General features: G+C 47.9%; 5 protein-coding genes and 4 long non-coding RNA genes across 18 annotated transcripts; 6 read left to right on the forward strand and 3 right to left on the reverse strand.

The window, feature by feature from the left end:
* The first annotated feature begins 581 nt into the window (after window positions 1-581).
* Window positions 582-61,358, forward strand: EDC3 (enhancer of mRNA decapping 3). 3 transcript variants are annotated; one of them, XR_013556367.2, is made up of 8 exons: window positions 596-763; window positions 18,360-18,541; window positions 21,734-22,053; window positions 38,635-38,970; window positions 53,426-53,579; window positions 56,028-56,245; window positions 58,875-61,064; window positions 61,150-61,358. XR_013556367.2 is itself a non-coding variant. In XM_060618056.3 (7 exons), the coding sequence occupies exons 2-7, from the start codon at window positions 18,378-18,380 to the stop codon at window positions 59,207-59,209; spliced, it is 1,527 nt and encodes a 508-aa protein (XP_060474039.2). In that variant the 5' UTR covers window positions 582-662; window positions 18,360-18,377; the 3' UTR covers window positions 59,210-61,358. The 3 variants fall into 3 exon arrangements, 2 of the variants coding, with proteins under 2 accessions (XP_060474039.2, XP_060474038.2); XM_060618056.3 differs by having other exon boundaries at window positions 582-662; window positions 58,875-61,358; XM_060618055.3 differs by having other exon boundaries at window positions 58,875-61,358.
* A 355-nt stretch (window positions 61,359-61,713) lies between these two features.
* Window positions 61,714-75,778, reverse strand: CLK3 (CDC like kinase 3). Of its 2 annotated transcripts, none has more exons than XM_060618057.3 (13): window positions 75,661-75,778; window positions 72,010-72,161; window positions 71,176-71,392; window positions 69,239-69,335; window positions 68,895-68,961; window positions 66,445-66,561; window positions 65,576-65,742; window positions 64,284-64,378; window positions 64,064-64,193; window positions 63,731-63,813; window positions 63,237-63,316; window positions 62,849-62,939; window positions 61,714-62,209 (listed from the first exon to the last, which is right to left on the reverse strand). In XM_060618057.3, the coding sequence occupies exons 2-13, from the start codon at window positions 72,159-72,161 to the stop codon at window positions 62,033-62,035; spliced, it is 1,473 nt and encodes a 490-aa protein (XP_060474040.1). In that variant the 5' UTR covers window positions 75,661-75,778; the 3' UTR covers window positions 61,714-62,032. The 2 variants fall into 2 exon arrangements, with proteins under 2 accessions (XP_060474040.1, XP_060474041.1); XM_060618058.3 differs by having other exon boundaries at window positions 75,613-75,746.
* LOC144616720 (uncharacterized) lies at window positions 72,342-73,993 on the forward strand. Its single transcript, XR_013556369.1, has 2 exons — window positions 72,342-72,443; window positions 73,637-73,993. It is a non-coding gene; the product is annotated as an uncharacterized LOC144616720 (long non-coding RNA).
* LOC132668891 (uncharacterized) lies at window positions 74,945-84,495 on the forward strand. Its single transcript, XR_013556370.2, has 6 exons — window positions 74,945-75,345; window positions 77,707-77,803; window positions 79,543-79,663; window positions 81,249-81,379; window positions 82,841-83,014; window positions 83,831-84,495. It is a non-coding gene; the product is annotated as an uncharacterized LOC132668891 (long non-coding RNA).
* On the reverse strand, window positions 77,335-92,025 carry LOC132668890 (uncharacterized). Of its 3 annotated transcripts, none has more exons than XR_013556371.2 (3): window positions 91,852-92,025; window positions 84,494-85,039; window positions 77,335-77,739 (listed from the first exon to the last, which is right to left on the reverse strand). It is a non-coding gene; the product is annotated as an uncharacterized LOC132668890 (long non-coding RNA). The 3 variants fall into 3 exon arrangements; XR_013556372.2 differs by lacking the exon at window positions 77,335-77,739 and adding an exon at window positions 80,604-81,372 and having other exon boundaries at window positions 84,494-84,633; XR_009605828.3 differs by lacking the exon at window positions 77,335-77,739 and adding an exon at window positions 80,604-81,372.
* A 3,393-nt stretch (window positions 92,026-95,418) lies between these two features.
* ARID3B (AT-rich interaction domain 3B) lies at window positions 95,419-153,217 on the reverse strand. Of its 5 annotated transcripts, none has more exons than XM_060618064.3 (9): window positions 153,091-153,217; window positions 149,906-150,537; window positions 116,384-116,455; window positions 116,108-116,180; window positions 103,095-103,278; window positions 101,727-102,007; window positions 101,373-101,627; window positions 99,881-99,979; window positions 95,419-97,981 (listed from the first exon to the last, which is right to left on the reverse strand). In XM_060618064.3, the coding sequence occupies exons 2-9, from the start codon at window positions 150,458-150,460 to the stop codon at window positions 97,824-97,826; spliced, it is 1,677 nt and encodes a 558-aa protein (XP_060474047.1). In that variant the 5' UTR covers window positions 150,461-150,537; window positions 153,091-153,217; the 3' UTR covers window positions 95,419-97,823. The 5 variants fall into 5 exon arrangements, with proteins under 5 accessions (XP_060474047.1, XP_078305016.1, XP_078305014.1 ...); XM_078448890.2 differs by lacking the exon at window positions 153,091-153,217 and adding an exon at window positions 152,913-152,984; XM_078448888.2 differs by lacking the exon at window positions 153,091-153,217 and adding an exon at window positions 152,908-152,984.
* Window positions 104,267-107,015, forward strand: LOC132668893 (uncharacterized). Its single transcript, XR_009605830.2, has 3 exons — window positions 104,267-104,426; window positions 104,655-104,775; window positions 106,941-107,015. It is a non-coding gene; the product is annotated as an uncharacterized LOC132668893 (long non-coding RNA).
* Window positions 153,218-220,374: 67,157 nt separating the features above from the next.
* UBL7 (ubiquitin like 7) lies at window positions 220,375-233,376 on the forward strand. The gene is made up of 11 exons (XM_060618067.2): window positions 220,375-220,499; window positions 222,088-222,300; window positions 223,113-223,232; window positions 226,275-226,357; window positions 227,165-227,249; window positions 227,777-227,834; window positions 228,895-229,028; window positions 229,288-229,337; window positions 229,579-229,746; window positions 230,316-230,438; window positions 233,128-233,376. Exons 1-11 carry the CDS (start codon window positions 220,412-220,414, stop codon window positions 233,263-233,265), a joined length of 1,260 nt encoding a protein of 419 aa, XP_060474050.1. The 5' UTR covers window positions 220,375-220,411; the 3' UTR covers window positions 233,266-233,376.
* A 10,952-nt stretch (window positions 233,377-244,328) lies between these two features.
* Window positions 244,329-267,412, forward strand: SEMA7A (semaphorin 7A (JohnMiltonHagen blood group)). The gene is made up of 14 exons (XM_060618065.3): window positions 244,329-244,564; window positions 257,747-257,898; window positions 258,437-258,478; window positions 258,803-258,895; window positions 259,118-259,202; window positions 259,322-259,432; window positions 260,095-260,234; window positions 260,810-260,994; window positions 261,842-261,950; window positions 262,036-262,234; window positions 264,664-264,791; window positions 264,992-265,146; window positions 265,352-265,413; window positions 265,722-267,412. The coding sequence occupies exons 1-14, from the start codon at window positions 244,396-244,398 to the stop codon at window positions 266,081-266,083; spliced, it is 1,992 nt and encodes a 663-aa protein (XP_060474048.2). The 5' UTR covers window positions 244,329-244,395; the 3' UTR covers window positions 266,084-267,412.
* Window positions 267,413-279,256: the final 11,844 nt, after the last annotated feature.

Here is a 279,256-nt window from a genome sequence, read left to right on the forward strand (position 1 = left end):
AAATCCCTCATTATACTCAGTCGTGGTCTTAAACGCCTACTTTTTTTTTTTTTTTTTTCAAAACCAAGACTACCAATGCTCTAAAATGCCACAAAGAGAGTGGCACTTACCCATGTACCAAGTACTGGGATGTGTGGGGGGGAGCGGCACTCAAGTACACATTGGCTAGCACTAACTCCAAAATGAGCTGAAGCAGATTCCACTCCGAAGATCAACCGCAAGGGGAATCTGTTTCCTTTAATCCGTTGCGGGGGCCTACTTATTGCGTCCCACAGCTACAACTGATCAAACGCCGACGTCCACGCCACCAGGCACCCCCTCCTCCCCAAAGTCCTCAGCTCTTCTGCGGCGATAAGCCCGAGGGGTCTGGAGAGAAAGCTGGAACTTTTCGTCACAACTGGGCCGGAAAGTGGGTCAGGGCCCCAACTCCAACCAGGGCCTTACCCCGCGTGAGCAGGCGGGGCTCGCAAAATGGACGCCCAGGCGCGGTTCCGGAGGCCGCAGCGCGGGCATTCGCCGCGCTCTTCCAGGCTCTCAAATTTCCCGGGAGCTCCGCCCCTCAACTGCCTGCCCTCCGGTTTCCAAGGCGTCGCGCCGGAAGTGACCTCACGGCGGTGGCGTGGAGACGCGGGGCGCTTCCGGCGGCGGCCGCGACTGTGGGGGTGGGTGCGGAGAAGCCCCTTATCAGCCTCTGGGTCTCCTCGTGTTGCGGGGTCTCCTTGGCGCGGTGTGCGGAGGCGGCGACAGGCAGACGGCGTTGGAGGTGGGAGTGGCGGGGCGGCTGGGGTACGGGCGCTCGCGGGAGGGGGCTTCCGGGGTTGCCAAGCGGGTTTGCTTTTAGGCTTCGGGGTTCCGGGCCTTGTAGACTTTTATAGAGGCGGGCGCGAGCCGGGGGCCAGGTCCTAGGGGTTGCCTCAGGGGGTGTGGTTTGAGGTGGGCGGCGGAGGGCAGCAGGATTCTAAACAGCCCGGGAAGCGTGGGAGGGGGGAGGCATTAGCGGCCTAGGCTGTTGGTTTAGCCTCGTTGATGGCCGGGGCAGCTAGCCCACTCTTTGCTCCATGCCTCAGTGTCCTTTTGCACAATGGAGTAGGGTGGCATGGAACAGCGCGGGTGCCACCTCCGTGACTGTTAGCCTGAGGACAGAGGTGAACTGGGGTCTGAGAGGGAAAGGTGGCCGAGAAGTTAACGATACCCGCCGGGGCGCAGCCTCTTGCTTCTTTCCAGCTGTAGGTGTTAAGCCTGAGCTTCTTTAACTACCCTTTGTGTGCTGTTGATTGAATTTATCAACATTTGGCTTGTTGAGTGGTTCAAGTGTTCTGGCGTGTGCGAGGCGTAGTCCTCGCCTGGTTGGCGAGTTGGCTTTCAATGAATCTTCCAATTCCAGAGCTGGGAGGAGTCCTAACAATCCTCTCCTGTGGTTGCGGATGAGGAACTGGAATGGTTTTTCTACTCTTACCTAGCCACAGACTACACTGATTTCGGTCCGCTGTCAGGTATCGGTCTAGTAAGACCATCAGAACATAAATGACTGTCTGTGAGCAGGTCACTATTTCAACTGGAAACCTCAGATGGATTCTAGTCTTTTTTTATGAATGGCAGATTAGGGGTACTGAGTTCAAAATTCCTATCTGTTGGTTTCTCTCTATGAAATAAAGATGGTTACAAATAACGTAACTTTTTTATCACTAAGAATTTTTTGGTGGAACTTCCTTGTGGGGGTAGGGCTGTGGGACTAGCAAAGGGTATTTCAAACTTTTTTGACCTGGGACCCACAGTTAGATACAGTTTACATCATGACTCTGTGTGTGCTCCCAGCATGGGCACAGTACACACAACACACCCCTCAAAAGTTTACCCTTTTTACATATGATGCCCCTTGACATTTTCTATTTCATCGAAAGAAAAAGTTGATTGCTACTCACTAAATTGACTGCCAACAGGTCTGACCGCCAAAGACCTGTAGTTTGAAAAATACTGGATTAGAAAATGTTTAAGATATTTGTGACTTCTGAGAATTCAAAGTGGAAATGTATCCTAGCCAGAGGAGCAGGGTTGCTAGAGTTATAAATTCATCCAGAACAACAGGACAGGAACTTCAAATTGGTGTCTCAAAGGAATGTAGTGATAGTGTGTCAGGATTTTAGAGGGCATTCATTACATCTTTTTTATGATGACCTGGTGGATGACATAGGGGAATTTGCCAGATTGTGGTAAAGTTAGATGGAGTCATGACTTTGAGCCTCTAGGTCTGGAAAGGTTTGATTTATGAATACAACTTACAGTTGGGATTCTGGTGAGTTGAGGCTATATCACTTTCTTTATATACAGTGTGTATTTAAAGCCTTATCTGAAAGGTGTGCTTATCAGATTTTTTTACCTTTTTGAAGTGAAGAGAGAAAATATCATCTGGTTAATCTCAAGATTTGCCCAGTGCAGTTTAATGAAACGAAATGGTTATACAAATGTGAGAAATTTCAGTTAGGTTACAAAAAATGCAATTATTCCAGGTAATGAAAGTAGATGTAAAAAAAAAAAAAAAGAAGGTAGATGTAACTTAGAAGGGGTTCATGTGATAAAAAGAAATGGAGCTTCAATCATCTGAATCAGTGGCATGGCTAGGTTGTGAGAAAAACTCGTGGGACTGTGGTGGCAGATTGCATTAGGAGAACATAGAATCTAGGACAAGAAAGGAAGATTGACCTTAGCACTGATTAGCTCTCTCCTGGAATATAAGGTTTATGTCTGGGTACTCTAAAAGAGTAAATTAATTTGGGGGTACAAGTTAAAAGTCGTTGGAATTTGTCAAATTTTCAAAAGTAATTTTTTGTTGCTTGTCTGAAGTAATTTTTTATTGGTTGTCTGAGTTGCATTGACATGAGTGATTCTTTTTCCCTTGTTACTCAGGGTCTTAAAACTTTTTTTAGTGTCCAAAACATTAGAAAGTCTATGTATCTCTTACACATTTAAGTTGGCATCTGAAATTGGTCATTGTAAATTTCAGTAGTTTATTTTTTTATTTTTTTTTAACTTTTTTTTTTAATTTATTTTTGAGACAGAGAGAGACAGAGCATGAACGGGGGAGGGTCAGAGAGAGAGAGGGAGACACAGAATCCGAAACAGGCTCCAGGCCCTGAGCTGTCAGCACAGAGCCCGATGCGGGGCTCGAACTCACGGACCGTGAGATCATGACCTGAGCCGAAGTTGGCCGCCCAACCGACTGAGCCACCCAGGCGCCCCGTAAATTTCAGTAGTTTAAACATTTTAAATAATTTAGGATGTAAGTTTTGGCGTGTAAATACTGACTTCTAGAAGATCCATACAAAGTTATCTAAATATGCAATTTGATGTTCTTATTTTCTTCATTTTTTTTAAGTGGACTCCACACCCTATGTGGGGGCTTGAACTCAAGACTGTAAGATCAAGAGTCACATGCTCCACCGACTGAGCCAGCCAGGCACCCCTTGATGTTTTTAAAATATACAAGTAACCTTTTTTGTATTAAACCTCTGAGATATGTGTAAGATATGTATAAATGGTGTATTACATTACTTGAATTTTGGGTGTTAAACTAATCTTGTGTTCCTGGAATGAACCCCACTTAGTCATGGTGTATAATATTTTTTTATATGTTGCTGAGTTTAGTTTGCTAATATTTTGTTAAGAATTTCGTGTCTATGGGGCGCTTGGGTGGCTCAGTCGGATGAGCTTCCCACTTTGGCTCAGGTCATGATCTCACTGTTCGTGAGTTCGAGCCTCGCGTCAGGCTCTGCTGACATCTCAGAGCCTGGAGCCTGCTTCAAATTCTGTGTCTCCTTCTCTCTCTGCCCCTCCCCCTGCTCACACTCTGTCTCTCTCTCAAAAATAAACAAACATTAAAAAAAAAATTAAAAAAAAAAGAATTTTCGTGTCTGTGTTCATGAGGGATACTGAAGTTTTTTTTTTTATGTCTTTGGCTTTAGTATCAGAGTGATAGTACCCATATAAAATGAGTTGGGAAATGTTACTTTCTTTTCTGTTTTCTGAAAGAGTTTGTGTAGGATTGTTTATTTTTCCATATGTTTGATAGAATTTACTGGTGAAGCCTTCTGGGCCACCCAGGCAACCCTGCCATTCCCAAGATTTTGATTAAACAGCTTTCGAGATAAATGCATGGAAAAATACCTAGTTTTTCAGAAGCCCATAAGTAACCACTTACTCATCCTCAGCTGTTGGTTATAACTGTCCTTAGTTGACCAGAGTTGTTTCAATCTGAATAGTGTGAGTTCTGTCTGATGTGGCAGAGGAAATGGAAGTTAGTTGGTTTGTAACTGGCAAGTTCTTCATTTGTAGTTTATAAATTGTTTTGGCAGCTGCCTCAGTTGCATAATGGGTGGAAGATCATTTAGGGCTACCTGAATTTATTATCTAAAGGCCTCTTATAAGATAAATGATATAGAAAGCCTCATACTTAATGGGGAAAAAGTGATAGTTTAGCATTTGAGCAGATTAGTCCATACATATTCTAAGACTTTGTGTGTAATTGGCCAGCATAAATGGGCACATTTGTTCCCAACAAAGACAAATACAAAAATGTTAAATTCCTTATACATAATAGCCCCCCAAACAGGATGGGTAAATACACTGAGGCATAGTTATATAATAGAATACTATATAGTCATGAGAAAGAATGAACTATTGCTACATACAACAATAAGGATGAATCTCACAGATGTAAAATTGAGCAAAGAAACCAAACACTTCAAAAAAGAGAACCTTTATAAATAAAAAAATAAATAAGAATCTTCGTGATTCCATTTATATGAAGTTCAAAAAGGCTACTTAGGGGTGCCTGCGTGGCTCAGTTAAGCATCCGACTTTAGTTCAGGTCCTGATCTCAAGGTCTGTGAGTTCAAGTCCCAAGTTGGGCTCTGCTGACAGCTCAGAGCCTGGAGCCTGCTTTAGAATCTGTATCTCCCTCTCTCTCTGCCCCTCCCCCGCTCGCACTCTGTCTCTGTCTCAAAAATATTAAAAAAAAAAAAAAAAAAAAAGGGCTACCCTAATCCTTTGTGTTAAATATCAGAATAATGGCTACCTTTGTGGGGACACAGTGGAAACTTCGTGGGAGTTCAAAGTATTCTGTGTCTTGATTTAGGTGGTGGTAATGTGGGTGAATTAATATGCAAAAGATCATGCAGCTGTACACTTAAAATATGTAGGCTTACTATGTATATTAAGCCCTGATAGAAAAGTAGAAAGTAAAAGACATCAAAGATTGGTCTCCTTGTGGCTTCTAGATCTCCTTCTGCTTCAGCTGTTGCTCTTCTTTTGACACGAAGATGCTAGTCCTCTGATGAAACCCCCTTCCTTAGTGTGTTCATCTGATTCGGAACCCAGATGGCACTCACTGGTTTTAGATTTACTGGTTTAAATTAATAGAGCAATTTTCTTTATAGAATGAGCCTATTTGATGAGTTTTGGATAATGCATTAATGTATTTTACATAGAGGGAAGTTTGTGATAATAGGGTAATTTGTTACACGTCGAGTGGTTACTTTTTAAAAAGTTTCTATTGTAGAACTGGCAGTCCACGTTTTAAAGCTATTAAAAGTTCTCAATTATTACCAATATAAACTTGAATGTACAACATCTTTTTAAATTATAGTTGCTGTACAATCTTATATTTGTTTCAGCTGTAATTCTGTACATCACATTGTGCTTATTACCATGATGGATATGGGTACCATTTGTCACCATACACTGTTGTCACAATATCATTGACTATGTTTCCTGTGCTGTACTTTTCATCTCTGTGACTTATTTTGTAAGTGGAATTTTGTACTTCTTAAATCCCCTTCACCTAATTCACCCTCTGTGACTTATTTTGTAAGTGGAATTTTGTACTTCTTAATCCCCTTCACCTAATTCACCCATCCCCTCAACTCCATCCCCTCTGGCACCCACCATTTCTCTATTTATGATTCTTTGTTTTGTTTTTTAGATTCTACATGTAAGTGAAGGCATATGGTATTTGTCTTTATCAGACTTATTTCACTCAGCATAATGGCCTGTGGGTCCATCCATGTTGTCACACTTGGCAAGATCTGATACTTTTTGACGACCGAGTAATATTCCTGTGTGTGTACCACATCTTATACATTTATCTGTCAGTGTGCACTTAGGTTAGCTTTCATTTCTTAGCTATTGTAAAGCTACAGTGAACATAGGGGCGCACCTGTCTTTTCACACTGGTAGTTTTGTTTTCTTTGGGTAAATACCCAGTAGTTGAATTACTGGATTGTATGGTATTTCTTTTCTTTTCTGTTTAATTGATATTCAAGTTAGTTAACACACAGTGTAGTCTTGGCTTCAGGAGTAGATTCTAGTGATTCATCTCTTACGTATGATACCCAGTGCTTGTCCCGAAAAGTGCCCTCATTAATGCCCATCACCCATTTAACCCATCCCCCTGCCTTCCCCCACTCCAGCAACCCTCCATTTATTCTTTGTATTTAAGAGTCTCTTACAGTTTGCTTCCCTTCTCTTATGTTCATTTGTTGAGTTTCTCAGATTCCACATATGAATGAAATCATATGATATCTGTCTTTCTCGGACTGACTTATTTTGCTTGGCATAATGCCCTCCAGGTCCATCCACATTGTTGCAAAATGGCAAGATTTCATTCTTTTTCATTGCGGAGTAGTATTCACTGTAGGTATGTATGTATGTATGAATGTGTATATCTTTTTAATTCATCAGTTGATGGACATTTGGGCGCTTTCCATAATTTGGCTATTTGTCTTTAAAAAATATAATTTATTGTCAATTTAGCTAACATACAGTGTATACAGTGTGCTCTTGGCTTTGGAAGTAGATTCTCATGATTCATCGCTTACATACAATACCCAGTGCTGATCCCAACAAATGCCCTCCTCAATGCCCATCACCCATTTTCCCCTCTCCCCCAAACCCCTCCCATCAACCCTCAGTTTGTTCTCTGTATTTAAGTCTCTTATGGTTTGCCTCCCTCTCTGTTTTTTCCCCTTCCCTTCCCCCATGGTTTTCTGTTAAGTTTATCAAATTCCACATGAGTGAAAACATAGGATATCTGTCTTTCTTTGACTTATTTCACTTAGCATAATACTCTCTAGTTCCATCCACATTGCAAATGGCAAGATTTCATTCCTTCTCATTGCCAAGTAGTGTTCCATTGTATATCTAAACCACATCTTCTTCATCCATTTGTCAGTTGATGGACATTTGAGCTCTTTCCATAATTTGGCTATTGTTGAAAGTGCTGCTATAAACATTGGAGTACATGTGCCCCATGAATCAGCACTCCTGTATCTTAGTAGTATAAATTCCTAGTAGTGCTATTGCTAGGTTGTAGGGTAATTCTATTTTTAATTTTTTGAGGAACTTCCACACTGTTTTCCAGAGCAGCTACACCAGTTTGCATTCCCACCAACAGTTCTAAGAGGGTTCCTGTTTTTCCACACCCTTGCCAACATCTGTTGTTTCCTGAGTTATTAATTTTAGCCACTCTGACTGGTGTGAGGTGGAATCAGACTGATTTTGATTTGTATTTCCCTGATAATGAGTGATGTTGAGCATCTTTTCATGTGTCTGTTGGCCATCAGGATGTCTTTGGAAAAGTGTCTATTCATGTCTTCTCATTTCTTCATTGGGTTATTTGTTTTTTGGATGTTGAGTTTAAGTTCTTTATAGATTTTGGCTACTAACCTTTTATCCGATATGTCATTTGCAAATAACTTCTCCCATTCCATTGGTTGCCTTTTAGTTTTGTTGATTGTTTCCATTGCAGTACAGAAGCATTTTATCTTGATGAGGTTCCAATAGTTCATTTTTGCTTTTATTTCCCTTGCCTTTGGAGATGCGTCGAGCAAGATGTTGCTGCATCTGAGGTCAGAGAGATTGTTGCCTTTTTTTCCCTTTAGGGTTTTGATGGTTTCCTGTCTCACATTTAGGACTTTCATTCCTTTTGAGTTTATTTTTGTGTATGGTGTAAGAAAGTGGTCCAGTTTCATTCTGCATGTTGCTGTCCAGTTCTAGCATCATTTGCTAAAGAGATGTCTTTTTTCCATCGGATACTCTTTACTGCTTTGTCAAAGATTAGGTGGCTGTACATTTGTGGGTCCAATTCTGGGTTCTCATGCACATTGGTCTGTGTGTCTGTTTTTGTGCCAATACCATACTGTCTTGATGATTACAGCTTTGCAGTAGAGGCTAAAGGCTGTGATTTCTCTCACTTTGGTTTTCTTTTTCAACATTACTTTGGCTACTTGGGATCTTTTGTGGTTCCATACAAATTTTAGGATTGCTTGTTCTAGCTCTGAGAAGAATGCTGGTGCAATTTTAATTGGGATTGCATTGAATGTGTAGATTGCTTTGGGTAGTGTTGACATTTTAACAGTATTTGTTCCTCCATTCCATGAGCATGGAATGTTTTTCCATTTCTTTGTGTCTTCAGTTGCGTTCATAAGCTTTCTATAGTTTTCAGCATACAGATCTCTTACCTTTTGGTTAGATTTATTCTTAGGTATTTTATGGTTTTTGGTGTAAGTGTAAATGGGATTGATTCCTTGATATCTCTTTCTGTTGCTTCATTATTGGTGTATAGAAATGCAGCTGATTTTGTGCATTGATTTTATATCTTGTGACTTTGCTGAATTCATCTATCAGCTCTAGCAGTTTTTCGGTGGAGTCTTTCAGGTTTTCCATATAGAGTATCATGTCATCTGTGAAGAGTGAAAGTTTGATTTCTTCTTTGCCAATTTGGAGGCCTTTTATTTCTTTTTGTTGTGATTGTTGAGGCCAGGACTTCCAACACTATGTTGAACAACAGGGCGAGAGTGGGCATCCCTGTCATGTTCCTGATCTTAGGGGGAAAGCTCTCAGTTTTTCCTCCATTGAGGATGATATTAGCTGTGCGCCTTCGTATATGGCTTTTGTGATGTTGAGGTATCCCTTCTATCCCTACTTTCTTGAAGGTTTTTATCAAGAAAGGATGCTGTATTTTGTCAGATGGTTTTTCTGCATCTATTGACAGGATCATATGGTTCTTATCCTTTCTTCTGTTAATGTGGTATATCATGTTGATTGATTATGAATATTGAACCAGCCCTGCAACCCAGGAATGAATCCCTCTTGATCATGGTGAATAGTTCTTTTAATGTACTGTTGAGTTCGATTTGCTAGTATCTTGTTGAGAATTTTTGCATCCAGCTTCATCAGGGATATTGGCCTGTAATCCTTTTTAGAGGGGTCTTTGGTTTTTGGAATCAAGGTAATGCTGGCTTCATAGAATGAGTTTGAAAGCTTTCCTTCCATTTCTTTTTCTTTTTTTTTTTTTTTTGAATTTCTATTTTTAATTTTTTAGGAAGCTCCATACTGTTTTCCACAGTGGTTGTATCAGTTTGCATTCCCACCAACTGCACAGGGCTTCCTTTTTGTCCACATCGTTGCCAACATTTATTGTTTCTTGTCCATTTGGTATTGCTTATTCTGACAGATGTGAGGTGCTATCTCATTGTAGTTTTGATTTGTATTTGCCTGATGATTAGTGATATTGAGCATCTATTCATGTGTCTGTTGGCCATCTGTATGTCTTCTTTGGAAAAATGTCTATTTGGGTCCTCTGTCCATCTTTAATCAGATTATTGGGGTTATTTTTTTGTGTTGTGTAAGTTCTTTACAGTTTGGATATTAAACCCTTACTGGAGAGGGTACCTGGGTGGCTCAATCAGTTAAGTGTCTGACTCTTGATTTTAGTTCAGGTCATGAGCTCATGGTTTGTGGGATCGAGCCCTGCATCAGGCTCTGCACTGTGTGGAGCCTGGTTGGGATTCTTTCCCTCTCCCTCTCTCTCTGCCTCTCTCTCTGCCTCTCCTCTGCTTGTGCACATACTCTCTCTCTCTGTCAAAATAAATAAATAAACATTAAAAAAAATAAACCCTTATTGGATATATCATTTGCAAATATCTTCTCCCAGTGGTAGGTTGCCTTTTCCTTTTTTTTGGTTTCCTTTGTTGTGCAAAAGCTTTTTAAAGACAACATCAGTGTCTTAAATACATATATTGGGTAAAGAAGAAATAAAAGTCTTTCACATCTCATGAATTTCTGGTAGTTGAAAAAATTCTTGTTACTACAGCTTTTCATTCTGCAGCTAATAATACAAGCATCAGAGTAGGATTATGACGGAGTATAAATGATGGGAGAGGAAATTCATACTTCTGTGATACTAAAGTAGACAAAGGCTGGTCAGGACATGGGAAATAAGCCTAAAGTATGTGTATTTTGTGCCTTTTACCATCATCAGGGTTGTGGAAATTGGGTTGCATCGGAAATTCATCTGATTTCTTAAATGCTTATATTGATAATTGTTGTAACTCAGTGATGGGTATGTGGGGTTCATTATGCTGTTCTGCCTACATTTGTGTATGTTTGAAATTTTTTGTAAAATGTAAAAAAAAAAAAATCTAACAGTTGATCCTGCTAACACATTATTTTCTGTTCTGTCAGCATAGTTTTCTGATATTTACTTAGATCACTGGAAAATTCCCTGCGTTTTTCTTTAGGTTTTGTGTTTCTGATGGGACATACTCTTTTTACCACAGGAGTGTTTTTTATTTTTCCTTTTTTAGGCTGTATATTTTATGTAGGTGTATTTCTGAAATTAATACTTGAAAACAGCTTGAAATGCTCTTTCTTTTCTGTTTTTTCATGGAGAATGCCAAGCAGTATTTCATTTTGTACTTAATATTGTATGTTATGTTTATACTCATCTGCTATTTCCTGACTTCCTTCTGTATGTAGGGCAATGCTGGATTTCATATCTTTGTAGGATTTTGCACAGAGTATGCTTAACAGGTATTCTGATTTTAGAACTATTTCCAAGAAGGGCCAAGGCATCTAAATATAAATATTTATATACTCTAGATTTTGAGTGATTAACTTCTGTCAGATTTATGACATGTAAATTCATTCATTGATTAGATAAATATTTGCGTTTCTTTTTCTGGACACTCTTACTGGCTGAACAAGGCAGAAAAGGTCTCTTGCCCTCATGAAGCTTACATTTTAGTGGGGTGATACAACATAAACTAATAAGGTAATTCGTGTTGTGATTAATTTTGAGACCATAACAGAAGATGAGGTGTTGAAGAGTGATGGTGAGTAGTGACATTAGATTGGGGTAGCCAGGGAAGGCCTCTTTGGGGTGGTGACATTTTAGCAGATACCAGAAAGACAAGATAGAATTAGCTATTCATAGTTTTGTTGTAGCGTAAGTTTTTTGTTCCTTTTTTTGCTGAGTAGTGTTTTGTTGTTAATACCATAATTTATCTCTTGTCCTTGTTTCTAGTTTTTGCTATTGTGAATAAAGCTACTGTGTACATTTGTGTACAAGTTCCTTTTTGAGCATGTTTTCATTTTTCCTGGGTAAATGCTGGGAATGAAATTTGGGGTCATAGGTATGTGTTTAATATTGTAAGAAATCATTAAACTCTTTCCCAAAGTCGTAGTATCATTTTACACTATCAGCAGTGTAAGGGGGTTCCAGTTGCTCCATATCATCACACACATTTGGTGTCACCTACCGTCCTTTAAATTTTAAGCCAAGATACCAAAATGGTATCTTACGGTGTTTTTTCCAACATAATTATTTTTTATTGTTGTAAAATACATGTGTATAAAAGTTACTATTTTAAGTGTGTAGTTCAGTGGCATTGAGTACAGTCACATTGTTGTGTAACCATTACCACCATCCATAACTTTTTCAGACTCCCAAACTGAAATTCTGTACCCATTAAACAATAACTTACCATTCCCTGTTCCCCCCGCTCCTGGCAGCCACCTTCTGCTTTCTGTCTCTGTGGTAGAATAGTCTCTTGTGTCGGGTAGTCTCTTGACTGCTGTAGGAAACTCCTATCTGGCTTATTTCACTTAGCATAATGTCTTCAAGGTTCATCTGTGTTGTAGCATATATCAGAACTTCTTTTTAAGACTGAATGATATTCCACTCTAGGTATATACCACATTTTGTTTATCCGTTCACCCAGCATGGATGTTTGAGTTGTCTCGTTGTGTTTTAATTTGCATTTCCCCAGTAATTAATGATGTTCAGCAGCTCTTCGTATGTTTATTGGTCATTCAGATAACTTCTTTTGCCCGTTTTTAAAAAATGTGTTTTTCCTTTTTTATTGCTGATTTGTAAATATTCCTTATGTATTCTGGATACAAGTCCTTTATCAGATATATTGATTGTGAATGTTTTCTTCTTGACTGGCTTTACCTTTTTTTTCCCCCTCTTGTTTTGGGCGATAGTAGAAGAAAGAACCATTGTTTTGCTTCTTGAAATGCTTGGCTTGGCCAAGTCTGGGAGGTAGCCTCCATAGAAGTGATTTTGGGATGTGGCTAGACTATGTGGAATATCTTCTTAAATATGTTATTACGTTACCATTATTTTAAATGTATGACTAACCCCATTCAGAGAATGATTTGGTTTGAAAAGAAGTTGAAAAAATATGACTTGGAAAAAAATAGTTTTCTGCTCTGGGACATTGTAATCAAAGCTAGATGACTTTACCTTTTTACTGATTGGGGCGTTAGCCTAAGAAAATAATTTAGGACAAGCACTATATGAAATTGATCATTGCTGCATTAATTATAATTGTGAAAGATGGAATTCTCTAAATGTTCAATAAGAAAACTAAGTGGGGTGCTTGGGTGGCTCAGTTGGTTAAGCATCTGACTCTTGATTTCGGCTCAGGTTATGACTCAAGGTTCTTGAGTTTGAGCCCCACGTTGGGCTCTGTGCTGTCAGTACAGACCCTGCTTGGGATTCTCTCTTCCTCTTTCTCTGCCACTCCCCTGCTCATTCTCTCTGTCTGTCTCTCTCTCAAATAAATAAGCATTTTTAAAACACTTTTAAAAAATAAAATGGGATAGTAAAGTAGCTACCCCGTAGAATTGTCATGAGGATTGAAGGGAAGAATGCCCCTAAAGTTTTGGCTGAGTCATACTAAATGTGCAGTAAATGCTGGCTGCTGCTGCTGCTGTTGCACAACATGATGGTATGTGTTTAAAGGCTGTGGGATTATGTGTGTACCACTCACCTTTTATTTTCTTAGCAGTAGTTTTTTTCCCCTTCCTTTCTGTTACCTATCATATTAAACCATCATTAGATTCAGACCACCTATATGAAAGGTCAACTTCTTTCCATCTCCATTGATCTGTTACAGTTTACCATCAGCTCTCAGATGCTCTGCTCTAGTTGCCTCCCAGTTGGTCTCACTGAATAAATATATGTATATATATATATATTTTTTTTTTTTTCATCTTTTCCAATTTATATTCTTTATGGTGACTTTTGATAATTAGAACTTTTACATTTTGATGAAATCTAATTCATCAGATTTTTTTTTCTTTTATGATTAGTACTTATTTGTGTTTTGTCTAAGCTTTTTCTCACCCAAGGTCACTAAGATACTGTTTTCTTAGTAGCTTTAATAGTTCTAGCTTTTATGTTTAGATAGTTTGTTTCAAATTGATTTTTTGTATCTGGTATGGGATAGGAATACAAGGTTATTTTTCCTCCTGTATATCTAGTTCTAGCACCATTTTTTGAAAGATACTTGAATTTCTTTATTGATTTATCTTGGTACCTTGCTTGGAAGTCAGTGTGGGTCTGTTTCTGGGCTCTGTTCTGTTCCATTGATTTCTTTGTCTAGCCTTGCACCAACACCACAGATTTTCTATAGCTTTATAGTAAATTTTAAAATGAGGTGGTATAAAACATGTAGCCTTGTTTTTTATTTTCATGATTATTTTGGCTGTTCTAAGTATTTTGCATTGCCATATGCCTTTTAGAATCAGTTTTTCAGTTTCTTCAAAAAGACCAGTTGGGATTTTTATTGATATTTGTATTTGACTGGGGAGAATTGACAACGTTGAGCTCTTTGACTTATGAAGGTGGTACATCTCTCCTATTTATTTAGATCCTCTTTTAATTTTCCTCAGTGGTCTTTTAGATTTTTCGTTGTAGAAGTTCTGCATGTTTTTCATTAGATTTATCCTAAGTAATGGTTTTTTTTAATCCTAAGTAAAGTTTATGGTTTTTAATAGTACTACAAATAGTATTTTAAAATTTTATTTTCAGTTTGTACTCTCAGTTTATTTTAAATTGAGCATGTATCCTGTGACCTTGCTAAATTAATTTATTAGTTCTAGTAGGATTTTTTTAGTTGGTACATTTCTTAGGGTTTTCTACATACACAGTCAATCATATGGTTTATAAGTAAAGACATTTTTAGTTCTTCCTTTCCACAATTTGTGCTTCTTATTTCTTGTTGCAGTGTAGAACCTATAGTATGGTATTGATTAGAAGTAGAAATGATGGAAGTGGATATCCTTGCCTTGTCCCAGTCTTTGGGGGTAAAAGATTCATTATTTCACCATTAATATGGTGTTCACTATAATTGCAGATGCCCTCACTCCCCCCTTTTTGATTTCATGAATGGATATTGAATTTTGTCTGATTATCTTTCTGTATTTATTTATTTTTTAAAGATTTTATTTTTAAGTAATTTCTATACCCAATGTGGGGCTTAAACTTAACCCCAAGATCGAGAGTCACATGCTCTGCCAACTGAGCCAGCCAGGCACCCCTGTCTTTCTGCATTTATTGATATCATATGTGATTTCCTTGTTTATTTTGTTAATGTGGTAGGAGACATTGATGTTTTAAAATTTTTTTATTTTTGATTTTTGTAATGTTTATTTTGAGAGCTAGTGTGTGTGCTAGTGCAGGGGAGGGGCAGAGAGAGGGAGGGAGAGAGAATCCCAAGCAGGCTCTGGGCTGACAGAGCCCCCACCCCCCACCCCCCCCATGTGGGGCTCAGTCTCACCAAGTGTGAGATCATGACCTAGGCTGAAATCAAAAGTCAGACGCTTAACTGACTGAGCCCAGGGGACCCTGATTTTTTTAAAATTAAACCTTTTATTTGAGATAATTGTAGATTCTTATGCACTTGTAAGGAACAATACAGAAACATTCCATATACCCTTCCCGGTTTTCCTCATTGGTAATAACATTTTCAAAAACTGTAGTACAGTATCACTACTAAGATATTGACATTGATGTGGTCAAGATACAGAATATTTCCATTATTACAAGGATCCCTTTTATAGACCTTTTGTTGCCCTTTCATAGCCATCCCTATTTCCTTCCTGCCTCAGCCCCTCCCTAAACCCTGGGAACAACTCATCTCCATTTCTGTAGTTTGTCATTTCAGAAATGTTAACACAAATTGAATCAGATGGAATGTAACTTGATGGGGTTGGCTTTTTTTTTTTTTTTTTTTTTTTTTTACTTTTTCTCTATGGTACCGCAGTTTGTTCAGCCATTCACCCATTGAAGGTCATCTTGGTTTCTAGTTTGGGCCTATTTGTGTGAATTTAAGTGTTGCTTTCTCTGGGATAAATGACCAGTTGTGCAGTTGCTGAGTCATGTAATAGTTGCATGTTTTTAATATTTTTTATAGATTGCCAAATTGTTTTCCACAATGGCCATACCATTTAATAATCCCATCAGCAGTGTGTGAGGAATCCAGTTTTTCCACATCCTTTCCAGGATTTGGTGTTGTCACTAGTTTTTATTTTAGCCATTCTGGTTGATGTGTAGTGATCTTTCATGGTAATTTTAAACTGTATTTCCCTAATGGTTAATGATGTTGAACTGTTGAACATCTTTTCATGTGCTTGTTTGCTGTCTGTATATCTTCTGTTTTGAAATGTCTTTTTGTGTCTTTTGCCCATTTTTTAATGGATTTTTTTTCTACTGGGTTTTCAGAGTTCTTTATATATTCGATATACTAGTCCCTTGTCTCTTTCCGATATGTGGTTTGGAAAAATATTTTCCCCATTCTGTAACTTGTCTTTTTTATCCTCCTAACAAGGTCTTTTATAGAACAAAAGTTTTTAGTTTTGAAGAACTCCAGTGTATCACAATCTCTTTTTATAGATTGTGCTTTTGGGGTCTAAGAACTCTTTGCCTCACCAGATCCTGAAGGTTTCTCTTATATTTTCCCTAAAAGTTTTATAGTTTGACATTTTACATTTAAGTCTATAATTATTTAAAAAATTTATTATTAAAAAATTAAATTATTAATTATTAAATTAAATAATTTTTTAAATTATTTAAAAAAAATTTTTTAATGTTTATTTATTTTTGAGAGAGAGAGAACAAGTAGGGGAGGGGCAGAGAGAGAGGCAGACAGAAGCAGAAGCAGGCTCCAGGCTCTGAGCTGTCAGCACAGAGCCCGACACAGGGCTTAAGCTCACAAACCATGAGATCATGACCTGAGCTGAAGTCGATGCCCAACCGACTAAGCCACCCAGGTGCCCCAAGTCTGTAATCATTTTTAATAAATGTGTGCATTATGAGACTTAGGTCAGGGTTTAGTTTTTTACTGATGGATATCCATTTGCCCCAGCACCATTTGTAAAAACTATGTTACTTTGGTTGAATTACTTTTGCATTTTGTCAGAATCATTTTGGGGCATTTTTGTGTGTATCTGTTTCTGGGTTTTCTATTCCATTCCATTGATTTATATATCTTTCCTCCCACCAATACCACATAGTTTTGATTACCATACCCATATAATAAGCCTTGAAATTGGGTAGACTGATGCCTCCCATTTTCCTGTCAAAGTTGATTTAGTTATAAAAAGGTTGTAGTTTGTGTGATTAGATGTCTAGGTAAATATTATCTTTACTGTTTTTTCTTTAAAGCAATTATAATATCTTTATATAAATTAAATTATATTGCTTATTCATTAATATAACAAAAAAAAGTAATTCAAGTATAGTTAACCTACAGCATTATATTAGTTTCAGGTGTACAGTACAGTGACCCATCAATTCTATATATTACTCAGTGCACATCAAGATGAGTTGTACTCTTAATCCCTTCACGTATTTCACCCATCCCCCCACCCACCTCCCCTCTGGTGACCATCTGTTTGTTCCCTATAGTTAAGAGTCATTTTATTTTATTTTATTTTATTTTATTTTATTTTATTTTTTGCTTATATATATATATATATATATATATATATATATATCCCCTCAGCATTTTTTTTTTTTTTTTTTAACTTACATCCAAGTTAGTTAGCATATAGTGCAACAATGATTTCAGGAGTAGATTCCAGTGATTCACCCCTGTGTATAACACCCAGTGCTTGTCCCAGCAAGTGTCTTCCTTAATGTCCCTTACCCATTTAGCCCATCCCCCCTCCCACATCCCTCCAGCAACCCTCTGTTTGTTTTCTATATTTAAGAGTCTTATGTTTTTGTCCCCTTTCCTGTTTTTATATTTTATTTGCTTCCCTTCCCTTATGTTCATCTGTTTTGTTTCTTAAATTCCTCATATGAGTGAAGTCATATACATGTCTTTCTCTGACCAATTTCAGGTAGCATAATACCCACTAGTTCCATCCACATAGTTGCAAATGGCAAGATTTAATTCTTTTTGATTGCTGAGTAATACTCCATTTTGTGTGTGTGTGTGAGTGAGTGACATCTTTATCCATTCATCTGTAGGGTCTGTTATTTGACTTGTCTCTTTTTCCCTTTTTGCTTGTTTTATTTCTTAAATTCCACATGTGATTGAAATAAGATAATTGTGTTTCTCTGACTGGCCTGTTTTGCTTAGCACTATATGTTTTAGCTCTATCCATGCTGTTGCAAATGGCAAGGTTTCATTCTTTTTTATGGGTGAGTAATATTCCATTGTGTGTATATGTGTGTGTGTGTGTGTATGTATGTATGTAAACATCGCATCTGTTCTTTGGGTAAATACGCAGTAGTGCAATTACTGGATCATAGGGTAGTTCTATTTTTAATTTTTTGAGGAACTTCCGTGTTGTTTTCCGTAGTGACTGCACAAGTTTGCATTCCCACCAAAAAAGGTTTTTTTAATTTAATTTTTTAATGTTTACTTATTATTGAGAGAGAGAGAGAGAGAGCATGAGCATGGGAGGGGCAGAGAGAGGAAGAGACACAGAATCTGAAGCAGGCTCCAGGCTCCAAACTGTTAGCGCAGAGCCTGACGCGGGGCTTGAACTCACAAACCGCGAGATCCCGATCCGAGCCGAAGTCGGTCGCTTAACTGACTGAACCACCCAGGCACCCTCCCCCCCACAGAAAAGTTTTATTTTTTATGCTTTATTACTTCAATTAAGGATGTGACAGAATATATATTATTAAGCAACACCTGGTTCAGAGCCTGACATAATATTTGCTGATTTTAATTAAAGATTTGTCTGTTTCTCAAGATTTGAATGGCTCATTCTCTCTACAGTGGTCTCACATCAGCAACATGGCTACGGATTGGCTGGGCAGTATTGTGTCCATCAACTGTGGTGATAGCTTGGGGGTCTATCAGGGAAGAGTGTCAGCAGTGGATCAGATCAGCCAGACCATTTCTCTCACCCGGCCTTTCCACAATGGAGTGAAGTGCCTCGTGCCAGAAGTCACCTTCAGGTGAGTGTCCTGACTGATTTCTTCAAATCTAGTCTCGTGGTCTGTGGAGCTTGAATCTAGGTCCGATTGCCGACGTTCTCTTGTATGGGGCTGCTTTTGAGGAGAGTCTTGTCAGGTGAGATTTTGAAGTCTTAACTCTTCTAGTCTAGCTGCTGTTTCAGCATAGAGTTTGTGTTGTGTCATAATTAACTTTTAGCCAATGAATCGGGGTTTGTCAAATATTTTTCTCATCTCTGTCAAGCACTCAATATTATTTAAGTGGGTCAAATTCAGAATAATCTTTCTATTTTCTTTCTCAGATTTTTATTATTTGTATTTTCTTATATCTAAGGCCTTTATTGATCCTCCCCCCACTGCATGAATGTATCTCTCTTTTAGATTTGTATTGTAATTTATCTCCAGAAGCACACTGTCTCCAGTAGCTGAGGTCCTTAGTTACTGAAATGTATTTTTCTTTCTTTTTTTTTCTTTTTAATGTTTATTTACTTATTTTGAGAGAGAGTGTGAGCAAGCATGAGTAGGGGAGGGGCAGAGAGAGAAGGGAAGAGAGAATCCCAAGTAGGATCAAGCTGTTAATGCAGAGCCCAACACAGTGCTTGATCTCATGAATCATGAAATCATGACCTGAGCCAAAACCATGAGTCAGATGCTTAACTGACCATGAGTCAGATGCTTAACTGATCTCAAGTTCAGTTGTCTGCAAGTTCAGTTGTTGTCTTCACATCCCTCTTTTCACCAGTTTGTCATGCAGCCTCCCTTTCTTAGGTTAGAGCAACAACAGAACGGTCATACGAGAGCTTCCTCGACTCTCTAAAAAGTACCTTCACATAATCTTTAGGAGTATTCAATTCTTATTTCTAACCCCTTCTAAAATCTCAATAGAAGACATACCCTGTGTGTTCAGGGCTACCCTTGTCCTGTATGCTTCACATACTATCCTTTTCTGTCTCCTTTGACACCCTACTCCATGTCTTTTGTGTCTTAATTATCAGCCTCTATACTGTCTTTCTCCTCTTTGCATTCCAACATTCCCAGCCTTCCCCCACAGTTCACACCCTCCAACACCCACGTCCACCCACAGCTTGCATGTGCCATTAGGTATTGCCTGTCCTTTCCTTTCTCTTTATGCCCACGGTTCTTTTCAGAGCAAAATAGTCTGTTTTCATTCCCTTTGTGGCCTCATTCTCTAGTTCTTCTTTTCCCCACCATTGTCTTTTTTTCTAATTTTACCGTCTTGCTAAACTAGCTCTCGCTAGTTCAATGTTACAAATGAACTAATTGCCAAATTCTGCAGCAGTGTCTTCATTCTAACGTTAACTCAGATGCCGCCTGTTGAAGTGTTGTCTTTTAGTTCCTCTGTCACTCCTTTGGGTTTTCTTTCCATGTATTCTTCCATTCCTTTACATCCCCGACACCACGTTCCTTTTCTTCTACTTTTTTTTTAATGTTTGTTTATTTTTGAGAAACAGTATGTGAGTGGGGGAGGGGCAGAAAGAGAAGGAGACAGAGGATCCAAAGTGGGCTCTGTGCTGACAGCAGAGAGCCCTATGAGGAGCTTGAACTCACTAACTGTGAGATCGTGACCTGAGCCGAAGTTGGATGCTTAACTGACTGAGCCACCCAGGCGCCCCTCTTCTACTCACTTAAGATTGATTTACTCAAAGTTCTGTCTTTGATTCTTTTCTTTGTCTGTAATCTCTCTCGACCACTTCATGTGTACCCTCGTACACATTGAGACCCCAGATCTTTAATTTAGACCCATTATCTGAACTCCTGACACTTATTTTGTCTATTGGTCATTTCCAGGTGGATGTCCCACAAAATATCTGTTTTTACACGCGGTGTAGGGCTGGACCCTGAGATCAAGAGTCGGATGCTCTTTCAACTGAGCCAGTCAGGCACCCCTTGCACAGAATATCTTTTTTTTTTTTTTTTTAATGAATATGTGAAATTTGCTCACATATTCTTTTTTTTTTTTTTAATTTATTTATTTTGAGAGAGAAAGCATGAGTGGGGAAGGGGTAGAGAAAGAGGGAGAGAGAAAGAAAACCAAAGCAGGCTCTGCACTGCCAGCATGAAGCTTCACATGTGGCTCGAACCCATGAATTGTGAGATTGTGACCTGAACTGAAGTCAGACGCTTAACTGACTGAGCCACCCAGGCGCCCTGCTCCCACAAAATATCTTAAATTTAAGATTTTCAAAGCTGAACTCATCATGTTATCTGTAGGTTTCTTCTTTCAAAGGTCTACCCTTAATCGGTAACTAATTATACCTTTCCGAGTTAGAAACTTAGGAATCATTGTAAATTCTTTCTCTTTGATCCTCATGCTTAGTCACCAAACCCTATGGAGTCCAAATGTCTCTTGGTTTCATCCTCCCCTCTCCATTTGCATTGTCACTTGCCCTGTTCGTTGCCTCTATTTCTTGCTTGATCTCCTCACTCAGTGTTCTTCCCGCTAGCTTTTCCACCTTCCCTACAGCCACTAGAAAAATGTAATATGAGTATGATCTGGTCCCCATTACCTCCACAGCTTTGCCTCCTGTCACTACTATCCATCTCCAGAACTTTCCCATCACCCCACAGTGAAACTTCATACCCTGTAAACACTAACTCTCCAATCTCCTTTTCCTCCAGCCCTGGTAACCAATTTTTTACCTTCTTTTTCTATGAATGGGACTATTCTAAATATCTCATATAAGTAGAATCATTTAATAATTGTCCTTTTGTGATAGCTTATTTTACTTATTAGCATACTGTCTTCAAAGTTCATCCATGGTGTACCATGTGTCAGAATTTCCCTCCTTTTAAAGGCCTGGTGGGGTGCCTGGGTGGCTCAGTCAGTTAAGTGTCCAACATCAGCTCAGGTCATGATCTCACGGTCTGTGAGTTCAAGCCCCTTTTTGGGCTCTGTGCCGACACTCAGAGCCTGGAGCCTGCTTCGGATTCTGTGTCTCCCTCTCTCTCTGTCCCTCCTCAACTTACACTCTGCCTTCCTCTCTCTCAAAAAACAAACATTAAAAAAAATTTTTAAAGGCCTAGTAAGTATTTCACTGTAAGTCTGTACCATATTTTGTTTATCTGTTCATCTTACAGTGGACACTCGGGTTTCTACCCTTTGGAAAGAATACTGCTATGAACATGAGTATGGCACTATTAGTTTTGAGACTTGGACTCTTTTGTGTATTTCAGGGCAGGTGACATTACAGAATTAAAAATTCTGGAGATACCAGGTCCTGGAGAAAATCAACATTTTGGAGACCTTCATCAGACAGAATTAGGCCCCTCTGGTGTTGGGTACCAAGTGGGTATCAATCAGAATGGCACAGGCAAGCTGGTGAAGAAGCCAACCTCTTCCAGCAGTGCCCCTCAGAATATCCCTAAGAGGACAGATGTGAAGAGCCAAGATGTTGCCGTTTCCCCACAGCAGCAGCAGTGCTCAAAGAGCTATGTGGACAGGCACACGGAATCCTTGAGTCAGTCCAAAAGTTTCCGTCGTCGGCACAACTCTTGTAAGTTGGATCAAGTTGATGTTTCTTCTTACCCTTGTGTTTCAGGGCTATAAGGTTTTATCCACTGCTGTTCTGTAAACAAATTCTTTGTTACCCTAGTGAAAAGGGATGCTGGTAAAGCTTCTCAAAAATACAGCATGATTCTCTTATTGTAGGTCTACCCCTTCAGGAGATTAAGGGAGAGAAAATAAGCTGTTAGAGACTCATACCAGCTCCTTACCCTCTCCCCCACTTAACTTCCTTCAAGAAAAGTCAGTAACCTGCCTGGAGTTCACGTGGACGAAAGCGATTATTGTCTTCAATCTGGTAACAGATGGTGGTGGTGATGTCTGAGTTGAGTCTACACTTGACTGTTCCAGGAAATTCTTGGCTAACTTGTGATTTGGCTCCCATCCTCAGAGGAAAGGAAGGGATTGGCTTATACATGTCTGTGATCGGACGGTCTCTGACAGACTACAATTTTTTTTTATTATTTTTTTTATTTTGAGAGAAAAAAGTGTGAGTGGAGGAGGGGCAGAGACAGAGAGGAAAGAGTGAGAATCCCAGGCGGGCTCCTCACTGTCAGTGCAGAGCCTGACGTGGGGCTCGAACCCATGAACTATGAGATCATGACTTGAGCAGAAATCAGATGCTCCACCGACTGAGCCACCCAGGCACCCCTTCCGACAGACTACAATTTTAAATTTGCTATATTCACTGTCCTTACTAACACATAAAGGAAAATATGCACTGGTGTGTTGATAGCCTAGTTGTGTTTGGCACTAACAAATTGTTGAATGCCATGTACTCACTATGGAACTGTAATTAATTCACTAGAATCTGGTATGCTTTTTAATGCATTCACTAGAATAATGTTATAAAAATGAATTATAACAGATTCACCAGAATCTGTGTGGCATCTGTGTTAGGGGCCAACATTTTTACATTTGAAAATGCCCTGATTTCATGAATAAACTCTTGAAATTTTGGAACTTAAAAAAATGTATTTCAGGACTCATTCCTTCACTGCTTAAGTAACTGTCTGAATTGACAGTGAAAACCTGAGACTAAAATTGAATTGTTACTTCCACATCTTTTGAAAAACTAAAGAATGCTTGGATGGGAAATTTACTATTTTCATTTAGACTTTAACCTTCTCTGCTTTGCTTTATTCTCACTTAAAGCCCTTTTTTCTTCACTGAAAACACTGACTTGTTTGTTTAAAGTTCATGTAGTCAAGCAGCTTATAATCTCATGTGCTTAGAGATAACCTTCATTAGCATTTTTCCTAGTATTTTTTTCTCTGATTATTAACATCTTACTAAGGTAAATTTGTTACAGTTAATGAACCAATATTGATACATTATTATTAAGTAAAGTATTTTCTTCAGATTACCTTAGTTTTTACCTAATGTCCATGTTACAGACGCTCATCCAGCATACCACATTACATTTAATAGTCATGTCTCCTCTTACATCTGACAGTTTCTCAGAGTTTCATTGGTTTTGGTGGCCTAGAGTATTTTGACGAGTACTGGTCAGGTATTTTGTAGAATATTCTCAATTGGGATTTGATGTTTCTCTTGTGATTAGATTGGGGTTATGTGTTTAGGGTGGAAGACTACAGTGATAAAAGTTATTTTCATCACTTCATATCAAGGGTATGTACTGTGAACATGGTTTATGACTTGATGTTGACCTTGATCACCTGGCTGAGGGAAGTGTGTATGTCACATTTTTCTGTAAAGTTCTCCCCACTCCTCCTATATTGGAAGGAAGTCAGTGTGCAGCCCACACCTCTAAGTAGAAAGTTATGCAGAGTATCTGTATACATTGCTTGGAATTCTTCTGCACCGGAGATTTGTCTCTTCTCCCATGTTTATTCAGTTATTTATTTTTATCAGTATGGACTTATAAGTATTTATCTTACACTTTAGGTTATAATTCATCACTGCTTTATTTTAGTGCTTGGCATTGGCCACTGGGAGCTGTTTTGGTTAGCTCCTGTTTTCCTTGGACATTTCCCCCATTATTGTGGATAGGTTTTTTTCCCCTGTACTTCTTTACTTTCTGGCCCTACAAGATGCTCCAGGTTTATCTTCTAATCACTTTTTGTTATAAATGTTTATTTTAGAGAGAGAGTGCAAGCATGAAGGTGGGACAGGGGCAGAGGGGAGGGGGAGAGAGAGTCTTAAGCAGGCTCCACACGTAGTGCAGAGCCTGATGCAAGACTCGCTCCCACAACCCTGTAATCATGACCTGAGCCAAAATTGAGAGTCGGACGCTCAACCAATTGAGCCACCCAGGAGCCACATTTTCTTCTGTATTTTTTGCCTTACCCCTAGAATCAGCCATGTCTCCAAGGATCCCTGTTTATTTTATTGGAGAGTGGTATTATAAGCCATTACCTGGGTGCTAGCTATGTTCATTGCTGCTGGGTGTTGCCTTTAAAAAAAAAAATTTTTTTTTTAATGTTTATTTTATTATTTTTTTTTTTTTTAATTTTTTTTTTCAACGTTTTTAATTTATTTTTGGGACAGAGAGAGACAGAGCATGAACGGGGGAGGGGCAGAGAGAGAGGGAGACACAGAATCGGAAACAGGCTCCAGGCTCCGAGCCATCAGCCCAGAGCCTGACGCGGGGCTCGAACTCACGGACCGCAAAATCGTGACCTGGCTGAAGTCGGACGCTTAACCGACTGCGCCACCCAGGCGCCCCTTTAATGTTTATTTTTTGAGAGAGACAGAGTGTGAGCAGGCGAGGGGCAGAGAGAGAAGGAGACACAGAATCTGAAGCAGGCTCCAAGCTGTCAGCACAGAGCCTGATGTGGGGCTTGAACAACTCACCGACTGCGAGATCATGACCTGGGCTGAAGCTGGCCGTCCAACAGACTGAGCCACCCAGGTGCCCCTCTTTTTGGCTGACAGAGCAGGGAAATAGATATATGTATACTTGACCAGTGTATATACATGTATACTATTTTTATGCGTAATCTTCTGTACTATATGAAGCTAAGCATGAGTTCATACTGATGTCTCCAGCTTGAATCCATTACTACCTGCGTCACTCTAGCCACCTCTATTTTCTCATCTGTCACCTTTCACTCTAACAGTGAAAGACTGGTGTCCTACCATCTGTTGTCCATGGGCTTAAATCATTCAGTTCCAGCGCACAGGTATAGCACTATCGGAATTACTAACCTGTACCACACTCCCTTCATTGACTTGTTTTATGCATTTGTAACAGATTGTTTTGTCACATTCTGCCTCCCATTCTGGGATCCTCCCACCTCAATGAATTTTTAAAAATTTGCGTATTTTAAGGCTTATTCTTTGTGCTCTAAGGTTCTGAGTTTTAACCTGCAGTGCCTTGTATCCATCATTACAGTATTATACAGAATCCCTTGTTTCACCAATTTAGTCTTTCCACTTTTTCCTCCATGACCTCTCCCCTGCCTCAGCAAGTACTGATCTTTTCACCATCTTTGTAGGTTTCACCTTTCCCAGAATATGACATAATTAAAATCACACGGTAGGTAGCCTTTTGAGACAGGCTTCTTTCACTTAAAGTGCATTTAAGATTCATTCATTCATGTTGGGGTGTCTGGGTGGCTCAGTCCGTTGAGTGTCCGAATCATTTTTTTTTTTAATTTTATTTTTTATTTTTTAAAATTTACATCCAAATTAGTTAGCATATAGTGAAACAATGATTTCAGGAGTAGATTCCTTAATGCTGCTTACCCATTTAGCCCATTCCCCCTTCCACAACCCCTCCAGTAACCCTCAGTTTGTTCTCCATATTTATGAGTCTCTTCTGTTTTGTCCCCCTCCCTGTTTTTATATTATTTTTGTTTCCCTTTCCTTATGTTCATCTGTTTTGTCTCTTAAAGTCCTCATATGAGTGAAGTCATATGATTTTTGTCTTTCTCTGACTAATTTCACTTAGCATAATACCCTCCAGTTCCATCTACGTAGTTGCAAATGGCAAGATTTCATTCTTTTTGACTGCCGAGTAATACTCCATTGTATATATATACCACATCTTCTTTATCCATTCATCCATCAATGGACATTTGGGCTCTTTCCATACTTTGGCTATTGCTGATAGTGCTGCTATAAACATGGGGGTGCATGTGTCCCTTCGAAACAGCACACCTGTATCCCGTGGATGAATGCCTAGTAGTGCAATTGCTGGGTCGTAGGGTAGTTCTATTTTTAGTTTTTTGAGGCACCTCCATACTGTTTTCCAGAGTGGCTGCACCAGCTTGCATTCCCAGAGTGTCTGAATCTTGATAGAGTCGTGGGATTGAGCCCTGCCTGTGTTGGGCTCCACATTGAGGATGGAGCCTGCTTAAGATTCCCTCTGCCCCACTCTCCCACTCGCACTCTCTCTCCCTCAAACTAAAAAAAAAAAATCATTCATGTCTTTGTGGCTCGATAGCTCATTTCCTTTTATTGCTGAATAATATTTCATTGTATGGATGTATCAAAGTTTGTCCGTTTACTTATTGAAGGGCATCTTGGCTGATTCCAACTTTTGATGATTATGAACAAAACTTGCTAGAAACATTTGTGTGCAGGTTTTATGTGGACATAGTTTTCAGATCAGTTGGGTAAATACCTAGGAGTATGATTGCTGGATGTTATGGTAAGGCTATCGAATTGTTTTCCCCTTACCAACAATTATAGCAACTCTCTTGAAAGAGTGCAGTTAACGTCAAGCAAGTAATTTATTTGATCTTTAACAAGTCACTCTGGTAAAAAAGTTGGGTCACTCTCAAAAAGTATCCCCTGGTGGATGATGCTTCTGCTTTTGCTGTTTAGTCTGTTCCCTAGATTATTAAGTGCACATAAATAGGGTAAAGGGATCATGGCAAAAAAAAAAAAAAAAAAAAAAAAAAGTTATCCTCTTTCAGAGAACTTCTTCTGAATCCAGATTAGTTTGGAAAATGTCTGTGACCTGGGAATTTGATGATGAGATGTGGCTTGGAATTGGTTTGTGATAGGTAGAGTTGCATTTATTTGTTTTTATTATTTTTCTTTAATGTTTATTTTTGAGAGGCAGAGTGCAAGCGGGGGAGGGGCAGAGAGAGAGGGAGACAACAGAATCCGAAGCAGGCTCCAGGCTCTGAGCTGTCAGCACAGAGCCTGACGTGGGGCTCGAACTCACGAACCATGAGATCATAACCTGAGCTGAAGTCAGATGCTTAACTGAGTTGCATTTATTTATTTGTTTAGTGAATGCTGTAAGATGAGTAGAAAGGTCTGCCAGAGGATTTTAAGGATTCCAAGAAAATAGATTGGTTTCTTCCCACTGCAGTTGTAATGTAGATTATCATTGTTTTTTTCATTGATAAAGAAATAGAGATTAAGTATTTTTCTCATTAGAGATATGTAAATAGAAATTTTCCTGGTATATGTCTATTGATGTTGAAACTAGTAGATTGGTAAAGTATAGGAATATAATCTCCAGTTCTGTTTTTTTAAAATTAATTTATTTAAGAATTTTTTTTTAACGTTTTTATTTTATTTTTGAGAGACAGAGACAGAGTGCTAGTTGTAGAGGGGCAGAGAAAGAGTGGGATACACAGAGTCTGAAGCAGGCTCCAGGCTCTGAGCTGTCAGCACAGAACTCGACACGGGGCTTGAACTGACGAACCATGAGATCATGACCTGAGCTGAAGTCAGATGCTTAACTGACTGAGCCACTCAGGCACCCCTCTTCAGTTCTGGTTTTTAAGTATTCTGTTAAGGTTAGTGATGAGTTGTTGAGGGATTTGTTAGTTATAGTTACCTAATCCAACATTTGTGAGAGATTTAGCACAAGCAGATTTTATTTACTTTTTTTACAGGTTTATTTATTTTGAGAAAGAATGTGTGCACATGCGAGTGGGGAAGGGGTGTGTGTGTGTGGGGGGGAATCCCAAGCAGGTTCTGTGCTGCCAGCAAAGAGCCTGACGTGCGGCTCCATCTCACGAACCAGGAGATCATGACTTGAGCCAAAATCAAGAGTCAGATGCTCAACCAACTGAGCCATCCAGGCGGTCCTAAGTTAATTAATTAATTATATATTTTTTTACAGAGAGAGAGTGCAAGTGTGTATGTGGCAGGGAGAGAGAATCCCAGACAGGCTCCATATTTGTCAAGTAGATGAATGGAATATTAGTCCTCGGAGGCTGAGGGAAACCATTTGAGACTGGCTAAGGATACAGGTCTGTGTATGGTCTGTTCATTTTACCAATGATCCCACCATCCGAGGTCCTACTATAACTTCTTAACCTCCTTGGATGTGCCCTGGATGTGCCTTCTTGGTGCTGGAGCCCAAGAAGTTGAATTATTACCAAGGCCTAGAAGTTGGGGAGTTGAAAAGAAGGTTCCAGATGCTCTCAGTTATCTCTTCGTGAAGCCCATTGAGTCTGACATTAAAACATTTGCCATTGACCTTCAGGTGCCCTTTAGCGTGCTAAGTGCAGGACAAAGTTCCCTTTTACAATGTGTGTGTGACAAAAACCAATAAATAAGTGGCACTGAGGGTTACACAACAATGGGTTTGTTGTAAGTTATCCTGGCCAAAGGGCTTTTGTGCCAAAGGCTGGCAGCAAAATGGCACAGGAAGGCGGCCAGCCTCTAGTCTTAACACATACTTGGCCTTTGTAATTGAAAGGTAAAGAAATCTGTGAAGCACTGTTTATCTTTTCCAAGGGAAGCGCTTTTCTCTCCTAGTGGCCAAAGTCCATTTTATTTTTTTATTCCCCCCCCAATATTTTATTATCTTAAATTCTAAACAAGAGCTTTGCTGTTTAGTTTTATATATATTATATTTCAAACAAACACGTTTTAATTATTTGCCAAAGGCCATTTTAAACATAGAGCCAGGCACTTGGGCTGAGTAAGCCAAGTATTGAGACAGCTGATTCACTCAGGACTTCCCAATATTTGTATTAAAGTATGAGGAAAAGGAAGAATCAGAGACAACTGAGCATATTGGCTTGCTTTTCATTTACTTTATAATCTCTTATCTTTTTCTTGCTGACCTATGATGTCAGTATTTCCTCTTGGAAACCTTTTTTGCTGTCTACTTTCCTAGCAGTGTTTGGAACATAGCTGATCCTTGGTGTATATTTGTCAAATGAGTGAATGTAAGCTCTGTATTCAGAGTGTGAGAAAATACCTGATACCTTCTGAAGACACAACTCTGGTTTGGTTGCAAGTGATGTTTATAGAGTCTTAAGGCTGACCCCAAAGTGGCTTCCTATTTTGCTGCTTTTGCCCTGTCTTCTGTCAAGCTGATAATTGCTTGTCTTCATCTGTCATTGTGATAGATTCAGGATAGTTCATTGTCCGTTCATACTGGGCATGACTGAACTCCTTTCCTCTGAAGCCCTTGCCTCATACCCCCTCTTTTATTATTGTTGACAGCTTCATCTTCCTGTCTTTTTCAGTCACGCAAAGATTTGATAGCTACCTTTCTTTCTCATAGTTCATCTCAAGTTGCCTTTTCTTTAGTGACTTCTTTAGACTCTTTTGTTGTTTGTATGGGGTGTTTTTTGTTTTTTTAGATGGTTGTTTTTATGAATTCAGAGATTTGTGTATTTATGGTAGACAGGGCATAGAATTGGGTGACAGGTCTGAATGACAAATTTCTGCCCTCTGTTTGCTTACATTGTCCTTGAGTTAGAGTAAAAACACAGATAACTGCAGAACAAAGTAGGTAGTATGGGGCAAGTGCTAGATGAACGGTACCCACACTGCTGCAGGTGGTCAGATGGGGGTGATCTTTCAGTTGGAGTCATCAAGATGGTGTGTTTGGGCTGAGTCTGTAACAGTAAAAATGAGAAATAGCTTAAAAGTTCATCAGTAGGCATGGTATACATCAATAGGGTATAGTCTATAAAAAATCTTCAAAAAATTTTTTTTAATGTTTTATTTATTTTTGAGAGACAGAGACCGTGTGAGTGGGGGAGGGGCAGAGAGAGGGGGAGACAGAATCTGAAGCAGGCTTCAGGCTCTGAGCTGTCAGCCCAAACTCACAAACCATGAGATCATGACCTGAGCTGAAGTTGGAAGCTTTAACCGACTGAGCCACTCAGGAGCCCCTATAAAAAAATCTTATAAAAAGATATTTGGAGAAATCATTCATGAAACAGAAGCTCCTAAGCAAGATAGCAAGGTACAAAACTTTATAAGATGGATGCATATTTTTTGACTAGAAGGGAACATATCAAAATGTTAAGTGAATATCTGCAATTTTCGGGCCACCTGGGTGGCTTAGTTAATTAAGCGTCCAACTTCAGCTCAGGTCATGATCTCATGGTTCATGAGTTTGAGCCCTGCATCGGGCCCCCATGCTGACATTGCAGAGGCTGCTTGGGATTCTCTCTCTCTCTCTCTCTCTCTCTCTCTCTCTCTCTCCCTCCCTCTCCCTCTCCCTCTCCCTCTCCCTCTCCCTCTCCCTCTCCCTCTCCCTCTCCCTCCCCCTCCCTCCCTCCCTCCCTCCCTCTCTCTCTGCCCCTCCCCTGAGTGTTCCCTCCCTCCCTCTCCCTCTCTCCCCCCACCCCAGAATAAACTTTAAAAAAGTTAAGTGAATATTTGCAATTTTCTGTATATTTTATGCACTATTAAGAACATATATTAACAAAAAGTTACTTCTAAAAAAGGAATACTTGTTTCCTGTTGCTTTTGAATTCCTTTTTTACCATTGTGCTGTACTGAATAGGTTTTTTGCTTTTGCCTTCTATGCTCATTTTCTAGACATGATCCTCTGCTAGTTCTTTTCACTTTGCCTAGGTCTGTCAGAGTTACATGGTTTCCTTATTCTTGTCTCCACAAATACCATGGAATTTGGAATCTGACCGATCAGAGTTCAAGTCCTAACTTAGACATACCGGTTTGGAACATCCTTAGTTTCCTCATTGGTAGAATGCTAAGGTTAATTGGGTTGTCTGAAGATAGCTGAGATAATGTGCGTATCAAAGCCTAAGATGGTGCCAGCTGCATAGGTTCTGCAAGTTGACAAGCGTTTAGCAGCATCCCTGGACTCCACCTTCTAGATGCCAGGAATATTTCCCAACCACCCCCAATTGTAACAACCAAAAATGCCTCCAGACATTGTCAAATGTCCCACTGGGGCATAATAGTGCCCCTGATTGAGAATCAAAAGTTCTTCAGGAATGAGGAAACCTTGTTATCAGAAACTGCTGTAAGATCTACTCTCCACCTTTCACCCCATTCTGTCTTCTTGACCAGTATTCTTCACGTGCCCATGCTTAAATCAGTTGTTGGCATGAGAACCACCATGATTGATTTAGAAATTTACCTGTTCCCTCCCCTGAGAGGAGGGTATGGTATCTATCTGAACAAAAATGGGTATTGTTCTGAGGAAGAGATCTGGACATTAGATAGGCAACAACAGAATCTGCTTACGGGGCAAAAAACTCTAAAATTGCTTACCTCTGGCAAGGGCCTATCGCAAGTGTCATGGTGGAAGATACAGGCAGTTTGACTGTTGGGTCTGCAGAAGCGATTGGGAATGGTAGTAAAGGGGGGTGAGAGTAACTTTAGGTGAGGACAGGGGCTATATTGATATTGTTCACCGTTGACTCTCCAGCACTTAACACAGATCCTAGTGGATAGCAGATGCTTAATGAAAATTTTAAAAATGAATATAGAAAAATACTGATCAGAATTCTGTCCTGGTGAAATGTGAAGTGTGTTTTGGGTTCAGTGAACAGTGGTATGATTATAGGTACAGTTGGCTGACATGAAGAGACTCCTGGAGACCACCCCGATTCCTTTCTTTCAGATAAACTATATTCAGCTTCAGGGAAATTGTGCTTTGGCCTAAATAGTGCCTTAAAATAAGCATGAAGTATTTGACTCCTAATATTGATGTTATTAATTCATTAGGTTTCTTTTACTTCCTTTTGTAAAAGTAAACATTTCTGTGACACAACTCCTGATGGGCTCACCAATTGGTTGGCTTTTTTTCTACGATACATACATGCTATGTACATGAGATATGAGAAACAGAGGAACAAATTAAAAAGGACTAGATAAACACAAAGTAAACTTTCACAGTAATACTGGTTTAAATTTGGTTTAATGGTTCAAAATATGTTTTGCTTATTGAAAAATTAATATTTGCTTTTTCAACAGAGTGAATAACTATGAGTCATTGATTCTTTTGGAGGTGGTGGGGAGGTGGAGATATTTATTACCTTGATTGTGGTCGTGGTATTACAAGTGTTTGCATATGTCCAAACTCATCAAATTGTATACATTAAGTATGTACAGGTTTTTGTGTACTGATAAAACCTCAGTAAAGCTATAAAAACAAAAATCAGTGTTGTCCCTCTGAGGAGATGAAGCCCAGGTGCATCTTCTCTTGGCTCCCAGGACTGAATCCAGGGCAGCAATAGGACCTTGGCTGACTTTATTTCTTTAGTATTTTACCTTACTAATTTTGTGTTTTTGCTTTGTCTATAGCTAAGCTGTTCCCCATTGGTAGCAGCAGTGATTAGGGGTTTGGCTTTATGGTTTGATCACTTGATCTGTTTAAGGGAATTAATGTTTCTAGATACCTGCTTTCTGTTGGGTGAGAGACAACAGCAAATCTGGTTAGTCTGTTCTATTTGTCTACTTTGAGCTCAAGTCAATTAAGATTTTCATCCTCACTGGGAGAAGATGGGCCCTTTAACATCTATACTGGTCTGTGTTTAATCTTGGCCCATGTCTGAGATTTTAGGGTTGGAGCTGTAAGCACTATTTCTGTGTATGTCTGTGTGTCTGTAATTCAGAAAGTTCTTTACCTTTACAATTTACAAGGGATAAAATAAACATGAAATATTTTTAAAGGAATATTTTATTAATGGTTCAAAACTTTTTTGCTTATTAAACATCAATACTTGGTTAGAACAGAGTGATTAGCTGTGAGTCACTCATTTTCTTAAATCTTGGTATACCACTTAAGAAAATAGTAACCATACTAGTTATTTCAGAAGAAATTTAATAGAATTGGTTAAGTAGGTGTTAGAAGACCAAAAAAGCAAAAAGAGACTTTGAGGGAGGGGAAACAGGGAACAGGCTGCTGTTATCAGAAACTTGAAGTTCAGAGAAGAGGCTTCTCAGAGCTGGTGCCATTAGTTCTAGGGAGCTGCACTGAAGCTTGTTCTGTCTGCATGAGGCGGAAAGGAAAACGGGAGACCGGAACCGACTGCCAGGGCAATGCTGGTGTGAACAGCAAGCGAACATGAAGGAGACCGTCCCGTGTCACTGCTCCTTCCTTGTTCCTTCCACTCTCTTCACATGTCTACTACTGGTAGTGGGACCTGACGGGAGGAGAAATGCAGTTGTGGAGTCCCAGCCCAACACCACAGAGACTGAGTGTGGAGTTGAAAGACATTAATAAGTGATACCCTGAACACTTTGAATGAAACAGAGGTTCAAAGAGCCGGTCCTGGGTTCAGTTAATTAAGAAATTAAAATTTTTTTTCATCGCTGGAAAGGTAGTAGCTGAAAAAAAGGCAAAACTGGAAAGAATACCTCTCTCTGAGAGGCCTACTTTTCCTGTACGGGGTCAGATGTTAAATATTTTAGGCTTTGCCGGTCATGAAGTCTCGGTCTCAAATACTTAACGTTGCTTTTGCAGCACAGAAGTGGGCTTAGACAGTATGTAAACAAATGAGTGTGACTGTGTTCCAAGAAAACATATTTGCAGAAACAGCAGTGGGCTGAATTTGGTGAGCGCCAAACAGTTTGCAGACTCCTGATGTAGAATATACACTTAGGGTGAGGTTAATCAATGATAGTCCATATGGATTCATGTTTGGAATAACCTTGATACTTTTTTCAATTTGGGAGACCATCTTCTTAGATCTGATCAATTTTTTAAAAATTTCATTCTAGCTAACGAAGGCCTGTAAGAGGAATCGGAGAGGTGTTAGCTCTGCCATTCTTTTGTTCACTTATGATTGCATTATTAGTATTATCTTTAATGCATAGTTTCTTTACAGGAATCTTTTTTAAGCCACTTACTCATTTTAGTATGCTTTAGTAGCTAAAAATGTATATAGTTGCACAACAGTGTGAATGTACTTAATGCCATTGAACTGTATACTTAAAAGTCGTTAAAATGGTAAATTTTATGTTAACATACATTTTACCATAAAAAAATTGATGCAAGTCCATTTGCACGGATACACGTCCTGTTATGGAACATCACTCTTTCTTCCAACATCTCAAGTACTGGCAGTGATTGGCTGTCATGAAACCTCATAAGGGTGCCAATTTCTAGCTGAACATTAAATTTATAAAGCCTAATTTCTTATTCTTTTTAATTAAAAGAAAAAATAGAGTATGAAATATCTTCTCCCTTCATCCCAGTGGATCATTCTTTACACTCCTGGGTATGCCAAGACCACAGGGCCAGAGACCTGTTTTCTAATAGTATGCTTTGATTTATATTGAGGCAGAACATTAGTCCTGTATACTGGACTTTTTTCTAGTTCTTCCCCTGCCTGCTTCTATTGCTGAGGGTGTTACCCTGACCTTGTATTTTCATGCCTGCACTCCCATTCCTAATCCAGCTCTGTTTTTTTCGTCCACATTTCTGTGATACTTTATATAAATTTCTGTTATAATTCTTACCACGTTGTATTTTAGTTGTTTGCTTATATATCACTCCTCCTTTAAAAAAAAAGTTTATTTATGTTACAGCACGAAGCGGGGAAGGGCGGAGAGAGAAACAGAATCCCAAGCAGAAGGAGCTCAATTCCACGACCATGAGATCATGACCTGAGCTGAAATCAAGAATCCCTTGCCCCAGTAATGAACATTTGTGCTTCCTACAGTTTTTGCATGGGAAAAGGTCTCATGGCAACTTGTTGCCAGAGTTTTAAGAATTTATTTTTTTATTAAAATTTTTAAAAATTTATTTATTTATTTTAGAGAGTGCAAGCGGAGGAGAGGGGTAGATGGAGGGGGAGAGAGAGAGAGAGACAGACAGACAGACCGGGAGAGAATCTTAAGCAGGCTCCACACTCAGCACGGAGCCTGACACAAGGCTTGGTCCCACAACCCTGGGATCATGACCTGAGCCGAAATCAGAGTTGGACGCTCAATTGACTAAGCCACCCGGCTACCCCTCTCCTCCTTCCTTTTTGAGTAGCATGTCTTGGTTATTTACCTGGCTGTGGCACATAGCATGCTCTCACTAAATGTTTTTGTCAGATTACTGGAACTAGAACTTAACCCACATTTTGACAATCTTGTCATTGTTTTATAATCCAAGCTGTTGATGGTGGCTCAGCTAGATCTTCCTCTCCTTTATAATTTTGGCCAAGCTTAGTTATTTTCAGAGGCCTAAATCTCATCTTCCAGCTCAGCCCTTTTCTATACCAATATTTGGCAATAGGAAGACTTGGGGACACGAGTTATATTTGCACAGTACACATCTTTCAGAATAATTATTGCAATTGATCTTGCCAATGTTGATTAATTTGTTAAACAAATATTTATTGACTGCCTGCTGTGTGCTAGGAACTCTGCTGGGGATAAAACAGTGAGCATTTTACATACAAGGAAATTGAGATTATGTAACATGTTAACGAGAACTGCAGCTGGAGCCTAGGTGTCCTGGCTCCTCCATGGGGTAGAAGGGAGTTGCTGTGAGAAGTTAGAGCAGTATAGTTGGGATGCTGTATGTGAAGGAGTTTGCTCATGATCATTCTAACCTCTCAGTATTTTCAGTAATTAAAGAGCTCAATCTTTCAAAGGGAAGCACATCACATTTATTTAAACCATATTGGAGGTTCAGTTTGGCATACCGTTAGCCTGGTCCACCCTTTCAGGATGGTCAGAATATAAACTCAATTCAGGATTCTCTAGGAGTGGATGGTCTGGAGAATTCTGTGGGATTTTCTGTCTTGGCTGCTAGAAAAGTAGTTGACTGATGTGTGGTGGCCAGATAGAGAGTGTCTGCTGTTCTGGTGTTGATGTGCATCTTGGTGTGGTCACTGTAGAATCAGGTCAGTATGATCCTTGTCGGTTGATGGTTCAGAAATTGCTTCCCTACAAGTATTAAATTCTGAGAAAAGATCACATTAAGAGATCTAGGGGTGCCTGGGTGGCTCAGTCAGTTAAGTGTCCAACTTCGGCTCAGGTCATGATCTCGCGCTTGTGAGTTTGAGCCCCAAGTCAGGCTCTGTGCTGACAGTTCAGAACCTGGAGCCTGCTTTGGATTCTGTCCCTCTCTGTCCCTCTCCTCATACTCTCTCTCTCTCTCTCTCTCTCTCTCTTAAAAATAAATAAACATTAAAAAAGAGAGAGATCTAAAAACAGGTTTATAAGTCAAAATAACAACTTACAGTGATAGATGTATATCTGGCTCAAGATCTGGAATCTCTCTAAACCAGAGATTCCCTCCTGCTGGGTTCTAGGCTAAGACCACATTAAAAATTAGAAGGTTGTTTGCTTGGGAAGCATAGAATTCGGAGCCAGTTGAGTAGTATTTTTTTGTGAACTTCAGGTTATGAAGAGTTGATCTTCTTTTACTCTGGGGGTATTTCTCTCTTTACTCCTGGACATTTGGGGTCAAACCACTCAGACCTGTGGGAAGAGACTGCTGTACCTTTGCCCTTCCACTTTCATTTTTTTTTTTTTTTTTTTCAGATATTAATTTATTTTTTTAATTTACATCCAACTTAACATATAGTGCAACAGTGATTTCAGGAGTAGATTCCTTAATGCCCCTTACCCATTTAGCCCATCCCCCCTCAACCCCTCCCCCAAACCTCTGTTTATTCTCTATATTTAAGAGTCTTTTATGTTTTGTCTCCCTCCCTGTTTTTATATTATTTTTGCTTCCCTTCCCTTATGTTCATCTGTTTTGTATCTTAAAGTCCTCATATGAGTGAAGTCCTATATTTATCTTTCTCTAATTTCGGTTAGCATAATGTGCTCTAGTTCCACCCACGTAGTTGCAAATGGCAAGATTCCATTCTTTTTGACTGCTGAGTAATACTCCCCTGTGCGTGCGTGCGTGTGTGTGCACCACATCTTCTTTATCCATTCATCCATCGATGAGCATTTGGGCTCTTTCCATACTTTGGCTATCGTTGATAGTGCTGCCATAAATGTTGGGGTGCATGTGCCTCTTCGAAACAGCACACTTGTATCCCTTAGATAAATACCTAGTAGTGAGTGCAATTGCTGGGTCATATTGTAGTTCTGATTTTTTGAGGAAACTCCATACTGTTTTCCAGAGTGGCTGCATCAGTTTGCATTCCCACCAGCAGTACAAAAGAGATCCTCTTTTCTCCACATCCTTGCCAACATCTGTTGTTGCCTGAGTTGTTAATGTTAGCCATTCTGACTGGTGTAAGGTGATATCTCATTGTGGTTTTGATTTGTATTTCCCTGATGAGTGATGTTGAGCATTTTTTTCATGTGTCGGTTGGCCATGTGGATGTCTTCTTTGGAGAAGTGTCTGTTCATGTCTTCTGCCCATTTCTTCACTGGATTATTTGTTTTTTGGGTGTTGAGTTTGGTAAGTTCTTTATAGATTTTGGATACTAACCCTTTATCTGATATGCTGTTTGCAAATCTCTTCTCCCATTCCATAGGTTGCCTTTTAGTTTTGCTGCTTATTTCATTTTCTGTGCAGAAGCTTTTTATTTTGATGAGGTCCCAGTAGTACATTTTTGCTTTTGTTTCCCTTGCCTCTGGAGACATGTTGAGTAAGAAGTTGCTGTGGCTGAGGTCAAAGAGGTTTTTGCCTGCTTTCTTCTCTGGGATTTTGATGGATCCTCTAGGATCTGTTGGAAGTGCTGCTAGGATTTTGATGGCTTCCTGTCTTACGTTTAGGTCTTTCATCCATTTTGAGTTTATTTTTGTGTATGGTGTAAGAAAGTGGTCAGGTTCATTTTTCTGCATGTTGCTGTCCAGTTTTCCCAGTACCATTTGCTGAGGAGACTGTCTTTATTCCTTTGGATATTCTTTCCTGCTTTGTCAAAGATTAGTTGGTCATACGTTTGTGGGTCCATTTCTGGGTTCTCTATTCTGTTCCATTGATCTGAGTGTCTGTTCTTGTGCCAGTACCATACTGTCTTGATGAGTACAGCTTTGTAATTTAGCTTGAAGTCCGGGATTGTGATGCCTCCAGCTTTGCTTTTCTTTTTCAAGATTGCTTTGGCTATTTGGGGTCTTTTCTGGTTCCATACAAATTTTAGGATTGTTTGTTCTAGCTCTGTGAAGAATGCTGGTGTTATTTTGATAGGGATTGCGCCCTTCCACTTTTTGGACATTCAGTTGTTAAAAAAAAAGCCTCTGTCATTACCAGTTTCCTTGTGAAGGGTAGAACTGGTTAGGATTTCCAGGAGTTGTACTTATTTTATATTTATTATTACTTAGGTAATATATGAAATCTATTATTCCAGGAGATTTGTGGTAGTTTGTGCTACTTAATACGATCTAGGAATAGCTTACCTTTCTTTACAATCTTCACTTTGATTCCTGTAACACTCTCCATAAAGCACTAATGTATTTTCCACTTCCACTGAGCACTTACTGTCGGCATACTGACCTTAGTCCCTGTTTTTCCCTCCAGGGTCATCTAGTAGCAGACACCCAAATCAGGCAACTCCAAAGAAAAGTGGATTAAAGAATGGCCAAATGAAGAATAAAGATGACGAGTGCTTTGGGGATGATATCGAGGAGATCCCAGACACAGATTTTGATTTTGAAGGGAACCTGGCCCTTTTTGACAAGGCAGCTGTGTTTGAAGAGATTGATACCTACGAGAGGAGAACTGGTACCCGTTCCCGGGGCATCCCAAATGAAAGGCCTACTCGGTACCGCCACGATGAGAACATCCTGGAGTCGGAGCCCATTGTCTACCGGCGGATCACTGTGCCCCACAACGTGAGCAAGGAGTTCTGCACTGGTGAGTTGCACCAGGTCCGCTTCCCACCGGCTGCTCTTCCCTCTCCATTATGCCTGAAACACAATGACCTAGATTCTGAATCAGAGGCTTGCAGTAGGAATTAACTAAAGTGGCTTTGCGGTTGGCTTATTATCATTGTCTCTTGGGAATTGTGGCTAATGTAGCATCCTACCTATCACAGCGTAGGGTAGGGGGCTGATTTCATGTCCATTTATATCCTACATCTGACAGAACCTGGTCTGCTCTTTATTTAGTGTGTTGTGATTAACAACTAAAGGCATAGGGGCCAACTAATCAGATCTTTGACTTTTCACTTTGGCTTGCCTATTACACTGCCTTTACATTTTACCAGAGGTTCAACTCTGATTCACTAGTTGTTTGTTGGGGTAAAAAAACAGTTGGAGATGGATGGTTGACACCATTGGCTAAAGTTAGGGTTTTAATAAATTACATTTGTTTACTATGCTGTCCTTATCTCCTGAGAGCCCTGGTCATCTGGAAGTTTGGCTAGTCCTAATTCTCATGTAACCAACTAGTGCCTGGGTAGTCACCTAGGTCACTATATTGGGTAGTCTAGTCTATTACCTCAGTGGTTTTTAAGTTTCTTTTTCTTTTTCTTTTCTTTAAATGTTTATTTTATTTTGAGAGCGAGCATGAACGGGGGAGGAGCAGAGAAGGAGACACAGAACCCCAAGCAGGCTCCAGGCTCCAAGCTGTCAGCACAGAGCCTGATGCGGGGCTTGAACTCACAAACTGAGATCATGACCTGAGCTAAAGTCAGACGCTCATCCAACTGAGCCACCCAGGTGCCCCAAATTTCTTTTTTTTATATGAAATTTATTGTCAAATTGGTTTCCATACAACACCCAGTGCTCATCCCAACATGTGCCCTCTTCAATGTTCATCACCCACTTTCCCCTCCCTCCCACCCCCCCCTTCTCAGTTTTTTTTTAAAGGTCTCTTATGGTTTGCCTCCTTCCCCTCCCCCACGGTCTTCTGTTAAGTTTCTCAAGATCCACATAAGAGTGAAAACATATGGTATCTGTCTTTCTCTGTATGACTTATTTCACTTAGCAAACACTTTCCAGTTCCATCCACGTTGCTACAAAAGGCCATATTTCATGCTTTCCCATTGCCAAGTAGTATTCCACTGTGTATATAAACCACAACTTCTTTATCCATTCATCAGTTGATGGACATTTAGGCTCTTTCCATAATTTGGCTATTGTTGAAAGTGCTGCTATAAACATGGGGGTACAAGTGCCCCTATGCATCAGCACTCCTGTATCCCTTGGATAAATTCCTAGCAGTGCTATTGCTGGGTCATAGGGTAGATCTATTTTTAATTTTTTGAGGAACCTCCACTCTGTTTTCCAGAGTGGCTGCACCAGTTTGCATTCCCACCAACAGGGCAAGAGGGTTCCTGTTTCTCCACATCCTCTCTAACATCTATAGTCTCCTGATTTGTTCATTTTAGCCACTCTGGCGTGAGGTGATATCTCAGTGTGGTTTTGATTTGTATTTCCTCTTTTTTTTTTTTTTTTTTTTTTTTTTAATATTGGGATCTTTTCTTCAAACGTGGCATTTGAGGCAGATAAATGCAGCTGTGGAGAAGTGGTCTTCTTCACCCCTCTCCCTGTCCCTTCCACCCCAAACCACATTATTATCTGGGCTTCTGGGAATACAGTTTGAAAACCATTGTTACTGAAGGATCTTAAAGAACAAAGGAGGAATCATAATCATTTTAATTAAGTAGAGAAGGAACTAAGTACAATATTCATTTTGGTTTGAGGGTTTGAATATAGGGAATATAAATCTAGAACAGTAGTAGCAGTTATAGGAAGTATTATGGAGATGACTTAATTACATTTGGAGCAAAATCAGATGTGGTGTGGCTTTTTTGTAGACAGTAATAGGGTTTTGATGTATTTGGTTTGCTGTATAGAAATTTGCATGTGCTTTCCACGCGAAAACAAAAAATAAGCCGACTCTCAGGCTAAGAGAGATTACCAAGTTATTTTCCATCGGTCACTGGCAGATTCTGGTGGGCATGCCTCTTTACTAAGGTAGTTTCCCGAAGTGGCACTGACAGTGTAACTTGCTGAACTCCTTTGATTTTTACCACCTATGCATAGGCAAACAGCCTAGCTCAGAATCAGGCTTAATTTGCCAGATTTTAAACTTTTCAAAGGCAGCTGTCATCCAGCAGGTCTGATAGTACAGATTCTGCTATTTATCTACCCCTATGGCTCCCCTTTTTTACTGCCCTCCTTTGTAAAATAAGCTGCCTCTGCTGGTGGCTCTCTGAGCTGAGGTGGTTGGGCCATGCGGTATGTCATTTCCCTGAAATCCCTGAGCTTGGGGAGATATAGACTGCCTTGGAATGAAGTGGCTAAAAGGGAGGGAATGATAGACTCAGGAAAGATTCTCAGATCTAAAAAGAACCTGAGAAAACATTGCTAGAGTAGGCAAAGGGGAGGGGTGGGAGTTTTTGCCTACTATACATTCCACCTCCCTAACTTGATTTTTGCACCTAGTTTAATTTAATGACCGAAGTAAAAAGTTCCCTCTCTTAGGTGAAACTTTTCCAGAATTGCCATTAACAAACATACTACAAACCCCATGAGCTGGTCCTCAGCCAAGAACTCCGGTATGGCGGCTTGTGTATAGTGACCAGTTGTACCTGACTGAGGCATGACAGTGAGAGGAGGAGAGGCCCTGCAGCTTCATGCCATCTGGTTTTCCTCTTTGTCATCAATAGTGATCAGGAATGCAAATGAAGCCCTTTTGCCAAGCAGGGTCTATGCTGGAAGTGGAGCAAGCAAGCTGTTGCCTTGCGGAGCAGCTTCTCCTACAGGTGGTTTTCAACTCTGCTCCAGGAACAAGAGACAAGCCTCAAAGTAGGTTTTTTTTTTTTTTTTTAAATTTTTTTTTTTTTTAACGTTTTTTATTTATTTTTGAGACAGAGAGAGACAGAGCGTGAACGGGGGAGGGTCAGAGAGAAGGAGACACAGAATCTGAAACAGGCTCCAGGCTCTGAGCTGTCAGCACAGAGCCCGACGCGGGGCTTGAACTCATGGACCGTGAGATCATGACCTGAGCCGAAGTCGGCCGCTAACCGACTGAGCCACCCAGGCGCCCCTCAAAGTAGGTTTTTACTGTTATTCAGATAGTGCATGGCTGGGGACACTTTTACACTTGGGTTTACTATGCAAATGTTACAGTTAGAATAAGGCAGACTATCTGGAATAGGTGGGGGAATAACCTAAGACCATCAAACGTTAGTGTTAAGTTACTTGATCACTTAGTATGATTTTCTCATGTTACACATGAGGACATTGAGACCCAGAGAGATAAAGGCTCTTATAAACCTTATCTGTTATGTTTCATTTTATCTTCCAAACGTGGATACGTTAAAAAGGAAGAAGAAGGGGCGCCTGGGTGGCGCAGTCGGTTAAGCCTCCTACTTCAGCCAGGTCACGATCTCGCGGTCCGTGAGTTCGAGCCCCGCGTCGGGCTCTGGGCTGATGGCTCAGAGCCTGGAGCCTGTTTCCGATTCTGTGTCTCCCTCTCTCTCTGCCCCTCCCCCTTTCATGCTCTGTCTCTCTCTGTCCCAAAAATAAATAAAAAACATTGAAAAAAAAAAAATTAAAAAAAAAAAAAAAAAAAAAAAAGAAGAAGAATATAGTATAAGAAGAGAAGGGCATGTAATAGCAAAATAGACTGCAGTCGTTTCTTTTTAGTATTCCCTCAGGAATGGGCCAGCTTAGATCAGCCTCTGTGGGGAGTGACTTGGCTGGCTCCCCAACTAGCCTTTGAGCATTCGTGTCCTAGAACCCCAAATACCTTGTTTTCTGCTAATCCCCAGGGTAGCAAAAGAGCAACAACATGTTTACTGCCCATTTGGTGATGGCTTGGGTTTTGGGATTCTGACAGCTTGCTGCTGGTATCCAGCACACTGACTGCATGCTAAGTGGTGTCAACTGTTTCTAAGCCGTTATGCTGTCATTGCTTACACTCCTCTTGGCAATCCTCTGCCAACTGTGTGTGTGTGTGTGTGTGTGTGTGTGTGTGTGTGAGTGATGGGGGCAGTGTTCTAAAAGGTCTGTTGATTGGGAAAACACGTTCAGGAAGCAACTAAATTTAGCTCTTTGTTTAACCCAAATCTTTTCTCTCTGGAAAGCCTTTTTGAGTCCTTTGATAGTGCTGTTTCCAACAGTCACAGATTGTCAGATATTCCTCCACTTGGACTTACCCTGCTAAATAACGATATCCAGGAGTCATACACTTGTGTGTTAAGTTTGGCTATAAATAGTGTGAGATGCGTGTGCGCTCTCTGTGTTCGGTGGTAAGCGGTCCCCAAAGAACACTAGTTAGGAGAGAGATAAGGCTTCGAAGAAGAATCTTTGCTCAACATTCATAATACTCTAAAAGAAATACTTACGACCATTCGGTCAGAATACTGTGCTTATTTTGTGTAAGTGACTCTAAGACCTTGCATTCGTTATTAAAATGTATCAGAAAATGGAAAGATACCATATATGCCTAGAGTCCTGTGAGCGTGGACATTAATTGCACTGGATATTGAGAAGCAGGAGAGGTCCTGAAGGCTGGGCTGATGAGGGATGGCTTCACAAAGGGAGCAGGACAGAAGCCTTGAAGCACTGGGCAGTCTTCACTAGGCAGAGAGCAAGAGGAGATGCGTGGGTGGGCTGGTAGGTGCTGGTGAATAGTGTGAAAGAGCCATGGGAGATTGGCCATTGGCTGGTTTGGCCAGGGCACTGAGTTTGCATGGGGGACTAACAGGAATTAAAAATACTTTGGACCGGAGCACAGAGTCTTGTGTGCATATGCTGTCCTTGTCCTATGCCATAGAGAGCAGCTTAAGGGTTCTGAAAATGACATTATCTCAAATCTCTTTTAGGAAGACTTTTAGTCTAGGAAGACTGGTCTCATGATAGAATTCAGGGTACAGTGGGAGGACAGAGGGACGAGAGCAGCAAGACTGGTTGAGCTCTGGACATAACTCATTACCAGAGGTTTGGGGCTCTGAGTGGAAGGAAAGAGCTGTGAGAGAAATGGTACAGAGGAGTGTGATGGTTGGAAACAGGTAGAAAAGGGTTGAGTGGGCGGGAGTGTTGAAAGGCATCAAGCCCGTGGGGCAGGAAGAATGGCCGTGAGCGTCTAGTGGTAGTTAGACTGTGTAAGTCTGCAGTGGGCCAAGTCTGCATGGTTTTGTGATTTTTCTGCCCGCAGTGCTTTGTGGCTCAGCTCAGAAAAGACAAGCAGTAGAGTTACCTCACTGAGAGAGAGGTCAGGGAGTTAATGCAGGCTTCAGTGAGGAGGCATCTGTAGAGTCAGAGAGCAGAGTTATAGAGCCAAATAGGGGCTACTGAGCCTATTTCCTTCTCTGTAAAGTGGGATAAAATTGTCAATTAAATGAGATCATGTGGAAAAGCAGCTAGTACAATGCCCAGCTTGTGATCGTTAGTCAGTATTTGACTTCAAATAGAATTGCAAAGGCTGCCTCAGTAAGGTTATTTCAAAGCATCTACGTTTATAAAATTTCTACCACGTGCTAGGCACCGTTCTAGACCCTCTGGGTAAGTCATTAGTCATTGTCTGCCACCTCAGGGGCCTCAGGAGTAACTAAATGTGTAAACAAATAATAGAACTGTGTACAAGGTTTAGAGGCGGCAGAAAGGGGATGGTGGGGACCTGTTTTAGGAGAAGCAACATCATTGTGATCAGTGTCATAGTATTGAAAGTTCATTGGGTATTTATGATGACTATGTCACGGGCACCATTCTGAGTACTTCACGTGCTTGTCACAGTTTTCACAGCACATCTGTGAGATTGCCCTGTTCTCCTCGTTTTGTTATTATCCCCATTTTGTTGGCATTAAGTGGTCCAGTAAACCTTTCAGTCAGGAATGACTTTAAAGTGTCTCGAATTCTTCATTTCCTGAGTTCTAATAAATTCTTCTTGGGTATATTTATTTAAGAACCCTTCCTATTGGGTAGAATTCTTATTTAACTTCTGCCATTTGTTTTCTACTATGTAGCCTCCTTCAGCCCTCTAGTATTTAGAAGCCCAGATGGGAGGCAGTGGGGGGGGGGGGGGGGCTGTTGGTGCAGGCCCCGAATCTCTGCAGTTGTCCCATTTGCTTTGTCTGAAGGATGTTTCTTTACCACCATACTATCTGCCCACTGAGATTTGAGGAGCAGCAAATGTATGAGGAGGATGACCGGAAATGAGTTACTATTTACTGTCTTGCAAAACGATCAAGTCAAAGTTTAAGTGGGGCGCTCTGGTCTGAGCTCCCTTTGCGTCCATTACCACTTACCCATGCCCATGTGTCTTGGTAAAAGCAGTTCTGGTTCCTACTTCGAAGGGGAGCTGCTGGTGAAGCCACAGTTGGTTTGTTCCTGCTGCTTTATGGCTTGCCTCTTTACTCTTCCCACCTTGGCTAGCGGAGTCTTTGAGCTTCAGTGGGGATGTATCTTGCTGTCAGGACAAGCTTGACCTTCGGCATTTCAGGCTGGCAGTTGTCTTCCACACCGACGTTCCATTTCTGCCTCTGAGCTCTGGCTGCCTGCTTCTGCCTCTTGTCACTGAGAGTCTCTTAAGAAGTATTCTAATCCTTTCAAGACCAGGAGTGTTCTTCTCTCTTGAAGAACAGGTAAACAGGAAATCTGCTTTGGGTTTCTATGTGTGTTCAGTAGGAATTCAGGAAGAAATAAATCTCTGAGTTTAGAAGTGGCCACTGAAGAATTTTACCATAAGGGTAGTGAGACTTCCTTCAGCGCTTGTGCTCCTGAGAGCTACAGGGACACATCAGGAAGTAAATTCTAGGAAATGTTCTGGATCAAAACACCTGCACTAATACACCTGTGCTGCGCCAAGTGCCACCATAATTTTGCACTGAACAGAGTTGATGAACCTAGTTTTTTAAAATTGTGTCTCTGCTAGCAGACTTCCTCGACAGTGACTTGGTTGATTTTAGGAACCTCAGATTCTAACAGAGTTGAGGGAGTAGTCAAACCCTTTAGTATGTTGTCCTTCAGAGTTTGGGGGCCTGGGTAATCAGGTAGATACTTGTCTTAGGCCTGAGGGGCTTCGTTGTAGTCATTGGCAATCTCATGAGGTTTTAGAGCAGTATTGTTAAGACAGGTGTCTTGGCTAGACCCTTCCCCCAGTAATGAACATTTGTGCTTCCTACAGTCTTTGCATGGGAAAAGGTCTCATGACAACTTTTGCAAGAGTTTTAATTTAAGAATTTATTTTAGTTAAATTTTTTAAAATTTATTATTTTTTTATTTTAGAAAGTGCAAGTGGGGGGGGGGGTGGAGAGAGGGGGGGAGGGAGGGAGGGAGGGAGTGAGTCTTAAGCAGGCTCCACATTCAGCTTGATCCCATGACCCGGGGATTATGATCTGAGTTGAAATCAAGAGTCGGATGCTCAACTGACCAAGCCACTTAATTTAATTTCACCAGGTGCCCCTTAATTTAAAATTTAAAATTTAAAATTTAAACTAAGGCCTGGAGGGTCCGGAAACTTGGTATATATTATGACCTCACAACTGAGCTTTGATATATCAAAAGCTGCCAGTTGGTCATTTTATTGTTTTTTTTTTAGAAAATGATTTGGTCTTTGTGAATGTGACCACTTTGCCAATATGTATCGTCTTCCCATTTCAGAGCCACAGGTGTCTAGCCAGAGTGAGGAAGGAGTTTGATTTCAACATATGCACCATCCACCATCCTCCTTAAATTCGACATATTGCAGCTAAGTCAGTCGTCCCTTCCCAGCATCCTTGCCTCTTTCCCATTCCTGTTCCTTTCAGTGCAGTCGCCGTTCTTTAAGTGCCTGGCATAAAATTTGCAGCCACCTTTGCCTCTTCCTTCTCATAAAAATTCATGACTAGAAAGGATCCCAGAGGCCATTTTTCTTCCTTCCTCCCCTCCCCTCCCCTCCCCTCCCCTCCCCTCCCCTCCCCTCCCCTCCCCTCCCCTCCCCTCCCCTCCCCTCCCTCTTTCTTTCTTTCTTTCTTTCTTTCTTTCTTTCTTTCTTTCTTTCTCTTTCTCTTTCTTTCTTTCTTTCTTTCTTTCTTTCTTTCTTTCTTTCTTTTTCTTTCTTTCTTTCTTTCTCTCCCTCTTTCTTTCTCTCCCTCTTTCTTTCTCTCTCTCTCTCTTTCTTTCTCTCTCTCTCTCTTTCTTTCTCTCTCTCTCTCTTTCTTTCTCTCTCTCTCTCTTTCTTTCTCTCTCTCTCTCTTTCTTTCTCTCTCTCTCTCTCTCTCTTTCTTTCTCTCTCTCTCTCTCTCTCTCTTGCTTTCTTTCTTGAAGGCAGACTGTAACATGCAGTACCTCATTTGGTCTCAAAAGCTTGACTCCCCTATGTTCTCCTACAAATGGACCTTGAGAGCTTGTTTGGAGGCTCTAGCAGGGGAGCCACCCGTATACCCTTGACCCAAGAACGGCCCTCCTCTATTGGGGAAGGTTGTCCTCTTCACCCAGCTCGCAGCTTCAGGAGGGATGCACATGGAAAGGTGAGGAAGAAAGGGGACACCTGCCTAGCCAGCCAGACCAGCCAAATCAACCCTGGAGATCTGTGGGGTGACAGATGTCATTAGCCCACGTGCCCTCACATCCTTTTTTTTTCCTAATAGCAGATGTAGTGATTCCTTCTGTAGCAGCCCTGGCAAGGAACTTTTGTTTATCCTCAGTATTCATTTTGGCTTCAGGCTCTCCTATTCTTACAGAGTCGCCCATTGAAATGGTCATGACTTTTTAATTTCTTGTGCTACCCCACAGGTTCCCTGTGTCATCTGATACCAGTTCCACATAGTCTTTCTGTCTTCGTTAACTTCCCCCTGCATAAAACAACTTGGCCTTTAAAGCCTTCTGAACTCTGGGCCCGCCTGCTACTCTAAGCCGGCCTTCACGTCAGCACCAGGGCTGCAGGAAGGGAAGTGTTCATCTGCACGTGTCACACAGATTCCAGCCTCTGGACTTTTGTTCATGGTTCCTCCCCACCGCATCTGGAGTACTCTCTCTCCTGTCATTCTGGCTACAATCCTGCCTGTCTTTCAAGGCATAGTTCAGATTGAGAATTGATACCTATCGCCTGCAGCCCCTGATTTGAAATCGATACATTACACTTGTGCTCAAGACCACAGTTCAGTCTGTGTATTCTCTGGTATCTGCACATATTTTTTGTTTTCAGCTAGATCATAAGACTGTGGGAACAGGGTCTTTTTTCATGTTCTTTGTATTTACTCTGTCTTTTGCCACTCCCCACCCCACCACTGGCTTGATGCGTTGTTACTCTGCCCACATTCGTTGGTCCTATTTGAAGGCACTTAATTAACTTTCTCTTTTCTACCCCCCAACTTTTTTACGTTGGAAACAATTTCAAACTTTCAGAAAAGTTGCTAGAATAGTATAATGAACACCAATGCGCTTTTCGAACACCATGCGCTTTTCCTTTAGATTCACTTAACATTTTGCCACATTTACTTTGTATATAAATGCACGTACACACCTGAACCTTTGAGGTTTAGTTGGAGCACTCCTACTTCCTTCCATTACCCCTGCTTGCTTCCCTGTGCGCTCAGCATGGTGCTGTGTGTACAACCACACGGTGAGATGGCTCTCAGGAAACTTTTAACCCAAACGTGTCCTCATGTTCACTCCATATACACAACTTTCCAGTTGTCCCAGTAGTGTCCTTCGTAGCTGTGTTTATAGTCAGCAGTGGTGCATTACAATTAGTTGTCATCTCTCGTTTGTTTCCTTTTAACCAGGACGATTCCCACAACTTTTGTTGTCTGTTGTGATATGGACATTTGTGAAGAGTCTAGGCCGGTTGATTTGCAGTATACTCCTTAGTTTTATTTACTGATTGATTGTTTCCTCTTGATGTGGTTCGTGTTAACACATTTTTCCCAGGATTTTGGTGGGGCTCTGTTCTATTCAGGGTATCACATCATAAGAATAGACAGTGTCAGTTTGTCTCACCACTGGGGCTGACTTAATCACTTGGTAAGGTATTGTCCACCGGATATCTTCTTCATAAAGCTCCTTCTCCCCTTCATAATTAAGAAGTAATCTTGTCAGGAAGTCCTCTACACCCTTGAGTCCAAGGCTTGTTCCAGTGGAGCTTTAACTTGAAGGAATGAGGTCCATTGTGGACAGGGCGTTGATCTAGTTGTTGTAAATGGAGGAAGGAAGACGTGAGGAGAGAATCCAAAACCTCTTACCCACACTTAACCTTTGGTTACAGCTGGGCTGTTGTCCAGCTGCAGAATGGAAGGCGCTGAGGCTGTTTTATAGGTGTCCTTTCCCATTCATTCATTAATTCAACACCTATTGATGTAGACCCTCCACCAGGCCCCGTGCTAACACTGAAGGTACAAAGAAGAACAGGTTACAGCAGCAAATGAGACATACATGGTCCCTGCCTTCATGGAGTTTACAGTCTGGCAAAGTAGATAGTCCAAAACAAAAAACAAAACAAAAAACAAAAAAACCCCCAGTTGTTTACAAGTTGTATTCAGCACAGTGAAGGAAATAAACAGCATGCTGAGACTGAGGGCTCTTTAAGCTGAGACCTGAAGAATGAGGAACCAGCCTTGAGTGTGGGTAGAGCATTGGAAGAGAGAAGAGAGGCCCCAGAGAGGGGACAGGCTTCCTGAGGCCAGAAGGGGATTGAGGTGTTTAGGAGCCAAAAGGCAGCCAAGGTGCCTTGGAGCATGGTGGGAGTTGGGATTTAAGGTGAAAGGGGTAAAGTGAACAGGGCCCAGATCATGGGCCCTAATAAAGAGTATTAAGAGTATTTAGGCTTCCTGTAACACATTCTTCTTTCAGGGATACACTGGACACCAAATTTCATTTTGTGGTAGCTTTAATGTAAATCTACAGGGGCTTTCTTGTACACTGTGGGTCTGAGGGTATGAACTTACCGGTGGTTTGTACTCCAAAGAAGAACCAGTGTGTTTAACTATAGAGAACAAACTGATGGTTATTAGAGGGGAGGTGGTATGGGGATGGGTCAAGTAGAATGATGGGGATTAAGGAGTGCACTTGTTGTGAGGAGCACTGGGTGATTAAAACAAAAACTTCAAAACAAAACCCAACCAGTGTGATATTGCCCCACAGTTGAGTGACCACCACAAAGTGGAATCCGCATTCATAGCCCCGGAGAAATCACCATGCCCGTTAATGAGCTGTGCTCCTCGTTGATAAGACCTGGGATGCACACAGCCTTTCTAACCAAAGGGCCATGTCTGTGTGAGGATTGAGTTTAGATCTGAGATGACACTTTGTGGTGGGAGCCTTGTTACATAACCGAAAGGCTGGGAGGTTTGAGGGACAGGGAGGGATGTACATGCAGAGGCCGCTGGAGAAGGTTTGGACATGGTGCTTGAGGGTGTGAGAATGTGTATATATGTCCATAAGGGAGGCAGAGGCCTGAAATAGTATGTAGTGGAAGGAGCCGTGTGGAAGTGACAAAGGCCTGAAGAAGGGGAGGCCACAGCAGGCACCGGGCTGCTGGCCAACGAGGCTGTATTGCTCTCGCAGCTTTATGCTGCAGAGTGAGCTCCTAGCCTGTATGGGGTGTGCCTGAGTCGTTTTCCTTGATACCTTAAGGTTAATTAGATCCTAAGATGTGCTCTTCTTGTCACGAACTGGCTATAATCCTGTCCCCCTTTCTGGTTTCGCCGACAGCTGTAAAATACATACTAAGAGAAACCCTACCAACTGATCTCACTGCTTTGGTTCCTGAACAATAAGGATCCACCTTCCAACCCAAACATAATTAGGCTTGGCTCGTGTTCAGGTTTGGCAGTGTTATTGTTTGCAATTTACACGCTATGTTCTTGGTTCCCTTCCTTTGGAGTTTATTTTATTCCCTCTGCCTGTTTCTGATAAGCCAGTCTGACTGGTTGGACTTTGTGTGTGAATGTGGAAAAGGAACATTTTGTGGTGCTTGCACATTCCTTTCAGAGAAACTGAGTAGGGTATGGTGGAATCCTAGACCCTGTAACTGGCAGACTGAGCAGGAAGGAATCCCGGCCTTGTCTTTCCCTAGGCTACAAAGTGTGCCGGTTCGTCAGCGGTGACCCCCTCACCCCACTTCCCCGGCCCAGATCCGTGAGAGGCTGGTCATTGATGTGCAGCTCTCTGCTGAAGCATTTAACCAGCCAGGGTTTGGGGTAAGCTCTCCTCTCCCTGTACTGTGAGTTCTGTACCCTTCAGTGCCGAGGAGACAGGTAGCAGAAAATGCTCAGTCTGCCTCCAGAGAGCCCTCAGAATGGGAGAGGGGGTGCACCTGCACGCAGCACACGACGTAGACCCAGAGAGAAAGCTTGATTTGTAGGGTGGCAGGCTCAGACTCACTGCCTTGATCCGTTTCAGATCCAACAGAAAGCACAAAACTGGGTGAAGAAGTGCACAGGCTCGAGGGAAAGCTCTCTCTTGCGTGACTTTGCAGGTAAAGAGGGGTTTGTAGTAGGCGAGTGCATGGCTTGTCTGACAGGTTAGGGTTGTTAGTGACTTATGACTCTGAGAGTTCACTGGACCTTTTCACACCGCTATCAATGGTTCCTAATTAGTTCTGATAATATGTGCGTGTCTGGAGCAGGCCGTAAAAATGACTGTTTTAATCAGCTGTTGACATGCAAGGTCAGGCTGCAGCCTCCCTAGAACTGACATTTCAGAGAGTGGGAGAGGAGACAGCCTGTGTTCCTAATGGCGCTGTTTGTGCCAAGGCGGGAGTAGGACTCAGGCAGGTGGAGGGGTTCGGTTAACCCGCAGGATAGTGTCAATGTGGATGTGTAGACTTCTTGTATTATCATCATTACATAAATTATTATTATTTCACCTTCCCTTGAGAGGATGTAGACCTTGGTGCTTTGGGTTCAGTCTTTGTGCTTGGGTTCCTGTTGTTCAAATGTACCAGTCTCGTTCTGTGTGGTTTTAAGAATCTGTGTAGGCAGGACTGGATCTCTGGTAGAACTTCAAGAAATTATTCCTGAAATGATCAGTGAGGAAGACAAGTTTTTCTGTAGAGGGTTCTGGAATCAGTAGGATAATGATGAACTTCTTGACAACTCCTACCATAGAGTTAGGCCAGACCAGAAATAGCACCAGGATTGCATCATGTGTATGTTTGAGTACTTGATGAGAACCCACCTCTGTTGATGAATGTTGCTGAGACAAGTTGAAGAGGTGGGGGGCCAAAGAAGTGAAAGGTTTTATTTCCCTGCTTTGAGGAGTTTACAGTCCAGTATAGATGAAGACACAGGATCTAAAAAGGCACCTGATCCAGCCAGACAAAACTAGTTACCTGCAATCCCATGATGCCTTGCCAGTTGGAGTCTGTGTGTATCAGTCTGTTGGTCCGTAGGGCCAAGATGGGACTCTTTGGCAAAAGTCTGCTCCCTTGGGGCCAGTCCAGTGGCTTCTAGTATTTGTAAGGTGGCATCGGTTGTCAAGATGAGCTGCCCATTACAGATCACAGTTTTTTACTTCGGCATTTCTTTCCTGTCCTGGTTTTCCTGGGCCCTGAAACAGCTCCTGGTGTGTTGGAACTGATGCAGGTAAGACTCTTTCAAGTGTACCAGCTACCGCAGACCTCGGCCTCACGAAACCAGATACTTCCATGGTGTACTTTCAGTGACTGTGATTCTCCCTAACATTTATTGAGTTTTTTTCTTTATGGCAAATAAAATGTTGAAGATTCTTGTCAGTAGCTTGCTTTTTTCTATGTACTCTTTCCCTGAGGTAGAAGTGTTAGGTTACACTCAACCCCAGATGGGGAGAAAATGACAAATTATTTGAGGAAACAAGTTGCTCGTTGAATTTCTTAAGCAAAGAGGAAGGACAGAGTAGAAGAGAGGAGGAGGAGGAGGAGGAGGAGGAGGAGGAGGGAGCAGATGGGAGCAAGTCATCCGGCCTAGACAGTGAGCAGCAGGGAGCAGAGTGTCAGGAGGCTTAGCGTCTGTTCCACTTCTGGGGAAGAAGGAGGGAGGGGCCTGCTTGTGAGGACTAGCCCCACTGCCAGGGATGGCGTTCCCCCCACTTTGGGAAAAGCGTGTTCCCTTCTGACGTGGCCGATAGGTTGCTGTTACAGGCTGTGCCGCCTTTTCTGGGTAGTAACAAAACTGATCTTGGTAGACTTGGCTTTTATGGCTAAAGCTAAATTGCTAAGAGTGCTGAAGCTCGCCTCTGCTCTTTGGTAACATGAACAAGTTGTTACTCCCTTCCCGTCCACTACTTGAGCCCTGGAGGGCTGCATAGCACACCCCGGTCCCGATCAGGCAGATGGGCCAGGGGAGGGTCGGTCTTAGAGTCTGGGCTTTCACAGAATCCTGGATTGAGTACACCCACTTGTGGATCTGGTTTCCTATTATCACTTACCCTTTCTCTCCTCACCTCCTTTTGAACTGCAGACTCGGGCCTGGTTGTCCCAAGTGTTTCCTATGAGCTGCATAAAAAGCTGTTGTCTGTGGCCGAGAAGCACGGGCTGACTCTGGAGCGGAGACTGGAGATGACAGGGGTGTGTGCCAGTCAGATGGCATTGACCCTACTCGGAGGACCCAACAGGTAAATAAATGCCTCCAGACCGGCAGGAGACAGAATGTGGGCAGGTGCTGCTCGCCGAGGAGTTTGTCAGTGTGAGTCCCTCTGTGAAGTCACTTTCCTGGGTGCTGCGAGGGGTTTTTTGCCCCTCTTAACCCTTTGACCCTTTCTCTCCCTGATAATAGCTGGTTCATGACACTCCTGCTGGCCACCAGAGGCCTGCCTTCTGTGAGCCTTTAGAGACGCAGCCTTTGGCACTTGTCATTCACTTCAGACAGACTGGGACACAAATCAACCCCAAGTTCCATATCTGAGAACTTCTGGAGCCACCCTGACAACTGGGTGTGAGAGCTGGAGTTCGGTGCCTTCCTACCTGCCCTTGGGCCCAGATATCAAGAGCAGTGCTTAATTTTATTTGTGGTCATTTACTGAGATCATGCGTCAATCCTTGTGCTAGGACTAGGGACACAAAGAAGAATGAAATACTGCTCCTGCCCTCCGGAAGGCTGGTGAGGTCTCCAGAAAGTACGATGCTATGGTAGAAGAAACAAGAACGTACAGGAAGCCACAGTCCTACTCCAGGCTGGGCAAGTCAGTTGTCCTACCTGGAGCAGCAGCATCTAAGCTGCGTCCTGCGGAGAAGGGGGAATTCACCGGGGCAAGCAGGAAGGGAGGGCAGGAGCAGGTGTCGGGAGGGAGGGAAGGCGCCGAGGGCAGAGGGAATTGAGGGCATGGGAGTGGCCGGGATCTGGAAAGTCACTCTTGTGTGGCTGGAAAGTAGGGCTTTGGACCAGCTGAGCAGTCGGGAGCTGCCGAAGAAACAGCAGTGTGGGGGCAGGGTGCGGATGTCCTCACCAGGTCACATTCCTCTCCAGCTGGCTTCTTGGGGCCGGTTGTCCTTGTGCCTGTCTTCTCCCTGCGTTGGAACTCTCAGGAGGCCACCTCCAGCTCCTTTGCAGCAGTTGCTGGTTTTCCTTTGAGAAAGATCACCACAGCCAGTAATCTTTGTCATGTGTGTGGGGTCCCATATGGTTTATCACTGTGCTTGCACAGCAGTGTTGAATTTGATCTTCATAACTTCACTTCGAAGGTAAATCTAGCCTGGTGTTTGAGGCTGAGCAGGCTGAGGCTCACAGAGCTGTAAGACTTGCCACGTTGACACTGCTGGTACTTGGTGGAGCCGGGTCTCCCGCCCAACTAGGCCCGGACTCTGCCCCCTGCCGTGGGGTAGGCGGTGCCATGGTCTGCTTTGAGTCCTGACAGGGTGCCTCTGTGAGAGGAAGAGTCCGTTTCAGGAACAGACACGGGTGAGTCAGACGCCACAGCGCAGCAGTATCTGTCCGAAGGGAGAAGTACTTGTCGTATTTCCTTAAGATGCAAACATAATGGGGGAAATGAAATGGTTTGGTGTATAGGTAGAGTGCATTGTTAAATTCCCTAGAATTTATTTGGAGGACAGAGGTTTCCTTTTTGACTTGAACAGCATCTGTCCTCTTCCTCCCTTTGGAGAGTAGGTGACGGTCACTGCTAAGCAGGGACCTGAGCCTGTTTTTTGCTGTCCGTCTCTAGTTGCCTTCTGCCCTGGAGGCAGAGCGTACTGTCTGTGGGTTGGGAACAGCTCCAGAGTGAGTCCTCCAAACCTCCTTACTTGTGGCTCAGCTTTGAATGGCAGGAGCTGGAAATGACTTCGTCAGGAAGTGGGTATCCAAGGGAGCTGCCAGCCTAGGAGACCAGGAAGCCCCGAGCCTGCTGCCTCCTCTGTGACCAGTGCTATAATGTGTCAGGCCCTGTTTAAATGCTGTCCATACCTCCATTGATCCACACAGCGTTCTAGGGAAGAGGTACCATCCGTACCTACGGTGTTGCCCTTATTAGCTTACTGGCAGCTTGGTAAAGAGAACTTGGTTTGGCAACTGATTGAGGATGATTTAGAACTGCCATTTTCAGTACTTGCTGTGAGCTTCTTAGGAGTTGAGCCAGAGTAATCCTGGAAGACGTGAGCCTTGAGCTGGATCTCAAAGAAAACGTGGGTCAGAATTTGACAAGGAGAAGCAGGAAGGAGCCTTACAGGTACAGGACAGAGTGGGGCCAGCCTTGCTTCAGTGGAACAGCATGTTGGGGAAGAAGAGTGAAAGCTGTAGAGGTAGAGAAGCGTCTTTGCTAAGCAGGATTTGGACCTCACAGGACACAGAACAGTTCAGTGGTTTGATCGGAAAGCAGTGTTCTGGCAACCGTGTTATATGGAACGAGATCTGGGTGAACTGCCTAGTGAGAGGACCCAGCAGATGAAATGACACTGATGTGTGGGACAGGGCCAGTGCCACCCTGTAGACCTGGGATGCTGTGGATTTTGGCCCCCTCGGGACCTGGGACTGTAAAAAACTCTGAGAGCAACGGGTGCTCTCGTCTGGTTTAGGGTGCAAGGGATTGGCAGGTCTGCAGCCGATAGCGCTTATTTACCTTCTGTTCCAGGTTGAATCCCAAAAATGTTCACCAGAGGCCTACAGTGGCCCTGCTGTGTGGCCCCCATGTGAAAGGGGCTCAGGGGATCAGTTGTGGAAGGCATCTAGCCAACCACGATGTCCAGGTCATCCTCTTCCTGCCCAACTTTGTGAAGATGCTGGAGTCCATCACCAACGAGCTGTCTCTCTTCAGCAAGACCCAAGGCCAACAAGTATCTAACCTCAAAGGTGAGCATTTGCTAGGGCTGGGCTAATATGGCAAGCCCCCCCGCCCCCTCTTGGAGCTTGGTGGTCTGGTGCTGCCGCCCAGTGGTGGCATGTGGAAAAGCACCACAGGTGTAAAGTCTGTTCTGCCTGTAAGTTTTCGTGCATAAAGGAAGTACTTAGGGTATTGACCTGCCTACTTCCCATCCCTTCACTGTCCTCCCTCCCACTTCTCATATGGAGAGCTGGGGACCCATTTGTTCATTTTACAGAACAGGCACTACTCCTGACACTGAGGATGTAGCAGATTTTTTTTTTTGTTTTGTTTTAAATCCATGCTTCATGGACTTAGGTTCTGGTTAGGACAGACAAAGAGACAAATAAGTAACGTTTCCATTAGGTCAGGTGGTGGTAAGTGTTACGGAGGCAAAGCAGGGAAGGGAGCTAGAGAGTGTTGGGAGTGTTCGAGAGCTGGATAGAGAGTAGCATAGACCTTTTAGGGTCTGGTTGTAAAGAAAGGACCTGTGGATCACTATAAGGGTTTGAATGTTAACCCTGGGTGAGATGGAGAATCACTGGAGGAATAAGTAGAAGGAAGATAGAATCCATCTCAGGTCCCAAATGATCATTCTGGCTGCTGTTTGGAAGTAGACTAGAGGTTTACAAAGAGAGGTGTTAAGAGGCTCCTATGATACACTGGAACACAGACTGGTGATTCTGGTAGAGGAGGTGAAGGGTGGTTGGTTTCTAAATCAGTTTTTAAGCTAGAGGCTGCAGATTGGATATATGCAATGTGACAGGGAAGGGTTAAGAACGACTCCAAGGTGTTTGGCTTCAGTCACCTGAAGGATGGAGGTGCCATCCTGAGATGGGAAGATTTGTGGGAAGAGGTTTGGGCAGGAAGAGCAGAAGCTCAGGTAGAGGTGCTCAGTGGATATGCAGGTGGACATGTTGACTGATACAGATGGGTCCGCAGGTGGGTGAAGGGGTCTGGCCTGGAGGGCCAAGTGTATAGGTGGGAATGAGCCCTGATGAGCTTGGATAAGCTATCTCCTAGGAAGAGAGAACAGGTAGGGAGTTCTTTGTTCAGAAGTCAGGGAGGGGGCGCCTGGGTGGCTCAGTCAGGTTAAGCGTCCTGACTTTGGCTCAAGTCGTGATCTCATGGTTTGCAAATTCACGCCCTGCGTCAGGCTCACTGCTGTCAGCACGGAACCTGCTTCAGATCATCTGTTCCCCTGTCTGTGTCCCTCCCCCTGCTTTCCCTCTCTCTCTCTCTTTCTCTCTTTCTCTCTCTCTCAAAAATAAATATTAAAAAAAAAAAAAAGTCAGGGAGTTGAGAGACCAGCTTAGGAGAGTGGTCAGTGAAGGAGAAGGGAAACCAGGAGAGCTAGGCACTTAGAAGGTAAGTGAAAAGCAGGGGTGTGGTGCCGTCAGCTCTGCCAGCAAGCAGCTCTAGGTTAGGCTCAAACGAAGACTGGGAATCGACCACTGGATCTAGCAGTGTGGAAGCTCCTGATGATCTTGACCAGAGCAGTTTCAAGTGGCGGGGGGGGGGGGGGGGGGGGGGGCAAAGTGATTGGAGAGGGTTTCAGTGTGAGCTGGGGAGGAGTGGAGAGAAGAAATAGGAAGAAAGAGCTTTGCCAGGGGTCAGATGGCAAGTTGGGGCCAGACCCTGGGCCAGAACCTCAGTGTCCTATCAGGCCAGGCTCCTGTGTGCACATAGAACGTAAGACAGCACTCTTACTGTTGAGAGCCTAATGGCCCACAGGGACATCCCCCGACCCCTCATCATGGTGGCTTATTCTAAGTAAGGAAGCCATGAGTCCATAATTGAGAAATATCATTTCTTTAGGCCAAGAGCCAGGAAGGGGGCCTGCTGTGGGTTCCCCCTCTTGAGATCTGTAACATGATGCCCTTTTCCAGGTAGTTCTTCCTCTGGCTACCCAAAAAGCCTTCCTTTTTCAACTCTAGAAGCTAAGTCTGAGGATGGTCTGAGTTTGGTCTGATTTCTTCTATTCTCAGTTTATCCTCTTAGGTTCGTCAAGACTTAACATACTTGTTGAGACCTCTGTTTTTATGCTGTCCCAGAGGCTTGGTTTGAGCAGGGAAGCTTTTTTAAATGCCTGGAGAAGTGATAGGTTTCCCTCTCCATTCTTAAGATTGGGCTGGAAGGACGGCCCATTTCCATGAGATGGGAGGGCGGGATGAGCAAGGCCCAGCTGGTTCCTGAGGTGTGAGTAGGCTAGCCCAAGGCAGAATAAGTAAGCGTGTTCTCTTCTGGCCTGCTTGCGGTTCTGGGGCCAGTCAGCCCGTTTCTGCTGGGCTCTGGGCAGGGCTCCCCCTTCTCAGAGCTTAGTCGGATGTGCATTCCTGTGCCCAGAGGTGGCCTGCACAGCCATCAGGACAGTGCTTCGGCCTGGGGGTCTGTGAGAGGTCAGTGGTCCGTCGGGCTGATGTGCCCTTGGTCTCTGGTGCCCAGCCCAGCCAGGCCTTGGAATTTCTGGAGCCTGACCCAGTCTTGAGAAAGCCAGCCTATGGCGAGGCTCGGAGTGGTGTCAGAACAAGGTACCCTTGGGGCCACATGGGCTCTAGTCCCTACCTGGGCTGCTCTCTACTTAAAGCGATTCCCAGATGGTGCTCTTTCCACCTGCAGATCTGCCCACTAGCCCCGTGGACCTAGTGATCAACTGCCTGGACTGCCCCGAGAATGCCTTCCTGCGGGACCAGCCCTGGTACAAGGCAGCTGTCGCCTGGGCCAATCGGAACCGGGCACCGGTGCTCAGCATAGACCCTCCTGTGCATGAAGGCGAACAGGGCATCGATGCCAAGTGGTCACTGGCTCTGGGCCTGCCTCTACCACTGGGGGAGCGTGCGGGCCGTGTCTACTTGTGTGACATCGGCCTCCCCCAGCAGGTGTTCCAGGAGGTGGGCATCAGCTACCACTCACCCTTTGGCTGCAAGTTTGTCATTCCACTGCACTCTGCCTAGAGGAGCTCTGGGCGCTGCAGTCCCCTGCTGCTCCGGACACACTGAACTTGACAACGAACGCCTTAAGGATGTGAAGCTTCATGGACCTTGTTAAATTTTTTTGCTTTTGGATTTGTTACTTCTGTGAGAGAACAGATCATATTTAAAAATGACCTGTCACCTGCCCTTAGCCGGGGAAGGCTTTCCCACTGGGTGTGCGGGGTGAGTGGCAGGCTGAGTGGCTCTAGGCATCTCTACACTTGGCCCCCTTCGCGGCTGGGTGGGGCTTTGTTTACAGACTTAGGCAGCTCACAGACCCGTGTTTCAGGTTTACAGTCACTGGGGCCTGGGCAAGCACCTCGTGGGGTGGGGTGGGTCCTGTTTGGGGGCCCGTCCTTGCCGGAGCTTGCGGCTTCATCTCCCCTGCTTCCCTAGCCGGGCAGCCCCACCTTCTGATCATGTCGAACTGGCTGTGCTGCAGTTGCCCGCTAGAGGGCAGACTTGCACTCTGCATTCATTTTGAGGGCTTTGAGGAGGCCTTCCTTCCCAGAGCCCCACCACAAGTTGATTTGGGGGCTTTTGACCCTTTCTCCTGAGCTGATGCAAGTTTTATGCTGGGATTTCTTTCAGGGGTCCTTCCTTTCCACTCCCATCACTCCGAGAGGCAGGGAAGGGGGTGACATCAGGATGGTTTTACTGTATTGGGATTTTATACTGTTTTTCTGTTTTCAGCATAGGTAGTATAAGGTTATGTTACTGTAGAACCACAGTGCCCATCTTGCCAGCCGTGCCCCCCAGCCCCATACTCTCTTTAGCGGGGGGCAGAGCCTTTGCCGAGTCTGGGGCCAGAGCCCTCAGGGTGCAGCTTTAATGTTCAGTATTGGGGAGGTCCCTGGGGGAGCCTGGTGCTGAGCCAGAAGAGGCTCCCTGGTGCTTCTGTATTAGGCTACCACTATCCCACCCCCACCTCCTTGCCTGCATATGTACCCCAACTTCCTTCTGCCCGCCCCCCCCCCCCCAGTCTTTCCCCTGAAAGGGTCCTCTGCAGCTGTCATCCCAGAGCAGGGTGCATGCCCCTCCCCTGTCTGGGCTCCACCCCAGTTCTTAGTGTCTGGGCTTTGAACCCTTTATGGTTGTCCACTCTAGTTCTGAGTAGGCTTGGGGCCAGCCCCCTATCTCAAAGATGCCAAAATGAGTCTAGTTCTAGATGAGCTAGCTGGTGGGGCTCAGCCATAGGAACATACTGCTGCTCAGGTCCTAAGGCAGTAAAGCCCTTGGACCTTCACAGGCTTAGGCCTTGGAGGCTGGTTTCAGAACAGGAGCTGTGCCCTGGAGTCCCTGGCAAGGGCCCTTGCAAAAAGCTCGTGCTTTTAAAAGCCTCTTTCAGGAATTCAGGCTTCCTTCTGTTCTCTGCCCACCCACTCTGGTTAAGGCGGCGAGTGGGAGGGCTCGCCAAGGATCGTGGACACAGGGTAGGCCCTGGTACCTTGGGTTTCAGGCTACTTATCACTTTTCTTATAGGAGCATAGCCAGGAGCAGATGAGGCAGGGCAGAGGGCTGGTCCCTCCTTTCCTCCCATCCTCCCTCAAACAAATTGTCTCCAGTAGTGGGAGGAAGCCAGACTATGAGCCTTGTCGTGTGTATCCTCCCTGAGCTTCTGCTCACTCTCAGGGCCAAGAAGCTCCCAAGATGGGGCCGTCTCTTTAGAGGCAGGGCCATAATCTGAGGAGCAGTGCTGGATTACAGGCATTGTATGTTGTAAGCAACCATTAAGCAGATTTTGGGTGCCTGCCTGTTAATGCAGTTAGGCCCCCCCTTGGGTACAGTGGAAGGAAGAGCTCGAGGAACCCCAGCCCAACGGACTCTGCTTGCTCCGGTAAGTTGCAGTGGCCCTGGGGTGAGGACCGTGTTAAGGGACCACTGGGAGCTTATGCCCAAGCCTCTCCGTCTTCTCCCTGCAGGTGGCTCTGGAGCCTCTTCCTGCCTTCAGCCCGGGCCTTCTCCAGTGGTATTAAAGATAAGCATGATTCCTCTATCTTCGGCTCTTTTCGGAGGCCTCCTGCCCCCCCAGTGCCCAGTCCCCAAGGGGCCCCAGTCAGGTGGTCGACTATCACTCCTGCAGTTCTTGGGGAACTAAAAACCAGCACTTAAAATAAAGCTGAATGACGGAGTCCTGCGCTCTGTGGTAAATTGCTGTGTAGGCTGCAGTGAGGTACCGCCACTCGGGCCGTAGGAGCCCAGCATGATCATTTCATGTCTGACAGCCTCCAGGAAACCAGCTGTCAGGCACATGGGGCCTCAAGTGCCAGCCGGTGACAGGGCTGGAAGAATACTAACACTAGGTGCCCCTGCCCAGGTGCAGCGGGCCACTTCCCCTAGGTTGCACGGGCTGAGGGGAGCAGGTGCCCTCCAGCAGGTTCCCCCTGCTTCTGAGGCTCTTCTCCTGGGCCCAGAGGGACCCCTGGCTTCTGTCTTTCCACTGGCTAGCCCTTCCGTGCCCAGTTCACACTTAGCTCTCCACAAGCTGAACTGCTAAGAAAGACTTTATTAATCAGGTAGGGGGAGGAGAAGGCAAGGAGCCTGGAGACGGACACACCGGTACCAGGGGTTACAAACAGTAAGAAACACTTTATTATAACTTTACAACATATAAATAGCTTGGGTCAAATCTGTGCTTTCTGGCAGCCGGGTATCAAGTCCCCTCCCCTGCGGGCTCCTGCCTTCCTTCACATTGCACTGTTCGTTTGGTGGCTCTGGCCCTGGGGCCCGGTGGTGGTGGAGGTTGGAGAAGAGGGGCCGGGCAGCCCAGTCCCGCTCTCCATCGCACGTGGTGGCCTGCGTCTGTCATCTGCTTGGGTTGCGGCTGGTGTGGAAGGACCGCTCCTCGGGGGTCAGGCCGGCAAAGAAGGGGTGCAGCAGGGCCTCCGCCAGTGTGATGCGCTGGGCAGGGTCGAATTCTAACATCCTCCTCATCAGGTCAAACAGCTGCACGTGCTCCAAGGAGTCCTGGAGCATGTAACTCTGCTCAGGGACATAAGGTGCCTCAGTGTGACGGCAGGGTTGTGGGAAGCCTCGCTGCAGGGGTCAAGGAGGCAGTGACACCTCCCCGGAGGACTATGTCTCCCCTCCTGGACAGTGAGCAGCTCCTTTCCTCTCATGCCTGTGTAGGGCGTTTTGCTCTGAACTTGTCAGGCTACTGGGTGTCTTGCTGGCTTGGTGCCTCTGCCCCCACATGCAAAGTCCTGACAGGTGGGTAGAAATCACCTCTGCAGAATTCGCTTCTCCGAGCACCAAATGCAGTTGCCAGAGGCTTCCGGGCCGTGTCTACGTGTCCCCTCCCCCTCACCTCTGTCCTGCCTAGTTCTTCCCAAAATTGAGAGGAGAGAGGGACAGGAGGCAACAAGGTTTCTGACATCTGGCTCTTCTGCTGTTCCCCAATTACATCCATAGCCACCCTCTGGGGAAGGGGTAGGGCTCAGGGCCCCTCTGGGGCAGTTTGCATGAAGCCCCGTGCCGGCGCCCAGCAGCCTCTGGTGCGGCCCCAGGCAGAGCCCCGGTGAGGAGGCCGCCTTTAGCGGCCTCGCCTGTCTCTGCTGTGTGTCTGCCCAGTGCCTGGGGTCTCCCTGGCCTGAGGGGAGCTGGGGGAAGCCAGAAACTGACCTTCAGAGGTTTGCAGTTCTCCTTCACATACCGGCCATCAGAGCTGTTCTCATCCCAAACCAGGCCCCCCTTGTAGAAATATTTCTGCTTCCTGAAAGTGAGGGAAAGGTCAAGTGGTAGGGGTGGGGAGGGGGCCACAAGTCTCGGGTGGGGGTCGGGGAAGACCGCGGCACTCTGGAACGGCAGCAAAGCCAGGTGGGGGTGGGGGTTCCTAGCCAGCCTGACCCAGCAGGGCAAGCAGTCCGCCGAGTCTCTCGGTGTGTACGGCAGGGAAGGCCGCTGTGAGCCCGGAGGAGCCAGGCTGTCCCGGAAAGACAGGCTCGTGACCCACTGCCAAGACCGGAAAGGCCCCAGAGGCCAGCCCCAAGGGCGCTACCTGGCTCCTTACCTGGTACGGTGGATCATGTGCGATGGGATGGGCCCCAGGATCTTCTCCATCATCACTAAATGTTCTCGGTTCTCGTGGGTCTATTGGAAGGTCGTGGATAGAGCAAGCAGGGGTCAGTACCAGCCTCAGAGAAAATAAGGGACAGAAAAGATGGGCAGGTGCCCTCCCTGCCCCAGGAGAGGCAAATCCACCAGTGGAACAGCAGCCCCGGTCTGTGACCCGGTGGCAGCCTGCCAGCCTGTTCCCTCAGGGTCAGGCTCCCACCCCTCAGCCTTTCGGTGGACTCATCCATCACCACACACCTCTTCCCAAAACGTGCCCTGCCTGGGCCCATCTCTGCCCTTCGCTCCTCCCGCCCTGGCCCTCCATCCCGAGGCTGAGCACCAGACTCCCCGACTGGTGGGTGGTTGAATTGAAGGGCTCCCCGCACCGGCCCCGCCACCTGCCAGGGGAGCAGCGCGCGGGGCAGTGCAGTGACGTGGGATGGGCCTCACCTGGAAGAGGGTGAAGCCCCGGTAGTACTCAAAGAGGATGCAGCCAATGCTCCAGACGTCACAGGGCTGGGCCCAGCCCAGCTCTGAAAGCCAAGATGGGGAGAAACCATGAGATTCAGCCCTGTGCTCCCAGCCGAGAGGTCAAAGGGCAGCGGCCACTCCGGCTGGCAGGACTCTTGCCCCAACCTCAACAGGAAACCCTTTCTCGGGAAGGCCAAGTCGGCAACCGCAGTGACTCTAGCATCGGTCCCCGGTGGCGGGCACTGTCTCTATCCGTACCCTCCCCCAACGGCTGTCCACTGGATCAGGGCCGGGGGCTGTACAGTCACTCACCAAGGATCACCTCAGGTGGGCGATAGTGACGGGTGGCCACGATGGTAGTGTGATGCTCATGGTCAAAGGTGGCACTGCCGAAGTCAGCTACTCGGATGCTGGTGTTCTTCACTGACTTCTCCTCACAGCTCTGACAGGCAAGGGGGGCGAGCCAGGTCAGGAGTCCGTGCCATGGGCGACCCACCCCAGAGCACAGCCTCGGCCTCGCCCTGACCGATACCTTGTGCTCATTGTAGAGGGTTTCAAACTCAGAATTCACAAACAAGATGTTCTCTGGCTTCAAGTCTGTGTGGGTCAGTTGGTTTTCATGTAGAACTGAGAGAGCGGGAGGAAAAAAGCAGAAACTTGAGAACCCTGGCCGCCTCTCTGGTCCTCCCGCCAGCTCCGGGCCGGCTCCCTCCTCCACAACCGGCCCGCCAGGGCCTTGCCCACCCCTAAACTCAGCAGCGGGCCAAGGGATACCAGACTGCATCCACACCGGCTTCCCTCTCCACGGTCCTCTGTGCTTGGGGCCTTGGAAGGTCCTGACACTCTATGAGAGGGGCAGGGGAGACTTTTCCCACTTAGAAAACCTCCCTTCACCTCCTCTGTGGGGGCCTGGCCTCCTGAGCCTCTCTCACCAAAGCTGCAGCACCAGCCCTGGCATGGGTCCCTCTCCCCAGCGCAGCTACGCGATCTGCAGGGCCCGGGGCAAAATGAAAACGCAGGTCCCTTGATTCAAAAGTCATTAAGAATGTCAAGATGGCGGGAACAACGTTCAACTAACCACGGGGCCACCCGCGAAGCACAACCTAGGCCTGAGCGGACATACCTACCATTTCCTCCGGCCCCTGCCCCACCAACGGTGGCACCCGCCACCTCTCACTTTCTGGCTCCAGGCCCCCTTCAGCACGCTGTGACCCACTTCTCCCCAGCACGGGCCCCTCTCTTCTTCAGAGTGAGTTTCAGCACGTGCCGGGCTCTGGGCCCTCACCGCGCCGCTCACCTTGCTTGGAGTATCCGTCCCCGTCCCCACCATCTGTGCGGACCGCATACAGCCTAGCCCTAGGCCTGTCTACCTCCTCTCCGAGGAGCCTCTGTCCTGCGCTGCCCACAAATCCCGCAGTGCTGAGCACGTGTGCCACCAAAGAGGCTCTTAAAGGCTGGTGGGCAGATGGGATGTGATGGCCAGACAGAGGGGGTCCGTGTGGGCAGCGCCTGGGGGTGGGATCTGCCAGGGCAGGCTTTGACCTTTCATCCTCTGCAGGAAGGTGAGAAGGTACTAGTAGCCGAACTGATTACAGCCGCTCTCCTTCCTTCCCGAGTGCCTGTGGCACAGGTGGGCTCAGGAGGCCCCTGGAGGGGACTGAAGCTTCTCCATCCTCCCAGAGATTCCCACCTGAAGGCTTTTCAACTAAAGGGGCCCTGGTGTCTCTCAGGCCCCGTAGAATGGCGTGCTGGTGTGAACGGGGGAGCGTAAGACCGCCGGGCGAGTTTGCCACCCCACATGCCCCGTGAAGTGTGGTCACTTACATCTAAGGGCGTGGCAGAGCTGGTAGGCCATGTGCCGGACGTGTGGTAGGGGGTAAGGCTGGAAGTTATTCTCCTTCAGGAACTCAAAGGTGTTCTTGCCCAGGAGCTCAAAGGCGATGCACATGTGACCGTGGAAGTTGAACCAGTCAGACATCAAGACACACAGGCTAGAGAAGGACGATGGGTGGGGCTCAGGCTCTGCTGGGGGGGCGGGGGCTGGCTCCCCGCCCCTCCCTCAGGTGAAGCCAGTCCCCACTCCGGGCCACTGGGGCACGTCTCCCCAACAGAAGTCCCCCAGACCAGCTCAGGGCAAGGACTAAAGTTCTGTTGCTGTAGGGGGAATTCCGGTCCTAGGTGTTCTGCCCCATCTATTATGACCTGGGCATAATCCCTACACCTCAGAGAGTGATGGCATCACACACTTTTTCCAGCTCCCTTAACCGAGCCTCTCGAGTCTGCAGGGCTCAGCGCAGTGCTCGTGGGAGAGGAGCTGCTTAGCCTGTGTGTGCGGAGGTGGCTCTCCTTCGGAGCTCTCTGACCATGCCAGAGCCCCAACGGCTTCAGGCGTGCGTCTTGTCTACACCTGCCGTGACCCCCAAGGCCCCTATTCACAGAAATGGGCTTGGGGGACTGCCTGGGAACACAGAAATGTTTGGGGTGGAGGCTGGACTGAAATCCAAAGGCTCCTTCGGCGAGACTCACTGGCCCAGCTCCCCTGGCTCTGGGAGCTGGGAGCTGGGAGCTGGGAGCTGGGAGAAGGCCTAGGGCCAGTGAGAGGACATGGCTCCGCCCCCGGGTCTAGGCACCCGGGGCTGGAGGGGACGCCGTCCCCACTGAAGGCTTCCCTCCCGCTCCCGGTCGACACTCACAATTTGTTCTCTTTGTCCTTCTCCTTGATTTTTTTGAGAACATTGATTTCTAGTCGGGCGGCCTCCCGGTACTTGCCCACGTTTCGGATGATCTTCAGGGCAACCTGAGACTTCCCTCTGGGACCAGGGAAGGAAGTGCAAGTTCTTGTGAGAAGCGCCCCGGCCCTTCCCCCCACCCCCACCCCCACCCGGCACCTCCTGGCAAATACCATCCAGGACTCCAGGAACAGGGCCTGCTCTGAAGACAGCAGACACCGGACACCCCTGCCACCCAGGTGACACCAGACCTCTACTCTCCCCTGGCATCTGTGAGTTAGCGCTCTTGGCATCCGTGCCAGCCTAGGCTTATCTGATGTCAGCCAGCTGCCAGCAACCAGAGGGCAGTGGGCAGAGGAGCAGAGGCCTAGCCCACGGACCAGCACCAGCTCACTCAGTAACCCAACCTGTAGGCCTGTCAGCCCTGACCCTGGCCAGGCCATCCCACCCAGAACTTTCTTGCAGCACTTCCTGACCTTCCTAATAAGCACATCTCCAAACAGCTCCCCCTGGGGTGGGGGTTCTAGGGGGGAACCCTTGGCAAGAAGTTTAAGGGTGCCAGTAGAAGGGTGCCCCGGGGAGCACCTCATTGGGAGCCCCAGGATCACTCCCTTTACCACACTCCCTGCAGCCCCACCAGCCTGCCTACCAACCAGCCACAACATTTCTCAGAGACCACCGAGTGCCAGGAGTCCTCTTTGGTGTCCAGTGAGGATTTTAACAATTCCTGCTCTGCATTTCCCAGCCCCTGGGCCCTGCCCCGCAGGCCGCCTGCAGGATGCCAGCAGAGCAGGAGACCTGCTGAGATTTGGCGGCCGGGCCCAATGGCTATCAGGGAGGGACAGCCAGACTTCAGAGGCCTGGTGGGGGATGGGAGTGACACAGCCCTGGTCCACAAGGACGTGACCCCGTGAGGTATCTGGGAGGCTGGCCATGGTGCCTAAGGAAAGTCTCCCTGGCCCCAGGGCAGAGGCATGTTCTGGAGAACACCTGGTTTTTCTCTCCCTATCCCGTTTTCCTGGATTTCCAGGGCAGGGAAGGACCTCAGAGGAAAGGCTACCCTGCTCCAGGCTCCTAGAACAGGACCCCTCAATGGCATTCTCCTCTTCAACACAGGGAGCTCATCATTTCCATAGGCAGCCAGCATTAGGGCTGGAGGGCTCTGGGGATAAGGCCCTTCCCTTTGCTGAGCTCGAGGTCACCTCCTCATAACACCCCCACTGGCCAACTCCATTTGGAGCCCCTGAAAGTCCCCTGAGCCTTGTGCCTGCCCGTTAGGGACTTGGCTCAGTTTCCCTCCGGCTGCTCAGAATGCCACAGCCCAGAGAGCTCAGCTGCCCCCGTGTGCCACAGCTCTCAGATCTGCCACATGTCTCTCTGGCCAGTGCGGTCTACCCATCCCTAGGCCCACTGGTCCCAGCCCTGACCTTTTGGGCCCCGCTGGGTCCAAGGGGTGTTTAAACAGGAACTGGGAGCCCAGGGAGGTTTCCTTGTAGTCACCGTCACCATCTTATTGGGGACGACAGGGCTAACTGGATTGCTGGCTCTAACTGTCCTTTCTGAGCTCCCCGTGTGGTGGTTCTTGGTGCCAGCCCTCAACAACTGGGGGTACAGGTAAACCCCGAGTGCGTCTCTTCACCTCTAACACCGTGGAAGGGTCGGGACAGGTGGCATGTGGCTCAAGTGAGACAGCGTGGACACGAGCACTCTGTAGCCAGCACACCAAACCAAAGAGAGTGCCATTAAGGGAGGCCACGGGCCCCAGGGAGGTGGCCTCCCAGCCTAAGGTAAGAGTTCTGGCCTTGAGGAACGGCAAAGGGACGAGAGCGTTTCCCTGTTCAGCCTAGAAGGCGGCAAGGTTCCCCCGAAGCACCCGAACACACACAGGTATACCCCCAACTCTACCTGAGTACACTCAGAGGGACCCGCAATCAACCCTGGCCACCTCCGGGGAGGCAACGGCCTGTGACGTAAGAGAGCCCAGGTCTCTCTCGACTGGGACGTGCACGGCCTCTCAGGCAGGCCTCCGAGGGTGGGGGCCCATGCTTGGTGTGGGCGCAGCAATATGTCAACCCCCCCCCGCCCGCCAGGCCCAAACCCTAAAAGAGATCACAGGACGCGGCCCCAGACCACGTAAGGGCCAGGGCCTTGGCCCTGCTCCAACACCCACCACCACGGCCCTGGGGACGTGGGGCAACACGGGCAGCCCCGCTCACTGGCCGGCACTACCTGGGCAGAGATGCACGTGCCTGCGGAACCCCAGGAATGTCTCCCGACCTTTGGGGACAAGCAGAACCCCAACACGTGCAGGTCAGCACCCTGCTATGGTGCTACCCTTCAAAAAGCAAAAGGATAAACCGATCGCCGCCACCCTCAGGAGCCCCAGGCTAGCTCTTCCCAGGAGGAAGGCTCACCTGGCGTGGTCCAAGCACTCCACCACCTTGCCAAAGGTGCCTTCACCCAGGTTCCCCACGATCTCATCTAGGAGAGAAAAGAAGCGGGGCGTGAGGGTCTGGAGGGCAGAGGGTCGGCAGCTCCTGCAAGTTCACAGCATTCAAATTCTCAAAAACAAAAAAGGTTTCTCTCTCACTGCTACACTCTTAAAAACAGAAGTTGCTAGCGTCTGTGTCATTCAGGCAATTACTGGTGGCCCCGCTAAGGCGCCACGCGCAATAGAGGCCCCTCCGGGCAGGAGAGGTCTCGTCTAACAAGGGGGGTAGAAAGTAGAGAGGTAAAGTTTTACGAAAGGTGGCTGTACATCGCTCTTGGAGCCAATCGCCGATCCGGCACACCAGGTGGCCCTCCTTGTCATCTTCCACACTCCGGCTGCTGCGCTTACTGCTCTGTTGGCTTCTCTGCATGCACCGCCCCCCGAAACGCCATCCGACCAATCGCATGGTAGGCGGTTCCGATTGACAGATTGAGGTGTCAGTCAAAGGCAGAGGTGGAGACGGTGAGGAGCCGGTGGGTTGGTTGGTTGGATTTTCCAGATCCCAGCATTTCATAAGGCACACAGCATATATAACGATAGGGATATTGCAAGGGACACGTCAAGACACAAACTGACTTCAAAAACAGAAAAGTAAAAACAGCTACAGGTATGTAAAGAAAACTCGGACATTATCTAAGAGAAGGGCGCCGCAAACGCTCAGAAAGACGACCAGCCTCTGCTGCCGGGGGGCCGGGCCACGCAGAGAGCCACGGCCCCGACTCCCTTCTCCACTGAGTGTCCCCCTCCCGGGCCCTCCCGTGATGGCTCCGGCCGGGACGAAGACGCAGCGAGAACGGCGCAAGAAGGTGGCTGGCTCAGCCCAGGTCCGATCGTCCAGCGTGGGCGGCAGCTGCAGAACGCACAGCCCGTCCTTGCCTGCCTCTGTTTGCACACGCAGCCCTGCACGTGCCCGACAGCTGCCACTCAGAGCCAAGCTGCTACCTGCCCCCAGACAGCATCTGAGGCCAGACTTCACATCGCCACCAGAAATGGCCTTCTGTCAGCAGCCCTTGTGCCACCGGCCTCGAGCGGGGAAGGAGCCCGGGATCCTCTGGGCCAGCTGGCCTCCTACCACGATGGCCCACACAGGCCCCAAGCCAGCTCCTGCCCTGACACCCGTGATACTCACAGGCCAGGCCATCCTGAGCCTCGTGATGACAGAAGGCACCAAAAAGAGAAGCAGCAGAGCCACAGACCCGCACCGCCATCTGCAGCAGCGTGTGGCAGTGTGCGGGAGGCCACCAGGCCACGCAGGACACCTGCAGTCAACCCTCAACCCGTGGCCACTCAAGGAAGTCCAGGAAAGCTGTGCAGAGAAGATGCCTGGCTGCCTGTCCTCCGCCACTACTCCTCAGGCCGGCGGGAGGGAAGAGGGGTGGGGAGGAGAAGAGAAGACAGCACGTAACCTGAGAGACACACGAGTGGCCTTCCTTGCAGGGGCCCGAGTGCCGCAGGGGTTCCCAGTCTCGGCAGAGAGCTATACAACCTCCATGCTAAGAACACCGCCAGGCCCCGCTCTTGGCATGCGGCCTGCGAGCGGACAAGGCCTGGGGCTGCGGGCCTTTCTGCCATTTCTTCCGGTGCGCGATCACACAGGCAGCCCGTCCCCCTCGTCCTGACCGCCTCTCACAGGAAGAGGCTGGTCTGAAGAGGGCCTGGCTGGAGGTCGGAGGGGAAGCTCCCGGTCTGAGCCGACTGACAGGCAGACGTCCCCTACCCGCGGGCACTCCAGCCTCCAGGCCTTTCGGGAGGGGTGTTGAGACGAGACCGCGGAGGTGGGTGCCGTCCACACCAGTCAGAACACGCGGCTGCACGTGCGGGCAATCTCTGGGTGGGAAGGACCAGGCCACGCAGCTCCAGACCGGCAACCCTATCAGGTTCTCTACGTGTCCCTAGCCACTCGCACCACGTGGCCTGTGCCTGGAGCCGTGTGGAGACATAGACAGGCCGGGGGCCAGCCAGCGCCGGAACCAGAGCCCCTATCACTGCCACTGCCAACGGGCCAGAAGACAGAGGAGCCGGGCCTGCTGCTCAGCCCTGCACCTGGACCAGACAACACACACACACACACACGCACACGCGCACACACACCAAATGCGCGTGCACAGGGCTGGCAGTACTCACCCACACCAGCCAGCCTGAGAGAAGGCTAGAAAGAGGTGAGGCCTTTAAGCCCCAGCCGGCACACTCTGGCCACCACTCACCGAGGAGGCGCTGCTACAAGACCTGGTGCGGCGTTTGTGGCAGTGGTGGGCGTGCTTGCGGGTCCGGTACGGCTCCCTCTCCCGCGACCGCCGACGATGATGGGAACGGGAAGATCCATAGCAGTCCTCTCCAAAGGATGGGCTCCGCTCTTCACACCGGTATGTGTCACTGTCGCGGCGCTCCCGGTATCTCCTCTGGTAGGGCAGGCGGTCGTGGCTGCCAGGAGGGGGACGAAGACACTGGTGAGATGGGGACCTTCCTCCCACCGGCCAGGTTTCTGCTTCTGGGCCGAAGGCATGTGGGGAGACCCCTACACAGAGCTCACAAGGGCAGCCTGTTGGAGCTGAGGGGAGGGGAGAGAGGGTGTATGTGTGAAGTCCAGCCTCCAGGACCTTGGCCGCTGGTGGCAACTCTCCAGTGCAGGCGGCAGGGCACCAGGGCAGGTGAGCAGCGAGAGGGCTTCAGAGGGTCCCAGCGCCCCAGAACTCCCCGTGGCTGCTAAGACAGGGCCAAGGGACCAACCTCTGGAAAGGACAAAGACTGTGTTCCTAACCCCATCGAGGAAGGCTCAGGGGTCAGCAGGGAAGATGCTGGCTTTGAAAATGGGGGGACGCGGCTGGAGAAAAAAAGACTCAAGGATAGAGAAAGGGGCAGCAAGGACGGCAGCGAATACGGAGGCCCAGAAACGCATGAGGTCAGGGGCAGTAAGCAAGGTGCCGCAGGGCAGAGGCGGCAGGCAGCTGATGGGACCCAGGGCTGCCACACGCCTCCAGGCCGTCTCGCTGGTCCCAGTGAGGGAAGGAGCCCTTTCCTCCCACCTAATCCCCTGTCACCTTCTGGACCGAGATCTCCGGGGCGGAGGCTCCCTTCGAGACGGATACCGCAGCCTCCCTTCGTGCTCACGACTGTAAGACCTCCTCCTCTTCCATCGGTAGCTCAGGTACGGGTCTGGCTCAGGGGAGCGGTATCGCTTACAGTGATGCATCTAGGCCACAAGGAACAGAGAGCCCTGCTAAACACGCAGCCAGCCACCTCTAGCCACAGGGCTGCTCGGGAAGCCTAGGAGCTCCTGAAGAAGAGGCCCATTGTTCTGTTTGGGGGCAGCCCCTCCCAGGGGTTTATGAAGTGAAGAAGAACTCTGAGGTCACACTGGTCAAACAGCAGACAATGGGCAACACCCTTCTCCACCAGTGAACAAACAAACAGCTGCCTCCCCAGCACAGCACCGTCGTCCTGAGCACTCGGGGCACCAGGGGAGCCAGCACAGGTACGGAGATAGAATGTGGATTGGGGGGGTGGGTAGGGGGTGATGGTGAGCACCATCACAGGAGATCAAGGCCAGGGAGAAAGGAGAGCCTCCTGGGTTCAATTCCCTCCTGTCTGTGGGGTTGTATGAAGCGACTGGTCTGCAAGCCAGAGGCCAGAGTCAAAGGGCTGTTGGCAGGAAGCCAACACACAGGAGCAAAGGGTGAAAGCCCTCAAGTTTAAAGCCAAGTTGCCTGGCTGAAACCCTGAACTGGACCCCACTCAAGGGAGCAAAGACCACACACCAATGGGAGGAGCCATAGGCAGAGACAAGAAGACCAGCCCTTGGAGAAGGAGGTGCACAGGGCCTCTCCGACATTCCCTAGCCCATCTGAGGGTCTGGCCAAACAGACGTGGGGGTCTGGCCAGCCCCTGCTGCTGCTCTACGCTCTGTCTCAGCACCAGTAAATGATGCCAGCATCCTCAGGGCATCCAAGTTTCTTGCCCAAGGCCCCTCAGGCCACCTGTGGTGCCATGCCAAGCAGTGCCTCCCCTCTAACTGCACCACTACTGCCCCCTTCCAGATTCCCTGTTCCAGTACCTTCTCCTGTGCTCATCTCAGGAGTAGCCGGAGGGCTGAGTGCCTGGCAAGCTTGTGAGCTTGGAGTGGCAGGCCAAAAGGGCCCCACCTCACTATCCCTGTTCTGCAGAGACTTAAATCCACCACAGGAAATTGCCAGGCTAGATCAGACACCAGCTGGGAAAGATGGATGTGTGAGAGCAGCTCCCTGTTCCACCCACACCCAAAACTCTGACACTGGCTCCATTGGAAGGCTGGGCCAGAGACCGTGGCCAGCCTTCCTCCCAACCCTTTATTTGGCCTTAGCCAACCTCCAATGGTGGTCAGTCCTGGGCTTGCCTGACTAAGCACATTTGGACAAACCCACTGCGGCTGCCCGATCTCCTGAGAAGGGTCTATCAGGAGAGCAGAATGCAACCGCTCCCCTTGGATGAGCAGGGCAGCAAGGCATATCTGACTAAAGCCCCAGAAGATTCTCCATGATCCTGAGAAAGTCACTGCCCTCGATCTCCCCACCAGCAGGTTTCTTCCCCTATCCACCTGGAAGCCCAGGGCACAGCAACTCTTAGAGGTAAATACTATGTAAAATTACCAGCAGCTCCCCCAAGCTTAAACTGCTGTTCTGTTTTGATCAGGTGACTAATGTTTCACTGCTTTCCTGCAATCACCCTGGGTCAGGTGCCCAAATTATGGAATGAAGGCAGCATCTCACACCTCACTGAGTGACACGGAAGATGCTCCAGTGGCCAGGCAGAGGTCTGCCCATCCTCGCTGGGTGGACAAAGCACCAGAGCTGGAGGAGGGACGTGGTTTGGTCTGCACCAGGCCAAAGACTCCCTCCTGAGGCCTAGAGGATTCTTAGGTCCGCACGTGTTCATGTTAGTAGACCGAGCACAGATTCAGAGTCAGACAGATGTCAGGCTGAATCCTGACACTGTGCCACTTCTAGCTGTGTGCCTTCAGGCAAATTAATAAACTACTCTGACCTTCAACTTCCTCTTGCAACAAGGGGATAGTAATTTCTTACAGGGCTCTGCAAAGATTAAATCATGCCACTTCTTTAACATGCCTAGCACATGGCTTCAGGTCAAATGCTTTACTGAAGACAACTTTTTCGTAAAAAAAAAAAAAAAAAAAAAAAAAAGTTCAAGGTAACACCTCTGGGTCTATGTTAAATGCCTTAGGGCATAAAGGATTTCCCCCCCCCCCCCCCCCCCTCTTAAGACCCTTCCTCCAAGGAGAGAGAGAGCTCTGGGTAGAAAACCCTGAACTAAATCCCAGTGCTGCCACTTACTGGCCTTGTGACCTTACATAAGTCACTCTAGGCCTCGGTTACCATACCTGAAAATTAGAGATAACACCTCCCAGCCAACTTGGCAAAGGAGATGACAGGTATGAGAGCTATTAAGTACCACATAAAGTAATCACAGCAGAGATAACTTCTCCCTTAACACATTCTGAGCAGCTGAAATTTTGGAAATACCAGATATCCCTCATTATCTTCCTAGTCAGGGCTCTAGGTCCCATTTCTCGTCAATTACCTCTGATTCTCTGAAACGCCAGCCTATAGATTATTTAAAGAGGTTAAGGGTCACAATTATGTTCAGGAAGGCTCTACTCTTACACAAAGAAGAAAGAGATAACGTAAAGGAAACCAGGCCAAGGATGCCAGCTTTTCTCTAAGCATAGGCCTAGTCGGCTTCTCATTTGCTGTTCCTGGCCAGAGAACTGGGTTGACGAGAAGAGCAGCCAGCCAGGTCAGCGTCTGCCCTCCCGGTTCCCAGCCACTCCAGCGCCCCATGGTTATTTTTGGCTGACGCTGCCCCACCACTGCAACCTCAAACCTGCCACCTTACAAGCCGCCACCACCGGGTGAAACGCTCCTCCTTTTCAAGGGCATGGAGGAGGGAAGCTGGAAGATCGCCAACTCCGCCTCGACGGGGGCCTGGCTCAGGCAACTCCCACCCCAGGTCCACACCAGGGCACCCGCACCCGGAACTAAAGCACACAGGGACTCCCGGACCAGGGAGCAGCCCGGGCATTTGTACTGTCAACTTGGGCTGGCCCCTCCCCCGGGCTGGAGCGGCTCCATCATCACAACAAAACGCGTTGGAGGCCCGCGGCTCTCGCTCGCGTCCCCTCCAGACGTGCCCTGGGTCTTAGAGACCTGAGCCCCTTCCCCCATAACCGCCGCCAGTGGCGGACAGGGGAGACTCCGGGGGCAGGCGGACGGCCAGCCTGAGCCAGAATCAAACTCCAGGCCGCGCGGGGAGGAGGAGTCTACAGACCCAGCCTCGAGCCAAGGGTATGGGAGGGGTCTGAAGGCCCCTCCAGGCTCTCCCAGGTAGGACCCCGACCCCATTCCGCGGGAGGTGCAGGGCCGAAACTGGATCCCTGCAGGGGCCTCAGAGGCAGCTCAGATTCCGACACCGCGGGATCCAGAGGTTGGGGTCTGTGGTGACCGCCCCTCCGGGGGAGAAGCGGCGGGTCAGGGGTGAGAGGTCGGGGCCGCGGCCAGAGGCGGGCCGACGAGGAGAAAGAAAGAGAGTAGGCCGAGACCGAACCGGGAACTCGGGGACCCGTACCCTGCACGTCCTGTTCACCAACTCACCCCCCGCCGCTGCCGCCGCCGCCGTCGCGGGCCCGGGCCCACACTCACCGTCTCCCAGGATCCGGCTGTGGCTAGGCCCCACTCCCCGCTCCGAGCGCCTCTTCCGCTTCCGGCTCCGGCCTCCGCCCGCGGCGGCCCCGCCCCTCGCGTGACGCAGCCGTCGCCAGTCCTCGCTCGACCTCGCTCGGTGGTCTGGTCGCTCTAGCCCCCGACTCGAAGGCTCTGGAGGACCCGTCTTCGCCGCCCCGGTCCAGGCGACAGCAGTGGAGACTGGTTCCGGGAGGGCAGAGGGGACGTCCCCGACTGCGGCCCGCCCCCCGCCGTGTCGCGACGCACGTAGGCCCCAGGGCTCCGCAAGGGTGCAGTCCCGCGCTGCGGGCTTTGGGAGCCCCGACCCGGCCGGGGATCGTGCCTGCTCGTCGGACCCGACCCCCCCCCCCCCCCCCGCCCCGTGCCCGCCAACCCTTTCCTGCGCGCGGAGAAGCGGGCATTGTTTCGCTGGCGCCTCAGTGAAAATCGGACGGGCCTTGAGCACCCGCCTGGCCCCGGGACCTCGGAGGGCGCCAGAGATGACGGAAGTCTGTGTCCCCAGGTTCGGGAAGGCGGTCGCGACTCTCGGTTTTGTGGAAGAAGCAAATGAGACCTTATTCTTTGTGTGTGTGGCGGGTGGGGGGGGGGGGTGCGGGGAGGTTAAAGACATGCGGCACGCCCACATTCCCATGTGCATGCAGAGCAGATTCGCGGAAGATAGCCGAGAGCCACGTCGGCGGGGCTTCTGGAGGCACGGGGTCTGGGGGAAAGGGAGTCTCGTTCTCCCTGAGCGGCGCAGTGAGCGGACTCGCAGTGTGTCTCCACTTAATAGACCCCCGCCAGAAGAAAGCCCGCGCCCGGCCGCGGCCAAGCCCCGCTGGCCTTTTTTTGCGAATCACTCGACGCCCCCTTTGGCCGAGGTCGCGAGGACAGGATCGCTGAAGCCCCTCCCACCCGCTGCCCCGCCCCTGGTGAGGGCGGGACGACGAGACCCCACTTTTCCACGGGAGAAAAACCGAGGTGTGGTCCTTTGTGGAGACCTCACGGTTTGTGAGAGTTCGCGCCCCAGGGCCCTCGCTAGCGTCGCCCCGCTAAGCGGGAGGCTGCGGCCCCTCACTGCCCCCATCCCACGCCAGGGCCCGAACGGCACGATGCCCCGCCCCTCCCGGGACGGCTCTGTGGGGGCGGGCCGCCCGCCTTCCCGCCTCCAGGCCGCGCCCGCTCCCCAATGAGGGCTGGGCACGCCCCTGATGCGAGGCGTCGTGCCCCCGCCCCCGCAGGCGCCGTGCTTGCGGAACCACCCCTCCCAGAGGCGCGGTGCTTCACCTCGCCTTCTGTCACTGGCGTTCCCTTAAACTGACGGCGTGGCTCGAGGGGCTGCTTAATCCCCCCAATTCTATGTTAGATGCTCTCCCCCCCCCCCCATCCGAAGTAAACAACCGAAGCTAGGGGAAAACGGGAGGCTTGCTACGCAAACGCAGCCTCAAAACGGCTCCCGGTCCCCTTCCAACCAAAGGCACCCGCCCCCCCAATACAGAAATTCAGGAGGTGCTTCGACTGTGCTGTGGGTCACCGAGAGCCCTGCTGTCCCCGATCCCTTAGAATCCTGCCTCAGGGCTGGAGGCAATGAGTTGCCATTCTTGCCCGGCCCCGGTGCTTGGCCACAGGCCGCGGTCACACCAGCCTGGTTTCGTCTGGGGTTTCATCCACTCACACGAGGTGAATGGACTCTGTGTCTCCTCCCCGCACCGCGTCGCGTCGCCCGCGGTTTCCAAGGCTTCTGGAAGCCAGGACCGCGTGGGCAGCTGAGGGTGGAGGAGCTGAGAGGGGAACTCCCGTCTCCAGCCCTGCTCTGGGAGCCAGGTTCTTAAGGGTTAAGCCGGCCCATCTTCCCACCATCCCTTTCCATATTAGGAACCCAGGAGCCCTGCCTCCCAGTAAGGAAGCCAATCTCATTTTCTGAAATGGAACAGGAGCCATCTCCCAGCCCCTTCTCCAAAATCTGCAGTTCAGTAGCTGTCCGTGCCTCAGATTCTACCATCAGAGCTTCATTTTTTTCATTAGAGCTTGTCTTTTTGTTCCTGAAAGAAATCACACCTAGAAGAAAAAGAGGCAGAGTATCAGGCACTTGGAAAAAGATCTGACCTGAGGTGAAGTAAAGGTAACTCTCCCACCCCCAACCCTCTCACCTCATCCCTCCAAGGCTGAGATTTTGGGAACTCGCCTGGGGAGCTCAAGCGAGTGGGTCGTCTCCAGGAGCCTTGCCCCATGCCTTTCCAGGAACCTTGTTCCACATCCTCTGACCTTCAAGGACCAGCCTCTTTCCCCGGGCCTCTACCCTTGTGCGCACCAAGTCTTTTTCCGTGTGGGCTGAGAATTGCAGCCTGGTTCAAAGGCCCCAGGGAAATGCCCCTGCCCTGTGCCGTGCTGCCAGCCACCTGACACCCCCAGCAACTCTTGCCCCTCTTGATGTCCCTTTTGCCCTGCTGGGCTCCTAGCTCAGCGTGCTGCCCCCTCCAGGCCCCAGCTCCTCTGATCCCCTCCTTGTCCTGCCCACCCTGACTACCACATCCATCTTTGTCTTCTCTGGGGCTGTTAATTCATCTTTGAGCCTCGGCTGTAGGGTCACCTGTCTGGAAAGCCTTCCTGGGTGCTCCAAGGGGGAGTCAGGCTCCCCTTCCCTGCGCTCCCACAGCACTGAGGGCCGTGCCTTCCTCTGCACAGGCTCTGCAAGTTCAACATCTGGTCTGTGCCACTCCCTACTCCGGCAGACCACGAGCCCTTCCACGACCAAGCCAGGCAGAGTTCGGGTTCTCAGGGGGCGCTGGGGGCTACCGTGGGGAGCGCCTGTTTTTAGTGGGAAGACAGAGCACCCAGCGGGAGGGGAGTTGTGGGTGCTCCCCAGGGCCTGGGAGAGCGGGGCGGTGGCCAGTCTTCATGGTCCATTTTGGAGAGGAAATGTGGAGAGACAGCTCCGGAGGGGCTGCAAGAATGTGGGTCTGGAGACGGGAGAGGAGATCGGCAAGGTGTCTGAGGGGAGAGGGCTGGTGGGTGGCAGTGCCATCCTGAACAGGGGGCGGGTCTGGGAATGTGAGGAGTGAGCAAGTCACTTAGGGGGTGGGGGAGCTCAGCCCAGTGACACTGTCCTCAGTGAGCACCTTCTCCCTGTGCCTGCACAGAGCTGGGGCAGGGTGTCTGGTGCCCAAGGGTGTGGGTAGAGAGACAGTGCTAGGATTCTGAAGCCCAAACCCTGGAGGTGAAGTGGGTGGGCATAAGGACAAGTGGAGTGTGCAGCCCCTATCGACCCCATGAGGCCCCTTAACCAAACTGGTGGGGCCTAGGGCTCAGGGCCCCTACCTTACAGCTGAGGCTATAGAAGCCAAAGAGGGCAGTGAAGCAGTAACTTGGCTTAAGGGCTCTGACCCCCACATTAGAGCTAAACTACCATGTCCCCCAGATGTTCCCCTGTCCCCTGCCATTTCCAGACTCCCACACTGGGAAGGGGAGCAGCAGGGGTGGGGGAGTGTGGGCCCAGTTCACAGTGGACTCCCTTCATGACCTTGGGGCAACGGGTGAGCCCTTCTGAGCTTCAGCTCCCCCTGTCCAAGATGGAGAGCGCCAGATGAGCTTGGTTGTTTAGCAAGTGGCCAGGCCATGGTCAGCATCACAGCTCATAGAAGCTGTTGGAACCGAAAACTTCAGGGGGGCTGAGGCTGGTGTTTATTTGTAGTCTGAATCATCAGGGAAAAGTCGAGGCCAAGTGGTTGGGGTTGACAGGTTTAGGTGCATGTTCAGCCCCGGGGCCTCAGTTTCCATGTCTGAAGAGGGGTCTCAGAAGCTGATGCTCTGGGAAGGCAGGACTGCCCCAACTCCAGGGCTTCCCATCTGTCCTGCTCTCAGGACCCACACTGAGGCAGAGCCCCGTGGACCTGATGCCTGGCCCCTTCTGCTCTCCCTGGCACTCCCGTAACTTCTGGCCACTGGACTGTGCCTGCTCACCAAGCCCCACTGAAGGGTGCAAGTGAGTGCGGGGAAGGTGGGCACAGCAGCCCCTGAGGCCCAAGCCGAGGCTGGGCTCCTCTTTCCTGGCAGGTGCTCAGACAGAGCCCTGGAGCAGGACTGGAGGCCGTCAGAGAAGGACCTGCGGGTATGGCTGGCAGAGCGCAGCTGGCAGCGTTGGCTGACCACCTGTGGACGGCGCTGGAGGCCCTATTGAGCGAGTACAGGCGCCGCAGATGCAGGGATGCGAGCTGGGACTCTGCAGGGCCCTGTGTGAGCTCCTCACTCTGGGGCACATAGTGAGGTTCCCGTCCCTCTCTCCCTGGTCTTCCTTGCTTATCTGCAGGCCCAGGGAGCACCCCTGAGCTAGAAAATCCTCTTCCCAGGCCGAGAGCTCTAGAATGCTCCGGGCTGGTTGCCCACATCTGGGGTCATGTTCTCAGGAAGGCTTGTCAAGGTCTGGGGCATCCAAACGAAACAGGAATCGAGTCCCCAACAGAGCTTCTGTGAATAGTGTCATTTCTGTGATGGCGCCCCTGGAGGTGTGCAGTGCATTATCTGGTGTGGCTGGGGGCACTGGATTGGAGGCAAAGGAAGGGCCAGGGTCCCTGTGACACCCACCCACTCCCCGGCCAGAGAGTCAGAGGGAGGGAGGCAGCTGGTTTCAGCTCAGTGGATAGAAAAGTTTCCAAGGCCCAGTTGCCCCTGGCGAAAGCTGCAATCCCCAGGGAGTGAGGAAGGTGAAGGTTCATGCAAGTTGAAGATTCTAGGGGAGGCCCCTGGAACCCCTGCCCCATGTGGGCAGCACCACACTGTGATGGCCTAGGCTCCTAAGCTTTTAGTCACCGGGGGTCTCAGCCCACAGCTGACCCTCCTAGAGCTCCTGCTCCCTACCATGCTGGGGGTGACCCTGGGGACCCACCTGTCTGCTCCTGCCTCCCAGCTCTCTAGCATTCCATGACAGCATCCCTACTCCTTTTGCTGGAGCTCCAAAGCCATCAGCAGCTAGTGCGGAGGAGTGCTGTCTCAGGTCCAGCTGGAGGTGGAGGGTTACGTGTCTGGAGCCTATAGTGGTTACAGCAGCCCCTCAGAGCTGTGGGGCACAGTCCCAGGCGTACAAGCCAGGACTCGGGTCTGTGCTGGGCTAGCAGCCGGGCCCTTGGTGGGGCTTATCGCAGCGGTGGAGCAGGCAGGGCCTTGTGGAGTCTGCCTGCTTTATCAAAATCCACAGACACTGCCGTGCCTGGGGACAGGGATGGCCCTCTGCAGGGGCTCTGTGCTGCCCTCAGCCCTCCTGGCAACAGGTGGAAAGCTCCCTGGCCCACCTGGCACAGGAGGGGCACCAGCTGCAGGGATCCCAGAGACAGGAGTGGAGGCCAGACTGGGACACACAAGACAGGTCAGGGTGCCCGGTTATGGGTGAAGGGCATGGTGGCAGAGGATGGGCAAGATCGTGCTACTGCAGACGGAAATGGAAAAAGCCCAGCCGTGTTTGGACCAGAGGAGCCAAGGGCCCCGTGGGCCAGAGCCCTTCTCTAAGTGGGTGCCTGGCAGGGCGCTGAACACCGGGCCTGCCTTCTACTTCATTCTTTGCTCTTCATTCTTAGAGCAGCAGCTGGCAGAGGAGGGCAGTGCGAAGATTTCTGTTCAGTTCCCTCCCCCTCAACATTTGGGAAAGATGCTGCCATCACCCGGCCTACTCCCCTCCGGGTCCAGATGGGAAAACAAAGCCTAGAAGGTAGGGAAGAACTTGTTCAGGCTCCAGACAATGTGGTCTGGAGGCTGTGAGGAGACCTCAGGATCCTGGACCGAATGTACCTGCAGGAGATGCTGGTGTCAGGCCTGCAGGGCCAGGAGCTGAGCTGCGATGGGGACAGGGCCCGGGCACTTTAGGGCCCGGATGACGTCTTGATGGGGGCAGCCGAGACCCCTGCCCAGGCTCAGGATATAGCCTTCCTGCAGGAGCAGCTGTTGATCCTTGGGTCAGGTGGCCCAAGACAGCTGGCAGGATCATGCCCCCCCCCCCCCCCCAGGGAATCCAGGGCACCAGCTGAGCCAGCCTGTGCCCACCTATACCAGGGGGGCAGAGAAACAGGGGATTCTAGGCCCTGAACTTGGGGATTCCAAAGTTGGGTGAGGGTCCTAGGGACACCATGGAAAAGGGAATGCCCAGGAAGGACAAATTGGAGCAGGGCCTCCACACAACGCAACTCCAGCGTGCACCGTTCCCACTGTGGCCCCAGAAAGCGCCCTTTGGTGGTACGCAGCCTGCCTTAACCCGTCTGGTCCAGATTGAAAGCTTGGGGTTTGGAGAAGTCCCTTGGGGGCTGGGGAGGTCAGAGGAGGCCTCTTGGAAGAGTTGAGTCCCAGAGGATGAGGGAAAAAAGGGCTCTGGGAGAGGGTAAAGGCCTGGTGGCTAGCCTGAGCAGACTGATCCCAGCCAGGTGAGCCCCACAGTCCTGGTGGAGGCCGAGCCATGAGTGGGGGGAAGGGGGGTCTTCACAAGTGAACAGGAGACTCTCAGAAGGGCTGGGCAGAACCCCCGGTGACCAGTGGTCTGCTTAGAGCAGCCTAGAGGCTGGTCTCCACAGCCTCTAGGAGAGCACATACGGTGTCAGAGGGCCCCGTGCAGGCCCCAGGGGCAGAGCACCAGGGCTACGTGCGGAGAGGGTGGTGTGGCGAGCAGCACTGGGGGTGCCCCCCGGAGGCCTGGCAAATAGCCACTCAGGCCCACCCTCAGATCGTCTCACACTGGGTGAGATGGCCCTGTGGGCAGGAGGTGGGCCAGCCTCTGTCCCCAAATCCTGAATCATGTGGCCAAATTCACAGATTCCCTTCCCTGGGTATTAACACTCCTGGGTGTCCCATTCTGGCCCTTTTAGGGAAGCACGGGGGAAATCTTTCAGCTTCCACAAGTCCTGTCTCTGCCACGTATGGCCAAACCTTTCCTGCTGGCCCAGGGCCAGGCTGGGGGGAGGCAAGATGACCTTAGCTGCTGGGCTCAAGTCAGGATGCTTAGGAGTGGAAGTGCCCAGGACAGAGGGCTCTGTGTGTGTAGGGGCCACAGAGGAGGCGTCTCTGCCCCAGTCCCCATCCCAGCCAGTAAGACACCGTGAGGACGTCCATGCAACTTGGAAAGAAACCATTGAAAATGGGTTGGGGGCCCCATACTGTGTCCATTTCTACTAGCACACTCTAGGTCCAGGAGGTGCCAGTGCCCCTAAGGAAAGAGCTAGAAAAGGAAGAATCACATCCCAGGCTTCAAGAGAAGGTGGCTGAGTGCTGGAAGGCACGCTGGCACCAGGTGGTAGTTGCCCTGAAATTGAAAGAACTGCAGAGACCCCAGACAGAGACCGAGGCCTGGTCTCCCCAGGTGGGTGCTCTCTGCCCACCTTCCTCTCCCTCCCCACGTGCCCCCTCTCCTCCTTCTCTTCCCCACTGTCCAGTCTTTCCTACTGGGAGCCATTTAGTGTCTTTCTGCTCTTAGGCTGCCCACTAGCTTTATCCTACACTTCCTTCCCTTCTCCTGCTTCTTCCTCATTACGCTCCATCCACCCACCCACCCATCCTTCTTTCCATCCCCCCCGTTCACCCAGCATACCTTCCCTGAACATCTACTGCATGTCTGGCCCTCTTCTGTGTGCAGGAGAACCAAAGTCAGATCAGACCACTCCTCGTCCCCAAAAGTTTATGGTTTGGGGCCACACAGTCATCAAGTGGGCAATTACAATTTAATACGTCTGATGAGGAGACGGGCGCCTCGGTGGCTCAGTCGGTTGAGCATCTGATTCTTGGTTTCAGCTCAGGTCATGATCATGGTTTGTGGGTTCAAGCCCCACGTCAGGCTCTATGCTGACAGCACGGAGCCTGCTTGGGATTCTCTCTCTCTCTCTCTCTGCCCCTCCCCTGCTTGCTCTCTCTCTTCCTCTCTCAAAAATAAATACATCAACATTTAAAAATATATGTCTGGGGCGCCTGGGTGGCTCAATTGGTTAAGCGTCCAACTTTGGCTTAGGTCATGATCTCGCAGTCCGTGAGCTTGAGCCCTGTGTCGGGCTCTGTGTTGACAGCTCAGAGCCTGGAGGCTGCTTAAGATTCTGTGTCTCCCTCTCTCTTTGACCCTCCCCCACTCACGCTCTGTCTCTCTCTCTCTCTCTCTCAAAAATAAACATTAAAAAAATTTTTTTAGGGGCACCTGGGTGGCTCAGTCGGTTGAGCATCCGACTTCGGCTCAGGTCGTGATCTCATGGTTTGTGAGTTCGAGCCCCGCAATGGGCTCTGTGCTGACAGCGTGGAGCCTGGAACCTGCTTCAGATTCTGTTTCCCTCTCTCTCTCTGCCCCTCCCCTGCTCACACTCTGTCTTTCTCTCTCAAAAATAAACATTAAAAAAACATTAAAAAAAATATATGCCTGATGAGGGGAAAGGCACTGTAGGAGTTGGGGAGGGGGGCAGCGGATAGGTAAATCCTCCCGATTGAAGGGGTTTCTGAGCCTCTGAACCATCCCTGAAGGATGAACTGGGCATCCTCAGTGAAAGAATGAAGGGCACTTCAGCAAGAGAGAGGGGCGCATGCAGAGGCCCAGAGAGGACAGATGTGGAGGTGGCAGAGTGAGAACAGTCCCTGACCCAGATGAGGAGTAGAGAGGGCAAGGGGGTGAATGGTGGGACGGGGGCCAGGGCAAGGGCTTGGGTGTCCCGGGCCGTGTCCACCAGACTTCGAGTGCAGTTTGGTGACGGCCTTCTCCCAGCCAGTGCCCTCCCTTAGTGTCTAGGGCAAAAGTGTACATGCACAAGCAGACGGACTGGTGGACACTCCCTCCCCCCCACCAGGATACACGCGAGACACTCACCCAGAGACACGCACATGTTCCCAGATGTGCGCACACGGACACAGACACAGAGAGTCAGCAAGGAGGCGCCCTGGAGGCCCAGGGATGTGGAGCTGCAGGGACCCAGGAGGGGGGTCCTGCTCTGCCGCAGTGGGGCTCGTCTGCGTGAGATGAAGGAGCGTGAGAGCGGGTCTCAGCAGCAGTGCTTAGCTGGCCTTAGGCCTCACGAAAGGTGGCGTTGGTCTAAATCGGTGTCTCAAACTGGGGTCCAGAGCTTTGCTCCAAGAGGGCTGTTAGCTCCTCAAGGAAGCAGATTTGCAGTGATCGTCTGCAACTGCGCATTTGTACAGAAAGAAATCTCAGTTTTTGTCTGTTTATCAACCCAGACCCCTGTGGGTTGGAGGTTGTCTCCTCAGGGCCTGGAGAGACACTACTCTTTATGGGGTGTGCACCCCAGTCAGGACGGGGGCCTGCGGGCGGACAACTCCGGCGAGAAAGCGTGGTGACTGAGGGCTGGGACCTCTGGGCAGATTCAGGTGCCGGGAAGGAAGTGGTGCGGAGCGAGCCCTGCGAAAGCAACATGCAAATGACCCGTAAACCAGTGTCAGTTTGGGCCCCAACCAGAGGGCCTTCCAGTCCTTTGCTTCTCGGGGACTGCCCAGGCCATTTCTCTCTCCCCAGTCCCCAGGGAGGCCCGGCCTGGACTCACCTTCTGTGAGCAAGTGGTGCCCCAGGCCCTGCGCCTGTCCAGGGAGGGTGATCTAGAATTCCACCCTGAGCCATGGGCAGGGGTCCTCTGGGGAGCAGGGCCCCGGGCTCTCAGGGAAACTGGGCAACATCTGGCTGGCAGGAGGGTGCGAGGGGCTCCCGGGGCCTCTGGCACTCTCCACCTACAGTCTCATCCCCAACCTCAAGCTCCTTCCACCCTGACCCTCTCCCGGTCTCTGTCTCAGTCTCTCTTCCTCTGCGCCAGCCCAGGATTCTGTGCTCTGCACTGTCCCCAGATCAGTGGTTAAGACCGTGGGCCCCAGAGCCCGAGTACTGGGCTCCAATCCTGCCTCCGCAGTGTACTTGCTACGTGACCTCGGGCAAGTTACTCTACCTCTCTGGGCCTCACCTGTAAGGAAGAAACCCCACAACCAAGAACAGTTATGGTTCTCCCCCATCCGCTAAGAGGGGTAAACTGGACACGCATGTAGAAGGCTCAGAGCAGTGTCGGCATGCAGCCAGGAAATGTTCGCTCCTGTTACTACACACTTCACGCTGCTTGCTGGCCTGGCCGCTTTGCGGCGAAAATCGCCTTTTCCAACCGGGGATCCACTGGGGCTCCATGTCACTCGCCCTCTGGCAGTCTGCCAGGGCTGCCAGAACAAAGTACCGCAAACCAGGGGGCAAACCAGGGGGCTTCGGCAGCAGATACTTCCTGTCTCACGGCTCTGGAGGCTGGAAGTCTGAGCTCCAGGTGCCGCAGGGGTGGTTCCCCCTGAGGGGGGGATTCTGTTCCTGCCCCTCCCCGGGCTTCTGGTGGCTGCTGGCAGTCCCCAGTGTTCCTTGGCTTGCGGACGCATCACCCCAGCCTCTGCCTCCACGTGCACAGGGTGCTCTCCCTATGCACGTGTTTGTGTCCAAATTTCCCTTTTGTAAGAACACCAGCCAGATGAGATCAGAGCTCTCTCCAATTACCTCTGTAAAGACCTTATCTCTAAGGTCACATTCTGACGTACTAGGGGTTAGAACACAAACATAGCTTATACCTCCCAATTTGCATCCTGCTACCTTCCTGTCGGGTGGGTTGGGTAGGACTTGGGATCTCGGGGACCCAGCTGTTCTGTCTTCTCTTTCCCCTCATTTAGCCCCAAGGCCCTGACACGGCTGCAGAAAGGCTGGAGGGGCCACAGGATCGGCCGCTGTGAGGAGGGGTGGGCACTGTTTAGTGAGCCCCCAGGCAGCCTGTCCGCATCTGGGTGGGAGAGGCAGGCGAGGGGCCAGGATGGAGATCACACACAAGCGCGTGTGAGTGTTTGTGGGCATGAGAAGATGGGGTGAGGGCTGCCCTCTGTCTGGCCGGCGACAGAGCAAGATGCAGACTCTGGAGAAGGAAAACAGCCAGGTGGCTGCCAGGATGTAGAAGTGGCAGGTGGCGAGGAGCTGGAGGCTGCCCGAGGCTGGGATGATATGGGGCCCACCTGGGATCAGGGCCCCCAAGGAGCCCTTCCTGATGACCCTAGAGTCTTTCCCAAACCCGAGATCAGGGACCTGGTGCAAAAGAGTGGGAGGCCCAGGCTCTGCCAGTTACCAGCCACTTCCCCTCAAGAGGTCTCGGCTTCCCTGTCCCAAAGAGTCCCAAACTCCCTGCCCTGGCCCCTGTCGTACCCAGGGGCTCAGGGGCGGGGCTGTGGGGCCCTGGGCAGCCCATCTGTCCACAAATGGACAAGAGCCTCGCACTCCTGGCTGAGCTGGATGCCGGGGAGCTCTAGGACTTTGGGCGCAGCTGACACTGGAACCCGCAGGGCAGGTGCCCTTGGGTCAGCGAGGCCTGGGCCTGCCCACACCCCAGAACAAGGACGAGAACCTGGACAGTTCAGCCAGCCTAGAAGGGAGGCCAGCAGTCCCAGAGTCCTAGCCGCCCACCCTCTTCCCCCAGCAGGGTCCCCAGGCAAGCTCTCAAAGTCTGCACGTGGAGGGTGGGCTCCTCACCCTGTGGAAGTCTGGGGACCAGACTGCCACCTACTGAGTGGGCACCAGTCAAGCCCACTCCCTCGGCCTCCAGACACAGCCTGTGGGGAAGGCCACTGTGGAATCTTCCCTGGGCCTCTCAGGCAGCTGGGAATGGTGGCCTGGTGGCCCTTGCTGTTTTGGCTCAGATCTCCATCTGTACACTGGGAGTGGTGTTGGCAGTACTCAGGGGTTCTGATCCTCATTGGTCCTATGACCCTGTTCGGTGTACCCACTGGGTTACTGTCCCTGGGTCACACTCTCTCCAGCTTTTAAGAACTAGGCCGATGCCCCAGCCGAGTGGCCCATTCGCCTTGGTTGGGCTAATGATGTTAGAATGGGGGTGGGGATGAAGGTACAGGTCTTGCTGTCCCCACCAGACCCCAGGAGCTGCCAGAGCCAAGGACCACAGAGGAGCCAGAGGAGTGTCGAGCGTGGGTCCCACCAGAGGCGGAGGGGAGAGCTCATGGGCAGGCAGGGTGGGAGCTGCTCCAGCCCCCACAGGAGGTGAGAGCTAGCTTGGGGTGCTGGCTGCCCTCCCTCAGATCAAGGTGGGGGCAGGGCTAGAGACGGGGCCTCCCAAGCAGAGGACAAGGCTCTGATCCCACACTGGGCCCTTGTGACCAGGGGTGGGAGGAGCTGAGACCAAGGGCCCCCAGGGAGGTGAAGGTGGGGAGGGGAGGTGCCTAACTTGTTGGAGCCCGTGAGTCAGGATCAGGGTGTTTTCACTGAGGGCCAAGAGCAGAGCCTAGACCCACTCTAGGCTGGAGCCCCAGGCGGCCCTGACCTTGTACTATTGCAGGGTGGCCCTGGGAGGAGCCCAGGCACACAGGACAGGCTCACCAATCAATGCAAAGCAAGTGCACGAGGGCTAAGTGCACAGGGACCCCATGCAGGGAGACAGGGGATGATCTGGAGATAGAGAGGGTTTGGAGACCTGGCCTGCCCTCGGGGAGCCCTTGGGCTGAGCAGCGTAGCCCCATAGGGAGCACTGAGGGAGTATCACCCATTCATATTTTTGTATTCAGGGGAATTTGTAGTCACCTGTACGGTGTGGAGAGGCAGAGGCTGTCCTGCTCCCTCCTCCAAGTGCTGTTCTACCTGCCTCTCCCTGCCTGACAGCTATTATGCCCCTTGTTTGGGTCAAGGCAGAGTCCCAGGCAGGCCCCCGCGAGAACCAGGGTGGGCGATGTCCTGAAGCACCAGATCAGGGTAGGAGCCAGTGACTGACTCCCTCTCAGACTCTCCCCCCATTCCCAGACTTCCCTGAAGGAGGCAGGCTTGGAGCTGGCCCAGATGCGAGCTGGGCTCCAGAAAATCCGGGACCCGGAGCTGGAGGCTCACCAGCCGGCCCCGGAGGTGCCCAGAACCAGGTGCTCAGCATCCCTCTGCCTCTGTGCCTCTGCCAGGCCTGCATGCCTCGGGGGGGGGGGGGGCACGGTTCCCTGTGCCCAGTCCCCGGTGCCACTGACCTGCCCTCCCCGGACTCAGTCAAATCCCTCCCAACCTCGCACTGCCACCAGGAGAGCCCAGGCCCTACAATGTGCTCACTGTCTTTCTGCCTTCCTCCCCACGGTGGCAGAGAGGCTTGCTGAGAAGCTGAGGCTGGAAGCAGCTGAGGGCTCTGAGCAGGAGCTGGTGGAAAAGTGAGGACCATGGAGTGAGGGGCACCCGGATCTGAGGGGCTCTGTGGGGAGGAACCACCTTCCTTCACAGAGACCCTCACAGCTCTTCCCCTTCCCGTGAGGATTTGGGGGTAGATGGGAGAGGGCATTTAGGGACATGCTAAGAGAATCCCAGGGGGGACACTGCCAGGCCTGGAACTTGATGTATCTCCTGGTCTGCCTTATTCTCTCAGAAGAACGGAACACGGGGAAGAAGCAGGAGGGGGCATGGCTGGGTGGGCTCTGGAGGCACAGGGATTAGGACCTCTGGGTTCCTGGGCCTGGGGTCATGGATGGAAGGAGAGTGGCCTTCTTATGCTCAAGTCACCTCCACCACTGACCAGCTCAGCGAGCGTGAGCAAGTCTGCCTTCTCTGGGCCTCAGTTTGCTCTTCTGTAAAAGGGGGATACTGCCTATCGTACCTATCTCAAAGGATGATGTGAGGATTACGCGAGACAGTGTGCCTGGCTGGTGGCCCTGAGTTTCCCTATACCTGGGGTCCAGTTAGAGTGAGTAAGTACTAAAGTCATAAAACCATGGAGGTGGGCCCAAGACCACCTGTCTATAGGGCTTTAGTCGCAAAGTCTATTTATCCGGTATTCTATCAATGAGGCATTATTTGCACTTAATATATTCAGGAGACAAAGTGGGCCGCCAGTGATGGACAATATAGCACGTTCCACGGCCTGGAACAGCTCCTGCTTTAGGCTTGAATACCATTTCACCTTGACGCGGGTCCTCATCTTTATGACCCTGTGTGGAGGAGCTTGATGGGGTGCGGACTTCTATCTTTTGCCTGAGCTTCTCTCTGGGGACCCCTAGAGAATGGGGTCACATCTGCCAGTGGGACCTGGGAGACTCCAAGAGTTCCGACTCTCAGGCTGAGAACTGTGTCCCCAGGGAGAGGAGCTGGTGTAGCTCTGAGCATCGAGGGCTCTAGCACTGGGAGGGCGGGAGCCTCCAGCCATCTCTCAACCCCTGAAGGTGACACCTGGGGACTCCCTAGAGGAACAGGCAGAGTAACCCCTGCCTCCCTGTGTGACCCAGACCCTGTTTCTCTCTCTGCCTTTGTTTCCCCATCTGCAAGCCAGAGTGGGGGGAGACAGAGGCCCACAAGGTCCTTCCAGCGTGGGCCTTTGGCGATTCTGAATGGATTCCTCAGCTGGCCTCCCTTTCCCTGGCTAGAACCGGAACTACTCCATACCTGGTTACCTGCCCTGCCTCTCTGCCCTCTGTGGGGTCAGCTTCTGCTTCATTTGTCCCCAGGTGTCAGCCATAGCCCAAGAACCATGGAGGAGAGGAGCATCTGAGAAACGGTGGCACTTGGGGCAGTGCCCTAGCTGGAGGAGAAAGGTGTTGTGCCCACTGAGGCCCAGAGCCACCAGGGTCCAGGTTTATAGCCTCACTCTGCTGCACAAGAGACCGAGGTCAGCCCTTTGCCCCCAGTGAGCTGACAGCAGACTGTCAGGCTTCAAGAACCAAGGGTGGGCAAGGACTCCCTGGGGAGAGTGGAGGCCCCCCCCCCCCCCCCGCTAGGGTTTCTGTCAGGCCTGAGGCAGGGGACCTGTCATAGGTGGCTGCAGTCAGAAGCCTCCCTGTCCCCTGCCTGAAATAGGGCCTGAAATGCCCATGTTAGTACAAGGTTCTTGACTCTTAGTGGACGAGGCCACCTGCCCTTTCCCAGAGGGACCCTGTGGCTAGAAGTAGATCTGGGCAGAGAGTGGCCAGTGGGGCGCTGAGGTCCTTGTGGGGCTTGGTTGGTCCATTCACTGCCCTGTCCCAGCACAATGATGACCACAAACCTTCTGTCTTACTGGTGAAGGCCTTGGGTATTGGGCTTTAGACTTTTCAAAGTGAGTTCTGATACATTTGTGCCTCACATCACTCTATAGTCCCTATTTCACAGGGAACTTGCCCAGACAAGGCAGTAATGTGCCCAAAGTCACACAGCAAAACGGCAGCTAAGCCCCCTGGTCCCTTAACCTGTTCCAGAAAGGTAGTTTCTCGTTTCTGAGCTTGATACAATGGCCATCTTTGATGGCCACAGGCAAGGCTGGCTTAGAGTTGTCCCCCTTGAGGTTATCTGGCCATTTTTCTCCTTCTGAACTTCCCTCCCCACCCTGCTGTGTACTTCCTTCCCCTACAGAGCTCCGTCAGCTGGGCCACGTGCTTCCAGAACCTCCCTCAACTCTGTCACTGAACATTCCCTCCATCTACTGACTTAAGCAGAGTTTGGCAGAGGAGGACCCTGGCAGGATGGAAGGACAGAACAGCTCTCAGATTGTTTCTCCAGCATCGTCTCCTGCAAAATGTTCTCTGCCCTCCCTGCCATTCACACAGCTGCTGTGGGAGCTGCAGAGTTCCCAGCTGATGGGTCCAGCACTGGGTCCTGAGCCCAACAGAGCCAGTGGCCCTGTCCTGATCACTGGACTTGAGACAAAATCGTAGTCTCTCGGGGCTGAAGACTGGACACAGAAAACTTGGGAACTGTTAACTTCCCTGTTTTTCATGGTGTCAAAAGCTGGATTTCAGCGAGGGCAAATGGAGCCGACAGGTCCCAGGACGTGGAATTGGATGGAGATACTTTAGCTCATCCCAGGAGGTCTCTTGTATGGAGAAGACATAAACTTGACCTTTAGGATGGTCATCTCACGTTGCTCTGTGGCCTGGGCAGCATGGTGAGCTGGTCTTCAGAAGGAAAGGAGTACCTTCCAAGGGCAGCACTTGCCAAGGCCAGTCCCACGCCCCGCTGTCCTTGGGCTCCCCCAGGCTCCGAAAATAAATTCTCCTTTCTCCTTTCTCATCACATGAGATGAGTGGTTTGGGACCCCTGCCAGGGCGCATCCCCAGTGCGCTCCAAACCAGGGCGCTGCCCTCCCCGGAGGGCCCTCCCTTCAGGCCGGGCACCCACCCTCCAGCCGCTCACTCCCTCAGGCCGGCTCCTGTTTGCTTCCTGGCACAGATGGCGTTCCCCCCCCGCCCCCTGCAGAGAGACGGTACCTCTCTGTCTCCAAGCGCAGCAAGGTCCCCACTCGTCCCGGTCCTGCTTTTCTGGTCGGTTCCTTCTTCCTTTCCCTCCAGTGGTGATTCCGATCTCTCAGAAGCCGCAAGCCACCAACTCCCGTTTTCAGGGCGGAGACTCCCAGGAGAAGGTGCAGTAGGCGTCCGGGCTTCCCTCCCGCGCCCCGCCCCCTCCCCCCATTGGCTATACGGAGGGCACGTGGCCAGTCCTGGCCAATGAGGTGGGGGAAGGTTGCGGCGTGGCGCGGAGCCGGGAAGGCTGGTCCAGGAGAATCTTGGATCCTCTCAGGACTGTCAGGTGACTCCCGACTGCACAGCAAGGGGGACATGGGCGGAACGAAGACTTGGGACGACCAGACACCCCCTCCAACTTCTGCTTCCTTCTGTCACCGGGCTGGGTCGCCCCTGCCCCTCACTGAAGGGAGGCACGTGCAGGAGAGTTTAGGGCAGCTGATTGGAGTCCATTCACAGCCCTGCCATTCACTACATATGTGACCTCCAGCACATTTCTGCTTTTCAGTTTTTGCATCTGTAAAATGAACGAAGTTACTGCCTCATAGGGGTGTGGGTGGAGTGGAAATAAGCGTGTATAGAATGCTTAGTACTTGCTGGGAGGGCAGACTCTGGACTCCGTAGCTACCGAATTAGAACCGCTAGGCTCTTCTCACTAGCTATAGGACCTCAGGCTAGTAACTCAACTTCTCTGTTCCTCGGTTTCCTCATCTGTAAAATGGGAATCATAGTCCCATCTCATATGTGTAGAGAATCCAAGGAATTAACACAGAGAACTTAAAACAGCACCTGGCCCACACCAGTGTTCAGAAATCGATAGTTTCATAGCTAAGTGCTGTCAGGTCTCCTGGAGCACACGTGCAATTCCTCTGGGGTACAAACCTAGGAGAATTGCATGTGCCACTTGGGAATGCCCAAGTGTTTTCCAAAGTGGTTAGACTAATTTACACTCCCCTAGCAGTCTCCAAGAGTTCCCATTGCTCCCCATCCTTGCCAAGACCTGGTGTTGTAAGACCAAAGTGTGTGCCAATCTGATGGTGTGGAATGGTTTTCTGTGCATTTCCCTGGCCCCAGTGAGTTCCAGCCATTTGTATTTCCTCTTCTGCAAAACAGCTGTTCATGACTTGGCCCCCTCTTCCAACCCCCCCTCCCCTTTTTGCTTTTAACAATAAGCATTAACACACACACACACACACACACACACACACACACACACACACACTCTGGCTGTTAGTTTTATGTTGCAAGTATCATCTATTTTTTTTCTTTTCTTTTTTTTTTTTTTTAAGTTTACTTATTTATTTAGAGAGAGAGAGCACAAGCAGGGGAGGGGCAGAGAGAGAGGGAGAGAGAACCCAAAGCAGGCTCCGTGCCATCAGTGCAGAGTCCAACACAGGGCTCAAACTCACTAACCGTGAGATCATGACCTGAGCCAAAGTCAAGAGTTGGATGCATAACCAATTGAGCCATCCAGGGGACTCTCCCAGTGTGTCTTTCTAAATACCAGTATCTTTTTTTTTTTTTTTTTTTTTTTTTTTACTGTTCATTTATTTTGAGAGAGAGAATGTGAGAACGTGAGCAGGGGAGGGGGGGGAGAGAGAGAGAGAGAGAGAGAGAGAGAGAGAGAGAGAGAGAGAGAATCCCAAGCAGGCTCCAAGCTGTCAGCACACAGCCCAATGCAGGGCTCGATCTCACCAACCCGTGTGATCATGACCTGAGACGAAATCAAGAGTCCGAAGCTTAACCAACTGAGCCATCCAGGTGCCCCCAAAACCTGTATCTGTCTATTTTGAGGGGGAAGGGCCAGAGAGGGGGAGAGAGAATCCCAAGCAGGCTTCACACTGTCAGCACACAGCCGGATGTGGGGCTCAAACTCACGAACCTGTGAGATGATGACCTGAGCTGAAATCGAGTCAGATGCTTGACTGACTGAGCCACCCAGGTATCCCAAAATACCAGGATCTTTTGATAAACTCTTTTGGAGGGTCTAGTTGGAGAAATTCTTCCCTTTCTCGAGGTCTTGGAAGATATTCTCCTATAGGTCTTGTTAAACTGAAACGGGAAGGAATTGCAGCGGCCTGGTGCCTTGTTCTTCCTAGATTCTCCACGTCCGTCGGGAGCTTTTCTCCTCTCACCACCCCCTGCAGTTACGATGCACCGTTTCCGCCTCAGAGGTCTCTAGACCCTGCTTCTCCTCACCTCCCCGACACCCCCGTGGGCTAGGCCTGCTGCACCTCCGTGTGGCGGCCCCCTGCTGCGCCACAGGAAGCTGTGAGGTGTGATACCAACTACTGGTTACCAGTTATTAAAGTACTAAGGGCTAGCGGTGCCTGGCTGGCTTTGTCAGTGGAGCATGTGACGCTTCATCTCCGGATTGGGGGGTTTGAGCCCCACGTTGGGTGTAGAGAACACTTAAAAAAATTACTAAAGGACTGGTCATTTCTTTCAAAAGGTGTTTAGAGACCACTGAGAGGCTCAAGCCTGTCCCAAGGTCACTCTTCATTTGCTAGCACTTCAAAATGGCAAAGGGGTCTGCATTTGCCTGCCTCAGAGGACTGCACAGACTGGGGACGGGCGTTGTTGTTGCGGAGGAGGGCAATTACAAATCCCCAGTGCTTTTCCTCTCTGCCCACTTTTCTTGGTTTCACCAAAACTGGGTTGTAGCCATAGGATGTGCATCATGGTGGAAAAAAAAGGCTGGGCACTCTGGGTCCAGGCCCGAGTTCCAGCGGAGGCATCCCAGAGGTCTAATGTCCAGAATGTCTCCTGACTCCAGATCACACTTCCAGAAAAGCCTCTTTTTAAGCCTAGGTCCTGGTTAAAACGTGTCAGCAGTGCCCTGATGCTCAAAGGATGGCACCCACATCCCTTAGCCTGGGATCCATCCTGGACCCAGCCATACTTCTCCCCAATTCCTCACCCCTCCAACTCCAGGTCCTGGCCACAATTCCCCAAGGGCAGGACCTCTGAGGCCACCAAGTTTCCATAGATCAGTTCCTCTGCCGAGAATGCTTCTCCTCACATCTCCAGCTGGCAACCTCACTCTTCCAGCTGAAAGATCGCCACCTCTGGGAGGCTTTCCAGAGATGCCCCAGTGAGCTGCCCCAGCATCCATCTGCCATCAATGGCCTACTGTCCCAGTCACACTGCATTTCAATTTTTGATTGGATAATTGTGTGTGCCTCCCCAACAAGACTGTGAGCTCCATAAGCACGGGGACCATACTTACTCGGCAGGAGCTCAAAAAAGCCTTGCTAAATGGAGGCAGTCCCCTGGCCCCGTGCCTGCCAGGACACTGATGCGGAACCACTGGAGATGGTCCTGGTGGTCAGGCAATACCTAGGGTTTCCTGCCAAGCCAGAAACAGGCTGAGAGTGAGCACCCTGGAGAATGGATAAGCAGTAAAGGGCAGAAGGTTCAGGAAAACCCAGGGATCCAGAGGAGCGGGTCCTTTCTACTCTCAAGACTCTCACCGCTCCCTCATCCCGATCACTGCCCACTGGGAGGGTCACTGAAAGCATCTGAGAGACCTGCTTGTGTGAAGAGGTAGAGGTTTATTGAAATATAAACATTCGAGAACATGTAAGATAGAAAATAACCACAACATATACAGACACTTGCTGCAAGAGGACGTCTGAGGTATTTATCCACTGCCTAGGCTATCCATGTGCTAGCACATTTTCCTGGTCAGAGTACACAGATGGGGAGGGGAGGAGGGGTGGGGACGAAGCAGCCCCGGCCCACCGCCTGCCCTGTGGCCTTCAGGACTGCACCTTCAGGGAAAGCTTCTCTTGCCCAGGGCCCTGCTCCTGGGGCACCTGCTGGCATCCCTGACTCTTGGGCTTCCGGGCTGAGACCCTGCTGTTGTCCTCGAGGGCAGCAAGGGTTTGCTGAGAGGGCAAAGCTGGCTGGGCAAGCTGCCTGGGGAAGGGGAGAGGATCCAATGACCAGAAAGCCACAGTGCACTGTCCCTGTGTCCTCCGGCTAGAAGAGTCCATCCTTCGTGACCAAACCCCTGAGAAAGACACACTGGCCAAATGTTGCGACACTTTCAAGTGGGCCCAGCGCCAGCCAACCAGGCCCTTCCTGGCACCGGATCCCAGACACTCTTCTCTGCCCACCTCCTGCGCTTACCTGGTGGGTAAGGCGGGAAGGCTCCTGAGGCCAGAAGAGGGTCAGACCCCGCTGGGTGGGGCTGTGTGTGTGTGTGTGTGTGTGTGTGTGTGTGAGCAAGTGTGTGGAAGGCTGGGGAGGGAGTGAGAAGATGCGTCCGGCAGAGTGCAGCTTACCAGGCTGAGGGAGCTGTTTCGTGCTCCACCTTTTGATTTCCCTTTCCTTTCACAGACAGGGCCGAATGCTAGCCGTGTGACAGCTCGTGCCAGCGTGGCCTGTCACCACCACAGCCCAATGACGTCACAGTGAGCGGTGTTCTGTGAGCTCTGCAGGGCGGACTCAACCAGAGATGAGCCTGGTGTGACAATCACCCCATCTTCCCAACATGGGAGCGGCCGGCTCCAGCCCAGAGGCCCAAGGGAGGACGGAGCTCACGGCATCCCCTTATCCCTGGGATGGCTCTACAAGGCCTCTACAAGGCCCAGGGCCTCCCCGGCCTGCCCCTGCCCTGAGGTGGCAATGCTGAGTGAAGGGGAGCCATTCTGTCCCCACCCTGGGGAGCTGGGGGTAGAGGTGTGGGACCAGCTCTGCTCTGGCAGCAAATGGGTCAGGAACCATCTTCAGAACCGTGTGGTTTCCGGACCTGACCTGCATGAGCAAGAGCCTCTCGCTTCACCACCTCCCCGGCCACCGTGATCCCTGAGTCACCTGCCCTGCCTGCCTCCCCGCCTCGTCACTGGGGTCTTAGCGAAGGGCCGGAGGGGCTGGGGTACCAAAGGTTTGCTCGGCTTTAGGGGTGATCTGCTTTCATTTCTTTGGTGCTACAATAACAACAATAAAAATTAAAAACAAAAAAGTCAGCAAAACACATATAAAAAAGATATCAGAGATGCAAATACTTCCTGAAGAATCAAACATCAACAATTACAAATCTGAGGTATTTCAATGAACCTGACATCAGCAGGTTTGGGGATGTTGGGGCTGAGGTGACCCCATGAGAAGGGAGGGTCCGAGGGACAAGTGGGCTGTTCCTGGGAGAGGTGGCCAAAAGGGCGAGTGAGAGCGTGAGGTCTGGGAGGGTCAGAAAAGGGTCAGTGTGAAAGCGGGTGCCAGGGCCTGCCTGGGCAGCCCCCTGAGGCTCTGCCTCTCCCTCAGCAGGTACCCAGTAAGCTCTGGGGCCTGAGGACTGCCCTCGTGTGTCCTTTCTTGGGACCATTAAAAGAGGGACATGGGGCCCTGAGGATAGCTTCGAGACTTGAATATGAGGGACCCACACCCCTGGAACCAAACATGGTAGGTGAGGTGGGTAGGAGGGCTCCATCCCATGCTCAGCGGAGAAAGGCCATGAAGGCATTGTCTTGGCCCCTAGCAGCCCCAACATGGGAGTTAAAGACTGAAGGGCTGAGCAGGGGAAGAGGCCAGTGACCCCAGGGTCACGGCAGAAAGCAGGGGAAGGGAAATAAATTAAGGGGAAGGGCTCTGGAGGGCCTCCAGCCCTGTGCCGGCTTACAGATTGTCGATACACTGTGCCCGGGACGGGAGGTGGCCTGGGAACCCCGGAGGAAGCTGGCTGCCCACAGACCCCGCCCAGTTCTCCAGCACAATCCCTGATTGGACAACGCTGCCCTGTCCTGCCCCTGCAGCCTCTCCCTGTCCCCAGAGTACAGCAGGACCCGAACGGAGCCCAGACAGACGGACATGTCCAAACTCTCAACATCTGGCCACATGGTGTTTGACGTGGGCTCCGTGAGATGAGGTAAATTCTGTGCATCAACCTCCTTCACTCTCGACAGGAGAGCGGGGCACGGGGAGCTGGGTCCTGCCCCTCAGAGAGACCAGCTGGTGGAGGGCTCGGCGCTGGGGGTGCCCCGGGACGAGGTAGGACTGGCTGAGCAGTGAGAGCTGCCGCTGCCGCTGCCGCCCATGCTCTGGGCGGCAGACCCTGCGATGAGGTGGACCACGGGCTTCTGGGCAAACAGCACACCTGGGGGGGGAGGGGGGGAACGAGCGTGAACAAAGAGTCTCGGGCAGCTGCACTCTGTCCCCGCTACGGGTGCCCAGCCCTGTATAAGGCTCCGTTCCAGACACCGTGCTGGCCGCTGACCAGAGTCCTGAATACTGTCCGGCCTCAGGTGCTGACAGGCCGGCCAGGGGGCAGAAACGTAAACCGTGATTTTTGAGGAGATGTAACCAGTGCTCTGTGGGCACTGCTCCCTCCTCTAGGGGCTTGTGGGAACAAAGAGAAGGTGGTGGAAGGCAGGGGCAAGCTGGTCAGGAAAGGCTCGGGGGGAGAGCATGCCTGGGCTATCAGAAAGAGCGGCCAAAGGAAGAGCCGGAGTAGGGAGGTGGCAATGTGCTGGAGGCTGGCATGGCAGGTGAGGCTGGACAGATGGGAAGATGAGGGAAGGGAGGCCTGTGTGCCTCTTAGGAGGCAGGTTTTACCCTGCGTGGGTCGTGAAGGCCCTGGAGCTTTTAGGAAGGGGAGGGACACAATAAGATATGGGTTTTAAAATGCTCTCCACAGGGCTGGGAGGAACAGGGGCGACAGAGGCCCACAAGGAAAGAGGCCCAAACCAGGGCAGCGGGGCTGTGGGGTGGCAGAAAAGGGGAGAGAGCAGAGGAGCGGGGTCTGTCAGCTCTGGGGGTGAGGACAGAGGTGAGGGGCTCTTGGGAACGACTTCCCAGTTCCTGGCCTGTGCGACGTGCACGCCCACCAAGAAAGGGCACAGGTGGGACAAGGGTGATGCAGGTGAGGTCTGGGGTGCCTTCACCTCCCTTCTGACTGCTCCCCATGTTGTGAGGAGGCGTTATCTCCCACTTTCCAGACACTGATCTCGTCCTTCCCTGCTTTCTCCGTGGACCCCCCCCCGCCAGCCCCCAATCCTCTTAGACCGTCAAGCACCACCAGATGGCAAAGGGCACCTAGGCCCTGCCTGTTGTCTCGTCTGGTCTCCTTGAGAGGCCCCCATGTCAGGCTGAGACTTCTCAATGTGGCCTCCAAAGCACCAGTCATGTGGTGACCGGCAAGGTGATGTGGCATCGCTGCTTCTCCGTAGGCTGCTTCCAGGAACTCCGTCCCTTCCCTGGCTGCAACCCTGATGCTGGCAGCTGGTGGCCGGCAGAGCCAGAGCGTGAGGCCCACAGGGTGGCGCCGCCAGAACAGGAGCACCAGTTTGATGGAAGGTGTACCTTTAAAGCCCCTCCTCTGGACCCCTCGGGCTCTCTGGCCCCCACTCAGCAAGCCGTGCTTACTAGTAAGACTTGGGGCTTGTTCCCAAACTCACCCCTAAACCAAAGAAATGGGAGCGGGAAAAGGACTGGTTTCCAGCAATTGAAAAGACTTGGTAGAGATGCTAACCCAACTAGCCAACAAACTACTGCCCAAGTAGACAGCAATAACTTTAAAGGACTGGGCGGAATTGTAAAAACAGGCGGATTTCTGCTACACTCAGATTCCTTTGCCTGCGTGTCAGTCCTTGGTCCATTTTAAAGAAAGGGAATGACAGGCAATATTTAGAGAGAGTGGAGGTGAACCATTCCAAGGAGCCCTGTGCGCCACAGGTCCATGACAGCAAACGTGATGTTTAAGGCATGGGCATGGACAGGATTATGATGCTTCGCGCTTAAGTGATGGGTGCAATTAGTGAGTCAACCGTTGGTCCAAAAGGGTTAGATGAAGGGTCTCCACCATTCTGTCGAAGGTGGTGGGAGGGATCCGTCATCCTGCTGGCAATCCTCAGCCTCTCCCAGTCTGGAAAAACCACTTAACCTTTGGAACCTCGAGACTACATACAAGAGAGCCACCCCTGGGAAGCTGTTCAGATGGGAGGGTGACAGGAGGGGCCCTGGCTGTGGGCCTCCCTCGGGGCTCCCAGAGCCTCACCTGCGTAGGTGGTGCCATCGATGTCCACGGACATGTTGATGCTCCCGATGCTGCCTGTGGCCAGGTTCAGCGCTGCGGCCGAGGCCTCTGTTCTGTCTTCTGCTAGGGACAAGGGAGACAGCGGGCCTGATTAGGACTTCCAGCACTGCAGTGTCCTCTCCGAGGCTCTCCCACTCTCCCGGACTGACCAGAGCAGGCGAGGCCTCCCACTGTTCTAGAAAGTATCTGGATAACCTTCCCCTGAGCGTAAGGTCAGGCAGCAGGAGAACCCAGGCTTGCCAAGGTCCTGTCGCTGGCTTCCTCTGTTCCCTGCTTAGCCACTCACTTCCCCCATTCCCTCTGTTCTCCCACGAAAGGGATCACAGGCTGCAAAGACTGACCTTGACTCACAGCTGTGCACCGCCACTTTCAGTGTTTCAGCAAATGCTAACTAAGCATCCACTATCCATCAGGCTGGGGAACCAGAGACCAGCAAGCCCCAGTCCCTGCCTCTGAGGACTTGCCCTTAACCTCTTCTTGCCCTTAACCGGGCTGGGTGGTCCTCAGGTAGAGGGTCTACCTGCCCAGCATGTGGCCCGGCACCTGGCACCCATCTCCACCTGACCACCTGGGGTCTGTAGAAAACTATAGGCTCTGGCTCTGCCTCGTTCACCCTACACTCTGCCCTTTCATCACGCAGCCAGTACTTCTTCCGGGTGAGCTGCTTTGCTATTAGTGTCTGGCTTGTGCAGGTAACAGAGCAGAGCCCTGCCGTCTGGGCTGTCGCCCCCAGCGTCCTGCTCCTCACCTGGGGACAGTGGGGCAGGGAGTGCTGCCCTCGAATGCACACAGCTCCCTTCACACCTGACTTCCCACCACATGCTGGCTGAAGTTTGTTCTGAGACAGAATCGGGGCAAGAATGGCCAAGAAAATGTGGGGGGTGGGGGGAGAGGAGAAAGGAACAAGGGGCATGGAGTGTGTGATTCAGGAGTCCAGAAGGTAGGGCACCTGAAAAATGAGGAAGGGAAGGGAAAGATGTCAATTATGCTGCCAAACTGGTATTTCCTCTTTCCTCTGTAAGGGTCACAGGCAGCCTGGGCCCTCCCGGAGGCTCCTGGAGGCTCAGAATGGAGATGCCATCTTCCGCCCAGATCTACATCCGGGGAGGTACCAGGGTGAAGGCTGAGCCCTTTAATTTAGACAGATCAAAAGGCTGGTGAGGAAGAGAAACACAGCAGCTGTGCCCGAAGGTCTCTGGCTCCTCCCCCTTGAACAAATGCTTTTCTTTTCTGACAGAGAACAGGGCACTGCCTGCGGCAGTTTTTAGTCAGCTTGGTGAAGGTAAAGCCCCGTGTGGCTTTCTGGCCTTGAGACCCTTCCGGGTACCCGGAGGGCAGAACCCGAAGGGGCCCCCACCCCAGTCCTGGGGCGTGGTGGGCCCGAGTGGAGCCGGGAGGAGGGCCCTCAGCAGGAGGGCAGGGAGTGGAGAGTGGAGTCGGAGGAGGCGCTCACCCCTGCCGTTGATCCTGATCTTCATGGGCAGCTGGCGCGCCATGCTCAACAGGCTGCGCTGGAAGGCCTGCTGCACCAGGCGCTGCTCCTCCTCCGACAGCCGGGAGGCCTTCTTCTCCGGGGGCTCCCCTGACTCCAGCCGCTCCCGCAGCTGCTCCAGCGCGGCCGTCCGGGGCCCGGCCTGCTGGCCTGCCAAGGTCACGGGCACAGCCAGGCGGTTTGGCACAGGCACCGTCGTCACTGGGACTCCATCACCTGGCAAAGGCACCAGAGCGGCACAGACCTCGCACCTGACGACGGGCTCTCCCACTCCCTCCCTGTCCCCCTCCTCCCCCCTCCCTGGCCCCTGCAGACCTTTCCTGAGAGTGGCTGCTGGGGATATCCGAGGGCTGCTGGCATTGGCGCCACTGCTGGAGCCCAGCCCGAGGATGGGGAAGCGGATCTTGGGTGGGGAGAGCAGGGCGGGGGCCCCGGCGGTGGCAGCAGTGGCAGCAGCAGGCGAGTAGCCAAAGAGGGAGGAGCTGTAGCTGGGCCGCCGGCCCTCCCGCCGGTTGCCGTCGATGGCTGCCTGGAGCTCGGCCGGGGAGCTCAAGGCTTTTTTCTCACACTCGTAGGCATAGAGATACTTCATGTACCTGGAGGAGAGGAAGCAAGCGAGGAGAATAATCCAAAACGGCTCCAGACGCCGCCCAGTGTAAGTTTCTGGGTCTCTGTGGGGCAGGCCTCTAGGACACAGGGTCACTTGGCAGAAGAGAAAGGTCCAGGGCCCGCCAGCTGCTACTCAACCCTGTCCTGATCTCTGCTCCACTCAGAGGCACCATTCTTTCAGGGAAATAAAGCATATCTCCACTCATGTTTCATGTGTGTTTTGGTGCTGTGTTAGTACCCTGGGAGAAAGGTTTTGCAATGTCTTCCTGGCTCCTGGGACGTCCTAACCATTCTGAGTCATGCTGCTCGGATAGGAGTGATTTGTCCCACTGTGCGTGGACCCGGAAGTGCTGTCCGTCCTTGCATCAGATGTCCCAAGAGCCTCAAGAGAAGGACCGCTGTACTGGTTACAGTGCTGTCCCCGACTCCTGCTGGAAGAGTTCCAAAGATAAAGCCCTCCCACTTCTCAACAAGGCTATGACGTACTGACTCACAGATGCTCATTCCATATTCTTTAGAGAGCAACATCCAGCATGCTCCAAAGAATCGATGCCCCTCAGGCTACTCTTGGTTCCCCTGCTCCTGTTACCCTCGGAATCAGTTCACATGGTTGCAAAAACGGGTCCCACATCCCGGTCCTCTGTGGCCGGGCGCGCAGAAGGTCAGGTAGGAACGGCTAAGGCTTAGGGTGGGGGTGCGCGGGGGAGACGATGTCCCGGAAGGAGTGGATGCGGGGCCAGAAGCCCAGGGGTGAATCTCAGCTCAACTATGATCTCTGAGACTCAGTTTTTGTTTTCTGAAAAATGGCATAACACCTACTTCACGGAGTTAATGGTGAGGCCCGAAAGAAAGAGAATGGCAAAGTAGCCTAGGAACATACTTGGGAAATGGTGGCTCTCATCCTTACTTAGGTCTAGAGAGGGACTCCTCTCAGAAAGTTCCTGGCTGCGTTGGGAATTCCTCTCATCTTGCTCACTGTACAGTGGAATTTCCTTCCTTCCTTCCTCTCCTCTAGGTTAAAACATCCCTGTTCTCCAGCCTCAGCTTCCTTTCCCTAGGGCCCTGGCCACTCACTGGGTCCTCAGGGTAAAGGCGGCGCTGGTGATCGATGTGGGCAGGTTCAGGCCTTTGGTGATCTCCCGCCAGATTTTTTTGTTGATGATCTCCACCAGGCCCCCCTTCTCCGTCACCAGCTTATACAGCATATAAAGGTCCAGGATCTGCTTGGCCATGATGGGGATTCGGTTGATGGGAGTCCCTGTGATTGTCCAAATAGAGAAACAGAGAGTTGTGTTATCAAGCAGAGAAAGAAGACATATCCATGGGCCCACCTTTTGCTGAGTTAGAAATATGTTCATGAATCTGCTTTAATCTGACTCCAACTCCCAAAGCTGGAAGCTATCAGACAGACTAGCTGCCAGTTCTCCTTGGGATGAGCAGACAGGTCCATCTCACAGGCTTTGTGGTCTTGCTTAAGACATTAGTCTTTCTGGGTATGTTTTCCCTTTATTTTTATTTTTTTGGCTACCAAGATGAGTCCAGATTCTTTCCTAATGATGTGGCCACTCACATTCCTCTTGAGCCTTCAGAAGCCACTCGGCTGTCCCACCACCCACCTGCACAGCTCCCTGGGTGTCTTTTTCGTAGCTCTACATGCACTTTATAACAGTGTTTTCATTTGCATACTGCCTGCTTCCCCCTCTCCTGTGGCAGGATGGAGAAATGTTTTCTCTCCTGGGTCCCCACCAAGTCAAAGGAGCCGCTGGACACACAAGTCTCCAGGGGGATAAAAAGCCACTCAATGGTTCTCTCCCCACTAATCACTCCACCCCCTCCCTGGCCTCTGCAAGAGGGAGGGTCAGAGCAGCTTCCGCTACTGGCCCCGAAGGGAAGTGAGAGGAGCCAGGGACTTGATTAGGAAACCTGGCACCAGGCAGGAAGGCCCACTAATGAGCACCAGGGGACGGCAGGGAGGGCGGGGCTGGGGTCCTTTCACAGGCGGCTGGGATGCTCGTCAGGAGGCGTGATGGATGACTGTCATTTGGCAGCCTCAGGATTAATGATCTGGAGGTCAGAGGGGAGAATTCCGCAGGGAAGGGTCACCGTCCAGGGCAGGGTATGAGACTTGTTGCCTTTTGATGGCAAACTCCTTTTACTGTACACAGGCTGCTCTCCTCTGCCTTGGCCCCCTCCCACTGCCCCAGTCTTGCTGAGGTCTCACTGCCTGCCTGGTGGACGGTGAGCCAGCTTGGTTTTCGAGAAGTGCTGTTTATTTCAGCTCTTCCTGCTTCTTTCCCCTCAAGGAATGCCATTTTCTTCCTAGCCCTGGAACACTGGCCTCATCAACTCTTTTACAGGATAATGCAAGCTAGAGGCACGAAGAGCAAACAGCCTGAGCATGAACATGTATGTGGAGCTGGATGGCAGCACCAGGCCTCTTTTCTAAGTGTGGGGAGGGGGCAGGAGGTCTGGAAGAACTTTTGTCTTGATCAGCTGGTCCTTAGAGGGTCAAAACAAAAGGGGTCATAGTGTTAGATCCAAAGATTCACAGGTAAAATATGCAGAGGACTGTGGGTACACTGCCAAGACACATAGTTTGTGTTGGTTCACTTTTTCTCCCTGTGTTCTGGGCAGTGAACCTGATTCCGGACGTAAACACGAGAGCCTGGTATGGCAGAACTGGTCTCCTGGAAGGACAGGGCTAAGGTCCACGTCCTTCGGGAGGCCTGTCTGCCGAAGCACACTCATGGCCCAGGTGAGTTCACACCCTCATGGCATCGCCCAGACTCTGGAAGGACCACTCCCAAGGCCCCCTCGCATTTGCAGAAGCTTCCTGGACATCTTCACAGTGACCCGTTCCCTTCCAAGTCAGAATGTTCACACTGAGCTTACCCTTATCCCCAAGCCAGCCCGTCCTCTCCCATCACTTCCTTTTCCTTCCAGCACCACCATCATCCTCTGAAGTCTTGGGCAGCACCAGCTCCTCTTCTCTCCCCTATCGCCCCTCTTGAGGTTGTTAGGAGGCTCCACTGATCCTTCTTTTGAGGCACTTCTCAAACGTATCTGCCTTCCCAGCCCACGGCGGCCTCTTTACCCATGCGTTCACCCTGAGCACGGTTGCCACCACAGCCCTGGCATCCTTGTTCAACACCTACAGACTCTTATGCCTGCCCATCCCGCCCCACAAGCCCAGTCTCATCACCTGGGGCCCCAACACCCCTTAAAAGGTTACCTACAAAGTATTTCAAGCATCCCAACAACTCACTCTCACTCACTAGCTGGGTCCCCTCATGACACTCCCCAAACCAGGCCCATTTCTCCTCCATGGTTTGTTTGGTGTTCTCCCTCATCAAGCCTAACATGACCTGCCTCTGCTCAAGTCCTCTCCATAGTGGCCTTCAGGAAGAATCTTCTAGCTATCCTAGTTCACAGGGATTTCTTCTCTCTCCGAATTCCTGTTATGACGCCTACAAGTTCAGCGATACTTAGTCTCTGATCATTTTATCTATGTTCACTGGGTAGCCCAGGACGACTGTCAGCTCTGTGAAGGCAGAGACTGTTTCTCCTTCACCATCTCTTAAATGTTATAGTGTGTAATAAGTTAAACTACTGTGCAGGTTGGAAAAAAAAAATGCTCCTCAGAGTCATAGCTACTAGCTCTGGGTTACCCAACTTGGCATCTCAGATGCATTTCCGTAATGCTTGCAGTGCGCCCGCCAGACCTGTCACCAGCATCAAGTCAGGTGTCTGAGGCCGACAACCCTGAACAGAAGTCACTGTCTCCTCAGGTCCCAGCGGGCTCATTAGGGTCACGACCCTTAGTAAACAAACTGGGGGAATGGAAGCCCAGGGTTGTTAAGGTCTTTGCGTCCAGGTCCCACGAAAAGTGGACAGGCAGCAGAAGGATGGATGGAGAGTTGGGGGGGGGGGGTGGTTTTGAGAAGGTAAAGAGACCATGAACACGTTCAGTGGGGTCAAAGAGAAGGGGCAGCATGTGTTAAAGAGTGGAGGGCAGCCGGGTCTGGGCTATACACAGACGGGTGCGGCTGAGTGTGTAACCAACCACGAGGCAGGGCTTGCCCAGCTGATGGGAGTGCTGTCCTCCAACCGTCACAGATGGGAGCTATGTATCTGGTTTTCGAAATCCATTTGCAAATGGCCTTCATAATTTACACGATTTTCATTACAATCTCCGATGCTGGTAAATCTTCAAACGTAAACAGTGTATTGTACTTTTGGACACGGTCATTTATGGAGGCAAGCCAGGAGAATAGAAAGTGACCAAGCTGTTTATACTGATTTTGTTTGAAGATGAGGTGTAGCTATGAACCATGAAAGGTTCTCAGGTGTAGCTCACATGGCCTCTGGAGGCTATTCCCTAGTCATCACTGGACTGTCTAGCCATTTGACATGGCTTCTTTGAGAGACAACATTACAGATGTAGAAATTTCATGAAAAGTTAGCGTTTTGATAGTCACACAGAATGTGACTGCATGAGGCTGAGAACTGTTCAGGGCAGGGGAAACAGAGGTAGGTATAGGAGCTGAGGCGACAAGAAAGGGGCACAGTGGCACGTGAAGTCATAGGCCGTAAATCTAACCAAAAAGTGACCTCGTCCCAGCACCCCTGGGGAGAAAGCACAGGTCTGGGATACAGCTGGCACCCTGGTACAGAGACGAGTGGGTAAGGGGGCAGGGTGCTATCTTCCCAGAGTCTGGCGCTCGGTGAAACTGCTGAAAATAGTTCCCAGGGTAGGAGGCACCCCGATACTGTCAGAAACAAAGCTGAGACTATTCTGAGTGCTAGATGTAGAGGACGGTACGGTTTTCTCACACTGTCCAGACAATCCATACACAAAACCTGCGCTGGCTTCAAGACAAACGACAGAAACAGGACCCTCAGACTGGTCTGTCTCTGCAGGCTGCCCTGTGCTTAACGGACCTGGCAGCCATCTCCCTTGCCTCAAGGAGACTCAGCTATGAAGAGAGATGGGGGAAGGCCTTGTAGTGGAGTTTACCTTCTGAACAAGAAAGAGGACCAATATATCATACTGGGGAGTGGGGACGAGGGACTGACATACTCGGGTCTCAGTGTTTCCATCTGTGAAATGAGGAATTTGGGCTAGATGCCTTTCAGTCCTATGAGTCTATGAATAAAAACTTAAAACAAAAATGGATAGTTGTGATTATTGCCGAAGGGAGGGTGAGTTGGTTTTAGGAGCTTGCCTGAATTATGGAATAATGTTGCCAAGTGACTTTAGGTGGATGGTTTAGGAACTTGTCCTATGGAGGCCCCTGTGTGGCTAAGGACCACGGCCATACGCTCTTCCCCCAGCCTTGCAGGGAAGAGGGGTGTCTCTGGCTTGCTCTTTGGGCTGGATTATATCTTCCTCTAAGGAGGCTCTTTACCTGGAAGGTAACAGATCTCTGTCCACAATAAGAGCAAAAACAACCTGCAGAGAACCAGGAAGGAGGCAAACGGCCTTTGCAAGAGCGCTTCGAGCGCTTCGTGGGTCACTAGCGTTGGCCCTGCAGGAGGCTGAATCTCCACCCCCATCAGGCCTCCCAGAGGGGGCGTGAGCACCTGATGGGGGAGCCTGTGTACTGTCAGTCACTGCTATCAAAGCAGGAGCTAGGATTGAGGGTAATTAATCATGCTCCCTCTGACAGGAATCCAGGGCCTTATCTGTACCCCAAGAAATGCCGCTGGTCTCCAGTTCCCTCCTCGATAAAGGAGACTGACAGTTCCAACAAAGAGGGCCCTTATCAGATTTCAGCCAGGGAGCCTGAGGCAGCCCAAGGGACTACGCAGAAAGGCTTTTATGAGGGCCAGGGACCCAGAGAGGCTGTGGGGCTCCTGGGGCTTTAACCCTTGGGTGGTGGGAACGCCGCTGGGGCACGGCACTAGCAAGGCCAAAGCTGTCATTGGGAACTTCCAGATACATGGAGCCAAAGAAAAGCTGCTCCCTGGTACTTCGCTCTCCTTCCTGCCACTCAAGACTGCGGAGATAGGGGGAAGGGGTAGGGGTGAGGGCGGAGGGAGGAGACAGCCTCCTTGGGCGCTGGAGACAAAGATGGGAGGTGGCACATCCACCCCACCACAGAAAATGGGCCTGTTCCAACGAAGACGAGACACAGTCAGGGGCGGGGACCCCAGACGGTCACATGGCTGCCTTCCCGCCCACTGATCAGGGGTGAGGGCCCAGGACCCAGGACGTGGCCCTGCCAAGGACCCTCGCTGTTTTTTCCTGGCTTTGAAAATGATCATTAATCATTTCCACTGCCTGTCAAGAGAGCCGGGCGGTCGACTGGAGAGCCTAAAAGAATTAAGGCCCGTGTTAAGCGGGGGTGTGCACGGGCAGACGGACAGGCTTCCTGCCCATTCCTCTGCATATTCATTCCTTCTCTGGTCCTGCCGCCCAGGAACAGGCAAAGAAACGACGGGTGATTTTTCTCCCAACTTGTTTATGTAGAAAATACCTCACGCCAGGAGACGGGGCAGCCGTGTCTGGCAGCGTTCGGTGCAGCGTGTGGCTGACTGTCCCACAAAACAGAGCAGAGGCAAGATGCTCAAGCGTCCCAATACTGGACTGACAGGTATCTTTAAGCTCTACTTTTGGTTTCCCACCGAGTGGGTCCAGCAAATACACACCACAGTGCGCTCATCTTAATACACAGCTCACTGGATTTCTGCTTCTGTGTACACCCCTGTAACCACTTCTCAGATCTAAATACAGAACATTTCCAGCACCCCAGAAAATTCTCATGCCCCTTCCCAATCAATACGCATTCCCCACCTCTTCTCTCCCAGGAGGTAGCCATCACCCTGACATGTGTCACCACCACAGGTGATATGCTTGAACCTTACATACGTGTAATCACGTAATATCTACCCTTGTGTGTCTGGCTTCTTTTGCTCAACATTAGGCCTATGAGATCCCTCCAGTGCGTACAGCAGTTCGTTCCTTTTTATTGCTGCGCACTATTCCACTGTGTGACTATGGCACCATTTATCTGTCCATTCTACTGCTGATGGACATTGGGGTTCTTTCCAGTTTTTGGCTCTAATAAATGGTACTGCTCTGAATATTCTTGAGATGTCTTTCAGTGAACACAGCATTCATTTCTTTGGGAATACACCTACGAGTGGAATTAATGAATGACAGGGTTTGGCATATGCTCAGCTACAGTAAACACTACCAAATAAATTTCCAGAGTGGTTATGCCCATTTATATTGCCAGCAGCAATGCATGGGAGTACTGGAGGGACCACAACCTGAGAGGTTAAATGTTAAACTCCTCAACTTAAAAAAAAAAAAAAAAAAAAAAGTTTATTTATTTTAAGAGAGAGTATGCATGTGGGAGCAGGGGAGGGCCAAGGGGGCAGGGACAGGGAGAAGGGGAGAAAGAGAGAAAGAGAGAGAGAGAGAAAGAGAGAGAAAGAGAGAGAGAGAGAGAGAAAGAGAGAGAAAGAGAGAGAGAGAGAGAGAGAGAGAGAGAATCCCAAGCAGGCTCCACAAGCTATATCAGTGCAGAGCCTGACTCAGGGCTCAAACTCGCAAGCCGTGAGATCATGACCTGAGGCCAAAATCAAGACTCAGGATGCTTAACGGACTGAGCCACCCAGGTGCCCCAAACTCCTCACCCTTTTTGATACTCTAGCTCAGGCTAATTGCTTTAGGTGAAGTTCAATGTGCAATGCTGTGTTCTACTATGGCTTGTAAGGTCAGGGCCGTGCTGTCTCCTTCCTTAAAAACTATGTTCAGAGAAGTTGGTCAAGGAGTTAGAAGGAGGTGGATCATCATGTCTTCTCTGCTCTCTCTGACTGCTGCTGACCAACAGACCTAGCTGGTGTCTCCAGGAGAGGGGGTGGAAAGTTGGCTGGGGAAAGGTACAAGAACTCAAGGGCCTTTTGGCCTAGGCAGTTCATGACTGTCCTCTATTGCCAAACCATGCCACTGGCTTCTCAGTGCTCAGTAGATCTTCTCACCATGTAAGTGGACCAAATCCTTGCTTTAGACTATTCCTACATCAACCCTTGAATGAGGTATTAAGTATTAGCTCACTTGGAACAAAGAAGGGCAAACTATCAACTCAATTTTACCAAGTGCTAAAGTATCAGTAAAAGATCTGGAGGGGAAGAGGCTGAATTTAATGACAAAATTGGGCTCTTCAAATTAATCATGCCCTCCAAAAACCAGGATCCCTTCCTATTATTAGGAATAACTGAATAGATATAGGATATTAAATGACTATTGTAAGTGGGAAAAAAAGGGGGAAAAAACCCAGTATATTAATAGTTGGAACACCTGGGGAGAGAAAAAGATTTGGCTTCAAACAAAGGCCAATCATGAGACAAATATTTGCATTTTAGACTTTCATTTGGTGCTAAAGTTAGAAAACGAAGCCCCAAAGCCTATTTCATCTGACAGAGACACGTATTTTAGTCTATCAGGAAGAGTGTCCATGGCATAGACCATTTACTGCAAGTTACAAAGAATATATGAGAAACTGCTTCCACCAAAAGGCAGAGCGATATATGTCATGAACATTTCCTTGCCTGAGATGGATAGATAAGCACACAACAGAAGGAAAAACACTCAAATCGCACTTTGAGGCAGACCAAGCCCTTTTCCCACAGTAAATTCTTTGTATATACACATCAAAAACAGATTCAACAATCCATCTGGGAAAACCAAGGTCAGTTTGCAGCCTTGAACAGAACTAGTTGGGGGAGGAGGGCAGTTCTCCGGGTGAGGGCTTGACAAAGTTCGTCCTCTATGTGACTAAGCAGCTCACTTACCTGGTGTGCCTGGCTAGGGCAGGGAGAGCAGAGCCTTGTTCGGGGGTGCTCTGGGTGCGTGTAAGATGCGTTAGACCTTCCCTCTCCCGTGCCCCCCACCCCCCCATCCTGCCTTGACAGATGGCAGCCTCTGTGCTACTGTGAATCGTCACATCTGCCCTTCCCTGAGAGGCGGGCCTTACCCTGAGATGAAGACCTCTCTCACGCGAACAGTCCTATCCCCGTGTTAATCAGCTAGATGCTGTCAGACTCTACCACACACTGGCCTGCGGAGGCAGACCAGCATTCTCTGTGGGGCTCAGAAGGCTGAAGGCAAGACAAAGCCTGCCCACTGCCTGAACAGGAAGCGACGGAGCTGCTGGCACAAGGGGCTGTTTCTCAAAGGCGCTGCAGGAGAGGGAAAGAGCACTGGCCTGGAGTTGGGGGACAAGTGCTAAGTCGGCTCTGTGACCTTAGGCAAGTCACTTAACCTGGTAACTTTTGCTCTCGCTACCCCTCAGAGCTAGAGCTGTGCGGAGCGGCAGATCAGAAAATGGGTTGAAAGGGGTCTATAAAACACATGGGATAATAAAAATAACAGCAAAATCATCCTCTTTCTCCTCTTTGATGACATATTTCTTTCTGTTTCACCACCTAGGGAACAAGCTTTTCTTCCTCACTGTCGGAGAATGGAACTGTTTATAAGCCCTTGCTTATCAGACTTCCAAATTAGTCCCCCTCCAGCCTACCTAGACTTCCCCCTGGAAAATCTAACACGGAATGAGATCTCAGAAACCATCCATAGTCAGTTCAATTAGCCAGAGAATTTTACTTACAATGATTTGGCTTTATTTTTTGCAAAGAAACGCGTGTGTATTTTCTACATAGGCGCATGTGTGTGCACACAGCAAAAGGTAATAAGCAAGAAGGGGCATCAGAACTCTGAAATCTAACCCGTCTTTCCAGAGAAACATGGGTGGGGGTCAAGATCAAAAGCAACTTGTTTAATTCAATTTGGCTTAGGCATGGAAAGGGGAGAAGTACTTGTTTTTGGGGGGTCCTCAGTATAGTTTTCTTTTTTAAATACTTTTTAAAAAAAATTTAACATTTATTTCTTTTTGAGAGACAGAGAGAGACCGAGCGTGAGCAGGGGAGAGACAGAGAGAGAGGGAGACACTGAACCCGAAGCAGGCTCCAGGCTCCGAGCTGGCAGCACAGAGCCCAACGCGGGGCTCGTAATATGGACAGCAAAATCATGACCTGAGCCAAAGTCGAACGCTTAACCAACTGAGCCACCCAGGCGCCCCCTCAGTATTGTTTTTACACAACTGTTTCGACAGAAAATTGCTATCTTTTTGGTAAGTGAGGGTGACCTGTTGTTGGTAGTGCAAAAGACACAATCATGGATATGATACAAAACACAGAACTTGGAAGAAGCTTCCAGATTAACTCGAATTGAACCCTCACATTTTACACATAAGGAATCTGTGGCCCCCAGAAGGAGAATGCTTTGCTCCCGATCATGGAGATGGGTGGGGCGCGAGCCTGGCCCTGCACCCCGTCTACAGCTTTTTCCCCTGCCATGTGCCTGCCGACAGGGCCACAGCGGCTGTTTCCCAAGGCAGGCAGGAGACAGCCCGACAACGCGGCGCTGCCTCGGCCTCTTCTCAGGCTCCTTCTGGGGCAGCTTGTTCTGCTGGTGGGGGAGGGGACCATCGGCCCAGAAACCAAGGTGCCCGGAGCTGAAAGGCCCATCTGTGGCAGTCAATTCACCCGAACACGTTAACAAGCGAGGGAGACGCTGCACAAAGCAGCAGTTACGGCCTGGCCCCTCTGCCGCTGGACAGCCGTTTATCACCTGCAGCTGCACTCGCTGGGCAGCCTGCTGGGCGCTGCCTCCCTTGCAGCCCTGTCTGCTTCCCCTGCAGTGCAGCCTGCCGTGTCAAAGCTGCCCGGCCCCACTCACTGTCCAGGTGGGAGTCACCAAGGCTTTCAAACCCAGGCCATCTTCAGTGGCTCCTGTGAAATCTATGTTTGTCCTTCCCCTTGGCCCTGGAGGAGGAGTCGCTGCCCTGCTGCCGGGATCTCTGAGGCTTTTCCTCCGACCCAGCTAACGATACCTGGCTCCTGAGTGTCCCAGACACTCCGATTTGGGAGTGACGAAACCAGTCACAAATGTCTAAGGGCCCTTGGTCTCACCACTGTGTGAAGAGGGAAGACGGCAAGCATCACATGAATAAAACTGTGATCTGCTCCGAGCCCTCTTGGGCCACACAATCTAGTTTACAGCCTTAGATGCTAGTTTTCCAGAGAGGAGACCACTGTGAGTTTAAAGGGAACAACCTCCATAATGTCTCTGTGCCTCATTCTCCCCTCTCTGCCCCCATCACCCCTGCTTGCCACACACGGCAAGCTTCCTGAAGGCCCAGCTCTGGTGACGCGCCCCATGTTTTATGTCCACAGACTAAAGTGCTAACTTCTCGGCCAGCCACGGCTCTTCACAATCTGGTGCCAGTTGACTCACCCAGGCCACAGACAATGAAGGATTCTTCCAGCTGTGCCTGGCCCATGGGTGCCACCACGCTTCTGCCTCCACCTGTGTGGGTCTTCCACCTGTTACCTCCAATGCGGTGGAGGTGCAGAGGCCTCCCCTGTACCCCAGCCCAGAACAGGGGCCCGGCACGCACTCTTCCGGCACTTGGCCACAGGAGGGGCGCCTGTGATATTGCCTGGCACAGGCCCCCACCACCCTCAGGTAGGGCTACCCGAGTGGAGGGAAGATGATTTCCATAAAGAATTTCTCTGTGAAGGAAATTTTAGAACTTCACCCTCTTTCCCATCTTTCTAGCAGTGGTTCTCAATGGGGAAGGCGTGGTTTTCTTCCCCAGGGGACATTTATAATATCTAGAAATATTTTTGGTTATCATGACTTGGGGGGGGGGGGTGCCCCTATAGCAAAGGACTGTCCAGTCCCCAAAGTAAATATGCTGAGGCTGAGAAACCTTGTATTTGGGTAACTAACAAATTGCAAAATGGACTCCACTGTTTCCTTCCTACAGGTGATGCCAGCAAACAGTGAAATACCTAACGTAAGTGGTGAGGACAGAAAAAGATTTGCCCAGGGGCGCCTGGGTGGCTCAGTTGGTTAAGCGTCCGACTTCGGCTCAGGTCATGATCTTCTGGACTGTGAGAGCCTGCGTCGGGCTCTGTGCTGTCATAACAGCTCAGAGCCTGGAGCCTACTTCAGATTCTGTGTCTCCCTGCTCCTTCTGCACTCATGCTCTGTCTCTTTCCCTCCTCTCTCTCTCTCAAAAAATACACATTAAAAAAAAAAGAAAGAAAGAAGAAAAAGATTTGCCCAGCCTGAATAACCATAAACTGACACGATCAAAGGGAGTCACTCACTCCTGCTTCGGGGTCCCTGAGAAATATCCTAGATGGCAGTGTGGCAGTCCCCTGTTTCAGGGTCCCTGAGAAATATCCTAGATGGCACTGTGGCAGTCCCCAGCTGCCACAGCATGGCAGGCTTCTCGGCACATGCTGCTTTCTACTGCTGACTTCAGATTACAGGGCGGCTACCCAGAGCGGGGCAGCTCAGCCTTCCTGCGTGGGGCCAGCTAAGTGCAGAAAACCTGAGTTAGGACTGCTTGCACGGCAAACACATCTTGAGCACCTCCCTGTACGGTCCTGTGTGAGCACCGGGGACACAAAGAAATGATAAAGTGGCTGTCCTCAAGGAGCTCCTAGTCTACTGGGGACACAGAGCAGTAAACAAATAATTTCCGACATTCACTCTTGGCGAGGATGATCTAACTTCCATTTTCCTTTAAAAATCCTTCTGGGAAGGGAGACAATAAAGTAGAAAAGAAAGCAGTGGAGCCACACTGCTGATTAAAATCTATATTGCTGTGGCAGCCCCTCTGAGACGAGATCAGCTCCTGGGTTTGCACCAGCTGGGCTTGTGGAGCTTGTAAATAATTAAAAGGTAATTGGAAGGGAGACCAAAGTATTAAGTGGATTTTTCGCTCTCAGGGCAACCAGGGAGTTTCACTGCTGCCAGTCACATTATCTTTGGGGATTATATTCTTGTTTTGCATTGGCACATGCAGCTCCAGATAGCAGCTGGAGGAGTAAACTGTGGGCTGCCTGGACGGCTCTGAGAGGCTTGGAGATGGGAGGACACGGAGACACCAAACTTCCTACTACCTCTGTAAGCAAACCAGCAGTAACATGCACGCTACTAGGACAGCAGTGAGGCTTTACAAGGTAAAGGAAGAGGAAGGAGGAGAGAGGGGGAAGGGTGTGCTGGGGGGTCGGGGGAGAAGAGGGAGAGGAAGGAGTTAACGCAGAATAGTACCTGCTGGGGGCTGCCATTATAGCTCAGCCTAGGATAAAGAGGAAGATTTCATTCCCGGGTCTCAGTAAAGGAGCAGACACAGAAACCAAGGGATACACAATCAGACATAGGCAGGGTCCCAGGCAGGAGGCTGGTGGGAACAGCTGTGCTGTGTGGCTCTGTCCTGAGGGTGATGAAGGTGGAACTACACAGGTTGCTGAGAACCTTCTAGAGAGGCTGGCTTTCTGGCCATGCTTCCTGAGGGCTAACCTGGCTGGTGAACTCATTGCTATGACAGGACATAAAGCCAGGAAGTTGAGTCATTGGGCTCAAGACTCAGTCCCACCAGGGTCCAAAGTGGAGATGGCTGGGGTGAGGAGTGGGAGTGAGAAGGAGAGGACAGAGAAGTGAGAAGGCGCATTATAAAGTAGGTGCCCATGCAGAGCGCCCCAAACCAAGCCACAGGGTGCAAAAACCAGAGCCAATGGATAAGAAAAAACGAGTTAGCCTTTCCTTTTCACGGATCATTTCAGACCCTCTCAACAAATCCTGAGGGACCTCTAGTCTTTTACTGGCCTTTCTCAGCGTCTGCAGGACTAGGTACACCAAGAGGAAACCTGACATACTAGTTTAAGTGATGCCCAAAGTTGGTATGAGGCTAAGAAAAAAGTACATTTGAATTTAAAATAACACCAGAGAGGCCGGTTAATCAGAAGAGAGCAACAAAAATAAGGCAGGACCAAATTTAGATGGATCATTCCATTTATTTTCTGCCAAGGCCCTCTCTGTCCTCTTCGATCTGGTTGTCGACTACTCTGCTAGGTCAGAACCACTCAGCAGTAAGTGCCTCTTGTTCTCCTGGGCTAAGATGCCAGCACTCTGCAGGGAGAATGGCTAACAGTGACTTACACACAGTAAGCACTCAATTAATATTCACTGAGTTGAAAAACTGAGGAGACTGCACACTCACCCCTCTTCTGCATAAAGACGAAGAGGTCATCCAGGAACTCTTTCCTTTCCGGATCACCGTCCAGTTCATACAGCTGCAATCCCGGTCCCCCAGAAAAAAACACAATGAAAAATTCCGTCTAATGCAGGAAGATTTCCACCAGAGATACACAACCATCTATCTGTATGACTACAAATGTGACTCACGGGCCATTCCCGTCCTTATTCCTTGGGGATCAGATTTAACAACCCACTGCAGAGCGGCCCCATTCATTATCACAAAGGAGACATTACAGACCTTGGCAAAATCTCGAGAGATCTCTCTTCCCCGGCCTCCGTCCGCATCATCGCTCCAGGCCAAACCACCATTCTAAAGGAGAACAAAGCACAGAGTTCAGAAGGGAATAGGAGAGTGACGGAGGACAAGGCAATCTTTTAGGGCAAAGATGAAGACCCTGAGCAATTGTGCTATCTTGGCTCAGACTGTAAAAGACTCCTCAGGTAACCGCCTCTGCTGCTCTTACAGGGACATCTTGTTCTTTCGCTTTCAGTAATGGTTCCAAAGTAAGAGGGAGTCAGGTGGAAGAATCAGGTCCAGTTGTTGGAGGAGGGTGGGTGTTACTTATCCTTGATAATCCTAGAAGAGGAGGAGACAAAGGCCCAACTTTCTGAGAACCTGTTCATCCCTAGCTGATCCTCCCGAAGCCATCACTCTGAGCTGTCCCACTTTTCTTCAGGTTCTACACGGCATGTGTGTTTGTATGATTTTATGGCACGTTTGTATACTACATAGCATGCTGTAAAGCCACGTGACCACTCGAAGTGGAGGATAAAGGATCACAGATGGCAGGCCCTGAAGTTCTGGTCTCTCCACTAAACCTCACCACTGGAAGCTGGAAGTCTAGTGACCAGAACTCCCTAGTGATAGGACAGCCTTCAGAGTTCGACGTTATTCCCAAGGTATACAGACTGTGCCCCTGGGATGAAATTCATTTCCATTAGAGAAATAATGAAAACCTAATCCTAATTTAATTGATTGGGTTAAACCAACACCATTCAGCCAATTAGGAGGAAATAGCAAATACACCCTTGTTTATGTTCCTGGAACCTGCTTCTTGCCTTTATTCAGTTGGGTAACTCTTACTCCTTAGATTAGGCAACATATTCTGGGGGAAGCCTTCCCTTCACTCTCGGCTGCACTAAGTATTCTGGAAGAAATCGCTATACATTTTGAGCTTAGAATTTAACATACTTTGGAATTATCTATCATCCTCACCCTATCGTAAGCTCCTTGAAAGCAAAAGTTTCTCATCCATCTTTGTACCCCCAGCATAGAGCACATTGCTGGCACTTAACAGGCCCCAGCGAATGCCTGATGAACTATAATCACTGCTAAAAGGCCTTAACTGGCTATTTGAGTCAATTAGGCACCTCTTCAAAAAATATACACACATACCATACAGAAGAGTCAAACAGGCCCTCTGCCAGTGGGGAATATGAAATGTCACAGTAGAAGTCTACACTGGTCAGTGGAGGACCCAGTGGATGGGACTGGATGCACCAAGCCTGTCACTCTCTGATTTCTCCCCGAGGACTTCGGGCGCATGCGCAGGCACTGGGGCGTGTAAATGGTTGGGGAGGGGCATCCGGGGATGGGGAGCAGGGGTTTCCTGGGAGGACACTCTTTGGACTGCATAGGGATCTCGCTGTAAAACCTTGTCAGTAACATAAAAGCCTGGTCTAATTCCCTTCTTTTCTATCTTCCCCTCTAATCAAGCTTGCCCGAAAGCAGGAGGTATTATTTATTCAGTTATATTCTGGGACCATACTTTGCCTCCCCTACTCAAAGAGGGCTCTGAGATGTAGACCCACTTCCTGATAGTAGCAATTTAGTACACCGTGAGGTAAGTATAACCAAGAAGAAGTGACACTCTGTCAGCTGAAATGAAACAGGCTACACCAAATTGTTTCCCTGCTTATCTCACAAAAGATGTGTGTAAGGAAGTGCTCAGTAAATGCTATCTGACTGTGCACTCATCATCTCCCCAGGCAGACGTTGTTAGAGATCTCTCTACAGCTCTTCGGCTCAGGGAAGCCAATAACCAAGCGGGAGAAACACTATTTAAAAAAAAAAAAAAAAAAAAAAAAAGCTAAGATTCAGCCCCACATTGTAATTACAGTCAACAGAAATCTGGTATCATCTGGTGGGAACCAGCACAATGAATAATCAAGATGAATTATGCCTGTCGGGTCAGCAAACCCAGACAGAGTTACAGTCCCCCTTTCAAAAGATGCAGTAGGTTGCCCTAATGCCCAGTGATTTTGTTTGAGCCAGTAATTCCTGCTGGAAAGTCAATTATCCCGGGAGCCCCTATCGGCTGAAAGACATTTAATGGGGGATCATTGCCGCTTCTGTTATGTCAGCTGTTTACTGTGGCAGCTCAATTCCCAACTCTCTCCAGCTAGAGATCTGAAGCACAGGAGGATTTTTTCTCTATCAGTCACCAAGAGAGATGAAAACACAGTTTTTTGCTAATTACAATAACTTCCAGGCACTCAGAATGCTCACTCAGAAACTATTTAACACTCAGCTGGGTGAGGAGGACAGAATCCACAACCTAGAATTCAGACAGGGCTTTCCACAGCAGGAGAGGAGTGTAAAAACAAGCACATCAGTACAACCACTGTGTGACTATGTGTGAAAATAAACACCCAAGTGCGAGAGCTCAGCTCAGGAACAGAGGAGAAGGGTGGGGGCTGGGGGTTGTCATGACCCCTTGGCTTTCTCCAGCTCTGCTTAGACATCAGAACCCAAGTGGTGGGAGAATCAGACCTCGCACTAGCTGTGGCTCACTAAATATGAAACACTTGCAAATCTGCTTAGCTATGGGATTTTAGCCTAACACCCCTAGCTCAGTGACCACAGAAGACAGGGAAATTTGCCAGAACGGGACGGAAAGAGGACACTCAACTCTTTGGGCAATGCTACCATTTGACCCATTCCACAGATAGGAATTTTAGTTATGATTTAAAGAAAACACAGGAAGGGCACCTGGGTGGCTCAGTTGGTTAAGCATCCGACTCTTGGCTTAGGTCATGATCTCATGGTTTGTGGGATCGAGTCCCATGTCGGGCTCAGCGCTGACAGCAGGGAGCCTGCTTGGGATTCTCTCTTCCTGTCCCTCCTCTGCTCGCTCATGTGCAAGCATGTGTGTGTGCTCTCTCTCTCAATAAACATAAAAAAAAAAAAAAAAAAAAAAAAAACCCACAGGGGAGTGGAGTTGTTTTCTTTTGTCCGAGGCTGGGATGGGTCATTACTTAATTTAAAATATTCAGTTGGGGCTGAGGAGAAAATGTCCGCTCTCTTTGCATGACTCTCTTGGTCTTGGGGCAGTTAAACCCTACTTCACAAGATTTTCTGGCTGTAGTGAGAGTAATTCCTGGCTCTGCCCGCCCTTCACAGTCTAGCCTGAATGCTGTTCCTCCACGAAGACTCTCGCTTCTGCCCAACAGGCAGAATTGATGCCTTTCTCCTCTGGGCTATCACCGGATGTGCTGGTTACTTGCGTCCCGCCTACATCCCCAGTCTGTGTGTGTCCCCTCGAGTCTGTGCACATCCCATCAGGGTATCCCCAGCCTCTAGTACAGAGAAAGCATGGGCACGTTTACTGAAAGGCAGGAATGGGCTCCCCCATGGGACCTCCAACCCCACAACTCCTCTCTTCTCTCCTCCTTTCATGGGGAGGACTGCAGGCTTCAGCACTCTGATCAACTACTGTAAAAACATAGCTCACTTCAAGCTGACGTGTGGGTTTCTTGGCCTCTCACCAGGCTGTGGGTGTGACTGCTCGAAGCCCAGCGATGACTTCTGTCTTGGATGCTGAGCATGGTGGGGAGGAGAGTGAGGAGTGGCAGAGGTGAGCGTGGGGGACACACATCCAAAAGGAGCTAGCTCCACAGTTTAGGGGGGTCCCCGAGAAAAGCATTTCAGTTGAAGGGCCGCTGCATGCAAGGCTACCGGCCAGGGGAACAGGCTCTGTTACCATGAGGGCTGCAGGCAGTAGTGAGTGGTCACTTACTGCCATTTACAACCTTCCCAGCCTCTCCTACTTAAGACCTCTCTTAAAAGCTTTGATCTCACCAGGAGCTCACAGGAAACTGACAGTTTGTTCCCAAATACCCATCCAAGGCTAGCTGTGGTTGCTATATCCACATTCAGTTTATTTTTCCCAGGGAAGCACAGTGTCGTGCCTTTAAATCCCTCAAAAATGGGAGTGGAAGAAGGCTGGGGGAAGGAAGGGAAGCTAATGTTTGGGCATCTTCTGTGCAGCGAGGACTGGGCCAGGGGCTTAACAAGCATTTTCTCACTGAATTGTATGATGTAGGGGTAGTGATTTTAGAGATGGGAAAACAGTGGCTCAAAGAGAGCAAGCTGCTTAAGTGGCCCAGGGTCTCAGAGCTTCCCAGTGGCAGTGCCAACATGCAAACGCAGGTCTGGCTCTCTTTGTCACGCCGTCCTGCCTTGTGGGTGGAAGAAACAGCAGAGAGTGTTCCGGGTGTGACATCGGGAAAGGAGAGAGGGAGGAGAAGAAGAAGAAAATCCTCTGGTCACAAAAGCCTACACTGCCAAGTCATGGCCCTTTTAGTCCCAGATTCATCTCCTAGGTTTCACCTGGCAAGTGCAGCCAACCAGGAAACTAGCCCTCAGGCATCACCTGCCCGGGGGACTTATCTGGGGGTACTGGGATAAGAACTGCTAACCTTTCACCACTACCTCCAAAACAGAACATCCTGGGTAGGAAGGGACCCATCTTCCCCCAGGGGACAGGACACCAGGGGAAAGAGAAAGAGAGATAAGCAGGTTACGCCTCTGAGAGGGCGGCAGAATATGGCACCTAGCACTGTGAACGTGCACATAAAAGGCCTTCAAACAATAATGAATCAAAGTCTAACCTGACTGCTCCTCAAAATTAAAACAGTGCTTCCCCAATACTTCAACCTGGAAGATCCAGAAGACAGAGGGATAATGTATTCACTCTTTGAAAATCTAAAAGGCTGCCTTGGAGAAGAGGACGCAAGGTGTTGTTGTTTCTTTTCCTTTTTTCCATAAAGCCCCAGAGGGCAGAACTAGAGTTATGGGGCAGAAATTACCCAGGTCGACAGAAGAAGGACTTCTCTAGCAATCAGAACTGCCCAGTAACGGAGGGGGCCTTCTCAGGAGGTGGGCAGCTTCCTGTCCCGGGATGGCCATCTGTCTGGGACGTCACGCTGTGGAATCCAACATGGGACAGGGTTGGATGAGAGGGCTTCTAGGGGCCCTTTCTGTCCTGAGCAGCAAAGACCCTATGACAAACTCATTCAACACTGATTTCCTGAGAACCCAGCCCAGGGAGAGCATTGTGCAAGCTGCTGAGAATACCCCTACTCCCCAAAAAGTGATTCTCCCTGCTGGGAGTTTTACCATGGAGTTGGAAAAACAAGCTGGACACAGAGCATTGAACAGAGCAAGTCAAAGTACCAAAACACAAAGTGCCCAGGAGGTGGAAGAAAGGAGAGCTCCTCAGAGGTGGAGATAAAGCCGGCATGGAAGAATGGGTTGAGGGGAGATTTACAGTGTAAATGAGCACAGAGTGGGGGGATAAACAAGGCATGTTTTGGCAGGGAGGATTCAAGTCTGAATAGTTGAGGTGGGAACAGGCTGTGAAATGCCTTGAATACCAGGAGGAAATTTAAACTCTGAACTGTGAACAGGAGGGAGGCAGTGATGTTTTCTGAGCAGAAAATAAATGATTAAACCAGTGTTTTAGAAGATTTTAATGGCCTACTTTGGTTGGGAAAAAATAGAAATCTAAAAACGTATGTAGACACCTAATGGGGTTGAGACTATGCGGGATTTTCACTTTCCAATTTTTCATTATATCATTCCCGTACGAACATGTGATCACCTAGGATATGCTAGAAACTGTGTAAAGTTCTGAGGCAAAAAGAGCAAGACAGTTAGGAGCCTCTGACCTCCTGGAGCTTGCAGTCTAATGGAGAGGGAGAGATGATTAAAAAAACAATTGTTTATTTTTTCTAGATTAACTTTTGAATGATGTGTCAAGCAAGACCCATCACTTGCTCTCCCCCCTTCTCCCTTGACCCCAGTGAAGAAAATCTGGATTGCACTGAAATTATGAAACAGTTCAGTGAACTGACACCTTCACAATATTTAGCCTTTCTAGTAAGGGGGCAGTATGACTCTTCACGTAACAAAATATGCTTTGGCCCGCATAACGTTTTGCAATGCAGATACACTACTTTTGTAAAATGCACGGAAGACCGGAGAGGAAAGCCAGCACAGGGGGTGGCAGGCTGTGTGGTAGTCCATGCAGAGAGCCTAGGGTAGGGGTAGGGGACAGCAGGACCAGGGAGAAAAGAAAAGTCTTGGGAAGAAGCAGCCAAGTCAGAGAATTAACTGGATCTGGACTAAGGGGACAAAAGGGAAAGGATAAATGTGAACCTTATCCTAAGAAAGGTTCTAATGGGAATGGAAAGACGCTGGGCAAGTAATCACACAGGAATAGACCACTATCTCTGGTGCTGGTGGTAAGAGTGTGCGGGAAAGAAAGGTGGGGGGAGGGGAGAGAAGACAGAGAATATTCCACAACCCTGGAACAAGCCAGGTTATGGCAGCTGGCACCAGCAAGAGCCAAGCTTCTGGTGGGGAGAAAGGGAGAAATTCAACCAGTGTTTCCTGACCCAAGAAGGCTACCTTGGGCCTTTCTTTTTACTGGGATTTGGAAGGAGAAGAAAAAAAAAAAAAAAAAAAAAAAAGCCCAACCAGACCACGCCTCCAAGATCTTAGGAGCCAGCACTACATTCCTTAGAGCTGTACCTCCCCAGAGACAGGAGCGCCTGACTTTAAAAGCAATTAAGTATCTAGGCTATTTTAGGATTACTCCTTGACCACCTGGAATATCTTATTAAAGCACAGCTCAGATGTCCAAAGCAATTTTAGTTCCCATTCCTCACTCCTCCCCAAGGCAAGAGTTAACCCTTTCCTTCAGGTTTAAAGTGCAGAGGCTAAGTCACCAACTCTTCATCTGTGCTCCCCATATTCTGAAACCTCCAAGAAACTGTCATGTCCTTCATACATACTTCAGATAACTTTTGCAGAGATTCTTGAGTGTTCTCTAAAGACACAGAACAGTAATGTGTTTCCTTTCTGTCTACTCTCTATAATCTAATAGATTCTGAACCCCAAGGTCAAGGATCTGGGCAAATTCCTGGGGGCTGAATCTCAAGGTAGTCATTAGGAAAATAACTAGACTTCAAAGGGGCTGATCTCAAAAACTCATGGATACTATTTAATTGCTTTGAAATATAAAATGTAACTAAAGTACTTGGGCTGAATATTGCTGTTGTTACTATTGTAATTTTTTTTTTTTTTTTTTTTTTTTAAATAAGCAACTTACCTTTTCATTGGCTAGCCCTTGGCTCTGCAGGTATCATCTATGCTCACTGTGACTGCTCTACTGCTGGCCAGGTTGATGTTGCTGGAATGTTAAAAGCTCAATTCCCAGATCTTGGTAGGAAGAAAAAAAAAACATCTTTGCCCTCGCACCAGTTTTAACTGGTTCCAGGAGGTAATGAGACATGCACAAGGGGGTAATGGGCAGGATTATACGAGAATCCTAAAAGGAGATTGAAGCCCCAGGAAGTAAAACAGATATTGTTATAAGCAACACTGTTGGACTACAAAACCCTCCTGATAAGATCAGGATTACTGCTCTTAGCTAAATCGCTCAGGCCTTGGAAACACCAGAGTTATAATTATCAGATGCACACCTTCCGCTGTCAGGTAACTTTAGCAGGAACCAGAAAGCACCTCCCCTCCTCTTACTAGCAGCAAAGATCAATTGAAAGTCGGTGGCTTGGAAAAAGAGCTAAGGGACACTTTCTTGATTAAGCAGTAGAAAGGAGGAGGAGGGGAGGAGGGGAGAGGGCAGCAGTCCTACCTTGCCATCTAGGCACACCATCCCTCCAGGCAATACTTAAGAGTGCCCAGAAATGGGGTGTTCCTACAAAATGAGGAAGAAACTCGGAAGTGCGGTGCTGGCGATGAGGATACCCCTATGCCAAAGAGTGGACCGGCCCTGCCAAGTCTAAGTCTGCCACAGAGCCAACTGCCAGCTCCTTTTCTCAGCAGAGTTCCGCACGCTTATTCCGCCCTGTAAGCTATCTGCCCCCTGAACTTCCATACTGGCTCCTGCCATCCATTTAAACCACAGAGCTCAGCCAGCCAGCAGTGTTGTGAACGGAGGAAAACACCTCATCTGACCTTCCTAACGGAAGGGAAAATTGAGATCTGAAGACGTTAGGAAACATGCCCAAGATCAGTGCTTTCAGAAATGCTTTTTTAAATGAAACTTTTTTCAAGCTACATTTTAAATTTAATTTTATTATTTTATTTAAGTTTATTTATTTTGAGAGAGCAGAGAGAGTGTGAGCAGGGGAGGGGCAAAGAGAGAGGAAGAGGGAGAATCCCAAGCAGGTTTGGCACTATCAGCACAGAGCCTGACGTAGGGCTTGAACTCATGACACTGTGACATCATGACCTGAGCTGATATCAAGAGTCGAAGGCTTAACTGACTGAGCCACCCAGGAGCCTCTAAAGCCACATTAAAAAAAAAAAAAAAAAGATTTTGTTTTTAAGTCATCTCTACACCCAATGCAGGGCTCGAACTCACAACCCTGAGATCAAGAGTCGCACGCTCCAACCGAGCCAGCCTGGTGCCTCCAAGCAACATATTTTAAATGTATAGAAAGAACACATTTTTAAAAAATGCTATGACAAATTATTTTATAAAGTAAAAAAAAAAAAGAAAACTTCTTTCATTTCAAGCTTGGTATTCCACGGAGAGGGTTTCCTCACACCAAAGGCAGCTGCACTTTGTGTTCAAAAGTCGGCCCCACGTGTAGTTTTGAAAACTCCTCCTAAGGTTCTCCCAACCCCACAGCCCCATCTTGGGGGGGGGGGGTGGCACCACGATATGTACACGTCCTGACTCTGATGCCCGCTGCCCCGTGCTGCCTGCCACCTCTCCTAGCTGTCTTCTCTCATACACAGCAACTTGCTCCTCTGTGAGGCCAGGGCACCAGCACAGGGCCCGGCAGGTGGCAGGGGCTCAAATGAATGTCAGTGCCCGAAGAACAAGCCACAGGCATAGACTTAGGAGGATCCCCACAGGCTAAGTGATGAACTGGGGGGAAACAAATACTTAAAAGAAGGTGGGCTTCAAGTTCTAAAAATATAATTCTAAAAAAGGGACCTAGAAGGCAATAGAAACCATTTCCTAAAGTCAGCAGTTTAATTTTAAGGTTCAAGAGGAAAACAGAAGTGTATACATTAAAAAAAATAATAAGAGCCCATTATACATATTCAATTTTACAAATTAGCAAAACTTTAAAAAATGATAAGATTTGGGGCACCTGGGTGGCTCAGTCGGTTAGGCATCCAACTTTGGCTTAGGTCATGATCTCACAGTTGGTGAGTTCATGCCCCACATCGGGCTCTGTGTTGATGGCGCAGAGCCTGCTTCAGATCCTCTGTCTCCCTCTCTGTCTCTCTCCTACTCTCTCACTCTCAAAAATAAATAAACATTAAAAAAATTTTTTTTAATGATAAAACTCAATGATAACAAGGGGTTGGGGCAATGGGATCTCCTTTATTCCCATAATAGAAATATAAAAACAACAGGACTTTTCCAGAAAGTCACTTGTCTTAAAATGCCATCACGGGGTGCCTGGGTGGCTCAGTCCATTAAGCGTCTGACTCTTGATTTCAGCTCAGGCCGTGATCTCACGGTTGATGAGTATGAGTCCTGCATCAGGCTCTGTGCTGACAGTGGCAGAGCCTGCTTGGGATTCTCTATCTCTCTGCCCTTTCCCCATTCAAGTGCACATGCACGCACTCTCTCTCTCTCTTAAAATAAATAAACTTAAACCCTAACGCTAACAGCAATTGAGTACTCACCACGTGCCAGGCCCTGTTCCGGTATTTCATGTGTATTAAACATTTAAGCCTCAGTAGAATTCTGAGGGGGTGGGGGTACTATTATTACTTCCATTTTTCAGATGAGAAAACCAAGGCATAAGGAAGGTATAGGAAACACCTTGTAAAAGGTTGCAAAGCAATGGAACAGAGGAGTCGAGAATCAAATGCAGGCAACACATCTTTAAGTCTCTGCTTTTAACTGCTTCACTATCTAGTCTCCTCCTGATCTTAGAATTCTGTTCTCCAATTCTACCCTAAATAACCAGAAATACAGTCAGTTTTATTTATAATAGCAAAAAATTGGAAATAGCCTAGATATCTGACATTTACAGGCAACTCATGAAGGTGCTATCCATGTGACAGACGTCGTGCAATTAAAACATTCAATCCCCACTTCATATCCTTCCCATTAATTCCAAATTAAGGAAAGAGCCCAAATGTCCATCAACTGATGAATGGATAAAGAAGATGTGGTATATATTTCCTACAAATAAAAATATAATCATAAAATAATAATTATATACATATATATTTATAATTCTGCGGAGAGGAGGGTCTTTTTAAATAGAGAAACCATACAGGGAAAGATCAACTGATATGGCTACATCAAAATTTAAACTCCTACCTGATGAAAGGACTACAAGATGAAAGACCAACAACTGAAAAATGCTTGCAACATAAAGACAAGGACCTATGCATAAGAGCTAGTACAGCTCAATGTGACAAAGATAACAGAATAAAAAATGGGCTAAGGCAACAAAACACAACATACCCAAACTCATGGAATGTAACAAAAGCAGTGCTAAGAGGGACGTTTATAGCAATAAACGCCTACGTTAAAAAAGAAAATGTCAAACAACCTAACTGTACACATCAAAGAACTAGAAAAAGAACAAACTAAGCCCAAAGTTAGCTGAAGGAAGGAAATAATCAAGATCAGAGCAGAAACAAACAAAACAGGCACTCGAAAAACAACAGAAAAACATGAACTAAACTAACAGATGGTTTTTGGAAACGATAACAAAATTGACAAACGTTCAGCTAAACTAAGAAAAAAGAGAAGACTAAAATTTATTTAAATTCAGAAATGAAAGAGGAGACGTTACAATCAGTGCCACAGAAATAAAAAAGATTATAAGAGGCTACTCTGAATAATTATATGTAAACAAATTGGAAAAGGACAAATTCTTAGAAACTTACACCTACCAAGACTGAATCATGAAGAAATAGAAAATCTGAACAGCCCTATAACTAGTAAGATTAAATCAGAATCAAACCTTCCAACAAAGAAAAGCCCAGAACCAGATGGCTTCACAAGTAAATTCTACCAAACATTTAACTAAGAATTAACACCAACCCTTCCCCAACTCATCTAAAAACTTAAAGAGGAAGGACCACTTCCAAATTCATGTTTTGAGCCCAGCATCACCCTGGTAACGAAGACAGAAAAAGACACTACAAGACAGCTACCTGATGAATACAATGCAAAATCAATAAAATACTGGCAAACCACAATCAACAGCACACTGAAAGGATCATCTACCATGACCAAATGGGATTGATTCCATGGGATGCAAGGATGATTCAACACACAAAAATCAACCAATGTGATATACCACGTTAACAGATAGAAGGTAAAAATCACATGATTATCTCAATAGACGCAGAAAAAAACATCTGACAAAATTTAACATCCTTTCATGATAAAGATGCGCAATAAACTAGGAATACAAGTAAATTACCTCAATATTTTAGAGGCCATGAATGAGTGGCTCAGTCAGTTAAGTGTCTGACTTCAGCTCAGGTCATGATCTTACAGTTTGTGGGTGTGAGCCCCATGTGGGGCTCTGTGCTGACAGCTTGGAGCCTGGAGCCTGCTTAGGGTTCTGTGTCTCCTTTTCTCTCTGCCCCTCCCCCGCTCACACTCAAAAATAAAATAAAAACATTAAAAAAAAATTTTTTTTTTTTTTTAAATTTTTTTTTCAACGTTTTTTATTTATTTTTGGGACAGAGAGAGACAGAGCATGAACGGGGGAGGGGCAGAGAGAGAGGGAGACACAGAATCGGAAACAGGCTCCAGGCTCCGAGCAATCAGCCCAGAGCCTGACGCGGGACTCGAACTCACAGACCGCGAGATCGCGACCTGGCTGAAGTCGGATGCTTAACCGACTGCGCCACCCAGGTGCCCCAAAAAAAAATTTTTTTTTTTTTTTTTTTTTTTTAAATGCCATGAATGAAAAGCCCACGGCTAACACCATACTCAATGGTGAAAAACTAAAAGCTTTTCCTCTAAGGTGAGGAACAAGTCAAGGATGCCTACTCTTAACATTTCTATTCAACACAGTACTATAAGTCCAAGCTAGAGCAAGTAGGTAAGAAAAAAATTAAAAAAGCATCCACATTGAAATGGGATAAGTAAAATTATCTGTTTGCTGATGACAAGATCTTGTATGTAGAAAACTCTAAAGATTCCACACATACACACACAAAAACCCTGTTAGAACTGGTAAGTGAATTCTAGAAAGTTGCAGGATACAAAATGAACATACAAAAATCAGTTGTGGGGCTCAGTTGCTTAAGCGTCTGACTTCAGCTCAGGTCATGATCTCACAGCTTGTGGGTCTGAGCCCCGCATCAGCCTCTGTGATGACAGCTCAGAGCCTGGAGCCTGCTTTGGATTCTGTGTCTCCCTCTCTCTCTGCCCCTCCCCCACTCATGCTTTGTCTCTCTCTGAGAGACAAAAAATGAATATGTTTAAAAAAATAAAAAATAAAATAAAAAATAAAAAATAATCCGTTGTGTCTCTATACACTAACAATAAACAATCCAAGAAGGAAATTAAGAAAAAACAATCCCGTAAATGGCATAAAACAGAATAAAATAAATCTAATCAAGGAGGCAAAAGACTGGTACACTTAAAACTACAAAATACTGCTGAAAGAAGTTAAAGAAGATACAGAAAAATGGAAAGACAACCCATGGTCATGGACTGGAAGACTTACCGTTGTTAGAATGTCTATACTACCCAAAGAGATTTACAGATTCAATGCATCTCCCAACCAAAATCCCAGTGGCATTTTTTTAACAGAAAAAGAAAAAACAATTCTAGAATTCATGTGGAACCACAAAGGACTCTGAACAGCTGAATCAGTCTTGAGAAAGAACAAAGCTGAGGCTTCATACTTCCCAATTTCAAAACATATCACAAAGCTACAGTGATCAAAACAATATGGGCATAAAGACAGATATTATATACCAATGGAATAGAATACAGAGTCCAGAAATAAACCCACACACATATGGGCAACTGATCTTTGTCAGGGTACCAAAATAAACAATGGGGAAAAGATAGTCTCTTCAACAAATGGTGTTGGGAAAACTGAATATCCACATGCACAGAATGAAAACTGACCCTTAGCTTATACCATACATAAAAGACTTAAAAAATAGACTTGAAGCTATAAAGTTCCTATAAGAAAATATAGGATGAAAACTTTGTGACATTACTCTTGGCAACGATTTCTTGGATAGGACACCAATGGCACAGGCAACAACAGTAAAAATAGACAAATGAACTACAACAACAACAACAAAAAAGTTTTCGCACAGTCAAGAAAACAATCAACAGAGCAAAAGGCAACATACAGAATGGAAGAAAATATTTGCAAACCATATATCTGACAAGTGGTTATATCCAAAAGATATAGGAAACTCCTACAACTTAACAGCAAAAAGAAACAAACAACCTGATTACAAGAGGGGCAAAGACTAGAACAGACACTTCTCCAAAGGCATACAAGTGGCCAGGACATCTGTGAAAAGATGCTAGGGGCGCCTGGGTGGCGCAGTCGGTTAAGCGTCCGACTTCAGCCAGGTCACGATCTCACGGTCCGTGAGTTCGAGCCCCACGTCAGGCTCTGGGCTGATGGCTCAGAGCCTGGAGCCTGTTTCCAATTCTGTGTCTCCCTCTCTCTCTGTCCCTCCCCCGTTCATGCTCTGTCTCTCTCTGTCCCAAAAATAAATAAACGTTGAAAAAAAAAAATTAAAAAAAAAAAAAAAAAAAGATGCTCAACAACACTAATCATTATAGGGAAATGAAGATCACCTCACATCTGTTAGGATGGCTATTATAAAAACAAAGAGAAAATAACAAGTATCAGAGAGGATATGGAGAAACTGGAATCTTTATGCACTGTTGGTGGGAATGTAAAATAGTACAGCCAATATGGAGAACAGTATGGAGGTTTCTGAAGAAATAAAAACAGAACTACCATATAATACAGCAATCCCAGTTCTGGGTATTTATCCAAAAAAATTAGAATTAGCAAAGGGGCACATGCACCTCAATGTTTATAGCAGCACTATCAACAATAGCCAACTTAAGGAAAAAGCCAAATGTCCATTGACTGATGAATGGATAAAGAAGGTGTGGTATATATACATATATACAATGGAATATTACTCGGCAATCAAAAAGAATGAAATCTCGTCATTTCAACAATGTAGATGGAACTACAGTGTATTATGCTAAGCAAAGTAAGACAGTTAGAGAAAGACAAATATCTTATGATTTCACTCACATATAGAATTTAAGAAACACAAAAGATGAACATAGGGGAAGGGAAGGAAGATAAAAACAGAGTTGGAGGCAAACCGTAAGAGACTCTAAAATACAGAGAACAAACTGAGGGTTGCTGGATGAGGGGTAGGCTAAATGGGTGATGGGCATTAAGGAGGGCACTTGTTGGGATGAGCACTGGGTGTTAACGGAAGTGATGAATCACTAGGTTCTACTCCTGAAAACAATACTATGCTGTATGTTAACTAACTTGAATTTAAACTAAAAAAAAAAAAAGAATTCAAGTATTGTGCTCAGTGCTACGTGTAAAATTTCCAATGTTTACACTAAACTTTACATCTTAAGGAGAATGCTGTTATAGCCTTCGTATCCTACCATCTACAAGTGTACATGGCTTAAATACTGAATAAAAAGTCATCTGTCACAACTAAGGAAAAAAAAATTAGAATCAGGATCTTGAAGAGGTATCCACATTCTCATGCTCACTGCAGCATTGCTTACAATAAGCAAGATATGGAATCAACCCTAAGCGTCCATCGATGGATGAATGAATAACGAAAATGTGGTATACCAGAAATAAACCCAAACTTATATGCTCAATTAATCTACAACAAAGGAGGCAAGCATATACAATGGGGAAAAGATAGTATCTTCAATAAATGGCGCTGGGAAAATTGGACAGCTACATGCAAAAGAATGAAACTGGACCACTTTTTACACCATACACAAAAGTAAACTCAAAATGGACTAAAGATCTAAATGTGAGACCTGAAACCATAAAACTCCTAGAAGAGAACACAAGCAGAACTTCTTTCACATCAGCCTTAGCAACAACATTTTTTCAGATGTCTCAACAGGCAAGGGAAACAAAAGGAAAAAATAAATTATTGGGATCACACCAAAATAAAAACCTTTTGCACAGCACAGGAAACCATCGACAAAATGAAAAGGCAACCTGCTGAATGAGAGAAGATATATGCAAATGATACATTCAATAAGGAATATCCAAAACATATAAAGAACTTATACAATTCACCACCAAAAAAACCAAAAACAAAAATAATCTGATTCAAAAATGGGCAGAAGACCTGAATAGACATTTTCCCAAAGGCATACAGATAGCCAACAGACACAAGAAAAGATGTTCAACATCACTAATCATCAGAGAAATGCAAATCAAAATCACAATGAGATATCACCTGACACCTGTTAAAATGGCTAGAATCAAAAAGACAAGGGGTGCCTGGTTGGCTCAGCCAGTGGAGCATGTGACTCCTGATCTCAGGTTGTGAATTCAAGCCCCATGTTGGGTGCAGAGATTACTTAAAAATAAAAACCTTAAAAAAAAAAAAAAAGACAAGAAATAACAAGTGTTGGCGAGAAAGTAGAGAAAAAGGAACCCTGCTGCATTGTTTGTGGGAATGTAAACTGATGCAGCCACTCTTAGTGAGGAGGTTTCTCAAAAAATTAAAGATAGAAACATGATACAAATCTGATAATTCTACTAGTGGGTATTTACTGAAAGAAAATAAAAACACCAATTCGAAAAGACATGTGCACTCCTATGTTTACCGCAGCATTATTCACAATAGCCAAGATACGGTGGCACCTGGCTGGCTCAGTTGGTTAAGGGCCCAACTCTTGACCTTGGCTCAGGTCATGATCTCACAGTTTGTGGGATCGAGCCCCGTGCCGCTCTCTGTGCTGGCAGCTAGAGCCTGCTTGGGATATTCTCTCCACCCCCCACCCCCACTTCACGCTCTCTTTCTTTCTCTCTCAAAATAAATAAATAAACTTAAAAAAAAATACAATAGCCAAGATATGGAAGCAACCTAAGGGTCCACTGATAGATGAATGGATAAAGAAGATGTGGTATTCATATACGACGGACTATTATTCAGCCATAAAAAAGAATGAGGTCTTGCCATTTGCAACAACATGGATGGACCTAGAGGGTATTATGCTAAGCGAAATAAGTTAGAGAAAGACAAAACCCATATGATTTCACTTATATGCAGAATCTAAAAAAACCAAATGAATACACACACAGAAAAAGCAGAAACAGACTCACGAATATAAAGAACAAACTGATGGTTGCCACAGGGGAGGGAGGCAGTAGGATGTGCACAATTGGTGAAGGGGACTGGGAGATACAGGTTTCCAGTTATGGAATGAATAAGTCATGGGGATAAAAGGTGCAGTAGAGGGAACAGAGTCAATGATATTATAATATTGTTGCATGGTGACAGATGGCAGCTACACTTATAGTGAGCACAGCATGAAGTACAGACTCAGTCAAGCACCATGTGGTACACCTGAAACTAATGGAACTTTGTGGCTCAACTATACTCAATTGTGGAATATTATTCAGTCATTAAAAAAAAAAAAAAAACAACTCTGTAATATGTGATAACGTAGATGAACCTGGTGAGCAAGATGTTAAATATTGACTGTATACATTTCAATAAAAAGTCAAATAAATGTAATTAAAGTGAAATAAACTAGTCACATAAGGACAAATGCTTCATGATTTCACTTCTATAAGGTATCTAGAGTAGTCAAACTCATCAAAGCAGAAACAGAATGATGGTTACCGGGAGCCTCAGGGGATGGGAAGGAAATGGAATGGCTGCTCAATGGGTTTAAGTTTCAGTCATGCAAGATGAAAAAGTTCTAGAGATCTTCTGTACAACATTGTGTTTGTAGTTAACAATATGCATTATACACTTACAATTTTCTTAGGAGGGAATCTCATATGTTTTTCACAATTAAAAAAAAAAAGAAAAATGGACAAAGGCTACAAGCAGGATAAGAACAAATACAAAAGGCAAACATATGAAAAGATAATAATAGACATATACCCTCTGATACAAGAAATTCAATCTCTCGGATACTGTAACCTGCCATAGAAATACAGACACAAGGACAAGGGGTTATAGAGCATCTACAAAGATAGTTTACATTTATACTAAACACACACATACATACACTCTCTAATACATTCTGTAACTACACAGTTAAGGAGGTAAATATACAGAAACAGCCCTACAAGCTGATTCATGCCAAATGTGGCCTCCTGCGAGGTGGGATGGGTGGGTGGGTGCAGCATAGGCAACACAACACTGTATTTTTTTAAACTATAAAATTTTTATTCTGCATTTTCCTAGGTGGTTTTAATTTTCCTGAGCATCTCTTCATACTGCTGGTGTAATTCTGAGATAAATGATTATAAAATATATCATTATGAACACACATGGAAAGAAAGCCACAACACTGAATAAAAAAATATGTTGCAGGGGTGCCTGGGTGGCTCAGTTGGTTAAACATCTGACTCTTGATTTCCACCCAAATCTTGATCTTGCGGTTCATGGGATTGAGCCCCTAGCCAGACTCTGCGCTGACAGAGCCTGCTTGGGATTCTCTCAACCTCTCTCTCTCTCTCTGCCCCTTCCCTGCTCACGTGCGTGTGCTCTCTCCCTCTCTCTCTCAAAATAAATAACCATTAAAAAAATACATTGCAGAATAATGTGTAGAGTACCTATTTTTTGTTAAAAACAAGCAAAATGTTTCTGAAAAGAAAAAAAAGTTCTGAAAAAGTATAGAGCACCAAACTGTTAACAAAGACTAACTGAAAGTCAGGCTTTTATTTTATACATTTTTATATTTCTAAAATTATTTTAGTCAATAGCACTTCTGTAATACATTTTTAAAATTTTAGACCATTTTAAAATTATCCTTTAAAATAAATTTTAATGATACAAATTGCTCATAGTCTACTAGGTGACAAAAGGTGGGCACAAAATTACATATAAGATACCTATCGCAGGCATTATTTTTAAAACACAAAGGAAATAGTGCGCCTGGGTGGCTCAGGCAGTTAAGCCTCTGACTTTGGCTTGGGTCACGATCTCGCAGTTTGTGAGTTTGAGCCCCTCGTCAGGCACTGTGCTGCAGCTCAGAGCCTGGAGCCTGCTTCGTGGTCTGTGTCTCCCTCTCTCTTTGCCCTTCCCTTGCTTGCACTCTGTCTTGCACTCTCTCAAAAATAAACAAATATTAAAAAAATTATTAAAAAAAACCCACAAAGGAAATACAGTTGAACCTTGAACAACACAGGGGTCAGGGATGCCAACTCCGCATGCAAATCTGAGTATAATTTTTGATTCTCAAAAGAAGCCTTACTGATAACATGCAGTTGATTAACACATATTATGCATGTTATATGTATTATATACAGTATTCTGACACAAAGTGAGCTAGAGAATAGAAACTGTTCGTCCGTCTTCAGCTCAGGTCATGATTTTGAGCCCTGCATTGGACTCTGTGCTGACATATCAGAGCCTGGAGCCTGCTTTCAGATTCTGTGTCTCCCTCTCTCTCTGCCCCTCCCCCACTCACACTTGGTCGGTCTCTCTCTCTCTTTCTCTTTCTCAAATAAATAAAAATAAACTGTTAAGAAAATCACAAGGAAGAAAAAATAACACTTGTAGTACTGTACTGTTTTTATGGGGGAGAAGTCCACATATAAGTGGACTCATCCAGTTCAAAACTGTGTTGTTCAAGGGTCAACTACACAGGAAAATGTTTACAGTTACACCTATGTTATGTGGTTATGGTGACTTTATTTTCTCCTTTACAAATGTTTATATTTTCCATGTTTTCTAAAATGAATGCGAATCCCTGTGACAATCAGAAGAAATAAATCAAAGTTACTTTCAAAGTAATGGAGCACTGAAGGAAGATTATCGTTGCCCTGCTCCATCTGGAAAGGAGTGAGAGGGAGCATAGGAAGAGGTAAAGCATGGAGGCTGAAGTCAGAACCCCCAGCCCAGCTTCCCAAATGTGAGACTACAAGGAGCCCACTCCACAATTCTTTCTTCATCTATAAATCAAACACATAAAGGGTGATGATATCAGGGCCTGCCTCACACAACTCAGTGAAATAAGGCAAGTACCTGGCATACAAGAAGTCAAAAAGTCTGAGCTATTAAAAATCAAAAACTTTAAAAAAAAACAAAAGCAGCAAACAAACCATGATTGAGGACAGTCTGATATGAACTCTACTACCTCCCTCCTTTGCCAAGAAAACCTCACCTAGAAATGCTAGATAAAAGTCAGCACCCTCTACTCCTTACACATATAGCTAAGCTGAAACCAAGAGAGAAAGCCGAGCCTGCAGTGCAAGGAACAAAAAGGAATCAACCAACAGTGAGCAGGTGCCAAAGCTGTAGGACTCAAGGGAAAAGGAACCTGGATATAGTTCTTAACATCTAAGGGCTGAGGACTGGGGACTTAATCCCAAGGGAGAGGAGTCCCAAGGGCTGAAGGTCCCTTCCATGACAGGAACCAGAACTGAGATACATGCATAAAGCCAGAGGCCATGAAGGAATACATTTCCACCCCTCATTAGATGGGGCTTAAAAAATTGCACACCAGCCTGGAGAAGTAAGGGAACTAGCCTTTTGCCAGGGCCCTCATGGAAAAATAGAGTCCATAAGAAACAGAAGCCCAGACTCTCACCAGACACAGATGGAGACTCCAAATACACATTACTCCAAAGTAATGACAACTAGCTAAACTCGCAGGGCCCCAGCAGAGGAGAGAACAAAACTCCCCTTAGGAATGCCTCCATAATCCAGAGCACATGGGACTCCCATGGAAACAAATCCCAACTCAAAATGAGCTTCCACTGGGAAAACAAAAACACCATAAGAGGAAATAAACCATCATATGGGAGAGTAACAAAAGAACTTGTACTCCAACGATAAGATAATAACAGAATAATCTAAAAGCATCTTTAAAATAAGCATGTTTAAAGAATGGCATGGGGCGCCTGGGTGGCTCAGTCGGTTAAGCGTCCGACTTCAGCTCAGGTCACCATCTCGCGGTCCATGAGTTCGAGCCCCGTGTCGGGCTCTGGGCTGATGGCCCAGAGTCTGGAGCCTGCTTCCGATTCTGTCTCCCTCTCTCTCTGCTCCTCCCCCGTTCATGCTCTGTCTCTCTCTGTCTCGAAAATAAATAAAAAAACGTTAAAAAAAAATTTTTTTAAAAAGAATGGCGGAATGTTAGTAATTGGTGAAAGCTGGGTAAAGGACACAGGCAGTTCATTACCATTCTCTTTTCTTTTGCATGTTGGAAATTTCCGTAATAAAAAGTCTTAAAAATTCCATAATGTAAAGTTTTTTAAAAAGTTAACGATGTCTGGGGCACCTGGGTGACTTAGTTGGTTAAGAGTCCCACTCTTGATTTTCGCTCAGGTCATGATCTCACAGTTTGTGGGTTCAAGCCCCGCATCGAACTCTGCGCAGACAAGGTGGAGCCTGCTTGGGTTTCTGTCTCCCTCTCTCTCTGCCCCTTCCCCACTTGGGCATGAGTTCTCTCTCTCAAAAATAAACAAACATTAATAAAAAAAGTTCAAGATGTTCAAAGAGCTCAAAGGAAGGAACAGAAGCCAATTGGTAAAAACAGGCAGATTTTTAAAAGCCAAAAAAAGTACAGAAATTAAACATTAAGATAAACACACAAAAAATTTTTTTAAATTGGTTCCATGCCCTTTGTGGGGCTTGAACTCACGACCCTGAGATCAAGAGTTGAATGCTTTACCGACTGAGCCAGCCAGGTGCCCTGTAAGATAAACAATTTTTTAAGTTATTAAGTAGAATAGACAGAGCTGAAGACAGAATTTAAAATTGGAAAATAGAATGTGAAAATGTTCCAGAATGCAGGAGAATGACATAAAGAGATAAGGCTATATACAAGAAAAGATACAGAGAATACTGATTGAGAAGGTCCAAATACTTCTGTTAGAACAGTAGTGAAGAAAAAAAAAGAGCAGCCAGAGGAAAAAAGGAGACAGATCAGGTCGAAGGAGCAGAAAAAGGCCCAAGTGGAAAAAAAAAATTAAGTCCAAACCTAGAATACTGAAGTACAAGTGAAAAATAGCAGAGCCAAAAAAAAAAAAAATCTTAAAAGCCACAAGAGAGAAAAAGGAATCACAAAAGTGACAATTAGACCGACAATAGACTACTCAACGGAAAAATAGCTGCTAGGAGACAATGGAATCATATCATCAAAGTGTTAAGAAAAATCAAGGTCTGGGACACCTGGATGGCTCAGTTGGTTAAGTGACTGACTCCTGATCTCAGCTCAGGTCTTAATGTTTTGAGTTTGACCTCTGCGTTGAGCTCCACGCTGGGTGTGGAGCCTAAAGAAAAGAAAATCAAGGTCAATCTAGAATTTAAAACTATGAACAATCATACAAGAGTATGGGAAAAATGAAGATATAAATTAAAAACTTTTTATCAGACATACCAAGGCTGATTTTACTACATACAAATCTCTGTTAAAAGAATTACTAAAAAAAGGAAAAAGAAGACCAAGCCCAAAGGGAAAGAGTGGGCTGTAAGAAGTCATGGAGAGGAAAGAAAAGGATAGGCTTGTTGGGAAGTCTAAATAAATACTTATCATTAAGGGAAAAAATTAATTTAGGGGAGGGGTTAGAACAAACTGCAACTAAAATACTAGCCACAATAAACTGGAAGATGGGAGAATAAATGTTAAAACTAGAATCTTGAAGGTGCTAATTTTTTTTGATAGTATAAAAAGTCAAGAATGCAAGTTAAAAGCTAAACATAACCAAAAAAAGAACAGAAACAGAAATTAATTTCTAAACCAGTAGATGAGACAAAGACTGAATTTTAACGTTTATTTTTAACGTTTATTTATTTTTGAGACAGAGAGAGACAGAGCATGAACAGGGGAGGGGCAGAGAGAGAGGAAGACACAGAATCTGAAACAGGCTCCAGGCTCTGAGCTGTCAGCACAGAGCCTGACGCGGGGCTCGAACTCACAGACCGTGAGATCATGACCTGAGCCGAAGTCGGACGCTTAACTGACCGAGCCACCCAGGCGCCCCGACAAAGACTGAATTTTAAAAACTCCATCATGGGGCACCTGGGTGGCTAAGTTGATTAAGCGTCTGACTCTTGATTTTGGCTCAGGTCATGATCTCACATTTCATGAGATCGAGCCCCACGTAGGGCTCTGTGCCGATAGTGCCTTCTTTGGATTCTCTCCATCCCTCTCTGCCCCTCCCCACTCATTCTTTTCTCTCTCTCTCTCTCTCTCTCTCTCTCTGAAAATACATAAATTAAAAAAAAAAAAAAAAAAAAAAAAAAAAACCTCGGGGCACCTGGGTGGCTCAGTCAGCTAAGCATCTGACTTTGGATCAGGTCATGATCTGAGTTCCAGCCCCACGTCAGACTCTGTGCTGACAGCTTGGAGCCTGGAGTCTGCTTCAGATTCTGTGTCTGTCTGTCTGTCTGTCTGTCTCTCTCTCAAGAATAAATAAACATTAAAAAAAATATTAAAAGAAAAACCACCCCAATCAAATAACAAAAGACAGGAGAGAAAAAAATAACAAGCAAAGAAAAACTATGGTCGAACTGAAGACCCAAGGACAGAGGGTAGAAATAGATCCAAGTGTATCACCCATCCTAATAACTACATGGATCAAATAAAGCTAATAAAAAGGCAGAGATTATAGGTCTTTTCAAAAGAATTTATTTTATTTGAGAGAGAGAAAACAAGCATGCACAAGGGAGGAGCAGACAGAGAGGGAGGGAGAGTTGGAGAGGGAGGGGGAGAGACAGAGAGAGAGACAGAAAGAGAGAGAGAGAGGGAGGGAAGGAGGGAGGGAAGCAGGGCTTGAACTCACAAACTGTGAGATCATGACCCCAGCCAAAGTAGGATGCTTAACCGACTGAGCCACCCAGGCACATGAGACAAAGAAAATCTTAAGCAGGCTTCATGCCAAGCTCAGAGTGAAGTTCAACTTGGGGCTTGATCTCATGACTGTGAGATCATGACCTGAGCCAAAATAGAAAATCAGATGCTTAACCGACTGAGGCACTTAAAACGCCCTGTTTACATGTGGTCTTAAAATGTAAAGATTGGAATGTGTCAAGGGCACCTGGTGGCTCAGTTGGTTAAGCGTCCAACTCTTGATTTCAGCTCAGGGAGCGCCTGGGTAGCTCAGCTGGTTAAGCATCTGACTTCAGCTCAGGTCATGATCTCAGAGTTCATGAGTTCAAGCCCCACATCAGGCTCTGTGCTGATAGCACAAAGCCTGCTTGGGATCCTCTCCTCCCCTCTCTCTCTGCCCCTTCCCCAGCTCTCTTTCAAAAATAAATAATAAAACATTTACAAAATAAATAAATAAAATTAAGATTGTGGGCTGTGTGAGGAAAAAAACATACTAACACTAGTCCAAAGCAAGCCAGTCCTACACTGGAATACTTTAATTTACTTCTCTGAAACTGATTACACACACAAAACTTAGTAAGGATAAGGAAGATCTGAATAACACAATTAATAAGCTTGATCCACTAGATACACAACGCCACATCTATCAAAAACAAAACTGGCATTCCTTCCAAGCACATGCAGAATATATAGAAGCTGATCATACATAAGGCCAACACAAAGGACATCATAAAAAATTCCAGAAAATTAGTATCATGCCAGTTCTGTAACCACAATGGCTAGAACTTAATTACAAGCTAAATGAGAGGGTGGCTGGCTGGCTCAGTCAGTAGAGCATGCAACTCTTGATCTCAGGGTTGTAAGTTCAAGCCCCACACTGGATGTGTGGCATACTTAAGCTATAAATTAGTATTTTTTAAAAACCTACACATTTTTTAAAAACCCACATACTTGGAAACTAAAAAATACTTCTGAACAACCCATGGGTTAAAGAAGCAATTACAACTAAAATAATGAAGTGTTTAGTACTAACCAATGAGAACATTACATATCAACATTTGTGGAATACAGCACAAGTGCAACCCTGGGAGAAATCTACAGCTTCAAACGCATTTATTAACAAGAATTTCAGAAGCTATATTAAACATAAAATCAATTAGCCTTAAAAACAAAATAGACACAGGGGCACCTGGGAGGCTCCATCGGGTAAGCGTCCTGACTCTTGATTTTGGCTCAGGTCATGATCTCACAGTTTGTGAGATCAAGCCCCACATGGAACTCTGCGCTGACAGCGTGGAGCCTGCTTGGGATTCTCTGTCTCCCTCTCTCTCTGCCCCTCCCTCACTTGCTCTCTGTCTCTCAAAAATAGATAAACTTATAAAAAAAATGAAATAGACACATACAGTGTACAAGTAAAATTTAGAAAATCTAAGATCAGTGGATAAAGTCTTTGTCAATACTTAGGTTGCAAGAGTATACTACAGTTTTATAAAATATTACCACTGAAGGAAATTGGGCAAAGTGTACAGAGATCTCTCTAAATTATTAAAAAGAAAATTTTTTTAAACATTTATTCATTTTTCAGAGACAGAGAGAGACAGAGCATGAGGAGGGAAGGGGCAGAGAGAGGGAGACACAGGATCTGAAGCAGGCTCCAGACTCTGAGCTGTCAGCACAGAGCCCGACACGGAGCTCGAACTCAGAACTGCGAGATCATGACCTGAGCCGAAGTCAGACGCTCAACTGACTGAGCCACCCAGGCGGCCCTCTCTAAATTATTTTTTATATTGGCCTGTGAATCTGCCATTATCTCAATGAAAATTTCAATTAAAAAAAAAAAAAAAGGCCGAAATATCAAACACTACCACCACGAAACGCTGGCAAGGATGTGGAGTAACAGGAACTTTCATTCGTTGTTGGTGGGAATGCAAAATGATACAGACACCTTGGAAGACAGTTTGGCAGTTTCCTACAAAACCAATCATATTCTTAACCTACAATCCAGCAGTTGCACTCCTTGGTATTTACCTAAATGAGCTGAAAACTTACGTTTATACAAAAACCTGTACACAGATGTTTACAGCAGCTTTATTCATACTTGCCAAAGCAACCAAGATATCCTTCAATAGGTGAATGGATAAACTGTGGTACATCCAGACAATGGAATATTACTCAGTGCTAAAAAGAAATGAGCTATCAAGCCATGTAAAGACATGGAGGAAAATTAAATGCATATTATTAAGTGAAAGAAGCCAATCTGAAAAGGCTATATACTGTATGATTCCAACTATATGATATTCTGAACTTTTTAAAGTGTTCATTTATTTTTCAGAGAGAGAGACAGAGTGTGAGCAGGGGAGGGGCAGAGACAGAGGGAGACACAGAATCCGAAGCAGGCTCCAGGCTCCAAACTGTCAGCACAGGGCCCGACTCGGGCTCAAACTCACGAACCGTGAGATCATGACCTAGGCCCAAGTCAGACACTTAACTTACTGAGCTACCCAGGCTCCCCCAACTATATGATATTCTAAAGAAGGTAAAACTATGGAGACAATTAAAAAAAAAAAAAAAATCAGTGGTTGCTAGGGAAGGAGGGATGAACAGGTGGAATACAGAGGATTTTTAGGGCAGTGAAACTACTCTGTATGATACCACAGTGGAAGATACATGTCATTATACATTTGTCAAAACCCACAGAATGTACAGCACTAAGAGTAGACCCTATGTAACCACAGACTTAGGGTGATAATGATGTGTCAATATAGGTTCATCGATTGCAGGAGATGTACCCCTCTAGTGGGGAATTTTGACAGTGGGAGAGGCTGTGTGTAGGTTGGGGCAGGGACTATACAAGAAATCACTGTACCTTCTACTCAGCTTTGCTGCGAACCTAAGACTGCTCTAAAAAAAAAAAAGAAATAACGCCACTGACGTTAAAAAAAAGAAAAACAAAAACAGGGCAAACTAAAAGACAGTGGAAGACACAAATATTTATTCAGCACCTATTATCTGCTATCACTCTGCTAGGTACAGAGATACAATGATAAGCAAAACAGATATGGTCCCTGTCCTCTTATAGCTTACACCTAGTATAGGAATCAGATGGCAAACAAACAAAGCAACCACACGAATATAAAAGTATAATGTTCAATGACAGCATATAACCTGATTTACAGCAAAGGTGAAGACAGTGCCTCTGAGAAAGAGATGTTTAAGGTGAGAACTGAAGGCGGGATAAGATCCGAGAGGAATGTTCTAGGCAGAAAGACTAGCATATGAAAAGGCCAGCGTGGTTGGAGCAGAATGATAGATCAGGAGATTCCCAAAAATAAGGCTGGACAAACAGGCAGGGATCAGATTATAAAGATTTTGGCTTTTGCAACTGGAGCAACTGACACCACACTTGGATGGCATTAACGGAGTGACATAATCGGATTTATTTTTTAGAAGATCATTCTAGTTGCTGTGTAGAGAATGGATTAGAATGGGGGAGGGAAGACAGAAACTTGTGGATAGCTCCAGCAGTAGGTAGGCTACCTGGATTAGGTAGGTGATAGTGGAGAAGGAGAAAAGTGGCACAATTCTAGACATTTCAATGGGAGAATTGGTAAGACTTGGCGCTGGACTGGATGGCTATCAAATGGAGTGACAGAGTAGGAGGTATGAGAGATGGTCAACTCTGAGGTTTCTGACATGAAGACCAAGTGGAGAGAAATGTCACTTCAGAGAAGGAAAAATAAAGGAGGAAGTAATTATAGGGGAGTAGGTTGGAAAGCAAGAGATGCCAGGAAAATACCTAGGTGGACATTTCAGGAATGTAGTTGGGGATACAGCAATTGAGCTCAGAATGGAAAAATGGGCTCAAACAATGCATACTGGAGTCCATGGCTTGTGGGCAGTATTTAAAACCATGAGAGTGAAAGAAAATTGCTCAGGGGAGCCTATAGAGAGAAGGTTTAAGCCCAAGCCCGGGGTAACTTGGGGTTCTAGCAGTCGCACAGAAGACAAAGGAAAATAAGCCAATGGAGGGGCTATGGAAAGCAAAGGAAGAGAATGCTTCAAGGAGAGGGGTCCACTGTATTTGGAACCACTGAGAAATCAAGTGAGGTGAGGGTAGGTTGGGCTTAGCAACATGGCGGTCACTGGGAGGCCTCACCAAGAGGAACTTCAGGGACACGGAAGAGACAGAGCCCAGACTGAAGTGCACTGAGGAGTAAGCAGGAGATGACAAAGTGGAGGTGGGGAGTGCAAACAATTCCTCTGAGCAGCTCTGTTGTGGGGAGGGGAGACAATGAGGACCAAGCAGGAAGGAGATGGCCAGTCAAGGGAAGGTTTTTAAAAAGTGACTTCTCATTCCCTTGTAACAAATGAATCAGACAGACTTACTGATTAAAGGGGCTTTTTGCTGTTGTTGTTTTTAAATTTGGGAGATAGCAGAATGCACATGAATGTGGAAAAAAGCTTCAGAAGCCAGTGGGTCCCAAGAAATAGTCCTTTCTCTGATGGAGCAAGTCCCTGAGAATTAGGAGGGGATGGGATCTCAGACACATGTAAAGGGATCAATGTTTGGTAAGAACTGTAAGGAACTAACTTAAGTTGCGACCATGCCTTTATAAGAATTCAATGTAAATAAAGCTTAGTTCCACCTAAAGAAGAAATATGCACATATCCCTATTTTTTTTTTTTTAAGTAGGGTCCCTGCCCAATGTGGAGACCAATGCAGGGCCCAAACTCATGATCCTGAGATCAAGACCTGAGCTGAGATCAAGAGCTGGATGTTTAACCGACTGAGCTGCCCAGGCGTCCCCCCACGTATCCCTATTTTAATGTGGAAAGAAGCAGCTTCAAAAGTGCAATGGTTTCTCAACAAGGAGAAAATAAAAAATTTTTTAAAGGTGCGGACTAAAAAAAAAGTGCAATGGTTTCAGCTGACATAAACCTGAAATGTTTCAGAGAACTCCAGAATACTAGAGTTTGGTTACAGCTCTAGGAAACTTGAAAAGAAATTGTTTTAGAGCAGTATCTAAGATTTATGGAGCATCTTACTTTATACGGGTAGTAAAGACTAAAGGATTACAGCTTCAAAAAGATCTCAGTGCAGGGGCACCTGGGTGGCTCAGTTGGTTGAGCGTCTGACTTTGGCTCAGGTCATGATCTGGCGGTCTGTGAGTTCGAGCCCCGCGTCGGGCTCTGTGCTGACAGCTCAGAGCCTGGAGCCTGCTTCGGATTCTGTGTCTCCCTCTTTCTCTGCCCCTCCCCCGCTCATGCTCTGTCTCTCTCTCTGTCAAAAATAAATAAATAAACATTAAAAAAAAAAACACTAAAAAAAAAAAGTATCTCAGTGCTAATGACAACCTGACCCAACCCTTGTATGACGGTATAAATTGTACAAAGCTCTCTCACTTCTATTCTTTGCCCACCTTGGTAATGTCTTTACAATTGCTCACTGAACACAGTAGGAGAGGATTACCATCCTGTGGGATAGATGGATGCATGGGTTCAGAATGGCAGGCTAGGACACCTGTCCCAAGCAAGCAGCGAAGCTAGGATCTAAAGCCACATTTTTGGCTCCAAAACCAATACCGACTTACTAATTAAATCTGTTAGCAATTAACAAGTTTGCTGAATATTTATGGCTTAACCTTTCAGGATTAATGTATAAAAGGGCAACCAAGTCTAAAAATCACCACAGACATTTTTAGACATCACGGAATGCCAGGCTGGAAGCACCACTGGTAGAAATAGATGAGACAGTACAAGTTCTGGGTCTCAATCCTCTCCTCAGTGACAGTTTGGTCTCCCAGGTGACTGTGGGGAAAGACATGAACTCAACACAGACACTGAAAGTAGAAGTGACAAAAACTTTAAGTTTGACAAACTCTTCAGAGACCAAGACCAAAACGCAAAGAAACAGAGTCTAGGGCGGCGTCGAGGAAGGCACGGCATACGTTCTGTTTCCAATCATACAACGTAAAGCAGGGTTTCTCAACACGGTAGTAGTGACATTTTGCACCAGGAAATTCTTTGTCGTGGGGGACTGTCCTGTGCAGTACAGGATGTCTAGTAGTAGGGCCTCTACTCACTATATGGTAGCACATCTCCCACACCCCAGTCACGACAACCAAACATGTCTCCTGACGTTGTCAAACAACCTCTGGGAGCAGGGTGGAGGGAGACTGACCTCAATTCAGAACCAACCACTGGCTGGTTCCACTGTGATGGCAGAAGCTAAGGGCACACAAGACAGACCTACAAAGAAAGCGAGGAAAGCTTATGACCTTATTTTTTTCAGGCACCAGTTTGCACAGTCTTTACAAAAAGCATCAAATGTTCCAAGGACAGGTAGCATGTACCGAGAAAAGTAGGCCTAGTCCAAGGAACGGCACCTTACTACCTAGAGGAACTCTTAGTAATAGGTTTTACAGACCAAGCAGTCAGCCATCCTTCCTCCTTCCCACACTTGGTGACCGAGGTGACCAGCAAAGCAGGCCGAAAATCAGACACCTACACTCGGCTCCCCCATGCCTACCAAGCCGTTCCTCATCTTTCTATTCTCTGGCAGGGAGTCTACACCCTTCTGGAAACCTTCTGGCTCCACTAACAGGCTCAAGACAGACAAAGCCTGTATTGCCTGAACTACCCTCTTCCCAGGAGGGCAGAAGACCACCTCTAATAGGCCAGTAACACCCCCCATTTGGTTGTATGCTGACAGGGCTCTACTGATCTCCCTTGAGAGAAGGGACACTCAGCTCTTTGTCTGTTGCCTTGTTTTACAATTATTTACTCTGCCTATCGAAATCTGATGGGCTTTAGAATGCTTGGTTCAATGGCATTATCTATTTTCCCATCACTCTGGTGTCAGAGAATACTACATTCTGTCTAACGATCCAGGCCTTAAGAAGCAATTCTTTTCTAAGAGTTTCTTTAAGGAGAATCCATAAAATTATCTTGACTTCCCATGTTCTAAGAAAAGGGCTACAGAACAAAAGATAATCTGTGGAATCCTTAGGCTTTTAAAATTTTGCTTTTTGCTTGGCAGATGCCTGCTGACCCAAGTCCCCAAAGTCTTGTAAAATAACTTGAGTATTCCTGCTGGTTTCCCAAGCTGTGCTAGCCATGCTGTTGTCAAAATTAACTTTTTTACCTTGGTGTGTGAATGTCCGAAACAAAACCTCGTTTTAAAATATCTGCAGCATTGCTATGACTGGGCAGCTGGGCTTCGGCTGACTTAGGACAGAGTGAAATTACTGCCACCCAAGCCCCAGTCCTCCTGGAGGTTTCCACACGGCCTCTGCTTAGACTGTGAGCATCTTGAGAGGGAAGCCCACAGTTAGTCCATGGAGCTCAGTCCCTCCCTGCAAAGAAGCCTTTTACAAAGAAGACTTTTACAAAGTCTGTTGTGTAAAAGACCAAAATGGATACTGCAACACATTAACAATGAGATCATTTTGTGTTACCTGTAGAAGATCTCTGTAACTATTGCTGGAGCAAAGGATACCCCGTTCCTGCTCTCTACAAGTCAACTGCATCAGAAACAGAAGACTGTGAACAATAAAAAAGCTAATTTCATGCTCTGTGATGGTTCCTATAGGCTCTCCCCAAGTATAGTTTTTCAGCACCCCCTTCCTAAGCACAGCTTTTTAAAAGTTGTTTTGTTTTGTTTTGTTTTGTTTTAATCCCAAGCACATTATTTACTTCTTTAAAAGATTAAGGGTACCTGGGTGACTTGGTCGGTTAAACATCCAACTTCAGCTCAGGTCATGATCTCATAGTTTGTGAGTTCAAGGCCCGCGTCCACCTCTGTGCTGACAGCTCAGAGCCTGGAGCCTGCTTCAGATTCTCTCTCTCCCTCTCTCTCTCTTTCTCCCCCACTCACACTCTTGTTTCTGTCTCCTTTCTTTTTGCTTGGCAGGAGCACAAGCAAAGAGGAGGAGGGCACAGACCAAAGCAATTTTCTAAAATTAAACTCTAAAGGAAAAGGTGTGCATCTGAGGTTTTCCCCAACCCAGTTCTTGGTCTCCGAATCCAAGGGGAAGGGAAATTTGGGGCGTGAGATTAGGCCTCAGCTACGCGGGCATTTATAAAACATCCTGGCAGGTGCTCTCTGCCAGGCAGTCTATAATTAGTGAGTGTGCCTCAGAAACTTAAAACGAACTCAAAGGGTTTCAGAAACCATCAGCCAGCCCCTGAGCACTGAGCTGTGTAGTCCTGGGGCCACTCCGCCCAGAACACGGCGCTGGGTGCCCGCTACCGTGCATCCGTGTGTGCATGCACACGCCGGCTGGGGAGAGTCTCTTTTTTCAAAGCTCTCATGGCTTGACCTCAACACCTGCTACACTTCCTGAAGACAGACAGGCTCTGGAGCTCCACTTGTTCCTCGCACGCGGCTGCACTTTCTAGGAACGACCGCACACACGCAGAGGCTGGCCAGCTGCCAAGGCGGGGGCAGCCCAGCCGCCTCGGGCCTGAACTTTCCCAGTGCTGTCAGGGCGGGATCCCGCTATGAGCTGACTCAGCGGCCGGCATGGAACTCTGCCAGCCACAAGGCAGCGCGGGGGCTGCAGGCAACTCACAGATGTTTTGCTAAACCAAAGCAATCAGCCAGGAGGCGGGTCTGGGCTGGCGGCCAGGCTGCCGCTGTCGTGGAAGCGGGGACTCTCTGATCCAAGTCCCAGCTCTGCCACTACCTCCTGGTGATCTGAGGGAAGACCTCGGTGCACCTCGGCATCTTGCCTGCTCCGGGGCCTGTGTGGCTGCGGTGGAGGAGGTGGAGGACGGTGCATAAAAGAGCGTCTGGAGCACTCCTACCTACCGTGCTAGCTCAGTCAATCCTCACAACACCCTTGGGAGGTATGCCTGTTTTCACTTCACAGACGAAAGGATGCAGGCTCACAGACTGGGAGCCCTACTAAAGGATCACAAGGGTAATAAATGGAAGAAATGGGAACTGAACTCCCCACTTTGCTAGCTCTGGAATCTACTGCAAACACTGCTGGGGTCAAACGCAGATCAATTACACAGAGCTCCTGTATTCAAAGCCGCTGATTTTTCAGGTTCCAAAGGACCTTTCTTACAGGACTTCTCAGTTGCCCTGTGAACACCCACAGCTCTTTACAACTTATTTCCAAAGAGCAAAGCACCACTGGGCCGCATGAAGAGCATGTACTTGTGGGGAGTACCCAGATACTACCAGCTTTATCACGAACTCCCTAAGCCCCAGCAAGTCACTTAACCTGGAACAATCCACCAACACTCCCATTCTGTTGGTGAGAAAAAACTGCATGGCAGGTCAGAAAGGGAAGAGGAATCAGAAGCCAATGGCTTGGTTGACAACACAGATTCCTTGGGCTCCACCCAAATAGAATTCATTCTTATTTTTAATGTTTATTTATTTTGAAAGAAAGAGGGAGTGCATGCAAGCAGGGGCAGGGGCAGAGTAAGAGGAGAGAGAGGGAGACAGAGAATCCCAAGCAGGCTCTGCACTGTCAGCACAGAGCCCAATGCCAGGCTGGAATTCACAAACCATGACCTGAGCCAAAAGCAAGAGTCAGACACTTAACTGACTGAGCCACCCAGGCGCCCCCCAAATATAATTCTTTAAGACCCTGGGATCTGTATTTTTTAAAGCTTACAAAATAACTGTGATGCTCAGCCACGTTTGAAAATCACCTGCGCGTGGGGCACCTGGGTGGTTCAGACGTTTAAGTGTCCAGCTCTCGAGTTTGGCTCAGGTCACAATCTCACGTTTGTGAGATCAAGTCCCATGTGGGGCTCTGTGCTGAGTGTGGAGCCTACTTGGGATTCTCTCTCTCCCTCTCTGCCCCTACCCCTGTCACAGACAGACAAACAAACAAACGCCACTTGAAAATCACTTCAGCTTACCTTGGCTAAAATTGGAATTTTGAGGTCTACCTTTTCCTGTTTCAAAGGGGGTGGTATAAGGGTGAAATGAAATCATGTCTACAATGCTCTTCGTTGGAAAACACACACAACACAGGTGCTTCTTGTCAGCTACACTTAACTGCAAAACAACAAAACTGTCCTTAAAGAGTACGATCCTGGGTTAGCCTGGGGCTATGAAATGGTCTTAGGCAAGACTGTTCTCTTACTAATGTACAAAAACTGTAATTAGAGTCGCGTGTTGCATATATTTAGATATCCCTCATAACACTGTTGCAACCTCATCCTTCCTTTTTAAAAAAAGAGATTGTACTGACATTCTTTCACATCCAATTTGAAACTATATTCGGAGGACACACTTCATTGCCGTAATCAAGAAACGAGTATGGGGAAAAAAAACTCAAAGTCTATTTACGGTGAGACCGTTGGGTCACTGAAGCGGGGTGAGAAGGCACACACTGGGGGAGACCCCGGCCCTGGCAGTACCCCTCTCAGCCAGCCTTTAGGAAGGACAAATGACCCCCTGCACCACAAAGACTGACCTGCTTGAGCTGCTCATCCAGATTCCAGCTCGGCTGCCCAGCTGTGGAGACGGAAGGTGGGGCCTTGGAAGCATCTTTGGTATGGTCTTCTTTAGCTTGCTGTCCCCGTGGCGGGAGCCCCGGCGCTGGAAGCAGACCGGACACGGGTGCTGCTCTGGGGTCCTGGCGAACCACTTTCTGCACATGAAAATACTTTGAAGGAGCCTGGGCCTCTTTCTCAGCCACCTCTGCAACTTCATCATCCCCATCCTCATCTTCCAGACCTCCTTCCTCTTCCTCAGGCTCTGAGTTCACGTTGCTCCGTTCAAACACTCGGGCCACTGCTGTGGCTGGTGGAACTCTGGCTAAGGGCCCCAGGGCAGGGCTGCCAGAAGACCTCCCAGGGGTGGCGGAAAGGAGAGTCTGCTGCGCGACCAACTTCTGGGCATATAAGAATGGGGCTTCCCTCATCTGTTGTCCCTGCTTCTCCCTGGCATCCATCTGCAGAGGAGCCAGGTGTGGTGGCTGTGGTGGTGGCGGTGGCGGCGGCTGCTTCTGTTGCTGCAGTGGCTCCATCACTGCCTCGAGTTTCACCCACCGATTGGCATGGCTCTGAACCTGGGCACAGCCCAGTGGGCACACTGGGTCTGAACCTTAAGTGATCAACAGAAACCACAAAGAAGGAGAAACAAGGGGGGAAAATGTAAAACAGGTATTAAAAGACTTTCTTTTTTCCACTAAAGGGTGTGAGTTCTGAACACTAAACATACACTCCTAAGCCTGGGTTTTAAGAGGAATGAGTGGACTTGGGGGGAGGGAGGTTGGAAGGGACGTAGTGAACGGTGTGAAGACAGGATGAGTCTCAGCAGAGGTGGACTACCGTGGGTTTAAAAAGAAGTAAATCCAGACAATACCTAGCCTGTGAACTTCTGTGTTCTGACCTTTCTCTCTCAACATTATCAAACATTAGCCAGTTTATTACTGTGAACTTCTGTGTTCTGATCTCTCTCTCTCTCAACATTATCGAACATTAGCCAGTTTATTACTGAAAAGGCAACTGGGTTTGCACTGTACAAAGGTGGTGAGCATGAAAACCTCAAGAATAAAGGAAAGAAGGTCCTGCCTACAAAAGAGGGAACACTGTTTACGTTCCCGGGCCCATCAGAGAAAGAAGTACCATCCAAGCCAGACGCAGAGCAATCAGGAAGACAGAATGATTTCTCTCATACCAAAACAGAACCTAGCAAACGGCTTTTAGGTTTAAACTTTTCAAATTTCCCAGATCAGATTGCCAGCCTGCTCTTCAAGTGGGCTGAGCCATGTTAACTGTACATTATGGCCTCAAAAAGAATCCAATTTCAACAACATGAAAGAAATACACAAGGAGGCAAGAGTTTCAAATTGCAGTCGTCACTCAAAAAACAAACAGTGGGGGAATTCCTCTGGAGATTTTAAAGTTAATTAAATTGAAACAGATATTAATATTGTCTCAACAACAAGGTAATGCTTCTTTTTTATAAACCACCAAGTAAATCTCTTCACATCTCTTTTTTTTCTGATTCACTTCTACTATGATATTCTAAGACAAATACCAAAAAGAAAAGGCTTTCAGGCCAAAAGTACTCTAGGGACAGGTTTATCAGCATTCTTACCAATCAGTCTCCAAACACATCCCCCTTTCACACCCTCTTCTCCGCTAGCTCCCTCTTTCCCTCCCTCTTTCCTGTCCTCCTCTCCAGATCTCCACCCCCAACAAACCTCACTTGAGTTATGTTTCCCCATAACTGATTGGATTACTACGCACGGGCAAATTTTAGGTAACAGGACTCGCAACATGGCGTACAATGTTGTCATCACATGAAAGAAGAAGCTGCTTCGCACAGGTTGGGACTTGATATTTGCATTGTTTCACTGTTTTAGAACGGAGTATAAAGATTAAAAAAAAAAAACCTAAATGCCTTCAGTGTTTTCAAAAATTCATGGGGAAGTAATCACATCCCTAGCAATAAAAACTGTGTGGTTTTATTAATTTTTTAATGGGTTAGAGGAAAAAGGTACAATTTTTAAAGCTAGGCAAAAAAGCAGAGATAAGAATTCTCATTTTCGGTTTATCCGAGAAGCACTGCTTTTGCCTTTTGAATTTGGTGGAAGATTCAAATTCCAATTTGCCTCTTACTGCCTTTACTTCCTCTCTTGGCACTTGAGAAAGTGTGAGTTACGCCTGCAGCTTTAGCCCTTTTTATAGTTAACAGAACATGAAAAGACTTACACCCACATTAAATCCAGTTGGCAAAAGTATGCATTTAGGATAAAAACTGGCGTAAAAAAAAATTAAACAAAAGAATAAAGCAAATAATTCGGTGGTCATTTTAATTTTCCTTACAATCATTGCAGTCAATCAGTTACAAGAGAATTTTTCGACTAGGTCCTGCCAGCCATTGAACAACTGCTTCTTGTCCTGTGGCACCATCTTCTTAGTATGCTGTCCCCAGCAGAGGGGGAGGTGTCTCACAGCCTCTTTAGTAAGATTGAAATGACTCAGTTCCACAACTCAATACACACACCCTCCCCCAAGAGCCCATCAACCTCCTGTCCCTAAGCAGAAAGATCCAAACAATAATGCCACCTGCCTGTATTTAGAAAACTTGTGTCTCAGAAATCTAAGCCAGTTCATCCCTTCACACGGCCCCCTCCCCCATTTCCACTAAAGTTCCCGGACCACCATGCCCGGCGCAACAGACCGCTTGTAGCTTTGAACCCGGCCTCCCCTACCATTCCCGCTACCTTCGCTGCCGGATCCCTCTGGCCCTGGTCCCCTTCAAGCCCCACACCTCCTTCCCTGGTTACGCCAGCACCCCCCCCCCCCCCTTCATTATACCCCCAATCGCAGCCCTATCACTTTTACCTCCACCAAGCCCTCTCAGCCAATCCGCTGGCTCTTCTTCGATCGCCCCAACCCCACCTATCCTCGCCCTCAGTTCCCGGGGGCCCCTTACTGTTCCCATCTCTTTATCTCAAATCACCCTACTGGTTGCAGGGCGCCTCGGGTCTCCTCCCGGCGCTCTCACTTTTCCTCCGCGGCCCCGCGCTCAGCCGGCCCGCGCCTTCGCGTCTCCCCCCCACACACCTGCCTCCCCTCGCGTACCTCCACCTGCCACAGCCCCCTCTCCCGCGCGACTGAGGGAGCCGGGCCCCACGCGGCTTACCTGTGCGCAGCTCTCCGGGTCCGGCCGGGGGGGTGAAAGCAGCCACTCAGGCCCCGCCGCAGCAGCTGCTTCTCGGACTCCTCCGCAGCCGGGGGCCACAGCCGGGGCGGGGCCCGCACCGGAAGCGGCGCCGCGGGGCCGGGACCGCGAGCCCGGGGCGGGGCCGGGGCGGGGCCACACTGGATGGGGCGGGGCCTGAGGCCGGAAGCAGCCAAAATGGGAACGAGGGGGCGGGGTCAAGCGGAAGTGACTTCTAGGGACGGCTCCGCCCGACTGAGTCGTTGGCGGAAGCGGATGGAAGCTGGCGGAAGCTTCCGCCAATGGGGAGCTTGGACTCCGCGGCGTTCCGGTGTGAGGGCTTCCGCGCGGAGTTGAAAAGAGATGGGCTGCGTTCAGTCTTTTCTGTTCTCTGTTTGTGGAGGTGTGGCGCGGAGTCAGGTTGGTAGGAAGGTAAATAAAGGACGAGAGGTGTCCGTGTTTTTTTCTGCTTCCGTCCCCTTCCCAACCACCTGCTTTCAAACCGATTTGCCTCTGAGATGCCCTCTTCCAGACCAGTTTTCTCTGAACCTCTTGAACTGGGACCTGGTTGTGTTCCGAGGATGCTGCATCCTCTGGAACCCCCTCCCATGAATTAGTATTCTCACTTCCGAAGTTCAAAAGGTGGGGGGGCTATGTGCCGAGTCCGGTCACCTCTTGTAAAAACTCTTGCTTCTCAGACACTTCTTAAGACTTTGCCACCTATGTAACCACCTCTTAGAAACCATCTGTTTATTTGTGCATCCAGCTCCGTGTTTTAATTTTCTCTCCTCTATCTTCCATCTTGATAATTAAAGTGAAACTGACCCTGAACCATCTTGGGCCTCATCTTTAGCGACCCTGACATCAGCCTCCCAATCTTAGGCAAAAGCCCAGACCTTGTCACCAGAAACATTGTTGTGTCACAAATTAGTAATTGGAACATCCTTCCAATTGCAACTTGATGTCCTTTCAGTTTGACTGCTGAAGAACTTGTTCAGAACTTTTTTTTCACTTTATCAGTACCTCTAATCCGTTGAAAGCCTCCACTTAGTCTGCATTCTTCACTTCCCTTCTTATGCGTCTTAGGTACAAGGGTGTACCATTACAATCTGGCTCTTACTACTAAACCTGCCTGCCATGCCCTTTTTCTCCAACTAAGTCCTCCACTCTAGGTGGACCAACATGCCTCTCTATTCCTGTAGCTGGTCATAGAAAATTGTCCTGCTGAACAGACTGCCATCACTAGCTTATTAATTTCAACCATAAATTGGTTCTGAAATTTTTTAGTGCCTGGAAATTTCATTATAATATTTTTCTAGTTAATTTGCTGTCCACTAGCTCTGCAAATCTGTAACCCTACACTTCCCATACACCTTCCCCTGATTATCTTACTGTATAAGTCACAAAGTGTAGAATGCCTTATAACCCCCAAATACAGAAACATTAAAAGGGATACATGCACCTCTATGTTTATTGCAGCATTATTTACAATAGCCAAATTATGAAAACAGCCAAGTGTCCATTGATAGATGAATGGCTAAAGAAGATATGGTATGGTATGTGTACACTCACGGTCCGTGAGTTCGAGCCCCGCGTCAGGCTCTGGGCTGATGGCTCGGAGCCTGGAGCCTGTTTCCGATTCTGTGTCTCCCTCTCTCTCTGTCCCTCCCCCGTTCATGCTCTGTCTCTCTCTGTCCCAAAAAATAAAATAAACGTTGAAAAAAAAAAAATTAAAAAAAAAAAAAAAAAAAAAAGAAGATATGGTATGGTATGTGTACACACACACACGATGGAATATTATTCAGCCACGAAAAAAAAACCTTGCCACTTGGCAACAATGCAGATGAAACTAGAGAGTATAATGCTAAATGAAATAAGTCAAGCAAAGAAAAACATACAACATGATTTCACTCATATGTGGAATTTAAGAAACAAAACAAAGGAGTAAAGGGGAAAAAAAGAGGGACAAACCAAGAAACAAACTTTTAACTATGGAGAACAAACTGATGCCTACCAGAGGAGAGGTGAGTGGGGGAGTGGATGATATAGATGATGAGGATTAAGGGGTGCATGTGTCATGATGTGCACTGGGTGATGTATGGAATTGTTCAATCACTGTATTGTACACCTGAAACGAACCTAATACTGTATTTTAATTATATTGGAATTAAAATGAAATAAATGTAGAATGTCCTAAAATCTAGAGATCTACAGGTGTTTCCATTCTGTCTTTTCCGCCTATGACTTATTAAATAAAAAATACTCGTTGAAGGGGCGCCTGAGTGGCTCCGTTCGTTAAGTGTCCTGCTTCGGCTCAGATCATGATCTCCAGTTCGTGAGTTCAAGCCCTGCGTCGGGCTCTGGGCTGACAGCTCAGAGCCTGGAGCCTGGTTCAGATTCTGTGTCTCCCTCTGTCTGCCCCTCCGCTGCTTGCACTCTGTCTCTCGCATTGTCTCAAAAATAAATAAACATTTAAAAATACATATTCATTGAACTTCCACTCTCTGCCAGGCAAGGGACCCCTCTAGGTGCTTGTTAAGTGGCAAACAAAAAAATTCCTTGTCCTAAAAGATTTTTCTAGTGTTGAAAGACAGAAAAACAAATATATATGTGCTATATGAAGAACAAAGCAGAGTTAAGGGTTAGACAGTGGTGTCATGAAGCTGCTATTTTACATGTCAGTCAGAGAAGGACTGATCAGCAGAAACTGGAATTGACTTGTGCATATTTAGGGAAGGAGTGTTCCAGAGGAGACAGAAAATTCAAATGCTCTGAGGCAGGAGCATGCCTGACTTGCTAACCGAATGGCAAAGAGACTCCTATAACTGACACAATTAATGAGGGGGAAAGCAGCAGGAAAAGAGATCTGAGAGGCAGCCAGGGGCCCAATCATGCAGGGCCTTAGGCCATGGTGACAAATTTGGATTGTTAACATTGAAACCACTGGCGAGTTGAGCACAAGAGTGGCTTGATCAGATTTAAGCCTCTAAAAGGCTCATTCTAGCTGTTGTGTGGAGAGTAGACTGAGGGTGGAGGGGTAAGAGTGGAAGCACTTGTCCTCCAGAGCATGCTGGTGGCCTGAACTAGATGACAGCAAAGAAGCTGGTAAGTAGTCAGATTCCAGGTCTATTCTGAAAGTAAAGCCACCAGGATTTACTGATGGATTGGACGTGTAGGTTGGAGAAGAGAATCAAGGATGAAGCCAAGGTTTTTGGCCCAAATAACTGGTAGAATGGTGAAACCATTTACTGACCCGGGGAATGCTATCAGAAGCTGACCCCAATGGGATATTATATTACTCAGCAACAAAAAAGGGTGAAGCGTTGATCTACCCAACAAACTTGGCATTATAACATAATGATAAAGGCATTACGTTGAATGAAAGAAGCTAGTCTCAAAATGACACTCTTGAAAGATAAACACGTAGTGGTGGAGAATAAGTCAGTGGTTGCCAGGAATTCGAGGTGGAGGAGTCATTATAAAGGGACAACAAAGTGTGCCTGGGTGTCTTAGTTGGTTGAGCATCCAATTCTTGGTTTCGGCTCAGGTTATGATCCCAGGGACGTGGGGTCAAGCCCCAAGGTGGGCTCCACACTCAGCATGGGGCCTGCTTAAGATTCTCTCCCTCTCTCTCCTCTCTTTCTAGCTCTCTTTGTCTCTCTTTCTCTTTCTGTCAAATAAAATAATACAGGGACAGCAAAAAGGAGGGTTTGGGTTTGGGGAGATGGAACTCCTCTATCCTGATTGTGGTGGCAGTTATGTGAAGGTGTTAACGTCCACAGAACTACACAATAGAAAATAGAAACTGTATATAGAAAAATACAGTCAATTTTAATTATATGATTTTTTAAAAGCCAAACATTGCATGTGCGCTCGAGTTTCCTTTCTCAATTCTCAGGGCTCTCCCTCTAACCTCTTGAATACTGGATCCTTCTAACAGTATTCAAGCAAGCTCTAGTTTCAAACACCTTTTGCTTAAAACAAAACAAAACAAAAAAAACAAAACAAAAAAATCTTTCTCTTGACCCCATATTCTATGACGAACGGCTTATCTCACTATTCCCCTTCCTGGAAAAGCTTCTAGAATTACTGTCCTCACTGCAGCCCAAGTGATCTTATCTCTCCTTAAAGTGCTCTAGGGTCCCATTGCTCTTGGGATCAAGACCGAAATTCCTTCATGTGGCCTACAGAGCCCTAACCTCTGCCTACCTCTTTGGTTTCATCTCTTCGCCTCAGGTGTAGTAGCAGACCCAAGAGGGCAGCCTTCCTAGATGACCTCAGTAGTTAAAACAGAAAAGTCCTCCTCCCCATAGACATACGTTTCAACCCTGAGATAACCATCCATTCGGGTTATAAAGAATAACATTCAATCTCTCTGTTTTGGCTTCCAAGGTATAGTAGATTGAAGCGAATAGCCTTGGTATTTTTTAGCTTCTCCCATCAACAGGTATAGTCTCTCCCTAGTCTCTCATTCAAGGCTTGCTTTGTTCTATGGGACATTAGCAAATCTGATACAAGGAGATGATTCTTCTTCTTCTTCTTCTTCTTCTTCTTCTTCTTCTTCTTTTTGGTACAAGGAGATTCTTAAAAAGTGCTTCCGATTGCGGTTTGCTCTCTCAGTGCTGGGAACTCCACCACCTTGTGAAAAACTCTTGGCTAACCTGATGCGTGGGTGATGAGAAACACGAGATCAACACCTTGTCTGATGTCTAACCAATTGCCAAACATACGAGTGTGGCTCATTGGATCGACTAACCTGCCAATCACCAGACATGTGAGCTGGGCCACTGTAGACTATCCAAGTCCAGCTGTGCTGGCCTAGACCAGGAGAAACTTCCAGTGAACCCAGAGACCAGTGAAAAATAATGTTTATTGTTTTAGAGTTAAAGCAATCAGTTGTGAAGTGGTTTGTTTTGCAATAAAAGATAACAGATACCCAGGGCATTTCTTTGTATCTGTTGGGCTGGATTTGTTTGGGTGTACTTATTGGAGCTGCTTAGCACCTGCAGAAGGTAGCCATCATGCATCATCATCACCTAGTTAGTCTATGTTACCTTATGTTCTCCCATCTAATTTCTCATTGTTTTGCTTATTTACAGCAGGGGTGATCTTACGCATCCTGTCTGTTGTATTTCAACTCATTCGGTAAAACTAATAACATTCGCCTGGTTTTCATTGATTTTATTACGCTTTTTTTTTTTTAAATAAAGGTTGAATTGTATAAATATTGGGTATCATTTGTATGTATATGTTGTTAGAAATTTAATCTTAAATGTACAGGGCATAAAAACTAAGAAACAACAGAGAAATGATCATATTATAGAATAATAATGTAATTAGTCATGACTAGTAAAGGGAAGAATGGCTTCAGTTTGTGTTTCTGGTAGCCAATATTAATGACTGACGTAATTGTGTCTCTCTTAATGAGATTTGGTATTTTAGCATGAGTGGGTGTCAGTCTGGGGACTCAAGAAACATAAAATGCTTTCCCATTGAAATTACCAGTGATTACATTTCCAATTTGCATTGGCCCCACAAGAGGGGGGGACACAATGATACTAGTAAGGCAGGAGGGGACTGTTCTGCAGTGACTGTACCTTTAATGCCATGGACAACTAAAATGTAACCAGATGATTAAGGCTTCCTCTTGTCCTGAGATCAAGGTATAGCCTCAGGAGCTATATATGAGCACGTGTACAGCCTCTGCTGAGTAAATGTTATTAACGTGTGTAAAGAAAGAGTGTGACTGGCCAAGAGGGTGTGAAAGGAGGTGGATCAAGTCCACCATTCCTGAGGGGACCTCATCACGGAGGTGGAGGCACCAGTGATGTTGTCTGCCGCCTGATGGGGCTTTCATTGTCCACTGGGTTTTCCTATGGGAGGTGGGGGGATGCCCATCAGGCCGACTCTTCAGGCTTTTCTTTTATAGAACTGTTTCTATAGTTCCATAGTTTGAATCAGAAAATGGTTATTTGGTGTCTGATGACTTGGGTTATATGATGTGTCAGCTTCCATAAGCCAGTCAAGCCTGGGGGACTGCCCGCACCTAATCACTGAGGCCCAAAGCTGAACTTTGAGAACATTCTTCAAAGTAATAAGGGCTCCTGCTGGTAGCTGCTGTCTTGCCACATTCCCTTTCAACCTGCTTCCACTGCAAAAGTCCTTTCCAATCTGGTGGCTCTGGGTTTTGCCAACATTCTGATAAACTGCCTTGACTATTTTGTTCTTTCCCTCACCTGGGAATGGAACAAGTCAGACCTCTAAAGCAAATAAAAAGGCCAATCCCTAAGTGACTCACTCACCTTTGAAAACATTAGATCATCTCACTCTCCTTGATACTTAATTGAAAGCTGTCTTTGCAAACTCCATCCAGATTTCTTTGGTGGCTCTAGCTCTCGGCAGTCCCGCAGACCGGTAGAGCAAAAGGCAGCAAGAGGCAGTTCAAGCCATCCGTCCCAGAACGAGATATCTGGTCACAGGTCTGTGCCTCTGGTCGGGGCTTTGTGGGAGCCACCTGGCCCTCCACCCGACAGAGCTGTGATAAGCCAGACACTGTCAAGTGCTAACGAGTCTTAAGATGAGAGGGCGCCTGAACTGAAGTTGGTCGGCTGGGAGAATCATAGAGCCAACCGGTTGCTGTAAATGTGTCCACAGACACCTACACATGCCCAGGGGCTTTCCATCCATCAAAATAATCTTTATTTCTAAGCACCAACACTGAATGTTGAATTACCAAGAACAGTAATGTGCATTTTCCTATTGTTAAGGTCGACCAGGACTCTTGTCCTCTCTGAATTAAAGAAAAAAAAGTCAATTTCAGGACGTAAGTATAGAGAATTTAAGGAGGTAAGTATTTTGGAAACACGGGCTCAGAGGATGCAAGGTATCATAGAGAAACTTCAGTGGAAAAGAAGTTTCCTAAATCTAGGGTGGAGAAAAGGAGTTTCTCAAGCAGACCGTGGAGAGCACTTGTTTTATTAGGTTTGAGGTGTTTGGGTCTCATCATGTCTTTATTGCCCCCACAAAGCACATGGCACAGCCATGTTCCCATTGCCAGTTTACAGCCCTTTTATCCCTGACTCTTAGCTAAAGAAAACTAAGTATAATATAATGGGGATTCCTGATATTTTATCAGGGTGAAATACATTCAATGCCAGAGAGGTTGAAAGGATTGTCTGTGTCCTAGGCCTTCATTTACGACTTCATAGCAAAAGCGTGTGTTGAATGCTTTGATTCAAACCTGTCTTTTTTTTTTTTTTTTTTGAAAGAGAGAGAGAGAGAGAGAGAGAGCAAGTGGGGGAGAAGGCAGAGGGGCAGAGGGAGAGAGAATCCCAAGCAGGCTCCACACTCAGCTCAGAGCCCAACACAGGGCTCAATTCCATGACCCTGGAACCATGACCCAAGCCAAAATCAAGGGTAGGACGCTCAACTGACTGAGCCACCCAGGTGCCCCGATTCAAACCTGGGCTTTTAACCTGCTGCAATTTCAGCCAATAACACATAACCTCATTTGGGAAACTGATGCAGAAACGTCATCTTTAAAAAATGAGCTGGGTTTTCAAGTCTCTCCAATTAAAGCGAAAGCTTGATTTTATAATGCTTCTAACCACTGAGATTATGCTGAAAGAGAATAGGGCGGTTATGAAGCTAACTGATCTGATATCCTCCCGACCAATTCTCTTCCATATCACCCACCCCCCAAAAGCAAAACACTTAGCTTAACTGTTTGGCCATCAAGCAACCAGTCATTTCCTAATATGGACAGTTCAGCCCTCCAGTTTCACTTCTGGAATTCAAGTGCTAGGAGAATGGCATTTACACTTGCCTGCATTTTCTACCATTCTCTTTCTCACTCCCCAAAGCAATGAGGCCTCTGTGTTGTTTGTTTTAACGTTAATTATGACATGGTAACAAGTGAATTTCCTGAACCTGCAGTATAAGCCTTGACCCAATGTAATTGAACTCTAATAGTTAGATAGAAAACTCAAATAAGTGGTCACAAGATTTGGGGGCTTTCTCTTTATGAAAAAATGAATAGCTATCAAAAAAATGGTTATGGCCACTAAAAACAATGAAGTCAATATTTTCTACTGATATGGGAAGATGTCAGTGGTAGAATTTAAAAAGAAACTACCAAGTTGCAGGAAAGTATGTAAAAGAAAATCATTTTGAAAAAAAAATCGAATGATGATTTAATCTTTTGAAAACCAATTCCCACCTTAAGACTAAAGATACTCATGGGGTGCCAGGATGGCTCAGTCAGTTAAGTGTCTGACTTCAGCCCAGGTCATGATCTCGCAGTTTGTGGGTTCGAGCCCTGCGTCGGGCTCCGTGCTGACAGCTCAGAGCCTGGAGCCTGCTTTAGATCTGTGTCTCCTTCTCTCTATGCCCCTCCCCCACTCTCTCTCTTTCTCAAAAATAAACATTCAAAAAAAAAGAAGAATAAATATACTTAATGGGGTGCCTGGGTGACTCAGTCAGTTAAGCATCCAACTTGAGTTAGGCTCAGGTCATGATCTCACGGTCTTGAGATCAAGCCCTGCATTGGGCTCGGTTCTGAATGTGGAACCTGCTTGAGATTCTCTCTCTCCCTCCCTCCCTCTCTCTCTCTCTCTCTCTCTGCCCTTCTCCTGGTGCTCACATGCTCTCTATCCCTCTCTCTCTCTCTCTGAATAAATAAATAAATAATTTTTTTTTTAAAAAAAAAGAAGAAGAAAGACACTTAGGATGCATGTCCTAACCTTAGATTCAAGTTTAATTTTTGCTTTCCTTGGGAATTAGAAAAATGCTGTATTAAGAAAAAATCTACAGTATTTATTTACCGCTAGTTATTGTATACTAAGCACTTCACTTACCTTCTCACTTAATCCTCATAATAAGCCCCATTTTACAAGTGAGGTAACATGCTCACAGGAGTTAAGTAACTTGCCCGAAGTTAAGTTACATATTATAGAGAGCAGAGCTGGGATTTAAAACCCAGGGCTGTCTGACTATAATTCATGCTGGTAACCACCATGCCATATTCCTCCCAGCGGTGTCAATATTTGACTTGTAACCATTTGAGTTTCTTTTTCTTTCTTTCTTTTAAGTTGGCTTCATGCCCAGTGTGGAGTCCAACAGGGGGCTTGAACTCACAAGCCAGAGATCAAGACCTGAGCCGAGATCCAGAGTTGGACGCTTAAATGACTGAGCCACCAAGGTGCCCAGAGTGTATTTTTCAATGTACAGTTTATAAGCGTACCACAGACAATCAACATTGTCACATAATTAGCTCTGCAATTTGGAGAAAAGAAACTAAGTAACGTCATGCATCAGAGAATGAAACTAGATCATGCTGGACATGAGGCTGATCTGTATCTTGTGTTTGCAGAGTACCAATGGAAAGAACTTGAGCATGTGACACTAGCAAAAGATCAGAAACAGCCCAAATGTCTACCAGCAGGGAACTGGTTAAATAGTGTTGTACCTGAGCTATCAAAAAGCAAAAAAGAAGAAAGAGAAAAATGAGGAAGTCTTTGATGTACTGATATGGAACGCTTTCCAGGACACTAAATGAAAAAAGCAAGGTTCGTTACAGGGTGTTTAGTATGTTACCATTAATAATTGTGTTTACAAACGGTGTCCGTGTGTGGTCATTATGTTGAACAAGCATGACTCATGGGGTAGGTCTCTAAACTTCTGCAACAACTACATCCCAAACATGACTCAGCAAAACAGCTTATTTCTTGCTCACCCTAACAGTCCTGGGCAGATACTCAGGTCAGGGAGGTGGCTCCTTCATTGCTATCATTCTGGACCCTAGGCCCCTTCCATCTTGTGCTCTACCATCCCCTAGGTCACAGAGTGGTGCTCATTGCTTCCACTCGTGTTACACTGGAGAACACTTTGTCATATGGCCACTCCCATATTGGAAGGGGATGTGAGAAAGAGTCTAGCCGTATGCCTGCAGAATAATGGCTTTTGTTAGACAGCAAGAGGTCTCTGTTATAGTCAGTCTTTCTGACCACCAAATAGACTCACCCTTTCCCTAAGGGAGATGACAGAAAGTCCCATCCAATTATGGCATTCATATCAAAATCTGGATTGCAGTCTTCTCTAGTTGACCTGGATTAATTTCCTCATGGTCTAACAACGTATGAACTAAAAACCAAGTTGTTGGGGCTGGCTGGGTGACTCGGTTGGTTAGGCATCCAACTCTTGATCTCGGCTCAGGTCTTGATCTCAAGGTCATGAGTTCAAGCCCCGCGCTGGGTCCGCATTGGGTGTGAAGCCTACTTAAAAAAAAAAAAAAAGCAAACTAAAAGCCAAGTTATTGCCACTTCATCACTACCCCACTGCACAGTGACAGAGGGGGCAGGAAAACTGCAATAAAAACTGTTTGGAAAAGGGAGAATGGGAAACACGAAGTCACATGCAGAGCAATCGTGGAATCCTACTACATAGTGAAGACTCCCTTTCCTGGCAGTGAAAGAAGTTCCTAGATTAGACCCAATTTTTCTCTTTAGGGAAAATTCTCTTGTCCTTGTTTTCTTTGTAACCTGGTTCTGCCCTCAGCCATCGCTCTCCCTGGCTACATAGGAAGCAGGGAGCATGCCCTCCTTGGGGACATTACAGCCTTAACAGTCCGCTTCCTGCTGGTGCAAGTCTGGAGATCCAAGGGTTGTTTTCTGCCTTTGCTTATTCAGGCCAGGCTTGTGGGTTTTTGGCAATACAGCTCTCTCAGAAAATTCAGATCTATTTGCTTCTAAGCAGCTTCTTGTGCCAGAAATCATGGCCAAGAGATTTTTTTTTTTTCAAGATAGAAGTATCAACTTTCATTTATTTCTTTACTCCATGCCTCTTTCCCAACTTAATGGCAGTTACAGTGAAGCCATATGAAATGAGAGGCTTAGGTGGGAGGAAAGCCTTGAAGCTGTTCTTCGCACTAGTGCTGAAAAATTCCTCTGTTTAACTGAAATATCTTCGTAGACCTTTGTTTCTCAAAACCTTTTCCGTCTTTTTTCCTGCTGGTCGGGCGTAAGGCCCTACTTCTGGGCTCTGTCGGCTCCTTTTCATTTCTGCTTGCAAACCAGGACCTTCTAGCCTGAGCTTACCTCTTACAATATCTTGTTAAACACAGCAAGGAACAAGCAGTACATTCTGACATTCTGACTCACGGCCCATGATTTCAGAACACCATGGAAAGAAAGAGAGTATTTCTTCTTTTTACCTCCTCAGGTGTGCTTGTTAAAAACGGACACCAAATAAGCGAGTTTCTTGACGTCTTGGAAATTACTTCCATTAAGTAGAGGCTCACACATACACAAATTAGAGGAAATGCTTTATAAATCATTATGCTCACAAGCTGCTCTAACTGAAGTCTTTACACGGTGATTTCTTTTAAAAACGGGATGAGGAGCCTACGGAGAGGTTCAAGAATGCCATCATACATGAAAAAGTTTGGTTGCAGGATCCAGGGAGCCAGCCTCCAATAACACCAGAACACCTCAGATGGACACTGGACACCACAGAGGGGACAGAGTGGCCGTGATATTAAACATGGATGGGGAAACTTACCTGAGACAGGAGAAGACATGGTCAATGCACGCCTCACCTGTGAACAAGGTAACCCAGGAAACCTTATAAAAGTGAGGCATATAGGGGCGCCTGGGTGGCTCAGTTGGTTAAGCGTCCGACTTCAGCTCGGGTCACGATCTCGCGGTCCGTGAGTTCGAGCCCCGTGTCGGGCTCTGGGCTGATGGCTCAGAGCCTGGAGCCTGCTTCCGATTCTGTGTCTCCCTCTCTCTCTGCCCCTCCCCCGTTCATGCTCTGTCTCTCTCTGTCTCAAAAATAAATAAACGTTAAAAAAAAATTAAAAAGAAAGAGTGAGGCATATATTGGAATCCTGCCCTGAGAGATCCTTGGAATATTTCCAAAGAGACTCCACCCAATTACCTCCCTGTATGAGTTATGGATACTTATGGTGATCATGTGTTTCTTTTCTGGGTGAGTTGAAGCGCTCACAGTTCTGCGCTTTGACTGCACTTTGCAAATCACTGCTTAAGATATTCCAGCTTGGTGTTTAATGACACAGGAACATATTTCACTGGGGCAATTATTCTTGAGTTTTGTCAAGTATCACCTCTCATGTAGAAGTCTCACTGCCCTTATCACTCTTAATCACCTAGAAAAGAAGAGAGAACAAAAGGAATATTGATACTTCAATTAGTTGAATTAGTGGACACGCTTGACTTCCCATGGCCTTAAGTACTGTCCTTGGTTCTTAAGACTCCATGTCCTTGCCATTCAGGAACTCACAGATTGCCTTCCTACGAAGTGGTACCTGGTAGGCAGGCCCATGTGACTAGGAATCTCTCTACCTATAGTGGATTCTAACCTCTGAGAGGCAGAGCTGGCTGCATGTTGTAAAGGATTAACCGAATCAACTTAGTCTGATCAGTAAACAGGCACATGCCACATGCCCTTGCCAGCCTCTGACCCTCTTCTAAATGCCCTTATTAGACCAGGTGATTGGGCGTTTGGAAAAATCCGAGAAACTTAAACCTTGCTTGAAAAGAGGGCCTTATCACAGCAGTCAAACTCCAAAGGATTGATCTTTGGATTCATGTTACTCAGCTAAGATGACATTATCTGTTATACAGCAGTAAAAATCAGAAAATTGCACTTACTGGAAATTTTAAACTCGAGTTCCTAGAGAGCTGCCAGAAAGCAGATGACCCTTAGAAGTTGCTACTGAACACAAGAACCCTGCAGCAAGCTGATGACTGTATGAAGTGCTAAGCCTCTACCCGAGAACCGCTCACTGACATGCCCTGCTTTCCATGCTTTTGTTCTCTATCCTAGGGGCCAGAATTTTCCATTCTAGGTGTTCAGGTTTATATAATTTAAAAGTTATTTGGTGTCTGGGTGGCCCAGTCAGTTATGTGTCCAACTTTTGATTGATTCTGACTCAGGTCATGGTCTCATGGTTTGCTAGTTCGAGCCCCAGGTAGGGCTCTGCACCGACAGAACCCTTTCTTTCTGCCCTTCCCACCCCCCCTCCCCGGACCGCTCTCTTTCGAAATAAATAAATAAACTTAAAAAAATTTAAAAAGCTATTTGGTGATAATTTCAGACTTATGAAAAAGCTGCAAAATTGGTACAAAGAGTTCCCATATACTCTGCCCCAGACTCTGCAAAGGTTAACATTTTCCCACATTTGCCTTACCATTCTTTCCCTCTCTGTATACGTATTATTACTATATTCTATGAGCCATTTGAGAGTAATTTGCAGACACAACATCCCTTTATGCCTAAATATTTTGGTGTGTGTTTCATAAATACAAGTACATTCTCCTACATAACCATTGTATGATTTCCAAAATCTGGAAATTAACTTTGATGCCATACTGTTATCTAACTTACAGATCATACTCCTAGTTTTTTAAATATCCCCCAAATAGGCTTTATAACCAAATAAAACAAAAACTTGTTTTTCTGGTTCAGGGTCAAACATTGCATTTAAAATCGTCAAGTCTCTTTATTTCCATTTAAATAATTAATCTACAGACTTTGTCTTTGATGACTTCGACATTTTTGAAGAGTACAGGCCCATTGATTTGTTCATTGACCTCAGTTTGGGTTTGCCTGATCAGATGTGAGGATGTGCATTTCTGGAAGGAACACCGCAGAGGTGGTGTTGTTGGTTTTCAGTGCATTATATCAGCAGGCACAGAGTATGGCGATGTTAACTTTGACCACTTGGCTAAGGTGGTTGTCTGCCAGTTCTCTCCACTGTGAAGTCATTCTTTGTCCCTTTGTAATTAGTAAGTATTTTACACAGACCCAAGGTCCTTCTGTCCATCACCCTTGGTGTCCTTGTCACCATCTGTATCTAGTTAGCAGAAGAGGAAAGAAAAGAGTTTCATGGCAGGGAGTGGGAAGGGGTTGTTGCTAAGCCAGTCCTGGAGGTGGTGCCCATCAGATTAACCCTCACCTGTCCACATTCCATTGGAGAGAACTTAGTCTAAAGAGTCTACCTGATTGCAAGGGACACTGGGAGGTATCGCCTCGCTTTGTGCCTGAAGGAGACAATGTGTACTGGTAAGGAGCTAGAGGGTACAACTTCTCCACCGGCCCTTTAATCTATTCCCTGGGGTTCTAGTTTTCTACTGTCCCTTTCGATAAACTCTTGGTCAGGTCCCTCAACTTTGCTGGTCACTCTTACGTGTCACAAGTCCTCCCAAACAGCATCAGTTAAGCAAGAAAAATGCCCAGCTCCCTGTGATAGCCGTCACTCAAAAACTGACTTGGGGGCTCTCCCTCCCTTCCAGCTTGGGTCTCTGTGAGGTGGGTCTCCTCCCGTGGAAAAGGACTGTATGACCAGTCCTTCCTCAGTCAACGCTTCCATTCCCTTCTTCGTCTCCCTAGCAATTGCCTCTGAGCCCTCCAAGCTGGGTGGCTGCCGGTTCAAGTGCGGTCTCGGTGCAGATCAGAAAGCGGTTCCCCTTGTGGATGGGTGCAACCCTGTGGGGAGAGTACCGTGCCTCTGCGTAAAGAAGAAAAAGGCAATTCTTCCTCCCAGAAGACACGCCCCCTGCCAGGGCGTATGGAAAGCAGGCTGGATTGCGGCCCCCCAGTTCGTACCCCTTTCAACTTGCACAACCATAAGGCCTATTGAAGTTGGAGCATGTGGAGGAAGTAATAGACCAGACAGTCAAGTTTGCCTTTGACTAGCGCTGTCACGAGTGGCATCGGCATTCTCTGGAGTTCGCAGACACTTAAGGTTGCTCTTTCTGGGGAAGGGACTGTATTCCTTAGTTCTTGAGAGCTCCCTCATTCCATCAGTGGGGATCTCACCTCTGCGGTTTCTCTCATGGAGATGAGTGTATTGCTTTTACAGGTGTTTGTTTAGTTATTTCTCAAGGCTCTGGGCCTCCGGTGATGTGTCTCCACCTTCCTCTGGCTGAAATCCAGTCACTTCTCTGGGCAGCGTTGTTTTTTGTTTTAAATGTTTATTTATTTCTGAGACAGAGAGAGACAGAGCATGAGTGGGGGAAGAGCAGAGAGGGAGACACAGAATCCGAAGCAGGCTCCAGGCTCCGAGCTGTCAGCACAGAGCCCAACGCGGGGCTCGAACTCACGAACCGCGAGATCACGCCCTGAGCCGAAGTCGGACCCTCGACCGACTGAGCCACCCGGGCGCCCCTCTGGGCAGCGTGTTTTGAACAGGATCCAGGACAGTGCATCTCTGGACCCCTTGCATGTAGGCACCATATCTACACTAGACAAAACATGTTCATTTGACCCATTGTTGGGTCACCCCCAACCATAGTCTCATGTCTACCCCACAGGATGCCTGAGTCAGCCCTTCACCTTTCACATACTCCAGGCATAACTCAGACACTGGCCACTGTGTCTCTCAGATTGGAAGGAACACACATATGATATATTGCCGGGTGCTTCCAGCAAAACTCCTTCCATTAGTGTGAGGTGATGGGCACATGTTCCTTATGATGAGGTTAGGGGTGTGGCAGTGAGTCAGGACCCCAACAGCTTTCTCTAAAGACCTTGAATCTCCTATTTGATTCACCCTCTCCAACATCTTTTATAGGGTGGAGGTGGGGGGGGGGGGGGGACCGAGAGTGAAAAACTGGTTTTCTACAATCTTCCGCTGTAAATCCTGTGGTGGTGGATTTGCAGGTTAACTTTGAATGTGACCTTATTGTTTTGGGATCTGAGACAAACCGGAGACTTACGTAAGCTTCATTTACACAACCTATGTGTGACGTATCTTTGGAAGCATACACGTGGAACAGGAAATACTGGTTACCTCTTGTGGGAAATGTGTTGGCTCAGGGAAGCCGTGGGAGGGAGAATTTTTCACGTATACTCTTTGAACTGCTTTCAAATGATATGTATGCAGTAACTATTTCAGAAATTTAAATTGAAGAAAGGGACCTTGCAAATATATTTAAGTACATTCACAGAAAAGAGCACTCCCTAACTCTTCAAAAGAGTGAGCTATACATTCTGATGTAGAAAAATCTCAAAGGTGTTGTTAGGTAAGAAGAGGAAGATATAGAATATTTCATAATATACCGACTTACAGGCAATAAAATGATGCATAAATACGTATTTTTAATCCACGAGGAACATTTTAAGAAAATTTTTACCAGGATAAACTAATCATGTTGTCGCCACATATTAAACTTGAAATCTAATCTCAGAAGACTTACTCTTCACTGTACTGTTCACGATGTTCATATGCTATTTGGAGCTTTTGAACCATTGGGTCATGGATACTTTTCCAGTTAAAAGAATTAGGAACTCGGGGCGCCTGGTTGGTGACTGGGACTTAGCTGGTGCAGCATGTGACTCCTGATCTCGGGGTTGTGGGTTTGAGCCCTGTGTGGGGTGTGACCATTTACAAATAAAATCCTACAAAAATAGAATTAGAAACTTTAGCATCAATGGATACTAAAATTAATGGGTGAAAGCTTTATGAGGGATAGGATAAAGGATAACAATACCTCCTCACATGATACTTATTAATTAATTACAAATGGAATGATAATAACTTTACGGTGGGAAACCTGACCATCTTAGCCAAGGGATCAGAGGTAATTAGCACCACCAGTAATAGGACAAATAGACATCATATGCCTCTTGATTAACTGAGAAGAACACAGCATCATTTTTTTGTGTGTGGTATTCCTGCCAAAAATGAATAGCCTGAGCTTAATCACGAGGAAAAAAACCTAATGGAATGATTTTTGTCCAAAATATCTGGCCTGTATTCTGCAAGCGACAAGCTAACGGCAGGCAAAGAGAGACTGAGGAGTTATTCTAGACTGAGGGAAACTGAAGAGATTTGTCGATTAAACACAACATGTAATCCTGGATCGCGTCCTGAACCAGAAAAATCCTTTGTTCCCTCTTTGCTCTAAAGGACATCATTGAGACAACTGATAATATCCGAATAAGATCTGTAGGTTAGATAATATTATTGTATCAATGTTAGGTTTTGGATTTTATGATTGCTCTATTGTTATGTCAAGAATGACCTTGTTTCAGGAAATATTCAAGTATTTAGGGGTAAAAAGGCATCATGCCTGCGATTTACTCTCAGATGGTTCAGGAAACATATAGATAATGAAATGACTACATTTTTATATATTAACATACTAATGTATAATATATATATATAGCTTTAAACATATAAAAATATAACTAATAATATATGTAATTATATAATTATTTCCTGAACCATTTGACCATTTGAGAATAAACTGCAGATAGCCTTTTTCCCCCTAAATGAATATATATGTGTATGAGTATATATATATATATATATATATATATATATATATGTGAAGAATGATAAAGCAAATGTGATAAAATGTTGATATTTTGGGAATCTGAATAAAAGGTATATGGTAGGTCTTTGTAGTCTTCATGAAACCATTCTATAAGTCTGAAATTCTCTCAAAATAAAAAGTCATTAAAAGTGATGAGTAACTGGGGCGTCTGGGTGGCTCAGTGAACATCTGACTCTATATTTCAGCTCAGGTCATGATCCCAGAGTTGTGGGATTGAGCCCTGTGGTGGTCTCAGTGCTGGGATGGAGCCTGCTTGGGATTCTCTCTTTTTTTCTCTCTTTCTGTCTCTCTCTCCCTCTTTCCCTCTCTCCCACTCGAGTGTGTGCTCTCTCTCTCTCAAAAATAAATTTTTAAAATGTTTTTTATTTATTTTTGAGAGAAAGAGAGACAGACAGACAGAGCACGAGCAGAGGAAGGGGCATAGAGAGAGGGAGACACAGAATCTGAAGCTCTAGGTTCTGAGCTGTCAGCGCAGAGTCCGACACGGGGCTCGAACTGGTGAACCGTGAGATCATGATCTGAGCTGAAGACGGTCGCGTAACCGACTGAGCCACCCAGGCACGCCCAAAATTTTTTTTAAAGTTAAAAAAAGTGACTAGTAACTAACTATACTAATTAAATTTGAGGACTTTTGCACTACACATAAGCTGATCAGCAGATTCTAGTTGTAATAGAATGAAGGTACAGGGTAATTTTAAAATTACGTTTCACAGAACTATTGCAAGGACCAAATGTTACAATGTGTTAATGTAGTCTGTAAACCACTATCACAGGCCTTGTTTTCATTATTGTTGTTGTTTTCCTTTTTTTAAAAGTTTTATTTATTTATTTTTTAGTAATCTGTACACCCAACATGGGGCTCAAACTCACGACCTGAGATCAAGAGTCACACGCTCCTCTGACTGAGCCAGCCAGGCACCCCCTGTTGTTTTCATTTTGACTGAAGTAGATGATTCCCACTGGAGAGTAATGGAAGTCGAGGATGAACTAGTGACACATGGGGCACGTGGGTGGCTCAGTCGGTTAAGCATCTGGCTTTGGCTCAGGTCATGATCTTATGGCTCCTGAGTCTGAGCCCTGTGTCAGGCTCTATGCTGACAGCTCAGAGCCTGGAGCCTGCTTCGGATTCTCTGTCTCCCTCTCTCTCCGCTCCTCCCCCGCTCGTGCTCTGTCTCTCTCACTCTCAAAAAGTAAATAAACATTAAAAAAAATAAAAAAAAATTTTTTTTTTAACGTTTATTTATTTTTGAGACAGAGAGAGACACAGCATGAATGGGGGAGGGGCAGAGAGAGAGGGAGACACAGAATCAGAAGCAGGCTCCAGGCTCTGAGCCATCAGCCCAGAGCCCGACGCGGGGCTCGAACTCACGGACCGTGAGATCGTGACCTGAGCTGAAGTCGGACGCTTAACCGACTGAGCCACCCAGGCGCCCCCCCCAAAAAAATTTTTTTTAAAAGAAACAGAGACATGAACAACTTACCGAATCAGATGGTGAATGCTAGGCCAGGGGGCTTGGATTTTGCCTGTACAGGACACTTTGGGGGTGCTGAAAAGTCATTACTCACCAAAATGGGTTGGGGGAAAGCTGAATTCTTAACAGTGCTGGAGAGTATCCAGAAGGACGAGCTGATGAGTGGTTCAACCTCTTCATTTTACAGTGAAGCTGGTGGGTTTTACAGGCAAGGCATCGCTAGGACCAGCTACACGATTTGGGGGGCCTAGCACAAAATGAAAATGCAGGACCCCTTGATCATAAGTTATTAAGAATTTCAAAACAGTAACAACAGAACAGTAAACCAAGCGGGGTTGGGGGGGGAGGGGGACTACCAAGCACGAGGCCTCCTGTGACAGCTAGTCACACACCAGTGAAGCTGGCCCTGCACATCACAATCCACCGAGGATGGATGTTCACATTCACTCAATGTTGCAGGGTGCCTTCTGTTGAAAGGACTGAAACCCTGATGCAAACTGGCTTAAATCAGAAGGAAATGCAGACTGGCAGAAGCTTGTTCTTCAGGCACATGCTGGCCACAGGTGCCCAATATCATCAAAGGCCCGTGGAACTTGCTCTGAGTCCCCATAACTTCCGAAGTAAGAAGTAAGGCACCTCTTCCTGTTCTCTTTGACAGGAGCAAAGATGACTTTCCCAGGAGCTGTGCACATTTCCTTAACCAGAATCGGGTCCCATTGTCCATAGCAGGAGGAATGTAGAGCCATGATTGGATTATGCAATCGGGATGCCCCCTCCTGTAGTTCAGGGCCCCCGATGCACAGGGCCACCTGGAGGAGGGTGGAGGCCTGAACAAAATCAGGATATTGGGGGGGGGGGGCGCTGGCTGGCTCAGGCAGTGGAGCATGAAACTCTTGGTCTCGGGGTTGTGAGTTTGAGCCCCACATTGGGTGTAGAGATTACTTTAAAAATATGATAAATAAATAAAAAGTAAGTGTCCTGTTGGGAAAGAGAAAGAGCGTTTGCTACAGTTCCTGACACATCATTTCCAGAATTGCTGATACAAGTGCAGAGTGGTTGGTTAGCAAATAGCTGAAGGGGGAAGTGCAGAGAAAGGAGCACTGAGAGGAGCCTGGGAAGCCTGGCCAGGGCTGGGATAATGTGATTCATGCTAGCCAATCTGGGTTTCATCCAGTGGGCCGCTGAGGACCACTGGTGTCCCACAACATAACCTTAGGCAGGCCACAAAAGGAGATTCTTATTTCAATAGATACATATTTATTCTTACGCATAGTTTAAAATAATTAGGGGTGCCTCGGTGGTTCAGTTGGCTAAGCGGCTGACTTTTTTTTTTTTAATGTTTATTTATTTGTTTTGAGAGAGAGAGAGAGTGAGCGAGCGAGGGAGGGGCAGAGAGAGAGGGAGACAGAGAATCCCAAGCAGGCTCCATACTGTCAGCAGGGCTCAATGCGGGGCTCAAACTCATGAACCATGAGATTACGACCTGAGCTGATGCTTAACCGACTGAGCCACCCAGGTGCCCCAAGCATCCGACTCTTGATTTTGGCTCAGGTCGTGATCTCACGGTTGGTGGGATGGAGCCCCACATCGGGCTGTGCACTGACATGGCTGACCCTGCTTGGGATTCTCTCTCTTCCTCTCTCTTTGCCCCTCCCCCACTTGCTCTCTCTCATTCTCCAAAATAAATAAAAATAAACTTAAAAAAATAACTAGTAAGTGGAACACAAAAAGTACTAACCATAAGGAAAAAGATTGATAATTCAAACTTATTAAGATGAAGAACCACTGTTCATCAAAGACACCATGAAGAGAGCAAAAAGGTAAGCCACAAAGAGGGAGAATATATTTGCGATATCCAACAATAGGCACTTATCAAGAACACACACGCAGAGTGGTGGGAGATGGGAGAAGATGGTGTGCATAATTTGTGACAAGCTCCAGAGAGATCCCTGAGGTTCTGGAACAAGACCGCGCCATCTGCAATGGAGAATTAAACACGTTTTGGCAAATACATACAAATCCTACGAAGCTAAAAATCGGTGAGAAAAAAGACAACTCAATTGAGAAAAGGGTAAAAGACATGAACAAGCACTTCACAAAAGAGGATATGCAATTGACTGATAAACGTGAAAAGTGTTCCAACCTCATTAGTCATCAGGAAAGACAAATGAAAACCACAATGAGCTATACTTTATACTAATGAGAATGGCTAAAATTACAATGAGAGCAAGTGTTGCTAAGGATGTGAAATAACTGGAATTCTCATTCAGTGCTCCTGAGAGGGGAGATTAGTTCAGCCCACTAGACAACTATGAGGCAGAATGTAGTTAACACTGAACATATATAACCTATGACTCAGCAGTTTAACTCCTAGGTATATACCCTTAGAAATGCATACATGTGTATTACTAGAAGACATGAGCAAGAATATGCATAGTGGTACTATTCATAAATAAATCCTAAAGCCTGGCAACCATCTCAATATCCATCAATGGGTGAATGGATGAGCCAATTAGGGTGTGATCATATAATGGAATAATATACATCAATGAGAAAGAATATTGTTATATGCAATAAGATGGATGAATTTCACAAACATTAACATTGAAGGAAAGAAACTTACCACAAAAGAATACCCATGATCTAATTTATTCTGTTGTATAAAGTTCAAAAGCAGGTAAAGGAGTACACTCATTCATAGCAGTATTATTCACAGTAGCCAAAAGGTGAAAGTAACCTAAGTGTCTGTTGATGGATGAATGGATACCCATACAACGGAGTATCATTCAGCCTTTAAAAGGATGGAGATTTTACATATGCTAAAGCGTCGAAACTTGAGGACGTTATGCTGAGTAAAACAAGCCAGGCACAAATAGACAAATACCGTATGATCCTATTTATATGAGGTATCTAGAGTGGTCAAAATTATAGAAACAGAAAGTAGAATGGTGGCTGCCAGGGAGTGAGAAGAGGAAAGAACAGGAAGTTGTTTAATGGGTACATACACATATAGAGAGACAGGGTCAGTTTTGCAAGAAGAAAAGAGTTCTGGAGATTGGTTGCACAGCGACGTGAATATGTTTAACACTACTGAATTGTGCCCTTAAAAATACTTAAGGGATGCCTGGGTGGCTCGGTTGGTTAAGTGACCAACTCTTGATTTTGGCTCAGGTCATGGTTTTGCAGCTTGTGAGGTTGAACCCCCCGTCGGGCTCTGGGCTGACAGTGCAAAAGCTGCTTGGGATTCTCTCTCTCCCCCTCCCCTGCTTGCGTTCTCTCTCGCTCTCTCTCTCTCTCAAATAAATAAATAAACATTAAAAAGTAGTTAAGATGGTAAACTTTATGTGATGTGTGTTTGACCACAGTTAAAAAAAAAAAAAAACCTCGGGTAAATGAGTCTATGGTGATGGAAGAAAGATAGTTACCTTGAGGGAGAAACACTAAGAGGGATAAATGGTTTTTTTGTGGTTCGGGCAAATTCTGTTTCTTGAGCTGGCCGATTGTACCTGGGTGAGTTCACCAAGCTGTACACGCAGGACTTATGCACTTTCATGTTACTGCGGGACACACGGCGATGTATTGCCCAGATCCCGTTTCAAGGAAGGGCCAGCTGCCCAGCTGCAGGGACAGTGGTTAGCGGACAGTTTCCAGTGTCCGTTCCTTCAGAGCCTGCGGGGGGCTGTCTTGTCTAACGTCATGCCCTTCCTGGTGCAGGCTGCATCTGGTGACTGAACACAGCAGGGGTATAAAGGTCTAGCCATTTAGACTCGACGCTGATGGGACTTCTCACTCCAGGGTTAACTGCTATTTGGCTGAGACGTTGGTGACTCCACAGCACAGACTTCCTTCAGCCCAAATCCTGCTTTCGTTCCCCTCCTTTCATAGCTGTGGATCTCTAACAAGCATTTTACATCCCAAACTCCAACTCAGCCTCAACTCTTGAGAACCTGACCTTCCGACAGTGGGTATCAGAAGCGGACGAGAAAGTGGGTTTAGAGAAGATGGGGTTTTGGAACTGGGTCACCACCCATCTTACAAAGAGGACCCCATTACTAGAGGTAGGTGGAGCATACCCAGTGGTGAATTGGGAGAGTGAACGAATAGAATGGAATGCTCTAGAGGGCACAAGGTAGCAGATGCTTGAGATGTACGGAGGAAATAGTAGCCGTAAGGATGATGGAATTGGATGGCTATTGCTAAGTGCCACGGACGTGCCGCAGGATAGTGAACAGTTAGCCAGGAAAAGTCAGGTATGAAACCCAGAGGGCCCTTTTGGCCCACACAACAAAGCCCACATCTCCTGCAGTGGAAGAGCAGAGAAGTTGAGGACTAAGCCCAGGACTCAATAGTTTGAGTGACTGATTTCAAAGGCAGTTAAATCGCCAAATAAGGCAGATCTCTTAGGCTAAAGTCAGGGTCCTAGTTGGGAAAACCTGAGATTCTGACACATGGAATGGAGATATCTGGGTGGATGCTTCTGAAGATTTTAACTCTACAAATTCCTCTGAATCTTCTGAGCCTGCAGAAGTAGCCCATCCTTCCCTAGTGAGAGCCAGCACTCCCTCTCCACTGGGAGGCAGTGCAGGCAGCTCTCCCTCATAAAGCAACAGGTACCGCTTCAGGATCTACGCCCACTTCTCCTCCTAGCCACTAGGCCTATACCAGGTTAGCTGCAGCATAACCCAGCATTCGAGTGTTGGGCCTGAAAAGAGAGGAAAGGGACTCTGCCCATAGGAGCGGCAAGGCCTAGCCAGTATGAACTGGAGGAGCCAGAGGGGATATATGTGGAACGGGATTCTGAGGGTGCTTGTTGGAGGGGGAAGGAACATAAAATCAGGAAAGGAAGGGTTTATTGACTTGGGATTTCTCTCTCTCTTTTTCTCCCCCCCCCCATTTTGTTTTCACATGTACCCAATTTTGGATCAACTATTTACTTTTTGGGGGAAAGTTTTTACTTAAATTCCAGTTAGGTAACATACAGTGTAATATTAGTTTCAGGTGTACAATATAGTGAATCAACACTTCCATACATCACCTGGTGCTCATCACAAGTGCACTCTTTAATCCCCATCACCCATTTAAACTATCTCTCCACCCACCTCCCTTCCAGTAACCCTCAGTTCTCTATAGTTTCTCTATAGTCTCTATAGAGTCTGTTTCTTGGTTTCTCTCTCTCTTTTTCCCTTTGCTCATTTCTTTCTTAAATTCCACATACGAGTGAAAACATATGGTATCTGTCTTTCTCTGACTGGCTTACTTCGCTTAGCATTATACTCTCTGGCTCCATCCAGGTCATTGCAAATGGCAAGATTTCCTTCTTTTTTGTGGCTGAGTAATATTCCATTGTGTATGTATGTGTGTGTGTGTATATATATATATATACTACATATATATATACTATATATATACTACATATATATATATACTACATATATATGTATATAGTATATATATATATATATATAGTATATATATATACTATATATATATATATATATACTACTATATACATATATATATAGTATATATATATAGTATATATATATATATATATATATATATATATATATATATATATATACTACATCTTTTTTATCCCCTTCATCAATTGAGGGATACTTGGACTGTCTTCATAATTTGGCTATTGTAGATAATGCTGCTATAAACATCGGGATGCATGTATTCCTTTGAATTAGTATTTTTATATTTTTTGGGTAAATACCTAGTAGTGCAATTGTTGGATAATAGGGTAGTTCTATTTTTAACTTTCTTTTTTTTTAAGTAGGCTTCACACTCAGCATGGAGGCCAACACAGGGCTTGCACAACCTTGAAATCAAGACCTGAGCTGAGATCCAGAGTCAGATGCTTAACCAACTGAGCCACCCAGGTGCCCCTGTTTTTAACTTTCTTAAAAAAAAAATTGTTTTTAATGTTTATTTATTTTTGAGACAGACAGAGAGAGAGAGCATGAATAGGCGAAGGTCAGAGAGAGGGAAACACAGAATCTGAAGCAGGCTCCAGGTTCTGAGCTGTCAGCACAGAGCCTGACGTGGGGCTCGAACTCACGGGCTATGAGATCATGACCTGAGCCGAAGTTGGATGCTTAACCAACTGAGCCACCCAGGCGCCCCTGTTTTTAACTTTCTGAGGAACTCCATACTGTCTCCCACAGTGGCTGCACCAGTTTGCATTCCTGCCAAGAGTGCAAAAGTGGTAAAAAAGTGGTACTCCACATTCTTGCCAACACCTGTTGTTTCTTTATTGATTCTAGCCATTCTGACAGGTGTGAGGTGATAACTCTTAGTTTTGATGTGCATTTCTCCGATGATGAGTGATATTGAGCATCTTTTCATGTATCTGTTGGTCATCTGGATGTCTTCTTTGGAAAAATGTCTATTCATGTTTTCTGACCATTTTTAAATTAGATTATTCAGTTTTTGGGTGTTGAGTTTTATGTGTTCTTTATATATTTCAGATACGAACCATTTATCAGATATGTCATTTGCAAATATCTTCTCTCATTCCATAGTTGCCTTTTAGTTTTGTTGATTGTTTTCCTCACTGTGCAGGAACTTTTTGTTTTGATGTAGTCCCAATAGCTTATTTTTGCTCTTGTTTCCCTTGCTTCAGGAAACATATCTAGAAAGAAGTTGCTATGGCCAATATCAAAGAAGTTACTGCCTGTGTTCTCTTCTAGGATTTTTATGGTTTCAGGTCTCACATTTAGGTCTTTAATCCATTTGGAGTTTATGTTTGTGAATGGTGTAAGAAAGTGGTCCAGGTTCATTCTTTTGCATGTTGCTGTCCAGTTCTCCCAACACCGTTTGTTGAAGAGACTGTCTCTTTCCCATTTGATATTCTTGCCTCCTTTACTGAAGATTAATTGACCATATAGTTGTGGGTTCATTTCTGGGTTTTCTATCTGTTACATTGATCTTTATGTTGATCTTTATGTCTATTTTTGTGCCAGTGCCATACTGTTTGGAATTCTACAGCTTTGCAATATAACCTGAAGTCTGGAATTGTGATGCCTCCAGTTTTGCTTCTCTTTTTCAAGATTGCTTTGGCTATTTGGGGTCTTTTGTGGTTCCATACAAATTTTAGGATTGTTTGTTCTAGCTCTGTGAAAAGGGCTGTTGGTATTTTGATAGGGATTGCATTAAATGTGTAGATTGCTCTGGGTAGTATAGACATTTTAACAATATTTGCTCTTCCAATCAATGAGCATGGAATCTCTTTCCTTTATTTGTGTCATCTTCAATTTCTTTCATCAGTGTTTTATAGTTTTCAAAGTACAGGTCTTTCTTAGGTTTATTAATACCTCTTGGGTTTATTCCTAGGTATCTTATTACTTTTGGTGTAATTGTAAAAGGGATTGATTCCTTAATTTCTCTTTTTACTGCTTCATTATTGGTGTATAAGATGGAACAGATTTCTGTATGTTGATTTTGTCTCCTGCAACTTTGCTGAATTCGTTTATCAGTTCTAGCAGTTTTTCGGTGGAGTCTTTCGGGTTTTCTATACATAGTATCACGTCATCTGTAAATAGTAAAAGTTTTACTTCTTCCTTGTCAATTTGGATGCCTTTTTTTTTGTCATTGTCTGATTGCTGTGGCTAGGACTATGTTGAATAAAATTGGTGACAGTGGACATCTCTGTCTTGTTCCTAACCATAGAGGAAAAGCTGTCAGTTTTTTTCCTCACTTAGGATGATATTAGCTGTGGGCTTTTCACATATGGCCTTTATCATGTTGAGATATGTTCCTTTTAAACCTACGTTGTTGAGAGTTTTTACCATGAATGGATGTTGTACTTTGTCAAATTCTTTTTCTGCATCTATTGAAATGATCATATGGTTGTTATCATTTTTTATTAATGTGATGTAACACATTGATTGATTTGCAAATATCACAACCCAGGGATAAATTTGAGATCTCTCTCTTGAGTTACACAATTCAATATCCTGGCAAGAACCAGAAGATGGTGCAAACTCACCACCAGGGTGGAAAAAGCCTGGAAAAAGTGATGATCCATGCTAAAGAGCTTAAGTATCAGAATTGCTCTGGAAGATGATGCAGTGTGATTACAACACTCAGGGAAGTGGGTATGCCAGAATAGACTAAGGATAACCAGAAGGCCCACCAGACAATTATGTTCCATGGAAAGAACCGAAAGACACACTTTTTCAAGACCATAAAAATCTACTGGTGAGTGACCACCAGAATCTCTAAAAAGGTTAAATCATGGCTCTCCTCCAAAGACCAGGGCTGACGATGGAAGAGACTGTTACAGAATTTGACTCACTGACAGCAATGGGGACAACTGGACCCTGAAACAACAAAGGCCAAGTGGCAGTGCTTAACTTCCAGAAGCGAGGGAATGACAATTATCATAATGGCTGGTAAGCCTGGAGTGTCAGCGAGGGGAACTTGGCCCACAGGGAGTTATGGAGATGGTTAATAGAGCAAAGCATCCCTAGAGGCAAAATAGATGGGTAACTGTCATGGGTACTACTTAGCTTGACCAGCAGAAAAAATTGTGTAGATGACTGGAAGACAGAAGGCACTAGCTCCCCTCAAAAGTCACAATCCCTTCCCAGAGTCCAGACTTGAGGCAGTTTTCAAACCATGACTGAAGAAGTGGCTGGGTCCGTAGGAGGAAGGACCCTCAACACTATAGCAAGAATATATGCTAATGATTCCCCCAGCCCTCTCCCAAAGAGATCTATGGCCATTTACCTGGGCAACTGCACTGCGAAAGGAAGAATACCCTGACATATCAAGGTCTGTTTAAGACAGGGTGTGTGTTGACATTGATACTGGATACCTGAAGTAGCAGCTGCCTGCTCCCAGCCACAGCTGGGGAGGCACATGGAGCCAGGTAATAAGCAGAATCCTGTCTTAGGTTTGGCTTACAGTGGGTCCACTGGGTTCTTGGACCCACTCAGTGGTCATTTCCCAGCCCCTGAGTATATAATAGGGGTTGTTTGTTCCTGGAGGTCAACAAAGAAGAGTGCTGGGCGTAAGGATAACAGAGATTAGTTCCATCCTTAAGGATAGAAAGGATGCAGGGATGCTGGTTTCCATCACGTCTCTGTTTAATTCATGATTCTCACCCCTGCAGAACCCAGAACCTTGGAGGGTGACTGTAGACTCCGATGAGTTCAACCAGGTACCGTAGCCCTGACTGCAGCTGCTGTGCCCAATGTGGCATATTAGCTAGAGCAGTTGGTCTGGCCTCAGGTGCATGCTCTGCAACCATTGATTTGGCAAATCCCAATCAGATAAAAAGGGGCAGACAAAACTTGCATTTACATTGAATGGACAACAATAGACACTTAAAGCTCCCCCCCGGGTTATGTCTCCTATGCTATGTCATAATATAGTCTGAAGAGGTTCAGATATCTGGACATACTGCAGAGTACCACATTGATACACCACATCGATGGCATCACATTCATGGGCCAGATGAACAAGAGTGGACAATACACTGGAGGCCTTAGTAAGATACATACTCTCCAGAGGGAGCTCTGTGAAATTCAGGGCCTTCTACATGCATAAAATTTTGATGAGTCCAGTCATCAGGACATGATGACTCCCTTCCAATGTAAAAGACAAATTATTGCCATCTTACATCTACCGCAAAGAAAGAAGCACACCACCTGGAGGGTTCTAGAGTGAACATATTGTACACCTAGGGATACTGCTCCAGTCTACAGTGGGAGAAGCTGACAGCTTTGAGTGCTGCCTGAAGCAGGCCCAGAGCACAGTGGATCCCTCCCATCCCAGAAGTGTCAACAGTTCATTGTCACAGGAACAGACATATTCCAGGTATGGGTTTGCCTGTCCTCCCCACAAGGTCTTGGCCAGCACCACTCACTGAGGGCTTATGAAATATTTGATCCACTATCATAGAATCCCACAGAACTGTATCAGGTCGGGGGCCCACTTTGCAGCGAAAGTGTTGTGGGAATAGGCCCACGGCCATGGTATTGATGGTCATGTCCTGTGCTGTACCTGATGCAAGGAGACGCTTGTCCAATAGAGTGTTGGGGCAGTCTGCTGAAGGCAGAGGCAATACTCTGCAAAGATAAGGTGCCATTCTCCAGGACATAGAGAATTCATTGAATCAGTATAGCAGCAGTGGTGTGCCACAGGTATTTGGAATCATGCTAGAATGGATAATAAGGACTACTACTATGGGTAACCATAGATTGGCTTTCCATGCCAGTTATTCCTTTCTTTCCAGAAATACATCAAATCGTTATTTCTAGAAGTTGCCAATTATTTTGTATCGAAGTATGCACACAGGCACCTAAAATTGTAAACTTGAGTTGTACCTGTGCAGCTTTATGTTGCCTTTTCCCCCTCTATTGGATCAGTGGTTAAAGTAATATTTTCCCTTTCTTTTTATCTTGAAATAACTTCGAACTTGAAGAATTGCGAGACTAGTGCAAAGAACATTTTTTGCCCTGAGCTATTTAAGAGCATGTTGCCAGCAACATGCCCTTTTACCCACACAAGGACCTTACTGTGTGTATTTCCTACAAACAACAACATTCTCTTAAATAAGTACAACACAACCATCACAGCCAGGATGCTGATGACGATATGTTACTACAGTCTAACCCCCAGAGCACATTCACATTTCACCAATGGCCCCCAAAATGTCCTTGCAAAATAATCCAACTCAGGATCACACCCTGCTTTTGGTTTTCACTTCTCTTTCGTTTCCTTTAGTCTGGAACATTTCCTTAGTCTTTCCTCGACATGTATGACCATTTTTGATGGTAACAGGCCAGGTATGTTGTAGACTGTCCCTTGATCTGAGTTTGTTTGATGTTTTGTCATGTCTAGATTCAAGTTGTGCACTTTGGCAGGAATATACTCCCATTGCATTTTATCAGGGGTGTGCAATTTCAATTTGGTGCATTGTGATGTTAGTTTTGATTCCTTGATTTAGTTGGTTAAGATGGTCTCTTCCAGGCTTCTCAGCACTCAGAATCCAAGATCTCAGTGCTAAGAAGACTCCTTGCTTCAGGATGTTGTTGTTCCCAGTCTTTTTCAGTGGACAGATCAAGAGAATTTATGTTTTAGATATACATCCATACAAGATACATACATTGTTATAACCTATCTATATGAAATGGAAACCATTCCAATTCCCATCCAGCACCACAGGCTTTTTCTAGTTTCTCCATTATTATGTTTTTCCTTTCATTTTTTTAAGTTTTATTTATTTATTTTGAGAGAGACAGAGACCACATGAGTTGGGAAGGTACAGAGAGAGAGGAAGAGAGAGAGAATCCCAAGCAGGCTCTGCACTGTCAGCATAGAGCCCAATGTGGGGCTCGAACTCACAAAACTGTGAGATCATGGCCTGAGCCGAAACTGAGAGTCGGACACTTAACTGACTGAGCCACACAGGCACCCCTGACCTTTTGTTTTTGATAGTGAGAAATGTGGTTCCCTTTACCCAATTATCCTTGAAATATTTACTTGTTTGATAAATCCCTTTGTATCTTCCATGTCACCACTGTCCTGCCCCTCCATGAGCCCTCTCCTTACCTGGCTTAGACTCTGAGATGTCCAACTGGGTGGCTACTGCCATGTCCCTGTCTTTGTCCTTGGCCATCACCAACCCACCTCTCCCCACCACAGACTCTCTCCTCACTCTGCTTGGGCTTTGATACCCTGAGCCCAGTCATGAGATAGGATTTTTTTTATTAAAGCAAAGGGATTAAGAATATGCACTATAAATTCTGACTGTGGTGAAATCGGCCATATGTCTTCGTTTGGCATGAGGACAAAATTAACACAATTCTGTATTTATGTTAGAGTTCCCTAAGTACCAACTACATTTCAGCATTTAATCTACTGGGCACTTGTTTTTGTAAATGTATAAAATGGGGGTCTAGTTTTTTCCCTGGTAGATAACATCAACACCATTTATTAGATAGTCATCCTTTTATCACTGAATTTCGCCTTTAATATGTTCTGTTCTTATTAACAGATTATCTATTCCTGGATTTTCTAGTCAGTTACACTGGCTCATTTGTCTATTCTTATGCCAATATCATATGGGTTTTCTTATGGTAGCTTTACAGGGTCTTCCAATATCTGGTAAGCCAAGTTACCCTTAGTGTACTTCTTCCTACATTTATTGGCTATCATAGGTCATTTATTCTTTCCAAATGAATTTTAAGATAATTTAATCCAATAAAAAATAACTCTGTGGAGATTCTAATTGGAATTTTATTAATTTATTTTTATTAAAAATTTTTTTAGGTTTTTTATTTAAGTAATTTCTACACCCAACATGGGGTTCGAACTCATGACCCCAAGATCAAGACTCACATACTCTTCTGACTGAGCCAGTGAGGTGCCCCTGGAATTTTATTAATGTTATATAAATATATGGAATTGACTTTTTTGTGACATTAAGTCACATTAAGTCACATATAAATATAGCCATTTATAATTAAGTCATATATAAATATATGGAATTGACTTTTTTGTGACATTAAGTGACATTAAGTGACATATCCTAGGATAAAACAATGAAGGCCATACAATGCTTATTCGTTGTTCAGATCTTGTTTCATTGATTTACCTAACAAATATTTTTGAGCACCTACTACATGCTAAGCCCTATTCTAAATGCTGGGGAGGGATACAACCGTGAACAAAACAGACAAATTTCCTGCCTTTTTGAAGGGTACATTCCAGTGGGGGAGACAGGTAATAAACAAATGCATAATAAATATAACAACTAAAGACGCAATAGGTCACTTGTTACAAGCTACGGCCAAAAAAAAAAAAAAAAAAAAAAAAAGAATCCAGCTAAGGGGGGTATATAGAACGGTATAGAATGGTGGACTAACGTTTTGTTTTTTTCAACTTATTTATTTAGGGTGATAAGGTGATACGGTGATGTTGATAGCAACTGCCAGGACAGGTGCACACGCGATGTGTTACACTGACAGAGGAAGCACAGGCAGCCTGCACAGCTAGCATGGAGTGAGGGGTGGATGGGTAAGAGGGGAAGTGAAGACATTAGCTTTAACTCTGACTAGAAGGAAAGTTGCTCCTGAGTTCTGAGCAGAAGAGTAACATGACCTGATGAGGTTTTTAAAGCTCATTCTGGTGGACAGGAGGGGAAGGAGGGAGACCCATTAGGAATCTCTTAGGATAATGCTTGCCTGAGGCGATGGTTTGGACAAGGGTGGAGGAGGTTAAGAAGTAGGGGATTCTGATTGGCCTGACTGAAGTGCCGCCATAGTCCACCAGGGGGCTGTAAACATGTGTCTTGAAGAGACAAAGCCGTGACAGACAGTCCTTTCCTTTCCCTCCCATTATGGTAGGTTGTGATTACCTACCTATGTAACAACCACCCCTCCGCTTTTGCTGCTAGAACTTACATTTTATTTGGGGCTGTGTGTGCCCAGCCTTAAGGGATGAATCATGATGGTATAAGCAATATTTCCATCTCCATGATGGCAGCCACTGAATATCGTGACCTTCATCAATCCCACCTCCTACATACATGTACAAGCATCAACTAGTGTATTTGTGTAGTCTGGGAAAACAGGTTTGCTGAATGTGACTAGGAACTTCTCTCTTTGCCATTATTTCTTATGGGAACATTGCCTTTTTAAATCTGTAATGTTGAAAAAAACCCAATGTTTAAAAAATTAAATTCACGGGCATGTGACGAAAATGAAGGAGATGTTTACTGCCCAATAAAACTACAATGGGAGCCACAGATATAATTTAAAATTTTCAGCTACACACGTGACCAAATTAAAAAAAAATTTTTTTTTAGAGAGACACAGCATGAGTAGGGGAAGGGCAGAGAGAGAGAGAGAGAGAGAGAGAGAGAGAGAGAGAATCCCAAGCAGGCTCCACACTATCAGCACAGAGCCTGATGCGGGGCTCAAACTCATGAAACTGTGAGATCATGACCTGAGAGGAAACCAAGAGTCCGATGCTTAACTGACTGAGCCACTCAGGTGCCTGTCCCCCTAGTTTTCTTAAAGTAAACAGAAACAGGTTGAAATTAAGTTTAGTAATGTATTTTATTTAATCAAATATATGAAAAATATTATCATTTCAAAATATAATTGATATAAAATATACTTAATGAGATATTTTACATTCCCTTTTTTTTTTTTTTTTTTTTTTCCCAAAATCTAGTGGATATTTTACACTTATGACCCGTCTCAGTTTGGACCAGCCACATTTCAGGTGCTCAATGTCCACCTGTGGTCAGTGTCTGCTGTACTGGGCCCTGCAGGTTTACAGTCCCTGCAAGAACATCGTATCATCCCCCTAGCGCTCATTCTTCTCTTTCTTTTATTATAGACACACACCCCCAGCCTCAAGTTTAACAACGCACGTGATTGCCCAGCTGGGGACACCATCTCCCAGCCCCCCTAAGAGTTGTGTGTGGCCATGAGGATTCATTTTCTCTTGCAGTGTAAAAAGCTACCACAAACTTAGCAGCTTATACCAGACTTACTGTCTCAGAGTTCTGTAGGTCAGAAGTCTGGGCTTGGCTGTTTTCTGCTCAGGGTCCCACAAGGCCAAAATCAAGGTGTCAGCTGGGCGGGGCTCTTGTCCGGAGGCTCTGAGGAAGAACATTCTTCCGAACTCACTCAGGCTGTTGGCAGAAGCCAGATCCTTGTGGCCATGGATCTGAGGTCCCATTTCCTGCTGTCTGTTCCTCCAGGGTGCCTGGACCCCTCCTCGTGTGGCCCTCTCCGTTTCTAAAACGGCATCAGTACAGCAAGTCCTTCTCAGGCTTTGAATCTCTGACTTCCTCTTCTGCCCGCCAGCAGGAGGAAGCTGGGCTTTTAAAGGGCCTGGGATTAGAGTAGGCCCACCTGGAGAGCCTTCCTTTTGCCATGTAACAAAATATGATCACAGGATGAGATCACACCCGCACTCAAAGGGTAGGGACTTCACGGGGCATTGAGGGCATTCTCAGAACTCAGCTTCCTACAGCATGTGACTAAATGCCAGGCAATAGGAAGCTAATGACAACTCTATCCTTCAGTTGCTCAGGGCAACGTTTTGGGTGTCATCCTTGTCCTCTTGCTTTCCCTCACACCTCACTGCCATTAAAAAAATTCAAGGGGCACCTGGGTGGCTCAGTCAGTTAAGCGTCTGACTTCGGCTCAGGTCACAGTCTTCCGGTTTTGAGTTCGAGCCCCGCGTTGGGCTCTGTGCTGACAGCTCAGAGCCTGGAGCCTGCTTCTGGTTCTGTGTCTCCCCCTTTCTCTACCCCTCCCGCACTCAAGCTCTGTGTCTCTCTCTCTCAATAATATAATAAACGTTAAAAAAATAAAAAAAAATTCAACTGAGTAAATCTTATAGATCTTATTGGCTTTATTCAATGATTCATAAATCAGGCAGCATCCCATCTAGCAGGGAGAAAGGAGCTCTAAGTTGCTGCACAAAATGAAAAACTGTTACAGGCAGAAGGGAACAAGGAACCAACAAAAAGTGGAGTGCTGTGACAAGGTCACTTTCCTTTAGGGGATGACAGGGGTCTAGCAGGCAGATTACCTTGCTAGTGCCGACCAGGTGATTCCTGATCAATTGACTTAAGATTCTACTTCTGGGAGGGGCCAAACCTACAATTAAGTCTCAGTTTGGTGACTTGGGGCTTAGCATAAGCGACTCCATTTTGGGCCTGTTGCCTTGCTTTTAACACTGGTCAGTTATCAAATTCTGTCAGCTCACCTTTCAAAATACACATAGAGTACAACCACTTCTCCTCACCTCCCAGTGTCCTATCTTGGGCCAGCCATCATCTTCTCTCATGTGGAGCAGTAACCTCCTAACTGGCTCAGCCTCAGCAGTCTGTCCTCAATAACCAGAGTGGTCCTGCTACAACATATGTCAGACCATGTCATTTCTCTGCCCATCTTGGAATAAAAGCCAAAATCCCTAATGTGGACTGTCGTCCAGACTGTAGTCCTTGTGAGGTCCTACTCTGGTCTCCTTGTTCGCTCTGTGACCTCAAACCCTACCACTCTTCCCCCTTTCACTTCACTCAGCTTCACAGGCCTCCTTGTCAAGAAGTCCTTTAAGGCTTTTTGCACCTGATATTCTCTTTGGCTAGAATGTTCTTCCCCAAGATACCTGCATGGCTAGCTAGACACACACACACACACACACACACACACACACACACACGCACGCACAGGGGAGATTTCACATTCCCTACCTTGCTTAATTTTTTTCTTGCTCCTTAGTACTTATTATTATGTAACATGTTACATATTTTAAATTTGTATCTCGTTTCTCTCCCCCACTAAGGTGTAAATCCTTTAAAATAGGGATTCTACCCTCTCCCCCCTCCAAACTTTTGTTCATTATTCTATCAACCTGGCACATGGTAACTCAAAATTGTTTGGTGAATGAACGGCAACATGAGAGGGAGATGACAGGAGTCAACACGTCCTAAGGGCCTTACCTTGTTGGGAAGGAAGGCAGTGATGTTAACATTAGACTTTGCTATGTGCATGCTACCGTTTTCACGGTTACCATTAAGAGAATGGAAGTAGAACTGTGACTTCAAGGGGAGCTTGGATGGCTCAACTGGTTGAGTGTCCGACTTCAGCTCAGGTCATGATCTCATGGCTTGTGGGTTCGAGCCCCTCATCGGCCGGTTGCTGTCAGTGTGGAGCCTGCTTCAGATCTTCTGTCCCCTTCTCTCTCTGTCCCTCCCCCACTCACGCTCTCTCTCTCAAAAACAAATAAATCTTAAAAAAAAAAAAACAAAAAGAAATGTGACTTCAATGTTGAGGGAAGAAGGATGGGCAACAGAGAATATTTAAGCCAATGGAAGGCAGGATTGAAGAAAAAACAGCAGAGTAGATAATGATAAAAGGAAAGCACAGAGCTCCCTGACTCCTGTACAATAATGGCAGATTCCTAAACCCTTTCACAGTCCTCCGGAAACCACATAGATCCGCAATGAAAGCAAATTAAATCACCCCAGCTCTCACCTACAGCATTCTAGGAGACAGAGAATACCTCAAATTCCAATTTACATGTAAATGGGCAGATAACTATCTGGAACTCAAGAAGCCAGCTCCAGAGCTCACATCAGCAATGAGGTATGGGGGGCAGGAATGGTATGTGGAAGAGAGGAGTCCAGCTGGTCCTAGAGGAGGCCAATGCCAACAACATCAACTAGGAGAGGGTTCCATCCTGTGAGGGGAGATACTGAGGACAGGTCTGACTCCTGGTGGATCAGAACACGGGCTAGTGGGCAATTGAAAGGAACAGTCATTAAATGGATGAGTCATTGGGTCACACAAAAAAATTTCAGTAACTTTAAAAATAGCAACAGCATGAGCAACATTCTTTGATCACAAATCAATAAAATTATAAATTAATAACAAATTAAAAGCAAAAAGTGGGTTCCTGGGTGGCTCAGTCAGTTAAGCATCCAACTGTTTTTTTTTTTTTAATGTTTATTTAGTTTTGAGAGAGAGATAGAGAGACAGAGAGGGCTTAAGCAGAGGAGGGGGAGGAAAAGGAGACACAGAATCCAAAGCAGGCTCCAGGCTCCTCCCTGTCAGCACAGAGCCCAACGTGGGGCTCGAACCCATGAGCCGTGATTAGGGGCTTGAACTCGTGAACCATGAGATCATGACCTGAGCTGAAGTCAGATGCTTAACTTGACTGAGCCACCCAGGTGCCCTGCCAAGCGGCTGACTCTCGATCTCAGCTCAGGTCTTGGTCTCAGGGCCATGAGTTCAAGCCCTGAGTTGGACTCTGCACCAGGCGTGAAGACTACTTATAATTATTTTTAAAGAATGTTTTAATTTTTTGATTTTATTTATTTTTGAGAGAGAGAGAGAGAGCTGGCATGCAAATGGGGAAGGGGCAGAGAGAGGGAGACACAGAATCCAAAGCAGGCTCCAGGCTCTGAGCTGTTAGCACAGAGCCCGATGTGGGGATCAAACTCACAAACTGCAAGGTAATGACCTGAGCCGAAGTCAGACACTTAACAGACTGAGCCACCCAGGAGTGCCTAAAAACAATTATTTTTAAAAGGCAAAAAGACCTGCCAATTTAAAGCACTGTGTATTAAGCCACTCATGGGCCAATGAGGCAATATAAGCCAAAATTGCAGAATTTTATGAAATAGTAATAATGAAAACATAGCTTATCTGAAGCTATAAGATACTGCAAAAATAGTTGTTAGAAGGAAATATATTACATGAAATACCTGTATCAGCAAAACTGAACATCAGTTAAAGGGGCTCCTGGGTGGCTCAGTCAGTTTAGCATCTGACTTAGGCTCAGGTCACGATCTCATGACTGGTGAGTTCAAGACCCACATGGAGCCTTATATCAAGCCCTGTGTGGAGCCCCACATCGGGCTCTGCCTTAAGTACAGAGCGTGCTTTGATTCCTCTGTCTCCCTCTCTCTCTGCTCCTCCCTCCCTCCCCACCTCTCAAAAATAAATAAACGTTTAAAAAAGGCTAAAAATGAAAAAGTAAACTGAAATAAAGCAGGATGAAGGGATTATTAAGGATATAAGCAGAGATTAATGAGTTAGAAAACAGAAAAATATGTAAAAAGAATAAATAAATCCAACCTCCGGTTCTTAAAAAAACCTAATCAATCCAATCAATCAAATAGACAAAGCATTAGCTAACCTAATCAGGAAAAAAAAAAAAAAGAAAGAAAAGGCATAAATATAGAAGATAAGAAATGACAGGGAGGAAATAACCATTGAAACAGAAGAAAAATAAAAAATCTTAAGATACTGCTTTTCCCAAGTCTAGACCAACACACTTGAAAACCAATGATGATTTCCTAGGAGAATATCATTCACCCAAATTGACCCTAGTAAACATAAAGAATTTAAATAAATGAAAGGATTACTCTTCAAAAGACACAAGACCCAAATCAGTTCATAGGAGAATTTCCTAAACCTTTCAAGCTACTTAGAATGTTCCAGAATGTGGAAAAGGGAAACTCCCATATTATATTTACGTAGTCACATGCATGTAAAGAAACCAAGAGGAATAAAGAGACTTTGACATTTATTGACGTATTTGCCATTTCCGATGCTCTGAAGATTCAAGTTTCCATCTGGTTCCAGGCAAGAAAAGGGGAAGAGAAAAGGAGAAAAAGAGTGATACCTGCAGCCAGAAAGCAAAGCTTTTCCAGATATCCTTGGCAGAATTTTCCTTATGTCTCAGTGGCCAGAAAACTTTGGTGTTGTTTTTAGCGGGGCATGTTGCTTTTCCGAACAAATTCAAGGTTCTGCTAATAAAGAAGAAAAGGAGAAGAGTCATTGGGTAGGAAAAAGCAGTCAATACTACAGTCCACCCTGTTGGCTATCCATCCTCCCATAGGTAGAATATACACCCTCCCTAATGGGGACAGTGCCAAGGTCTCATCCAGACATTGCATACATCTCCCAAGCCCAGATCTCTAGTCAATCAATAGTTTTCTCCATGTAACCCTGATGTGAATCCTCAGAGTCCAATAAACTAAAAGGCAAGTTATCTTTCCCCAACATATTCCATATATAATAGTGGAGAAGGAATGAAATACAACTCCCACACAGGAAAGGGAAGAATGGGAAGTACATCTACAGCAAATACCAGATGCTACTAGAGAGGAGTCGCCAGGACTCCCTCCCTGACGGTAATTTCCTTACTCAGCCAACCAACTCTCTGAGAAGATATCCCTCGTTGATTGTGCTCCATGGTCCAAGTTCCATCTTCTTTGCAGAGGACTTCTCGCTCGGTATCCTCTCTCAGTCGTATCTGAAGTGAACTTTGGGGAGGCGGCCTGTTCTATTATGTGTGTTCAGGGGCCTGGGCTGAAAAATGATAAGGTGTTGCTGGCCAGATTCTTAGAGTCTCATTTTTGGTGATATGATCCCCTCAAAAATGTTGTAAGGTTCCAGTCTATTTATCTCTTATTCAGTCCTATGTGTGAGATTAGCCACAGCCAAAACACCTATATAGCCATGGCATTTATCTATCTATCTATCTATCTATCTATCTATCTATCATCTATCTATCAAGTTACAGCCAAGTTAGTTAGCATATAGTGCAATAATGTTTTCAGGAGTAGATTCCAGTGATTCATCCCCTACATATAACACCCAGTGCTCATCCCAACAAGTGTCCTCCTTAATGCCCCTTGCCCATTTATCCCATCCCCCCCACCCCAAACTCCTCCAGCAGCCCTCAGTTTGTTCTTTGTATTTAAGAGTCTCTTATGTTTTGTCCCCCTCCCTGTTTTTGTATTATTTTTGCTTCCCTTCCCTTATGTTCATCTGTTTTGTATCTTAAATTCCACATATGAGTGAAATCATATTTGTCTTTCTCTGACTGACAAATTTGGCTTAGCATAATACCCTCTAGTTCCATCCATGTTGTTGCAAATGGCAAGATTTCATTCTTTTTGATAGCCGAGTAATATTCCACCGTATATACATACCACATCTTCTTTATCCATCCTCTTTATCTTCATTATAGCCACAGTTTTTAAATATGAAACTCCTCCTCTATAACCATCTGGCCTCTGTGTTCTGCCCTATCCCTCTAGCCTTCAACTTGATGTTTACTGATTTGAGACAACTGAACACAAAGCAAAACAAAACAACTGTTTTGAAAACAAACAAAATAAAGTGTCAGCCCTCATTTCCTCTGTTGAATGGTTTTTCTTAAAGGAAGGTACTTAGGAAAGATCCAGGACACCAGTCTCATGTTCTAGACTATTGCTTGGCAGCCTACTTATTTAGAGAACAGAAAGAACAGTCTTGTTCAGCCCTGAAAATCTCCAAATTCCGAGAGGCTCCTTCAAAGATTTGCAGGCCTTAGGCAGAGTGTTTTTCCTTAGTGAAGGAGCTCTGTAAACAAGAATTTCCTTCCCTTTTTCCTTCAGCCTGGAAAACTCTAGTACACTGGTCTCTTTCAGGACTTCGTTGAAAGTGGAATGAAGTCACCTGCAAGTGCCAACATTCTATTTTTCCCTAACACAACACACTTGGTTGGCATGTGGGGTATCTTCCATAGAAAAGCAATGTTTCACCACTGCATAATGAGGTCATGGGCATTCCAGTCTGCAATATCTGTACCTTCACAACCCAAGGCCCCATCTCTACTACTCTATTGAGTCCATGTTTCATGGACTGAATTCTCTAAGTGATTGCATTTGACTGCATTTCACAGAAAACTAACACAGTGGCTAACCCAATAAGGGGGTTAGTTTTTTCATGTTACGAGGAGTCTGGGATATGTAGTCCAGGGCTGGTGCAACTGTTTAAGGAATCAGGCTCCTTCTATCTTCTTTTTTTATTTTATCATTATTTTTTTTTTAAATTTCAGAGATTGAGAGAGAGAGAGATTGGGGAGAGAGGTAGGGGGACAGAGAGAGAGAGAGAGAGTGGGAGAGGGAATCCCAAGCAGGCTCCATACTTAGCACAGAGCTCAATGTGGGGCTCAATCTCATGACCCTGGGATCATGACCTGAGCTGAAATCAAGAGTCAGACCGACTGAGCCACCCAGGCATCTTCTATCTTCTTTTGCTATCCTTAGTATCTTTTGGCTTTGTAATCACAAGTTGGCTGTCATTCTTCTGGATAGTTTATCTGCTCTGTAGGCAAGAAGAGAAGGGTAGAGGAAGGCAGAATGTATGTGCCAGTTGAGTCTGCCCTCTTTTTTTTTTAATCAGAAAATCAATCACTTTTCCAGAATCAATATTCTTAGTGAGTTTCACTTGCATCTTATTGGCCACATTGTCACCCTTAGCTCCAGGGGAATATGGGGAGATGGATATTTTTAAACTATGAGTAAACTGGAGGTTCTGTAAGTAAGGAAGAAGAGGAGAATAGATATTGGATAGTCAACTGAGTCTGCCAGACCAATGCAAACTGTTTGTACAAGAAAAGGAATACCTTGGCTCAAGTAACTAAAAGTCCAGAGGCTGTGTTTGCTCGATCTCCAGTCTGTCTTCTTCCGTCTCAGAATAATCTGAGGTTGACTCCCCTTGTGGTCCTCAGATGGCTCCCAGGGCTACAGGCTTTCTCATTCATGCCCACTAGGAAATGGAGAGTATCAGGATCTCAGCATTTGCAACTAACATGCTAAACCCATCCCTGGGCTCAGAGGATGGAATGTGCTGATTGCTCTGCCTAGGTGGCAAGCTCCAAATCTAGATTTGGGGTGGAATCATCCCAGGAGCTGCATGGGACAAAAAAAATTTAGCAAGTCTCTGAAGGAACAATGACAGCATTCATTTATCCAAGTACTGGTGGGGAAGAGGGAGGCCTGGCCCAAGGTCATATCTTGTCCAGTTCCAATGGCAGATCCATTTTTTACTGTGAAAGTCTTGGAAGCACATTCTTGTCATTACCAGCCCCCATCTCTCATCCTGGTGTTCTAATTCCAGCTCGCCATGCAGGCTTCTGATTGTATTTGACTTCCCAAATTATTTTCTTATAGGGAGAGAGTACCGTAATCAGAGACTGGAATGCATGGCAATTCTGGTTCACAGTGTAAACTAACACATCAGCATTCTGAGTTTTATATTAATTTTTCACTCACTGTGTCTGCAAAAGCTTCTTTCTGAGCCTGTGTGGCTGAGAATCAGACCCTGAAGTCCTGGTGTTTCCAAGATATCTGAAAATGTGTGAGTCTATCAGCAACCAGCCATTGTCATGTGTCATGTGTCCAACCCTTCACCTGCTCAGGGTATTTATTTGAAGCTTCATTGCATTCAGTGTCTTATGCTGGAATCCTACCATATTATTCCTGATGTTGATAAGGCTGGGTTTGAGCTGATGCAAAATTCTTTTTTATCTTCAGGATCTCTTGCTGGGAGCTTCATGACCTGCCTAGCTGCCCTATAGCAGAAGCCTATGAGGCACAAACTTAAATCTTACATGAACAGACACTTCAGAAAAGAGGATATTCAAGTATTCATAGGAAAATGTATTCATGTTCATGAGTCGTGAGTGATATGTAAATTAAAGCCAAAATGTGGGGTGCCTGGGTGGCTCAGTCAGTTAAGCATCTGACTTCAGCTCAAGTCATGATTTCGCAGTTCGTGAGTTTGAGCCCCGTGTTGGACTCTGTGCTGACAGCTCAGAGCCTGAAGCCTGCTTCTGATTCTGTGTCTCCCTCTCTCTCTGCCCTTACCCCGCTCACACTCTGTCTCCCTCTCTCTCTCTCAAAAGTAAACAAACATTAAAATTTTTTTTACAAGGCCAAAATGAGCTACTACTACATACCCACTGGAATGACTAAAATGAAAAAGACTGACAATACCAAGTGTTTGCAAGAAAGTAGAGAAAGTGGGACTCATACGTTTCCCCTGGGAATGTAAACTGGCACATCTACTTGGGAAGTCTGTTTGGCAACATGTATGAAGCTGAACATACACTTATCCTATATCCTATATCCACTTATCCTATATATCCTATATATACTTATCGTAACTATGTGTACAAGAGAAATGCATACATATGCTCATCCAAAGACATGCATAAGAACATTCACTGCAGTACCATTCTTAATAGTTCTAAGAAATACCCTATATAGTAGAATTAATAAATACATTGTGTTACATTCATACCATCAATTGTATGATTGAGCACTGCAAATGAAGAAACTACTTCTGTTCACAACAACAGGAGAAAATCTTGTTAATATGTGGTTGAATGAAAGAAGCCAGACACAAAAGACCATATATGGTATGATTCCATTTAGAAGAAGTTCAAGAGCAGGCGAAAACTAATCTATGATGTTAGAAGTCAAGCTAATGGTTATCTTTGGGGGAAGAGGTGAGTAATGACTAGAAAGGGGCAGGCAAGGTGCTTCCAAGGGGTTGTTAATGTTCTGGGTTTTGATCTGGGTGGTGATTATACGGATGTGTTCACTTAGTGAAAATTCATCAAGTTGTACAACTATAATTTGTACACTTTTCTTGGCTGGGCTCACTCACATATCTGGAGGTTCATCTAACAGCCACCTAGGCTGTCTGTTAGGTCTCTGCTAGGGCAGTTCAGGAGATTCAGCTCTCTGCAACATGTGCTTATCATCCTCCTTAGGCCAGCCCAGGCATGTTCTCACGGTGATGGCAGAGGTGTAAAAAGGGTAGCTCCCAATGTTCAAGTCCACATAAAGCCTTTGCTTCCATCAGAGCTGCTAGCATTCCACTGGCCAAAGCAAGTCAAATGGTGGAAACTAGAATCAAAGGGCAGGCAGGTCACTCTACTGATGGTAGGCAGGAATTGCACGGTTGCATGGTAAAGAGCATGGATACAGGGGTGGAGAATTGGGCCATGAACACGATCTCCCACAGTGCAAGAAAAAAAAGCTTGAAGTTAATGACAATACCGGGAAACACAAACAATAATTGAGAGAAGTACAGGGTGCTTTAAGGGCACAGAAAGGGGAATGTGTCATGTTTTATCTCATATTTGAATTACTCATGAAAAAATTTATACATGGATATATCCTTTCCAGACTATGAATTTCTTGAATATGCTTCATTTGCACATTCACCACAGCTCCTGGCATAATGCCTTGCATAAAACAGGCCCTTGAACACTTGTGAAATTAACTTTCAGCCATAAACGTTAAGACTAAGCCATAGTCTTATTTATTTCAGGCTCCACAGGAAGAAAGAGCCCCACATATCCGGTAATACTTGTTTTTATATTTTATAGTCATTTCAGTGAGCTCATAATCTCAATTCATAGACTAGTCTCCTGTCAAGTGCAGGGGTGGAGGAGTTCCAACCCAATGATTGATGGGTGGGATCGTTCAAATTTTGATGCTTTCCTGTTTTGGGTGGGTTGGTGGTGATGGGGGTCTTCTTTGTTTTTTAAAATTGTGGTAAAATATATATAACATGAAATTTACCATTTTAACTTTTTTTAAGGGTGCAGTCAGTGACATCAAGTACATTCATATTATTGTGCAACTACCACCACCCTCCATGTCTAGAATGTAACCTTCCCAAACCGAAACTCTGTACACATTAAACAATAACTCGGGACACCTGGGTGGCTCAGTCGGTTAAGTGTCTGACTTCAGCTCAGGTCATGATCTCACACTCTGTGAGTTCGAGCCCCACGTCGGGCTCTGTGCTGACAGCTCAGAGCCTGGAGCCCGCCTTGGATTCTGTGTCTCTCCCTCTCTTTGCCCCTCCCCCACTCATGCTCTGTCTCTCCATCTCAAAAAGAAATACAAACATTAAAAAATAACAAAAATTAAAAAAAACAATAACTCTCCATTCTCCCTGCCCTCCCCAGGCCCTGGCAGCCACCATTTTACTTTCTTTTATTTATTTATTTTTATTTATTTATGTAATTATTTTTTTAATGAATATAATTTATTGTCAAATTGCCTTACATATCGTACCCAGTGCTCATCCCAACAAGTGCCCTCCTCAATGCCCATCACCCATTTTCCCTCTCCCACACCCCCTCATCTATCCTTAGTTTGTTTTCTGTATTTAATAGTCTCTTGTGGTTTGCCGCCCTCCCTTTCTGTTTGTAACTATTTTTTCCCCTTCCTTTCCCCCATGGTCTTCTGTTCAGTTTCTCAAGATCCACATATGAATGAAAACATATGATATCTGTCCTTTTCTGACTGACTTATTTCACTCAGCATAATACCTTCCAGTTCTATCCATATTGCTGCAAATGGCATGATTTCATTCTTTCTCACTGCCAAGTAGTATTCCACTGAATATATAAACCACATATTCTTTATCCATTCATCAGTTGATAGACATTTAGGCTCTTTGCATAATTTGGCTATTGTTGAAAGCGCTGCTATGAACATTGGGGTACAAATGCCCCTATGCATCCACACTCTTGTATCCCTTGGGTAAATTCCTAGCAGTGCTATTGCTGGGTCATAGGGTAGCTCTATTTCTAATTTTTTGAGGAACCTCCACACTGTTTTCCAGAGTGTACTTTCTGTCTTCATGAATGTGGCTATTTTAGGTACCTCACGTAAGGGGAATGAGACAGTCTTTTTGTGACTGGATTATTTCAATAGCATAGTGTCCTCAAGGTTCATCCATGTTGTAGTATATGTCAGAATTTCCTTCCTTGTTAAGGCTGAATAATATTCCATTATATGTACATACCACATTTTGTTTAGCCATTCACCTATTGATGGACACTTGGGTTGCCTTACCTTTTGACTATTATAAAGTGACTAACTCCTTTTACATGCAAAATAAATTCTATCTAGGTATGGGAACCAGTACTTTGTAAACACTCTATAACTAGCTTGCACCCTTATACTCTCTGTCTCTATGATTTTAACTACTCTAGGCACTTCATATAAGTGAAATCATATATTTGTCTTGTTGTGACTGGCTTATTTCACTTAGCATAATGGGTGACAGGCTTTTTAATCTCTCTAGATCCCCAATTAAAAACAGAACAACTGGGTTGCCTGGGTGGCTCAGACAGTTGAGCATCTGACTCTTGATTTCTGCTCAGGTCATGATCCCAGGGTCATGAGATTGAGGCCTGCATTGGGCTCTTAGCTGGGTATGGAACCCGCTTAAGATTCTCTCTCTCCCTCTCCTTCTATCCGTCCCTCCTTGCATGTGCATGCGTGTTCTCTCTCAAAAAATAAATGAAATGAAATGAAATGAAATGAAATAGAATAGAATAGAATAGAATAGAATAGAATAGAATAGAATAGAGTTGAATAAACACCAGAGTAACTAGGGTCAAACCCAAAAACCCAAAGACAATATTTATAAGTTTTTTTAAATTACATTTATTTTTGAGAGGCAGAGAGAGACAGAGCATGAATGGGGGGGGGGGGGAAGCAGAGAGAGAGGGAGACACAGAATATGAAGCAGACTCCAGGCTCTGAGCTGTCAGCCCAGAGCCCGACGCGGGGCTCAAACCCATGAACCATGAGATCGTGACCTGAGCTGAAGTTGGACACTCAACCGACTGAGCCACCCAGGTGCCCTCTCCCCCCAACTTTTTAAAAATTTTTCCAAAGACCATATTTATAACAATACTAAATGCTATGAACTGTTTGCCCCCTAAATTTATACATCAAATCCTAAACTCCAATATGACATTATCTGGAGGTAGAGCTTTTAGGAGGTAATTAACTTTAAATGAAGTCAGGAGTCCCTAATACAATAGGATGGGTGGCCTTATAAGAGGAAAAGAGAGAGAGATGAACACACACCAATGAAAGGCCAGGTGAGGACACAGCAGCCATCTACAAACCAGAAAGTGAGTACTCACTAGAAACCAAACCCTGCTGGACCTTGATCTTGGACTTTCCAGGCTTGAGAACTGGGAGAAATAAATTTCTATTGTTTAAGCTACTCAATCTGTGATATTTTTTCATGGCATCATTACAAGAATAATATACGAGATAACAGTATTCCCATCAACTCCAAAATACAAGTTGGTGAGGACAAACTATTGGTAATCACAAGACTTGCATGGTAATAACATCTAATAGATCTGAGAATAGGAATTTGTATAAATAGTCAACAGGTATTCACTGGAAAGCCCTGGCCATTTTCAGAACAGCAGCTGAAACTGGGAGACTCTCTCCCACCCATTCCAACAGTGGCTAAAGGCAAGGGGTCCACTTTAGGTCTGAAGGGACCTAAGGCAGTCTAGTCAGTATGGACTCTAAAACTGACATTTCAAGGCTTCCTTCCAGTGTAGGGCCTCGCACATGGGAAGCAGAAGGCAGTGGGGATGAAACACAAATTCAGAGAGGCCGGCAGGCAAGGTGAGGTGTGCAGGGTTTTTCAAAAACCACCCAAACCCACGCGGACTCCTTTACAGGCCAGCTGGAGCCAGTGAAAGCTCTTGAGCTGGAGAGCAGAGTGAAAGGCTTCCAGCTGGGGAAGATGGAACGGAAAAGACAAGCTGTCCACGGGTCCTGCTCCTGTTCTCCTCACTGTGCACCATGGCCACAAGGTTTATAGAGAACCACAGGAGTTTGAACGCTGTCCTTCCCACGTACTGGCTTTATGACAAGTTCCAGAAATGACACTCAGCCTCCAGGCTCACTGTGAGGAGCACAGGAAACAGTGAAGACAGCTCAAGCACTGAGATGGGCAATAAAACGCCTCTCGGTGGAGAGAGGGGCCCTCTCTCCCCTGCGCCCCCCGGCGACCCTGCGGTTCCCTGCTGGGGACTGACTTGGAGCCATTTACAGCCGCTCCAGCGTGCCAGAGCGCACACTCACACACTCCGCTAGACCCACACGCTCCCCGCGGGGACAGCCCGGGACCCGCAGAGCCGCGCGCACACCCCCTCCGCTGCCGCACTCTCCACGCCCGCCCCGCGCCGCGTCTGATCCTGAGCCGCACCAGCCGCGCGGGGCCACCTACCTTTCCAGAGAGCGGAGATGCGGGGGCCGCTCCTCGGGTGGCCTTGGGCGGCGGCGGCCGACCTGAACAGCAGCAGCCGCAGCAGAGGCCGGGACCTAGACCGCTGGCCGGGAGGCAAGGGAGCAGAGTCTGGGCGATGCGCATCTGAGCAGAGGTGGTGTCATCCCCGGTACTTGGAGCAACAGCAGCCAGGACAAACCGGTGTCCCGCGCAGGCTGGTCACCGCGCGAGGAGGTAGAGTCAAACGCCTGACCCCAGCACGCCCCTCGCAGCCTTTTTCACCCTAAACGAGCGGTGCCAGTCTCCGGGGAACCTTCAGCGCCCGCTCACCTGCAACTCCACGAAGAGAACCCCCGGTGGAGGCGTACAAGACAGACTGTGGACTTCTGTGAGTGGTGGCAGGCCCTGTCCCCTCTCTGGCCTCAGATCCACTCCTCTCCACCCCGTGAAAGGTTTGGCCTAGAAGTAGAGGAGGACCTCTCCCAGGGCACAGACAAGTCTAGTGCCAGGCAACTCACTAATGGCCAGCTAAGTGATTTGGACCCTGAAAGCTGTGGTTCTCAGGGGACAGGCTGGCTTGAGGGGACATGGCTTCTGAGCCTATAAGCAAGGGCAAGATGCTTTCGCTTGACGAGAGGGGCAGAGGGTCCATGATCCTCACTCAGCACTCAGCACCCCATCATTGCTCTGCTGGGAGAACACAGAATTTTCATCTCCACCTCGTTCTGTCCCTCTCTGCTTCCCTTTCCAAACCAGCAGCCTTCTGGGCTGCCTCCCAGAAGTAGTCTCAGAAAATCCAAACTCATTTCAATGTGAGTGGAGGGGGATATAATTAAAAGGCCTGGTATTCATTCATTCATTCATTCATTCATTCATTCATTCATTCTCAAGTTAGTTAACATACAGTGTAGTCTTGGCTTCAGGAGTAGAACCCAGTGATTCATGAGTTACATATAACACCCAGTGCTCATTCCAACAAGTACCTTCCTTAATGCCTATCACCCATTTAACCCTCACTTCTACCCCCCCCCCAAAAGGCCTCTTTTATTTTGTTGAGGTAGTTTCCTTCTATTGCTAGTTTGTTAAGTGTTTTTATCTTGAAAGAGTGTAAAATATTGTCAATTGTCATTTCAACTTCTATACTGAAATGCTAATGTGTTTTTCCCCCTTCCTTTTGTTGATGTGGTATAAATTACATTAATTTTTTTTGTATGTTGAACTACCTTTGCGTTCCAGGAATAAATCGCACTTGGTCATGGTGTATAATCCTTTTAGTATACTACCGAATTGTTTGCTAGTATTTTGTTGAGGATTTTCACATCAGTGCTCGTAAAGCATATTGGTCTACAGTTTTCTTGTAGTGTCTTTGGTTTTGGTAACAGGATAAAGCTGCCCTTCTAAACTGAGTTAGGAAGTGTTCCCTCCTCTTCAGTTTTCTGGAAAAGTTTGAGGATTAGTATTAGTTCTTTAAATGTTTTGTGGAATTCACTACTGAGGCCATTAAGTTTAGGGCTTTTCTTTGTTGGTAGTTTTTTTTGTTTGTTTGTTTTTTTGTTTTTGTTTTTAAAGCAAAGTGTGCTATTCAAAACTTCACAGCACCAGTAAGTTGTCAGATATTGGGAGATTTTTGATTACTGATTCAGTCCCCTTACTAGTTATAGGTCTATTCGGATATTCTATGTCTTCATGATTTAGTTTTGGTCGATTTTGTCCATTTCATCAATGTTATCCAATTTTTAGCATACAATGGCTTACAGTACTCTTACATTTTTTTATTTCTGTAGAATCAGTGATAATGTGCCCACTTTCATTTCTAAATGTTTTTAAATTTTTTTACATGTTTATTTATTTTTGAGGAGAGAGAGACAGAATGTGAGCAGGGGAGGGGCAGAGAGAGAGAGACATACACAGAATCCAAAGCAGAATCTGAAGCAGGGCTCGAACCCATGAACCATGAAATCATGACCTGAGCTGAAGTCAGATACTTCCTCTAAATGTTTTTTTTTTTTAATGTTTATTTATTTTTGAGACAGAAAGAGAGAAAGTAGGGAAGGGCAGAGTGAGAGGGAAACAGAGGATTTAAAGCAGGTTCTGTGCTGACAGCAAAGAGCCCAATGCAGGGCTTGAACGCACAAATATGAGAAAATGACCTGAGCCAAAATCTGATGCTTAACTGACTGAGCCACCAGGCACCCCTCCTCACTTTCATTTCTGATTTGAGTAATTTGTCTTCTCTTTTTTTCTTAGTCTATCTAGCTAAAGGTTTGTCAATTTTGTTGATTTTTCAAAGAACCAACTTCTGGTTTCATTGACTTTTCTCTTCTGTATTTCATTTATCTCTGCTCTAATCTTTATTATTTCCTTCCTTCTGTTAGCTTTGAGTTTAGTTTGTTCTTCTTTTTCGAGTCCCTTAATTTGCAAAGTAGATTGCTGATCTGAGATCTTTGTTTTTTAACATAAGCATTCATAGCTATAAATTTCCCCGCTGGAACTACTTTTGCTGTGTCCCTTAAGTTTTGGTATGTTTTTTAATTTTCATTCATTCCTGTTTTCTAATTTCCTTTGTGATTTCTTCTTTGATCCATTGGTTGTTTAAAAATGTGTTTAGTTTCCATAATTTTGTATATTTTCTAGTTTTCTGTATGTTATTAATTTCTAACTTCATCCTGTTGTGATCAGAAATGCTGCTTTGTATGGTATCTATCTTTGTAACTTTATTGAAACTTAGTTTGTGGCCTAACATATGGTCTATCCTGAAAATGTCCCATGTGCACTTGAGAAAAATGTATGCTGCTGCTGTTGGGTGGAGCTTTCTGTGTATGTCTATTAGCTCTAGTTGGTTTATTGTGTTAAGTCCTCTATTTCTTTACTCATTTTCTGTCGGTTGTTCTATCCATTGTGGTGAGTCAGGTATTGAAATCCCCAATTACTAATATGGAGCTATTTCTCCCTTTGAATTTGTTGGGTTTTGCTTCATATATTTTGATGGACTGTCATTAGGTGCTAAGTGTTTGTAACTTTTGTATCTTCTTGCTGTATTGAATGTTTTATTACTATGTAATGTCCTTCTCTGTCTCTTATACCTGTTTTTGATTTAAAGTCTATTTTGTCTGATGTTAGTTAGAGCCACCCCTGCTCTCTTTCACTTTCAACCAGTTTGTCTTTGGATCTCAAGTGAATCTCTTGTAGACAGAATATAGTTTGATCATGTATTTTTATCCATTCTGCCAGTCTCTGTCTTTTGATTGGCGAATTGAACCCATTTACATTTAAAGTAATTACTGATTAAGAAGGGCTTACTTCTGTCATTTTACTATTTGTTTTCTGTATGCTTTATTACTTTTTCCCCTTTACATAAAAAATGTTTATTTATTTTTGAGAAGAGAGAGAGTGCAGGCCGGGGAGGGGCAGAAAGAGGTGGGACAGAGGATCCGAAGTGGGCTCTGCACTGACAGCAGCAAGTCAGATATGGGGCTTAAACTCCCAAACTGCAAGATCATGACCTGAGCTGAAGTTAGATGCTCAACCATCTGAGCCACCCAGGTGCCCCATTTTTCCCCTTTATCTATTGCTTTACTCCTTTGAGTGTAGTTGATTTTTTGCAATGGAATGTTTAAATTTCTTTCTCATTTCTTTTTAAAATATTCTATAGCTTTTGTGTGTGTGTGTGTGTGTGTGTGTGTGTGTGTGTGTGTGTGTATGTGTGTGTGTGAACCCCACAGGGATTACATTTAATATCCTAAAGTTATAAACTTCTAATTTGAATTTAACCCAGCTTAACTTCAACAACATAAAAAACATTACTCCTTTATAGCTCTATCCCTACCTCTTATTGGTGTTACATATATCTTTATCTATTCTGTGCCCTAAAACTAAATTAATAGTTCTTTTAAAGACTAGTGCATTTTAAATTACGTAGAAAACAAGTAGAGTTACAAACCAAAGTTATAATACATCTTTTAGTGTCATAGTTTAAAAAAAAATTACTTTTGGGGCACCTGGGTGGCTCAATCGGTCTGACTCTGATTTCAGCTCAGGTCAAGATCCTGGGGTTGTGGGATCAAGCCCCACGTTGGGCTCTAGGCTGAGTGTGGAGCCTGCTTGGGATTCTCTCTCTTGGCCCCTCTCCCTGCTTGCACTCCCTCTCTCTCTCTCTAAAATAGAATAGAATAAAATAAAATAAAATTTACTCTCTTAAATCATGTATAAAACAAAAAGTAGACTTACAAACCATTGTTACTACAGTATTGGCTTTTATATTTGCCTTCGTATTAACCTTTATTGAGACCTTTATTTTTTCATATGGCTTCATATTACTGTCTAGTGTCCCTTCATTCCACCATGCAGGACTCCCTTGAGCATTTCTTAAACAGCAGGTCTAGTGGTAATGAACTCCTTCAGCTTTTTTTTTTTTTTAAATCTGGGAATGTTTTAAGTTTCCCCTCACCTTTGAAGGATAGTTTTTACTGGATATAAGATTCTTCACTTGATCTTAGCCAAAAGGCTGAGAAGCAATTGTGGATATAAGATTCTTGATTGATTTTTTTTTTTAACGTTTATTTATTTTTGAGACAGAGAGAGACAGAGCATGAACAGGGGAGGGGCAGAGAGAGGGAGACACAGAATCGGAAACAGGCTCCAGGCTCTGAGCTGTCAGCACAGAGCCCGACGCGGGGCTCGAACTCACGGACCGTGAGATCATGACCTGAGCCGAAGTCGGACGCTTAACTGACCGAGCCACCCAGGCGCCCCTAAGATTCTTGACTGATGGTGTTTTTTCTTTTAGCACTTTGTTTTTTTTTTATTTTTTTTATTTTTGCACTTACGCTCCCAGATTTCCTACTTTTTAAAAAAATTTTAATTTGTTTTATTTATTTTTATTTTTTATTTACATCCAAATTAGTTAGCATATAGTGCAACAATGATTTCAGAAGTAGATTCCTTAATGCCCCTTACCCATTTAGCCCATCCCCCCTCCCACAACCCCTCCAGTAACCCTCAGTTTGTTCTCCATATTTATGAGTCTCTTCTGTTTTGTCCCCCTCCCTGTTTTTGTATTATTTTTGTTTCTCTTCCCTTATGTTCATCTGTTGTGTCCCTTAAAGTCCTCATATGAGTGAAGTCATATGATGCTTGTCTTTAACTTTAATTTCACTTAGCGTAGTACCCTCCAGTTCCATCCACGTAGTTGCAAATGGCAAGATTTCATTCTTATTGATTGCCGAGTAATACTCCATTGTATATATATATATATACCACATCTTCTTTATCCATTCATCTGTGGATGGACATTTGGGCTCTTTCCATACTTTGGCTATTGTTGATAGTGCTGCTATAAACATGGGGGTGCATGTGTCCCTTCGAAACAGCACACCTGTATCCCTTGGATAAATGCCTAGTAGTGCAAATGCTAAGTCATAGGGTAGTTCTATTTTTAGTTTTTTGAGGAACCTCCATACTGTTTTACAGAGTGGCTACACCAGCTTGCATTCCCATCTTTTAGCACTTTGAATATATCAGCCTTATGCCCTCCAAAATTTCTGACGAGAAATCTGTCGATAATCTTTTTTTATTAAAACAATTTTTTAAAAGTTTTTTAATTTTATTTATTTTGAGGGAGGGAGAGAGAGAGAGAGAGGGAGAGAGAGAGGGAGAGAGAAAAAGAGGGAGGGAGGAAAGGGGAGGGGCAGAGAAGGAGACACAGAATTTGAAGTAGGCTCCAGGCTCTGAGCTGTCAGCACAGAGCCTGATGCAGGCCTTAAGCTCATGAACCTTGAGATCATGACCTGACCCAAAGCTGGATGCTTAACCTACTGAGCCACCCAGGTGCTCCAGAAGTATTGGTGTTAAAACATATATAATTTAGACAGCTTTTACCTGAGCAACTTGGACCACTCCCTCTTAGAGCCCAGCCATTATACTAAGTTCAGGCCACATGGAAAGGGCACATGTAGTTGCTCCAGTTGACAGCCCCAACTAAATTCCTAGCCTACAGCTAGTATCAGCCACCAGTGGTGTGAATGAGCCACTTTGAATATTCAGCTAATCAAGTTTTTTGATCAATCCAACCACAGCTAAAATTGCCCAGCAGAGCCTAGTCAGCTCACAAGAGTGTGTGAGACAAAAAATAGTTTTAACTTTGGGGTGTGTTTGTTATACAATAAGTAATAATTTGAACACTTTTCTCGGGGAGGGGGCCAAGACGGCAAAACAGCATGGATTTTTTTTTTTTGTATTTCTCATTCCTGAAATGCAGCCAGATCAACACCAAACCACCTTGCACACCTAGAAAACTGATTGGAGGATTAACACAACAATCTGCACAACTTGACCCACAGAACTTGGCAGGTATGTGGTGTGGAGAGGTGAACTGGAGGAGAGAGAAGCCACGGAGCACAGGGAGCTATTTTTGCTTGTGGAGAGAGGATGGAGATGAGGAGAGAGTACGGGAAAAGCACCACCCCCAAAAGCAGCTGGAAAAAAGAGGAAGAGTAGAAACAGCTGCAAGGGACTGAACAAAAGAGGGAGAAAGGAGAAAGGAGAGGTTTTAAATTCCTTTAAGACTCTATAAATAGGGGGAGCGGAGTCTGAAACTCCACAGCTTGATACCTGGCAGTGCTCTTGTGGGAAGGGTGAATCCCAAGGAGCAGAGAGTGAGGTCCGTGGGTCCTGGGGCCACACAGGAAGAGGCGGTTCCCCTGCTCAGAGGACATTTGGTAGAAGTTGTGTGGCCTCGCCATAGGCAAAGGTCCCAGTGGACCCCAGAGGTGATTCACCATAATCCCTGAACCGCTGATGCTACATGATTGTGTGAACTTTTTCTGTGGCAGGCTGCACCTGGCCTTAGTCTCTGGACATTGGCAGCAGCATGGTCAGGTGAATCTTCCTGGGGGCAGGCCGGCTCCTGGCCATTGTTCCATGAGACCCTCTCCCAGAGGGTCTGAGCAGGTCAAAGCTACATTCCCTCAGAAGTGAGGGGTTGGGAAACACAGACCCATCTGAGGTAAAATTTGGGAGGGAGGTGCTGCCTGGCAGCCTGACAGCTTGGTCATGGACAGTGTAAAAGTAGGGAGTGGACAGAAGATGGAGACAAAGGAAGAGTGCTTGATTGCTGGTTGGGGAGAACACAGAGTTCTGAAACTAGAGACTGGGTAGCTGGGTGATGCCATTTTCACCCCCTCCCGCAAATGCACATACACACCTACAGGTGCCACAACAATCCTCCCCAGTAAGCTAAGCAGCGCCATCTAGTGGAGAACAGAGCTGTTACACTAAGCCCCGCTCAACTGGGCAAATGGTGCTCTTGAGGAATACCACAAATCTCTCTGTATGCTTAGCTTACAGACTATAAAGTGCTTAATAGTTTCACTTCTAGGGGAAACTGGATGCAATTTCAATCGTATTTCATTCTGTTCACTGGTCCATCTATTCAATTTTTTTTCCCTTTTCTTTTCTTATTCTTGAATACAGAAAGAGAAAAAAATTATTTTTATTTTCCGTTTTTATAAAAAAGATTTTTCCTTAATTTTTCTACTATATTTTTCATTTTGTAAAATTTTTAAATTCTATTCTACTTTCATCATTTCATTTTATTCTATTGTATTCATTTTTTCAAATTTTTAAGCATTTTTCTTTTTTTTTCCTTTTCTTTCCCTTTTTTCTCTATTCTATCAAGTTTCTTTCAACAACCAGACCAAAATTCACCTAGGATTTAGCATCCTTTATTTGATTTTTCTGTGTTGTTCTTAATTTTTAATGTTTTTATACTTTATTAATTCCTTTTTTTCCTTCAAAATGATGAAACGAAATTAATTCACCCCAAAAGAAAGAACAGGAAGAAATGACAGCCAGGGATTTAATCAGCATAGATACAAGCAAGGTGTCTGAACCAGAATTTAGAATCACGATAATAATACTAGCTGGGGTTGAAAATACATCAGAATTCCTTTCTGTGGAGATAAAAGAAGTAAAAACTGGTCAGGATGAAATAAAAAATGCTATAACTGAACTGCAATCTCGAATGGCTGACATGGAGGCAAGGATAGATGAAGCAGAGCATTGAATCAGCTCTATAGAGGACAAACATATGGAGACTAATAAAGCAGAAAAAAAAAGAGAGAGACTAAGGCAAAAGAGCACGATATGAGAATTAGAAAACTTAGTGACTCATTAAAAGGGAATAAACATCAGAATCATAGGGTCCCAGAAGATGAAGAGAAGAAAAAGGGGTAGAAGGTTTATGTGAGTAAATCATAGTGGAAAACTTTCCTAACCTGGGGAAAGACACAGACATCAAAATTCAGGAAGCACAGAGAACTCCCATTAGATTCAACAAAAACTGACCATCAACAAGGCCTATCACAGTCAAATTCACAAAATACTCAGGTAAGGAAAGAATCACGAAAGCAACAAGGGAAAAAAGTCCTTAACCTACAAGGGAAGACAGATCAGGCTTGCAGCAGACCTAACTATCCACAGAAACTTGCAGGCCAGAAAGAAGTGACAGGATATATTCAATGTACTGAATCGGAAAAACATGCAGCCAAGAATTGTTTATCCAGCAAGACTGTCATTCAAGATAGGAGAGATAAAAAGTTTCCTAGACAAACAAAAACTAAAGAAGTTTGTGACCACTAAACCAGCCCTGCAAGAAATTTTAAGGGGGACTCTCTGAGGGGGGTAAAGACGAAACAAACAACAACAACAACAACAACAACAACAAAACCCAAAACTGAAACCAAAAGACCAAAAGCAACAAAGACTAGAAAGGACCAGAGAACACCACCAGAAACTCCAACTCTACAGGCAACATAATGGCAATGAATTCATATCTTTCAGTACTCACTCTAAACGTCAATGGACTAAATGCTCCAATCAAAAGACACAGGGTAACAGAATGGATAAGAAAACAAAATCCATCTATATGCTATTTACAAGAGACCCACTTTAGACCTAAGGGCACCTTCAGATTGAAAGTAAGGGGATGCAGAACCATCTATCATGCTAATGGTCACCCAAAGAAAGCTGGAATAGCCATACTTATATCAGACAATATAGATTTTAAAATAAAGACTTTAACAAGAGATGAAGAAGGGAATTATATCATAATTAAGGGGTCTATCCACCAAAAAGATCTAACAATTGTAAACATTTATGCTCCCAACCTGAAAGCACCCAAATACATAAGTCAATTAATCACAAACATATAGAAGCTCATTGATAATAATACCATAAAATAGGAGACTTCAACACCCCACTTGCAGCAATGGACAGATCTAAACAGAAAATCAACAAGGAAACAATGGCTTTGAATGACACACTGGACATGATGGACTTAACAGATATATACAGAACATTACATGCTAAAGCAGCAGGATACACATTCTTCTTGAGTGCACATGGAACATTCTCCAGAATAGATCACATACTGGGACATAAATCAGCCTACAGCAAGTACAAAAAGATCGGTATCATACCATGCATACCCACAACACTATGAAACTCGAAATCAACCACAAGAAAAAAATGTGGAAAGATAACAAATACTTGGAGACTAAAGAACATCCTACTAAAGAATGAATGGGCTAACCAAGAAGTTAAAGAGGAATTAAAAAGTACCTGGAAGCCAATGAAAATGATAACACCACAGCCCAAAACCTCAGGGACACAGCAAAAGCAGTCATAAGAGGGAAGTCTATAGCAATCCAGGCCTTCCTAAGGAAGAAAGGTCTCGGATACACAACCTAACCTTACACCTTAAACTGGAAAAAGAACAGCAAATAAAACCCCAAACCAGGGGCGCCTGGGTGGCTCAGTCGGTTAAACGTCTGACTTCAGCTCAGGTCATGATCTCGCGGTCCGTGAGTTCAAGCCCCACGTCGGGCTCTGGGCTGATGGCTCAGAGCCTGGAGCCTGTTTCGGATTCTGTGTCTCCCTCTCTCTGCCCCTCCCCTGTTCATGCTCTGTCTCTCTCTGTCTCAAAAATAAATAAACGTTTAAAAAAAAATTAATTAAAAAAAACCCCAAACCAGCAGAAGACAGGAAATAATAAAGATTAGAGCAGAAATCAATGCTATCAAAACCAACCAAACAAAAAAACAACAAAAAATTCCAAAACTAACAAACAAACAAACAAAAACTGTAGAACAGATCAATGAAATCAGGAGCTGGTTCACTGAAAGAATTTAAAAAAACTGATAACCCCCTAGCCAGTTTGATCAAAAGGAAAAAGGAAAGGACCCAAATAAATAAAATCAAGAATGAAAGAGATCACAATCAACACAGCAGAAATACAAACAATAAGAGAATATTGAGTAATTATATGCCAATAAAATGGGCAATATGGAAGAAATGGACAAATTCCTAGAAACATAAACTACCACAACTGAAACAAGAAGAAATAGAAAATTTGAACAGACCCATAACTAGTAAAGAAATCGAATTAGTAATCAAAAATCTCCCCAAAAAACCAGAGTCCAGGGCTGGATGGCTTTCCAGGGGAATTTTACCAAACACTTAAAGAAGAGTTAACACCTATTCTTTTGAAGCTGTTCAAAAAAAAAAAACAAAAAACAAAAAACAAAAAACAAAAAACAAACAAACAAAAAAAACAGAAATGGAAGGAAAACTTCCAAACTCATTCTATGAAGCCAGCATTACCTTGATTCTAAAACCAGACAAAGATCACTAAAAAGGAGAACTACAGACCAATTTCCCTGATGAACATAGATGTAAAAATCCTCAACAAGATACTAGTGAACTGGGTCCAACAATACATTAAAATAATTCTTCACCACAACCAAGTGGGATTTATACCTGGGATGCAGGGCTGGTTCACTATCTGCAAAACAATGTGATACATCACATCAGTAAAAGAAAGAACAAGAACCACATGATCCTCTCAATAGATGCAGAGAAAGCATTTGACAAAATAAAGCATCCTTTCTTGATAAAAACCCTCAAGAAAGTAGGGATAGAAGGATCATACTTGAAGATCATAAAAGCCATGTATGAAAGACCCACCGCTAATATCATCCTCAATGGGGAAAAACTGACAGCTTTCCCCCTAAGGTCAGGAACAGACAGGGATGTCCACTTTTGCCACTGTTATTCAACATAGTATTGGAAGTCCTAGCTCAGCAGTCAGACAATACAAAGTAATAAAACACATCCAGATCAGCCAAGAAGAGGTCAAACTTTCACTCTTTGCAGATGACATGATACTCTTTTGGGAAAACCCAAAAGATTCTACCAAAAAACTGCTAGAACTGATTCATGAATTCAGCAAAGTCGCAGGATATAAAACCAATGCACAGAAATCAGTTGCATTCCTATATACCAATAATGAAACAACAGAAAGAGAAATCAAGGAATCTATCCCATTTACAATTGCACCAAAAACCATAAAATGCCTAGGAATAAACCTAACCAAAGAGGTGAAAAATCTATACATTGAAAACTATAGAAAGCTTATGAAAGAAATTGAAGAAGACACACAAAAAAAGAAAATATTCCATGTTCCTGGAGTGGAAGAACAAATACTGTTAAAATGTCGATACTACCCAAAGCAATCTACATATTCAATGCAATCCCTATCAAAATAACACCAGCATTCTTCACAGAGCTAGAACAAACAATCCTAAAATTTGTATGGAACCAGAAAAGACCCTAAACAGCCAAGCAATCCTGAAAAAGAAAACCAAAGCTGGAGGCATCATAATCCAGGACTTCAAGCTGTATTACAAAGCTGTAATCATCAAGACAGCAAGGTACTGGCACAAAAACAGACACTCAGATCAATGGAACAGAATAGAGAACCCAGAAATGGACCCACAAACGTATGGCCAACTAATCTTCGACAAAGCAGGAAAGAATATCCAATGGAATAGACAGTCTCCTCAGCAAATGGTGCTGGGAAAACTGGACAGCGACATGCAGAAAATTGAACTTGGACCACTTTCTTACACCATACACACAAAAAAATTCAAAATGGATGAAAGACCTAAATGTAAAACAGGAAGCCATCAAAATCCTCGAGGAGAAAGCAGGCAAAAGCCTCTTTGACCTCGGCCACAGCAACTTCTTACTCAACACGTCTCCGGAGGCAAGGGAGACAAGCAAAAATGAACTACTGGGACCTCATCAAAATAAAAATCTTCTGCCTAGTGAAGGAAACAATCAGCAAAACTAAAAGGCACCCGATGGAATGGGAGAAGATATTTGCAAACGACATCAGATAAAGTGTTGGTATCCAAAATCTATAAAGAACTTATCAAACTCAACACCCAAAAAACAAATAATCCAGTGAAGAAATGGGCAAAAGACATGAATAGACACTTCTCCAAAGAAGACATCCAGATGGCTAACAGACACATGAAAAAATGCTCAGCATCACTCACCATCAGGGAAATACAAATTGAAACCACAATGAGATACCACCTCACACCAGTCAGAATGACTAAAATTAATAACTCAGGCAATAATAGATGTTGGCAAGGATGTGGAGAAAGATGGTATCTTTTGCACTGCTAGTGGGAATGCAATCTGGTACAGCCACTCTGGAAAACAGTATGGAAGTTCTTCAAAAAATTAAAAATAGAACTATCCTATGACCCAGCAATTGCACTACTAGGTATTTATCCAAGGGATAGAGGTGTGCTGTTTGGAAGGGGTACGTGCACCTCAATGTTTATAGCAGCACTATCAACAATAGCCAAAGTATGGAAAGAGCCCAAATGTCCATCCGCAGATGAATGGATAAAGAAGATGTGGTATATATATACAATGGAGTATTACTCGGCAATCAAAAAGAATGAAATCCTGCCTTTTGCAACTACGTGGATGGAACTGAAGGGTATTACGCTAAGTGAAATTAGTCAGTTAAAGACAAACATCATATGACTTCACTCATATGAGGACTTTAAGAGACACAACAGATGAACATAAGGGAAGGGAAACAAAAATAATATAAAAACAGGGAGGGGGACAAAACAGAAGAGACTCATAAATATGGAGAACAGAGGGTCACTGAAGGGGTTGTGGGAGGGGGGATGGGCTAAATGGGTAAGAGGCATTAAGGAAGACACTTGTTGGGATAAGCACTGGTTATTATTCATAGGGGATGAATCACTGGAAACCACTCCTGAAATCATTATTGTACTATATGCTAACTAACTTGGATGTAAATTTTAAAAATAATTAATTTTAAAGTGATGAAAAAAACCCCATAATTTTTATTTACATATCGTATACACACACATATACATATATGAAATAGAGACGAGTAGGTTTGCGTGTGTAAACATTCATATATGTCCACTGAGAGGGACTAGAAATAATGACATCCCAGTGGCAATAAACACACCTAGCATCTAAACTTGGATTCTAAATACAATTCTCTACTAAAATAAACCAAGGCTGTTTGGATTAATGACTGACAGGACACACTGTCAACATTTCCCACATAATTTATGAAAACAGCAATGAGGTGATCAGCCTCCATCTACCTGGAGCAGTCGAAATTTGAATTACATCTGTGGATTAATTCTAGATGGTAGTACTGTATTAATTTCTTGATTCTGATGGGTTGTATTGTGGCTATGTAGGAAAGCATGTCTTTGTTTTCTGGAAATACCCTCTGAAACATTTAAGAGTAATGGGGCATCATATCTGCAACTTGCCTTCAAATGGCTTAGGATGTAGGTGGGAGAATATATATCTAGAGAGGATGAAAAAGAATGAAAAGGTAAATGTAAAATGTTAACAATTGGGGCTTTAGGTGAAGGTTGAAAGCAAGTTATTTTGTATTATTTTTGCAACTTCATTGTAAACTTCAAATTGTTTTAAAATAAAAATGAGCATCTAGGTGGCTCAGTCAGTTAGGCATCCAACTCCTGATCTCAGCTCAGGTCCTGATCTCACTCATGATCCTGAGTTCAAGTCCCACACTGGGCTCCACACTGGGTGTGAAGCCTACTTAAGAAAAACTTTTAAATAAAAATGAAAAAGTCGGGGCACCTGGGTGGCTCTGTCAGTTAAGCATCTGATTCTTGATTTGGTCTCAGGTCATGATCTCATCACAGTTGTGGGAGATCAAGTCCTGCATTGGGCTCCATGCTGGGCACCAAGCCTACTTAAGATTCTCTGTTTCCCATTCCTTCTGCCCCTCCCTCTCTCTCAGTCTCTCAAAAAAAAAAAAAAAAAAAAAAAAAGTCATGTTCTCAAAGACAACTTGAGCATACAGGGAACTATTCAAGTTAATAATAGATCCATCTTAAGACAAAACAAATACAAATCTCGAGGATGTATGCTACCAGATATCAAGACCTATTCAGAAACTGCAGAAATCAAGTCATGTGGTATTGGCACAGGGAGAGGAAAACACATCAGTGAGACGGAATACAGTCAGAAATTGACCCATACAAAACAGTCACTTTATTTATGACAAAGCTGCCACTGAAATTCAGTGGGGACAGGATTAAAAAAAAAAAAGAGTAGTGCTGGATCAATTGATACTCATATGGAAAATAAAAACCTTGATTCCTATCTCATTTCCCACCTAAAAACTAATTTGAAATTAATCACAGACTTAGTATGAAAGATAAAAGTTACAGAAGATAAAAGGAAAATAGCTTCAAAATTAGGGCTAAGATTTCTTAAATGGGACATAAAAAGCACTCTCCAACAAAATAAAATTCCATAATTGGATTTTTAAAAAGGTTTTTTAAAGTTTATTTATTTATATTTGAGAGGAGAGACAGTGTGAGCAGGGGAAGGGCAGAGAGGGAGAGAGAGAATCCCAAGAAGGCTTTGCATTGTCAGCACAGAGCCTTATGTGGGGCTCGAACTCATGAAACAATGGGATCATTACCTGAGCTGAAACCTAGAGTCAGATGCTTAACCGACTGAGCCACACAGGAGCCCCCATAAATTGGACTTTTAAAAAATTCTTAAAAACACCCTTAAGTGTGTAAAAAAGCAAGCCACCGAATGGAAGGATATTCGCAAAGCACATTCTTTTTTAAAGTTTATTTATTTATTTTGAGAGAGAGCAAGAATGAACAGGAGGGGCAGAGAGAGAGGGGAAGAAGAGAGAATCCCACAGAGGCTCCGTGCTGTGAGCACAGAGCCCAACTCAGGGCTTGAGCTCATGAATCTTGAGACTATGAGCTGAAATCATGAGTCTAATGCTTAACTGACTGAGCCCCTGAGGTACCCTGCACAATACACATTCTTGACAAGGAATTAATTTCAGCGACAATAGTTATTTCTCAAAGTTCTTCTCAAATATGTCTGTTCTTTTTTCATGTCTTATTCTTTCTTAAAGCCTTGATATCTTCTTTAACGTCTTTAATAAATTTTATCTTGTTTATTTTATGTCCTCTGCCCATTTCTTAAATGGATTGTTTTTTGGGTGTTGAATTTGATAAGTTCTTTACAGATTTTGGATTCTAACCTTTTATCTCATATGTCATCTGCAATTATCTTCTCCCATTCTGTAGGCTGACCTTTAGTTTTGTTGGTTGTTTCCTTTGCTGTGCAGAAGCTTTTTATCTTGAAGTCTCAACAGTTCATTTTTGCTTGTTTCCTTCTGATGATGAGTCTAGCAAAAAGTTGCTACGGCTGAGGTCCAAGAGGTTGCTGCCTGTGTTCTCCTCCAGGATTTTGATGGTTTCCGGTCTCACATTTAGGTCTTTCATCCGTTTTGAATTTATTTTTGTGTATGGTGCAAGAAAGTGGTCCAGTTTCATTCTTCAGCACGTTGCTGCCCAGTTTTCCCAACACTATTTGTTGAAGAGACTGTCTTTTTTCCATCGGAAATTCTTTCCTGCTTTGTCGGAAGTTAGTTGACCATGTAGCTGTGGGTTATCTTGCTTATTTTATTTCCCTTTTTATTTTTTAAAATAGAGAGCAAGCAGGGAAGGGGGCAGAGGGAGGGAGGAAGAGAGAGAGAGAGAGAGAGAGAGAGAGAGAGAGAGAGAGAGAGAGAGAGAGAATCCCAAGCAGACTCTGTGCTTAGTGCAGAGCTCGACATGGGGCTTGATCCCACGACCCTGAGATCATGACTTGAGCCAAAACTAACAGTCAACCAACTGAGCCACCCAAGCACCTCTTATGTACCTTTCTAAAATTGACTTCCTAATATCTGAAGTTTTTGTTGTTGTGACTTTTTTGTTCTTCTGCTCTTTCTTACAATGGCTCATTTCCATGAATGTCTGCTAATTCTTTGTGTGAAATCTTCAGCTTAGCTTTCTTCTTTCTTGTTGGATGGCATGGGTTTTGGTAGTGTTGCTCCGAAGAGGATTTATATTTGCTTTACCAACAGCCCCAGGACCATTTGTTTTAAGGGTAGGTTTTATTGTATACAAATTCTTTCTAAATAAAGTGGACTTAACAAAACTTGAGGTAATACTTAATCAAGATAACACTTTGAGCAACCTGATTTTATTTTCATTTCTGTAGTCTTTAAAAAAATTTTTTTTTAATGTTTACTTACTTTTGAGAGAGAGAGAGAGAGAGAGAGCATGAGTGGGAGAGGGGCAGAGAGAGGGAGACACAGAATCTGAAGCAGGCTCCAGGCTCTGAGCTGTCAGCACACAGCCCAATGTGGGGCTCCAACTCACGACCTGCGAGATCATGACCTGAGCCGAAAGTTGGACACCCAACCGACTGAGCCACCCAGGAGCCTCCATTTCTGTAGTCTTTATATTTTTTATTCCTATAGATCTGGGCTTTGCTACTTTTTGTAAAAGAATAAACTAGATTAAAATTTTTTACTTGTAGATACTCAAATGACATGTTATTTGCCTTTCCCCTCCTCATTAAATAGTAGAGCTCAGCCTCATTGACTTAAGTCAGCCACCCAGCTACAAAGTTTCTCTTTGCCACCAGAATCTTGAGTCTCTTAATAGTGCCTCAGTTTCTGAGGCATTATATACTATATATCTTATATTCACTGGACATCATATACTACTGTTACTGTATATTAAAATGCAGACCCTACCACCCATTTTGGATGTTTTTGGGAAAGGCTGACCACAAACGTGCACAAATTATAGACTTGGGGTTTCAAATACTAAGGTAAGACTATTCTTTCACACATCAGCTCGTCTTTTACTATCCTGCCCTCAGAGTCAAGCAGAGAGAACTTTTCCTGTCTTTTCTTAGTGCTGATGCATGGTTTTTTGTTTCATTTTTTAGTTTGCCCTTTGACATAGGGTGCAAAATTTTTAAAGGTTTCAATTTCATGCCGTGGTGTCAGTTTCTATCTCTGAGGGGCTCAGTCTTTCGGTGTTAAAACAAAACTCTCCAAGCAAGGTTCCCAGGACCACCACTCTCTTTGGAGAGCTGCTCATCAGCTTTCAAGTTCATTGCCTTGTTTCCAGTTGCCCCTTCATTTCTGGTGTCTGAGGATTTTCCACTTCTCCTGTGATCACAGCTATGTGATTTTTAGTAAGTGTACTATTTTACACATTTATTTGTAGTGGGAGTATTTACAGATGATTTCATTTGTTATCTTGCCAGAAATCCCCATATGAATATTATAAACAGAAAAAAGTTATTTTAAAAATGCAGCCCCATGTGGGGCTCCACGTTAAGCATGGAGCCTGCTTGGGATTCTTTCTCTCTCTCCCTCTGTCCCTCCCCGGCTCGCACTTTCTCTCTCAAAATAAATACAAAAAATGCAAATGTGGGGTGCCTGGGTGGCTCAATCAGTCAAGTGTCCGACTCTTGACTTCAGCTCAGGTCATGATCCCCACATCAGGCTCTGTGCTAGGTGTAGAGCTTAAGATTCTCTCTCTCTCTCTCTCTTAAAAAATTAATTAATTTAAAAAATGCAAAGGTGCATACTCAGTTTGTTTTCCAATAGTTAACGTTTGGGCCAAATAATTTCCTGAAGGCTTAATGAACACTCGTCCACCACTTTCTCAGAGAAAACTAGCGAGGGTATTAATGTCTTCAAATATGGGTTGGCTGAAGGACTGGGTCAGGACACTTTCCTTTTTACTACATGTCTGGTCTTCCATCTTTATCTTGTGTCCAGGCTTCTAATTTTATCTAGAATCTGACCCTTACTTCTGAGCACAGCATCTACCTGCCAAACGGGCTCCCAAAGAACCTGTTTGGTCCTAGGTTATTCCTTCCTTCATTTGTTCATTTAATAATTTATCATTACAGGGGTGCCTGGATGGCTCAGTCGGTTAAGTGTCTGACTTCGGCTCAGGTCACTATCTCACAGTTCGTGAGTTCGAGCCTTGCATCGGGCTCCGTGCTGACAGCTCAGAGCCTGGAGCCTCCTTCAATTCTATGTCTCCCTCTTTCTCTGCCCCTCCCCTGCTCACTCTGTCTCTGTCTCTCAAAAATGAATAGACATTAAAAAATTTTTTTTTAAATAATTTATCACTACAGTGTTTCTGAACATTGTAATGATTCAGAACTCAGAGCGGATTATCTCCTTTACTGGGAGGAACAAGCCACAGCAAGACAACCACATTTGGTAAATAGCTTTGGCCTGTATTACTCATTCAGTATCTATTTGTTATCACCTACTATGTGCCAGGCCTTGGTCCACTGTTGAAGATAAAATGTGGGTAAGACAGTCATTGTTCATTTCTCTATGGAAATTATCATGAAATCAATCAAAACAAATTCTTGAGCACCGAGTATATTCAGCTCCACTTTGAGGAAAACAAAATGAAGACAGGGTCCCTGTCTTCTGCAGGCAGTTACAACATAGTATCGAACAAAACTTAATAAAACACTAAAATATGTGGTTCAGGTACAGATACCTTAGGAGACAGGAGAGGTAGGAGCCTAAAGAGAGCTGGCTAGTTAGGCGGGATTTCTGAGGAGTTATATCTAAAGATGGGTAGGATGGGTAGGGCAACAGCCATAAGGAATGTGGCCGTCAGCCTGAAAACAGACTGACAGACTTTCTGAAAATCTCCCACATAACATATCAGAAAAGCAGAGGGGTCCCTGCCTGCAATGTTAGGCCCTTCCAGACCCTGTGGTTTGCTCTCCTCAGACAAGCTATCCCGCTCAGTTGCTGCCCCAGTCCCAGGCTTACATTAGAATGTTCTAGAATTACACTTCTACGTTTGTGCACACCAGATCAGCCTTCAGCTGCTATGATCAACCTCATTCACTTATATTCGCCTGTTCTTTTGCTTTCCTTAGTCCTTGAATTAATTCTCGAATAGAATCCAATTAGAAGTGGCCCCTCTTGGGGCGCCTGGGTGGCTAAGCAGGTTGAGCACCCGACTATTGATTTCAGCGCAGGTCATGATCCCAGGGTCACAGGATCAAGTCCTGCCTCGGGCTCCGAGCCGAGCCCAAGATTCTCTCTTCCCTTCCCTCGCTCTCTCTCGCTCTAAGATTTAAAAAAAAAAAAAAAGTAACTTTCTTCAACACTTTAGCGCTAATTCTAATTTCTGTGCAAACGCAAACCAATTCTAACCATGCATTTAAAATATGCAGTTTCTCTATTACAGTTCAGTGGAAATTCCCCTCTCCAAATTGATTCTATGAATGACTGTTATATAAACCTCACCACTGCATGGTGAAGCAAGGATTCCGACTTAACAGCGGACCCACGTTTACAGGGAGTCGTCCTTCCGTTCCTGCTTTTGCCTCATTGGTAGACTGGCTGCGAGAAGCGCAAAAGAGGATGCCTTCATCCGAGAGCCCTCGGTTTTCCAGGGGAGGGCCGCAAGGTACCACTGGGTGTGTCTGAAGAGGCCGCTAAGGGAAGGCGGGTGGCGAGCGTCGGAGCAGGAGGGGCTCCGGGAGGGGCCTTCCCTCTGGCGGCGCAGTAACAACCCAGCGCTGCCGGAGGACTCTGCATGCTCCCGGGGACGGCGCCAGGCCCACCTCCCGCAACTCGCGCCCTGGAACGCAGACAGGAACCAGGCCTTTCACCCGCGAAAGCCGCAGCTGTGCCCCGCGCGGGAAATTTCAAGGGGCTCGGAAGCCACGCCCACCCCAGAACCGGAAGCTTTGCAATTAGCGCCACCAGCAGACAGGGGATTTAGAAGGGACGGGGCCGCAAGCAGAAACTGCAATTCCCAGAATGCAGCGCAGGGTTTCCGGTTTCCGGCGAGAGGACCGGAGTGTGTTTACACCGGCGGCTCTGCGGCCGGGTTCCTTCCGCGGGACGGGTGAGGGCTCTGGGCCCCGGGTCGCGCGGGCTCGACATGTGTCCATTAGTTAGCTGGTTCCGTGGGAGTGGTGGGGTCGTCACCTAAGAGATCGTGCTCCTGCCCCACCATTAGCTGTCTGTAACCTTGGGCCAGTGACTTCACCTTTCTGAGTCACGGTTCCCTTGTCTTCAATGTTTAGTTGGTAATGCCTGCCTCAAGGAACAGTTGTGAGGATAAAATGATATGGTATATAAAAAGACCTATTTATTTCCTTCCTTCTCATAAACCTGGAGATCGGTACCTTGAGGATGCCTTGGGGTCTGCTGTGCAGCTTCAAAGCCACACGGCCTTTTTTTTTTTTTTTTTTAGCTTCCCTACTAGAGTCCTCTTTGGAAGCAATAATGATTTTAACGAGGGCTTGCCTTGGAGGATTCTTCCACCCTCAGAGTTTCTGATTCATTTTCTGGGGACCCACATCTGCCAAGCGTTGGGACAATAAAGGCAAAAATTCTAGTCTTTGCTATCAGGGGCCTTCAGGAAGGCGTTGGGGACTGGGGTTTGACAAGTATATAGATATTTGTAACCCTTTGCCCTGAGGGTATGTGGGAACAACAGAGGAAGGAGGGGACAGAGAAGGTTGTATTTGAGTTGATCTTGGTAGTTTGCTAAGAGGCCAGAGGGAGGAGGAGGAATTATACATGCAGAGTTAGCAGATGAACAGAGATATAAAGTGGGAGCCGTTTGTTAAGACTGGAGGCTTCCTGGGGGTGGACTTAAGTGCTGGGGGGAGGTTAGGGCAGGGCAGGGCTCTGTTGGGGAGGAAGGCTGGCAGAGGGAACAGAAAGAATGTTGTCATAAAACAAAACAAAACATAAAACAAAACAAATGTTGTCATAAGCCAGGCTGTGGAGTTATAGACTTATTCACAGAAGTGGTTTGGAGTCGTTGGAGGAGTCCTAAGCAGAGGAATGTTTTGATAAGATCTGTGTTTTAAAGTGATGATTAACTATGGAGAACAAACAGATGGTTACCAGAACAGAGGTGGGGGGGGGGGGGGGATGGGTGAAATAGTGATGGAGATTGAGTACATTTGGCATGATGAGCACCGAGTAATGTACACAATTATTGAATCACTAGACTGTACACCTGAAAATAATATAACACTGTTTGTTAGCTATACTGAATTGAAAAAAAATAGTGATGAGTTGGGTGGCAGCATGGATATTTGATAGGAAGAGAGGCAAGAGGCAGGGGCTTGTTATAAAGCTATTGCAGTTCAAGCAAGAGTTGATGAAGAAAATTGGAAATAAGGAGTGTACGTAAGGGAGGGGGTTGGATGATCTCATTTGAACCTCACGACATTCCATTTTTATGTCCACTTTAAAGATAAAGAAACCAAGGCCTAGCGAGCTGAAGTTTTTTTGCTGTTTATTATAGGATGGGTATAGAAAGGACCCCAGATTCTAGTTCTGGCTTCCTGATGTTGCACCCTGTGTTTTTCCAACAGTGTCACAATGAATTATCTTTCATTCAGCCCCTTGGTGGGGTGGGGGTGGTGTAGGGTGGCAGTCTGTCCTTTAACCACTAAGGCTCTGTTCCTTTACAGGGAGAAAGAGAGAGCGCGAAAGAGAGAGGATGTCTCTCTCAGATTGGCATCTGGCGGTGAAGCTGGCCGACCAGCCACTTGCCCCAAAGTCTGTTCTTCAGTTGCCGGAGTCAGAGCTGGGTGAATACTCACTGGGGGGCTATAGTATTTCATTTCTGAAGCAACTCATTGCTGGAAAACTCCAGGAGTCTGTTCCAGACCCTGAGCTGATTGGTGAGTCTCTGAAACGGGTTGGGCTGCTGCTCTGCTCTCTTTCTGGGGAGGATACTTCGGGAATTACAAGGGTAAATTAAGAGTTTGGGATTTGTTGCCTCATTAATGTTAATGGTCTGGGGAAGTTAATGGTAGTTGGGTGAATAGAAACACAAACCATGAAATAAAACTATTGGTTGCCATTTCAGTTGCGCATTATACTGAGTTCCTTTATCACAGAGCTCCTTAACCATGACATTGTTAAATTCCTTCCCTGAAAGAGCAAGAATTTGGGGTGTGCTAGGGAAGGAGCAGCTTGTTGGGGGAGGGCCCCAGTATATGGCATTTGAGATGGGTTTTAAAGGATAATTAGAAGGATTTGTGTTTTTGCTTGGTTGGTTGGTTAGAGGGAAGGCAGTAAATAAAGGAAAGGAAGATGGTAAGGGTATTCTAGGTGGAGGAAGAGGGAATTTAAATGTAATGCTAAATTATATCATAAACGTAATTTATAATAGCTGAGGTGTCCAACTGGCAAAAAGTATGTTCTTACTCATAAAAACACTGGGTTCATCCTTTTTTGTTGTTGCATTTTCCCATTCATTTAAATATCAGTCAGCATGATGTTAAGCTCTAGAGCCTACCTGCGCATAGATTCTGTATTTTATGAGTTTGTACTTGCTAATAATTTGTTACTAAAATGTATTTATTAATAAAGAGTACTTTTTAAAGCACGTATCCTTCTCCAGCTATCCGATCAAGATAAGTTTCTTAGGGGCAGAAACTATCTACACTGTTTTGAAGAATAAAATATAAATGGACAGTTCTCTTTTTAGATCTGATCTACTGTGGCCGGAAGCTTAAAGATGACCAGACCCTTGACTTCTACGGCATCCAACCTGGGTCCACAGTCCATGTTCTGCGCAAGTCCTGGCCCGAGCCTGATCAGAAACCAGGTGAGTAAGGGCCCTTAGACAAGCAGAGTTTCTGTAATGTCTACACCGAAAGGGTCTGTGTGCTCTTGAGGCCTGGCCTGGGTGGAACAAAGAAGTGAGTTACCGAGATAGTGATGGAGGATATCTATTATTACCTAGTGGATTAGTCCCATTGGTAATAGAGTGCAGTTTTGATTTTTTTTTTTTTAATGTTTCTTTATTTTTGAGAGAGAGAGAGAGACAGAGCACGAGCAGGGGAGGGGCAGAGAGAGAGGGAGACAGAATCCAAAGCAGGGTCCAGACTCGGAGCTGTCAGCACAGAGCCCGACGCGGGGCTCAAACCCACGGACTGGGAGATCATGACCTGAGCCGAAGTCAGACGCTTAACTGACTGAGCCGCCCAGGCGCCCCAGTAGAGTACAGTTTTAATCTACTTGCTGCCAACACCACTAACAGAAGGGGACTTGTTTCTCTACACTTTAAGTTCATTACCCATTGTATTCTAGTGGGGTAGGGAGCGTGTGTCTCTTTAAACTTGTTTAGATTAACAGTTTATTTCTCAGTGAACTTTGGATCTCTTTGTTGTTGTTCTTACTAGAAAAAAGCTGAAACTCCCTGTGCTCTCCTAATGCTGTAGCAAATCTTCCCACAAGTGGCCCTGGATAGCTCACTTCTGCTGTACTGGTAGTTTATTTTCCTGAAGCTTGAAAATATTTGAACAGTACTAAAGTAGCTCTTGGAGAACACTCACAAAACCTCGAATGCCCTTTTGATTTATTAATAAACGGTGCTGCTTGGCATTCATAATTTCAGTTTTGCATCTGTGTTTTAAAAGTGTCCCCAGGGATAAAGCTAAGCTATGTAAAAGAGGTTTGTTAAACTGCCCATCTGACATATTTTTGAAATGTTCATGACTGCTGTGATTGGTTATCAGTCTGAAATATCCCCTCTTTTCAATTCTAAACATCAAGGACAAAAGATCTCTTGTCCACTGACGGGAGGTGAGAAAGAGAAAGGCAGTCTCTGACATTCAAGAGTTGGCCTGGCCCTTGGCTAGGCCTTGAAACATGAGCAATTTCAACAGATCGCCAACACCTGTAAGGCCACTCACTCTGAGACTATAATGGATCAAGACAAAAATAAGATCCCTCTCATTTCTGAACAGAGACAAAGCTCTGAGCGTTGTTCACATCACAGAAGTGACCAAATATCCCTCCATCCTGGCTATTATGAGTGGCTGTTGCTTCTTTACCAGTTACAGCGTTGGCCTCGCTCTAGTTTTCTTTCCTTCTAGCTAAGAATTATTAGCTATCCAATCATAAAATCACCCCCACTTCCTGACAGCGTTCAATCCAGAACAAAACCCTACTTCTTGAAACCGCCCCCCCCCCCATCCCGCAGCTGAATCCCAAATCCTATAAATCTTCTGTAACATCATCGTATTGCGATACCGCCAATTCTCGTGGTGTGCATCCTTCCCTTTGTACAGAGCAGTGAGCCCAACTTGGTCCACTGCAGGTGTGCCCCTCTCGTCTTTGGCTGGAGGGCACTGACAGAAGGAAAGTAACATTTGTTGCTTCTTCAAGCCAGATTGTTTGTCTTTGATATCCCATTTAATCATTAGACCTGCAGGCCAGGTAACAGCATTAGCATTTGATAGATGAAGAAAAGGAAAGTTAGAAAAGGTATTTATTCAAGGTCACCTACTTAGAAAATTAATGCAAGATCTGGGATGTGAATCAGGTTTTCCTGGCTCTAGAGCCCACATTCTTTCCACTGGGCTGGCTGCTTCCCACTTCCAAAGAGTGAGGTAGAGATTAGCTCAGAGATGTTACAGAGACAACCACAGCTCTTAGCTGATGACTGGATTCAGATATTAAGAGTCCTTTTCCTCCTCCCTTTGGCCTGGAGTTTTATCTTTGAAACACGTGCATGTTTTATTGCGGGGTGAAAATAAACTTAGATCTGAAAAGAAACGGTTTCGCGGTGGCATTTTGGATATTTTATTTTTGAGTGCTCTTATAAAAGGAAGCACATTTCTGGGTCTCCCACTAGATTAGCGCCTGTAGGAGGAGAACCTGTCAGTCCCTCCCTTCCCACCTGGATCCCTTTGATGGTTCTCTGTGGCAGGTTACGGATCTCTTCAGGATCTTACTTAGCCTGCTGTTTGAGCAGGGACGTGTACCGTGAGCCCTGGCCACAAAAAAAAAATGACTTGGGATTCCATCAAAGCACCTCATTCTTTTATTCTCCCATGATTTTGCACACAGTCTCACTGAAGCTTAGAATACCTTCTCCTAGAAAACATCTGCTTTATGAATTAAAACTAAGCCAACGGCTAAACTTTCCCATATATACAAATCATAGTGTCCAAAGATCAGGAAGGAGCTTTGAGTCCCAGTGAAACGCTTGCTGTTGGGCATAGGTGATAACAAGGTTAAGGGGTACAGTGTTTTTTCTTGGTTCTTATATATATGTATATTTTAAGATTAAAAATAATATAGAAGCCTAAAAGAAAATATGACAGAGAAAACAATTAGCCTTGATCCTTCCACCCTCCCTAAGTTCTCTTCTCCCCTTTGTCCCCTTCCAGCCTTGGACCACGTGCACACTGACACATTTTACGGAGTTTTACTAGAGAACATATGTACAACTCCGTGTTCTATTTCTTTCTCTTAACATATTGTGTCAGCATTGCTCCATATTGTTCAGATGGCTTTTGGTTCTTATTTTAAATCGCTGTCTAAAAGTCTACAGAGTTGGCTATACATTCCTCCTTTTCAAATGTAACAAGTCTAGAACTCCCGCAGTGGGATATTGATCAGAACGGTCTCTTTCAGGTGCTGAGATCCACCACTGCCACCTGAACTTGAATTTGTTTGCCTTGTGTACTGGAGCTGCTCCAAAGAGGGTGTGGTTCTCCCATCTGTGGTGGCATCAGTGGGTTTTTCTGAATGGGCACTCATGTTCTTTGTGGGGTGCTGAGGGAACACGCTGGATGATGCTCTGCATCTGCCGCAGGGACAGGGCCGGGTTGTAGGTAACTGAGTGTCTTGTCCCCAGAGCCTGTGGACAGAGTGGCTGCCCTGAGGGAGTTCCGGGTGCTGCACACTGCCCTGCACAGCAGCTCCTCCTACAGGGAGGCGGTGAGTGTGTGCCGAGGCCCCTTGCCCCAGACTCTTGCCAGGATGGCAGGAGAGGGTGTGAACGCTGGTGAGTGGTGTCGAGTGGGAGCTGGAAGCCTGTTACCATGGCTACTAAGAGTTCCTTGGGGAGTTTTTGTCGTGTCTGTGGGTCTCAGTAGAGCCCTATCACCCCCCAAACAGGCTCTCTCAGCTAGGTCTTGTTGATTTCCTCTCGTGAGAATGATACTACCTCTCCTGATATTGGATTGGCCTCATGGAATGAATATAGTTACAGCCAATGGATCCACATGCTGTTTCTGCCGGGCGTCATTCTTTGACTTTTGCTGAACTGCCTGCCCACTGCTCCTTACTTGGATTTCCTCACTGGGCAAATGTGCTGATGTCTTTCTGTAGGAGAGTTGATAAGCAGAATTAATAGAGCTGCAAACTTCCCGACATATATGCATATGAAATGATAATTTTACAGAGATTGAAAAGGGCTTTTGGGACCTAGAAGAACGTTTGCCATTGGGCTTACAAAGAGAGCTTTTATTTTAGAAGCATTAGAGCTACAGATGAGGGACAGGACTAGAGATTGAAGGTTTACCGTGGTCTTGCTTTCTTTAAAAATTGTTTGTTTCCCCTCCAGTAAGCTACAATCTTAGAGAAAAAAGTTCATGTGTTTCCTGGGGCTATTGTTCCACTGTGGTGGTGTGCATGCAAGCACACAGAGGGAGGAAGCACTTCAGCAGCGTGCAGGTGTTTGCTGAGTGGATTGAGCTGGTTGAGTGCTCAGCGCCCCTGCCCCCACCCCCATTTCTCTGGCAGGTCTTTAAGATGCTCAGCAATAAGGAATCTCTGGATCAGATCATTGTGGCCACCCCAGGTCTCAGCAGTGACCCCATTGCCCTCGGTAAGTGCAGGACTGAGCTTGAGGAAACAGGAGTTGTTGGAGAAGGAGAAACAGGGAGAGGCAATTACCATCTTGTGAAGAACCACTGGTCTTGTTGGGGTGAGGGGTAACCAAGATGTGTTACATACACCCAGCCCTCCAAGAGCGGTCAGTGCTGCTGAGAAATCCTGGCCTAGCTAACATCATAAATGAGATGGTAAACCTACCAGATGGGGGCAGCATTTCGCCCCCAGGAGGGAAGACTTCCTACACACTTTGGTGGCCAAGGGAGGAACCCAGATATATGGGGAAGAGAGGCTGATGTGTCGGTATGCAGCATGTGACCTAAGTGCAGAGGGAGGTGGTGAGTGGGGAACACGGTGGAGAACACTTGGGTTGTGCTTCTCGGTGTTTTGTTTCCTCCCCTTCTCATGAGAGCTGCTCTGTGGTCCTGTGTCCCTGTTGAGCTGGTTGCTCTGAGGCCTAAAGCCTCTTCATACCCTCCTAGACTAGGAACAGTCTCTGAGGTGAGCCCTGTTCTCCTTCAGGCGTTCTCCAGGACAAGGACCTCTTCTCTGTCTTCGCTGATCCCAGCATGCTTGATACGTAAGTCTACCCATCTTATTAAAGGGTACTGTGTCTCCTCATGGTTGGGTCAGAAACCTAATCGTCACCCCAGATTCTGCTCTTAGAGCCCAACCCCATCTCTCCCAAAGTCTACCTGTTAAGTATGTCAGCAGGTGAGAAAGAGCAGGGGCTCCCAGTAGACCGACGAAGCCCAGGGACAGGACACGTGGAGATGCGGAGTTGAAGCAGGGTTCTGAGGGAGGTGGCTTTGCAGCCGGGCTCAGTTCAGTGCTCATTCGGTAGACATTGGAGAGCTTTTAAAATATATATATATATGTAAAAATATATATAAATGTAAATATATATATATATATATAAAAGTATATATATATATATGTGTGTGTGTATATATATATATACACACACACATATATATATATATATACTTTTTTTTTTGAGAGAGTGAGAGAGCGAACACACACATGCACAAGCAGGGGAGGGGCAAAGAGAGGGAGGCAGAGGATCCAAAGCGGGCCCCATGCTGACAGTAGAGAGCCTGATGCAGGGCTTGAACTCACGATCCACGAGATCATGACCTGAGCCGAAGTCGGATGCTTAACCAACGGAGCCACCCAGGTGCCCTGAGCCTTTAAAATATTTTAAGATGGGGAAAGATGCAGGAGCACTGATCCCTAAAATTTTAGAACTAGAAGGGACAGTACAGGTTATAGACCTTATTTTGCAAGTGAAGAAAACAGCTCCACCCTGGGAAGAGAAGGCACCTGACAGAGGTCATCCAGGAAAGTAGTGACGGAGATGAGACTAGAGAGAGACCCCTGAGCCTCCTTGGCTGTGCATGTCCTATCATGCCTTGCCAGAGGGGAAGGTGAAGCATTGGCAGTGGACCCTAGGACTGGCGGCCTTGCCATTGCTGCTGAGGGCAGGGCAGGAGAATAGAGCCAACCGGTGGGAGGTGCCAAGGAATTTCAAGTCAGGCAAGGGAATGCAGCTGTTTTGAGGGGCACCCAGAACTGCTGGCATGCTGAGGGGTCTCTTTCCTTCTTAGTCACCCTTGTGTTTCTTCCTGCCTCTATCCCAGGTTGGTGCCTGCTCACCCAGCCCTGGTCAATGCCATCGTCCTGGTTCTGCACTCGGTGGCGGGTAGCACCCCACTGCCAGGAGCTGACTCCTCTTCGAGGAGCATGCCCTCCAGCTCGTACCGGGACATGCCAGGTAGGCCCCAGAAAGCATAACGTAGGCCCCCTCGGGAGCCGGCAGTGGCCCAGGGATTTGCTTTACTCAGCAGCTATGTATAGCTCTGGCAGAGGGCGTTCCTCGGGAACTCTCGGTTTGAGTCAGGGAGTGCATCTGTCCTGTAATTTTCCAAGGGGAGAGATGAAAATGTGAATTTGGAGAGTATCTGAACTGAGATTCTGGAGCTACGCCTGTGCCTTTCTGTTCTTCCTCCCGAAATCTGTTCTCCCTCCTCCAGGTGGCTTCCTGTTTGAAGGGCTCTCTGACGATGAGGACGACTTTCACCCAGTAAGTGGCCTGGCTGCTTGCCATTTAGAGGAGATGGTGCCAGGGATGCGCCTCTCCCTGGGACTTGGCACACCCAAGCCAGGGGGTGGTCTTAACCCCTATGGTGGCCAATCTATGTCATACTATTCCTTTCTGAACCTGGCAGCTTGGGGAGGCTCCTTCTGTTCCTGCCGCGGGGGCGGGGTTCATTTGGGAATGTCTCAGTGCCACTTCCCTGATCCTGGGCACCTCCCTTCTCCAGACCTCCAGGTCCACGCCTTCTAGCAGCACACCCAGCTCCCGCCCAGCCTCCCTGGGGTACAGTGGAGCTGCTGGCCCCCGGCCCATTACCCAGAGCGAGCTGGCCACTGCCCTGGCCCTGGCCAGCACTCCGGAGAGCAGCTCTCACACGCCGACTCCTGGCACCCAGGTATGAAGATGGGGGCCGGGCCCCCAGGGGAGAAGCTCCCCAGCAGTACAGTGAGTTTACCTTTGCTGACCCTGGTGCTAGATCTGGTTTGAGCTGAAGTCTTCCTGGAACCCTGGTGGGGTTCTCACTGCAGCCTGGTCACCCTCTCCCTGACTTGCCTTTAGGGCTTAGCATCCGGGGTGCAGTATAGTCCAGAATTCCTCCCCTCGTCGTTCAGAACCTCCCCTCGCATAGTGTGCCCTTCCTCATCCTTGACAGGTCTCAGCCATCACCGGCTTAAGCGTTCCTGGTAATGGTCACTCTAGCTGCCAAGGCCATCTCTCCCAATGCTGTGGTCCTAGGCTAGGTCAGAGGCTCAGTTCCATTTCCCTGGGCAGAAGAGGATGGAATCTTTTCTGGCCTCTGCGAGCTTTTAGGCACCCCTGTGTGGTTGTCCCACGTAGGTGTCTATTGGGAGGCAGTAGTTGGGTACCCCAGGCACCCACGATGGGGTGCCGTGACAGTCTCGTCTATGTACTGGAAGATTGAGGTGGCTCTGAGGGTGGCACTAACCACTGATTTGTCTCTAGGGCCATTCCTCAGGGACCTCACCAATGTCCTCTGGTGTCCAGTCAGGGACACCCATCACCAACGATCTCTTCAGCCAAGCCCTACAGCATGCTCTGCAGGCCTCTGGGCAGCCCAGCCTTCAGGTCAGTTTTCCCCACTCCAGTATCCATGCGCCTGCCTGGTTACTTTGAATACGGAGCTTCTTTCTACTCTCTGGAGGGCCTTCTTCGCTCTAGGAACAGCTGGTCCTGGCAGTGTGACAGGAGAGGATGCTCCCAGCAAGGGCAGTTTTCCCTGTGGCTTCCACTCCTGCACCCTGTGGCCCTGGCCTGACTCCACTGACTGTGTGGCTGGGACACTTAATGGCCGTTTTAGTCAAAGAGTCATTCATTCATTCATTCCGTGAGCATTGACTGAGTATTGAGTACTGAAATACCAGATCTGGGTCCAGCTCCTGGGGCAGAGGTGAGCCATCATTATCTCTGCCATGGAGGGGTACCAGGAGATTGAAACGGGAGCAGTAGAGCAAGAAGCCCGGCCCAGGCTTCAAGTGAGGGCCTGGGTCAGGCAGAACTTTTCTGAGGAAGGGGCGTTTGAACTGATTATCAAAGAATTGGTTAGAGGTTAGCCAGACAGGAAAGGGGTATTTGGGAGGATGGTGTCCAGGTAGAGGCAGCCACCTGTTGGAGCAAATGTGTGGAGGTACATGTGACATCCCGGAGCCTGCAAGGCCAGAAGGCAGTGTCCTCATGGAGAAGATCCTCAGACGGAGCCAGAGAACAGGGGAGCAGGACCCTGAGTGTGACAGCCCTGAGTGTTTGAGGAAGGAGACCAGACTTGATCCTGTAGTCACCAGGGAGCCAAGGAAGGTTTCAGCAGGGAATGACACCATGGCTGCTCTGCTTCATGGAAAGGTCACTCGAGCAACTAAGTGGAAGACCATAGGAGCCAACGTTTTATTGCATATCTCTGCGCATGAGCTGTCTGCTTCACTCTGTTTCCTTTGCTTTGTTTCCTTCACTCTGTTTCCAAACACTTTGTTTCCTTTGTTTCCTTCACTGTGTTTCCACTCTGTTTCCTGAGCCTGGTGGTGAATGTCATTTCTGGAATTGGTCCAGGGTCATATAGCCATCAAGTGGGAAAGACAGGGTTCAAGCTCCCGTGGTTTCCTCTAAACCTGTGTGGTCCCAGTGGACAGTGAGGGGAATAGGAGCAGGGTCCGTGGACAGCTTGTCTTTTCCATTCCTTCATCTTCCCCAGCTAGATGCCTGTTCACTCTGCTCTCCAGCTCAAGAACTTTCACTGGCTCCACCTGACCAACCAAGTTGGTTTGTGTGGTTTTTGAAAGACCCTCTACACCTCACTGCCTGCCCGCCTCTCTGAATTTGCATTTCATCCCCACTGCCTTCTTCCCACGAGTGAGCACATTGTCTTCCTTAAGTTGTGCACTTCCTCCTTCATGAAGTAGAGATATTGATAAAGCTTTGAAAGTACTAAAAGAAAATGTGGGGGGCACCTGGGTGGTTCAGTCGGTTGAGCATCCGTCTTCGGCCTAGGTCATGATCTCACAGCTCGTGAGTTCAAGCCCCGCGTTGGGCTCTGTGCTGACAGCTCAAAGCCTGGAGCCTGCTTCGGATTCTGTGTCTCCCTCTCTCTCTGCCCCTCCCCTGCTCATGCTCTGTCTCTCTCTCTCTCTCTCTCTCTCTCTGTCAAAAATAAACATTAAAAAAACTTAAAAAAAAAAGATTTTAAAAAAAAAAGAAAGAAAGGAAATGTGGGTTAATTTCTTTAAACCCTTATAGTGGAGAGGGCCTTTTGTAGCTGAGAGTCAAATCCAGGAGCCGTTACATAAAGAGTAATACATTTTGAGTTTGTAAAAGTGAAGATTTCTGCATAGGAAACCACACCAAACCAGAAGCAAAGACCAAAGGCCAACAACAAACAGGGAAAAAGTCTGTAACACATACCAGGCAAAACTTCACTGGTGTGTAGAATTCTAGTAATTTAGGACCAACAACTCCATAGAAAAATGGGCAAAGGACAGGAACAGGCTCTTCATGGAAAGGAAGTGCTGATTAACGCCATGATTCCTTCCAGCCCCATTTCTTGGAATTTCTCCTGGAGTTATGTGTGTGCATGTAGAAAACGACATTTGTACAGAGGCCGTCACCGTGGCATCGTTTGTAGTGGCAAAGGGTTGGAAACAGCTCAGTTATGGTACATTTCAAGACATGTATGAGTTGGAATATTGTACAGTTATTAAAAAGCTCTCTAGTGGCAAAGAGAGATCATCAGGCTACGTTAATTATGTTGGAAAAAAGGCAGGTGCTGAGGGTAGAACAGGGTCTAAGAAAAGAGTAGCTACGGGAATATATATTTGTATTTTCTCAAAGATAAGTAAAATAGGTTCTCTGGGGTGGGTATGGGAGTGGATAGAGGGAAACTTTTCACTATGCATCACACTCAAAAACAAAACTAATTTAAAAATGTACCCCCTCCCCCCATCTGTGTGTATGTGTCTGTCTGTCTATACATAGAGCAGGAGAAAGAAAGTAATTTAATTTTTTAAAATTTAGATAGTGAGTAATCTGTGCCTTCTTTTTTGATCCTTATGTTAAATTTTTCCTTTTTTAATTGGGAAAACTTCTCGTTTGTTCTCTAAACTCTCAAGGCCCTCTGGTAGTCTTCCTAGAAGCCCTGCGTTCTGCGGAACTTCACATCAGCGACTTTGCCTTAGGAACCGACCTTCGTCCCTCCCCCTGAAAGAGCAGACCCCGGCAAGTCTACTGAGGATCCCAGCTAACGGCTTCCGCTTGTCCTGTCTTTCTGCAGAGCCAGTGGCAGCCCCAGCTGCAGCAGCTGCGCGACATGGGCATCCAGGACGATGAGCTGAGCCTGCGGGCCCTGCAGGCCACTGGCGGCGACATCCAAGCGGCCCTGGAGCTCATCTTTGCCGGAGGAGCCCCGTGAACTCCTGCTCCTCCTGACCCCCCAGCAAACTGCCAAGGCGGCTGCCCGTGGGAGGCACTCCTGAAGGTGCCCCATCTCTCCTCTCCCCAATACATCTGATGGTCGACCTTCCGCCTTGTCCATTGCTTGGCCGTTCTGGCTGATCTGAGCTGGTGGAGGCAATGGGGCAAGCGTGGTGTGTGGGTCTTGGCGCCGTGGGATCAGGGATTGTGGCCTGCCCCTGCTTCTGAGCCCTGGGTGGAGAATTTTAGACCCACATCACGGGATGCTGTGTGATGCCCACATTCTCTTTTTTGGAGAAGTTTCCAGTGATAGCCCCAGGACCTTTGGTACGTTGGGGTGTGGCAGCCTCAGGACATGCCCAAGGCTGGGGCAGAGCCGCCACCCAGGTCCAGGGTGGCTGCTGTGTGGCGGCTGTGGCCAGAAGAGGCCTGCTCTTCTGAGATGATCCCAGTCTGAGGAGTGGCCAGGTGTCCTTTTACTGTGAGCGGGTAGGGCAGCTCGCCTTCCCACAGGCTCCCACAAGATTCCGTATTCCTCCCCTGGCCTCCTCTCGCCAGGGAGTCTTTGATGCCTATTCTGTAACCACGCCAGACTCTGGGCCTCAGAGCTGTGCCAGGAGGCAGGGCCCTCTTCTCTGTCCTCAAGGCGTAAATACAAGAGCAGTTAAATAACAATACTAAACAACAACACCAACACTAACAGGGCTCAGCTTTCATCTTGAAGAGAGGGCACCAACCCCCAAGCTGCCGCTCCATCTGCCCGAGCTCTCGTTCCCCTTGGCACAGTGTTTCCTACTGCATCGCAGACACGTCCAAGTTGAGCGAGTGGGTTTCGTGTGCTTTGAATACTTTGTCAGGAAAAGATCCTTCCCCTCAGATGGTGTTTCAGTGGAAAGGAGCTCAGGTCTGCACCTGCCCTGTGCCTTAGGCAGACGTCCTGCCCACAGCATCCACCGTCCTGGTCATTCAGCCTCTGCTTGTCACTTCCTGGGACAAGAGGTCTACCACTGATAAGGACTGTCTCTTCTGTCCTTTGGTCCCATCTCTGCCCCGAGGGAGCACACAGACAAGCCTGCTGCCCTCTCTGCTCTGTTAGCGTGGCTTTAGTTAGGGAGAGGGGTGACAATTCACTTGCCCCTTTGGCCTGTGCTGGTTTTGGTGCTTCGCACATCCTGTTCTCCATGAATGACTTCCTTATCAGTGATGCTTTTAAGAGGAGGCGCTCAGGAGGACCCCCTGTTCTAGATATGGCCTGAGTAGCATAGTGTTCTGTCCCTCCTCCAGAAACTGTGAAGTCTCGCCACATTTCCCTCTCCATCCTAGAATTAATGTTGAGAGGTGTTTGCATTTGCTGCAAAGGCTTGGAACTTACCAGGCTTCTTGGTGCTGGGCCTCTTTTGGGCCTCAGTGGTCTACCTGGAGCCCAGCTGCCTCCTTGTGGGTGGGAACAAAGACCAAGAAGGAAGCTCTCTGTCTTTTCACCCAACGTCTCTGGCTTGTTTGTGGTAGAAACAGAGGTCATTTCCAGCCACATGGGACCACTTGCTGACACAGCCCTTCTCCCCATGACACTGCCTGCCTAGAGCTAGGTTCCATTCTGTGGCCACTCATACCCTGCCCCTGGGGACTGCCATCACAAGCACTGGGGCTCAACTCTCCCACACCATCATGCTGGGGGACATTTGAGTAACCCTGCCCTGTCCCTGGAACTGACCCCCCAAATACCAGTTGCACTGTTTCCAAGAATTGAACCGTTTCCACGATTTCCCCTTCCCTTCTTTGTCAGCTCTTTCCTCCGAGGTCTTGGCAAGTTGGCTTTACTTCCTGTGGCCATGTTTTAAATAATATATGTTGAGTCTGATAAGCGCCCACACAGAGCCTGGGGCTTTCCACGGGGCAAGGACTCCTTCCTCACCATTGTTCCCTTTACTCTTCCAAAAAACATTCGTTCAGCCTCTGCTCTGAGCCAGGTAAACCTGATGGGGTCCTTGCTGTCACAGAGCCACGTCATTGGGAAGACAGAAAAACATGTTTACACTAAAGGCTGATGACAGGCAGACGAGGCAGGTCCCCATAGAAAGGGGAGAAAGGGTCCCCATAGAAAGGGTTAGGGTGGGGGTGTGTGAGTGAGGGAGAGCTTCTTGGAGAGAGTGGTGTCTGACTTGAGAGCTGAGGGGGAGGAGGAGTTGGGCAGGAAAGTGTACGTGCTGAGAGGGCCAGAAGCAGGGAGAATACAGCTCCTGTAGCCCTGTGTGGCAGGGTGGATTTTTGAGGTAGGCAGAGGCTGGATCCTTTTAAGCCATGTATAAAGAGTTTGGACTTCCCTTAAGAACACTGGGAGTCACAGGAGATTTTGAGTCCAGGGAGAGTGAGGTTTGCATTGTAGATAGGTCACTGGCTGCTGTGTGTGAACAGGTGGAGAGTGGGTTAGGCTTGAGGCAGGGAGGCCAGTGAGGAAGCTGTGATCCACTAAGCACTGACCGTGGGCTCACCTGGCGGTCTGGCCGTGTGGAAGAGGGGCGGGTGGAGAGCCATTTGAGGACTTAGCATTCACATGGCCTCTTGGGAAAGGTGAGCGTTACTTAATTAGCCCCGGTTTTCGGGTGAGGACACAGGGACTTGAGAGGTGAGGTCATCCGTCCACAATCGCAGTTAGGCATTGGACAAGTTGGCCTCAGGAACTCAGGTCTGTCTTGCACCAAAGCTGGTGCACTTCCCACTGCTGCTCCTGGCTGGTGGGTGCAGAGGGGTGGGAGGCGGTGCAGGGGCTGACCAGGTAGAGGAGCTTGGGCTTTATCCTAAAGGCAGAGAGCACCCTTTGGATGGCTTTAGGCAGGCCAGTTGGGGGGTGAGGGGGGGGTTGGGGGCGGGGACCAAATTCGTGTGAGGTAACCTGACAGCTGTGTGGAGGCTGGATTTGTGGGAAGTGAGATTGGCAGTGGGAGACCAGCTCGGCGGCTCGGCGGCTTGCTGCCTGCAGATGGGACGCACGCACGTGGGGACTAGAGCCGCAGCAGGGGGGCTGGGTGGAGGGGAGGGATGTGAGATGTGAAAGACAGACTAGATGTGGGGACGAGGGAGACGGAGAAGGTGGTGGGGCGTGAGCGGGTAGATGGTGGTGCGGCCAGAATAAGAGATCGGGGGTTGGCTTTGGAATGCAGGGCCAGTTTGGGACACGTCGGGCTCACGGTGCCATGGGACAGCCAGGTGGGGGTGTCTTGTAGAACAGTGGGTGTTTCTTAAGTTAGAGATAATGATCAGGGAGTCTTGGGCTGAAGACTCTGCTTGTGTCCTGTGAGAAGGGAATTCAACTTTTCAGGGATGGGTAGCAGCCAAGGGACACCCACTAAGGAGTTAGACTTCATAGGGATGGTGACTGGTGACCATGGAACACGGAAGGGGGCAGTCTCCGCCGCTTCTGGGAAGGTGAGACCATGAGTCATCAAAGCTGCCGGAATGGAACTGGACAAAGAGGGCACGGTCAGTTTTGTGAGCTCTGTGGAGAGACCTTAGCAGCCAGGGCTGACCTTGGACTTGCTGACTTGAGCCGTGGTGACCTTGCGGAAACGTTATAGTGGAACCAGAAAACAGTGGCAGGGGTTGAGGCCTGAATAGGTGGGGGCAGCAGAGGCAGGGAGGGCAGAGAACTCTGGAGAACCTTGCCTGCAGGAGGGTAGCTGGAGGGGAGATAGTTGGCAGTTGGGGGGAGATGGGACTGAGAGTGAGCTTTTGCAGTTCAGCAGAGGTGAAGTTGGAATTGATCACGAGAACTTTTCTAGGAAGCTAAGGGAAAAAAAAGGAAAAGACCCCAAAATAGAATATGTAAATATGCAGAGATGGGTGAGTTTTCTGAGCAGATCCCTTCTCCTGATATAACTCAAATTTGGCTGGGCTGGCATGGGCTGGGCTGGCACAGCTTGCTGGGCACATGGGCCCCGGTTCTGCTCCTCGCCTCAGCCCCATCTGGCCTGGGCCCCAGACCAAGCTCTCAGAGCCCTACCCTGAGCTGGCCTCTTGTCACTTCTGCCACGGGCCGTGGCATTGAACGTTTGGTGAGAACGTTGGGGGGTTATTTAGGCCTCCGTGTGCTTACCCAGCCTCCCCGAGCCCCCTGTGGGCCTGGGTGGGGGTTAGGTCGGCTTGGCTCTGCCCCTGTGTCCCTGGGCCCGCCCTGTCTGGCTCCTTCAGGCTCTGCAGTTGCCGGCGACAGCATTCAGCTCCCTGTAAGCTTGCAATGCCTTGTGCAGAGACCCAGGCACTGCCCTGCTGTACCTTGGCAAAGTGGCTGACAGCAGTGCAGTAGGGTAGTACTCGTCTATTAACCCTGTCTGTGCCAGTCATTGAGCTGGGTACACGCATATGCCATCTCGGCTGAACCTCCTAACAACCCAGAGAGGTAGATACTACCCCATCTACTGATGAGGGCTTCCTCGTGTAACAGGATGTGGCTGTGCTGGGAAACTGGCCCTTTCTAGGACTGGGGTGGGATTGTATCAGCACGATTCCGTCAGTGTGCACACGCGGGGCCTGGCTGCCAGAGCTGGAAGCCACTCGGAGGCACATCCCTCCAGGAAGCGGCAGCTTGGGTCTTCGAGGGGAATCAGTCTTCTGAGTCAGACGGGCTGAGAGTTAGGTCTTCTCCACAGACAGCCTAACCTCTTGGAGCCTCGCTTGTGTCCTGTTTGACATTTCCTCTCAGTTTGTAGAGGTAGATGTTGACAGGGTGTAAAGCAGAGATGGAAGGGCACTCAGAGCTGGACTGGTGAGTGTTCTAGATGACTGATGGAGTCAGGGACAACCCTAACAAGAGGGACAGGAATAGGGACAACCTGAGGTCCTGTGGTGGGGACTAGAAAACCAATTGTTCTCATGAAGGATGGGTTCTCATTTTTCCCCCCTCCTAAGCCCAGATTCAGACTCAGTCTTTCTCAACCAGTGTTCCAGAAGGCCACTGCTGATGGGTGGGAATTGGCCCAAGGATGGCCATGGGCTAAGAACGATAGGATTTAGCAGCCTGGTATCTCAGCCCCATGAGGCAGTGCCTTTGGGGGGCTGTAGTCAGGAGGGAAATCAGTCTTCCAACTCTTTACTACTCAGCCTCTCTTCTAAATGTTGTGTTCTGATCTGCCACCACGGTGCTATTTTTGAAGGAGATGGACACAGGGGTGCCCAGGTGGCTCAGTCAGGAGAACATGCAACTCTTTTTTTTAATTAAAAAAAAAGTTTTTGTTTATGTTTATTTATTTGAGAGAGAGCGAGAGCGCGCAAACATGAGTGGGGGAGGGGCAGAGAGAGGGGGACACAGAATCTAAAGCAGGCTCCAGGCTCTGAGCTGTCAGCACAGAGCCTGATGCAGGGCCTGAACCCATGAACTGTAAGATCATTACCTGAGCTGAAGTCAGATGCTTAACTGACTGAGCCACCCAGGCGCCCCAAGAGAGCATGCAACTCCTGATCTTGGGGTTGTGAGTTCAAGCCCTACATTGGGCGTAGAGCTTACTTTAAAAAAAAAAAAAAAAAGTAAATGAAGGAGATGGACACAAACCGAGCTGCCCAGCACCTAAGAGCTTCTCTGTAGAAGTTTGTCAAATGCCTGACTGCTGACGTCCTAGGAATCAACAAGGATCACAGAGAACAAGCAAAGCCCCTGAGGGACCTAGTTGGAATTGGGGTTATTTGCCGTGAAAAAAGAGTAGATTTAGAAGGGCATGACCTCTGCTGAAATTCCCTATTGAAATCCCCTGGCTGTATCCCAGGAAGAGAGATTAGACATGGTCTGTGTGGCCTCAGAGGACAGATTTAGGACCACTGGGCAGGAGTCTTCTCCCAGGGGAGATGGCTTAATGAGAGCTGAGTAAGATGCCTTGGAAGTGAGCTCATCATCACTGGGGGTATGTAAGAGGCTGCATGACTGCCATCTAGGCTGCTGTGAGGGGCTCCCAGGTTGGATTGAATGACCTCCGAGAGTCAAGAATTAGGATTCTTAGATCACTGTATCTACAAAAGAACGTGAACTGTTTGTGGGAGATCACATGTCTGCATGTCTTTCTTTTCATGCAGGTGGCCCCAGCAGGCTCGGGTGACACATCAGAGCTGGGAGGGCCTGGGACACCTGTCCTGCAGAGATAATTTTAAAAGCGTATCTGTTTCAATCTACAAACAAGGAAACACAGAAAGAATGAGAAAGTTTGGTGTGTCTCTGGTCTAGATTGGAGATAGACCAGAAGGATAGTTTCTCTTTATCATTTTGTAAACAAAGAAATGGAGGCCTGGGCTAGGGCAGGGCCTTACTTGGGTCACTGGCCATGCTGGGACCTGCTCTGACCTCAGCCACATCTAGTCAGGAGACTTTTTTAGGCAGGATGGATTCCACATGACTCCCACGAGATTCTGCTGTGCCACAGGCCTTGGGCACTGAGAATAGAGGCTCAAAGATGGGGGTGGGGGTGTGGTGGGGTGGAAGGAGGAGTTTGTCTCCAGAAAGGCTTGGGAGTCTGTATCTACCCACAGTCTATGCTAAGACTCCCCTCTGTTCCAAAGTGGCCACCAGGTGGCACTCCTGCCCCACAAGCCCAGGGCCTGGCGTGTAGAGTTTGGGGGATAAGACTCTGGGTTGCCCCTGCAAGCCATGGGAGGACCTGACATGTTTTTAGGTGAGCTGAGTGTCCTGATGGAAGGAGAAAAGGGCTAGCTCTTATCTGCCAGTCTCCTGTCCATCACTGAATAAGCCCCCTGTGGATTTTTGCTTTTGTCTCTCCCCTTGGCAAGCCAGACCCCAATCTTAACAATTTAGGGTAGGGCCAAACAAATAAAAATGTATCTGGAATAACTAGGTCGGAGAACAGAGATGCAGGAATGGGATGCTTCAAGAAAGCGCTGACCCTCAGCCTAGGAAGGGTGGCAGCAGTTGTGTGAAGTTCTCCGTCTGAGCAGCCGCCTGGGAGACCGTGGCTCTGAGCTGGCCTAGAAGGAAGAGACAGGCTTGGATAGGTGGGGAGAGTTTTAGGGGCAGACAGAGCTCTGAGGGGAGGGGGAGATGTGGTACCGGGGCCCGCGCAAGCCAAGGAGGGTGTCCTGTGTGTACAATCATGTGGTCCATACCTAAGCCCTGATGTGGTCTTTGGAGGTTGGGCCAAGTACAGGGGAGGCAGCCGCTGTTGTGTCTATGCCTGTGCCCATGAGATAGTCACGGGCCTGCATACAGTGAGCACACAGTAAGTTGGAATTTCCAGACATGGCCTGGGTGGTCATAAACGTTTTACTTGAGTTTTTTGGTTTTTGTTTTTTGGGTTTTTTTTTTTTTTTTTTTTTTTTGCCACTGTTTTAAAACTGATAGTTTCAACATAAACTCAGTTTTCAGCTTCCAGTGAAAAGTGAGACTGCCTGTCATCTTGGGTGTACTTTCCCATGGCCCCTATAGCCTGGGGCTAAGTAGCAACTGCTCTGTAGATGGAGCGTGTGCCCTCCTGGTGTTCCCCAGCCCCACCCCACCCCCCCTTCCGCTTCACTGTTCTCAGAATTTCCCTGGTCTCTGCCCCGTGCTAGTGGAGGGGGTGCAGTTAGAGCTGCTGTTGTGAGTGGACATGAGACCTCCTAACATGGTGGGTCTAGCACGAAGGGGCTGTTGTGGGCTTGGGTGCCTTATACCTACGACGGGCTTCTTGTTAGAAGCAGGTCACTCCTTTGAAGACCCATGGAATCAGGACTGAGGAGGGGATCAGAGAAAGCTTGGAGAGAGAAGGAATGCTCTGATAGGGCCCTGCAAGGCTTTGCTTGGAAGTCTGGGGAGGGGTCCCGATGCTGCTATGGGGCCATGAACTTCAGGTCGGTGTGTGTCCATTTCTCTGACTTCCTAAGGGGTCTTCCGGATTTGGCTGTGCCTCAGCTCCCCACAGGGAAGACCCCTTCAAGGTCTTTTTCTCCAAATAGGAGCCCCTGCACCATTTAGGGGCTTTTCTCCCAGCTTTCTCTCCGGACTCCCCCATGTGGGGAGCCATGGGAAAGAGGGCAACAGGAATGCACTTCCCCTCAGATCTGTCTGCAGTCACATCTGTGGCTTCCTCTGCTCCTTCATTTCCCACCATTTGCTGTGAGTGGAGATTATGCCCCCACCCTTGGTCCAGGCCCCAAAGCTAGCCTTGGCCTCCACTGAGGCAGGCAGGCTCTTGTCACCACCTGTGCCATCCTCATTTGATTTCCCCGTGCTGCCTGAGGCACACCAAAGTCCACACCCAAACACCAGTCCTCTGCTTTGCACACCCTGGGTACCTGCTCCCACTATACCCACAGTGTAGTTGCTTTCTCCTGTAGAGCTACTGCCCCAATCACGGGCCCAGTCCTTACCTCCCTGGATGCCTGTAGCCAACCAGGAGTGGGCTGCCATCTGGCCCTTTGCCCCTAGATTGGCTGGCTCAGGGGTGCCTGTTGGTGTAGCAGGTGCTAAGCCAGGCATGGAGAAGCCCAGCCAGAGGCCCACCCTAGGGCATGAGGTGGAACAATCTTCAGCATTACCCCCTCATCCCCACCCCAGCCTGGAAAAAGAAAATTCCCTGGCATCTACCCCAGTTTCCATCTGCTGCCCTGTTGCTTGGGAGGCTGAGCCCGAGCCTGGCACCTGGTAACCTGGGCCCTGTCTGTGTCTTTCCGAGGATCATCTGGATCCAGATCCCAGCTACACACAGCAGGCAGCAGCAACAGGGTGCAGTGCACTGAGAGTGGAGCATGATGATGTAGAAGATAAGGGTGTGGGGGGCGTCTGGGGGGCTCAGTCGGTTAAGCGTCTGACTTCGGCTCAGGTCATGATCTCGCGGTCCGTGAGTTCGAGCCCCGCGTCGGGCTCTGTGCTGACAGCTCGGAGCCTGGAGCCTGTTTCAGATTCTGTATCTCCCTCTCTCTGACCCTCCCCCATTCATGCTCTGTCTCTCTCTGTCTCAAAAATAAACAAAGGTTAAAAAAAAAAAAAAAAAAAGAAGATAAGGGTGTGGGCCCCAGGGAGATGACCTGAGCTTCTATCCCAGCCCTTCTCTATCTAGCTGTGTGACCTTGGGTACATCACATTCCCTCTCTCTACCTTGGTTTCTGTTTGTTTGTTTGTTTGTTTGTTTGCAAAGGAAGCCAAACAATAGCACCTACTTACAAGACTGAAGATGGACTGAGTTAAAGTGGGGCTGTGAAACATGCGTAGCACATAGTAACCTCAGTGCCAGCCACTGCTTGTTGCAGTCAGAAAACCCAGGTCCACCTTGGCTCTACCAGCTGACCTTGGGCAAATCCCTCCCCCTCCCTGTGCCTCAGTGTCCTCTAATATGGGGTTGTGCCCCCTCCCTCGGTGAGGGAGAGAATGTAAAACTGGTGGGGATAAGGTAGGTGGAAGTGGGTTGTGTGTTGTGAGTTGCCTAGCACATGGGCAATGTGATCGTTAAGTCTGACTTCTCAGTGCTTAAAGGCAGGCACAGGTGATTTCTTAATTTTCTTTATCTTTGCAGAGAGGATAGACTTTGGAGGCCATACAGTTCAGCAGATGAGGCCCTGGGCTGGAGAGAGAGTATGTCATGGAGACGAGCCTGGGCAAGGACATGCTGCTGGGTTCAGGGCCACGGGCTTGGGTGTGGCCTGGGGAGGGGCTCTTTGCTCATAGCCTCCCTCTTTTTTGGGGCACTGTACTCTGGGCATCAGGAAGCTGTTGGCCCTACCCAGGAACCTAGTCCTGCCCGGTCTCTAGAGGCATCCTGGTTTCACCTTTTGGCCTGTTCGGGTATCTTGGGGCCCTTAGGGAAGAAGGAAGGGGATAGCTGGAAACAAAGTATGGAATGGTACAGCAAAACTTCCTGGTAAGAAAACTCTTCTGGCCATGGCACAAGGCAAAAGGCTGGAGCCGGGGCTGAGGCCTGGGCAGCCTATATCCGTCTTCGATGGTATCTGAAGCGTGTAAATCAAGTCCAGCTAGGCGTGTGGGTCCTAGAGGCTCATGTGTACCTCTGCTATGTCCTCCTCACCCTGCCTCCTCTCCCCAGTCCTTACCTCCTACGTCCTCCCTACCCAGCCTGCCTGGGGAGAGGTATCCAGTAAGTCCTGGGTAAGTGGGATTCCCATCCCTGGTTCCCTCAGGCACAGCAGAGGTGGAGAGTCTGGGCGCTCTCTGGCCCGAGGAGAGGAGACCCCCTTATAGAGGGCAGCCACGTGGCTCTAAGAGGATGAGCTGATGGCAGAACTGCCTGGACTGTCCACCCAACTGCAGAGGGACTGGGTCTGGATCCTGCCGGGCATCATCACTCAGTCATCAGGTTGCCTGCTTGGCTGAGCTCTATATGCTTTGGGGGCAGAGACTCCCTAAAGCTGGTCTGACCCTGCCTCCAGGACAAGGAGTCCTGGGAATGCAGGAGGCTCCCCTCTCTCTACTTGGGAAAGGGGACTTCTTAATTACATCCCCCTCCACTCACATGGAAATGAGTTTGGATTTTCTGAGCATACACCAGCTGGCTGGGGGGAGGCAGCCCAGAAGGCTGCTGGTTGGGAAAGGGAGGAGAAGGGAGAGGGGAGGGAGTCAGGCCAAGATGAAAATTCCACGTTCTCACGGCAGAGCAATGATGGGGTGCTGAGTGCTCCCCACAGATCATCTACTCCTCTGCCTGTTTTCCCCCAGGGGAAAGCATCTTGCTCCTCCATATAGTCTCCGAGGGAAACGTGTACACTCAAGCTAGCCTGTCCTCTGAGAACCACAGCTTTCAGGGGCCAAACCACTTAGCTGGCCATTAGTGCAGTTACCTGGTCCATGCCCTAGGAGAGATGCTTCCCGACTTCTAGGCCAACCCTTTCATGGGGTATGGGGGAGTGGATTTCAGGCCCAGAGAGGGTACAGGGCCTGCCACCGATCAGAGAAGTCCACGTCTGTCTTGTCCCTGGCGGTCCGGATTCTCCCTTTGGAGTTGCCCCGGAGAGGGTGGCGAAGGTTCCCTAGCTGCGGGCACTGCGCCCCCCTTGGGCAGCAGGGAGGCGAGAAAGGCTGCGGGGTGGGGAAGCGGGGAGGGAGGGTCAGGAATTTGACTCCGCCTCCTTGCACTGGGAGCAGCCTGCGATCGGGCGCTGGCTCAGTCTCGGCTGCTCGCCGCTGTCGCTCCCGGGCTGCGGGATGACACCGCCTCCGCCCGGATGCGCCTCCCTCGGCGCCCCGCGCGCCCGCGTTCCCGGCCGGCTGGCTCGGTCTTGGCTCCTGCTGCAGCTGCTGCTGCTGCTCTGGACTGCCGCCGCCACCCAAGGCCACCCGAGGAGCGGACCCCGCATCTCCGCTGTCTGGAAAGGTAGGTGGCGCCGCGCGGCCGGTGAGGAAAGGGAACGGACGCCGCGCGGGGTGGGTGCAGAGTGTGCGGCACCGGAGGGAGTGCGTGCGCTGCGCTGCGGGTCCCGGGCTGTCCCCGCGGGGAGCGTGTGGGTCTGGGTGAGTGTGTGAGTGTGCGCGCTGGCACGCTGGAGCGGCTGTAACGCTGCGGCGAGCGAGCGGCGGGGGCCGGAGCCCCGGCTAAGTCGCTCCAAGTCCGCCCCCAGTCGGGAACCGCAGCTCCGGGGCGCAGGGGAGGAAGAGGGCCCCTCTCTCGGCCGAGAGGCATTCTCGGTCCTCCAGCGCTAGGACCTCTGTACAGGACCTTTTCTTCGGCCGGGACCTCCACCCAGGTCTCCTCTTCTTGAGCTGCGGGCTCCGCTGTCGCACGCAGCGCAGGCTGGGCCGGCAAGGGGGGCGCGGACCCCTTGCCGCCGCCGCTGCGCTCCGGCTGCGGGAACAAAGACCCCGCTGCCTGCCCCCGCCCCCGCCCCGGCCCTGAGCGCGGGCCGGGTAAAGGGGTGGACACCCAGTGGCGAGCCGGGACAAGGTGCGGTGCGGAGGCTTGGGGCACCCGGGCGCTGCCTCTGCAATGCCAGGACTGGCCGCTCCCCCCTTGTCTGCACGTGGCAGTTGTCATCAGGAATCGGCGCCAGCTTGGGGGGCAGTGCCCGTTGGGTGGGGCACGGACGTTAGGACCCCCAGGTGGCGGATCTGGGGAGGGAGTGCAGCTTTTAGGCCTCGATAGATATGTGAACTGGGGGACCAGAGTCTCCCCCAGGGGCGCCTCACTTTAGACCCCTGTCCAATGGGTCAGAAAGCCGGCTTAGGTGGGGTTTGAGTCTTTCTGCTGCCAGGAACTGAGCTCCCCTCCCCTGCATTGCACACAAATGCTTCCCCGCCCCTAGACCGACAGGGCTCTGTCCTCCAAATTTGGCGGCACTGCAGACTCCCTGTGGTGGTGGTGGACTCGTAGTGGGGGCTGGGGGACTGGGGGACTGGTCTGGTCTGGCCCTGCTGGGGGCCCTTTGATGCCTGAGGCGGTTTGCAGGAATTGCCAGAGCCTGAGCATTATCTGGGGCAGGTATTCTTAGCAGAGAGAGGAAAAAATCCCACACACAAAACAAGTAGCCTGATCTGCAGCTGCAGTGGGGGGAATGTGACTTGCCCAAGGTCACTCCGCAGTGTGTGAGCTCACAGTGCAAACTGGGGGCTCTGATCTGGCACAGGACCAGTGCTATTTCTGAGTTAGGGAGGGGAGGAGGATTTAGGCAATTTTTTGGCCATAAAGGAGGGACTCTGGGGGCCAGTTCTGCTACCCAGCCAGAGGTATTTCTGGTAGGAGTAGAGCAGGAAGCTGGACCTCTGGTCGCCTATTCATGGTGGACACCTGCCCACCCCTCAGTCATATGAGCTCCAGCCCGGGCTTTCTCTGCATTGCCAGCATCCCTGCCTTGACTCCGTCCCCTTGGCTGTCCTGGACGGCACAGCATTTGGGCACTCTGAAAAGGGCAAATGGCCATATCTGAGTGTTCTGGAATCTCCCCCCTGCACCCAACCCCTTGCATTTGGCTCTGCTTGTTCCTAGCCCCAAGTCTTCCTAAGACCCCTCCCCCTATACTTAATGCGCAGCCACATCTTAGCACTTAATGTGAACCTCCACATCTTGGGCACTTAGTCCCCACCCTGGGGCTATTTAAAGCTGCTTTCAGTCCTCTTACCCACTTGCAAAGCTCCCAGCCCAGCTCCACCTCTCCCCTGCGCGCAGTTCACAACTGTACCACAGAGGCCCGCATTGGCCGTGCCCTCTGCTTCATAATGCACTATTGATCCCTACTGGGATCTGCCACCCCCTCACCTATCTTGTCCAAAGGCAGTCTTTGCTCATCTGCACCAGTGCCAGGCGCCCCACTGGCCAGACGGACCCTGCCATCCGCCTATCCCCCAGGCCCACCAGCTGGTGATGGTATGCCTGGCTGACAGCTGTCTCCTATTTCCTGTGGGGTGACACATGGCAGTCGGACAGGAATGGGTTTGGGCAGGGCAAACAGGGGAGTAGGCTGAGAAGAGGGCCCTCCAGCCTTTGCTGTAGGCCAGGTCCCTGTCTTGCAGGGGTTGGGGTGCTGTGGGAACTGACTTCCATGAATGACTAGATCAAAGATAATGGTAGTTCTGGAGCCAGTTTTTTTTAATGAAGCATAGACTAGAGTTTTAGTTTTAAGCCAGGATAGGTGCAAGGACTGGAGTGGATACGGAGGGTTCTTCTCTGTCATTTATTTTTTGTTGCTTGGTCTCCTAAGCCTCAGGGAAAGATTAGAATCAGGGAGTTCTGAGAGATTCCCAGCCTGCACTTATTGGGAAGGCTGATGCCTCTTCAGCCTGATGAAGACCTGGCCAGGAGAGAGAGGACTGTGTCAGCACTGACCTGCTGGGTTCCCTTGAACTCTGCATCTGTCTCTGACCCTCAGAGCTTGCCAGATCAGGAAGGGCTCTGGAGATTGTCCTCGGAGGGCATCACTGACACATGAACTGGTCACAGATGCCAGGTGTGAGCCTTACCTCCCTGCAAGCAGGGGCTAGAGGAGATTGTGTTGGCATGCTTATGTAAGCTGTGCACCCCTCTCCTGTTCCATCCTGCTTGGAGGAGATGGAGAAGCCGAGGAAGGTCCTGATCCCCAAGATCAGAGGTGAGCCAGCATGAAACGAGAGAAACAGTGCCCAGTCTCCAATCTCCACCTGCCCAGCTGGTTCTGGGCTCTCCCTTGTCCAATTAAACAACAGGATGTTATTGTTGACTTGGTGGCTGCTGGGGGAGCCATTATGGGGCGACTCCCCAGGGCAGGGGGTTGTTGTCACCTCCTCCAGGAGATGAGGTCACAGCTGGGGCTCCCCAAGCATCAGCATTTCCAGTGGAAATCCTTGCCCCCTTGGGGACTTAGATATGCTCATCACCTTCAAGGTGAACTCCCTCTGCAGAACCAGGGAAGGGGGGCAATTCCCAGGAGGAGAGGGGGGTTTCCTAAGCTGGGAGAGCTGGGAGAGATGTACGGTGATGTCACCGGGAGCGTCCTGCCAAGCTGTGTGGCCCCTCTGTCCTGGATAGTGAAGATTCTGAGAGTAGGCTGGGGTGGGGTGGATGCTGGCACGGGCTTAAGACTATACGGCTTGGAGAAAAGAGATGGGAGGTCAGGAGCCTGACTCTGGTCCTAGCTCTGACCTGGTTTTTTGTGTGACCTTGGGCACGTACATGCCTTTTTCTGAGCCTCAGTTTCCTCAAATGTCCAAAGTGGGCAGAAGGAGGGAGGAGCTTATATTTATCAGAGCGCGAATTCTCTGGGATGGGCAGAGGCTTTGGTGGCCAGTTCAAACCTTAGCGGTGAGGAGAAATTGAAACCTGGGAAGTCAGGGGAAATCCTTGAGTTCTGTGTTCTTTCCTATCTTTTTCTCTTGTGAGCTGAAGGCTGTGAATCAGCTGGAGGAAGTGGCTCATTGGTTTGTGGTCTCCAGGGTGGACATAGTAATTTAGCATATTTGACATTTGCTGGGGCCAACCTTGTATTGGTCCCAGGGCAGGGCTTAGGGACCCAGGGATGAGAAAGTAGACAAGTTTGTAGATTTCTCAGGGTAGATGGGGAGGCAGACAGGCAGGTCAGCCTTCAGTTACAATAAAATGTGGCAGGGCCTGTAACAAAGGGCAACTATGGGGGTTGAGGAGGTACCTAACCCAGTCTGCCCAATCAAGGAGGGCTTCCCCGGAGAGGTGGTAAGTTGGGATGTCAGGAGAAGTAGAAGCCAGCTTCGGAGGGGAGGGACAGGAGGAAGTACCTGGTGTGACATAATTTCACAAACTTGCAACTAGGACCAGGGAGAGGAGAGGAGCTGAGTGGGTGTCTCCAGGAGGGAGACGTGAGTTAGCCAGGGCTTGGGGGCTCCAGGAAGGTTTCTTGCAGGAGGGGACATCTGAAGTGAGCCATTTGACCTTACACAGCCAGCAGGAAGAGGGATCTGGCAGGGAAGGCCTCCCGAGTGTCCTAGCTCCCTGATGGGAAGCCAGGGCTGGGTCCAGGGAGACCAGAGCTTTCTGCCTAACTCCTGACTGCCCAGGTTCTGCCGATGAGGCAGCCTGTTCCTCACCAGAGACTCTCCCTGTGGGGAAGATCTAGGCCCTGTTGCTGAGGGCAGCATGCCCTTCCTCTGACCAGCTTTCCCTTCCAGGAGAAGGTCACCTTAGCAGGGGTAGGTCATTGGGCATAGGGGACGTGGCAGGTGTGGGGCAGAATTCTGGGCACCCAGGAGAAGCAGGGAGAACTGGGTACCCTTCTTTGTGGAGGGTCGGGTCAGGACCCCTAATGTGCAGGTGGTAAGCTGAGGCTTCAGCCAGGGGAAGGGGTCCAGCAGCCCGCAGAGGGCAGTGGTGGGAGTGGGTGGCCCTACAGTTGACAGCTGAGGCCCTAGCTGACGTCCTGTCTTCCACACCCAGCCCTGTGTCCCTTATGTCAGCCACTATAGGCGTCTGGCTATGTCACAAGAGACTGACCATACTTCCTCTGCTCTGTTGGCAGCTCGGGGGCCGGAAAGCTTCCCCTTCTCTTAATTTCCTTTTTTGGACACGTCTGTCTGTCCCCGTGAGGCCCCTCCATCCCTTCACGTTAATGCGCTGAACAGTTCACCTCGAATACACAGTGACAGAGAAACTGCTTTCCCCAGTGCTGCGTGGTGGCCGGGCCCCATGCCTACCTTGTCTCCCACACATCTTTCCTCACCGCTCCCCAGCGCCCATGTTTTCCTGCCTCAGGGCCACTGCCCTGCTTGTCATCCGTCCCAGCACCCCATTCTCTTCCTTTCTGTCATTTCTGTCTCACTTCCTCCAAGGAAACTTCTTGAATGACTCCCAACCCACACAGCCTGATGGGGCAGAGCTTAGGACATCAGAAGACAAATGTCAGAGATCCACACGTTCCCTGACGTGTTCCACAGATGGGGAAACTGAGGCCAGAGATGACAGAGACTGGCCCAAGGTCACCCAATGACATAGGCAGAGCTGGGACCAGGACTGTATCTTCTGCCCAAGCCTGCTCTTGGCCTCAGCTATTGGCCTCCCTTCACTTGTCTGTCTGTCTACATGCTCTTTCCCCAGGCTTGGGGCTCACTGAGCACTTTGCTCCTCGGCCAGCTCGGCTGAGCCCAGACTCTTCCGGCCCCAGTGCTTTCTGCTCCCAGGAGCCCCACTGGCCATGACCATCTTCCCTTCAGGACTTTAGATTGGGCCAGCTTGATGTGCCTCCTCTGGTCTTTTCCTCAGGGCAGCTGGGCCTCAGGTCTTGAGGGCAGGTTGATCTGTGTCACGGGCTAATCTGGGTTTAACTGTCACGGCAGCCTGGGATTAGGCTGATCCTACCCTGCCTCCTGCACCCCTTGCTTCTAGTCAGGGGCTCGGGCTCTGTGCTAACACCCTCAGGGGCAGCCCTCACTGTGGAGGCAGCCAGCACCTGCCCCCGTGCCTAGGTCTGTGCAGCTTCTCTAGGGGAGAGAGCAGGAGAAGGCCTGGGTTTGCCCTTGGGGAGCACACAGGTGCCTGGAGAGGTGGGCCTGCTGCCTGGTTAGGAGGGCACCTGGGAGATCTGGAGCCTGTAGGTGTAGCCACGGACTGTGACAGGAGATGAGAGCAGGACAGGTCAGTGTGGGGTGAGAGGAAGATCCAGACTGAGAGCGAAGGGCAGGTGTATGTGGTGGGGGCAAGGTGGGGCGCAGAGAACCACTCATGTTGTTTATCTGCTGGGCCCAGGGCTCTGAGCCAGCCTGGTGAGGAAGGAAGGTCACTGTGATAAACTAAGCACGCTGCCAGTGGCTCAGGAGCTTCATCCAAGATGTTAGTTCCTCCGACGTGGCCTACTACCCCAGTCTGCCCCTCCCTACTATCTAAACTGTCCCTACTTGCCCAGCCCTGGCCTTGGCTTGGCCCGGGGCCCACAGAGCGAGAGGAAGCCTGGACTTCACCTTCAGGACCCCACAGTCCAGGTGAAATCCCACCAGACAGGTGATCTGAGAGAAGATGGTGTGTGCCAGATGGTATATAGCACAAGGTCAGAGGGAGGACAGAGCAGTGAGGGCTGGAGCAGTAGGGAACACTTCCTAAAGCCAGGGAGGTTGAGACCAGGTGTTCAAGGACAGGAAAGACCATGTGCACAGACAGAAGGGGAAAGGGCAATCAAGGTAAAGGAGAGCACAAGCAAAGGTGCGGAGGAGGGAAAGAGCCTTGGCAGAGATGAGCAGAGATGGGCCTTGACTGCCAGGTAGAGGGGGAGGGCCCTGCTGGGTAGGCAGTTGAGAGTCATGGTGGGTTTTTGAGCTGAGGGGTCAGGGGCGGAGGCGAGTGTTTTTGGTTGGTGCTGGTTGGGTAGGAACCTGGCTGGACAGATAATAAAGAAGGGTTCATGAGCATATCCTGCCCTTCACTGTGGTCTGCCTCAGGCTCGACAGTGCTTTCTATTTTGGGTAGAGATCTCAAGAGATTTATCTTCCTAATTAGTCATGCTGGTCAGCACTCAGTGCTGTGCTGCACCCCCAGATCCCTACCACCTCACCCCACACCCCTAATCCCTGGTGCCTCGGGTCTGCACGCCCACGCTCTTACATTCTCTTTGGGGCATCGCGGTCAGGCCTTCATGGGTCAAGAGGCCTCTGACCAGGCTCCACCCTCTCTGCCCCCCAGTCTTCTCTTTTGTGTGGGAGGCACTGGCCTGGAAGCTTCCAAGGGCCCTTCTATGGAGCGCAGTGCTTTAAGCACAGATTCCAGAATCAAGCTGCCTGAGAGTCAACCTCCATCACTTAACAGCTGTGTGATCCTGGGCGGGTTACTCAAGTTCTGTGTCTCGCTGAGCTCATTATAAAATGGGGGTAGTAAGAGATCCCACCTTCTAAGAGTTCAGTGATGACCAAGTGAGCTAATTTATCTACAAATCACTTAAGAATAGTGCCTGGCACATAATAAATGCAGTGGAACAGTTTGGTGGTAGGAAAATCACTGTTGCCATCACTGTCATTCTCCTCCTTTGACATTCTGATTTCTGATGAAATGCAGCCCTGGCAGCCGGCCCCTGCCAGCTCTCCCTTACTGGCTCTGTTGGGTGCCTGCCCTTGCTCTTTGCCCACTCCCACCCTCCCGACTGGCCCAGGCTAAGAGTAAGCTGGGGAACCTTCTGTTTCTCAAGTCTTCCCATCGTGTCTGCCTCCCTCTGCTAGGGTGATGTAGCCATCTCTGCCCTCTCCCCCACCTCTGCCCTGGCTCTGGGCCCAAGGGCAGGCCCTATGCCTCTGCCCATCCTCTCCTTTGAAGGATAGTTGACCTCGGCCTTACTCTGGGGCTTTTGGAACCTGCTGGGCTGAAGAGCAGGCGGAAGGTGGACAGGACATGATGTTCATCCTGGGTTTCCTGACTTCCCTGGCTTTGGAACCTCCTCCCTGCTCCACGTAGGCTTTGGTGTCAGACTGGCGCCCCCACAGCTTGCTGTCCACACTGCCCTTTCCCCTGAAGCCTTGGCCCCAGCTGGTCTCCCCACCAGCCAAGCCTCTGGCCCTTCGAGCACAGCGGCGTGGTGCAGAGAGCGCATGGCCCTTGCCGGCTTGGAGGGGCCTTAGTTTTCCTGTCTATAAAATGGTACAGGGGCACCTGGGTGGCTCAGTGGGTTGAGCGCCTGACTCTTGATTTTGTCAGCTCAGGTCATGATATCGAGCCCCTCATCAGGCTCCATGCTCAACATGGAGCCTGCTTGGGATTCCGCACCCCCCCCCCTCCCCCCTGCTCCTCTCCACTCTCTCTCTCTCAAATAAAAAAGTAACTAAAAAAATGGGGGTGCATACACTTGACTTGCCTTCGTTGCAGGGTGGTTGGGGAATTTGGCAGGCTAGTTGATGGAGGCAGAAGGTGAGGTTGGCTTCTTCTGCTACCCCCACCTCCATCCAAAAGCTGTCTCTGACCTTTCCAGGACTCATAATCCCACCTTCCCCAAAAGGACCTGTGAACTCAACCCTGACTGTTTTGTGATTTGTCCTGAGAACCATGAGTGGGTCATAAAACCTAGATGGTAGCAGGTATCAACCTCTTCAATTCACAGAGAAGGAAACTGAACTCAGGAAGGCCCTGGTCACAATCAGCCACCTGGCTTCCAAAGGGAGCACAGGCTTCTTGGAGCCAGGGCTGAGCCCACACGTGAGATATGTTCCCCTCCCCGCCACAGCTGACCTTGGTGGGTGGGAGGATGTGCCTCTTCAGCCCAGCACACAGTTCACTGTTCCTATGGCTGATGAAGACAGGCAGACCTGTCACTCCGCCATGAGCTAAGTACCACCTCAAGGGCCTGCCAGGCAGCTGTCTGGAACGTTGCTCTGTCCTGTGTTACCAGATCTCCAAGAGCAACCATCACTGCTCCTTGGCATGGGCTGGGGCCACCCTGGAAACTGGGCTTGTGGATAGGAACGGCTTCTCCTGCCCTCATTCCTGGCCATATCTGGAGAAACAGAGATGAAACACTTGTTCATTTGCACTCATCCCAGTGGAAGAGTTTCCCTCCGCTGATCTGACGCAGTGCTGAGTTTCCCCATTAGTCACTCCTTAGGGTTTGAGGCCTGGATTACTAAAGGCTCCCGAGAGATCAGGGCTCACCTGGAAAGTGGGCGAGTGGGTGATTCCCTTCAGTTATCAGGTTAGCAAGTTTTCACCTGGTGGTCAGGGAGGGAAGGATGGGGAGCAGGAAATGACCCAGGGAAGTAGGAAGAAGCAATATACAGTGTTTTGTAAATCAAGAGGCTCTCAGGGAGGTCCGGGCTGTGGTCCTGGAGGGCTGGAGCTGGTGATGGGCACCGGAAGCCCTGGGCTGTAGCCTGGCCCTACCTCTGCCCTCCTTGCCATGTGTCTGGCCTCTGTGCCCTCTCAGCCCAGTGATTGTTCAGATCCTCTCTCTTCCACCTTGACCTGTGGGGTATGGGTTGCAAAGGGTGGAGAGGCTGCATGCTAATTCTTGGACTGCATGTGGGGAGGAGGACTCCCTCCTCTTTCTCAGCCACGTGTGTGTGGTATGCGAGGGTGTGAGGTGGGCCTGACAATGCAGGGTGGGGTGCCGTCGTGGGAGGATGTGGCTGGGTCCCCAGTCAGAGGTTGGCCTGGCTCCTGCTCCGTGCCCTGGCCCCCCAGGCTGCCTGACTCAGGCATTCCCTGCTGCGTGCCCACATTCCTGCCATTCTCAGAGCCTGCCTCAATGCCCACTTTCAAAAGGCTCCCTGAGGTTAGCATTCAAGGCCCTTTGGGTCAGTGGGTCAGGTTGGAAGGCTGTCCCTGCCTTGTTGCTCCCTTCATGGACAGCAACATCCCATACATTCCAGCCCCAATTCTACCGTCCCCTTGGGCTGCCCCCGTCTTTCATAGGCAATGAGGATATGGGGACAGTGGGGACCAGATGGTGACAACACACAGAGTGAAGGAGAGGAGGAGCAGTACCTCTCCAGGCCAGCCTGCTTTAGGAAAACTCAGCGCGTGTGAACCCCGGACTTGCCCCAGCCCATGGGCCACTGGGACTGCGGTAGGAGGGTGGTGGCTCCAAGAGCAGTCAGGTCTGATTCTTGCCAACAGCATCTTGTCTCCCACCCCCAGCTATCTCCTTGACCCTCCTTTCTGGCCGGGGCTGGGCCTTGCAGCTCCTGCCACTGTGAGGAGGGAGGGGACTCAGGGGGCTTTCTGAGGGTCCAGAAGGAGAAAGGATGGGGTGGGTGCCTGGCCCACCTTTGGGGCCATGCCCTCTCCATGTGCCCCTAGCCCCCTCACCTGCCTGAACCCCTGGTTATTCTGGGAGCTTTTAGCTACCACTTAGTCAGCCACTAATGCGTCAGGCCGGGGAGTGAGGGGGGAGACACGGTGCCAGACGGTGCTCCTTTTAGACATCCAGGATGGGAAGCAGAGGGGGCTGGTCAGGCAGGGAGAGAAAGGAGGTGGGGGATGCTGGAGGAGGGGAGGTTTCCCCAGCTTGGCCCTGCAACCCTAGCCCTGCTCCAAGGGAGGAGAAGGCAGCAGTGGAGACTGATGGGCAGTATCCTTGGGCTTCCGTACCTCCCCTCCACATCACGTTCTGGACCTTTTGGTCTATGTACCCACCATTCAGTCAGCCTCCCCACCTTTGCTCAGCTGGTTCCCTTGTCTGGAATTCTCTTCCTGCCTGTTCCTGACCCATGTAGCTTTGATCTGCCTCCCCCAGCCCTATGGATTCACTGGGAAGCAAAAAGATGCATTTAAGGATGTGACACTTGCTCACTTGGCTGGGTCTTTTTAGGGGCAACCTCTGGGCTTGCTCAACCCCTGCATGGGCGGAGCCTTGAATGCCGCCCCCTCCTTGACCCAGCTCTCTGTGATGGTGCCATCGGGCCATGGGTCCTGGCTGTGAAGGCTTAGTGCTACCTTCACTTCCAGGCAGCCCTCCTGCCCCTGAGCCCCCAGCCCCCGCTCCTGTGACCTGAACAAAGCTTCCTTTCATGTATTCATCGAGCTGCTGCCGCTCAGACACTTCCCGGGCACAATCAGGCCCTTTGAGGGCCTCGGGCAGTGCGGGAGCCAGGCTGGGGCAGGGGTGGAGAATGGGCCAAGGCCTCGAGCTGGTGCCGTCCTCCCCATACACATCGCCAGGCGCAGACTGGGGAGGGGTAGGAGCCAGGGGGTCAAGGGAGGCAATGCTGCCAGCCCCTGTTTGTTCTTCTGCAAAATGGGGCGAGTAGTCCCTTGCTTCCCCCCAACCCCGGCTGCTGCAGCCAGGATTTAAAGGGAATGGGACGCAGGCTTGCAGATCTGTGCAGGACTGCCCTGGGCCTGGTGCTGCACCCAGCTGCGGGCAGCCCTCACCCTCCCTCCCATTGTGTCCTCAAAAGTACTTTGTGAGCAGTCCTGAGTTCTGTCCCAGAACAGTTTTGCATGAGATCTGGGGAGGCTTGCTTTGGTGTGGCCATCTCACTTCTGTGGCTGGATTTTGGTGTAGGGCCGGATCTCCCCCTCAGGCCTTGCTTTCCAGGGCTGGGCCATGCATCTCCCATCAGGCTTGACTCCCCAGGGCAGGGCTTTCTTTCCCCCATCAGACTAAATTCCCCACGGCAGGACCGTGATCCCCAGACAAGAGCTGTCCCTCAGGGGCCACTCGGGTGCCTCTTTCCCAACCACTAGAGCTGTGATTGGCCTTGCAGTCCCCTCCTCTGAGGCCAATGTGGCTTGAGGGGTAGGATTCCAGGGGCTTGGACTCTCAGGGCCCAGCCTGTCTCCAGACGCAGACAAGCAGCCTTCCCTGGCCATAGCTGGCTAGGGAAGTGGGGGCGGGGGGGGGGGGGGGGCGGTGGCTGCAGACCGTCTGGATCTCTGGCTGGCTGCCGGTAAAAGGGGAGCCAGAGAGCTGACCCCAGCACTTTAATTTTACCCCAACTGAAAAGGCGGGGGAGCCCGGGGGCTGAGACCTGCCAGCCATGAGCCTTGGCCAGCATCACGTCCCCACAACCCAGTGCAGAGCTGGGGTCTCAGCCCTGCCCTGCACAGCTGGGGCTGAAGGGGTGAGCCTGGGGTACGATGAGGCCTGATGTGCTGAGCTGCTCTGGCTGTGTGTGGGGTGCCCCAGGAGAGCCAGGGGAACCTGAGAGCTGTGAGCTCAGCACTTCTCTGTGGCCCACGGTGTTGCATCTCTCTGAATGTACCCCCCCACCCCCACCCCAGCCAATACTGTCTGGATAAGGCAGCTTGTCTTCCCTCCTGGTGTGACCTTGGACTAGTGTGCCCCCCAGGGGCCGAGTTTCCGCCTCTGTGCTGTGAGCCAGGCCACAGCTGAGGTGAAGACAGAGAATATCCCACTTCCAGGGATGATTTGACCGAGCAGGGAGGTAGCTTAGGGAAAGGCAACGAAGGTATGGGTCACAGGGTGCACCCCCGTTGAAGGCAGAATCGGTAGGAATGGCTGGTTGGCAGCAAGAACGCTCGGGGGTGGGGGCAGACTCAGGGAAATGGCTGTCCTCTCCTGTGGGACTGTGGTGCATCCTGCTTCAGGGTCTTGGGTAAGCTGGCTGCTCCTGAAATTGCTGCAGCTGAATAAACAGTGGTCAGGCCGCGCTCTGGGGTGAGGCCTAGAGCTGGTCAGAGGTGGGGAGATACTAGCTGTGGCTGATTGCTGGGGGCACAGCCACAGGCTGTCCCATCCCTGTAATTTAGCCCTGCAACCAGGACAACCTCAGCAATGTCACCGGAGATGAGACGTCTCCTCCCTGGAGGCAGTGGCTACAGACAGTTTCTTTTTTGGGCAAAAGTGTCCCGGTCAGCCCTTCTGCTTACTGTGCCCTGTGAAGGGCTCCCTGTCCCGGAGTTGCTGGGGAGAGAGGGCTGATCTCTCCCCACCGGGGTGAGCTGGCAGCCCTGTGAAACCAGACCAGAGCAGGCCAGGCCACAGAGCCCAGTTGGGGGCAGCAGCGTGGGCTCTAGTTCAGCGCCTGCTACCGACCGTGTGACCTTGGGCTGCCTCTTTTTGGACTTCCATTTTCCCATCTGTAAACATGGGAAGGAGTGGACATTCAGATTCCTTTCTAGCTCTGATCTAAGTTGACCGGCTCACTAAGGGGCTGGGTGGGCGGGAAGGAGTTGCAGAGGGCTTCCCAAAGGAGGGGTTCGGGCTCTGACCAGAGTGATCCCTGGGAACCTTGACTCTAAGTGGGTTGCTTAGAGGCCCAGCTACCTGCAGGGGAAGGAGGTGGCTGCTTGCTCTGTCCTGGCGGCAGAGACGGGGAGCCCTGGTTCCTCCTGCCAGAGCCCAGCTTCCCAGGAAGAGCCGACTGTGTGTGCGTGTGCCTGTGTATGTGCGTGGTGAGTGTGGGCGGTGTTTTTTCTCCCCAGGAGTCCCTAAATCCTGCCCTCATCCTGAGGTTACACATATTGTAGGACAGGGGCCTTGGCTTTGAGGTGAGGACAGCTGGTTGCTGGACCCCAGCAGGGGATCCCTCACTTCTCCCACTCGTGGCTCTGAGTCCTGGTACTGCCCCAGCCCAGACCCAAACACTAGCTGCCATGCAGGTGCTGATACGCCTGGCAGGGTGGGGAGGGTTGGGGTTCTTCCTGTCCAGGGCCCAGCCTCAATGTTTCTGCCAATTGCCTCCCCTTCAGGCCGCGCAGGGCAGGACTGGGTGGACTTTGGCCTGGCTGAACCTCACACGGTGCTTTTCCACGAGCCCGGCAGCTCCTCCGTGTGGGTGGGTGGACGTGGCAAGGTCTATTTCTTCGACTTCCCCGAGGGCAAGAATGCCTCCATGCGCACGGTGAGCCTAGACCCCTCTGCCTGGACCCCTCTGCTGGCTCCAGGGACAGAGCTGAGCCCCTTCCTCCTTCCCTCCCAGCCCCATTTCTCTCATCTCCCCTCTGTCCTTGGTGAAGGGCCTCAGGGAATCCGGGGGAGCTAGCATCTCTTCCTGAACAGGTCTCCCCCCCATTATGTTCCATATATGGTCCCTGCGAGAGGCTCCCTAAAGGTAGTCCAGATTGGTGTGGGTGTTGGGGTAGTGTGGAGAAAAGCCTGGAGCTAACCTCCCAGGCCAAGTGAGTAGTGCTGATGGGGGAGACCCAGTCAGGACTCCAGGGCTCCAGAACCCTATGGCCCCTATCTTCTGAGATCTCTGGGCTGGCCTGTGAGCTCTGGGCTTTGGCTCGGGTATCAGGGCAAATAGCCTGTGTGATCTTGGGTAAATCACTCACCCTAGTTGCTCATCTATAAAACGAGCTCGTCCTGAGGATGCATAGAAAGCACACACAGGCATGTTGCCTTGGCAGAATGGCCTAATGCTTTCCCCTCCCCTCCAGGTGAACATTGGCTCCACGAAGGGGTCCTGCCTGGACAAGCGGGTGAGTGAGGGAGAAGAGTACAGAGGGGAGGCTGACCCCTTGGAAAAGGGACAGGAGTCCCTGAGAGTCTGGGGAAGGAGGCATGGCCCTGCCTCAGGAGCCACAGTCTGGGAGGCGAGAGGTAGCCCTGCCCCAGGATTCCCAATTCTGAAGGGAGACATGCTTCTTCACCAAGGCCCCTGTGTCCTTGCTGTTCTTGGGGCATTGGAGTCAGTGGCACCTCCTCTGCTCAGATCCGAAGCCTCCTGCCCCAAGACTGAGGGTCCTAGTGCTGGGCCTGCCGGGCCTCCAACCAACATCTCTCTTTCCCTTTTGCTCGGGCAGGACTGTGAGAACTACATCACGCTCTTGGAGAGGAAGGGTGAGGGGCTGCTCATCTGTGGCACCAATGCCCGGCGCCCCAGCTGTTGGAGCCTGGTGAGAAGGCCCCTCCCCGTGCACTTGGTCAGCTCACCCTCGTCTGGGTGGGCTTCTGCCCCCACCACGTTGGGAAGGAGCTGGGGGGGGGGGGACTCTGAGGCTGGCCTCACTTTGTATCAAATCCCTGGGAGGATGGGGATCGTGGCTGGGAAGCTGGCGCCCACAGGAAGCGGTGGCCATGGCATCATGTGCTGTCTGACCCTCCTTCGTCTCCCCCAGGTGAACGGCACCGTGGAGTCGCTTGGCGAAAAGAGAGGCTATGCCCCCTTCAGCCCAGATGAGAACTCGCTGGTTCTGTTTGATGGTAGGGCAGCTGCCTTGGGCTGGGGGAGGGTGGTCAGCTCTGTGTCCAGTGGCCCAGGTTCGGAGGAGGGACTTCTAGGAGCTGTCTGCCCTTACCCATGCCCCTCCCACCATGCCCAGGGGACGAAGTGTACTCCACAATCCGGAAGCAGGAGTTCAACGGGAAGATCCCTCGGTTCCGTCGCATCCAGGGCGAGATTGAGCTGTATACCAGTGATACCGTTATGCAGAGTGAGTCGGGCTGTGGCTGGGCTGTGGGGGCTGAAGGGGTGTGAATGCCCAGGGCAGCAGATGGAGAGCCCTCAGTTTCCATAGGAGGGCTCCCCAAGGGCTGCTGGGCCACAGCCTGCTCAAGAAACGGGGGGCAGGTACCCAGAGCTGAGGAGGTTGTCTTTAAGGGAGCAGGGGACCAACAGAGACAATGGTGTGGAGTCAGGGTGGGCCCAACACATTGGGAGCAAAACAGAGGAAGCTGCAGACCCAGCACGGGGTTCCCAAGAGCCATAGCGTATCCCTCTGCTGAGCTCATGTCAGGGCCACACCTCCTCCTTCTCATTAGGGCTCTGCCAATTAGGCAGAAGTGACATAGGGGCCCCCAGGGACCTCCCCCCAGTCCCTAGGCATGAAGTCATTGCTCCTGGGCCGATGACATCTTTGTGGAAGAGGGCAAAACAAGTGTGGGGTGGGGGTGCAGAGTCTCAGGCCCCTTGGGCTGTTGGACCTGATGTTCTGAGTTTTAGTCTAGGTCTGATTTGCTCTGGGTTTGTTTGTAGAGACTAGGTGTGTGTGTGTGTGTGTGTGTGTGTGTGTGTGTGTGTGCGTGCGCACAGAGTCGGGATGGGTCCTCTGGGCAGGCTCCCAGCCTCACATCCATTCATCTGTGTCTCTGGCAGACCCCCAGTTCATCAAGGCTACCATTGTGCACCAAGACCAGGCCTATGATGACAAGATCTACTACTTCTTCCGAGAGGACAATCCCGACAAGAACCCTGAGGCTCCTCTCAATGTGTCCCGTGTGGCCCAGCTATGCAGGGTGAGTGTGTGGCCAAGTGGGCAAGAGTGTGTGTCTGAGCCTGAACAGGAGCAAGGGAATACATGCCTGGGTCAGGTGTGCACACGTGTTTCCATAAAGGAGTGCGTGAAATGTGCGAGTGAGTCTGGGAGTGGGATTGTGGGAGCAAATGTGTGTGCACGAGAAGGCCCATGCATCTGTACGTGGGCAAAGAGGGGGTCTCGTGCATGTGTGGTGGTGTGCAAATGTCTGTATTCATGCCGGATGTGTTTGAGTGTGTTCGTGAGTATGAACGTGTGTTTACACGTGTTTGTTTCACCTGTGTGAAGGTGCCAATCTGTTCTACGGGGACCTGGCACCCTTACCCTGCAGGTCCCCGTTGCTGGCCCTGTGCCCTGGATCGGCTGCAGCCTGGCCCAAGGACCTGGCCTGAGAGGAGAGGCACCTGTGCCTTGTCCCCTGGCAGGTCCTGGCCCCTTTCAGAGCTCTCTTTCCTCCTCTGAAGCCTGGGCGCTGGCATTCCTGGTGGCAGGTGCCTCGGGTGTGTGCAGCATCGTGGGCAGGTGCTGAGGGCCTCCTCTTCCTCACCCTTTCAGGGGGACCAGGGCGGCGAGAGTTCACTGTCGGTCTCCAAGTGGAACACCTTCCTGAAAGCCATGCTGGTGTGCAGCGATGTCACCACCAACAAGAACTTCAACAGGCTGCAGGACGTCTTTCTGCTCCCTGACCCTAATGGCCAGTGGAGGGACACGAGAGTCTATGGTGTTTTCTCCAACCCTTGGTGAGTGACCTTCATGCTGGGGCTGGGGCTGGAGCTGGCGTTGGTTAAGAGGCTTGGGCTCTGCTGAGGAGAAGGCTGATGTGGCACGAGTGGGGACTCCAGGTTCAAGGGACAGGGCCGTTGCTGGGCATGGGGTGGGGGATAGCCAGTGTTCAGGGAGGTGCGTGCACTGGTGTGTTTGTGAGTCTGTATACGACGGGTGTGCGCGCACATGCCATGTGCGTGCTCGTGACTGCGCCTGTGCCTGTGTGTCCACCAGCTATGTGCTCAGAGTGGGTGCTGGGCGCTGGGAAGAGGCTGCTGAGGCCTCTTAGGTGCTGGGTGCTATCACACCTGCTCAGGCATTGCCTGCGCCTGATAATTCACACCTCTTAATCACTCTCATTGATTGAAAACAAGGCAGGCAAAAGTGTCAGGTGATTGTGAGGAGAGTTGGGGGACAGGGTGGGGAGGCCAAAACCTTGCTCTGTTGCCCCTGGGCAGGTAGACCCAGCCAGGCTGGGAAGGGGACGGGCCTGTGGCCCCGTTGGGCATCAGTGTGCTTTAGCTGTGTCCAGAGAGGTTGGCGAATCACCTAACAGGAATGCGTATGTTGGGATTTCTCCTGCCCTGGGGTTAGCCTCTGAACTCAGTGATTCTGTGACAGACCACAGGTTGGGCGATTAGATTGTGACAGAGAGAAATTTGGTTAAACTTCCCTCTCTCCCTTCCCCCTTCCTCTCTCGTTTCCTCCTTCCTTCTCTGGTGTTTCATAACTCTCAGGCCCCGGGCTTGCTGGGCTGGCCTGGGTCAATGAGGGTGGGTGGGTCCTGGGCCCTCCAGTGAGGCGGTCTCTGTGTCCCCCCAGGAACTACTCAGCTGTCTGTGTGTACTCCCTGGGTGACATTGACAAGGTCTTTCGTACTTCCTCACTCAAGGGCTACCATTCGAGCCTTCCCAACCCTCGGCCTGGCAAGGTAAGCTGTGACGCCCACCATGGCCCAGGCCCCAGCCCCGCCCCCCCAGCCACTTGACTAACCTGGACCTGCTCTCCTTGCCCAGTGTCTCCCAGACCGGCAGCCCATACCCACGGAGACCTTCCAGGTGGCTGACAGTCACCCTGAGGTGGCACAGAGAGTGGAGCCCATGGGGCCTTTGAAGACGCCACTGTTCCACTCAAAGTACCACTACCAGAAAGTGGTTGTCCACCGCATGCAGGCCAGCCGTGGGGAGACCTTCCACGTGCTTTACCTAACCACAGGTGAGGGGCTACCCCAGGACCTTCTGGCCTGCTTTGTAAAAACGGATATGAAACGTATAGGGAATGATATCACTGGCATCTGGTTGGAACTTTATACTTGGAAGGAAGAATTGAGTGACCAGGAGCTGTCAGGTGTCAGTGTGTGTGGCTGTGGAGGGGAGGTGGGGGCAAAGGGAAGAGGAGAGGGTATCCTAGGATGGGAGGAGAACAAGCGTGGGGATTCAGAGGCAGAAATGTAGCAAGACCGAGCAAAGCTGGGCGTAGCTTTGGTCCAGATGTCTGACCCGGGGAAGGGGGTAGGAAGAGAAATGGAAAGTCAGGAGGAAGGACCTGGTCACTGGGATCCTGTGGGCCTCTGCTAGGCAGAAGGAGGAAATCAAACTCTCTCCTTGTCTTGGGGACCATGCAGGTGAGAGGAAACATTTGATGTGGGATGCCAAGAATTTAGTGAGCCGTGAGGAGGGGCTTCCAGACAGCGGAGGCTTTGCAGAGGACCACAGAGGGGGCTTCCCCGGGGGGCAGTTTTCTGCTGAGCCAGCTCTGAGCTGAGTTTTTGGTAGCTTCTTGCTCCCAGGCTGTGGGCAAAGGGGGCTGCTGGGAGAAAGCATGGAGATCAGTGTTGGTGGGGCCACAGGCTTTCCTTGAGACTGAGTGGTGGTGCTGTGAGAAAGGGCAGTGTCTCCCCCCAGGAGCCTAGCAGTCAGGGCCTCAGGCACCCACCCCTCAGTTATTCACATCTCCCCCTCAATGTGGCTTCCTGCTATTGTTTCACTCTGTGGCCTTCTCAGGGCCATGGTGGCCTTATTGGTTGTTTGACTCCTAGAGGCCTCCAGGAAAGGAATTCCCCAAGGGGTCCGGCTTCTGGGTCCTGAGACCCCACTTCTTTACTCCTCCATTCATCCTGGCTGCACCCATGGGCCCCTGTCCTTGCTCTGCTCGGCAGCTGGCCTAGCTGCTGTGGTCAGCCAGGCGATGGCAGGGCATTGGGGTGTCGGATAGGAAGGGTCACACAACACAGGCATGGGAGCAGGAGCCAGGACCAGGAAAGCCAGGTTGGCTGTGGGCTCCCTTCCTGCAGACCTGGGAGGTGAGCGCACGTGAGTGATGAGGTCTTGGTGTGAGGGCCATTGGAGAGATGCCATGTTGGATCCTGCAGCAGGAAGGATTAGGGCCAGATGAGAAATAGAACTTTCTGAGCCCTCTGCAGAGAGCAGGAGGCTCACCCATTTGGGAGAAGCTGTGGGAGGCAGTTATGGGGCTGCAGCAGGCAGTGTGTGCAAAGGCAGTGGCAAGACTGGGGGCTTGTCAGGACAGAGGAGCGTCTGGCCACATCTCAGAGCCTGCGGAGGGGGGCCATAGACACATAAAGGAGAATCCTAGGCAAGCAATCATCCCATCATCTGACTGCTTTTTTGGGGCAAGTGATGCCCTGGGAAATTGGGAGGGAGGAATGGGGGAGGTAGGCTATTCTAGAAACTGGGACAGCGGGTGAGGTGGGAACGGGAGGGCCCGGGGGTCAGGATGCCCATTAGTCCCTGACAGGTATGAATGGAGAGAGCGTGGCCTCAGAGGCAGGCGGCCTGGCCCTTTTTAGATCTAAGATTTTATAAAAATTAAAAAAAAAAATCCCCTAAGATTAAATACAATGTGGAGTCCTGGATTGGATCCTGGAACGGACAAAGGACATTAGTGGAAAAACCCAAGAAATCCAAATAAAGTCTGTAGTTGAGGTAATAGTAATGTCTCAGTGTCGATTGCTCCATTGTGACAAATGTACCACAATTACATAAGACGGTAACGTTAGGGGAAACTGGGTGAAGGGTATTCGGGAAGTCTGTACTATTTTTGCAGCTTTTCTGTAAAGCTAAAATTACTCCGAAATGAAAAGTTTATTTAAAGAAAACATCCCCAAAGAGTCCAGGAAACAGGGGAATCATAGAAGGAGCTGAGGGGTGGGGTTCTGATGCCTCTGGGTTCTGGTCACCACCTGTGTGACCTTGAGCAAGTTGCTCAGCCTCTCTGAGCCTCATTTCCTCCTTTTTGAACTGGGAGGATAATACCCACCTCTTAAGGGTGTGGAGGATTCAACAACCGAAATGCTAATGCGCATGGGCTCCCACCCACGGGATTTAGGCTCTCGGGGCTGTGCCTGTAGGACAGTCGGCTCTGTGCCCCTGTGGACTGGTAGAGCTTTGGGCCTCCTGGGATGGCCTCTGTGGCCCAGATTTGGAAGCTTTCAGAGCTGCCCTCAGGCTCCCAGTCACCCTCTCCCCGCTTCACCCCAGCCCAGTCCTGTGACCCTCGCCTGAGCCATGACTTCCCAGCCCTCCTCCACCGACTATCCGGGTTGGCGCAGCCTAGAGGGAGGCTGCCTGGCTCTGGGGATCTCCTGCCCACCAGCCCGCTGACCCTCTGCCCCTCGCCCACAGACAGGGGCACCATCCACAAGGTGGTGGAGTCGGGGGAGCGGGAACGCAGCCTTGCCTTCAACATCATGGAGATCCAGCCCTTTCACCACCCGGCCGCCATCCAGGCCATGTCGCTGGACGCTGAGCGGGTGAGCCTCCCCACCCCACTGTATCCTATGGAGCTACCCAGCGATGGCCAGCTGAGGACAGAGCTCCTTTGCATGTGATTTGCGTGTCCTTTTAAGAGCCTCTGGGCCCCAGGGCTCAGAGCCTGGAGGGTAGCCTGGGGACTTAGAACTCTGTTGGGGCTGGGGGCCCTGGCCTGACCCGAGTTGTGTTCTTCTTCTAGCGGAAGCTGTATGTGAGCTCCCAGTGGGAGGTGAGCCAGGTGCCCCTGGACCTGTGTGAGGTCTACGGCGGGGGCTGTCATGGCTGCCTCATGGCCCGAGACCCCTACTGTGGCTGGGACCAGGGCCGCTGTGTCTCCATCTACAGCTCCCAAGGGTACGTTGGCCAGGACCCCTTGTTCCTGGGAGGAGGTGGACATAGGAGTGGGGGTAGCGTCAGTGGGCTGCAGGAGGCTTCAGTGCTGGGCCACAACCTCCTCTGAGTGGGGGGGGGGGGGGGTGGTGGGGAACGAGGACAGGGATGGGGGGCCAGACCCGAGGCCTCCTGTCCACTCAGCTTTCTCTTCCCCTTCCAACTCCAGGCCGGTGCTGCAGTCCATTAATCCAGCTGAGCCACACAAAGAATGCCCCAACCCAAAGCCAGGTACCTGATCTGGCCCTGCTGGGCCCCAATCTGCTGAGGGTGGCACAGCCCTGTCTGAGAGAGACATGGCCTGGCCCTGGGGGCCCCAGGCAGATGGGGCAGGACAGTCCTGGAGAGGGGGCCCTGTCGTATGGGAGGGTGGTTGTTGAGAGGGGGATGGTGAGGGAGGCAGGGGAGAGTGGGGAGGAGATTGGCACTGTGTTCATTTAGAAGCCTTGGCCCTGGAGGCCCAGCCAGCAGAGGAGGATACAGTCTGCCCTGGGAGCCCTCGGCCTCTCCTCACAGCTGCCTCCCCCGTCCCACTCCAGACAGGGCCCCACTGCAGAAGGTTTCCCTGGCTCGGAACTCTCGTTACTACCTGAGCTGCCCCATGGAGTCCCGTCATGCCACCTACTCATGGCGCCACGAGGAGAACGTGGAGCAGAGCTGCGAGCCGGGCCATCAGAGCCCCAACTGCATCCTGTTCATCGAGAACCTCACAGCCCGACAGTATGGCCACTACCACTGCGAGGCCCAGGAGGGCTCCTACCTCCGTGAGGCTCAGCACTGGGAGCTGCTGCCCGATGACGGCGCCATGGCCGAGCACCTGCTGGGTCGGGCCCGGGCCCTGGCCGCCTCCCTCTGGCTGGGCATCCTGCCCACGCTCACTCTCGGCCTGCTGGTCCACTAAGGTCCCCTGGGGCTGGGCATGGCACAGGCTCCTGCAGCCTCAGAGATACTAGAAAAGTTTCCCATCCAGAGCCGGCTGGGCCCGGCGAGCTCCTTGCCCGATGCTTCTTCCAGGCGGACTGCATAACCTGATGAAGGACACCAGGCCTGGAGATGGCCAGCCGCAGGCGGCTGCCGGGCCTGAGCAGGCACGGGTGGCGGGGGCCACAGAGTGAAGGCGCTGACTGTGAAGCTGGGGCATTGGTGACCTAAGATTTTACCTTCTGGAGATTACTTTTCAAAAACTCCTCCTCAGACTTGACTAAATGCAGTGATGTTCCCAGCCCAAGAGTCCACGGGCCAGAACGGGATTTGGAAAGGGAAGCTGGGCCCCAGGCTCTGGACCTTGGGGCTGAGGCCCGAGTCCATCGGACTCTCTATACGCAAACTGCCCCCTCCTCCTCCCTCCTGCCATGGCTGGGGGTAGCTGCTGTTCTTGTAGGCCCAGGGCTGCCTTCTACGGCTCCCTCACCAGCCCTGGGTCCCACTAGGCAGCCGTCTTGCATGTTTATTGAAGGATGTTTGCTTTCCGGACAGAAGGACGGAAAAAGCTCTATTTTTATGTTAGGCTTATTTCATGTATAGCTAATTCTGACTGCATCTGTATGAAAATACCAAAACTACATGCTGGGGGTGGGGTGGGACAGGGAGGGACTGGGGAAAGGAATGGGCTGGGGTGGGGGGGGTCCCAGTCTGAGGCTCCGGGGATGGGATAAGAGTCTAGGGACAGGCATGGGTTCGAGGAGAGTGGCATGAGCTGGCTCTGCCCTGGGATCCCAGTCTGAGGGGGGCATGGTCCCAGTCCCCAGTGTGGGGCGGTTATGGGAGGGGGTCGGGTGAGGGAGACAGGGGAAAATGAAGGAGAAACTGAGCCCTAGGTTCACCACATTCATATAGAAGGAGGAGCCGGGTCCTCAGGGGGAGGTTCCAGGACTCTGCCCTTGGCATTGGGGGCTGGGGGGTGGGGGGGCCCCCTCCCCTCCCCTCAGCCCCCTTCCCCAGGGGCTGTGCTTCCATGCTCCTAGTCTCCCACCTTCAGCTCAGGACATGTTATAACTTAGGCTAAACTGTGAATTCCGGTGGGGACAGCCTGGGCCAAGCTCTCCAGGTGCACGGCTCTGCCCCCAGCCCTGTCCGTGGATTTCAACAGAGAGCTGGGCCCTTCTCTGGCTGTGTCTGGCCAGCCCAGGGCAGGGCCTGGGGCCGGCGGCCTTCCAGCTTTGGCCCCTGCATCTCTTCTCAATGCACTTTAATAATGTAACATATTACTAATAAACAAGCTATTTATTTACCTGTGCCTGCTTCTTGCTTGTAAAGCCATCCCGGTTGGGGGACAAGGGTGGGGGGCTCCTGTTTATGACTCGCCACCTCCTCATCACACACACTCGCTGTTTCTGCCATTAGAGACCTAGCTAGCGAGAGACAGGGGTGGGGTGTGCACCCACATCTCCTGGGCCGTGGTGTGCTGCCTGCAAAGCTGTTGACGGGAAGCCAGGCGGCTTCTGCACGCCAGCTCCTCTGTTCATACCTGGGGAGCTGGCCTTTCTCCCCACCCCACCCCACCCCCACCTCCACCCCCCTGCCTCTACCTCCCACCACTTCCCCTGAGAGGCCTGGCCTAGCCAGGCTAGAAACCGCCTCAGGCCTTCCTGCCTTCAGGGGGCCCACGCTGGGAGGGAGAGCTGATCAAATGAGACCCGGTGGGATGAATGTGTGGTGATAGAAGTGTGTGTGCAGGAAGCCGGAGGGTGGCGGCAGGTGGTGCCTGAGTGGGGACGAGGTACTTCCTCCGGGCTGGCCTGCCAGGCAGGGCATATGTGCAGAGGGGAAGGCTGGCGAGCAAGGGGACACTGGTGGCGGGGTGCGGGGTTTATGTGCTAGCCCCAGAGTTTGGCTTTTCAACCCCCAGGGCAGTGACCAGGGCTGGGGTGGGGTCTGTGCCTTAGAAACTTGAGCTCCCTCGGGGCGCCTGGGTGGCGCAGTCGGTTAAGCGTCCGACTTCAGCCAGGTCACGATCTCGCGGTCCGTGAGTTCGAGCCCCGCGTCAGGCTCTGGGCTGACAGCTCGGAGCCTGGAGCCTCTTTCCGATTCTGTGTCTCCTTCTCTCTCTGCCCCTCCCCCGTTCATGCTCTGTCTCTCTCTGTCCCAAAAATAAATAAAAAAACGTTGAAAAAAAAAAAAAATTAAAAAAAAAAGAAACTTGAGCTCCCTCCAAGGTAAAGCACGTAGGTTTCAGAACTCAGAAGGGTGCATGAGAAGGGATGGGGTGAGTGGCAGGGAGGGGAGTTAGGAGGCTGTTCAGGGAGGTAGTGGGCTAGGGCAGGACCAGGAATGGGGCTGCGCTAGATGGAGGGACGCGGAGAGGAACCTTGCAATCCCCCAGAGGCCTCTCCTCCCCTTTGTTCCTTTCTGGCCTACCCCTGTGGCCAGGACCCAGACCCTTTGGGGTTTGCTGGGAGATTTTCCTGAACAGTAACTGCTGGCAAGAGGAATGTGGCAGATTTGGGGCAGTTCCCCTCTCTGAGTCTGAGCCCAGCCTCTGGGTGGCTCTGGCGGACACCCGCAGAACTGGAATCACCCTCACCCATGGCACCCCCTCCCTGTCAGCCTCCCCTGTGCTTTCCTGGGCCAGTCCCCCACTGAAGATTCTGCCTGGTTCTTTCCTCCCCATACCCAGCCTTCCCAGAATGACCAAGGCAACAGCAGGTGCTCGGGCCAGGAGTCTGGGAGTTTGGGGGGATCTGGAAGAGCTCTGGGCTGGGTGTAGAGACGTGGGTCTGCCGTCACGCTCGTGATCCTGGGCAGACCTTGCCTTCCCTGAGACTCATTCTCCTTATGTGTAAGAAGAAGGGGCTGGGCCGGCGCTTCTGTGGGGCCCTTTCTTGCACACAGTTCTGGGTTCTAAGACCAATTAACTTGGTCTTGGAGGGAGCTCAGGGTCTATATCTTGGCCTTGTCTGTTTTCCCAGCTCACATCCAAGCAAAGGTAGAGGCAGGGCTTCCCCTCAGCAAGCCCACCTACCCCACGGTGGAGGAAAGGGAGGAAGGAGTGGGTCCCAGGAGCAGGAAGTAGAGAAAGTGTGGGTTCAAGTCCTGGCCCTGCCTGGATTGCTGAGTGACCTCCAATGAGGTTTCTGCCCTCTTGGACTTCAGTAGGATCCCTCTTTCCTGTGGCGGTGCTCTAGGTGGGCCTTGGGGAGAAGACTTGAGGGACAGAACACACTCCTTTGTCTCCACAGAGGTGCCGGCAGAGGCCAGGGAAGGAGGAAACCGTGTGCATCGAGGCATGAAATGAGCCCGTGTAAATCCCATGTAAATGAGCCGGCGGGGAGGGGCATGCGGGGCACAAGCCTCTTGTCCTGTTTTCTCCCAATGGGCAAGAAGCACAGTGGGCCTTGGATGGCGGTGGACCATCAGGACCATTCGGCTGGGCCTGGAAGCATGGAGATCCACCTGATATCATGGCACCAGCATCAGCCTCTTGGGGGCCAGGGGCTGGGGCCAGGAGCCAGGCCTGTCTTTCTGTCTTCTTTCCTGTGCATCGCCTCCTGCCGCCAGAGGGGAAGAGGGGATCTGGCAAAATAGGGAGTTGAGACTGTGAAAGACCAAGGCTCAGCTCCCCTGGGGAAGGGAATGGGGGACTCATTTATAACTACAGGGCCATTAAGGTTTACCCTGGAGGCGGAGGCAAGGCGGAAGCAGGGTGTCCGCCTCCCTGCCCCCCTCCCCTCCTGTCTCCCTTGGGGAAAGATCACTGCCTTCTAGTTTCTCTGCTGCTTGATGTCCTTGACTCTCTATTTACAGCCCCACACACCCCTGTCTTCTCTATCCTCATCACCCTCAGTCCCCTACCCACCTTTGCTGGAAACACTGTGATTTTGCTCTTGTGAATCTCTCCCCTCGAATGCCAGGAGTAGGGCGATCTCAGGCAGGGATTTCAGAACGACTTCAAAGGAGTCCTGAACCATCCTCTCAACCAGCACCACTAATGCCTAGGCCTGCTGGGTCCTGAGCTGCGGGTTGGGGAGGGGGCAGATGGAGCCTTCGGGTGAGTGCAGCTGGAATCAGACCCTGGGGTCCTGGCTATGGAAGGCATAGCACCTGCCCCTGAGACCCTCCCAGCCTGATAGGGGAGGCAGAAGTGGGGCTGGAGGGTGGAAGTGCAAGTGATGGTCCTAGGAAGAAGGTACCCAACCTATGGTGGGGTGGGGGTCAGGGAAAGTTTCGAGTGGGCCTTAGGGGATGAGTAGAACTCCCTAGGGTAGAGAAGTCACTGAAGAATGGAAGATTTGTGAAAGCCTGGGGTGTGCAAGGGCCTGGGGTGTCGTGGGCTTGGCTAGAGCAGTGTGAGCTCCAGGAAGGCCGGGAGACTTTTGTCAGTTTGGGTCACAGTGGCATCTCTAGCACCTAGGACAGTGACTGCAACACATCTTGTTGAATCCATGAACAAGATAAAAGAGGAGAGAGTATCTGGAACTGGGGCGGAATGACTGTTGGTGCCAGCTCCTGAGAGCTAAGGCCTTTGATCTTCACCCTGAGGGTTCTAGGGAGCCATTAAAGGATTTTGAGCAGAGGGTGGGTGTTGAGGACTATAATGATGATAAGGGTGATGGGGGCTTAATGGGGGTCTCCCTACCCATGTCACCCAAAGCTCACCTCCTCTCCCATCCCCAGCAATTTCCATCTGCCCCCGCGGCCCAATTTTAGTCTCTCATTGTCTGGAAAACAAGTGGAGCGTCTGGGTCGGGTTCCTCCCAGCTGGGGTTCTGGCCAGGAGGTCTGCGGGGGTGGGCTGGTGGACTGGGACTGAAATGGCTAACCCAGTGTCAGGAAACAATTTTATGTTGATATTGGTTAACTCTGGGAGGAAGAGGCCTTGGGAAAAAAAAAAACAAAAACAAAACGCACATTCCCAGGGTCACCAGTGGCCACAGGCCAGCCCACAGGAGAGGAAAAAACACAGAACCACACCCAGGAAGTACTTGGATAGTGCCCATGCCAGAACTGCTTGACCTGCACGTGAAGTTCTGGACTCCCACACTGGAGGTTTAGTAGGTCAGGCATAGTAAGTGGGCTCAGAGGGCTTAGGTGGAGGTGAACACAGGCTATAGCATGTGGACTGCAATTTTATGCAGCTCATGGGGCCTACCCACGCCCGTAGCAGACATCACTAATCAATGGCGGCATTTCTTTCTCCTGAGCTCAGAGGGAGAATTTCCTCTGGAACTATATTCTTCAAAAGCTACTGAGCACTTGAAATGTGACTCATCTGAATTGAGAGGGGCTGTAAGTACAAAAGACATAATGGATTTCGAAGGTGCGATATGAGAAAAAATGGTCTTTTTAATAATTTGTTACATTGATTACACTTTGAAATGAAAATGCTTTGGACACCTTGGGTTAAACAATACATATTGTAAAAGTTAATCTCACCTGTTTCTCTTAACTTCTATTTAATGTGGCTGCCAGAAAATTGAAAATTATCTGTGTGGCTCCCAGATATTTCTATTGGACAGCACTACTGTTAGAATACCTGCTGTATGAGGGCAGGGAATTGTGTCTTTTTTGTTGTTGTTGTTCACGGCTAAATCTCCAGCACCTAGATTAGTGTCTGGCACGTAGTAGGGGTTCAATCATTATTTGTGGAATGAATGAATGACTCCTTGTTAACATGGTTCTTCAGGCCACCACCAATTAATCAGAGCGCATTTGCTACCCTGAGCCTCTCCAACGGCTCCAGCAAGGTGCTCAAATCCCCATTTGTGCTTTGCAATTTTAGGGCATGTATCACCTTGGCTGGACTCTCTCGAAACCCAGAAGGAGCAGCTAGTGGTGGTCTTGGGTGACGGCTCTTCTCTGCCACTGGTCCTCTGAAGCGGAACTTTCGGTTCCTTCGGATGAGGAAGCAGGGCAGTGCAAATGATATGGAAATCACCTCTTACGAGCATTTGCCTCTCTGGGGTGCTGGAGATGCTTCCAGTCTACTTCCTGGCCCCAGCCCCTCATCTCTAGGGACAAAATAGGAAGCTTTTGAGCTCCAGGTGCAAACGGGGCCACTTCCGTCTTTCCCCAGCACACAAGGGCTATAGCCTGGAGCATCCTTGTTTCTCCATCCAGCAGGAGCCTAAAAATAGTCTGCAGTTTCAGCCTCCCCCACAGCCGCCTGCACCGAGCCAGGCCCTGAGCCCGCCAGCTCCCCCACAGCCCAGAATGTCTGCACAGTCTGCCCCAGCTACCGACCCACGTCTCCTCAGCCTCAGTCCCATCCTGGTCCCTGGGGACCCTGAGCTCAATGCTCCCACTGTCAGACCTGCTGAGGGTCTGCTTGCGGCTCCGCCCTCCCAAGCAGACTGGGCCCCGACACCCTGTGTTCTGTCCATTTCCCCCTTCTTGAGGGGATGTCGGCCACACACAGAGGCAGGGTGAGGGCGTTTCAGGCAGTAGAATCAGGAAGTGCACAACCAAATGGTGTGAGAGGCTATAGCACATGGCAGAGGATGAGCTGTTTGGAAGGGCTGATTGAACAAGATGAAGCGGTGGGGTCAGGCACAGGCCGGAAGGCAGTAGGGTAGGTCTGCTGGCTCCCATCCCCCATGCATGGGTCCTCTAGCCTGCTCTGTCCTGCCCCACAGGGAGGGGGCTGTCCCTTTTACATCTGGCAGCCCATGTTGCCATTCTGTCCATTCCATGTGTGGAGCCCAGGGGCTCTCAATGCCAGGGCCCATCCCCGCAGTTTAGGCCACCCACATCTATAATTTGTGGGAAACCCTGGTACCTTCTAGATACGATCTGCCTGGGTTCCTGCCTGCTCATAAGGCTGCAGGTGGACAGGCAGGATTCTCCACCGATGCCCAGAAAAAGGAGGTACTCAAGGCAACCTGGAGTGACTCCCAGAGCTGGGACTAGAACCTCCATATCTTGACCCCGCTGCTGGGACCCATCCCCCCTCCACCCCCACTCTGAGATCAGATGATCACTGTTGGGAGCACATTTTGCTCTGAGTCTGAAGAGGGGGGTTTGGGAACCTACTCTGGGGAGGGCCTTCCTGGTGGCAAGAGTGAGTATGCAGATGACACTGTTGGCCCATGACTGTTTCCCCGCTCTGAGCTGAGTGGGGTCACAGCTGCAGGAAGTGAGGGCAGTGGAAGTCATGTTTTCCTTTTCTGAGGGGTGACTCTTGGGGAAATGCTGAGTTGATAGAGCAGATCTTCCTATACCTTCCTATATCCTTATTACCAAAGTCCTTTCTTGCCCCACCAAGTAGGCTGGCCAAAACCCTTGGAAGGCTACCAAAGCCTTTGGTAAGCTGGCCAAAGCCCTTGGAAGCAGAGTGCCAGTGTGGGCCTTATTGTCCCTCATAGAAGACAGCAGGTGGGGGGAGGAGTGATACCTGGGAGGAGAGCTTCTTGCCCAGAGATGCATAGTTTCTGACAGCCTAGCCTAGAACCCAGGACTTTTGCCTCTTCCCACCCTTACATGGCATGTGCCCCCAAGGAAGCAGGGGTGGGTGTGATCTAGATGCTTCTTGGCCAAGGTGTTGGGGGAAGTTTTTAGACCCTTGAGGTTTCCTTATCTGCAGCCAACGCCTTCATTTCCCAGCAGATGGGGGCCCTCCTCAGTGTGAACATTGGCCACCATGCAGTGTCAGTCTTAGGACATCTGTCTTTGGCCCTGGGGCATGTCATAGGTGTTCCCCTCCCCTAGCTCCCTCAAGAGCCCACAGGCATCTGGAGCTCTTCTGTACCCCGGATAGCATCCTTGGGACTGGTCCTGCCACTGGTCCCACTGCCTCTTTCTCAGTTTGAGAAACCACAGCCCTTGAAAAAGGCCCAGACTGGCTCTGTGAATGACGGGGTGTGGAACTGTTGCCATCCCAGCCCTGATGCGTCCCTTCCCTGAACTCCACCTGCTGCCTGCTCACCTCCTCTGGACACCTGCCCCAAGCAGTGTAATGAGAGGAGAGCGCTGTGCCCCGGCAGCCCACGCCGGGGAAGATGGAATTGTGGGGCCTCTATCTCTGTGCCTTTCTGTCTCAGTCCCATTCCTTTTCTACCGGTCTCTCTCTTTTCGCGTCCCTCCTGATTCTCTCTGTGACTCGTTCTGTTAGGTTTACTCACAAAGGATAAGCACGTATACATATACCATGCAGGCACACAGGACCACACACATTACCTGCTCACGTGTACACTCATGCAGGCACGCTCATCTGTGCACGCGTGTGCACACCCACAGGACCTGCCCTCCCTGGGTCCCATCCACATACTTGGGGAGGGGCATGAAGCTATTTTCTCGTGTGTCTACAGGCTTAAGGCAAACCCGCGTCTCATTTCCAGCTGTCCCTGCTTCCCTGGTGCTGGCAACTGGGGGCTTGAAGACATAGTCTGGGATCCCCACTAGTATCTGGGGAATCTGGTAGGGATCACTGGGCCGATGTCACTTGCAGAGAGACAGGGAGAGACCGCCCTGGAGGTGAGCCGAGGAGAGAGGGACACAAGGATGCAACGTGGAGTTAATGATGCACTGGCCCAGAGGGTCCCCAGCCCCATTTATGCTCCTTCCCTGTGGTTCTGCTGAGATGCCCTCTGACCCACCTGGGAGCTGGGGACAGAGGATAACTGAACCATAGGAAGCACCAGGGTCAGGAGGCTACAGGGAGGAAGGCTGATTGAATACGTACCCCACCCATGGAGAGCTGGGGGCTGGATGTCCCTGGAGGGAGGGTCATGGTGACCGAGGACTTGGTTTCCGTCCCTTTAGGACAATGGGCCAGATGAGGCCCCACCAGGTACTTGGGTTTCCTGGGCGGATCAGGGCTTTCCTGGAATGCCTAACTTCCCTGGTCTCCCAGGGTCAAAGTGATCCCATGGAGGGGGAGAGGGGGAAGGGACGTGGGGCAGGCAGGAAGCCCCTGGAGTCACCAAGGACCTTCCTGTCCTGGCTTCAGGGCTCCAGTGGTCCCCAGAGCCTGTCTCTGTTCAGAGCAGACCACTTACTGATCACCTATTAAGTACAGGCTCTGTGTGGAGGAGGCTTGTGAGGGGCAGGAGGATCCCCGGTTGGGCACTAGGGAAGGGGCACCTTTCACTGCTGGGGCAGGAGGTAAAGTCCCTCCAGGGTCTGGGGCTGACCCAGGAGGAGCTCAGAAATCTTTCCAAGGGTGTCACTTATCTCCCCCCTCCCTCTTCGCCAGAGAGGGGCATTGGTCAGCCAGTGCCCTGGCTGGGCTCCCTCGGGAAAGGCCATGGGGACAAACAGTTACGGTGGTGGCTGTATACCATCTATCACACATATGCTTGAGACTATTCTAGAAGTTTTACATAATTATCTTAATTTTCTCAGCAGCCCTATGAGGTCGATACTGTTATTGTCTCTATTTTATTGTTAAAGGGACTGAAAGAGAAGGTAAGTAATTTACTAACTCATCATGGCAAAAACACACATCTAGTTTTTGTCTTAGGAAACTGGGGTTTCAGGGGCGCCTGGGTGGCTCAGTTGGTTAAGCATATGACTCTTGATTTCCATTCAGGTCATGATCTCACAGTTTGTGGGTTCAAGTCCTGCGTCAGGCTCTGCGCTAACAGCATGGAGCTTGCTTGGGATTCTCTGTCTCCCTGGATCTCTGCCCCTCTCTGACTCACACTTTCTCTCTCAAAAATGAGTAAACTTAAAAAAAAAAAAAAGAAAAAAAAAACTGGGGTTTCAGACCAGTTCATTTGATCTCTCTCGAACTCATTCCGTAGCTATTCATTAAACTGTTCTTTGCTGGGCTTGTGGTTGACACAGGATGTGCATAGCAGAGGCGAGCAGATGGATGGGGTCACTCTGGCCAACTGAACAAGGTCAGGTCTGGGGCAGAGGCAGCCCCAGGGCACCAGGACCTCTCACACATAATCCGCTTGGGCCTGATGCTTGGCCATCAGAGGAAGATGATGGGACCACCATCTCTGCTCCAAGAGGCTCAGAGAAGGGAGGGCCGCCTGCCAACTTACCCTCCAAGGGTGGGGGCGGGGGCCCCTCTACCTTGGCTGGGGGCCGCCACAGGTGGGTGGAGAGGGCGTCAACCTTCCCCTTTCAGTGGTTCCCACCAGAACCATCTCAGGAAGCAGCTGTTCACAGGGCTCGAGGGAGCCGACAACTTGCTCCATTATGGCAGAGTGACACGGGGGGGCGAGGACCCCTGTGGGGGCCTGAAGCTGAGTAAGGTTGAATCAGCCTGCCTCTGTGGAAACCTCTGCCCACGGCTGTCTCCAAGCTGGGTACCACAGTCTGACCAAAGGAAGAACTTCCCAACTGCGGGGCCATACACTGCTGGAATGCGTGCCAAAGGAGAAGACTTTGTGGGGGTGCCCAGTCCTCTGGCTCTGTCCTCCTGCTGGTGTCCTTGAAGGAGAGGACAGGAGCTGCGTCAGAAGCCTGTAGCCAGACCTCAAGTCCCTTTGTCGTGGGGGACACCTGTCCTGAAACTGCGCGCACAAGGGGAGGGCTCCATCCCACTACGAGGCCCACTGGGTCCCCTGGGGCGCTCTCACCTCCTCCTCCCAGACTGAGTGGCCGTGGGGGTGGGGGTGGGGTGAGCGGGTTGCGCCTTCCCAGGGCAAAGAGTGGCTCCCGTGGGGTGGTGTTTTCAGACACAAACCAGCTGGCCAGACAGGTTTGGCCTTCCGACTCATCCCTAGGGAGGTACTTTGCTTTCTTTTTTTTAACTGAGATAAAAATCACATCTTTTTTTTTTTTTTTTTAATGTTTACTTATTTTTGAGAGACAGAGAGACAGCGTGTGAGTGAGCAAGGGGTAGGGAGAGAGGGAGACACAGATTCCGAAGCAGGCTGCAGGCTCTGAGCTGTCAGCACAGGACCTGACGTGGGGCTCGAACTCACGAACTGAGAGATAGTGATCTGAGCTGAAGCCGGACACTTAACTGAGCCACCCAGGCGCCCCAAAAATCACATCTTAAAGTGTACAATCTTGTGTATTCACAATGTTGTGTGGCCATCCCCACCATCTAGTTACAGAACATTCCATCACCCCAAAAGAGACTGTCCATTAGTCATCGCACTTCTTGCCCCTTTCCCTACTAATTTACTTTCTGTCTCTAGGGATTTACCCGTTGCAGACACTTTACATAAATGGAGTCATATAAGATGTGGCCTTTGGGTCTGGTTTTCTTTCACCCGTGCTAATGTTTTCGGGGTTCACCCACGCTATAGTATGTATCAGTATTTCGCATCCTTTCCTGGCCGAATAATACCCCCTCGTGTGCCCCACTTTTTTTTTACCCAACTCATCAGTTCACGGACACCTGGTTTGTTTCCACCTTCTGGCTATTGTGAACCGTGCTGTACGAACATAGGCGCACAAATTTTCCTGTGGACATGTGTTTAAAATTTTTTTTTAATGTTTATTTACTTTTGAGACAGCGTGTGCACAGGTGAGCCGGGGAAGGGCAGAGACGGAGACGGGGACAGAGGATCCATAACGGGCCGCCCGATGACAGCACAGAGCCCACGGGGCTAGAACCCACGGAACTGTGAGACTGTGACTTGAGCCAAAGTCGGATGCTTAACCGACTGAGCTACCCAGGCGCCCTATGTTTTCAGTCCTTTTGGGTATCTATCTCCCTGGGGTGGGATTTTAGAATTATATGGTAATTTTCTCTTTAGCTTCTGGGGAGCTGTCACACTGCTCTCCATGGACGTTCAATCATTTTATATTCCCACCAGTGACGTGTGGTTCCAATTCTTCACCTCCTCACCAACACTTGTTGGTGATTTTCCGTGCCTTTATTCTTTCACTACATATTTTGTTGAGCACCAACTTGATGTGCCTGGGGCCCGGGGTGCAAGGGCATGGAGGCTCGGGCTGCTGTGCCAGAGCAAGGGGACACAGACCTAAAATAGTGGCCCTGGTGACGAGTGGAATGAAGGAAGGGTAACGGGGCCCTACGTGTGCAGGACAAGCAGGGAAGGCTTCAGAGGGGCGCCGCTCCCTGCCTTTGCCCCCTCCCAGCATCACGTCTCTGGAAAGGGTGATGGTCGCGGTGCCCAGTGCCTCAGGGCTGCCGTCTGAGAAGTCCCATCCTTGCCTCACATCTACCCGTACAGCCAGTTCCTTTGTGTTGTTGAGTCCTCATCTCCAGGTCATGTGCCGGCAGCCCAAGCCAGATGAGGAAACTGAGGCTCACAGTGGGGAATGATTTGCCAAAGGTCACCCTAGAAGGCAGCGGCCGAGGGAAACCCAGAGCCCTGACCTCCAGCCCCCTAGACCGCAGGCTAGTGGTCCTTTTAGCTTGGATGGGGTGAGGCCTGGGTAGCAGGGGGCTGGGGGTAGGGAAGGGAAGGTGGCAAGAGGCTGAAAGGGAGGCCCAGGTAGGAGGAAGCCAAGCTTCAAAGATTTTCCCAGGCTGGGGGGAGGGACCCTGGGCAAGGTGTATGTGGGTGAGGCGTGAGCAGTGGAGGTCCCTGGGGCCTGCTTAGACCCATTTGTCCTCTGCCCAGTTTCAGTTCTGCCTGACTTGCCCCCTGAGACCCCGGGATTAGGGGTGGGGGGATGGGCCCACCATGAGCCATGGCCACCTCCCTCAGTCTGCTTTCCTGTCCCTGCCAGGTCCTACAGTCTGAGGGAGGAGGCTGGAGCCTGGCTGAGTCGGTCCTCCATGGGTAGGGGTGAGCTACAGGCAAGGCCTGGCTGGCTCGTAGTGGAGCTTGGAGCCTCCAGTGGCTGGCCTAAAAAGCACGATTTGGGGAATGTTTGCTCCATGAACTCATACTTTATAGGACTAAGCTGAAATGTGCTCACCCTCTCACTTGCATATTCTCAGTGACTCACAGGGCCCCAGGGTAAGTCCCTGGCCAGACCAGGTGTTGAAGTGTGTGGGGACAGGGTAGACGCAGCCCTTGGTCCTCCCACCAGCAGGCTCAGGGCTCTGGTGAAGGCAGTGGTGGTAGTGCCGATGGGGTGTAGACAGGTGGGACCAGCCTGACCTGGGTGCTCAGAGGGGAGCTGGGAGGGAGCCCCGTGGCTCTCAAGCCTCCCCTCCCCCCATGTCCCTTCATTTCCTCATCTCGGAACTCAGCTCACACAGGTTGATGGTAGCTTTTGATCTTGTTCCCCGGCAGGCCCCACGCCTGTCCCTGTG

This window comes from Panthera onca, chromosome B3 (assembly GCF_046562875.1).
Source record: "Panthera onca isolate mPanOnc1 chromosome B3, mPanOnc1 haplotype 2, whole genome shotgun sequence".
Taxonomy (NCBI): Eukaryota; Metazoa; Chordata; class Mammalia; order Carnivora; family Felidae; genus Panthera; species Panthera onca.

What these genes read in the sequence shown, in the direction of transcription:
- EDC3 (XM_060618056.3), top strand. Translation starts at nt 18,378, where the DNA reads ATGGCTACGGATTGGCTGGGCAGTATTGTGTCCATCAACTGTGGTGAT. An exon ending in GAGCAAGGAGTTCTGCACTG is followed by an intron (nt 38,971 to 53,425) that starts GTGAGTTGCACC and finishes TTTGAACTGCAG; the next exon opens with ACTCGGGCCTGGTTGTCCCA. An exon ending in ACAAGTATCTAACCTCAAAG is followed by an intron (nt 56,246 to 58,874) that starts GTGAGCATTTGC and finishes TTCCACCTGCAG; the next exon opens with ATCTGCCCACTAGCCCCGTG.
- CLK3 (XM_060618057.3), bottom strand. Translation starts at nt 72,161, where the DNA reads ATGCATCACTGTAAGCGATACCGCTCCCCTGAGCCAGACCCGTACCTG. An exon ending in CTTGTAGCAGCGCCTCCTCG is followed by an intron (nt 69,336 to 71,175) that starts GTGAGTGGTGGC and finishes CGGTGCATGCAG; the next exon opens with AGAAGCCAACAGAGCAGTAA. An exon ending in CCCACCTGAGGTGATCCTTG is followed by an intron (nt 63,814 to 64,063) that starts GTGAGTGACTGT and finishes CTTGGCTTTCAG; the next exon opens with AGCTGGGCTGGGCCCAGCCC.
- ARID3B (XM_060618064.3), bottom strand. Translation starts at nt 150,460, where the DNA reads ATGGAGCCACTGCAGCAACAGAAGCAGCCGCCGCCACCGCCACCACCA. An exon ending in TGGATGAGCAGCTCAAGCAG is followed by an intron (nt 116,456 to 149,905) that starts GTCAGTCTTTGT and finishes GTTCTCCTTTAG; the next exon opens with AATGGTGGTTTGGCCTGGAG. An exon ending in CGATGGCACCACCTACGCAG is followed by an intron (nt 97,982 to 99,880) that starts GTGAGGCTCTGG and finishes CTCCCCCCCCAG; the next exon opens with GTGTGCTGTTTGCCCAGAAG.
- UBL7 (XM_060618067.2), top strand. Translation starts at nt 220,412, where the DNA reads ATGCAGCGCAGGGTTTCCGGTTTCCGGCGAGAGGACCGGAGTGTGTTT. An exon ending in GGGTTCCTTCCGCGGGACGG is followed by an intron (nt 220,500 to 222,087) that starts GTGAGGGCTCTG and finishes GTTCCTTTACAG; the next exon opens with GGAGAAAGAGAGAGCGCGAA. An exon ending in GCTCCTCCTACAGGGAGGCG is followed by an intron (nt 226,358 to 227,164) that starts GTGAGTGTGTGC and finishes TTTCTCTGGCAG; the next exon opens with GTCTTTAAGATGCTCAGCAA.
- SEMA7A (XM_060618065.3), top strand. Translation starts at nt 244,396, where the DNA reads ATGACACCGCCTCCGCCCGGATGCGCCTCCCTCGGCGCCCCGCGCGCC. An exon ending in GGTCCTGCCTGGACAAGCGG is followed by an intron (nt 258,479 to 258,802) that starts GTGAGTGAGGGA and finishes TTGCTCGGGCAG; the next exon opens with GACTGTGAGAACTACATCAC. An exon ending in CAGTGATACCGTTATGCAGA is followed by an intron (nt 259,433 to 260,094) that starts GTGAGTCGGGCT and finishes TGTCTCTGGCAG; the next exon opens with ACCCCCAGTTCATCAAGGCT.